General features: G+C 41.6%; 6 protein-coding genes across 14 annotated transcripts; 1 reads left to right on the forward strand and 5 right to left on the reverse strand.

Annotated features, from left to right (window-relative positions):
* Positions 1-9,128: 9,128 nt before the first annotated feature.
* On the reverse strand, positions 9,129-46,391 carry usp53a (ubiquitin specific peptidase 53a). 4 transcript variants are annotated; one of them, XM_078291798.1, is made up of 17 exons: positions 46,070-46,391; positions 36,738-37,442; positions 34,768-34,860; positions 34,438-34,572; positions 32,774-32,884; positions 31,601-31,683; positions 31,227-31,311; positions 30,763-30,909; positions 28,083-28,232; positions 25,775-25,943; positions 23,798-23,944; positions 21,633-21,779; positions 18,434-19,226; positions 17,268-17,335; positions 11,547-11,613; positions 10,701-11,452; positions 9,129-10,591 (listed from the first exon to the last, which is right to left on the reverse strand). In XM_078291798.1, exons 2-17 carry the CDS (start codon positions 36,879-36,881, stop codon positions 10,515-10,517), a joined length of 3,168 nt encoding a protein of 1,055 aa, XP_078147924.1. In that variant the 5' UTR covers positions 36,882-37,442; positions 46,070-46,391; the 3' UTR covers positions 9,129-10,514. The 4 variants fall into 4 exon arrangements, with proteins under 4 accessions (XP_078147924.1, XP_071751439.2, XP_078147923.1 ...); XM_071895338.2 differs by having other exon boundaries at positions 10,701-11,455; XM_078291797.1 differs by having other exon boundaries at positions 23,756-23,944.
* A 9,826-nt stretch (positions 46,392-56,217) lies between these two features.
* myoz2a (myozenin 2a) lies at positions 56,218-63,810 on the reverse strand. 2 transcript variants are annotated; one of them, XM_071895339.2, is made up of 6 exons: positions 63,682-63,810; positions 62,597-62,686; positions 61,444-61,610; positions 60,160-60,295; positions 57,128-57,311; positions 56,218-56,707 (listed from the first exon to the last, which is right to left on the reverse strand). In XM_071895339.2, the coding sequence occupies exons 2-6, from the start codon at positions 62,676-62,678 to the stop codon at positions 56,482-56,484; spliced, it is 795 nt and encodes a 264-aa protein (XP_071751440.2). In that variant the 5' UTR covers positions 62,679-62,686; positions 63,682-63,810; the 3' UTR covers positions 56,218-56,481. The 2 variants fall into 2 exon arrangements, with proteins under 2 accessions (XP_071751440.2, XP_078147952.1); XM_078291826.1 differs by having other exon boundaries at positions 56,486-56,729.
* A 1,416-nt stretch (positions 63,811-65,226) lies between these two features.
* On the reverse strand, positions 65,227-67,728 carry LOC144543542 (synaptopodin-2-like; the record flags this gene model as incomplete). The annotated part of the gene is made up of 1 exon (XM_078291709.1): positions 65,227-67,728. A coding segment is annotated over one exon (627 nt), but the record flags the coding sequence as incomplete, so codon positions are not given.
* Positions 67,729-71,497: 3,769 nt separating this feature from the next.
* On the reverse strand, positions 71,498-88,735 carry synpo2a (synaptopodin 2a). Its single transcript, XM_071895337.2, has 4 exons — positions 88,628-88,735; positions 79,669-79,820; positions 77,309-78,108; positions 71,498-75,264 (listed from the first exon to the last, which is right to left on the reverse strand). Exons 1-4 carry the CDS (start codon positions 88,733-88,735, stop codon positions 71,498-71,500), a joined length of 4,827 nt encoding a protein of 1,608 aa, XP_071751438.2.
* A 1,477-nt stretch (positions 88,736-90,212) lies between these two features.
* Positions 90,213-111,343, forward strand: sec24d (SEC24 homolog D, COPII coat complex component). The gene is made up of 23 exons (XM_071895336.2): positions 90,213-90,290; positions 91,492-91,698; positions 92,519-92,621; positions 93,159-93,295; positions 93,647-93,940; positions 94,114-94,235; positions 94,624-94,735; positions 95,187-95,314; positions 97,299-97,437; positions 97,620-97,735; positions 98,827-98,951; positions 101,068-101,259; positions 102,639-102,732; positions 103,374-103,490; positions 103,976-104,146; positions 104,786-104,882; positions 105,050-105,195; positions 105,375-105,513; positions 106,197-106,315; positions 106,517-106,696; positions 107,521-107,712; positions 108,030-108,119; positions 108,801-111,343. Exons 2-23 carry the CDS (start codon positions 91,548-91,550, stop codon positions 108,939-108,941), a joined length of 3,105 nt encoding a protein of 1,034 aa, XP_071751437.1. The 5' UTR covers positions 90,213-90,290; positions 91,492-91,547; the 3' UTR covers positions 108,942-111,343.
* Positions 111,344-115,113: 3,770 nt separating this feature from the next.
* kcnip4a (potassium voltage-gated channel interacting protein 4a) lies at positions 115,114-238,250 on the reverse strand. Of its 5 annotated transcripts, none has more exons than XM_078291700.1 (8): positions 238,112-238,250; positions 125,591-125,715; positions 119,041-119,110; positions 117,692-117,762; positions 115,735-115,842; positions 115,491-115,595; positions 115,325-115,387; positions 115,114-115,241 (listed from the first exon to the last, which is right to left on the reverse strand). In XM_078291700.1, the coding sequence occupies exons 1-8, from the start codon at positions 238,248-238,250 to the stop codon at positions 115,194-115,196; spliced, it is 729 nt and encodes a 242-aa protein (XP_078147826.1). In that variant the 3' UTR covers positions 115,114-115,193. The 5 variants fall into 5 exon arrangements, with proteins under 5 accessions (XP_078147826.1, XP_078147829.1, XP_078147827.1 ...); XM_078291703.1 differs by lacking the exon at positions 238,112-238,250 and adding an exon at positions 163,380-163,479; XM_078291701.1 differs by lacking the exon at positions 238,112-238,250 and adding an exon at positions 146,047-146,158.
* Positions 238,251-265,496: the final 27,246 nt, after the last annotated feature.

Below are 265,496 nucleotides of genomic sequence, written 5' to 3' on the forward strand. Positions count from 1 at the left end.
TCAACAGTATCCAATTTTAGCATGATGTTAAATAGAGAAATGATGTTATGGCAGGACAGGGAAGATATTCGCATGACATCCATTTCATTTTGTAACATGTAGCTGTTGAAACAGATATTTATAGAAACCTAACTGAACCATTCCACACCAACAAACAAAAACCTCAAGAAGCACAGGATGCCATGTAGCCAGAACTACTAATCTAAGCAACATTCTTTTCTCACAGTCTGCCTCGACATAAAATCCTACCCACACACACACACCATTTCCTTTCAAAAGCATGACAGTTTATGTCAGTTCCGTCTGAATATTTACAGTTCCATGGTAACAACTTATGGGGCTCAGCGATCAAATGAAAAAAAAAAAAAAAAAAAAAAGGATGTGAACAGTTTTCTAAATGAGTTTTCAAAAACTATCTGCTGGGGTCAAAGCACTATGCAATCACTGTGGCCTCATGTGAAAAGCAGGAAGATTATGGACGGCACAAAGAAAAAAATGTGTTTTCTCAGCTCAAGAAAGGATTAAATTCTTCAAATTGCAATTAAAAACACTTCTTCAAAAGTCACAGGGAGCAGAAGTTAAAAAGCAAGCATTTATTAATGAAAGACATATTTCAAATTTCAATGTTGTCTTTCTTGCTTTTTTCCTTTTTCTGTCATTCTAATGCTTGATCTGGGTTTGGGCTCTGGGTTTCCTTCTTACAAAACTTCAAGTTTGGAATTTAAGTGGAAACCTGATATCGATTTGTTGCAGGTGAGGAACGCTGATACTGGTTTGTTGCAGGTGCAGAGAGAGAAGCAACACGCTTAAACTGGGCAACAACTGTGTAGGTTATATTGCAGAGGGGAACAGAATATCAGGGAATTGAGCAAAAGTGAAATGTAAAAGAAGAGAATGAGGGGATAGAGGAGGGGAACCGAGGGAAGTGCTGCATATGCTGCGAAGCTCCAGTTGAGAGAACCTGGAGAGCTTTGTAGCGACCCGGCTGGATGCAGGTGGCGACCGAGCCTCTAGCCGTCCAAAGGTGAACCGTCTCTGTCAGCTCACATTCTCTCCAGAGCATTTCAGTAAGACATGACGATAGTATTATGTGACTAATCTCGACGTGTGTCCTGCTGCCGCGGTGAAAATGCAAACGTGCTGCCATATCTGACTTTTTTTCTTTCTCCCCCCCCCCCCCCCAAATGACAGCTCTTCCCTCACAGTCTTGTGCTACTGTTTCTCTGCACCATGCAGTCATTACAGTGATGTTGTTTCATGCAGGCAAGTGGGAGAGGCACATGAGTGGAAGTGGTGGAAATTGGCATGTGGGCTCTGCCAAATAGCCTCAGGCTGGAGTACAGAAAGATGTAATACTTCAATGCCCCCTAGTGATGAGTTATGATAATGCCACAGGAGACCTCCCTACATGTGTCAGGTATTTAACCTCAGATTTTTGTACCTTTATTCTATAAACCGTTTTCTTTGAAAAGTTTAGCTACATTTGTGCAAATATTTGCAAATGCAGCTTTTAATAAAGGATAAACACCTGAAAAAAATATGTGAGACTGTTTAAGTAACTAGGCTATATTCTATCTATCTGAAAAGTCCAAGTTTGCTCTTTAACCTCACATATCTCAATAGCACAAAACACATAATTTAATAAGTTAACAATATCACACTGACAACACCAAACTTGCAAAAAGATGCTGGGAAAGAGTAGCTGTTCCCACCTATGCAGCCTGCAGCTTCCTCTCTCTGTCCTCTATTAAGCCACCCTCTCAAGTCTGAAAATTTGGCAAATCCCCGGAACAGACTACACCCTACTGCTTTACTTCCCTAGCCCGCTCATATTTAGGATTCCACCAACCTCACAGGCTCCTATTTTTTAAATCTTCCAAAGCAATCAGATTTCACACTTTCTTCTGCCCCAAGTAAGGGGGGCTTCTACCCATAATCCTGTTCCTACTGCTTGTCAGGATGACAAGGAGAACAGAAGCCTGTGGGCTGTGTGTGTGTGTGTGTGTGTGTGTGTGTGTGTGTCTGTGTGTGTGTGTGTGTGTCTGTGTTTGTACATGCACACATGCATCTGGGGGCAGGGTGGTCTGCTAGAGGAAATACAGATACCAAGACAGGAAAATCAGAAAATCGGTTACTGGAGAAACAGGGTGGAGAGGTACAGAATAAACTTGAAACTTGTTGTTTGAAAACCATGTAAGGGAAATTAACTCAAATATTCACTAAAATAACTGAGAAAACTGTTTTTCTTGAGTAAGTTAATGTAATGATAATATGATAGCACTTTTCAAATGTGGTTATGAAGTACTTTAACTAATGAGACAAAGGATAAAAATGGCAGACATCAAAACCCAACACAGTCTATAATTGCCACTAACTAACTTTTACAATTAGCTAGTCTCCATTTCAAGTAGTTCTCTTCCAATTAAGACCTTCCTAATGTGAGAAACTCCTTCTGGGGCAATTCACTCTGAAGTCATGTAAAGCCACAGCAGAATAGCTGTTGCTGTTGTCAATCCCCCTTATAAATTGGGACCCAGTGGAAACATCATTCTCCCTTCTTTGACAGTGGGAGACTCTTGTCAGTAATGAAAAGTTCTCAGTTTCTGTTGTCTTCCTGCTCGGCTTGATACCCGCTGCAGGTTGTTTCTTGGAGGGCAGAAAGACAGGAAGGAAAGGAGGAGGGAAGGAATGTGTAACCACTACTACACTACAACAGGCTGTATATTAAAACTATTGAAACACACCTGAATAACATCTGGTCCAGTGACCTAACCTCGATTAAGTTCGACTAGAGGAGCCAATGAGCTGCAGCTACTGTTACGGTTGAAACTGAACATCTGGCAGAATATTAACCACATCAGACAAACCATAATATATAAATATAAACAAAGCAACAAAACTTTCCATCAGAAGTAAGTTAACAGTGTGACAATAAGAACTAGCTGCTACTGTAGCATATCTTCAAGATTTACCAACCAACAGAAGATTAAAAATGACCTCTGACACACAAGTCTTGGTTTGCAGCATTGTGGCAGCAAAAAAAATGGAACCGACATTTTCTGTAATTGGGACAGGAATTTGAAATATTGTGAGTGAGACATTGCTTTTTTGTTGAATTCAAACATTCACATGTATGCAGCTGTTAACATTTCAGGTGTGTGAAATGGCTTTAAGCATCTAGCCTATAATTTATTTTTGGATACTCTGTTGATCCCCAAAGGACAGAGGTCAAGATCTGGATTCAGTGTCTTCAGGGATAGTCTCCCTGCTAACTATGCCACCCTGCTGCTCCATTTACACTGAATCATATTCAACCTCTATCATGCACATAGACACAGCCCAGGTGTGAACCAGGGTATTACAGTGTCTTCCCGAATTAAAATTTGTCCCAGCATGCCCAGCAGCACCACTCAAAACAAGTCCCATTGGCATTACCACACCCAATCATCCATAATCCCAAATGTAGAGAATAGGCCTACATCCCCACTGAAAAGTGACAAAAGACAGCCACTGTGGAGGTCAGATAACGATCTTGGAGCCATTTTGGAGCCATTTGGTTTCCCACCAGCGGTCACAATGTTTGACAGGCAAACATTACTAGACCAGTGGTTTCCAAACTGGGGTCCAGAGGATTTCAGGGGTTCCCCAGTACAATGAAGAACAGTTTAATGTAACTTGTGTTTCACTCGATGTTAGAGCAACGAGAGAATGTAAAAATGTGTCTTTTTTCATCATGGATTGCCTCTCCCCACCTACATTTAGTAATTCTGTAGATGTTTTGCTGAAATTTATCAGTCAATAATATTCTCATAAACAAAACTGATTTCGAGATGCATTTCTTCCCCCCAAAATATTGCATATTCATTCTGCAAGTAAACTCTAAATTGATCTGTGCAGCAGTTAGCTAGATATCACAAAATAATGCGAGGCTGTCTCACAATGCAAAACACAAATAGGCTAAATAAATTAGCAGCATAATAACTCACCATTAGAGGAGTTGATGGCAGCCAGTGTTGGTTTTGGACCTCCTCAGTCTTTCAGCTCGTGGGGCTGAAATGTCTCTCCAAGGCCAACCGAGTTCATGAGGACTGTTAGTGACTTTCCTCAAAGTACATCAGGTAGCATATTACACATTCATGTGGACGCACCAAAGGTTAACTTAACCGGACAAAGGGTGTATTCTTCAAAACTCGAGAATATGTGAAACACCCTATTTCTTCTTGCTAGTTAGCCAACGTAGTTCAAACTGCCGAGGCCCGTGGACGGTCAACATTTGGCATGGAAAGCAGGCTGCCACTGCCTTGTCTCCTGCTAATCTCAGCTAGCATGTTTCCATGACCTCTCAAATGAGTGATATTGATCATTGTAGATACAGTTAGAGTATCCCAAAGTCCTAGCCTGATACAGTCCCAAAGTCGAGGTGTTAAACTGCGCCATATTGATTGGTGTTGGCTCAGAATTACCGCTTCTCCGATGCTGCCTTCACGTGCTCCCCCTACTTCCAAGATCGAATAATATAGTAAATACAACTTGTTGCGCATTCAAATGCTCTTGGTCAGAAATAATAAGGAAATTGGACCATGCAACAAAAGTCATTTCTTGGTGGCTGTTGCTTTATTTAAAAAATCAAGCACCACAGAGCTACATTATGCTGCAGTGGTGGAATGAACAGGGTAAAATGTGTATTAGGCATTTATTGGTGTTTGAATTCATTTAGCCTATTAGCTAAATGCTGTAACATATTTATGTACAGTATTTGTCCCGATAGACTTGTTAGTGTGTGTGTGGATGCATGTGTTAGAGATGCCCTCTGCAATTTTCCAATTATTTACATAGAATATCAAACAATAATAGGCTACATTTAATAATTAAGTGCATCACTTTTACCATCAGTTGTTGATACGGCTTCCATGCGCTCCGCAACTTAAATGTCACATCTCAGCCACGTGGGTGTCATAGAAAATCCCTTATTTACCACTTTGTTGGTTGGTTCAAGTGCAATCAACTCATAATTAAAATATTTCCGACAGTATTTGAAGGCAGCACAAGGTCCCCCCTGTACACATATTTCAAATGATTGCTTCTGAGGTCATATGTAGCCTATTATGTGACGTTACAATTTGATTTCAGATGTTATTGCTGCTTTTAGATTATAGTTTATGACAATGTATTAACTACTTAAAAGAAAATAATGAAAAAAGAGCAAACTGCTCACATGATTTTTGTTTTTACTGTAGCCTATGAGACAAATATTTTTGGTGGTGTGATAAAGACCTGTGATAAACACCTGTGCAAGGAAGGAAGGAAAGAAGGAAGGAAGGAAGTTAAGGGTTGAATGATTCAAGTATTTCAACATAGGGTAAAACCAAGTTTAGGAGGGAATGATTAAAAAAAATCATTGAAAAGAATTGAAGAGGTTGACTGAAAAGGATGATGGCAAGAAGAAGAGATGGCACAGAGCGAGGACAGGGGGGAAATTTTAGCAAAGAGGGAAAGATTGAGGTATAAGTTGACAGTGAGAAATCACATGAGGATGGAGGGTGTGAGTGAGCTTGAGGGACGGTTTGAGAGAGAGAGAGAGAGAGAGAGAGAGAGAGAGAGAGAGAGAGAGAGAGAGAGAGAGAGAGAGAGAGAGAGAGAGGAAAGGGAGGAGAAATGAGAAAGCAGAAGTCTGACTCTGACAGTAGAGCGCTCAGCTCAACTGATGGCCCCTAATGAAGTAAGCCAGCTGCAGAGGAGGAGCCCACACTGACAGGCAGAGTCCCACTCTGACGGATGGTAGGGAAAACACACACACACACACACACACACACACACACGCACACCGGGAGACAGCTAAGATTTAAGCATACCAAACTGTGACAGACGTGCCTTGCAATGAGCAGAAGCGTGCCCTCTAGATGCTAGACCATTGTCAAGATTTACTGTATGATAGCCATTTCCCCTTCTTACTCCACTGAACATGGGAAGCTTTTTTCCTTGACATTGTGACATTTAATAATTCACCCTCCTTTCTTAATTGTTTTTTGTCAGTTGTCTCAGTACAAATGACAACAAATAGTTTATTTGATATAGACAGCCTGTGTGCACAAGCTGCCACACATGGAGACTCCCACTGTGAGGGAAAATTAATTTCTTTACCTGCTTTATTCATTAGTCAGTCAGGCTGTTGCCTTTTTGATGTCAGCTCATCTTTAAAAGCCTATTTCAAATGACTTTAATTAATATATTTTGTATTTTTTCATATTTTGTCATATCTATGGGTTCATGAATAGTGAGTGACCCATATTATGTGCTGGTCACCTGTAATGATGATAGCGCTTACTTGCTCTCATTTTTCTTTTTTGCTCTTTAGATTCTAATGTTTTTTTCTGTGTGCCTTGATGTATTTTACAAGAACTTACTTTGGCTATTTGCAGTATTGATAAAGAGAGTCAATAAAAAAGTCGGAGTGCCTGCGGTGAATGATCTTTATCGGAGGTTGACTGTTGGAGAAGTCGTGTTGAAGTCAATGTGCTAGAAAATGAAAATGTTGTACCAAAGTGAAATATTGCTTCAAATCTCTTTTTTAACAGGCGTACGTTCCATCAGTTTGTTTTCATTGCATCCAAAGAGCAGAGGTAAGTGAAGCATGCTCTTTCCATCCAGAGTCCACCTTATGGGAAAAACTGGGATCAATTTTGTGCAAAGAAAATCCTGCAGGAAACGCATAGATACAGAATGAGAAGTTAGATGAGCAGATGTAGAGAAAGTTGAAGCAATGGCTTGACAATGAAGTACGGAAAAAATTTGGATGTGTATTAACATGAATGTCTAGATGGAGTTTCTATTTGTATGCACTAAGATGAAAAAATAACCTCAACTTTTACAGCAACATTTTGAACCCTTAATTTTGGTTGCAAAGTCCTCTACTTCCCTCTTGAGGATGAAGAAAGTATGATCGTTTTATTTTCTGCTCTGATTCATAAAGAGGACAGAAGGAAGGGAGAAAGAAGAGGAGTCCTTAAAGGCTGTTGATACCCATACTCATCATTTTAAGACACACACATAACAAAAAACTCAAGAGGAAAAACTCCTATACGCTTCAGAGTCAAGCTAACACATTAACATTAACTAAGATTATTCCAACTGTGCTGGAAGAAATGAATAAATGATCTGTCTTCCAGTCATATAATAACTTGCGATACCACTGACAGGTAATCAAAGTTTAGCATCATTTCATTCCTTCCCAAGTATAAAGGAAGGATGCTGAATGCGTTCATATGCTGCATGGTGTTAAATAATTCAGGGCTCATACAGTTTGGAAGGGAATTGACAAAAACATGACTAACATAAGCCCTTTCTGCTTATTCTTATTGCTTTACTGTATATTTACTTTAGGCAGAACCCAGCACAATATGTATAATATTTCACATGTAGTATGAACAAATGAATGGTCCATAACTTGACCATGTTATGATTTTCCACAGATGTCATACAGCTAATCGGCAAACATACTAAGCCTGAATTAATTGGAATTACCAGTCCTTGATCAAACTTTTCTCTGCACTCTGAAATATATTCAGTGCGATTATGAAAGTCCAGTCTCACACTCTCAGACCACGTTTTGGTGGCAGCGTCATCTGGGAAGTCTTGTCTCTGCCCATTAATTACAGGGCCACATGTTATCATTTTATCAGGAAGGACCTTTCTTTGTTGAGTGTTTAATCAGGTAATTGCCTGTGAGATTCTCCCATCTGGCGACATCATTTCTGTCCTGTTCTCATCCGAAGGTGGGAAGGGCGCAAAACGGCCTTCTGCCTGTGAGGGAAAAGTCTGCAAAGGTTTTAAAAGAGTCTGTCTGGCACTCCGAGGGTTTTTAGATGTGGGCCGGACACTGCATCGCAGCGTTCAAGCAAATGTTAGGGATGTGTTGTGCACTGACGCCTAGCAAGAAGTCAAGCTCTTTGGGTTTTAAGGAAAATACATATCACAACCCACTGAACGTTGTACGCTGACATAGTGAGTAGTTATAGAGTACAGGGTTGTCAAGTTAAACATGGGGCTCCAACATGTGCATGTTCTATACATTTAAAATGAAAAGAAAAATGGCCAGATCATTGAAAATTTGAACTGTGAATGTGCCATTATAAACAATTTGGTTCCCTCTGATGATTTTGCCCATTCCTATTTATTTCGTCCACCTACCTAACAGTGGGAGTGTGTGGGATGTGTGACACTGCCATCATAAGTTTATTTTGGTTGCAAATTGTGTGATCCTACTGTAGACAAGGCAAAAAATCTATAATGAATCTGGCCAATTATTATTTATTAGCCTTGGCATGCATTTGTGGCGTTGTGGCATTGATTCCAATGGGAAACAAGCAAAGTGAATCTGGGGATTTGAAGGCCTCCGTTAAGATTATCTGAACTGGCATCCTAAAGCATCATGTGCTGGACCAGGAGGAATGAATGATATTATTCCAGGAGGTCACCATCTTTATGCACTCAGTCCATTAAATGACCTTTCAGCAAATATGAAGACTGTCATCAACTCTGTTAAGCACATGTTGCTGGTCGTTTTGATTTTCACTCAAAAAGATAAAATAACACATCAGTCACACTTCACTTCCCATTACTGATGCATTAACATTTGATAGTTTTGATGCAAACTGTTATTCCTGCCTATAGCATTTGCACTTCTCAGTCCATCCACCCCTCTCCCTTTTCCTCTTTTATACAGAAAATGCCACACGTTTGGTTTCCATCCCTTCCATCCCAATACTATAACTGTTGCTTTGCCTGTTTACCAGTCTTTTAACAGCCTGGGAATTTTCACTTGAATAGCAACCACTTAATATCAGAAGGTGCAGTTAAGAGGAACAGACAGCAGATGGCAGAAAAATACCATGCTTTCTAGCTTCTGTTGAATACAAGCATTGACGTTTTCATCTCAGTGGTATCAATATACTTGTGAGTTTATTTAATAACAATAACAGTCTTCATTATCGATACTTCATGTTTTGATATTTTAATATAGGAGTACTGATCATAAACCAGCTTTCCTCTTATTATAGGTCCGGTGATTAGTATTGCTATTCATGGAACTTTATGTATACTCATGAATGCAAAATGTCTTGACACAGTGATATGGTTAAATAAAATTGTTTATTAAACAATTGTTAATCAATAAAAATTAAATGTTACAAAAGAATCTCTGAAATTACAGAATTGTACAAATCATGGCTCCTATTTAAACCTGTCTTGACATAGAAAAATACAAAGGCACTGTGCAGTAAATTCTGCTGAGGAGTATATAAAACATTATTTTCAACCCAAAAAATAAAACACTAATGAGATTTACAGCATCGTTTTTTTTTTTCCAAAATAAACCATGGTGCTGGGGTTAAGCAAAATTATAACCTGCTAAAAAAAAAAGCAAGCCCTATCCATCTGTAGAAGACACTCTTAAACCCTGACATGTCCATATCCTACCAGTGCAGGTTTATTGGAAAAGCCAATTATGTAGGAGCATATTTTGAGAAAGAGGAGAGACAACTTAGAATACTTAGATTTGACTTGGGACATCAATCAAAATGAAGGGAAAGTGGAAGAGCTTATAACTGGAAGGAGTGTGAAAGAGACAAATTCTAAAACTGTGAATACAGTCTAAAGCAAAACACACCAAATGTGGGGATGACGGTGTGTGTGCAGGTGTGTGTGTGCTGTGTGTGTGGTGGAGGCTGAGGGGTGCAGCAAGTACATGTGCCAGATACCGTTTAACCAATGAACAATAAATTCAACATATTTGCCCTTCACCTTATACCCGCGCGGACCCTTGGGATCCATTTTTAAGTAGTGCTCATATCATAAACATGTACAATATGTAGAATAACTTCCCAAAATCTCAAAAAACCCTTGTTCTGAATATCACTGAAAACTCTCAAAAGTTTTAAAAACCTACTTAAAAAGATAAATTACATCAAAAACATTCAATAGGCAGAACTAGGGCGGACACCTTATAACACTGAAATGAAAGTAGTTCAACAAAGAAATACAAGCATTCCATAGTTTGAGAGAAAAATAGATTGGTAAGAAATAGGTAATTTCTTCATGTGATTTTCTCTTAATCTCTTGTGGGGTAAAGTGGCTTTTTGTGAGACATTCTTCACTTATCCAACCCTTGGCTCGTGTGTTCCAAGAAGTCCGAACATGATCAACAGCGAACACCTTAGGTGCATTTCTTTCTCTGCACTTTTTTGGCTCTCTCTACTGTGCAAATTCAAAAATGACAGCTACCAAATAGCTCATACCAAAAGCAGCTACAGAGAGTTAGCAAGCACTCCTGCCATTCTTCTAACAGTGTTTCAGGACCAATCTCTTTGGCATCCAGATTCATGTCCAACTTTACACGACAGCTATACAAGCAAATAAACATCCCAGTTCATTTCATGTAGCAGTCAGAGTGGGTAACAGTTAGTTTTGACATCCACAGTCATTGGATCATACAAAGTGGCTTGATGCTTTTGCTAAAATCATAAGAATCCATGTTCATCAAGTCCTTTTGGAGTAACGGGGTTCCACTTTGCAGTCGGTTTACTCGTAGAATAACCTGCAAAATAAAGGAGAAAGAAAATGAATCAATGATAGCTCTATTCAGCAAACACTGAGATACAGTAAAAGTCTAACAGTCTTGTAAATACTACCGTATGTCCAGATACCTGATTCTGATCTGCTTTTTGGAGGCTCTGGCAGTTGAACATCTGGTATTGGAAGCCCTTTCCCTTCGACGTCACTCTCCCCCGATGAGGTATGCTCCTCTCCTTTCAAGTCTGTCACCATGTACAAGGCGGGCCTCTTGTGGTATTTGGCCCGGTAAGTGTCTGTCATACAGTTATCCACAGAAAAGTACGTGGTGGGCAGAGCCATTTCTGTCGAAGCGGGGGAGTCTATGTTGTCGTCGTCGCCGGGCTTCGGGCTGGGATACCTCTCGTCGCTCTCGCTGGCCGACAGGTCGTTCCTGTCCTGGTCCGACGAGCCCGACTTGGAGCTGGCATCCGACGAGAGCTTGTGCTCGGCGGGCGTCTCGATCCACCGGCGGAGGGTGGTGTGCGAGAGGGAAGACAAGCCGTTTTTGGGCTCATGGCGGGGGCTCGTCCGCGACGGCACCTCCAGTTGCTGGGGGTGGAAGCCACGCGGGTCGGTGTGCCTGTGGCCGTAGGTCTTGGGGGGTAAAGGCGGGGCGAGTGGGGGGTAGTTGTGCGAGGAGGGGTCTCTGTGGGCGACGGCGGTACTCTCTTCTTGTTCGGAGAAGGGTCCGGCGAGATCATCTGAGCTGTTCCACTCAGAACTGCTGGTCTTTGCTAGGTAAGGCGGCACGGGGCTCACGGGGCTGCCGTCGACGTTCTCCTCATGTTCGCTATCCAGGCCGTTGTTCTTCTCCAGGATCCCGGGAGTGTATCGGAAAGCTCTTCTTCTGTTACAATGCAAAAGCACAAAGATCAGTATTTTTCTTGCCCACGTGCTAATTCAACTGAGAAATTTTTAAAAATGCTGTATTGTTTTACCTTTGTAAGGGAGGACTAGATTTGAGGTTGGAGTCTTGAAGATCTGGAGATTTTCTCCCATGTTCACCTAAACAACATGAATGAAGGCTCATGAGCATTTTATACCACAGCACTCTAATTTGTAAACTAATGGTCATCACAGCCAGATGGTAAAAAAGAGGACTAGATAACATCTGTCATGGGTTTCCATTTGAACAGGGCTACAATGTTTTTTTGTGTCTCTCCAGCAAAGACATGTTATCTAACAGGGGTCACGGTGCGGGCCATTGCCTGGCGCTGGGAGAGGAAGTATCAAAGCAGATAGTCTGGCAGAGCGCCCTCAGGCCCCCTGTGTACCACTCTGACTGTCTGATCCAGCCAGAGAGTGGGGCCCCTCAAAGGGAAGTCGGGTCCACATCCAGGCGCTGTTAGCTCTGAGCTAACAGTGCTAAGGATAAACAATGAGGACACTGGATGAACTCTCTAGCAGAGAAGAAACAGGAGTATATGCAAAGTCATGAAAACTTGCAAAATTCTATCTATCCATCCATCTGGGTCAATTAGGTTATGATGTTATGTCACTGAATTATGCTGCAATAAGATTGCGATAATAGGTAATCTTGCAAATGAGATCAATAGAGAGGAAAGTTCACAAATGGATGCCCAAAAAAACAAAACAAAAATAAAGCCTCAAAGTTGGCAGAATGGGTGTGATTTACAAGGCTTGAGACAGACGACAGCTGACTAACCGGACAAGGAAGAGAGTGAGTGGCTAAGGACCATCTGTGATGTGTCAGCACACCCTCTCTTTTTTTTTTTGTGCTCTCTCGGAGCATTAGTGGCTAAATCCTTTGTGCTGGCATGCAATTACGCGAGGGTCAGACTCCAGACTCCAGATCCCCTCCCCAGCACTGCTGCGTTTTTAAGCCGCTAAGTCCATGTGGCAATTCACAATTTGATGCTGTTGATTTGCAATGTTGGCAAGCAACTGTAACAATATCATTCTCAAAAACAAAGCGGGATGCAGTTAACAAGCCCTGTTACATCGCTCCTTCGTAAATCCCCTCATTTTTACAGTCACGTGCGCTGCTGCCAAGAGAAAGCTTGAGGGGAAAAAGCAGTTGGGATAATGAAGAGCGAGGCGAATGTGCTGTTGGGGTGTAAGCCTGTGCGTTACTGTTGAAATCAAAAGATTAAACAACAATAACACTATCTAATCATCTATTTTCTTAAGTTCAAGGTCAGGCTGATATCCATCGCACATACAGTGGAACTTGGGGATCACTGCTGTAGTTGCCAATGCCAGCAAAACAGACGTATTCAGGGTGTCCTGCTGTTTACATGGCCTACTGCACTTGCCTGGGAAAGTGTCCATGTTCTGTGATTGCATGGATTTGAATGTGGATTGATGTCATTCACTGTATCATCTAAACTGCACCAAGTGGAATAAGTGGACTCCCTTTAAATAACAATACAAGTTCACAGACATATTTATGTTAACTGGACGGCATACAATCAACTAGTTAAAATAGGAAAGTGAGGAAAATGAAGCGGTCTAGTTTTTTCTTGTGCATGTTTGTCTCAGGTTGCATTTCATATACTACTTTTATTTAGACTGTAGCACTTCAAAAAGGTGCATACAATCAGTGGCTGGTTTGATTGAATGGGACGCCTGCTGTGGGTGCTACTATAGTTTCAGCTTTTAAACAGCGATGGGAATAAAGATACCGTTTCTGGGGATGTAAATCACAGATAGACCCGTCTCTGATCCCATTCCAGCATGAAGGATTACGCTGAGCAAGCCAAAAAAGACACCTGTTTGGTGGGTTGCCGTGATCTGCTAAAAAGTCAGTCAGGTCACTCAACTGATCACAGAGGAGAAAGTGATTTGACACCGTTTCAATTATTCCAACTGCAAAATCTGTTTCTTTACGTGCCATGAAAGCAAGCCTAACTGGGATTTGAAAAATTATGAGTGCAAAATTTGTTGACAGCTCTTTGAAGTTTTGTTGATGCAACAAAACGACACAACTTTGCACGTTTCAGTTCTAAGGCTGCCGAGTCAAGATTTGTAGCTCTCTGCTTTCTGCTGATCCGCGGTACTTAAAATTCTTCAACATCAATCACACTTCCATGCATATTTGCAATTCAGTTCTGCATGCAGAACTCAACTATGTGGGGAGGAAAAACGAACCCTGGCAAAATGTCAAGCTTTCAACAAATTTAAATTTGATCTGCTAGTGGACAAAACTCCAAAAAGTTGTCACAAAGTATTAAGTGACATTTATATATAGTTCCTGTTAAGACATAACTTCTTGTTAAGGCATGCCACTGGACAGCGTACATATCAAAGGAAAGGAAAGGAAATCAAATATCTATTTTGGCCTGTAAAGACATAGTTGTCATCAATGCTCTCAACTCAATTACAATTGCCCAATCTAATTTTTCCAAAGTGACAAAAAATTTGACACCCAACAATATGTCAAATTCATGATAACAGCATAATGTCCAATTATCAAAATATTATCTTGTGTTTTGTTAAATCACTCCACTCGGTGCAGTGTGTGTGTGTGTGTCTGTGTATGTGGATATGGCACAGGCCTGCGAACATTAAGCCAAAAGCCACAATATAAATGTGGACTCATCCCATGGCATTAACACTTAGGTTAACACATCAGTCACTGGCTTGTTAAGTGGCATCAAAAGACCATCTAAGCCTGGTAGCATTCCGGCTCTCAACACGCTAACTCAACATATTAACATAATGGATATCATACCCATTTGTATCCTAGGATAATTTTCCTCCTGTCTGCTTTTATGTATTTGCTGAAAGTTTGTCACAAGCAGAGTTTACTCAGACTGATAAGTCAGCATGTGAAACTAAGCATATGAAAAAAAAGGAGGAAAAAGAAAAAAGAGCAATGGTGCATTCTCAAGCAACTGGTGCACACATATATACATATTACAATATAATGTTCAGCATATTTTAAGTGTAGTTTTAACATTATCTGAAGCCAATCTTTGTGTCTTACTGACCAATATGTTTGTGTATTTATTTTTTTTACTACATGCAAGACAGTTTGAGTGAGTTAAATACACAACTCCTCTGGGTATTCATCCGTGAACAGACATTATGTTAATGTGCTAACAGGGCAATAATCACTTCTGAAGACTGTTTCTATGGAGTCTAGATGAGGTCTGGGGACCCACAGGAGCCAATCAGGCTAAATTGAGCGAGGGCATGATTTACGGTTTAGATATAGCAGGTTGAAGTGTCTGGATTTCCCGCCCATCTCCCAGCAGCCGTGACCTTTCACACCATCAGAGACAGAATGTTCTGCTACAATATCCAGTAAAGTATGCTGTGGTTCCACAGGAATTTCAGCAACAAGGACAAAAGGCTGTCATTCAGGTGACCAGGTCTGGACAGCAGCCGCTAAAGTGATCTAAAAATAACAATCTTTACTTTTATCTTCTCAAATGCTGCAGAGATTGTCCAAGTTTAACGTGTCAACTGTGCTTCTCACAATGGAAAAAATGCTTTGATTTGTTTTTGCTGCCTGCTCTCCCACATGAATGTGCTTTTCGAAAGGATTTTAGACTTTAATGGACTACTGGAATCTGCTCAGGCCTCTCTGGAAGTGCAGCCCATGCCAGAATACCACAACTGAACTCAGGCCAAATTGACTTCAGACACATTTGCTGCAGCTTGTCAATACAATTTGCAAACGGCAGGGAGTAGATGTCTCACACTGGCTTCAAAATGGTGACTGTAAAACAGAAATCTGCAGAGGAGATACTAACCCAACTCAAAATACAAGTTGAGAAACTTTTCGAATGTGAGCAAATCTTCAAAAAAGATTCTGTCAATATCAGCATAAAAAATGTCTCCATTAGATTACAGATTAGACCTATGAAAAGCCACCAATTCTATACAAAAATGTTAAATAATATAAGCTAAAATTCCCTTAAGAAATAATTTTGTAAAATATTCACATGTGTGCAATCAATTCTGAAAGTAAACTAGCACTAGAAATGATAATTTGAGGGAGAAAGCTTAGCAAAAGGTCAAAAAAGGGAAAGGGAAATTGCAGCAGTGGAAAAAAATAAACATGTCTGCCTCAGAAGTGTTTGTTTCTTTGCCAGGGATTGTTCCACATGGATCACTCTGCATAGGCAGATGCTCACAGGCCAAAACACAACCAGCATTAAACACTACCCTTTTCTGTTTCTATTTCTCAGCTCACCACACTTGTGCAAAAGCTATCTTCAATTTCGGATAAAAACAAAACACTTCTGCGGCTGTTGTTTGCAACCAATGTTCCCATTCCTTGCCTCATATCCATTTGGGACTTTAAAAATACTTGTGGTGCCACAAAATGTTATTATATGTGCCTGCACGTTTGAATACCACCTTTTGACAGGCCCGGTCATGGCATTTTCTGCCCGGCTAGGCACAGCTGGGTGGCCCCCACAAGCACACTCATCTTCCCCTCTCTTTGAGGATAAACTCCACGTATTCCTATTGTGGGAATTAGTGACGCTCTTCCAAAAGGTTTGTTAATTCAAAAGATATTGTCCCTCTCTTTCTATGGTGACAGATCACATGGGGAGAGCGTGTGCTAGGAAGAAGAGACGGAGAATGTGAAGAGTGTCCAGGCGACAAACCCCCTAGTGCTATTCATGTCATCTAATCTCCCTCCATCCTGTCTGGGGGACAAAAATAACTATTATAGCGACTTCTCAACCTGACGTACAGTATATTCAGTGTTTTTGCTACCAAAAAGCATTGTTTCTCACCAATAATACAGAAGGGGAAGCAGATTAGTTGGGTAGACTTTGTTTCTGTTTTTCCTTTTTTGATAAATCTGTCGGTGAGGAGGGACAAACAAGCTAAACCCAACTCAGGACTTATATTTCTGCAAAACAACAAATTAGGTAATATTGCTGTTGCGCATGTGGGTTTTAGAAATCAAAAACGCATCTATGGTATGATCCAGAAGCAGTCTTTGCACAGCACATTTTCCACTTAGCCTTGAATGAGACATCAAAGTTATCATAAGACAAAATATCATTCGACATGGGACAAAAAAAGTGTGAAAAACCAGATCACTTTCTTCAGATTTGCTATATTTTGTCACCATAATCCCATTTTGAAACGCATAAAGCCTGTTTACTATTTGGGTTGATTTTTCCTTTAAGGCCACATGCATTTCTCTGCGTGCTGCATGGCATTAACTTTCCCCAGGAAAAAGGTCAGGGCCAGTCGGTGAGGAACCGGAGCACATACATTTCCATACAGTATCCCTTCAATCAGGCTCTGACCTTAACACTTCTGATAGAACAATAAATCAAGGAAATTACTCAGTACTATCTTAATGTTTCAGGTCCTTACAATACATGGAAGTCCATTGGGCAGAGGGGATTTATACAGTATAATGAGAGGGACAAGCTTTGTGAATGATTGACTCTTCCACTAGTGACCTATTTCCACTATGTAATATACAGAAATTTCATATATTTCTGAAATAATTGCTCGATAACTTTTGTCTTGATGAAAGCACCAGCCAAGTCTCTAAATACTACCTCAAACTCTTCCCAGGTGCATGTTTTAGCTGTCTGACGGTGTACATTTAGATTTGCCAGATGCTTGTCCAAGAATATACAGAATAGGCAGACATTAGAGCTCAATGTGGTAGGTGCACAGAAATAAGAAGTCAGTGTAGAGTGACAGTCTCTTACCGTAGGAAAACGAAGAGTGCAAAATGTCAGACTTAAAGTCATCACTTCTCCTCTGAGCGAAGGGATCCCTAAAATACAAAATAAATTCAATTATTTATAAAATGTGTAATGCCACAGGATATTCCGAGTATGATCTTGTGCTGTGCCTCAACATGCAGATTTTCCCCTTACCAACCTTTTAAAGAGATTAAGATGGATCTATCCTGCGGGCGTAAACAGGGAAATAAGCCCTCATGACTTCAGCCTATATACTTTTTTTTTCCCATGAATGATTTACAACAGTGGAATCCGATACTCATTTTTTGCGAGGACTGCATGCATATAGCCATCTCACTGTCAAAAATAGCGGTGCCCTTAAAATACAAAAAGCATACCTTATTACTAATAAATTATACATGTTATACATATTTTCAATGACTTAAGCACTGAACTCAGTTACAGAACATGTTCATGGGATATATGGCGACGAATGAATAATTGAGCAGCACTTAGGCAATCCACTGTCAAGAGATAGGCTTGAATAATAAACTAGTGGTTAGAGCAAAAGTCGGCCATCCCCCGGCTCTCCCCTCTGAGTAGAGGAGTTGTCAGCTAGTCGGGATCATTATCTCCAAACAAGACCTGTACTGCCAAGCCAACAAATGACAGCCCAGCACAATAACCTCGGTGTATCTGCCTGGTGTGCGTTTATGTTAAATGGGTCTCGCTATTCTTAGAACAGATTGTTTGTAATGTTTAATTATTTAGAAATGGCAGCACATTTGAGACTCAAATCCTTACACGAGTGGGGCATGGGATGACAGAGAAGCATTTTGACAAGCTAGTGGTGTCACTCAGCAAACATGATTTATAAAGAGTAAGTTGTAGTGTTAGCTATTAAATTTGCTGTACAATACTATAGAGTAGAGAGAGAAAGGCGATTTCATTTGATGGGAGTGGTGCGGAGGGGCAGGATTGTTCAAAAATCAGATGGTTTTATTGGTTAGAAACTTACATTTACGCCTACTAGTGCAGGATGAGGTCATCACCAAAGATACTGTGTTTTCCAGGAAGTAAAAGTAATGGGAGTTCATTTCATGGGGACTTTAAGTAATATATTATTGAAGAATATTACTGTATGTAGGCTGATTAAAAAGATAAAACTCAAGCGTGATCATGCATTGTACCTCGTCAGATGCAGCTCAGGTATGGGCCTCAGCTCTTTGGAGGAGAGGTTCTCCACCACAGGTGAGTCCAGGTTTGCTGAGCCATTGCTGAGCCTGTCGCTGCTTTCGTATCCAGATTCCGTTCGCTGGATCTTCCAGTTGTCATTGCGGACTTTAAGGGTGGCCGAGCCCTTTGACCTATCCTTGTCGCTGTAGCCGCCCCGGCCATCTGAATCCAGCGAGCTCCGGCTGCCGCCGGTTTCGTGCCTCTGCTCGTCCTCGTAGATAGTCATTAGGCTCTTGGGTTTGCGCTCTTCTCTGCCTCCCCATGTGAAGTCTCTGTCCTGCTCTCGTTCTCGGGAGGGTGACTGACTACTGGGCCTTCTCCGGGGGCTGTGCTGCCTTCGCTCCTGACTTACCGAATTACCACCACCGATGCCACTTATCACACTGTCCACATTTAGCGCTTCCCGCATGGGCTTCCATGGTCGACTAGGCCTGCTGCCACGGCTGTTCCCTCCGCTTCCAGGACGCTCCCGTGAATCTTGGCTGCTGTCCGTATCATATCCATTAGAGACCTGGTCCAGTCTCCGGCTGTGGTGGCCACCGCCGCCGCTGGGCACGGCGGGTAGCACTTGCACCCTTGAGTGAGAGCGAGTGGGTTCATGGGAGGACCGACCGCCCAGGTGGGGCGTTCGCTCAGTCCGAGTGGGACCTTTACCCTGGCTGCTGTAAAGGCGAGTCTCCATGTACTGCTTGAAGCCGTTCTCTGGAGGGGAGGCGGAGCGGGAGTAGGTCCTCTCTTGACTTGGATCTGAGTGTGAGGGAAAGAAGTTTCATGAGCGCTTTAACCAACAGCACACCATATTGTCAACAGATGCTTCAGGTCACTGATTCAAGAATATAACTCTTTCTTGTTTAAATTAAATGTTAAAATTACACTTTTCGTAAACAAGGGGAAACTTTTATTGGTCAAAATAACCAATCCTGTAACAAGGAAAGCCACTTTCTGCAAAACAATGCTGATTCTGACACTGCATGTTGGCTGGCGTCACATCTCTCTTGCTGCTCCCGATGCCAAACGACAGTGCCGTGTGTCAGGTTGCCAAGAACAAAAATTGACTTTCACCAACACCTTGACCCAAGACACAAAGCCTTGCTAAAGATAACAGCAGGAGGGGCAGAAAGTGAGGGAAGGGCATGGCGACAACGGGGTTACTGACATTTACTGCGGTGATGTCTGCAGACGAGAGGAAGGTGTAAATAATAGACACCAGGAGTCCATTTTCCTCCATGGTGCGTACATGGAGGGAAGCCAGCTCATGTGCTGACATCCATGAAGGTATTGATGATAAAAGGTGGTACTTTGGTGTATGTGTGGTGCATTTACGTGTGTATATATGTGTGCATTTGTGTTTGCAAATGCATATGTGCACACTTCAGGCACACACTCCCTAAATCATCTTCTGCATGACACTGCAAAATGGAGATGATCTTTGAACAGCAGAAAAAAATGTCTTTCCTTGTAACAGGTTTGCATAAGCTTGTTGTAATTCTGAAAATGAGGTGAAATCACCAAGATGGCTCATGGTTACCATTTTATTAATAATGGTTGGAATCATTTTGTGTGAAAATCACTAGGACCTCAGCAGCTGTGAGGAAAACTGTGCATGCTGTACAAAAAATTTGTACAATAGACAGAATGGTGTTAACTAGGGGATAAGAAGCTCTAGTGCTGAAAATTATCCTTCCCACATGAATGCAAAACATTTATTGTGCATGTTCTAATTTTATTTTCAAGGCTCATCCATTCTATGCCCTTTCATAGTTGTGTCCAACAGTATTTTCTGACAGTGTGTGAATCACACGTTATGTGCTCTGTATGGATGTCAACATATGAATGACAGGTGCATGTGATCTGTTGCAGGGTCATGGTCTCAGGTGCGCCAAGTGAAAATAATAGGATACAATACTGCCGGCCCTTGGAAGTAACGTCACAAGAGATGGAGTTCCTATTTCGTTGTATTTTGCTGACTGTGTGACAGAGTTAAATCACTTGAAACATTACTGTCCAGGCCTTTGGCAGTGTGTATGGTGTGATTGTGTTTTAAGAGTTTCTGCTGCCAGCTCAATGATGTGAATGCGTAAATGAAGCTGAGGTTCATTTTGGGAGAACGGTAACATGTCTAAATCAATACAGTAAGACATCATTTAGAAATACCCTAGGGTCAACCCCTCAAATCCCACAGTCTGAACCGAGTGGTAAAGTTTTTTCCTCTTTGAGTGGTTCGAGTTTTTCTGGAGTAGGCTTTTTAGCAAAGTGCTAGCCTGGGCACGAGCAGTGCTGGGGTAGATTTATACTACTTACATTAACTGTAGTGTCACCTCCAGCCTCGCCATCCATCACAGCAATGACGCTAGCCGCCTTTAGCCGACTGCATTCAATCATAATGGGACGTGAGCCTGGTGCTAACAGAGGCTTGCTGCTGCTGTTTACTTGGTGGATTTGGGAGTGTGTTAGAATTGTGTTCTATAATCCCTTCACAGATACTTAATTGAGAGCGCTGGTGTAAGCATTAAAGGAGAGGACCAATCAGCCGCCTGATTAGAAACACCACACAAACTCATCAGTTGTTGAGATGAGAGTAGGAGAGATGAGACAAATGAAGATGTTGACCATCTTGCTGGCAGGAGCTTTTGGTAGCTTTCTCTGAATTTTGCCAGTAACAAGTACAATTAAATCCACCCTCATATTGAATCACATACTGTATATCACTATTTGGTTTTGCCTGTTTGTTTGTGAACGCTCATGCAGACCACAGAGGGGGAACCAGTGGCTCTGAATATGAGCGAGAGGGATGAAGGCAGGCTTGAACAGACGTCAGCACTTAATCCCCTTTCTGACACATTGCTCCCAAACCGAGGGTTACATAAGGGATAGTGGAGTGGAAGGATAGCCTTTTGTTTCATCAAGCCTGGCAATTCTCATGCGTATGTTTATGTGACTCATCTCTTCTGGTGCCCTATGTGTCTGTCACCGTGTTTATATACAGTCAGCCGGGAACAGTGCTGTCCTTTGTTCTCTCTCACTCTGCTGTATGCGTGTTATTCATTTGTCCACATGAATAGATACACACACTGTATATCTGCTTGTATGGTGACAGCTCCATTTAAAATGAAAAAACTGATATTATTTGGTGGATTGCTAAGGACGACCAACCTCTGTAGCGTGACTCCGGCCTCCGCTGGCCGCTCCTGTCAGGCTCTCTTCTGGGTGGATGCATCCCCCGGACCTCTCCTGCTCTCTGGGCAACTTCTCTGGAAATCTCCCTGAGGCGATTCTTGGGATCACTGGTGCCAATCTTCACTACAAAACAGAAGAGGAATAAGATATTATCATCAACCATTTAACACATCTTCTTCCCAATGAGGGACAAAGGAGTCACCATCAGCGCTGAGTATGCAATTAATGCAAGCCAAACACACACAAAACAGCTGTTTGATGAGCTTCAAAGGGGAGTAGATGTACACACATGGGTCTTATAAGCCAAGCTGGAAGTGATGAGCAAGAGTTAAAGGTTAACCCTCTCTAGGCAGTAGTTATTTTTTTTCAACCTGCAGACTCAAACAGGAAATATGATCTTCATCTAGATCTATAGATAGATAGATAGATGTGTATGGTCACTATACCCTCCTCCTCTCTTTCCTTGCCAACATTCTCCACCTCTTGGCCCCCCGCCCCCCCAAGGCATTGGGCAGTTGCTGAGTGTGTAGACGGGGGGGAAACTTTACGGCAGATCGATGTGCTGATGCATACGCCATGTCTTCTGCTGCGTGAGGGGAAAGGCAGCAAGGCAGAACCACGGCCATGCAGAAGCCACGGCTCTACACTCGGCCCTATCTCTGTGCCGAAAAATTCACTTTGAAGCACAACGACTTGCTGTGGCACTGAAAAAGAAGAGCTAATTTCTGTCAGCTGTCTGAGATTTGAACACGGACTGAAATAATGTCCTTGTAGGTATTTCCTATATCAAGAAATATGAGAATATTTTATATTCTCTGCTGCACCAAAACTGGTGGAAAGTATGTGCATTCCAACATTTATTTATTATCGATTTCCAGACTTAAAACTGAAATCAATGACGAACAAATAGATTTCGTAACATACAGCCACTTGGTATGTATGAGGATCACAATTCATCTGTTCCCCCCACCAAACGCATTATGAAGCTTTTTCTGTCCAGAGCTCTCTAGTTTGACTTTGCTACTTCTAAAAGCTCTGAGCAACTGGTGACATTTTTCTCTACTGCTTGCACCCCCTCCCTCCTCCTCCTCCCCAATACCACTACCACCACAGGTTAAGCTACTAGCTTGAAACTCAAGAGTAACAACGACCAAGAGATCAAGATCACAAGGACACACACAACTCCATAAAGCCATATAATAACACTGGAATGTGAAATAATACCAAATGTGTTGCAATTTCACCATTTGTCCTTAGCACCTCTCCTTGATCTTGACCTTGTTTTCATTACTGCACATTCCTTCTCTCTCCCTGAATGTAGTTTGTTGCTTTCTCTCCTTCTGTCTTTCCAGTAAGGCCACTTACTTATCTTGCCATATCTCTCTACATATCTCAATACGCACTCCTCTCCCTCCCTACATCAGTATGTATGTGCACAAGCGGTAGCTCTGTCTGACCTGCCTCGTTAACAAATGCCCCTAATCCCCTCTGTATTACTAACATGGCCAGATTTAGTTTTACAGGAAAGACATTTAATTATCTCTTCCCCTGGTTGCTGTGCTCCATCCTCGCTTGTCGCCTTTCTCTGTGAACCCAAATATTTATAAATTACACGCTCTTTCAAGGCTAGACTTTGCCACTTTGCATGTTTCCTTCTCTCGCTCACTGCACTGCAAAAACACTCTCAAACAATCTGCCACTGGGGTGAGATTTTTGCCTCCTGGTTTCACCTCATGCACTGCAAAAATATTAACAAGTCATTTAGTAGAGTCTTAAAATCAGGTTTTCTTGAGAGAGTGAAAGAGCTAATGGAGTGGGATAATTCCACTTGTTAGCAATGGAGTTTGTCTGTTGCAAGAATTTTCTTTGAACAAGTGACAGTATCATGAAAAAAGGCAGATCATTCTACTCTTTTCAAAATATTGTCAAGGAAAGTCTTCTTTTAATTAGCACTGAAAACAAGTGAAATTATCTCACCCCACTGACAGATGTTTTCAAAACTCAAAACCAGATTTGTTAAAATGGAGATTTTTGCAGTGCGTTCCACCACATTTCGGGTTGCGCATCTCTCTCCCACTTTTCTCCCATTGCACTCTCACCATATCCATTCTTTCCGCTTCTCCTCCACTCCTGTCTCGTACCTGGTCCCCGTCCCCCGCTGGTCTGACCGCTGCCCCGGCTGAAGGTTGAAGGGGCCTTCTGTTTGAAAGAGCCTTGGCCCAGCAGAGCGCTCAGGTTCTCCCTGGTGAGGTCCAGCTTCTTGGGTACCGGAAGTGGAGACTCAGAGCCTGAGTAGCAGCAAAGAGGGAACACAGAGAGATTTTGAATTTTCTAGGTAAATCCTTTTTTTTTTTTCCAGCAAAGAGAAACACGATAGACCTAATTATTAAAGTCACAAAAAAGTTGCCAAAAAACACTGACGACACAAAAAAGCTGACAATAGAGCTATTAAATACACTTCACTTAAAACTAAGAAACAAACAAAATTCCAGTAAAAAAAATCCACACATAATGTTCTTCTTGGTTTTGGAGGATGATCCAGTTTGGTCCAGCGCCCTGCCGGCTCTGATGGGCAGTGAGCGGCTGCCACAGCTTGGACCTGGGGCAGGGCCAGCATGGAGAGTTAGAGGAGGATCTTTAAAAGGGGATAAAAACCTCCCCAACCAAACAAATCCAGAGCTTTTTAATCCACACAGCAGAGATGTTCAGCTGTTGTCATCAACAAATTTTCATTGCTGCCAGCGGAGGCGACTAATATGGACTGGGATTTTATACGTCACAGAGTAGAGAGAAAAGGAGGTGTCTTTGAGTCTGATTTCAAATTAAAGTGATTAGTAAATGATGGGAATTATTTTTTTTACTGTTAATGAAAGCTGTGTGCTTAAAGAGTGAGAGCACTATTTGAAGAGACCACCAGTATTGCAACAATCTGCATTAATTTTTAAAGATATAGCTAGGATAAACATGATCCTACATGAAAACACCATATTCTCCAGAATTCCTGTCCACACAGAAGGCAACATTTGTTTTTCTAGTCAAACACTAAACTCCGGCTGGATGTACGAAGGCAAACAGTTCAAAACAAAATAAATAAATAAATAGATGAATAACGCTTGACCTCACCAGCCAACCATTGTACTCAGACTCCAGACTGAGAATCCAGCTTGGCATGCATTTCAGGGCAAGCCACTTGAGTTCAAAACACCAGACAAAGTATCAGCTCTGGCTAAACTCGCTGTTGTCACATCCACCCAGCTGGGATCACAATAACTCTCTTCACAGCTCTTATTTTCTCCCTCCTCAATCCGCGACCCACACCTAACTCTGAACTTACTTTATTGGTTAAATATAGCATCGCCTTATTAAGCAAGAATTAAAAGGGAAAGATGAATAATGAATGCTGTGTGGTTCTGGTGAATTGGCACAGGCGAGCCACAGGGGCGGGGATGGGCTTTTCTGTAGACTGTAAAGGGTTGACAAAGCACTTTCGCTCCTGCTTCTCTGTAATGATGCCATTATATCTTAGATACAAGGCTCGGAGCTAAAAGGCTACAAATCAAGAACATGATAAGGAGCGTATTCACATGGTCCACAGACGGTGTTAGACACAAAAAGGCTGCCATGGCTTGTTTTCATTCTAATGAGTGTGTTATGGCATGGCATGACATTTCAAGTTATAATCAAATAGGTTACTTAGGACAAGGTTGTGGATAGCAGATGCAAGGAAAAAACAATAAAAACAATGCTTAACAGGCACACTACAAAGCAAGCTAACAACATCTCACAGGAGCTGGTTGTTGTCAACACCAGATAAGGACACTAAGGCATCATTTAATCTTATCTGACATAATGAGACTATGTTGCCAACAGAGCTGAGATAATAACGATGCAGTTGATGCTAATTATGATGGTGATTTTCACTTTCATTATGAAAGCCCTTGAGCTATTCTTTATTGGGGGCCTCATTCAAGTAAAACTGGGCATATAGTGAAAAATGTTAAGCAAATGTGATAGAAACAAGAATGTTGCCTGAACTGAGAGGAAAACCTGGTACGAGACACTGGGGGTTGCTGAGGTACTTAGGTGCCTAATGGCCCTGCTGGGGTGACGCATCATACCTTGGTCTTCTCCGTTAACAGGGGTCTTGTAGTGGGACTGGCTGCTGTTTTGGCGCGAGACATCATCTGCAGTGATGGCACTCCCATCGGGGTTGGAGTAAAAGAGGAGGAGAGGCTGGAAGTGACCCTTGATACATTTGGTGACCACATCTTTCCACCTGGATCCAATCTATGGCAAAAGACAGAGACAAGGTGGTCAATGCACATGCAATATTTAAACACACCATTACACGAGAGAGAGACAGAGAGAGAGAGAGAGAGAGAGATTTTATAATGGGATCTCAAGCATTTTACTGGATCATGGGCATTTTTATTGAGAGAATCAAGGGACCATGGCGTGCACACACGGTACACAGAAAATAATTTGCTCTCTCATAACTCAATCTGTTTTCATTCAATAAAGAGGTATCAAAAACGTATTGTTTATAACTGGAATCTAATATAAAGTATTGCAACTAATATCTGAATTGAAAATGTTCCACTAATACCCTGTTCGCATCACCAGGAGGCCACAACACAACAGAAACCTAACCTGACAACAAATGTTCAGGGAGCATTCAGAAAATTCATTGTCAACTTTAATACAAAACCTCGGTGCAATTCCATCTATTGTGCATAGTCTAATTTGTTTGGGATCTCGAGTGAATATTACACAGGCAGAATCGCACAATCACATTAGCTAAGCTGGGCAAGGTGCGTGTCTCGCCACAAAGGCAGGCTGCAGGCTAACAGATGCTCATGTGCTCCTTAATTAAGCAAATGACGGGGGAAGCAGAAGGTAGGAGAAGGAGCGATGGGTAGAGAGACGAGGTAGAGACCCATGCAAAGAAAAGTGAATGGGAGGATGTAGCAAGGAATGCAGAGGAGATGGAAAAAAACAAGAGAGTGCAAAAGGAAATGACATTGTGGATGAGGGAGTAAAAAGGGACAGGAACAAAAAGTGAGACAGGAACAAACTCCTCAAGTGTGCTAAATAGTCTCTGTATGTGAACCGCTATAAACAAAGCTAAGGTTATTGCCAAGTATAATTACAGTGCTTAGCAGCTTCTAACTCCTGCCATTAAGCAGAAAAATAACTGCATGTTGGGAATCCCACGGTTAATACTCCTGGGATACTGGAAAAGAAGCAAAAGTTAGTCAAAGTAAGTCAAAATTAGAATAAATATTTTGTAATTCATTTTATACATACGTTTATTTTGTAATCAAGGATTTTTAAGGCCTTGTTTGTGTGTGTGTGGTTCTCCCTGGATAAGCCCTGATAAGGATACACTAGGGTAGTCATTTAGGGGGGGTGGGACTTGGGGAGTCACGGAAATGCTGCCGAGTTTCGATCCAGGTATGGACTTGGCAGGCGCTGAGTACTGTAGCTCCTCCATCTCAGTCGGGGGGCGGGGGGTTGGGGGGGTGGGGGGTAGGGGGGTTGCACACACAGCACAAGCTGCTGATGGATTGACACGGAGCCAGCCAGCCGCTGGACCACAGTCCCAGGGAAAATGGTGAGGATGTGAGATGCACAAAAGGCATGCTCACATGCGCAGATCATAAAAAACACATCAAATTAAGAAAAGAAAAGAAAAAACTACGGATTTAAAAGCTGTATAGACACACACACACACACACACACACACACACACACGGCCATCAGCATACATAACACATACAAACACGCACACACAGCAGCATAACACCTATACCTTGCAAATAGGCATTCCCAAGTTTAACCAATGAAGAGCCAAAGACAACCATGTGTCATCAGAAGGAAAGCTTCACAGACCAGACATGTGGACACACCAGTGCACTTCCACACCGCTACTGCAGCACTTCGTAGTGACAGAATTGGGGGAGGATTGCAGTGGAAGGTGGGGGGGGGGTGGGGGGCGGCGGCGGACTCGTCAGTGCCATAAAGGCTCATCAACCCTGGGGCTCATGAAGGGCAATCGATGGGGTCCTTATGGGGCGATAAAGAGACTGGTGCTGGAGATAAGAGATTGAACAGTGCTACTCTCTGCTGTCGCTCGTAAAAACAGCGCGGCTTTTATCAACACGCATAAGCACATTTTATGCGCTGGGTTTCGTGGACAAAGGGGATCTTCAGGCTCCGCTGTCAGGTTTCTAAAATGTGAGCTGCGGCTAATCTGTAGAGTAACTCAATCTAAGAAGACGACCAAACACTTTGTGTGTGTAGAAAATTGCTAAATTCATGTATATCCTTGTAGGTTTTCCACTTGACACTTCATTGTATTCTTATAATGTTATATAGATATCTGTGTGATGCATATCTTTGTGTCAATGGTGTGCGTTTCCTCACCTCTTTCACAGTGGCGTCGTCAAAGAAGACCCATTTGGAAGATTTGGTGTGGAAGGCGAAGGCACAGTAGTGGCGGCTGGAGTAGCAGATCATCCCAACCAGCAGCAGCTCTCCCTTTTTGGCGTGTTCATCCGTCACCCTGTAGAAGAGCTGTATGCATGTGTACACACACACACACATACACCGATTACTCATCAGCACCTACGCTGCACCAGTAAGCGGGCAGGCCAGTGAGTGATGTTGATAGCTACTGGAATCAGTTACTCCATCTGTTTATAGATTAAGCTCTGAGGGAATCAACCAGCATTGATTTGACAATCAGTGCAAATAAGGGCCGGTTTAAATCAGAGCTGTCATAGCAGCACTTGATATGGAGATCCACAGTATTCTTAGCGAGGGCCTCCATGATATGCAGCGGTCTTCAACTGTTCTGCTTCCCACGTGGGTATAATATTGGCTGCATCAGTGCACCAATCGCTGTATCCACTGACCTTAGAAGAAACCCTGTGAATGATGGCACCGGAGCGGAGTTGGGCATTGAACTGAGTTCTCTGCACATTGAATGCATGTTCACAAGGCAAAAGGAATATCTCTCAAAAAACACTTTCCTTTCAAAAATGCATCTTTTGAAGAAGTACCGCATGTCACCTTCTCCCTGCTAAATCATATCCCTTCTCCCCTGCTCACTGTAATTGCAAAAAAATTCCTTCTACCTCTCTCCGAAGCTCTAACTTTATTTCTTTCCAAGTAATTCTCTCTTATATGATTAGTCAATGGTCAGAGGAATATTACCAGGACACTATAACCCTGACCCTTGCAAACCTTATTAAATCTAAATATAAATCTACTTTTTTAAGATTATTTTTTGGCCATTTTTTGCCTTATATTTGAATATGGAGAGACAGGAACAGCTGGGGTAGAGAGAGGGGGGTGACATGCGACAAAGGTCCTGGGACAGATTCAAACCCAGGATGTCACGTCTACATGGTATGCCACTTAAGACCACTGAGACACCAGGACACCCCGCAAACCTTATTATTGGCTGCTTGTAATGTTGGTAATCTCAAGTCTAACGCTTATTACTACTGATGGACTCATTGTAAATCACTCTGAAGAGAGCGTCAGCTAAATGCCTAAATTTCAACAACAGCCTTTCTAAAAAAGAAAAAAAAAAAAAGCAGTCAAACTCCCACAGCTTTGAGCAGGCCAATGGAAGAAGTGGTTGTGAAACAGCCACTTGTTTCTCCCAAGTTTCCTGCACAGCCGGTTCTCTCTCTCGCTCGCCTCGTCTGAGACAATAGATTCCAAAGCAGGGGGAGGCTTCCTTTAACACCCAATAAAGTCACATGAAACGTTCCCTAATGAATCAAGGCCTTTGTGGCGCACTAGTGGGAAGGGGGTAGACTAATCCTTGTGATGGAATGCTTTCGAAACTCGCGAGAGGGAGCTGTCAAATAAAGGGTCTGAATACTTCAATGGAGGAGTTATATAATGTGTCGAGCATATGAGTGTGTGCCCCGATTTGAACTGGACTGATTGATTTTTTTTTTTATTTGTTTATTTTGTGAAGCTCTTCCAACACGGTGGACCGAAGTGAACCAGCTGCTGAGGAATATTTAGCATGTCATGTGCTGTATTTTTGTTTTTTGTTATACTCATGCAATTCTGTTTGACCTCACCAAATATATCTAAAGGGAAAACATGATTTTATGGGGAGAAAAGGAGACAGGGAAGTTGGCAAAACAAGTGTTGTGTTGCACAGTTAAAAAGCACACAAACATCACACTGTGTTAACATTTGAGGTTTCGAAACACATGCTCACATGTGTACTTGTGGTCAAGCATGTGTGAATATAAACAGGACAATGAACACAGTCTTAAACACATGCTTTTTTTCCTATCTCAATGACATCTATTCAGCCCACATGTTCACTCAGGCACGCACATACACACGTGCACACACACACACACACACACACACGCACACAGCTTGAGGGTGGTGGGGGCTTGACAAGCTGACCAAGGCCAGCAGGGGCTTTTTGATCAGTAGCGCGGGCCAACTGGGCATTGGGCGTTGACTGCTTACGCAACAGCCCCGACTTACAGAGGAATAAATCCCCACTTTATTTCCCACATATGCTCAATCAGACCAAAATAAACTGACTCTAACATGGCGGGAAAACGAATGGCAGTTGTGAAGCCGTCATGTGAATGAACAAATTCCAATAATACAGTAGCCAGTGGAGCCAGGCCTGGTAAGAAGTGTTTCGACAACGCTTCTGAAGTTTGACCAACCCAGCATAGACATGTGGAGCTTATTCCCTTCTTCTGAAAACAAGGGCACAGTGTTCTAATTTTAAGTATATTTTGTTTTGGTACATGCAGTGCTTTTGCAACTTAAATCTTTAAATCGGACTATTTGACTTAGCTGTGTGAACAGGGTGACAAGCCAAGATCATTGAGTCTTTGAATATGTTTTTTTTTTTTTTTTTATCTCATACAAAATATCCTGTGGCTTTCCAACTTTGACATGTTGTTGTTAAAACTGCACCAATTCCAAACAATTCCACAAACCACAAAATATCTCTTAGTGCTTTTAAGGCATACAAAAAAACTCAATTACACAACGGAAGATGGACATAAATTGTTGGTAATAGTGGAGCTGGAATAAACATGCTTACCCCAGAGAGGCTGAGATGAGGCCCCAGTGAGCGGATAACATCCTCGGTGAGGTCTGACTGCTCAGAGTCCCAGACGAAGCCTATGGTAACAATCTCTGGGGAGTTCATGAGGACCCGCCTGATCTTAATCCTCTGGCCACAGTTACTCTGGAAAAGAAAGACAGAGACACAGAAAGAGACTATATTACCCAATGGTGCCCTTTATTTTGGTTACAGCTGAGATTGCCCCACTGCCACTCATCCACACCAAACAAAACTGAGCTAGACAGAAATATGAGCATCTAGCATCTATAGAGGAAAAAAACAGCATTTTCTTGTTTTTTTTGCAGATGAAAGGCTTCTGTTGGCCAATGAGGTATTTGTTAGGCTGTAAACTGTATTACTACTGTAAAACAGCTCTTCGAGAGAGTGAGATCAATGTGTTGGCCTTCTTAACAAAGCCTTTCAATCTTAAAACCACTTACTGGACAGTTACGCAGGTCCCCGATGGTACTTGCTGCTTGTAGCAGTTCCCCGAATGAATCGTCTCTCCGCTGATACACCTGTTGGCTGAGAAAGAAGAGATGCAGAGAGAGACACATTGTCAGCAGAAGTGCAGGAAAGAACAAGCCAGGAAGAGGAAGGGAGACAAACTGAGACAAATGGGGACAAATGAGGGTTGGGACATGTGCAGAGTTAAAACCGATGTGTGTGAAATGTCAGCTAAAAAGTGAAGTGGTAGCCGGCTCCAGAATGTGCAGTAAGAGATGTGAAAAGCAAAAACAGAGCAGGACAGATGATAAAGGGGAGGTAAAGTCAGTTTCATATTGCCAGTGAAAACAAAACCAGAGAGCCCTACCAGAGGGCGGTGGTGGAGACATAATGCACCAGCTCTGTAAATGGCAGGGGGTCGGAGGATGCCCCACAGCTACGGCACACAGACTGCAGAAGGGAGAGAGGGAGAGACCGAGGGGGAGACAAACACAAAAAAACATGATACATGGGTGTTAGTGAGGCACCGCATAGCCACTGCCAAGTACTAATTATCAAGTCAGCATGTCATTTTGCAAAGGGTGGGTTCGGAGATAGTCACAGTAAAAGGAACCCCTCTGGGCTTGTTTTGTATAAACTGAGGAGAGAGATGATGGGATGCAAATCAGACGTGGCAGCAGCAATAGTCTTGGTGATAGCAGGGTCTGAGTCTTGCAGCTTCCCTTGTCATCAATTACAAACAGTGGGTTCTATAGTATTCTTTAACTCGGTGACTTCAGTGATTGACAAGCCAGGTGTCCAACTTAATTTCTGATGTTATCAATCTCTCATCGACCAAGGCAATCCGAATGCAGCGCGCAGGGCCTTTGATAATACAATCCTTGTTGGACTGGTTGCTCTGAACTCGGGGTGGAACAAAATCCACTGACTGAGCCTCCAAAGGATTTACTCCAAAGGCTGTGTTATCTATTGGATACAGAGATAGTAGAACCGGCGTGGGACTAAGGGATAGTGTCAGTGATGGGCATCGTGGCCATAGGGCAGGGTGGCGTGTGGCTGTGCTGGAATGTATGTGCAGATGGTCTGTGATTTATCTGGTACTGCTGCTGCTCTGCTCTGCTCTGGGGAATCCAACCAGAAGCACCCGCACTACTCCAGTGGGGTAACCCAATCGCAAAACATAACGGATTGGATCGCTACTGTCTCAGACAGTGATCCATGTGCCTGTCTGTGTGTGTGCGCATGCTGCTGAATCTTCACATTGGCTTGGATAGCGTGTGCTCAATTTGTCAACACACTGTAAGGCGGAGCAAACATTGTGTATGAACAATATCATCAGCAGCAATATGAAAAAAACATGGAAGACAACATAGAATTATAATCAACATCCCTTCCACAGACTGATGCAGTGGCACAAAACAGTTCATCAGCGTGAATTAATAAGTCACCGCCTCTTCCATAGATTGGTGCAGCAGCAGGAGACAATCATTCATCAAGGTAAATTAATATGCTGATTAATAAATCCGAACCCCCTACTCACCTGCTCGTACAGTGACATGGCAAACTTCTGGTGCGTGATGCAAGACTTTGAAGTGCAGGCGTCTGTCTCCTCAGGCACAATGTGCAGGTGGATCCTCTCCAGAATGTTCTCCTGTGATACAGTAAGAGGTCTATAAGGTACAGGTGGAAATATTGGGAATGTTTCCTACTCCGCTGTAGGGAAGCCTCTGCTTGTTCAAATCACTATACAAGCAGCAGTGGATATTCTTATTCCCACTTCATAAAGAAAATCATTTTAAGCACTTATAACAAGTACCACGCCATACATTTTTCTTTAACTACAATATTTCCAGAAGCAAAAATGCAGTACAGTGGCACACAACATTACAGACTCATTCAGAGTTCAAGCTTCATGTCGTAAACTTGCCAGCCGAAGGAACACATTAAAATAGCAAGTGGCACTCCATTTTAGCTCCCTTGCTGTTGCTATGGAGTCCTTGTGAGTTTATAAAATATTAAGGCTGCATGTAGACCTGCAAAGGTTACAGGCGTAACTTCACAGCCACTTAATCTGACACTGGCTAATTCTTCCCATAAATTCTCCCATGGCATACTGCTGCCAATGCATTACATGGCCAGTGCTCAAGGGCAAAGATCTGTGTGGGATTAAGCATCAAGATTCCCTATAAAAGACATAAATTTTGGCATGTACACTTCAGTTGTTGGAAGTTGGAAAGGGGTTAGAAAAAGGTTACTTCAAAGAGTGTGTCTGTATGAGGGGACTTTGTAACTTTGTACGCAAAGCAAGAAACAAAACACCAAAGCTGTTTTGCCTGCATGCATCTGACTTCAAAGGGCAGCAGATGTGATATTGCCTGGTTGCTTTGGAGTAATTTCTCCGTTACAGAAGAGTGCAGGAACCTAAGAGTTGGGAGTTAATGTTTATGCTTGTTTAACCCAGTGTTCACACAGAGTCTCAACAACTCCTGGTTTAGACAGATTTGATTCTCTCCGCTGTTTATACATTGCTGTGTAATGAGACATCCTGCGTGAATGAACAACAGAATAAAACGAGTATCCATCTGTGCTGTGTGAGTTTATAGCAATTATATTAAATTAAGAAATCAAACACAAGCTATAAACAGGGTGAGAACTAAATAAAATCATTAAGCCTGATGGACAAAAGGTATCATAAATGAAAAGTGAAGTGCAGCAATAAAGGCTGCACTATCTGTTTTCTATTTGATGGTCGGAGTCAAAATAGAACTGGAGCAGAAAGAAAAATAATTTAATTGCAGTTAGGAAAAAAAAAAAGTTCTGGCCAAACGGTGCTCCATTTTGCCAAACAGACCACAAAAATTGCAAGAGATATTTGTAAAAATGACGGTGAACCCATGATATTGACTTTAAAAAGCAAAAAAAGTGATGCTACATAATATGGTAGCACAAAGCAGAGGGGTTCAAACGCAACTCCGGCGCTTATATAACCTGTCATGATGATATTTAGAGGCAGTGTGGCAGGGGTTGATGGGAGGGGAAGGGAGGGACAGAAGCTCTTTCAGTGACCTCGCCAAACAGTTTGTTACAGTGCGTTACCCTAACTGTGTGGCAGCGCTACACACAAACACACACATTCCTTTCCATCCGCTGGTCTCCCTCCCTCCCTCTCTCCCCCAGGACTGCCTGGTTACCACAGGAACTTACGAAGCACTCTGCGGCATCATCCATGAAGCCCAGCTGGAAGCGCTGCTCGTCCTTAAAGGTCTCTGCCAAGGCGTGACGCAGGTTGTCAGAGGGCAAGGCGCGCTCCCGACTGTGCTGAAACTGGGAGAAAATGCCCTGCAGAGGAGAACAAGAAGTTGCAGATGAACTATCGGACATTTCATTTGTTATTATAAAAAAATCTGTGGCACCTTCACTACTCAATATCCAGAGTCTGGAACCCAACCAGTCGCCATATCAAATCAATAGTGACAAACAGCAACAAGTCAACAACATTAGTTCCCGGTAACTATGCTGCTGAATGTTCCTTACCTTCAGTGCACAAAAGATGCATGACTCTCCAAGACAGAAGTGTCCAGGTAGCTGCCTCAAGCTTCGCCTGAAGATGTCAAGGTGCCATAGCACCTGGACAAGGGATTGAAGAGAAGACGCATGAGGACATTAAGACTCTTATAATCCCCTGCTCTGACCTTACCAATGCAGCACTTCTTACTTAGTCACACTGACTTTTTTGCTCATTCAAACTATCATTACGTTTACGTCCTGGAAAACTGAAAATCTTTAGTGGTGGCTTTATAGAGGTACATAAAAATTCCAACCAATAAAACCAACACATATTTTTGAAAAATCCCGTCCCTCCCATCAAATAAAACTGCCTTTCTCTGAAAACTGAAATCCCATTGGTTTACACTTTTGAATGATGAATGAGGTCATGTCCCACCCCAACATCCTGTTTCAACAGGAAATACATCACATTAAGAAAGCAAGATACTCTCAAAATGCAGTTTCGTTTTGACTTTAAAGACTTACTGAAAAAATGAAGCAAACATAGTCACAAGCATCAAAAACATGAAACCATTAGGGATCATCAAAGGTTCATGATCTCTAAGCCAACCAACTTAAGTTACCTGCTACTCTTTTAATCATTAATAATTTTGTAAGAGCAGGTGTCACTTTTTTCTTCATATCCTTTGGCTCCTTTAGTTGTGTATGGTTCTGAATGACAAGGCACTAGGAGGACAGAGTCTCTGAGGTCATGTGGAGCAGAGGGTGAGAGGGACGACTTCCTTTGCGCAGAAACAAAGCCTAAGGTAATGATCATCTTTGACCAGCTCATCGGCTGTCTCACCATCTGAGTCACAGTTCCTGAGAATGACCTCACTGTGGGCTGACTGCAACAGTCAACAGACTCGCCTGCCACTATCCCACTAGACAAAAACAACCTTCCAGTAAATTAGTAAATTGCTGAGAAGCTCTGACAAACTTAGAGAGTGACTAAGCTTTGGACATTTTAAATAAATGATGGTCATGTTTTTAAGAGGGTGGAACATGGTGTACAGCCCCTATAGACAAAGCAACAAACATGAAGAATGAAGCACACAGGCGGGGATAAAATCACTGCTTCTAATAACTCTGCTTAGTAGATACTTCACCCTGGGACGGTGGCATTACTTTAACTTAAAGAAATCTTTGTTTCTTTCTCAGAGGTCTGGTCAGCTGCAATGTTATAATGTATTTTATTGTATATTCTTGTGTATAAACGATGTTATAAATAGAATCTTCATTCTGTATTTGCGTGTTGTCAGCGAATGTAAATCCACTGTGTAATATAGGCACAAGCAAAAGGAACTATGCTTCAACACACATGCCCATTACATGATGCATGGAAGAGCTGTAATGCTGACCAGTTCCGCAACCTGGAGGAATGCTATTGAGAAGTGAAATGATAGCTTTCAAAGCTTTCCATTATTACACTTGTGTAAAACCAAGGGATTTTGCAGCTTACAAAGAGATAATTATTGACTTGCTTTGCAGGACTAGTAAGCTGTTCCTGTTTAGTCAAGTTCACTCTAATAAGGATGAATACTCCTATAGTATAGGCACAAAGAGTTAGGAAATGAATCCAAGTTTAACCCTGAAAATCACTTATGTTAGTATAAGTAATATTTATAAAATGGACAAATAAATTTCAAACTACAATACATTCTGATTGATAGTCCAATAAACCTCTACACTTTTCCATTAACAGATTTGTTTAAGGTCAAGGATTCCAAAACCAAAAATGGAACAGAGTAAAGCCTTAACTCTTAAAACAATACAAGCACATCCTCTTAGCTCCTCCTCCTCAGTAGCTTCCTGAATTCCATCTCACATTTGGCATGTTTTTGAACAATTGTTCATTATATCAAGAGGGACCTTGTGGATAGCTCAATACTCCTAAGAAGTAAAGCTGAATTAGATACAGCTACAATCAACCGTGCTCACAATGCGATGGGACCCACCTGCACAGCGCTGTTGAGGAAGCAGCTGTTTTGGCCCGGCTCGTTCAGCAGGCCTTTGGTGGGGGCTAGAGACAGCATGCTCCCCGGCTGGTACGATTTGGCAAGATTGCCCCCCGGCTTCCTGAAGAACTTGACCCATGCCATTGGATAGCGGGGTCTGCCTTTTGACGGGTGGGAGAGTCAGACTACGGGGCAGGTTGATGTTGGGGGGTAGGATCCCTCGGCCCCGTGAAGGAGGAACTCCCCAACAGTCTGAGGCTACGTTATTCCGCAAGCTGCAGCAACTGTTCTGCTACACATGGGCCTCTACTCCATTTCTGCAGCACGAGAGGAAGGTGTTTCTACCTGGTCTGCTACTTAGAAGTCTCTCAGATGAAACAATGCACGCTCAACACAAAAAAAAAGAAAAATTACAATGAAAGTCTCAGTTTGGGAAATCCTTTGATGTCCACTGGTCTGGTATTTCTGATGAGAAGTGTTTTGACCATGGAGGGATGCGCCTCAGTCATCCTCTGGTCTTGATGGTTCTCCACAAGGCTTCAGATGAGGCTCTGGAGGGACTGTGGACCCTGCGTGTCCCCAGTGGATCGCCACATGGTCCTGATGCTATTGAGGACAGTCGAATCAGCCGGTCCTCTCGGAGGTTCATCCATAGGGAAGATCTATCCAGGCATCTCTTAGCATTGGATATCAAATGCGGGCGAACTGTTCAAGAGAAAGAGAGAATACGATTTTAAGACAATTGCAAAATTTTTATTATAAATTTTATGGAAGACATTATGGAGCCTATTATCAGTTACTGTATTTCTAGTATGTTTAATTGCCTCATTCATTATTCAACTTTTATGTAGCTGAACAAAACGGTGAGTGGTTCTTTATTAATAGAGCACAACTCTAGTCTGAGAAAATCAGCCTTCCCATGCCCAGTTCCAGGTTAGATGTCAAACTGGAAGCTTTCTAGACATGTCAACAAAGCTTAAACATTAACTTTTACGAACACCCTTTGCACTGAAGGTCTGTCAACATCAACATCGGAAGCTGCAAACTGCCACTCTGATTCCAATTTGCAAAACAAAAGTATACACAAGTATACATAATAGATTATGACGTTTAAATGAAAAAAAAAAATTAAGAATAATGTTGGACAGAAACTATCCACACTAGAGCCGATTTTGCATGTTGAGTCTCATTGAACTCCTACTCATTCATTTTGAACTGCACATTAGGCATATAGGTTAAAAAAGAGATTGGGACCACACAACATTGTGGTACCATTGACTCTATAGTATAAATGTGAGTTCAAGTTCAACTATATTTGTCCCAGAGGACAATTTGAGGTGCAACAAGCTGGTACATAAAAACACATAACATGAAGACACAGCAAATCAAAACACATGCATAAAAATACCAACCCCATCAACAACCAAAAACAACAACAGTCATCACTACTCTATGAATGGGCCACACTATATCCAGGAGGCCAATGGACACTGGTGTGAAGGAGTGTAAATGTGATGCCTGCAGCTTGATTCTATTAAGGTTTCAATAGCTTGTTATACTGTATCTCACCTCTGGTAGAAATCTTCACTTTTTAGCAGTCACATTATTATATTATTATTATAATCACATCTCTATAGGAGCTTAGGAGTCAACCTCCAACATTAGCTGCCCTAAAGATGATCTGCTGTCAACACTTTACTTTAGGAAAATTTTGGCCCTAGCATGAAACAACATAGCCTGGGTTTACACTGCCATGTTTTCATGTGTTAAAACTAGTATTGACTTCACCTTGACTAGGTTTTCAAAATAAAAGTGTTGAGTCATAACTCCAGATCAGAGCCCAAACCGATATTGATGGTTGAGTGAAACATTGCTTTAAGTTTCTTTTTTTCCCCCATTTTGTCAGTTTGCCTGGCATATTCATTCTTTTAGCAACTAAGCAACAGACTACAAAAGAAGGCTGGCCTGACCTATTTTTTGAAAAACATGACAAGAGCAGCAGAGCACATTATAACAATCCACTGAAGGTGTAGTTCAATTTATGATTCCTACTTGCAACCCAAGCAACAACAACAAAAATGCAGAGTACAACTATGAAAGTAGAGTTGTTTAAACAAACAATACTTTTGACAGGCTGTTTGTCTGCACCATGTGGCTTGGCAGGTTGTGCACTGGTTCAGTTTGATGGATGAGTATGATTGTACTGATTCAGTCAAACCTGTGTCAGGGTTATTAGGTTAGCAAATACCTCAAAAGGGACATATAGTCACAGTGTGTCAGTTCTAAACATGTTTAATCTGAGCTTTATATGATTTTCTTTTATGACGTTCTAAATTATAATAAGGTTCTGCTATGACTTTATGGAGAACTGAATGCATAGCATAGCGGAAAGACTTCCAGTACAAAAGAAGTGCCAAGAACAGACAGTGAGCAATAGTTTCTTGTGTGGCACATGGTGATTCATCCTCTTTTAGCACCACGACACCTAAAAAAATAACCTCAGTGAGTGAACTTAAAATCTTCTGCTATTCAGAGTAAAGGCATGAAATACTGCCCTAGTTTGCACAAACAATGAAACTTCCCTTTTGTGGCAGTCTCCAGAACCCTCCAAAGTTTCAGCCAAAACCAGTTGGACAGCATTTCCATCCTGGTATTTCAGGAATTCTCAGCTGATCTTGACTTGCAGCCATATAGCTAAAGCACAGCAGGTTAATGGTGGAACCAGAAGTTTAGTATTTACATCTTTCCCCAATTCTCCTAAAACAATTCTACTAAACAAGAACTTGCTAATGTTTCTGCCTCTGTACTTTGCAACTGGACTCCATGGCAACAACATTCCAAGGCAATCACTTAAGCCCAATGTTGCTTAAGAGCTGTTGTCTTCCGGATTAGTTTCAGTGCTAGAGGGGCAAGTGGAAAACTATACACTCCTGTACAGCTCACCTTTATGAATGACATCATTTGACCCAACAGGCGTGTTGCTATTGTGTATAGTGGATCATAAGCCATCTCCAGGCACAACAGGGCTGACATTCAGGTATCGCTGGCCCAACCATTATAACCACTGGCCCACTGGGAACGTTAACGTTGAACTACCGGTGCACGCACATCTGTTATAAGGAACGTTTGTGAAATGTCATCACATAGTAACGACCATAGCATCGAACCAATTTGGAGACAGTGAGACCCAGTGCTGGTTTCAATGGCATCTATGCACTTTTTAAGAAAGGCTTCACTTTCTATGGTATGGTATATTTTGAAACATAAATGTTCCTATGAATGATTAAAACTTGCAATAACCGTCAATGACATTGGCAAGCTAATTTAACCGAATGTCTCCAAATGCACACTCTGTTTTTGAAAATGATGTCATCACTTCCACAGTGTATTACAAGAAATGTCAGTCTTGGTAGACCGCAGTGGCCTAACGTTACCCAGGCAAATTCATAGAATATTTATCGACCACACACCATTATATTACTGCGAGAAAACTATGTGTTTTGTCTGTTTAGGACTTTGAAATCTACTGGCCCAAGCAGGCTACTTAGAATGTTAATCTACTAATCTAGGTCTGGAAATATGCCTCCGGGCCAGCGGGCAAATGGCAATGCCGACCCCTGTACAAGTTCCATCCATCCATTGTGTAAGCATGCCAACAAATGGAAAAAAAAAAAAAGATATCACTCACATTGTCCAATACGCCCTGGATGAGGAGAGAAACTGATTACCGGTGAAGGGCCTCAATAAATTTCCATTATTCTTAATGCCACTGTGTCATATTTCACATTACTTCAGACATCTCCATCACTCCAGGTCAAATCAAATGGTGATCCACATTACAAATCAGTCTTGCATTCAGCCCCTTATTATGGAACGGCATGTAGTGCCATTTAAAGATATCATACAAACCTCTAACATGACTGAGCAGCATCTCTTCCATGCCGACGTCCCGGCAAGCATAGAAAATACGCCACATCCCCATGTCCAAATAATTTAACATCAAATACGATGGCATGGAGAGTGAAGCCGATGCATGTTTTGGATTGAGCCGCTGCTGACAACAGCAAGAGTAAAGATGGCTCTGCCTTTCTAGTAGCAGAAATTCTATTGCATTATGGAAGTCTATCTGAAAAACTGCCAGCCTCACTTAGGTTAAACTATCTCTTAGTCTGAGCTAACTTGGCACTTGCTGACTACAATTGGATGACATGATTTAAAAGATTATGCTCCATTTCTGAAGGGCAAAGATAATCTTTTTTCAACATAAGACAATAACACCAAGTTCCATTCAAACAATGCCCTCCCAGGTTTCTCATTAACTCCTTTGGCACATCATACTTAGCAATAATTAACGTTACTGCCACTACTACCACCATTTCATTTTCTTTTATGATGTGGTGAGGCCATCGCTGAAGAGATAGCCATTTGTTTAGCTTTTTATGCTCCTTACCTTGTAATTCTTTTCAGAAAGAAAATAAGCATTTTACACTGGGTTACTGTATAGATGAAATATGAAATATGACACCCCTTGTCAGACAACAACATACCAAAGGGACTGAGAAATTCAGTACAGGACACGCACACATTCAGACATGGACTGACTGAATAACAATCCACAGAGGATAAAGTGAGACAGAGCTAACCTGCTTTGTGTGTGTGTGTGTGTGGGTGTGTGTGTGTGTGTGTGTGCGTGGAGTTGCAATGGCGATAAGTTGGAAAGAATGATGCACACCGTCTGCACAGGTGACTAAGGACAGGAACATGCTTATTGCTGTTAATATGCTCTTGTATTATTCAAAGATCTAGAACCAAAAAATGAATTTCAATTTAATGGGTGTATAATGAGAGTAGTCATATGAAATATCTGCTTCCTGGTTTAAGAAACATCTAGGTGGAGAAAATGACTGTGCTGATTGGCCACAATTTTGTAAACAGGCCGGGTTATGTCATGGCCTAACGTAAGCCAAGATGACTGTCCACACCCTTCTGTTTCAAGTGTTCGGGGATGAATGACATCATTTTCTTCAGGCTGCATTGTTCCTTATGAGTTTGATCATATTAAAGAAATTTTCTCATAAAACCCCTCTGGCTTAATATAAATGGGCGACACAAATAAGCTCATTTCAAGGCTAGCTGATGTTGAAATGCTCTTTTCTTTCTGAAACACCAGCCTCTGTGTCTTCAGCCTTGAACAACAAACTGCATCAAACAGACAAAACTCCACCAACTCGTCATATACGGCACACAAAAAACACTTCATCTCCATAAAAGGACTTTACACTGAACAGTGCTAGGAGTGTTTCATGACACTCTTGACGCATGACACATGCTTGCGAAACAACCTTTCAGTCATTTCTATCCTTACTATTACAAAAGGAAGCTCCCATAGAATTGTGTCATCAACACCTGTTACTGTGGGGAATTACTTACAGGTACAAAATAAAACAAACATCACTCTCACTGCAACTCTGGGAACCTGCCAAAGATATAATATAGATCTGAACGGAAACCAAACAAAAGGGCTCCAGAAGTCGTTTCACTTTTCAGGATTTCGGAAGTGGCATTGTACAGGAAGCCCACAGTCTTCCTCTGTAAACAAAGACTTGCTCAGTCGCGTTGAGCGAAGTCCAGGATTGACTCATTTTTTCTTGTCGTAGGGGAAAATGCTAAGGCTAGCACCTTGGAGCAATCAGCCAAAGAGTCTGTTGTGCATCAGCAGCTTTGACAGGCTGAGGGAGTCAGTTAGACCTGGACATCTCTGGTGTCAAGGCGTGGGGAGTCTGGTGCTATAATTTATCTATTAGTGATGTGTTGATGGATAGCCTCATTAAGAATGATTTAATTGATCTATTTTATATGGTAATGCCAACAGCCTCTGATGGATTGATCTGTGGTGAACTGAACCACACTAATTCAACGTCCGTAACAAGAATAAACACAAACACCTTGTGAGAATAGCACACAGAGGGAAGAAGCACTGAAGTATAATAAGAGGTATTTGTTGGAGCAATTGAGTGTACAGGTCCAATCTCTAATACCCATTACAACAAACACAGTACTCAGTACACAGTACTGATATAGTATATAGGGTAATTAGAGTGTTGACATTTCCTGATACGTTATAGTTACATGAAAAACAAAACCTTTCAATATTCTTCACACACTTCATTTGTACATGACTGCCTGCTCCTAAACCAAATTAATATTTTAGAGGCATCCAGCAACTTTTTCCCCAGTTGCGCCAATCTCTACAATTCTCTCTACATTCCCCTCCTTTTGATCACATCCAAAATGCTTATACAATTGTCCGTGGGCCATGCATTGCCTTTAAAGTAATCCCTGATCCAACTTTCCCTTGAAAAACCAGAACTTGCCACACAGCATGGCCCAGCGTTCAGCCTCTCCACAACTTCTGAGATTCTAGCAGTTGAACCATGGTGCACTATGCTTTTTCTCCCATGCAGATCAATACATCATCCCGTCAAGCTGGTGCATTACACACCTGCATGACAGCTGAGAGTGTCCCTTCCTGTTACTCCTCAACTCTGTCTCAATGTTGATGGATGGCTTTCCTTACTGGGGATAACGTTCAACAGCAAAACCTCCTCCCATGGGGGGCAAAGTAGTCTGTGATCCCTTTTATTTTTGGTTTATTTTTTCTGTATTTTAACCATTACAATAACTTTCTTTGAAAAAAAACAAAAAACATTTTACCTAAGGACAAAAAACACTGAGAAGTAACTTGTGTTATGCACTAAAGTGAAAAAATGACACCCACACTAAGTCTGCACAAAGCAACTATTTTTGAGAAAACTTGACAGCATAATTGGGTGGCATTGGGTCAAAATTAAATTAGTGTGTTGCTAGGGTAGGCCAGTGTTTAAAGTTGCAGACCTCAATGTGGAATAAATTCTTTGAGCAACAATTTTATTCACAGATGTTTTGGGAACCATTTGCTACAGTTGGCAATTAACTGGACCCGATTATGCTAACAACTTGGGAAATAGGGGCATAAATTGTATATCCTAATGAATGGAGTAAGAAAAAAACAAATACCAAGCAACGGAACAGGGTTATAAATTGTAGTTTCAGATATTGTACGACTTCCCTTGCCAGATGCACTCCCCTGAATTCCACTTCAGTGTTCAGCTGTCCACCAGCGTATTTAAAGTCAGTTCCTGGAACATCTATGATGACAGTGAAGAAGTGGACAAATACTGAGTTTTTCCTACTCTGGATTTAGCCTTGGGAATGGATAAAAATGCTTCCAAGCTTTGGTGCAGCCATGCAGACGTCTCAACGGTCTGACTCACATGGTAGATGTATGAATGAATTCACAACTCCTTGGGACTTATTTATAGGTGACAACTGACTGTTTACCACCCAGACTTCTCTACTTCTACATCTGTGATTTTTGCACACCTACCTAAGTGGTGAACTAAGCATCTGACGCGAAGTAAACAGATTCTCCCCTATGAAATACTTTCTAGCTCTTTGCTGTTGGTATTCTCCAATACCAACAGCAAATTCTGATTTTCTATGATTTTCGTGTGCTGCTGATTTTTGTGTCAGTCTCTAGATTTTACTTAGTAAGACTTGGCAGCGGGCCTAGACACAAAAAGTCTGAAAACATACACAAGCCTGAGCAAAAGCGTCCACTACTTATAACAGAGAGAGTAATGAAACGTGACCCTGTACGCTAAAGCCCTTAAAATAACAGTGAAACTTGTAAAATTCCCTACAGACTGCAGACACGGTTTAAGCCTCTGGGCAACAATGCAGCGGCCGTTTCCTGTGTGGGCTTCCTGCACAGAGGCTTGCTGCTTTCCAGCACGCGGACACCACCACGTTCAACCCTGTGAAACTGAACAGGTCACCCACACCGCGCTGAGTCACCCACTATTCCCTGCTCTGTCCGACAGAGGAAAAGGCAGAACAAAAGCACATGTTCCTGGACCCCATACTGAAAAGACTTTGATTGAAATATAACATCCTCTTTTCCACTCTTCAGACTACTTCCCAAATGTCTCCCGGCTTGCAGCTTGCCAATAAATGTCAGTGTGATGATGCTGGCATTTCCCTTCTTTACTGAATATATAAATTCAGCTCCAAAAACTAAACGTAGTGTGGCAAAACCACTGGGTCAGGTGTTTTTAAACACACTCTGGCGTAGACTTTGTGTAAGCAGGGCTTGCATAGCTGCCATAATCTGGCAAAGCGGGCAAACCCTCATCAATAGCTGATGAAGGCTTAGCACATTAGCCAACAGAATGCTTAGTAAATGGAGACTTGTTTGTTTCTGTGCATGTGCCGTCAAAAACATAAAAAGTAAAACCCTTGCAGCAGGTATTCTCCCATGCCTGCAAGCACAGAGGTGACATGGAAGGCTTACTGTCAAAACTGGTTCTTCAGCATGTTTCCATATTTACTTTTTGGGGCCTGAAGAAAATATTCCACAGCTCAAGCATGAGTATGCATGGTAGGATATCTACAAGGCAGGTTTCTAACAGCTGATGATCTCACTGCTCCATCATCAAAATGCTCATGAGAGTGAGGTGAGCCTGCTGTACAAGGATCTCATCACGTGAATAAATTGTAATGGGAGAAAACGGGTCATAATTTGCATGGGATATCATGTAGTCTATTTGAATTAGTTCTGCTGACTCCTGAATGTTTTCTCCACGTATGAAACGAGTGTACAAAAACTGCCCAGTATCACCAAAACTCTGTCCACACCAAACCTGAATGAGACTTGGCAGAGAGCGCGAGACGTGCTGATTTCTCTCAAGGTGTCACAAAACCATAAATTATGAAAGAAGGCTAATATATCTTCTCACATGAGCAAACTAAGCTAAAAAAGCATGTTTCTGAATATTTAAATATTTCCAACACTCTCATTAAGCTATATCATATTCAAAATAACGTTCACGAGGCGTCACTTTGACCTGCCTTTTGTTACACCCTTCAATATTTAATAATAAAAACCTACAGAGAGCAGTAAACAGCGGCGCGACAGGGGACGACTCCATATCGTTTCATAAGGAAATAACAGCAGTAAAGCAAATTCAGCTCTTTAAACCAAGTCTGAAATGACAACACAGATCGTTGACAGCATTTTTAACTTCCCTAAAACAAATTTTGTAAACTGACAAGTGTGCTAAAAGCTACACGACCGACGAGATGCTACTGACGCCAGGCCTACCTACCTGGTTTCAGACTTACCTGAGTTTCAGGTAGGGCTACATTTCCGCCATGCGTATTGCTGCGACAATAATACGGCTTAAAAAGTTTGAAGAACCACTCAAATCAAACTTAAATAAAGAGTCACTCACCTCGGAGCGGACAATAACTCCAGTGTGATAATATCCTCCAGTGTGGATAGACGCGAGTTGGGATATTTTGGCTGAGTTTCGGTGGAGAGGAACTGAGAAGCCGTGGCAGACGCTGGTTCAAATTTACTTGAGGGAGGAGGAGGCGTTGAAAACTAAAACACCAACCAGAAAACAAAGTGTTGGCTGTCCGCCGCCGAAACTTCACTGTCACCGCCTTTTGCAGAACCGTCCCTCTTTTAGAAATTCCACTTCGGACACAGCAGCCGTCCCCATTCACTTGCGGTGTATTCCGGTTTTTGGAGGCGTGCGGTTCTGTTGCAGTTGGCTGATGCGCGGCGGTAGTGAGCAATGGTCGACTTCGGCACCTGAAATACTGGATTAGTGATGTTTTCAGAGCTGCGAGGTCAAACCCCGCCTCTTCAACACTGTATTTACTGCAGTCTCTTGGAGCCATGCTACTGTACACTACTGCCACAGCTACAGTACACACACACACACACACTGACACAGACACACTGCATTTGCAGAGCACCAGCCTTGGCAGTCTCGTTAATGTTGCTTTATGTTGCAGGAGTTTGCAACCCACTTGTGTGTAGCCTACTTGCTTGGTGCTTGGTGTTAGTTGCCAACTTCATATATATATATATATAAATATAAATGCATATCAATATGTTTAGAAATATGTTTCAAAATGAACAAAAATTGTTTAAAAAAATGTACATGTAAATATATTTCATCCAAAATATATTTTGTACAGAGGGAATAACTGATATCATGTAAACTGTGAATTTACGACATAAAAATGTATGCCAACTTATAAAAAATGGCTAAACTCTATTCTGGGAATAAAAAGGCGAGTAAACTGGGTTTAGGTGAGTTTATTCTTTACTACATTCCTGTTGAAGTGTGTCCAAAATATATTAGCCTATATTTAGCAGTATAATAAAATATATGCATGTATTTATAGATAGTATAAATATACAGAAATAAATTGCTTAATATTCTAAGCTGTAGCCTATATATAGCCTAAATTTCAAATGTAGATGTGCATGTATGGATTGCAGTATGGCTGTGTAGGAAATAATTAAACACGCTTTTAGGGGTGTTAAATATTTACGTGCACTTGGTTATGCCACAGCAATGCGGTGACAATTATAACACTGCTAGATGATTATAAAGAACAGAGAGCAGAGGAATGTGATGTAAGGCTCTTGTTACCCAAACACCATCTGCCTGATCCTGTTACATAAAGAAAGCAATGAAAAGGATGTACAATTAAAGCTTTTCTCCCCTTTTCAGTGGCAAGGGACGACTGACTGTAATAGCTCTCACGTCACGCCCAAGGTTTCCACCAGGCTGCCCACATTTTTTATTTGGAGTAAGTATACTTTCCTCAAGATGTGTTAAAGTATACAAGATATATTACTATAAAAGCATAAGCTTTTAATGTCAAATTCATATAGACCTCTTTAGTTTTTTTCTCAAACCACCTATTCCCTTGGTAATAACATTTTAACTTTTAAGACTGAACACAATTTTGACACAGTTTATATGGCTGAATGCACATGTTCAGGTATTGTGACTTTATTTTGTTTGATTGCCATGGAAAAGGAATTTGCACAATATTTATAACAAGCACTCTTGCTGATTTGCAAAGGTCAGCCATCTGTTTCTCCATGACTCCCAAATTCAGAAGCCCTGTGAATGTCATTGTACAGATTCCACATTGGCCTTTTAAGAAGCATTTGAGAAACTAGTTTGTGCTCTCAACTTAATTTGGGCTAAATATCTTTGGAGCAAATTCAATTCTGTGCAGCTTTGTGTCACCCTCTATCGACCACTTAAACGCAGCGTAGATCTTCCTTTAGATAAGACCCGTAATCAGCTGTAAAATCAACTATGTGCTAATCATTTTCACCCAGGCCATAGGTCCAACACGCTTTGTATTGAAGAAAAACATTGGGTTTCAAAGAAATCAGCACAATCAGTGAGTGTGGCTGAGGAAACTGGACGCAGCGATCGAGTGTGTGGTGAGGGGTTACGGAGTATCAGAGCGGCCCAGGCTTTCCCCAGGAAGTAGTTGAAAGGGCCCATCGAGGAGACAATGACTTTTCCCTCCGCACGCATTTCCTCGGGGGACATATAATGCTTCCTCTTAGAATATGGAGCAAGTTTGGGAGTGTGTTAATCATTGTAAGTGATGTGAGCTTAAAGGCCTCGCTGCCAAGGTGTTTGACCTATCTGTCCAATTGTCAATTCAAAACCTATAGAGTGGGTTTTCAGTCTGGCTAGAAACTGCATGTGCATTCTGCTACATACTTTGTTGATACTTTGAAAACCTTGTAAGCAAAGTGAAAGCACACAGAAAACAAACACTTTCTTAAACAGAAAACAGACACTTTAATTTGAACAGCAGCCATTTTGGAGGGTTGATGTTATTATAACAGGATACGAATCACTCTCAAAGAAAAATAATTCTGTTTCTTTACTCATAAGACAGGATTAAGTAAGTATTTTGCAATCAGCATGATGCTCCGAGCTCACACAGAGAAGTAATGTGTTTTGAAGCTCCCCCTGTCCATGTTGGACACTCCCACCTCACTTTGAAGTGCTGCCAGTGAATATCTTATATTCCATATACATTATGGATCAGACAGCTCAAGCAAAAGCAGGCCTTTTGCAAGTTTCACAAATTTAAACTTTTTTTGTGACCTTGGTGGACAGTTTGCATTACAGCAGCTGAATCTACCAATTTGTGCCCGGTCAGCACTGCTGCCCAACACCGAGCCAAATGTCCAAAAATGACCGTATCGTTGCAGTGTGTGCATTGACAGGCCATTGCCCGGCCGGCATGCACTGTGAGTGACTTCTGCAGAATAATGGCTCATTGGTTTCCTATTGTTTCTGGATGTGGATTATTCATTGTTATCCCCAGATTTGTCTGCTTGTCCTAGGCTTTGCCACTTTGCAACTCCAAGCTTGCATTTGTAACTTTGCAAGTTTATGAAGTGAGTATTCTAACTGGATTCCCTAAGGATGTGGGAATATACCTTGCTGAATGTCAGACCAAACTGTTCTTGATCACAAATCTAGCGGTCTAGCAAACTACCGATCCTATATAACTTTGATTCTGTTGTGAAGGGCATTTTAATTTAAGATTAATTAGCAAGAGTTTGCCAGCGCTGCAAGGAGACAGTGCACACAGTAAACGCCCCGCTGAGAGTTGGTGCCGTTGCCCTGGCTCCTCACCTTGAGAAAGCCCCAATGAACAGCAAGAGATTTGCTGAACACAGCTCAAATGACAAACCGTATACGTCCTCTGTCTGCCCACGTAGCCCTCTGTGCAAATTCCCCCAATAATAATAATAATAATAATGGTAAAAATAAACTTTATTGAATTAGGTTTAATTACACACATCAAACAGGCTTTAACTTACTTTGGTTTACTGTTTCTCTAACTAGACAGCCGTAAGTTTCACAACCTCTTTGTCAAGTTTCTTGACCAATGCAGCAGTTGGCAGAATTAAGCTCTTGTTTTTGACTGATGGATTGATTCGTTGATGATCTTGATTGGGTCGCCAGGCAGCTAAATGGCATTTCACCCCAAATGTGGTGTGTCATTTGAAGGGCATTGTGGGCTATTTTTAGCACAGCTGTCTGGCTTTTCAATCCATACTTACTCTATTATTGGTAGTGCTGAGACACGAAACAGGAAAGGGGGACACTATATGAAGCACTCCAAAACCATGCTGCTTTTTTAAAGCTGGTGCTTTCACTGCAGACCTGTTCATACCAAGACAAATGTAAATAAACCAGACAGGCACACATGCATTTTAAATAGTAAGGGGTTTAAAATTTGAAGAATTTATTTTGATTAATAACGCAAATAAAGCAAGAATCCTTTCAATTCATGAAGCCTTTTCTGACAGGACAGTAGGCATATGCTGTAAATACACATACAGTAGGCTGAATAAATAGGCTACAGCTCCTTCTAGCTCTGACCTCAACTGTTGTGGTAATAACAACTGCAAAATTCAACGGTACCTAATTAAAATGTAAACTTAATCTGCTCCTTTCTCAGCCCCTGTAATAATAAATGCCCTTGTTTGTGTGTGTTTGTATGCGCGCACGCATACTTGCATGAGTAGTATCATGGGAAATGCAAATAATTCAAATGGAACAGCCTGCACTAATGAATAGCAATATAAGGACTTAAGTTGGCCTGACCATGCACATAAACACACACACTTCTGGCATTTGTTTGTTCTGTGCATGTGCGTGTGTGTGTGTGTGTGTACTACTGTTCCCACCCTGTTCAAACTGTGTGATTGTCAGACATGATTACAAAATCTATTCTCCTTAAACTCTCTTTCTTCACGATGGATGCCTGCAAAAACTGTACCAAGTGGATTGACTGAACAAGACAAAGCATTTCATGTTTTCTGTGAATACGACTTGTTGTGTTGCTACTGAATTACTACTAATGAGGAACCACATAGTACGTGAATGCCCTGTTGTTACGTAAGAGATTAGACATGCTTGAACACCACAATGGGGGCCACAGGAGGCAACGCCTCTGAAGCAACTCGTGCTATATTTAACCAGGGATTAAAATCCTGTAATGATGAGTTTTTGAAACAAAACTATTCCTCCGGCTTCTCAAGAACAATTAAGTCAATAGTTCTTTGGTGCTTTTTTGAGTTAGTGAACATCCTCCACTCCAAATGCGTCTTGTTTGTGACGTTAAAATCTGTGAGTTTGATTCCGTTCAGCAAAATATCCAAATAATATTATGCACAAAAACATTGTTAAAAGTATTGCTGGTAACGCTGAATATATATAGGCTACAATAAAATCGTCTACATCTGCACTAAAATCTGCTGTATGTATTGCTCATCGGAATGGAATTAATTTGTCTGCTATCATGATGACTTAGCATTACCATAAAGTCAGCACGAAGTCGCAGCATGGTTGTATTTCATAATGCACCAAGGGCGCAGGTGAGAGATTTAGTTCAACCAAGAGGAACAAAACAGGGAAGACTGTAAAGAATTCAGTGCTATACGCCAGCATGCTAGTGTGTATTTATTTCATTTTATTATATATTTCACTTATTTATTTCCCTGCTTCACTGACCACTGAGTAGGACTGTACTCATTCGTTTACAGCAGAAAAGGGGATGACATAAGCATCATTTTTTTTTTGGCAATTGACCATGTTACATTAATTTTGGAGCGCAGCCAAAGGGTGACAGGGTGATATATTTTGCTGCTGTGTTTGCCGTATCCGTGGTAGCTGAGGCGCCCGGGAAAAGCATGCCATCGCTTCGGCGCTGTCTGTTAAAGAAAATAATAGCCTTCGTTGACCAGGATAAGGCACATTTATTATTCTTTCCCCAGCAACATCATCAAAAGAGGGGTATTTCCTCCCTCTATCCCCACTTTAATGCTGTGTATGGACTTTCAAAGCTTTTTTTTTTGAATGAGAAAAGAGCATTTAGCCCACATTGCTGCAATGTGTTTATTTATTGGTTGTTTTGTCTCTTCTAAGTTCATAATTCTTCACTGACCATTACCTAATAAGAGGAGGTTAATATATATATATTGACCACTCAGCAGGGAGAGGATATAGATGAGCCCCCTGAGGTAAAGGTCATGGCTTGGATTACTGTGAGAGAACACAGCTCTAATTGGTCTCCAGGGCTTTGCATGTAAACAGGAACATGATGTTGAATGTTCAGTTGTCCACACGGGCTAATTACTACCTGTCTCTGTGCACCGCTCCATAAAGTTACCTCTACCGCGGTGCATTTTTGCGTGTTTAACGTCTCTCATACTCTGCATTTGAAGAAATAGAGTGCACACTGTTCAAGCGTTTATTTGTACCGGAAGATCAGAGATATTTTCTGGCATATCTTGTGATGTCTCTGATTGATAATACCCAATTAAAAAACCCACACACTCACGCACACATTCATACACATTTGAATGCACATGTGCAGGCACCCTTTGCACACCTCATGTGACACTTGATGAATTGAAAATTGCCTCAGAGTGCAACATAGTTCGGCCTGTTACGTCATCTCACCTCATGTCAGCGGTGGAATGTGTGCCCAATCACCTTTCACCCCATCTCATCAGTAACCCAACACCACCCCACTGACCGCCGGCTTACTTTATTTTCACTCATATTTTTAGGTATCCCATTGGGCTTTGCACTTCGCTGTGAGAATGACCACCTGCTGTGAACATCCATCAGGACGTCTATGAGTACGTATCGTGTCATCAGCTGAAAAAGACATAAACTAGAACACTGACACACTGTACATTGGCCGTACTTTCTTTGCAGTTATTTATGGATTTATGTCAGGAGGTCAGGTAACACAAGATTACGAGTTTAGACCCAGGTCTCCGAGGTGTCTGGCGGAAAACGTGAGATTTCACAATGTAAATATGGCGACACCCACCCTAAAAGCCGACTGCAAACTCTGCAAAAGTATGCCTGCATGCTCTCTGTAGATATAAAGCCTTTGAGAGAGCCATATGCCAACGCCGAGACCAACTGTGCATTTAGGTTTCATAACATCTCCCTCTAGCTACGCCTCAGTGTCCTTGCAGTTTCTGCTTCACAATAGATTTATTTTTTTCCACTCGACCCACGTATACTTAAGGAAATCCTTGGGGGATATTGGCTGGTTGTGTGGCTCAACCTTTTAGCAATTGTCTGTGTCAGCAGCATACACTCGCTGTTTGGTGCTGTGTGTGCAGATGGAAACCCAAGGGACCGAGGCTCTGGAACATGACAGTAAAAGCAACAGCAGCAGAGCCCATTGTTACTGTAACTGCTGATGAAGATACTGAGGGCCAGTTGCTCAGTTAAAGACCGAGCCTAAAGAGTACAAAACAACATGAGACGAATGATGTTTGAACTTCAGTCTAATTTTTAACGTCTGTCTCGCTTCTAGCACCTCTCAAACACAAATAAGACGCGTTGCCATCTTATCAGTGTTCTCGACTTACGTAACAAGTGCTCGCTAGTCCAGTCTTAGATATGTATCAGATGTTTGTGTGCTGTTTCTCCCTCTCCAAAAGCAGTTTTGTACACTTTGTTACACTACAGCTTCTAGAGTGGTGCTAACACGCTCTCCAATATACATTTACCTGATGCTCTTATGCTCTTATCCAGAGCAACTTAGGAGGACTGAGCAGGTCCGAGTAGTGTTTTGCTCGAGGACACTTCAGCAGGAGACTTAGCTGTTGCGTGGGCCACATCTCTGACCTTTCAGCTGAGGGACAGTCGCTCTTAACCACTAGGCCACCCCAGTCTTTAAAGCAGACTCTCTGGACCTCACAGCCTATCACCCCCTGTGCCCAGTGCCTACTGTGCCATCTCCTGCCAAGGCAAACACCCTTCAGGGGGAAACAGGCGGCGATTACAGACAAATAATCGAATCGTCTGGCTCCCCGACCCTCAGCCTATGCTGCAGTCAATGCCAATAATATTTCCGCTCGCTGCGTTTTTGATAATGGCTACAATCAAAGTTCAAAGAGAGTTCATGCCCGCCCTTGATAAACAGTGCTCAATATTGACTGTGGTGCTTGGCAGAGCTACTAGTGCTGTCAGATGCTGGGCGGTGTGCTGTACGCATCGTTCTCCTGAAGAGACTGGAGCGAGGAATTCAATAAGGCTGCAAAGGGAGCGGCACCGGGAGACGTGCATTCCAAAGAGTGTCCGACAGAGGCCAGGAATGCCGATGCGGGACTTAGTCATATGACCACAGGGAATATGAGAGGCATTTCCTGATTCATTGGGGAACAAGAGAGACCTTAATAATTTAGGATAGCTTATTTTTCAATATTGCTAGAAATTAATTTCATTTGGATTTTCTTTTTATGTGGTAATTTTTATTTTTATTTTGGTGACGTCTTTGGTGCTAAGCGGCCATTGCTGTGGTGTTTCTGCACTGCACTTCCCAGAGATCACTTAGTAGAGTACAATCTAATAGAGTGGCCAGTACTGTGACGTCTTTTTCCTTGGATTTTCTTCTAGTTTGAGTGCCACTCTTTTCTTTGTCTGTTCAGGCATGGTGGCTATCGCTGCTCATGCTAACTACCCAGTTCTTCTTCTATTTATTTCAAGCAAACCGCTGTTGCTGCTGCCGGAAACGTGAAACACATCTCTTCCTGTGCACCACAGGATTTTTCCCGGGAAAGACCTAGCAGACACCGGGTGTGTAGAACAGCAAATGTAGTAAATGCAAAGGCTTTCGTGAACTGGATATGGGTTAAATCACTATTGTGTTATATCAGTCAGAGTAGTAAGAAGAAATTTTATTTTTATGAAAATGTCACAGGCAGTTACTTTAACTTCTTGACATTCGCTCAGAGTAAGCAGAAACCAGCGCAGAAAACGGACACTAACCAAGCCCCATTCTTCATTGAAACAGCCAGTATTCATCAGCTGACTTGCAATCCAGAGCTATAGTAAATTTAGCTGACGTCAAAGCTCAGTCGTATATTATGCCATGTTATCTAACGTACCACACATTGCCAGAATGATTGGCAGCTATACCTAGAGTGGGATCTGACCTCCTCTGACCAAGACCTGTCCGTCTTGCCTGTTTATCTGTCTGACTGTCCATCATTTTGTATGTAGCTATGTGTCTTTCCTTCCCATAACACTTTGACACAATTAAACCTAGCAATTAAGAGGACTAAAACAACAAACCTGCAGTGGGATACTAGCGTTATACCAATACTCTTAAGATCAGTGCATCTTTAATCTGTGGTCACAGGTGAAATGACTGGATCTGCTCTTTTATGGCTTTAACCTTGCGGCACATGGATTTGACAGGTCAGTGATTACATAGGAAGAGGAAGATAATAGAAATGGATGACACAGAGGCTGTAAGAAATACCTGAAATATTTGCCCTTCTCCACTCCCTCTGGTTTGTTTCATTTCTTCACATACTGTACCTCACTGTTGGTTATGGAACAGTAGTCATGTAAGTGTTAACATATGTTTGAGACATTAAAGAAATACATTCATATTTTGGATTTTTGTTATTTGTTATATTTCTGTAGTTACATTATAGGAAAAAAAGTCCACATTTGTCTCAAAAAAGTCTTGATAACGTTACTCATTAAAAGCAATGAGCACTGATCGCCGTAAGCCTGCTTGTTAGCTTGCAACTAACAGTAGCTGTTGTTATGCTAAAAAGCTGTTTCTTTGGTTCACTGACGGGACAATACAAGTTTTCATCTACATTATTATAAGTGCCCAATGAATAAGTATAACCGAAATTCAAAATAGCCCTGAAACGTGATTTAAATTGTAAATTGTGATAAAATGTAAAATGTCTACAATGACTCACAAAAATAACTGAATAGGGAATAAATATTTTTTAATTGAACATGAGGCACCGGGAGACATTAACAAGAACATGAGGTGGGCTCACATTAGGCTTAAATTCTCTGAGCATCTCTAGTAAAACCTGCTGGTAACTTTTGCTGGCCATTTCAATCAGTCACCTCTGTTGGCTTAAGCCTATTATTTGAGATACATTTCTGAGTGCTGTAGCGATGAATAGAGAGACAGATAAGGAGTGGGCACAGCTCATCAAGCAGCTCTCCCATCAATCCCATTCCTTCGACTGGGCACCGCCGAAAGGTGAGAGACACATCAGTCAACCCACTCACGTCAGTGAGGCAGATTTGATTTGTCAGGCAGTGTAACCTTGAGGCGTGTTACAGTGGCTCACATGTATCTTTGGCCTCTCATAAGACGTGGTAAGTGATGGGTTTGCATACGACTACAGTACACAGGCGCGGCATCATTCAGTCAAGTGAGCCTTCAGTGTAGATCAAACCAAGACACTCACTGTGAAGTTATTCATGCATTACTTAGGGGAATATGTTATGAAATATGTTACAGATTTGAATCTTTATCCAAAAAGAACACTATCTTGAAAGCTTATATTCATTTTGTTAACAGCAGGAAATTAAATTCAAAGTCAAACTTAAACACTCAGGAAAACTGAAAAGATAACGTTGGGCTTGTGTTTTACACCATTTTATTTGGCATATAAATGAATAGCATGAGCAAAGAAATGTGTCAGGAAGATAAAATACTCTTATACACATTAATATACAATAAATGTTATTTATTCTTGTAGTGACTCTGGCTAGTACAGTATACTGTACAAGGTGATTCATTTACTTTCGAGTGCAGTGAAATAGTTTCGAGGCCTGGGAAAAGCAAGGACTCCTGCTGCATGCATGATAACTCGTACCAGCAAAGCCCAACGGGATGCTTTCTCTCATCCTGACTCTGCTCCGAATTAAACCTTACCCCTCCCACAATAACCTCGGGTGCAGCAACTACAGCATCTTCGTATGACTCCATCCGGGGTTCAAAGGTCGTCTGACTCAGGGACGAACGTGGGCTCAAGGGAAACGGTGGGGAGGGTGGCAGTGGGGCCCGCTGACACCCATCCCAGAGCAGATCTGTTGAAGGAGGGTCTCTTCACCGCCGTCTCCCCCTGCAGCTCCGGGTATTCAGGCAGGGGGTCCACCTGGGGGGTCTTGATGGGAGCGGGTCTGGGGGCCTTGCCGAAGCCGCCGAACGGAGTTGCCACCCTGGAGGTGTCGGATTGACAACCTTAACAGTAGCCGTCATGCGCTAATGAGAGGGACTGAGGTGACAGTCGAACTGATTCATCTAATTAAAGTGAAGTGAAGACTTAGACCGGGGGACAGAGATAGCTGCTGTGAGTTATGAGCATGTTTATGGCACATTGTGACTTAGATGAAGGGCAGTACTTGCTCACTCAGCACTTTATAGAAAAAAAACATGTATGCATAATAAATTAAATAATGAATGTGCATAATTCAGGATGCATGTGCGTGCTTCTTTAATGGACTTAATACACAGTCTGTTAAAATCTTACCAGAAAGGCCAGAATCAGGTAGTGTGTGTACAAGATTGAAGATTACACCAACATTGTCCAACCTGTGGTATATTCGTGATACATGCTTTTCCACCTGAGAGGTTCTCACCTGTTGAAGCTTTTGTACCCTGGTAGCTCTGGTCGGGGCTCGGGCTCTGGCATGCAGGTGATGAGGGTGTCTGCCAAGGCGGGGTCACTGATGATGGCCTGGTCCCAGGGTGAGTGGTAGGACTTTGGGACGGCCGTACTGTTGAACTTCTCTGGAGGGACGTTTTTCAAGGGACCTCCGTACCCTGAGGAAATAGAGATGGGTTATACAGTACACACACAGATTGAAGATAGGGGTTTACTGTGTCATAGATAAGATTGTAAAAATCCAGCCATCTTATTGGCCTAAATCATGAAATAGGGCTGCAATAGAGAAGATTGTCCATTTCTCCCTAACTGAGACCCTGTAGTGTGAAATACAAACTGTCTCTTAAACAGCAGCGAGCAGCATTCTGTCCAGAGAAAGCTGGACTCACCAACATTCTATCTTTTGCCTCTCATCCCTTTGGTATCCTTTGGTATAAAGCGATCATACTCTGGTTGGGTTGGTAAACATAAGTGTGCTGGGTATAGCTTCTGACATCATGTCACATGATTTCTGGGTGTTGAAGTTCAGAATGTTTACCTCTCGCTGCTATCTGAGGCCGCCAACACGCAGAGTTGCCTAGTGCAGCTTCAAAACACTGATTATTATTTGAAACTTCAGCAATTTGACACTTTGATTTTCTACATTCATGCCAGCCAAGCATCTTGAAAGCAATTAGACTGATGTGAAATGAGGTGTTTGATGAAGTCAAAGAGAGAGAGAGAGAGAGAGAGAGAGAGAATGTGTGAGTGAGTGAGTGAGTGAGTGTGTGTGTGTGTGTGTATGTGTGTGTGTGAGAGAGAGAGAGGAAGGGACATGCAGAGAATTAAACAGTCAAAAATATAAAGCAACAAGTCGAAAAAGAAAGACAAAATAATGTACTTACAAAATCCGCAAGGGTAGCATGCTTAAACTGCACTGTTGTAAAAATAGATACATCAAATCTGAAGGAATTAAAATTAAAATGTAACTTATTTGAACCCCTTTGAGTTCATCACATTCACAGCACTTCCACAGCTCTTTCTTTATCCCTTTATTCCTGGTTAATGTTCACAGCAAAACAAAACGAAGGGCAGCTACCCAGTGTGTGTGTGTGTGTGTGCCTGTATGTATGTCTACCCGCTTAGTGTATGTGTGTTGATGGGAGAGGCCTATCCAAAGGAGTATCCTTCAAAACCAGCGCTTCACTCAGGGGGGCTTGCAAGCTCAGGCATTACATAATGTGGGGCGTCGTGTCACGTCCTCCCCTCTCACAATGAACAATCCCCCCTTCCTGAGTTTATGTTTTGCCCTGAGGAGGAAGCAGGGGAGACCAAACAGAGACCTCTGGGAAGTTTACGGTTTTGGGGGGAATCCATTACAAAACACTGTGTAAAAGATTTTCTGGGGCCGTGGAATATTTTTCTTGTGATTGCACATTTGGTTGAGGAGATGTTTTTTGCGGGAAATGACAGTCACACACCCGGCTCTATGTACTGTCCATGTAGATGAAAGGAAGAGCGAAAGACGGCGGTTTAGCTTTTTGTACATATGTTTTTTTTTTCCTTATTTTTTTATGCAATATGCAATGCTCAAATGTGACAGCATCTTCTCAGGTTAATATTGCCACCTCAACTAAAGAGAAGTTTGATGTTTTTCATACTTTTACTCCCTTGGATGTGAAATAGCACAATGACCATGATGTTAAAATGCAGATTATATTTTCAGCCATATTTAAACCATCGCTGCGGCAGTATGCCTTTCTTGGTAAATTACAAGAGGGTATCAAGCTGGCTTTGAATCATCACCTTCCTGCTACAAAGCTTAAAGATTTGCATTAACATCTAATGTCAATTAATTTTCCTGTTCAAGCTCTGCAGGAATCCAAGGAGCTCACTGTAAATCACTCTCGCCTGGTTAAGCAATTTAGCCTCCTATGCCAGGCAGCTTTCTGGTACAAGCCATGGGACATGTACCTATAACACCTGGGTAAATGACTGGGCTATTTAAAGAGCTCTTACCCATTTGATACCCAATACACTTTGGCCTGATTTCTGCTGCAGCTGGAATTACTACATCCAGAGACTACTGTCTGAGGCGTGGTGGCTAGTTGTAAGCTCCAGAAATAACAGCACATTCTGTGTAAATGTGCTCATCCTTAAATCAGTATTGGTTTTGTGTCAGCTAGGCAGAATTTAGAGATGAGGGAGGATGCGAGTGCCAAGCTTATCCCGATGGTATCAGTGGCAGCAGAGGCAAACAGGAAATACTCCTCGCACTTCCCGTGGGGTAAAACTAGACAATTATAAAAATGATGGTTACAGCAGATCATAACAAGGAGGGGTAAAAAAAAAAAAAAAAAAAAAAAGAGGTGGAGAATGAGAGACAAATGTTGGAGGAGCACGCATTAAACAGAGGGGTGGGATAAAGTTAGAGAGAGAAAGACAGAGAGAGAGAGAACGGAGAGAGGCAGAGGGAGAGAAAGAAAAGAATAACATGTAGTCATACTCCGCCTGAGGCTGGCAGATTCCAGGCAAGGATAAAATGTTTTCCCACATGATCAAAGTATGCGCGAGTACGAAAAAATGAAAACACTTGAATCCTTATCAAAACACTGAGCATCCAGTCCTTTTTGTACAGCATAGCATGAACACACAGTCTGTCCACCAGGAGCAATACCCATTTCTCATACGCTGTACTGTAGATATACTGGCATATTATAAAAATGCACAACCAAAGAAGAAGTTCTGCATAGTAAAATCATAATACACATGCAAATAAGGCCAAAAAAGGATCAGACTATGTTTTCAGCATATAACCACTGTCAGTGATGTAATTATAAATGGAAAGCAGTTCCTCATGTATTGTTCTATAGACTTTGAGCCCACAGGATCACAGGGGTCAAGTAAGGTCGTTGAGTTAAACAGAGGTCAATTGGGTTGTCGACTCGACCTCAGCTGTATCATTATTGCTGTGGTTTCGGGGCCCTTGGAAAGTGTTGTGGTTTTCTATTGGTCTGTGTTACCTACCAGGGGCGATACTGTCTGGGTTTGGCTCTGTTCTTGTGTCTGGTGTCGTTTCAGTCGGCTGGTCGACCCCCAGGTTGTTCTCGCCACTTTGGTTTTCCGTGGCATTGCCGTTCTCAGTTTGAAGAACCATTCCGTTCTAAAAGAGAGACAGAAGGGATGAGTTGGGTTTGAGAGAAAAGTAGGTTAGAATGTCTTATCTCAATTTTAGATAAATGGTAAAAATGAAAAATATTTAACTTCTCATTTCTTTTATTGAAATGTGATTTTACATGTTTTGGTTCTCATTATCAAAAGTGTCCACTTGTCAGTGCTGGTGTTCTTCATCTCGACTCAACGCACTTAATGAACCTGGATTTGACATGTTGTCCAACAACAACAAGCAGACAAATTCTCTGGTTGTCCACATTTCCTCAACATTAGAAACATTGTTTTCAGGCTGGGATAAAGTGTGCTGCAGCCCTAGCAACCAGCTTTCATCCCCTGAAAGATATTTATGATGATTTACTTCAGGACTTCCTCAGGAAATGTTGACAACTTGAAACGAAATCCCTCCATTGCCCCAAGCAGTAAACAAACCCAAAGTATGGAGTCATTCTCACTTAAAAGAAGAGGGGAAAAACTTCCCTGAAGCATTAGTATGATTTTATGTGTGTACTTTAAGAGGGCAATCACAAATGGACAAGGTCACCACACAGCAACATGAAAGGGCATAGAACTAGTGCTGCTAATTAATTTGATAAAACAAAGAGAAACTTTGTTACTTAATGTTGATTCAATTTAAGTGAGAGCTCCAGTGCATAAATTGCTCCATGTGTGACCAGGCCAGGCTAAGATAAGTGCTGCTGGGAAATGAAAAATGATGACTTGGCACACTGCCCATGCGAACACAAAGGAACATTAATAAAGCTTCTTATGACCGGCTGTAAGGCTTTCACACCTACTCTTCCGTGTCAGTCCATGTCTCCGGCACGAGTCAAATAAACACTTCAAGTACTCAGTCTTTCCCACAAATACTAAATCAGGATGTGAGGTATTGTGTGCTGCTCAAAGGCATGTAATCTTTTTCACATGAGGGAAGGGAGGGAACACAATCGGCAGAAACTTAAAATATCCCCATTGAAAAAGTCTGTTTTAATAGTGGGCAGCATCATTAATCAAGTGTAAATTTATATTTATTGAAGCAAATGGAGTTAAAGGCTGAATGATTGACAGCATGCGTGTGACCTGCCTGTCATGTGCGCTCCTGTATGGCATTCAGTAACAAACAGTACAGTTTCAGCTTACATTGATCTGCTTGTTGGTTTCATTCTGGATGCTCTCAAAAGTGTATTTTTCGGAGCGTCTCTGGCGCATTTTGAAGAGACGAGAGCCCCGGTTGGAGGTAAAAGACAGCTCGTCCAGCATGATGTCTTTAGGCACGCTCATCTTCTTCCCAAGGTCCATCTCTATGTCTGGACACAAACACACACACACACATGCACACACAACACTGAAGAGATGGTGTGCAGGTATTCCCCATATACGTGTGTTGCAAATTTTATTGCGTACATATGTGTGTTCACTTTCTTTTCTGACACACATAAGTATATTGGCCAGACCTCTAGCAACATGAATATTGTATTTTCTCTACTCACACCTATCAACACTCATTAAACACAAATTAAATTCTGCAGACATTCCATCGCTGCAATAAAACTCTGACTACATGGATTGCTGACTTGGCATTCCTGCCAATATGATAAACGAGGAATAATCTTTCCTTGTCATTCACTTATGTCCAGTGCTTGTTTTGTGGTTAGCGCTGCATGCTAGCTAATGCATACTGATCGTGGAGATGTCATAGGCCTATATCCAAGTGTGAGACGCATGATTTGCCAGAATATCTTTCAGCTGTCAGTAGCCTTCAGACCCTCCCCATCCCAAAGAGCCACACAGTTGTCCTCACCCCGAAATAGCGTGTTCAAAGGACGACGACAAAGGGATTAGTTACTTTGGCCAATAAAAGTTCTCATTTGCTTATTTATAGTACGGGTCGTAGAAGGGAGTGTTGGCTGTGGGCGACTGGTGAGCTGATACCTTCTATAAAGTGAATCTGGCAACAGTGTGTATGTGTGTGCATGTGTGTTTTTGTGGAAGGGGGGTGTGCTTCGATGTACACTGTTTAATTGAGTGTATTTTAATGAGTATACACTAAAAAATTGTTTGTATATTAGTGTATACTGTATGCTATGGTATTGAATCCATGTACATTCATATGTGTGAACGGATACTTTTATGTTAGAAATAGAAGGGAGAGGAGTGAGGGAAGAGGAATGAAAGTAGTAGGGAAGGAGAGAGAGAGAGAGAGAGAGAGAGAGAGAGAGAGAGAGAGAGAGAGAGAGATCACAGGTCAGAGGGATTACAAAACAAGGAAGTGAAGGGGAAGTGATGCGGCTACCTTCCGGGGCTTGAACCTCCCTGCAGATTGCTGCCGCCTGCATTTTCCTCTCCCTGGTCGTCATGGTAGAGAACTGTGACATGGCCGCCCCTGGGGAGGAGGGGGAGCAGAAAGTCACAGGAGACAGTTCACATCAGTGCACCCTGTTCGAACACGACGAGTCACAAAGGGAAGACGGCGCGGCAGCGTGTCGGCCATCGATTGAGCGACATTAAGCATCCTCACCACGCGCAAACACCCACTGAAGCCAGCAGAATTTATCGGGGCGGCGAAAAGGGCAAAGTTAGCACATCCCTTTAAATAACCTTGGGCTGTTAAACGCCAAGCACATGCTCTTCAGACATGGCAACCAGCTGTGTCAGGGGTCTGCGAATCAATATGTTTGAAATTACCCAAGTGGGCTGAAAGGACAAAGCTGGAGAGCATGGTGGTGTCACAGCAAGCGGGTGGGACAGTTGATGGAATGAGGCGGAAAGAGAAAGTTCACACCAAGGGAGAAAACTTTTACCTGTGCCACCAGGCGCAAATACTCATTTATCATTCCAATCCAAAACACTTTTAAACACGTTTCTTGAAGAACCAGAGGAAAATGTCATACTGAAATGCAGAAGTCCATTCACCATGCAATTCATTCCATTGTTCTACTGACCAGATAACAGGCATGTTGGCACAGTATATTCTTAGCTCCCATAAATCAACTTCTGAATGCTATGTTATCAGTTTACTCTGAATTGTCACAGCAAATACATTCTTGGTTAAAATATAGTACAAGTGGAGGGAAAATGTACAGTTAAGCATAATGAATGAATGAATCATTGCACACATATATGCCATCCAGTCAGGACACATTAAACCATCAAGCATGAGACAAAAAGGATTTACATTTATTAAATAACAAAAAACATATACAAAAGAGATGTTAATTATGAATCAAAGGCAAGCTGTGTGATTGACTGGAAGAGGTGGAGGGAAAGACTGTAGGAGTTAGGGTGAATCATGCTTGATTTGGATTCTCAGTGTCACGTTTTAGAACTTGACAGCAAACCCCGCGGCACATCTGTGAAGTGGCCTCAGGGATGGCTTACCTGTCCCGCAGGTCCCTTAGGGGCGTCTCGACTTGTGCCTGTCTCCTCGGGGTAGGAAGTCAGAAAGGTGAGAGGCGAGGGGGTCAGACTGTGCGGGTCCTCGCGCTCCCTGGCGCTGTGGCTGTTGTGGGGAGGGTGGGAAGAGGGGGCAGCAGCCTGATCCAACTGACTGACTGAATGAGTGGGTGGGTGGGTGGGTGTCAGTTTGTCTGTTGTCACTGGTATTTAGTTCACAAGCAGTGAAGTGACTAAATTTAGAGCGCTGCCGCTACTGCTCCCTTTGCCCTTCATCCCCCCCCCCCCCCCCCCTCCCTCCCCAGTGTTTTTACAGTAGCTAAGGATGTGCTATATGACTCCCTGTATGACTCACTGTGGCGCCCTTCACCCACATTCATCCTGATTGCCTGAATGTATGTGCTTTAGCCATGGGAAAATATAGGGTGACAAAACTTTGGGTCACACTTTATTTGGATAGTCCAATGTTGATACTCAACTTCCTATCAAGTGACTATAATGTGTCACTAAAAAGTGAGTCACTACTGAGTTTGAGTGATTCTCATAATTGCATGAAAAGTAATATCTATAGATATTCAATGTCTGGGCTAGGGTTAATCTTAAGGCTGGGGTTAATGTTAGAAATAGGGTCAGGGTTAGGGTTGGGGTTAGGTTTAAAAATGGGGTTAGGGTTGGGGTTATGGTCTGTGGATATGCACCAAATAGGCAAGTGACACTTTGTTGAACATCTACTTTTTGCCACCTGATAGTTAGTTTAGTATCAACATTGGACTATTCAAATAAAGTGTTACCAAACTTCGTCTGCCTCCTTGACACTGTCTAACTCACCTATAGGCAAAAGGGAAAAAACTGTTGCAACCTTGCAGCTTCACCAAGCTGCATGAATCAAAAAGAACCAAAGTAGTGAAAGCAATGAATACACTCATGTTGACCCTGGAAAAATCACACAGACATTGGCTATTGAATCTTAATTAGCTATCATAACTAAACAATAAACCAGTCAGTTTTACTTGACTTTGCTAAAAAATCCCTATTCATTTCTGACACATAGAAATCTATGCCAATAACTCCATACAGAAAATGAAAATATATTTTCAAGCTATCAGTGTCACACTTTGACATGATGAATGATGCATAGCTCATATTTATATTCCTGCTATCCACTTTCATAGTATTTGAATAAAATTTATGATACAGTGCTTTCCAAGTATTATAAATTGATGGGGCAATAATTTCTATCTACCATCTCTCTCTCTGTGTCTTTTTCTCCCCTTTCTCTTATAGTTCAGCTACAGTAGGTACCCACTGTTATTATGTAACTGGCTGTCTCCATGGGAACAAGTCCCCACCACCACCTCCCAACCCCCTCCGTAGGATACAGAGCGAGTGACTCTCCAAAACAACACATCATACAAAAAGCTTCATGGGATGGTACAGCAAGCAACAAATGGCCCAGAGCAAAGTATTGCAGAGTATTTAATGCTTGGAATAGAGATCAAAGAGTAAAAACACACACTGAAATCTGCGAAATAATGCTATTATATTTATTTTGTAAAATACTTTTTTTGTCAATGAAAATTAGAATTAGTCTGGAGCAGAAATTGCACTTGCATCATGACAGTAATGACTATTGCAAGCAAAATAGTGTAACAATTAGAGATACTGTACACTGTATGTCCTGTTGTTGTCCTGCAATATTCTCAGGATGCACGAGTCAGATGAGACTCGACACAATACTGTATGCTACATCTGAGTTTTGTGTTCATGAAATTGCTTGGTGAGAATCACATCAGGACATTACAAATGCCAATCTAGCTTTAATCTTTGGAGATGATTACAAATCAGCAGTCTACAGCATAATCCGGAACCAAAAACAAGCAAAACATAGACCTAATATATTCCACATTGTATGCAATTTGCTTGATCTATGCCAGTATACCTATCATAAACTAAAACAGTCATTTCTTTTGTATCACAATTAGGAATCATCAACCTCCTTGGAATCCACTTTTCATTCAGGAAATACAGCTGAAAAACTCAATAGTCCCTCTAATTCTAAAACATACATATCTCACTCTTTAGTATACAGTGGGCTGCATTGTGACAGTTGGGTTGTGTAATACCAGGGTCATTTTTCCAGGTGCCCAAGGTATAATCTAGGAAAACCATCTAATGGGAGAAAAGCTGCCCCATTTTAGGTTTCAAGTCTTCCCTCTCTATATTTATTGCTAGTTTATCTGCCACATGCAAATGTACTAAATAAAAACGCAGTTGGCAAAAGAATTAAGTCATCTTTCTTATTGGAGCTTACAGAACAAACTGTCCACCCACAACGTGCTGAGTTATAGAGTTAGCCATTTCCCTGGTTTTAGGCCTCATTTATACCCATAACGCATCACTGGTTGCATTCTGACAGTGGAATGATTTCCTGATCACAGATAAAACTTTGTCTGAAAACACAGCAAATCTGTCATCGGACAACTTACCCATCCTCAAGTTTCACGGATTGAAAAAACAAACTAACAAACAAACAAAAAAGTGCACAATCACCACAGGAACCAGCATGCTAAATACATCCACAGCAGAATGTCACACCCGGATGAACAGCAAACCCACAAACTATTATATTAGGCTCAAAACACTATGCAAAAAACAATCTTCTATTGCAGCTGCGGTGGGTAGGTCACTGCCTTCTCTTAGCACCCTCAAATAAATGTCATTATATAAATCTCTTATTTCAGATAGACCTTTTCATACCTATTTTGTACGGTTTTTGTGAACTGAACTGTATGACAAACATATTTGAGCAGTTACAATCTCTTCATATCTCTATAAAATCACTGACATCATCATTCAAATTTTCCACACCTTCCACTTATTTTGTTCTATACTTATCCGTTCTTAACCACATACTAATTGCCTCCCTCCTTATCATTATTATTACTCATTATCCCACTGTACTTAGCAAATTGAAAAACATCATCTACGGAGCCAGACAAAAATAAAAGTTGTGAATTAAATGTTTTTTGAAGTAAATTCTAAAAGTCTCCGAAAGTCTACTGTAAGAATAATCAACACTGTCCACATTTGAGTGTGGCATGCATAGTAAATGATTCCAACCAAATCCTATTATACTTTAAATGAAAAGAGCCATAGAGTAGAAAGCATTCCTAAAAAATAAAAGTGGCATTTCAAAAGAACAGGGGGAAGGAAATCTTTCAGAATGTTCACCTTTCCTCATTAAACATCATCTTACTTTCTTCAGTCAACATGATAGCCCATTATTGTGTCTTTGCATTTAGATACTGATGAATAAAAAAAAGCTTAGACTGCAGTTGAATGTATGATGGAGTAACTAGGTAATGAGATTTTCCTCATTAATGGTCACATGGGATGAGATGTACCCTATCGCTTCCAACTCCAAGTGGTGTTGCTGGTGTACACAGCCTTGTAGCTTGGCTTTCCCAAGGGCCTCTTATACTCAGAGGAGGACATCGAAGGCCTGAGGTTCGCCTCTGTCACGGACCTCTGAGGCTGCCACTGTCTGGGCAGGGACCTGTAACCAGCAGGACCGGCAGGGGCGGAGACAGTGCTCCTGGTCGGGGACACAAATGACGGCAGGGGAGCTCGACTCTGACCGCGACTTTGGCTCTGGCTCCAAGTCTGGCTGCCAGTTTTCTGGGGGGCTTGGTAGGACACTCTGGCCTTCCACTCTACCGGTGGCTCCGGGAGCATTTTGCGCTGAGCTGCCAAGCGGACATTTGAGGCAATGGCTTGCTGGAGGTTCTGGAAAGCGAAGGCTTCGTCCACTAGGCCCAGCGGATGGCGGGAGGCAGCCTCCCAGGGCGTGGGGGGTTTGTGGCCCCTCTCCAGCCAGGACGTCTGCCTTTCTCGGGGAGCCGTGGAGGCCCGAGCCGGAGGCTTGGGGGAAGAGGAAGCCGAAGCTGACTGCTGGCCCGAGGATGGTACTCTGGCGGGTGGGGAAAGGGAGTAGCTCCTGCCAAGTGCCTGCAAAGAAAGATCCAGACATGTTTACTTTAGCATGGGTTCATTCTAGTTTGTCTGACTAGCCCTCTGGCCAAATCAAATCACAGAGTGCAACTTGGAATATTTTGGGAAATAGAGTAGCTCATCGCCAACGCGTTTGTTTTAAGTATGTACTGTAATAAATTTATTGTGAAGAATGTAGCCTGTCATTCTTTAAAATATCTAAATGTTAAGTGTATCTCAAATAGCCTACAAGGTAAATTAAACAGCTTGCTCATCTTGAAAATAAAGCCAAAGGTGACATTTTTGTTGAACAAAGGCCAGAAGAAATCCCCTTCCCTCAACACAGATTTCCTGAAGTACATGCCACAACATATACATGTCAAGGACAAAAATCATGATGTATGAAAGGAAAAAAAATCATGTAAACTCAAGCTGGAGCACACACAACTGTCCTTACTTGAGCGTGCCAACAGTCAGGAGCTCTACCACAATCAAACTGCAATACTTGATCCACTTCACAGGAAGCCTACTCAACCAGCTACTTCACCATTTGTCCTAGCAGAGCACAAGCACTTATGGACTGTCCTTTGATTTCTCAGAACAATTGGTATATGAGAGTGGGTTTCCCATGTAAGCCACATTTAGCTTGTTTAAATTGGATCTGCCCCTCTGCTTTGTGGATTAGACAGCAACACTTTCAAGGTATCTCAATGAGTCGGCAAATCTGCTCAGCGGTTGTTATCTAGCTCCCTCTCCATGTATCAAAGACCAGGGCCCTTTTAAGTCTCCATTAGGATGCCTGGACAGGCAGGGGATATGTGGGGTGACGGGGCTGGAAAAAGCACCTCTGTACTGTGTATTGATTCTTACTATACATTCTTCTGGCTGGAGAGGGTAGACATGCAGGAAAGGCAGTGCTGCCATCATCTGGTGAAAAATGCATAAGATCAGCCATAAGGACAGAATGGAATAGAGTGCAGTAATAGGAAAAAAAAAAAAGTGGAAATGTGATTGAATGAGTCATGGGGGAATAAATTCTAAACTGACGCAAGAATCTGGTCTGATGTTGAATCAGTCAAGATGTCTGTGACAGTGTTATCCTGGATTAGGACAGACACAAGTAGGGATAAGTAGATTAGTAGACAATCTAAGGTCATATTTTGATTCAAGAACAGTGCCGAAGTGGATTGTCGTATGAATGTATATTGACATTGGTTGGGATGATTAGGAGAATATGAGACATGTTGGCATTCTGAAAGGAGTGAGAAATGTACTTCCTGGGGCAACCCAGGTCAGACATGGGGCTGAGCAGGTCTTTGGAGTAGGTGTCCTGGATGGCATGCTTTTCAAAGGCTTTTGTTTTGAGACAGATGTTCGACTTATTCTACATACAGTGCATCAGTGTTATGGATCAGATTATCTAGATGTATGCCTTTCAATCCCTGAGTCAATTTAAATTAAACCCTGTCTGTTAGGGATGGGAGCATGAAACCTGGACTGGCTCGAAGCCATGGTAAGGGTTTCTTGGGTGTCCTAGGTCAATGAGAAAGTGTGTATGAGGGTGGAAGGTCAAACTTAATTAGGGACTAAAGAATCTGATCACCTCACCATATGTGGAACATATCTTTCTGGACCTGGAGTCAATTTTTGTTGTTTTTTCTACTATGGATTTCTGAATAACACAAACATTAAAATGCAAAATCTGCATTCAGTGTGCATTGAAAAAAGAACATCTGTTTGAGATTAAGAAGCAGGTGTACAGTGGTGCTTCACTCAAGTCATTTGAGTGGGGATCAAATTCCTCCAGATATAGCTGCAGGAATCTGCCAACTGAAGGCAACGATTGATATTAAAACTTCCACTTAACAAATAACTGCCCCTTCTGCAACTGCATGACACAACATGGGTGAACATTTGAGTCAGGGCCCACTCACATATCCTCCAGAATTATCCAATGAGGTCGCCTAGTTTCAGGGAAGTCACCAGTCTAATAATACCTTTGACAAATACAGCATTATGTAGTCATTCTGCAGCAATGTGCTTTTCAAGCACTTACATCAATTGTGAAAAAGTCTGTCATTTGGGAAATGAACTGCTGCCAGCTGATATTAACAAGAGCTTTATAGACAACAAATGTTGTATGTGGCTTTATTGTTGAAAACTAATCGGTTCTGGACCACTGCTTTTGTGAAAATAAGATAGCGACAGTAAGAGTGTTAGTCAAACCAAAGCTGAGGGTGCTTCAGTAAAAATCGATTGAGCCAAACTGAAATTCAATCAGTATTTTTGTCTGAATAAATACAGAATGACTTTGTTGTCAATATTTATAGTACAGGCAGAGAAGTGGTGAAATTCAGCAAGCTGTAAAGAAACGGGACTAGAAACAGAGAGAACCCAATGGGCGTGCTCAAGTGACAAAGAAAGGAAAGCCAAACAAGGATAAAAGACATTTTAATGGCACTGCAGTGAATCATACAGAAAGTGCACTATGAAGAGAAACACACAAAGGAAAACGAAAAAAAGAACATGAAGAAAAAAAGCAGCCCTATAACAAAATTATATGTATGAACATTACAGGGCTGGTTAGCCTTTCAATAATTCTTCTTGGTGTATCTTTTTTCATCTATCCATATAAAACAAAAGCAGGTGGAGATGCGTGGGAGAAAAAGATGCAAGAGTGAAACCAGGAGAGTGAGCAGTAATATATAAATATATATATTTTTCTCTTATCAGGAAAAAAGCACAATATGAGGGCTTGAGAAGTAATAACTTAGATTGGCTGAATTTGAAATTCAAGCCTAGTATCGCTGGACCTCAGCACTCCCTCACATGAGACAGTTTAAATATAGTTCCTAACATGACGCAACAGCTGGTAAAAAGTTTAAAATAAAACTAGCCCACTCAAGTAGAGTCTATGGAAGACACTGAGAGAAGATAAGGCACTAACAAAAATATACTTTTTATTAATTAATGTAATATATTATATTTTATATATGTAATAGTTTGGTAAAATGAAACAAGTGGGCGTTAGTTTTCATATTTCTTATATGATATAGAAGGATTGCTGTATCCTCCAACCATTGCAAAAAACTCCACTACATAACCTCTGGACTTGTGACATCATTGCTAACTTAGACTTCTGCTTAGGTATCTTTACACCCCCCTAACCCCTCCCTCTTCCCTCGCTACCCTATCTTCTTTCTAACATAAGGGCAAAATATTGCACATGGAAACAGATTGTATTGCGCATCATATATCAAATAAGATTACGTACATTTTGCATTTTGTTCCTTCCTTTTAAATCTCCTTTCCAATATCAACTTCCTGTTATCATTCAGCCATCTCAATTTTTTTTTCCATTCACACGTGTCTTTCAATTCTTACTGAGCATCATACTCCCCTACATTCTGGTATTGCCACCACAATAGATTTTATTACATCTGATGTGAACTCATACTGATTTGTTCACTAATAAGTCTCCATATGCATCATTTTATATAAATGTGTTAAAATATACATGCTTTATAAAAATATAAAGTTAATTTTGGCTCAGTTGTGTCTGATAAGATATACTTACATCCTATACTTATTCTTATGTTCTTATTTTGATTGTGATGCCATGAGCATTAGCTCTCAAAACTCTGACTGAAAACCTTCAAGCTATTTCCTATGATAATAACAAGAGTAGAACAGATGGAGGTGAAGATAATCATTACAACAGCTAGCTTAAATGCATAAAATATGCAGCTCAGCTGTGTATTGTAAGAGCACCTGCCAATGTTTCAAGCAAAGAGCAAGCATGTAATGAAAATCATTCTTTATCAACTGCTGTAGGCTTCCACACTTGAGCTGAACTCTTTTTAGCCATAAACTTGGGCTTTGGAGCAGCTACAGTGTTGCCACCTGAGGTGGATTCAGGCCTTGCAGCTGTAGGGAAACTAGGAGCAATATAGCTACTAGGAGGCTGTGGTTGGTAGGGCACTGTGGGAGCTGCCAGGTAGGGAGGGCTATTGGCTGGTTGGTAGGGGACCTGGGGCGCCTGTTGGTAGGGATGGTTTGGAGATTGAGGAGCTTGGGGTTGATAAGCAGCTGGAGGAGCTTGTTGAAACTGTGGGTTATATACTTGCTGGTATGGGCCACCAGGAGCCTGCTGATAGGGATTGGCAGGAGGGTAAGCATTAGCTGGGGCTTGCTGGTAGCGGCCATCATGCATGAGATGTTGAGGGGGCACCCCATAGGGCTGCTGGGGATATGGGGCATTTATTGGTCCAGCCGGCTGGACAGGAGCCATTTGCTCATATTGAATTGGTTGGTTTTGGACAGGGGGGGCAGGAGATGAAGGGTCAGGCTTGGGTGCAGGGGGCTTGGCAGCCTCTGCTGCTGGGCCATAAGTAAAGAGTGAGGAATTGAGTTGATAGGGTTGATGCTTCATGACATCTATAACATTGAGGGGTTTGGGGGCAGGCTTCTCTTTCTCTTTGCCTTTTTTCTTGCCTTTGGCTAAAGGGCTAGATGGAGGGGGCTGCTTTATTGCTGCTGGTGGATAGGAAGGGGAGTGGATGGGATTATATGCCAATGGAGGGGGAGCTCGTACATTGGGGGAATATTTCCACTCATTTGGTAAGGAAGCGGCTGGTGATGTAGGCCGGCTTGCCTTATTTGCTTGCACAGTCTCTGAGTCCACGACAAACTTCTCCATACGGGACTGCCTCTTGGCAAACAGATCAGCTCCTTTCCCTCTGACAGCTGGCATCTCAAAAGCTGAACCAGATGAAGATGGATTTAAGACAGTGGCCATTGGGTTGATAGGTGGTGAAGATCTTCGACCAATGGTATAAGACGTCATTCGCTGTGGGGGAGGTGGAGGGGTCCGGTTATGTAGGGCATTTTGTGGAGGATGCCAAGGTTTTGGAGAAGCTTGAGTCACCCTGGTGTTCACCATTGGAGCTGAAACATTCAGAGGTGTTTGCTGTGACTGTGGAGCCCAAGCATTGACAGGTGTTTGGGGCTGTGCCTGTGCTGGAGACCATGCATTCATTGGTGGCTGTGGTGGAGTCGGTTGATGTGGAGGGGGCTGTTGCCAGTTTGATTGTGGTGTGGACTGGGTTGGAACTGATTGAGCCCAAGGTGGCTGAGGTTGGGCTTGATTCTGCTCTGGGCCCCAGGAATTCATGGGGTGCTGAGCGTGTTCTGGAGGCTGCTGGGCCCATGATGGTTGGGGCTGAACCTGGGCAGGTACTGGCGCCCATGGATTCAAAGGGGCTTGAGGCTGGGCTGGAGGTTGTGCATGGGCTGCTTGGACCCAAGGAGGCTGAGCTTGAGCTTGGGTCTGTGATGGAGGCCATGCATTGATTGGAGGCTGCTGCTGCTGAGGCTGAGGTGATGAGACCCAAGGTGGCTGTGGCTGACCCTGTTCTTGGGCCTGAGGCCATGCTTGTTGTGGAGCCTGATGCTGAGGTTGCTGAACCCATGGCGATTGTGGCTGGGATTCTGGCTGAGCCTGTTGAACCCAAGGCGGTTGTGTTTGGGATTTTTGCTGGGGCTGTTGAATCCATGGTGGTTGAGGCTGAGAGTCTGTTTGTGACTGCTGTGCCCATGGGGACTGGGGCTGCTGTTGCATTGGTTCCTGAGGTTGAGCCCAGGGTGGTTGCACTTGCTGAGGCTGTGGCTGCTCATGATGCTGAGCTAAGTAAGGTGGCTGAACTTGTGGCTGAGACTGTGGTTGCTCTTGAGGCTGGGCCCAGGGTGGCTGAACATGTGCCTGGGACTGTGCTTGCTCTTGCGGATGGCCCCATGATGGCTGAACTTGAGGCTGGACTGGAGGAGGGGCCCAAGAATTCATGGGAGGTTGAGGCTGTGGTTGGGGCTGAGCAGGTTGATGCGTCACCCAAGAAGGCTGTGGTGGGGACTGACTTGGAGCTGGCTCCTGGGGCTGCACTTGGGCTGGATCCCAGGAACTAGTAGATGGCTGCTGTTGTGCTTGTGTTTGTGCTGGGGCCCAGGAACTCACAGGGGCAGGCTCAGGGTGTGGGGGAGAATTAGTGTGACCATTTTCCTCCCAAGCTGTCACTTGCTGGGGCTGTTGTTGTGGCTGAGGCTCTGGCACAGTCCATGTGTGCTGTTCCTCTGGAGGGGTGTTGGCAGGAGCTTCCTGGGGGGCAAGGGGTGGGGGTTGCTCAGGGGCAGGTGCAGGGGTTGGCTCTAGTTCTGGAGCAGGGGTAGTCTCTGCGGTGGGGGCCACAGCAGGTGCGGATACACTATTTTCAGCATGCTGAGGCATGTCCTGGTTGGTCTCTTCAATCTGTGGTGACCAAGGAGGAGAGTTGGGGTTGATCAGAGGCTTTGGGGCCACTGGCGGAGGGGTCTTGTGTTTAACTTTTGGAGACTGGAGGAAATTGCAGGCCTCAGCCCCCAGGCTAAGGTAGTCTTCCTCAGGTCCTGACTCAAAACCCAACTTCTTGTCACTCCTGTTGAGGAGGTTCAGCAGCACTGGGTTAGGTGATACTTTTGGTGCCTCCTTGAATGTGAACATAGGCTTGCCAGTAGTTTTCTTCCTTGTGTCCTGCAAAAGGCCAGTCCTTATCGCAGGTGTAGAAATGCGCTCATCGCGGGAAGCTATCTGCTCTCCTTGGCCCACAGCATCTTGATTGGTCCCACTCACTGCGGGAGAATAGGGGGTAGGCGCCATGTTTTGTACTGAGAAAGGTTTGGCAGTACGGTTACTTAAAGAACTCTGCATTTCATCGGTTTGGTGGTGGACTATGCCATTTATATTTGCAGAATACTGCTGAATTTGCTGTTGTTGCTGATGATACTCTTGCTGCTGATGATATGCTTGCTGTTGTTGATAATGCTGTTGCTCATACTGTTGTTGCTGCTGATACTGTTGTTGGTACTGCTGTTGGTAGTGCTGCTGTTGCTCATAGTACTGTTGTTCTTGGTACTGCTGGTACTGTTGTTGTTGCTGGCTTTGTTGGTGCATATTCACGTCCATGTATGCATGGCCCTCTGTCGTAGCCTGCATGTACGAGCGCTCCTCGATCTTCTTTTCAACCTCCTGCACCCCTTCCACGGGAATCCCCTGGCGTCTTAACTCCTCATGTTCAGCTGCAATCTCATCCATCCTCTGGCGCCGTTGCGCAAACATTAGGGCACCCTTACCCTTGGTCTCAGGCAAACATTCCATTTCTTCCTGGTTGTTCAACTTGCGTTCGATCTCAAGGAGTCCCTTGTCCCAGTTGAAGGTTAGCACACCTTTGCCACCCTGGGCATTAGTGAAGAAATGCTCGTCTAATTCTGAATCACTAGTGGCCACTAGGGTAAATTCAACAGCGTGGGTGTCTTGTTTGTCGTCTTCGTCCTCCTCGTCCTCTTCGTCCTCGTATTCTGGTTCGTTCTCTCCTGTGCCGTAGCTCACAAGTGTGTATTTCTTGGCCCTCTGCCGATGTTTCTTGAACATCAACACCCCCTTGTTGTTGGGGTTGGGCGGAGCAGCCGTGAGAAGGAGAGCAATACGTTTACATTTGGACTTCGCCTCCTTCACCTGCTTCTCAGACAGACTCTCGCTGCGCCTGAGCCCTGTATAGAGAAGAAAAAAAGAAAGATCAGTGCTCAGTATAACAGGTGTTAGAGAGGGGGATCAAAAGGATTGCTTCTCTTGGACTACTTATTTAACTTCACGTGAAGTGATAGATATTAATAGCTTAGGTTGGCATTGAGATCTCCACAAATCATTCAATCTGTTTGGAGCATGTATAGAAAAAAATGTGTAGATTCTTGAAACACCTCAGATATCCATGTCTCCATTAATATCTGTTTCATTTATAGTTTTAAGTTCTTTGATCAATGACTTGATCAATGACTGATGTATTGAACTTAACTTAAAGGAGATATTATTGTTTGCTCACTTTATCTGCATTAATGACATAATTGTAGTAGTTGAAGTTGCTTCAGTTTGACAATGTAGAAAGCTGTGTTCAACATAAGCCCATTTTCATTATAACCTGGGCAAGAAGAAGGAATCATGTTATTATGGAACCCCCAAATTTGATTTTGCTGGCAATTTGAAGACCTTACAAATAACAAAGAATGTACAATAATTATCGTAACAGATGGCAAAACAAAGTTGCAATTTAGTTTCAGTACACCATTTAACTTCTTTTTAAAATAAGTTTCTTAAATAAATCAAATGGATGTTCACACTAGAGAAGGCAGCAGAGTTGTCAACAATACATTCAAATATGACAATAAACCATTGATACTATAAGCAGTTGAACTGATACCAACACACAGCAAATATAATTATAATAATATAATTAAGATATCATTTGAGTATATAATAGTACAAAATGAATTCATTAATTAATTTGAGAAACATTGCATTCCTTATAGTCCATAAGAAATTCAGCCAAAAAACAGATTTATCTAGATTTAAACAAAAAAATTTAAGTGGTTTGCAGATCTGCTTATCCACATCTGTGATTGTATTACTTCAGATTTGCTCATTCAATTGAACATGCAACAACAACAACCCATAAAGCAATTATCAAATTCTCTGAACCATGTCTAACATCCTCATTTGTTCTCAGATAATACACTATATTAAAACAGCTGTGTCTGTTCACCCCCATAATGTAGCCTGTAGTAGGAAATGGGAGAGATTAAAAATAGCCTGAAGGCAATACATTCACCAGCACCAGGAACATCTTTACCAGTCCTTATCTGTAAGTTCACAAGCTGTCCACTTAAAACCCTATGGTCCTCTTGAATCTGTCACATTCGCTGACACCTAAGGCCAAGCCAATGACAGACATCATGCCACAAACACTCTCTCACGGCCCGACCCACCAATCGATGCAAAGCTGTAAAAAAATAACAAGTACCCTTACATTTTTATATTCCTGTAAGACTAACCTGAAGGTAGAGGAGACAGCGGGAGTGAGCAGCGGACTCACTTTTTTAGCTCAGTTAAGGCACCCAGTTTGAAAGGATCAGGTAACGGGCTGGGGGAGCACATGCTGGTGTCTGTCAAATGGTCACTTCTGCAGGCATCATCAGCGTGTTGCTGTTATATTTATGTCTCCTACACAGCTCAGAGGAATGCCTCAGTAATCGTGGAAGCCATATTCTCATCAAGCCTCTACAGATGGATTGTTTGAGACTTATCAAAAAGGGTAGCAGCTTCACTCATAGGAACAATATAAAGGCTTTATTTTATTTCCCATTTCCTTTTGACACCTTGTTTTTTGTCCTAATTCAGCCTTTGTCGACTGCCACCATCCATTCTGTGCTGTGCTTGCCTACTACCAATTTGATTATATTGTGATTCACGTTAGAACAGGACGTATCTGCTTTCACACAAAGCAATGAACACCCTCCCCCAACTGCAGTAAGAGAGATGTTTTACTATTTTGAGGCTCCGTTTTAGCGCACACACTGGCTTTGGAATGCACACATGTTGACAAACGCAATTTAGTGCTGACCTATGCCTATTAGGTTGCAGAATCCCCCTTTAAGAATAGATTACTCATACTCACACTCACACATACACACACACATACACATGTGATGTGCACCAATATTCTGCAGCATGGTACAAATGGAAAAGGTGCGTTGTACTTACTGGCGTGCCTTGCCCGGTGCTTGTTGGGTTTGCCTGGATCCCCCTCAGAATCCGAGTCCCGCTCCTCTGCCGGTGCTGCCTCCTCTGAGGGAATTCCAAATGAGACAGTAAAACACTGAGGAGCTCCCTCGCTCTGCCCTCCTCGTTCTTCTCCTTCCCCTTGGGATCCAACACTTCCACTGGCCCTGGGGCCACCCACAGTCAGAATGCCCCTCCCAGCTCCTGTGCTTGATGTTGCTGGTTGCTGCAGAGTGACCTCCACCTGCCCCAGCACTGAAGGGGACCCGAGCACCACTCCATGCTGGCTAAGCGGCTCTCTGACTGAGCATGGAACATAGAGTGAATGGGTGTTGGTGTGGACAGTCTCGGAGGCCTCTCTGTTTGAGAATAACCCCTCGATCCCACGAGCGCTCCCAAGAGAGGTGCAGCCTATATCCTCCAGGGTTTGCTCAGAGAGGGACACCTGGAGCTCCACCACGGCCCCAGGGGAGAAGCTCCGCCGTGCTCCCTCATCTTTTTCCTGGTAAAGAGGCTCCAGGCCTCTGGGATCACCAGATGTGGGCACTCGTAGTTGGGCGCAGAGCAGCTGGGGTCCCTTGGGCAACTCCGTGTCGCTTTCCACCTCCCCATAACAGGCCTCGTCCTGGGACTCGGATATGTAGAGCTCCCTAGGGCCTTGGGACCTGTGGTTAGAGGACAAGATGTGGAGGGTGGTGCTCTCCAAAGCCTCGGCGGAAGATGCCCTCTCACCACAGTATGTCCCCTCTGATTCAAAGTCTCCAGGGGCGATGGAGCAGTATCTTTTAGAGGAGAGGGGGAGAACAGGGATGAGTAAGTGGGGTAACTTTCTTAGTCTAATGACCAATCTTGATCATTAAAATTATTTAAAACTGAAGAACTCAATCTGCAAATTAAAGACAGTGCAACTTCTCTTTGCTTATATTTGCTTGATTTTCGCCCTAAATGGGGCTTGGATGGAATGTTTTGTGTCTGCGTCTGGATGGAAGTGGCAAGTTATTGACTGCTAATGAGTGGTATGTAAACATCTTGCAACTAATACAATTCCTATATTTTCCTAATGCTACAAGCAACCTTCAGATTTGTACAGAATGGGCCTTTAAAACATCAGAGTTTATGTCAATATGTTGGTCTATTTTGACTTGCATATAAAAGAAAGAGAAAGAAGAAACAAAGAGATGATATCTTCTTTTTGTTGTTTTGATAATTAGTTTACAATAGATTTTAATATAAAATACATAGTGAGGGATGGAGCCACTGGATTGTCAAATAAGGCCTATCTCATCTCCCAGTCCTCAAGTGGTCAAAGTAATCAAGCAAATTCAATCTTCATGCGTCAAGTTAAATGACTACACCGAAGCACTGAAGTGGAAAGTAATCACATTTCAACGTGGCTCCGCTTAATTTCCTCTTTCAAGGTCACCAAGGAATTGAAAAACAGAATGCCATTATCTGTGAACACAATTATTGAATTGAAGTCAATTAGACTTCAGTGACCAGTCCTTTTCTCCAAAGGGGAAGGAGTGACATGTCCTAAAACATTCTGATAGCCGCAAGCTGAGGTTGTGTGCTCCGTGATACTGCAAGAGAAGAGATACTCCCATCATGCAGTTACACATTCAGTCTGACTAAGCATATCTGTAGTCTAATATGTGCTATAGTCATAGAGAATGTACTTTACGAAAAACTATATAAAGAACTAGATCCAACTTGATTTGTAGCAATCTGCATTCAAAACAACCATGTGCCCTACTGCCCTAAATATTGCTTTTAATATGGGCATGTGAAGGCATATGCGGCAACATTTGAGGACATGCCACCCTGATACTGAGACTTGCAATTCCCCCACGAGTAATGGTTGAGCAGCTGCTTGTCGATCTGTAGCACTTGGTTTTACACAGGCCAAGCCAGTTGGAAGGTCAACGCGACTGGCACACATTCACTGGCTCACACACACACACACACACACACACACCCACACACACACACACACACACACACACACAGGTCATAAAACAACATACTATCTAAATGCTAATACAGTGTTGCTGTAATCTTTTTGCCTGTTGTGTACAACATGGACCTTGTACTGTGGCCCAGATGGAGTTCATCACAGACAGATACTACAGAGTGAGTCACAGAATTGCCACCATAGGTTTATTTTATCTTAAAAACCACTATATTCCCTATACTATGGCCACATCTTATTATTCTGGTGTGAAACAAACATTTTCAAACATGATGTTGTTTTTGACAGTGAAGCACACATTTTCTTTAGTGCTGTCTGCACCAATGTTAATCCCCATAAATGATCTTAGCTAATAGCTGATATGTGATGCTACCTTTTGACAAGTAGCTGCAGGCAGTCAGTCGATGTGTCGATGAGAGCAAAGGCTTGTGAGAGGGTGAGATCAGCACATGGCTCTCCGTTGACTGACACCACCTCATCACCATCCCGAACTCCAGCCAGGAAGGCACGGCCGCCCTCCTCTACCTGTGGATCACAACAGCACAGTAAGAGGATAGAAGAGACTAGATGGGACTTGACTAAACTAGAGGAGAGGAGAGGAGAGGAGAGGAGAGGAGTCAAAATGAGACGAGAATATAATAGAATGGAATAGAACAGAACAGAACAGAATCAGAATCAGAATCAGTTTTATTGTCCCTTAGGTCACATAAAACATAAAACAACACAAAATGATAAAAAGAAGTAAAAGTAGAAATTTGCCTTAAGACGTCGTAAATTAGAAGTATGTACAAGTATAAGTAGTTTAAGTATAAGTGTATAAAAAGAGTGGTATATAAAAGAAAAAACTATAAATAGAAACTTAAGAAACAGGACTCTTATCTATACAATATGCACATGGTTCTGTTGGAACCTGACTACTAACTGGAATGGTTATGACTTGACTATCAGTCATGTTGCTACAGTACTTATTGTAGGTATAGTATTACTTGCCAACTAGATATCAAACTTGGGTCAGTAATAAAACCTGAGATGCTGCTATAGCTGCGCTAAGCCCACACATTAGCTTGAGATTTAACATTACATTTAACACTCAGATAAAGTTACTGCCTCCTCCCTTTGCTATAGCTCTAAAGCTGTTGACAAAAAAAGCTCATTTCAATAAAATGTTTACATTTTCCACACAAGATCTCGTCCCCAGTTAGGATGGAATCTTCCATAACACATTGTGGTGGTTAAATATTGCATCTCTCCTGTATTGCACAAATGTCCACATCTTAACAGTCAGCCATATCAAATTCTGGGTCAGAATCCATTATCTCTATAGGTTAACTCTTCCCCAGTGAGGTCAGAGCAGCATCATCTACTCAGTGTCCACAACAGGTGGTGACCCAAAAACATAAATGCACTATCTCAGACTCCTCACATAAAGAATTGGAATAGCTGCGCAGGGGGGATGTCCCAAGTGTGAGAGTTACCCCTGACCTTCATACACAGCTCAGCTATGACAGTGATGCTAAATACAGCAAGACAAAATAAGGCATCTCTGAAATGTTGTCTGTCGGGTCAGCACCACAAGTCCAATTTCAATCGTAAAAGTAAGAGAAGCATGCATTATTTCAGCTTAACAATAGGGCCAAATAATGCATTATGCATTCTTGTGAGAATAATATAAGAAAACTCTAGTTCTAAGTGTGGCATAAATTCAAGAAAAGCATTTCCAAACCAGTCAGCCTACAAATAATGATAGTGTTCTTTGAGTAAAACAGCCCATCCCTGTAAATCCACAGTGGTTTATGTTTAGCACCAAGCCAGCTGCTATGTGGAAGGCCTCTACAGATAAAATGCGGCTTCCTAGGAATGCCAAATGGGCACTCCGCATCAAGGTGTATTAAATCCAAGCCAGGCAATGGATGATAATTATGTTTGCGGAGGGGAATAGTTCAACGTGAAGACTGAGTTCTAAGTTAACAAAATAAAAACACATTTTCAGACTGGATTATTAATATTACAGAGACATAAAATGATGAACTTCAGGTAATGGATTCCCCCCCCCCAAATGAATACATAACATTTTGGAAATGAAGTCTTCATTTATTTCTATTCCTATGGCAATCTAAGAAAGATTTGAGAATTGCTAGTTCAGGCACAATATAAGCTCAGCACACAAGTGGATCAGGATCTGTGGAATGTAAATAGTTATTACCCCGCATTCACACTGCAAGCAACACCATCAACAAGTCACAGCAGAGTCAATTCTCACTGTAATGTCCAGTCAGTGACATGGAAAAAGTAAGGCATTGCTAACCAAGGCTTGGTGTGCCATAATAAAAATGGTAATTCTATGCTTTATTGTAACTGCGCTGCATATTATGGTGGCAGGCTTGCTGTATGCAGACACATTTAAAGGGCACCTCTCTACACAGCTAAACTAATGGCTTATGCTTTCGTTCTCTTGTAATTGGTTCCTGAGGCCTATAAAATGGTTCATTAATAAGAGAATTTAATAAGGAGAAACATGCCATAAATTTGGCACAAAAGGCCGCTTATACAGCTAGAGGGATAAACTATTACTTCACTACCTTGCAATTAGGGGATATGCGCTCAGGAAATGTGTCAAGATATGTTGCCAATACTGCAAATTGAAAATGGCTTAGAAAGGACATTTGTTGCTCAGCTGATTTCTCAACATTGTGGACCAGTTCAAAATGTGCAATGCCTTAATGACAAGTCATTAATCTTAATCAAAGTCCCAGCTAATTCTCTCAAAGGACTCACTAAACGCTAATGTTTATGATACAGTGGAGTCAATACACGATAATCTCAGTGTCCATTTCTATACTTGTATGAAACTGCAGACGAATGACTGGCAGTAGTCTCATGACCGGCTATTTTGCTGTCTGTCATGCTGATCATGCCCCCTAGCTGCCATGACAGCACTCTCCTAAAGGTAAATTTATGTTGTCACGCAACACTAAAATAAAACAGTCTCGCCGGCTCATACATTGGCTGTATTTATAAAGTTGTTGTTACCCAAATGGACCCCCTGGCAGACAGCAAGACACATAAATCATGTAAAAAGCTGTCCTTCCAAACTCAACATTTGGGCATTTCTAAACAGGCAATTACGGTGATCATTCCCCAAGGAAATCCCCATCTCCATGACTATTTCAACAACACAACACTCAGCTGTCTGAGAGGCAAACTGAAAATAACACTTTCCCATGCCTTGCTGGATTCTCATAAAAGGCAGTCATACGAATAAAAACAAGATCAAATTGGTGAAATTTTTACAGGACCATATATAGGAGAATAAAACACTGAAGGATGCCTTCTCTTTTGTTTTTTTTCAGAGAATTATTGGCACAACTTCAAGCACTGTAATGACTGTGCAATGTTCCAGTTGAAAGTAGGATAAATGGCATCATTTCACCATGAAATGTACAACTCTTAAATATCATTTACATTTAGGAATTTGACACAAATATTAATGACTAATCAGTATTTCTTCTTATTCCATGGCACTATCTCCATGGACACACAATTACAGATACTTGCAGTATAACAGCTTTGTCACTAGATGGCGATGCATGGCCATTGTAGAATAAAGAATAATGGCTATATCCTTTTTTGCCATTGCAGGGCAGAAGAGAGAAACCCTGTATGAGAATAGCAATATGGAGGGGAAGAGAGTGCTTTTTATCTCAAAAAAATGCAAAAATATTTCATACACCAATGAGAATTACAGATACCAATTCAGAAATTCAAGTACTACACTGAAATCATATTTTAAGTCATCTAAAGAAAACAAAAATTCGTCTCTCTCTCTGTTAGTTTTGATACTTGTCACTGCTTTTGTTTCATTACCAATTATTCAGTACCAGTTGCAAAATGGAATTGTACTTTTTACTAACACAATAGACATAGAGCAAAGAGCACTACCTTATCAGTTTATTGAGCGCAGGACCTCAAACATATAGGCCTAAGTCTAATATAAGCAACATCCTGGGCAATAAAATGAGGCTGCTTTGCCGTATATACAAAAATATTTTATGAGTTACTTTATGGAGCTGGTAACTTTCAGATAAAAACCCTTTGACTCCATCGCTGGGTTTTTAAGAGTTGAGTGTGTGCAAACAGGCCGTATAAGGCCTCCTGTGTGCCTGTGTATTTGGACTCACACCTCTCTGCGGGGAACAAGGTTTGTCTGGACCACCACAGTCACCACTCATCCTCCAAAAAAGGAGGGGAAACCTCTCTCGTCCGCTCCCCCTCCGAACACAAAGATACACAGATAGTCAGGCAGTGTTCAAGGGAGGCAGACACCACCTGTAGTGTCTAAATACTACTTGTCATACGCTGCTTGTAAAGGGATAGTCTGCAGTGAGTGTGCTACTTCTTTGTTTAATCAAGACTGTAAGTAAGATGGTGGAAATGATAACATACATAGGTGCCAGACAAGAGAAGAAAGCCAAACAGTGTTTGTCAGTCTTTTCAAATACAAGGCCGCTTTAAAAACAATTTTTCACCATTACATTGAACATCAGAATTTACTCGACTCTGGGACTACAATCAGATATCATGTCATGATCGGTGGGGCCACAATTAGACAAAATTTTACGCTCATGCTATGCTGGGCTGCCCATTTCCAAATGACCAACTTTAACCTGCAATGGGCTTAAACACAACACAAAATCACAGGAAATACAGACGTGTATAATGAGCTCACACAGCCCCCAGCGGTTCCTGCCCTTCGCAGCTTTAAGCAATTATGTTTTAAAATTTCAGGCAAACATTTTCCAGCTGCCTTACAGGTAGCAGCCACACTGTGTGGGGCGGGAAAGCTACATTCACTCTCTTCTTTCCTCTGTTTTCCCAGCTTAATGCATTTCCAGCCAGGAACATTGCAGCTCATTCATATAGCATATAGCATACTCATTAAAATAAAAATATTATGTTGTGGGAGTATTGTCTGATTTGTTAAAATAATGTGGACTAGAAAAGGAGGGGGAAAATAAAGCAGGCATGAACTGAGGTCATGCTTCCTCACAGAACCAGGATGCTGATGTTTTGCTGAAATACACAATGCCAAAGCTTCATTAAGGAGTGGGAGCTATGGAGCACTTTGTTTACTCCGGGAATACTGCATTGAATGAATGAGGCGATGGCATTTTGCTGATTGCATGGCTTAATAGGGTTCCTGCGGTGCACTATTAGGACTGAAGCAGCAGCAACAAGAGCCCTCTTTGCTCTGCAAAGGGCAAGATAACCCTGCTAAAAATGGCTTCTGTGTTCAAGCTATGAATATAATTTAATAGAATGTGAATATGATTTGGCTTATTTCATAACGGCTGCGCTTTTATTCTGTGTGTAGATCCTGACAGTACTCCAAAGAGATAACATACACTTAGTTATTCAGTATTCCATAACTGATGTGATGCATGTTGACATATCTCATACCAAGATGACATACCATAGTAATTGGGAGGGCAAAATGTCTCTGTTCGGGATGGTAGGATTCAAGCACTTTCTTCATGGGAATATCTGTTGAGAACTAGTATGGGTAACATCAGAATGTCTTTACACTTTTGTTAAGACAAACATCAAACACTGAAACAGTATATACCATTACCATGGATCAGATGATGTATCAAGTGGGAACACAACACAAAATGTCTAGATCTAGTTCATCCTAACTTTCCCATCCCAGCCAGGCTTAAAAAAAATGATACTCGAGACTCTTTTAGACGATTCTGATAAGCTTTTTTTTAAAGGTGTGCTCCCAAGACTGGTAAAATTTTGTATTGTGTAGTTTCTGTACCTTTAAAAATGAAGTGAGTCATGACTTCATCAACTTTGTACTCTGGCCAGGACTCCAAATAAGAAGAAAAAACAACTTCCCTTATATGGAAACAACCCTTTGAGAGTGGATACCCCATGCTCTCGCACTGTACCGCCTGTCACTGCACTGAGCGATCACTTTCCCTCAGGAAACAAAACCCAGTTTCCACTAAATTCAACAGAAGCTTCAAAAAAAACATCATCTTATCAGACACGGGAGAGCCTCTGTAGCTGAGGAGTATTTCTCATGATCTTGGTATGTTTGCGTTTTCAACTTTCAACTAACAGTCCTGGCTTTCCCCTCCTTCCCACAAGAGGAGTTTTCGAGGTGTGTTTACAGTTATGCCTTCCAGATGAGGTGGGCTCAAACCCCCAAGATGTCCAAAACTGAGGCACACACTTGCAAGATGACTCATATGCAGCTACTTCGCTTTTATAGGCAAATATTGGAGTGCTAAGCATTCACAAGACTCTTATATAACATATAAGCAGACTTTCATCCCTCCTGGAGCTGTAAGGTTAGGAAACTCTAAACACCACATTTCTGTTTGAATTAAAAATAAAGTTTCAAAATGGAAACTCTAAACTAATCAGCACAGTTAGGTATGGAGTTAGAAGCAGGGTGCACTTCCAGTTTCATGTATTTCATGCCTCTTTCACAGATGCTTTGCTTAAAACAAAAAAGCCCATTTTTGCTGTCCGATGTGAATTAAAGCTAGATTTGTTGGCTCTGCATTTTTTGGAGGGTGTGTTGACTCATGCTCACCTATTTTCCCATGCACTGTACAAGGCTTTGTGTTAGACTCCCCTCAACTCCAAAATATAATGAAACTATAATAGCATAGCAAACAATTTAAGGTCATTCAATATTTGTTTAAATGGAACCTATAAGCTTAAAATGCTACAGGTTTAGCTTTTGTCTGCAAATATTGATTTTGGCTTACATACCTAATTTTGTCTCGATATTCCTTTATCTATCTTTATGAATTGATTATTTTTAGATGTATTTGAATACAACTACTACACCTATACAGCAAACAACTTCACTAGAGAGCTATAAAGGTACAGTGGCATGGTAACTTTCTGTGTTTGTCCAGAGAAACAGAGGGACTGCTTTAATTCTGGTCTAAGCCACTCACCAAATGCCAGGACTTAAAGTAGCTCAGTGATTTCTCTTACTCTCTCAGTATCAACCAGCCAGACTTTTATGAGCTTCCTTGAGGCCTCAACGGCTGTGCAGACAATCATTCCATTTGACGAGACTACTTCACACCAGCAAATGTGAAAATAACATCTACATTCATACAATATCAAAATAAAAGTCACAAATGTTGAGTGTTTGAAACACAGGTTAAGCTCATGTCGTTAAGATATATTGATGCTTTCGGGCTCTCGAAAGCTTTCGTCTGGTCGAGCTTTGATGTCACTGGAATGCGGTGTAAGAAAAACATTTACACGGTCACTATGCGGACGACAAGTTGATGACAGATTTGTACAATCTGACGACTTGTGAACATCCGTTACAATGCCATATTTAGAGTCGGCGCTACACTTATGCAATTCAAAGTAATGCCACCTGGTTTCACTCAACAAAATATTTACCTCTAATCATCTGTGTTTCTGCATCACTTCGTGAAGAAAGAGGGAGAGAATGACAACAATTTCATTTTAGCATTTTGCACATTTGACACCAGATTTAGGCCTATGCATTTAGAGATGATTGTGAATCTGACAAGATTGAGTTTATAAGAGCCAAACTGCAATAAACCTAAATTTAATACTGAATCTACCTGAAGCTAGTTTGATTCTATTTTAGGATCCACCCACTTACACAAAGACTCATTCAATACACTAGTTCATCACTGTGTTGAAGCATTACTTCAGTTCCGTGGGTTCTGCAAAACCTGGTGACATTATGTATGTAAATATAAAGCAGCTGTTACCCAGAAGATAAGGTATAATAACAATTGTACAGTGCATGAAATGAATGTACACTTGCAGCTTTTGAAAGCAAATAGGAATCTGCAGTGTATTTGCCAGATCTATTCGCCAGATCTAATCAAAGTTTGTGTGTGTGTGTGTGTGTGTGTGTGTGTGTGTATCCAGCTTGTGAGAACTGAAAAATAGCATAACTATAAAGATGTCATGGTGATCAATGAATGAATGAACAGTGAGTTGAGAGTATTGAATATATTCACTCCTAGGCATCAAAGACCCCCACCTGACTAGCTAGCTTTACCGTTACCAGTGAGGCTGTGAAAGTGAATGGAAGATAGAAAGCAACGGAGTTGATTAGTGAGACTCTTAATAATAAAAGTAATAAAGTAACATAATAAAAACCTCTATGGCATTAAGTCATATAGAGTTATATGGCAACAAGTCAAAAGCTATTTCAAAGCAATACAAATGGATTATATTGCCTGCATTAGAGATGAGTGATGACACATGGGACAATAACATGCAAATATAAACCATGAATAAATATTGTGTCTCAACAGTACTGACAATACTATCTATATACACTGCCTCAAAATGTTGCTCCTGTATTATTGCCTTTGTATTTACAGTGATGCGTGCCAGTAGTGCAGCACTGTGTAAGGACAAATGACATGATCTACTGCCATGTATGATGTATTACTACACTATCTGGCATGAATTAACAAATGGTTGTATGACTAAACATATTTAGCAGAACTTAATATTTGTCTCACTTCATTTCTGTTGCTCATTCGAATGATCTTTTAAAGTAATATCTACATAGCAGGCTTATATCTAAATTTTAGGTCAACCTTTTAATGCCTTTCATGTTTGTTTAGCGTGGCATTCCCGCATGACCCCTGCAGATACCTTCCAGTCGGGTATAGGCTACTCCTCTGCATATTGCTTCGCTTTCTTGCTGAAAGTCTTGGTGAGTGATAACAGATCACACTGCCCTCAGTCTCACACTCTCTCCTGGCCTTGACCATATAAGGGTCCCTAGGAATCTTGCACCAAAACAGAGCCGACGCGCACAAAAATGCAGGGACACGCACTGTTCCAAATAAACTCTCTCCCACCAGAGTTTGTTCAACTCTGTCTTCTTTACTGGGAATTACTCAAAAAAAAAAAAAAAACAACCATCATAAATGATAGCCAAGAGTGTAGGCTGTAAGCCAAATAGACGTTCTCTTTGTTATAGCAGGAGGCGTATATCCAAAATGGCATTGGTAAAACTCAGTTTCATTATTGATAACATCAGTATAGTGAAAGTCCAAGAATCTCAAGATGCATTATCAATAAAAGTCTGGCATGATCCTAATAAAATAAACTTACTTTAAGAGATGTTTTCGTGTGCAAAAAGTTGAAGTGAACAAATTGTTGACAACACCTAACGCAAAGACTAAAACATAGATAGATAGATAGATAGATAGATAGATAGATAGATAGATAGATAGATAGATAGATAGATAGATAAATAGATAGATAGATAGATAGATAGATACTCAGCAAGTTACCTGGAAAACCTGGAAAGGTCTGTAGGTGTCCTCCTCTCCCTCACGCAGAGTGAATCCCCAGGGCGCACCACCGCGCAGCGTCACGCAGATGTAATCCCCGGTGCCCATGCTGCGCACAGCTGCTCAGCCAAGCCTCCGCAGCGCTATCATCAAGCTGTCATCCAGACCAACGGCACTTTACAAAACCAAGACCAGCACCCCGCTGTATAATCCCCATCATCTGAGTTATCCCGAGTCCAGCCCGCTCAGCAACGTCACGGCGTTCGGACCCGCCTGCGTGCGTTGCATCCAACTGGTGGTTTGTTCTGGTGAGCTCCTGAGACTTGTTGCATGCAGGGTCGGAGCAATAAAGACATGATAGTTGTCCCATTAGAGAGTTTTTGAGAGATTTTCTTATATTCTGTAACTAAAATATAAACATGCCATCCGAAAAAAGAACTCTATGCAATTATAAATCTTAGGACAGGTCTACTAGCCTATATAAATATTACTTGAAAACTTGAAAAAAAAGTGCAGCTTCTCTAGATAAAATATGACGTAATCCTATAGAAATACCAGACGACGTATCTTTCATAAAGTACAATAAGGTTTCTATAATCTCAATATTGACTACCACAGACACACTGTAAATCGTATAGGAATATGAAATGAATATTATCGTGTGGCAATGAGTTCTTATTCTGGAGATTTTTTGAATAAAATATTAGTAGAGGAAAATATACACATATATTCCCTCCTTGTTGGCTTTTATTAGCTTCATAGCCTGTCAGTGTTAGTTCAGTTACACTAATGGATTCATATTTAATATCATATCATATCATATCATATCATATCATATCATATCACATCACATCACATTACATCACTTTTAAAGTGCTCCAATAACCTCAACCATTAATAATCAATATCTTGAGGTCTTCTGTTATCATCTTCATGTGTTATCCTCATCACAACATCTAACAACATCATATGTGTGACATTTTGAGCATGCTAAGAGATTATTATAATTCTTAGTATTCAGCGTAGGCTAAATAAGTCATTTCAGGTGAAACATTGAACACCTCTATGAATAAAGAGCCTTAGCGCCTAACATGACAGTATAACACTGAATACATATTTACAAGAGCCTCTAATGCTATGCCATGGACGCACATTCCCTGTGCTGACGTGTAGGGGTTCCGACTGGTTCACGCATGCGTACAGCCCCCGACAAAGTACACAGCTACGTCAAGTTAGTCAAAAATAGACGGACTAAAACCGAAAGTTAAGCCGTTTAGTCTTCAAAATAAAAGTGTAAAATTGAAACATTTGACAACAAATATTGGGGTGTACAGAACAACAACCTCGTTTTATTTTTGCTGTGAAAAAGACATTTTTTGAAAACATATGACTTTGACAGATTGTTAGGCTGCTTAGAAACGTTCTTCAGTGTCACTTCGGTACTTTATATCGTTCAAAAACGTTGCAAAACATGTTCGTCAGCAACAGTTTTATTTTGAAAAATGATACCGGAAGTTGTATGTTTTATTCTGTAGTAATTGACAGTGGTGAATTACAGTGCGTAACGTAGAGACCGGTGCTGTGGTGGAGTTTGACGTGGCACTCTGCTTTCACTATCGGCAATACATTCAAGAGGACTCGGCTGATACTGACCACAATTCAGGTAAATAAACCAATTCGGCAAGGAAAACTCAATAGCTAGCATGGAAAAATGTCTAATGGCTACCTCACTGAATCGCTTATTTGACGGTAGTTAGCTGTGAATGGAATATGCTGCTGCTGCAAGGGAAAACTTTGTAGCAATTTCCGTGTTCATAAGATGTTATGTATGTTTTTATAACGCCTAACAAACAAGGTGCTGTGATATTGCACTCTTTCGATAAGATATAGCTAGACTGTTGTACTGCAATAAGAATAACACGTTTGTCCGTAAGGCTGGATAGCTGTGACCCCAAGAAAAGCAGGGATGCTTAGATTTTTAGCCATCATAACGGTCTTCGACGTGGCAATTCTGGGCAGTGGTAGATTGCACTGAGCAGTGAGTCATGACTATTTCTGTTGAGATTTTTTTTTGTCTTGATAAAATAGGCTATGTTGAATTTATTTATTATGTAGTAATAGCAGGCCTTCATATTTCGAAAAAGGAGATGTCAATACGCAGCTGTTACCTTTGTTGGCCCAGCTGTGCTGAAGTTCAGCAACTTGCCCAAGAAGGTTTGACAGTTGCAAAGGTCGATAGGCCCTTGAATGTATCCATAACTCATTATTTACTCCGTTTCAGCTAACAGCAAAACTCATATAGCCTGTAAATCTATAGGCCTTACGTGAAAAGATGCAGTTGCCTACAAGTTTTTTTTAAATGGCCTCAATTCCAGGCCTACGTGTTTATTTACATTGTCAGAAATAATGTCTATCTGTGGGTGCAAAGCGAATGAAATGGTATATCACTTAATTAGATGGCCAATGAATACACAGTGTGTATTACTGGTAGCAAATAGAAACACATACGTGTAGAGTCACTTGAATATATTGTTATCACTGACAGGCCTGCCTTATCTCTCAATAAAGCAATGTCAAAGGTCCATGTTACACATGAGTGTTGGTGTTTTCTTGAGGTCAAATATCAGTTGTTGGTGGTGTGATCTTGTAAACATAGCAGATTTGTGAAAGGAATAAATGTCAGCTGCTGAAAATTGTCCACTCAATAATCTCTAGGCGTTTTCCTCCTCACTACAGAGGATTCATCAGTAGGCTACCTTAAGAAAAATAACAATATTAATATTTTCTTCTTCTATTCTTGCCCTTTGTCAAAATGCAATAGAAACAGTAAAGTACCTTTACATTGTACCTTTTCAACTTCACAGGTTGTCAGAACTCACTCACCTTGGCATGAGAAGACTGTAAAAGCCATCCCAACAAAATGAGTCAACAGGGTTATGTTGCTGCACCGCCCTTCTCCCAGGCCCAGCCGGGGATGGGGGGCTACCAAGCTGGATTTGGATCTGGCCCCACACAGCCCCTCTATGGGCACTATGGGGGACCGCCACAGGCATTCTCTGCTCCGCCGACAGGTAAGATACTTTCAGTCTTGTGTTTGGTTTTCTCCCAAATAACATGTACGGACATTTTTAGCTTTGCATTTGACAGGTCCGGTCTTGCCACCTGAAGGTGTACATTGCAACTCATTCATTCTTGAATGGTTGCGATTAGCTCTCTTTCTCCTCAGATACAGTAGAACATACCGAATCTCAAGCTCTCACACATAGAGGATGTTTGGGCTAGTGACATTTTGGGATGATTGAACTACATTGAAATACAGTGCCTTAACTGTTTTGCAGACTATGAAAATTTGCATGTAACATTTCTTAGTTTGCAGATGAAAGTTATTTGTGTATTTCAGCAAGGAACAATCACATACATTTAATAAGATATATTTCTTTTCAGATATCTGTGCATATTTTGTTCATTATGTTTTTATTTTTTAAGAGGCAATTTAGATTCCTGACCTTTAAATGAATAACGTTCTTACCAACTGGAATAGCAACACATTAGGTACCACCACCAGAGGTGATGGAGACCTACAATAAATTCAACAGGCTGATTCAATTGACTGTCTTATATTCTAAACATAGTTGTCATGATTATTGGCATCATTAGTTGTTGTAAAGCTAATTAAAGTCCTACTATCATTGTTGTAATATTCCACTTGGGCTTAATATACTGCTTCAATAGCTATATACTTAAGGTATCACCCAATAATTCATCACATGGGCCTGTAAGATGCTCTGACAAGCTTCAGTATATCTGAATGGACTACAGGTGTGGATCCAGATTAGCTTTACCTCTGATACAGTGAGGACCACACAAATATACATCTATTACTTGTTGTAGGTATGATGAAATCACCAGTGTCGTCTGCCCCTGGTATGCCTCCACCACCAGTGTCCAGTCATTACAATCCAAATGCCCAGCAGAATGGAGCTCATCCACAAAGGTAACAATCTCCACTCAAAAATGAGTGGAGACTTCAATTTTAAGTATTCTGCTCTCGTTAGACGGTACCTCACCAGTACTGGTGTGCGTTTTCACAGTGTTTTTTTTAACAACTCCACAGCAACTGGTTAGCCTGACAGAACAATTTTCTCTAAAATCAATCAACAAGCAAGGAGGTTATGAATGTGCCATGCAAGTAGTGTGGTTGAAATGACATTCCCTAGTATTGTAAACAGAGTAAAAATGCATTTTATTATATGGATAATGTTCCACTTTGTTAGGCTGCATAAAGAAAACTATAGCCTACAAAGCTTCACAAACAACATACCATGGGAAACCACTGGAATTTGTGTCTCCTTACTGTTAAACTGAGTCATTGTCTTAATTACTGGCTGTGAATGAGCTAGCATTAGAGGCAACAGAGAAAAATTAAGGTCTAATCCAATGCTGGCTGGTAAAAGCAACTCTGAGTATTTTGCACTATGGCAGCATGAGACTACATAGTACCTGTGTTACTAGCTGTTGTTTCACCCCTCAGGTACCCAGCTCCCCCAGCTGCCTCTGCTGCCTATGGACAACCTCCACAGGCCCCATACCACAATATGGCCTCTCAGGCCCCGCCTCCAGCACAGCAGCTCACCAATCAGATGAGTGCTATGAACTTGGGCAACTATGGTAAGTTTGCTAATCACTGATTTATATGTGCAATCAGGCTTACAGCAGGGTGTGGGATACGTAACAGCAAACATAGTGCAGTCAAGTAGTCAGCCTTACTGATAATGTTTTCGTAGATGAGATGAGTTACAATTTATGTGGATGCCTTTACTGCTTAATGAAGTACTGCTGGCAGTCTTTTCTACTTAATTAACAATCATCTGTCAATGGATGCCATTGACTGGCCGTACAGCTGGTGTCTCAAGGACTAAAATGGTATCCTTTGCCCCTGGTGTCATTTGACAAAAAATGACAGTAAAAACTAAACAGAGCCATGATTAATGTATTGCTTCCCCTTTCCGAAATGTGTAGCCCCAGGACCCATGCAGAGCCCTCCTCCCCCAACTAGCCCTGCAGCCCAGCAGCCTTTCCAGGCGCCGCCTCCCCCAGCCATGGGCCAGCCACAGATGCCTCCAGGCCCCCAGTCACCCCACATGCCCCCCCAGATGTCTCCACCACAGTCACCCCCAGCAAGCATGGCAATGGCAGGCCCCCCAATGGCAGGCATGGGCAGACCCTTCCCTGGGCCGCCTCCTCCAGGCGCTGGGGGTTTCCAGCAGCCTGGCCCTGGAGCTGCCGGTCCACCAGGTTACCCTCAGCCTCCAGGTAACGTGACGCTGTAACCCAAAATAATTTGAACCCTCACCATGTAAACCCTAAACCCTCTGTACTGCTGGATAGGTTTCAGTCAACAAAACAGAGTTCTACACAAATATAGAACTTTACACCATAGCTAATAATTAGCCAATAACTGCCAATACTTTCTGCTTTCTGTCCAGGTCAGTTTGGGGGCCAGATGGCTGGGCCCCAACCAGGCTTCCCCGGGGCCTTCCCTGGAGCAGCAGCCCAGATGGCTGGTCCACCTCAGAAGAAACTGGACCCTGACTCTATTCCCAGCATAGTGAGTAGTCGACTAATCTTCCTGGGACTGCATACCTTCACATACCAACATACCACATATGTCATTCTACATTTTCTGTCCTGAAAAAAGTAGCTTAATCCCCCCCAAGTTCTTTGACAAAGGCATGTACTTTACTGGAAAAAATCTGGGATTCCAAAAAAGGGTTAGTGTTTGGTTGTCAGTGATGTTAATTTGTGCTACACATGCATGAATAAAATCAAGCAAAAAGTAAACAATAGCATGATGAACACTGCATATTTGTTTTCCATGTAGTCAATCTGTCTCTATCAATGCAGGATCACTTCTGAAAACCTGATATCTACCTAACAACTCTGAGGAAATCAGTGTTTACTGTAAGGCATACATTTAACTCTCTCTTCTGTTTTAGACCCAAGTCATTGAGGATGACCAAGCAAAACGAGGAGGACAGCTCTACACCACAAACCTCAGAGGCCAGGTTCCACCTCTGGTCACCACCGACTTCACAGTACAGGACCAAGGTAACCTATGATAACAACTTCCCTTCATGCACAAAATGTTTGTAGCAAATACTTTTCAGCAGCAGCTGCAGGTGAGGTGAACTTCCATTCATTTCCATTAAAACTGTATCGGTATAAGTTTTCCTTGTAAAGAAGATTAAAACATTTGTTAAACAGCTTTAATTTCTATATACCTATACAGCCTTTGTTCTTGTTTAAGCTGTGCGACATAAACTTGAATCATTTCCATGGGCTTTTGCTCAAATGGTAGACATTTCCTTAAGGATTATTACTGTAGACTACTTCTAATAATCACAAATTAATGAAAGAATTAATATTTAATGGTGATATTAACATTTACACAGGAACAAGTAGAGCTACAGTGCCCACTTATTTCTAAGAGAGCAATATTGGAAATATTATCTGTTACAACACTGAAGTCATCTACTCTTCCTTGTGCTTCTAATCCCAGGCAATGCCAGTCCCAGGTTCATGCGCTGCACCACCTACTCCTTACCCTGCACCGCTGATCTGGCCAAACAGTGCCAAGTGCCCCTGGCTACCATCATTAAACCCTTTGCCAGTTTGCCAAAGAATGAGGTAAGTCAGGGTTGTTACGTATAACATACAACTAATTTCCCCAACTAAACATTGGCAAGTTCAAAACATAGGAGATTCCAATTAATTGCTCTGGAAAACCCCCAGAAAATATATAGGCACCTGCTAAAATACAAGAAAAAAAAGAAAAAAGAAAAAGTAAAAGAAGGATACGGTGAATAGATTCCTGGAAGCTCAGCTGTGGTATCGAGTGCATCCTGACATGCTTTAAGTTAATTCAAACTATTTCCAGGCAAGGTAAATGCACAGTCACATTCTTCCCACACCAAAACATGTCTGTCCTGGGAGTGGTCACTATGTGTTTCTGACATTTTGTAAACCACATGCCTTTGCCATCTCAATTTTCACATCCTAACCTTATTTGAACACTTATGGGAGATTATGGGTTCATATACTGCTGGAACATAGAATCATTGCATTTCTTATGGAGGAATGGTATTCTATCCTTCCAATTTAGTTTCAGATATTTGTAAAATCTATATCAAGGTGCGCTGCAGCTGCAGTTCTGGCAGTTGGTGAGTAGCCCAGTGCCTTATTAAGATGCTTATGTTGATAATTCTTTTATTTTGGGCAGTTGCCTGTAGGATAGAGAGGGGAACATTTTACAGTTGCTTCTCTTATTTAAAAAAGTGTTTAAATTGAAAGCTAAGCTGGGATACCATAGTATAGTAAGGGGCCTAAATGAAAGGCATGCTTGAGAGTAAAAAAGCATTAGTTCTCCTTGGATAGACATCTCTCCTTTACATAACATCAATCCAAGTACTGTAAAAGTTTCATTGTCCTGTGGGTGACCTCCTTTTGGATCCTGTGTGGTCCAAGAATCTTGCCTTAGATATTCTCCCCCTCCACTCTCCTTGTCCTAGGCGCCAATAGGCCTTTTTAGGCAATGTTAGCTTTCTCTCCATCTCGCTTTGGGCTAATTAGCTAATGTCAGATCCACAGGGACCGTTGCAGATGAAAGGAGTTTATACAAAAAGACTCAAACTTAAGTGTATTGAATTCTCCGATTTGTTTTCATCCAGCGCCTGCAACGTGGAGCGTTTTCCCACCAATACGATACCATAATAGTAAAACCTCTTAGTCAATGCCAAAATGCTCTGCAAGAGAGCATGCTGTTGTGCTAGGATGTTATATGTGTTGTTTTATCATTTGACAGATTGGGTTCACTGCATTGGGTAAACGTTTTTTGGATATTGTAAACACTGAAGTCTCCCTTAGATGAACTGGTCTAATAATAAAGCTGCTTGGCTGCCTTGTCTGCATGTGTTTTGTGGTAGATGAGTTCATTTGAATGGATAACAAACTATGTACAGAGAGTGCAAATGTTTGTAATATTTTGTTTGCTTCATTTTGTTTGCTACATGTCCTGTGTCTTGTCTAGATAGCGTTAAGTCAGTCTCCAACATCTGTGGGTCTACATAATCACCACTTAGTGTGAAAAACTGTTCCATGCTATATTAAACAAAGGAGAAGCGTAGCATTTACATTCCACCATGGATGAATGTTCTGTATATGAATGTGCAAAGCATATGGTTATTGTGTTATGGAATTATTATTGCTTAAGAGACAGCAGTGTTTATGTGGACATATGTGCTATTGTACCTGTTATGGATATTGATGAATATGATGGACACATCATCATTGATGTAGGTACAAGTAAGTTATTGCATCACTGAAAATATGGGAACTATTGTAAATTCAACCTTTGATTTGCATGTTGTGTTAGGTGTGCTTTCCGTCTTCATGTAAACCCTGAGCTGTTTCTTTTTTCACTTCAGACAGAATAATTTGCAGTCTTTAGCTTAAATCTAAAGACTACTAAGACTAGAAAACAGTTATAATAAACCATTGCCTTGTTAGAAACAGTTAGGTGAGATCTTTTCGAAATACAAGGGCCTGAATTGATTTGGGAGCAGCTGTTGAAAACTTGACTCTAATGTTCTCTTTTGTGTTTACCCCTGCCCAGACTCCTCTATATGTTGTAAACCACGGTGAGACGGGCCCCATCCGCTGCAATCGCTGCAAGGCCTACATGTGTCCCTACATGCAGTTCATTGACGGTGGTCGCCGCTACCAGTGTGGTTTCTGCAACTGTGTCAATGAAGGTACAGCAGTATGCAAGAGAAGCTGTCATGGCCTGAATATTTTAGCAGGCAGCAAAAAATGAACTGAACTGAAGAACAAGTGGACATGATACCAAATGCCACCAGTGGACAACTGGCAAACAATTTATAAATGCGAAGAGTTGTACTTCTATATTAAAATGTTTCTCTGTGTCTTACCCCAGTGCCAGTCTTCTATTTCCAACATCTTGACCACATGGGCCGGAGGGTGGACTTCTATGAGAGGCCTGAGCTGTCCCTGGGATCCTATGAGTTCTCAGCCACGATGGATTACTGCAAGGTATAAGACAGCTTCTACAGAACTGTTGTTGATTGCCAGTCAATACACATGATGCACAGTGGACTCAATTGATCGATGGAGACAAGCAGCTTCCAAGCAGAGTTTATGCTTGGAGAATCTGGCACCAAGAGTGTCATGAAAGACTTTTGTCAATTGAAATAGATAGTCCCCACTGGAGTCTGTCACGCCATGGACAAATATGGAGCAAGGATAAAAGTGATTAGCATCTACAGCATTACATTAGTGATTTTCCTGAAGGGGCTCTCAGATCCCCTCACTTGGCAGCTATCGAGGAGAGGTGCTCACCTTTTGGCAGGCACCTTGCATTTTATTCAGCACCAGATGATTAGATTGCAGCTGAACGCAGGCCAGAAAGCATTTAGCTCAGTTCTGTCGAAACCACCGAAAAGACGACGATGCCAATCTGTGTCCCCATGGAGGCTGTGGTTTTTGTTGGGGACAACACTGTAGGGTAAGAGCAAGCTGGCAAAGCAGTGACTCACTCCCTTGGCCTACTTGTGCTCTGTTTATTAATACTTGGAAACAGCCTCTGCAGGCCAGATATTAAACAAAAGCCTGCAAGGTGAGTCCCTTGTCATGGGCTGTAACCGTGGAAACATAACAATGTCTCATTGACCCCCCCCCCCCCCCCCCCCCCCCCACTGACTCCATCGCTATTGCCCTCCATTTCTTAGGAATGTATAGCCGTTACAAACGGTCTCCTCACAACTACACCAAATTATAAACAAGCCAAAATGGAGACACCATAGGTATTTGAGAAGGAAGTGCAGAAACTGAAGGTAGGTTGGTTGACCCCAAGTTGGGGCCCTGTGTTGTTACGCTTAGATTTCACAGATTAGGGGATAAAAGAGTTCAAAGAGGAAGAGAGAAATAATTATGTTGCTCACTCTTGACCAATGTATGCAGGATCAACTTTACTTTGTCAATTTACTCAGTTTTTCTTTTTGTAATATTCTCATTTTATCTTGAAATGAGGTATTTTTATGCTGTAAGCCTACCAAGCCATCTCAACCTTGAAAGATATTAAAAACAGAGCACTGAATGCTTTCCACCTGCTGCCTTTCCCACAGAACAACAAGACTCCGAATCCTCCTGCCTACATCTTTATGATTGACGTGTCCTACTCCAACATCAAAAGTGGACTGGTCAAACTAATCTGTGACGAGCTGAAGACTCTGCTGGACAAGCTGCCCAGGTACACACACACAACCAGAAAAACACACACATACAGTTAGGACTAAAAGATGCATAACTGGCACAAGTACACTCCATCTGCTAGGTGTTATGTATCCTCTATACCAACTTGCATTGACTTAAAATGACAAGAGCTTAGTGTCCACTAACAGAAACTCCTACAAAACTCTGAGCCCACATTAGATCTATGAAGATGGTTGTTGTCAACACCCCGTCACTTGCAATACTGGACACAGGTAAACCTGGGTGGTTTATCCAGGTTGCAGAGTGGCAGAATCTGCTTAAAATGTAACTGAATACTGTTAAAAAGCTGCCATATATGCCTTGCCAAATATGGAGTTCCCACATGTCTTAAGCTTAGAGGGGAAAAAACTTTAAGCCAAGTATTCAAGTATCTCATCGGTTGAAAATTCTTGCTCGAAGGTTTGCAGGGGGTGGGTATCGGGCAAGGAGGGTGCCAAGGCTGCCGAAAACGGAAAATATTATAGTGCAGACTCCCATCCCTGAAAGGCATCCAGAACAAACAAAACAAAAAGCTCCGTGGTACAGATGGCTCTGGTTCTGTGGTAGCCAGTCCAGAAGTGAGTTTTTGATTTATCATGGAGGACTGGATAATATACTTCACCTGGACACTCCTGAAATAACTTGGAAACTTTCTTTTCTCCTCTCCGTGTCTTCAGCACCAGCAGCAATATGTCCATATTTGTCTGCAGCCATTACATCATTCCTCAAACACTTAGTTGTAGTGCACTCCAAATAAGCCCCCCCGCCCTCCCCCACTTGTGTTTTAAATCTGTCTTTTCCTCCTTGCTCTTTCTTTTTGGGGTACTAAATTGAAAACACGTTGGACACGCTCTACTTTAACATGGTTCAAGCAGTGCTGCAGTATTTGTCAAATACATGTTGAACTCACTCAAGGAAAAGCAAGGGCTCAGAGAAAGTAAAAACAGATGTGGACTACTTCTCGCAGTGGCATTTTCTTTATCATCACAGCCATTTTTCAGCACTTCTGCCTGGTATGAGAATGAGCAATACAAACTCCTCCATTCCCCATCTGTTATTTGTAGCAGTACCTGTGAATAATATTCACAGAAGAGCCTTCCTTTGGGCTCACAGTTGACCAGTGGCACATTTACTTCAAAGGCCATCTGATTTAAGCCACATTACATATTCCTTACTGCGTCTGTATGATTTAGGAAGAGAGACCTACAAACTCCAGTTAGCAGTGTCAGTAAGGAATGCTTTTAAATGATTGTCATGATGGCAAAGGGTTTTGATGTACGGTTTTGGTTCAACCTAGCTACCAGTTCCACAGCCCAATTCAGAGCGCTCTGGTAAATGTCAGGGTTGCTCACTTCCTTTCGTCTTTTTTTTTTTGGCCTTAATAGATCAAACTTCTGTCAGCCATAAACACTGAGTGTGGGAGTGAGAGAAAAAGAAAGAGAAAAAAAATCTAAAGATAGCAGTCATAATACTCAGCAGAAATGGGTGTTATTGTTTGCTGCACCAACCAATATTTAGTTGGATCTCTTTAATCTCCAACAGTTACTTCCTTCCTCCTTTCTCTCATCCCCACTTCAGACACACACACACACACACACACACTCTATAAACTATTCCATATTGGATGTTATTACACTCCTAGATGGATGTTTATGCTTGCCCGTTAGACATGGCTGGGTAATGGCCCTTTTAATTGGTGAAATAGTGCTTGGAAGTGATGCCCATCCCAAAGTTAAACCAGATTCCCCTCTTCTGTTTTCTTTTGCGCTAGAAAAGAGCCAGATTTAGTCTCTGAATGTTTCTAAATATCAGCTGCCATGTTTCAGTGATTTATAGAACGGGGAAGTTATCTTGGTAGTGCAAATATACAAAAGGTCCCGAACGCAGGCATGCAGTAGGGCCTCAGCTATGACTTCAGGGCTGCTGGACAGTGGAGTCTTGTAAACATGGCAGCTGGCACAAACAGAACTTTGACATCGCTGCTCGCGTGCCATAATATTTATCATCCTCTGTTGTAGAAAGCGCTGCATGCATGCAACAGTGAAATCGCATTTAAACTGAATTGCCAGCTACATCGTGGAACTTACAGATGCTTCTTCTCTACCGTTCCCCAGAGAGGAGGGTGCGGAGAGCTCAGCGGTAAAGGTCGGCTTTGTCACCTACAACAAGATCCTCCACTTCTACAACGTGAAGAGCGCCTTGGCCCAGCCCCAGATGATGGTGGTTTCAGACACGGCCGAGATGTTTGTCCCGCTGCTCGATGGCTTCCTTGTCAACTACCAGGACTCGAGGGCCGTTATCTACAAGTAAGATCCAGTCGATCGTTGATTTGGGGAAGTATTGTTATTCTGAGATTCCCAGTTGTACAGTATGGGGAGAAGCAACCTGGCATGTTATCCCTCAAGCTCACCAAAGCATTATCTGGGATCTCTGGGATCCAGCTATACAAAAATCAATTTATTGAATTTTGGCTGGACACAGCTTAAATTGGCAGGCTACAGTACAGTCCACATTGCTGCAATTTAATATTAATGAAGTGCTTATTGACAGCTCTTTCTGACCTTTTGCCAAAGAAAAGGCTCTAAATCTTGTTTGCCTCAAACTGTCTCATTATTTTCCATCAAGCTAATAAATGTCAGGAATATTGTAAGAATGTTAAGGGGTGCTTCTGGGGAGATTTTTATGGAAAAAATGACCACTGATTTACACAAGCTTATCTAGCTAGATAGTTGCAGATGGATCATCACCTCATTAGTTCATTCCAGCCTTTCTAGCCTAGTTTAAGTTCTTTCAATCCATGGCAGACTTCACATATTATTTGTTTCACATATTACATGTTCATCCTTTTTGGCATAATCCCTTATGATGATGTGGCGCTCTGTCATCATCAGACAGGCTCTCCCATAGGCAGTTACATTGACACAGACACTATAAATAAATAGACTTAACTTAGAGAGAACACACACTCTGGGGGGAATGAGCCTTATTGCGTCTGAACTTCCTCCCAGAGAGCTTTTCTGTCCTTCCTTTGGTTGCTGGCTCTCAAAACTACACATTGGGTTTACTATTGAGGATTGGACACACAATTCTCCAAGGCATTGTGTAAAAGTGTATTCCTCAGAGCCTGAGGAACCTGCTTAGCTTGTCTGAAATCTCTCAGTATGCGCTGAATATGCTGGATTTCAAAACACAGCTTGAAGATATAGCCTGTGGCTAGTTGCTGATTCTATCCTATTCTCATCATGCCACAGATTAATGTAACATACTAGCCAATATTATGACATGCCATGATATACTGTACTACACTATGAGATACTGTGCTACAACGCTATATGTATGTATGTTATTTATCATGTCACAGTTGCTTCATCACTGAAACATACAATATGTGAACATGGATTTGAAATATATCAAATAATATCAATAAATGTACCATATTTCACCCTCTTCCATGGCCAAGCACTTGCTACAAAAATTCTGCACGAGAAAGACAAGAATACTGAAACAATAATGCACTCTTTGGGTTTTACCCGGATACATTTCAACCAAACATGGCCATGTGAAGGCATTCAACAAGGCAGTGAGGGAAATGGGACACATCTGTGGGGCATCAACACAGATACTGCCAGTCTGCTGGCCGTGTGACATGGTGACCCAGCCATAACCCTGTCCCTCTCCTCTCCAGCCTCCTGGACCAGATCCCTGACATGTTTGCAGACACCAACGAGAGTGAGACGGTCTTTGTTCCTGTCATCCAGGCCGGAGTGGAGGCTCTTAAGGTTATTACTGTTCTCCATCCCACAGCACATAAAACAGAATGTTTTCATGTGTCAACGGCTTTGAGATGGATTGCCTTTGCCAACTTTGGCATTGACTTGTTAAGTCATTCAACCTGTCAACTCAGTGACTCAGCAAGTTTCCTTTTTTTCTCCTCCTCCTGATATGTTAGTGTTTACTTTGAAGTCTGACTGAAACTTTCCCAGTGATATGAGGTCAATGTTTTGGCGTGAAGCAAAGGAAAAATTCACACGCAGCTTGCAACTGGAAACAGTTTTGCAAAAATACACACAAGCTCACAGTCAGTGACTTATTTATCTTCTTTATTTATTTGTTCACGTCTGTTCATGTTCAAATTTTTGTTTATTGCTACATCTTTATCTTGTAAAGCACTTTGTAACATTGTTTTGATGAGTGCTAGGTTATTATTACTACATTACATTATTTGGATCATCTGCACGATTTGAATTTTGCACTCTATTGACCAAGACATGACCTCATGATTTCACTATAAAGCTAGAAACAAAACAGAGGGAGTCACATCAGGAAAGAACATGCTACACACCTTAGTGAGATTTTTGTGTGTGCTATTGAGATTTTTTTTTGAGATCTTTTTTCTCTCTCATCCTTCTCTCTGCTCCAGGCAGCGGAGTCTAGCGGAAAGCTCTTTATCTTCCACTCCTCCATCCCCACCGCTGAGGCTCCTGGGAAACTGAAGAACAGAGACGACAAAAAGCTGGTCAACACCGAGAAAGAGAAAGTGAGTGGCTTTTTGTGTCGAGCGAACTTATCCATCACATGCTGAACTGCAATTATAGACTGCAGCCAGTTGTAGAGTGAGTGAAACCAGAGTGCAGGGTTGGGTTCAGTTCACTTACAGTCAATACAGGGATTGGATTTTATTTAACACTTTGAAAACTGCAAATCTTTCTCTGTAAAAATGTTTTCATATCACATCGATAAAGGCAATTATTGGATTTAATGCTCATTTTTTTCTAAGGCATCCTTAGATAAAAATTTAAGGGCAACCTTAGCCTAAGTGGTTTTATGCAACCGGGCACTGAACATTAGTTTTGAATTCATTAAATTGAAAGTGAAATATCTACAACTCTGCAGCGGAGAGTGTTTGTGTGAGACGACTGGAGTGCATTGCAGGGTTCTATCTTGAAGCTTTGTTTGAAATTTGAGACTGTTATTGCAGGAGACTGCTGTCTTACCCAGCTGATTTGTCTGTGTTTTCCATAGACCCTGTTCCAGCCCCAGAAAGGTGTGTACGAGCAGCTGTCTAAGGAGTGTGTGGCCCAGGGCTGCTGTGTGGATCTCTTCCTCTTCCCCAGCCAGTACCTGGACATGGCCACCATGGCTGACGTGCCCTCGCACACTGGAGGCTCCGTCTACAAGTACAACAACTTCCAGGTATAACATTCAACAGAACACTGCAAGTAGACACATGCAGTATATGGATATTGTGACAAGCTTCTCAACAAGTACAGCCGATCTGTGTTTACAGCTCTTATTGATGTCCTTACAATGAAAATTCATGATTTAAGAGATATAGACCGGGACATTTATGGGATAATACCAGCTAGTTCCATCCACATAATGAGCTGGCACATTACTCACAGTCCAATATAGCACTGTCCCATAGGAATGGTGCAACAAGGCGTGGGAAAATGCAGCAAACAGTACAAAACACCAGATGGTAAGGCAATACTGTACTGACACATCACGTACAGCCTAGGACTACAGTGAAATACTCTGGGTAACAGTATACACGCATGCATTTAGCACAAAACAGGAACTGCCACAAAGAGCTACAAGATTATATAGCTCCATAATAACCACATAATGTAATTCATTGTAGTTTAAATATTCAATTTATTGTAATTTACTTGCCATTTGAGTGCATCATCTCTGCTGATGTTAGATGAGATTACTTGTAAAAGGATTAACATGGGACCAAGTGTCCCTGGAGTGGATCAGTGACAACACTGCCCCCTGGTGGTTAAAGCATATATATATGTGTTACTGACTCAATGTACTTGATGTGGTCAGGTGGAGACAGATGGGGAGCATTTCCTGAGAGACCTGAGGAAAGATGTGGAGAAGCCCATCGGTTTTGACGCCATCATGCGTGTTCGTACCAGCACAGGTACAGAATAGCACAGGACATCGCATTTGGTGTGCGATTACCCAGGAATACAATGTTCAATTTCCACATATCTCTCTGCAAATCACGTGATTCTTGAGAGAATCACGTGATAATACACTGATAATAAGTCGTGTGGAAGTCACATTACTGCGTGTGTCCTCTCTCAGGCTTCAGAGCGACAGACTTCTTCGGAGCCATTCATATGAACAACACCACTGATGTAGAGATGGCGGCCATGGATTGTGACAAGGCTGTGACCGTGGAGTTCAAGCATGACGACACGCTCAGTGAGGAGGCTGGAGCGCTCATACAGGTGCCAACCCCTGACACACACACATATACCATAGTTACTGTGGGTGGTATGTGGGTGCCTTTTAAAAATGTGCCTTATTTGACCGAAAAAGTGAAGATAAATCAGCTGTCTATTCCTAGCTGATAAGAGTTAAATCCCCAGAGTCTGGTCATGACTTATCTTTGCACTCTATTTCCCAGTGTGCCTTGCTGTACACCTCCATCAGCGGGCAGCGACGTCTGCGCATCCACAACCTCAGTCTGAACTGCAGCTCCCAGTTGTCGGAGCTCTACAAGAGCTGTGAGACCGACTCACTCATCAACTTCTTTGCCAAATCAGGTGACTGTCATTTCACACTCGACTGCACTGAAATCTATTCCACACTTATGGATTAACAAAAAAATGACTCATAAAGCATAGACTACTTCTTCCTGTATGCAATTTAGACTGAAACCATGAAAAAATTAAATTGTAGAATGGTTCTGAACTTTTGTTTCAGTAATCCCAAATATGGGAAAAAAAAACCTCTTTCTCCCATGATGATTAAACAGGCCATTATTTCAAGAGGCAGTCATCCTGTACAGTCAGCACTCTTTATACGGGGGTGTAATATATTGCAGACGTACCTGGCTGATGTACTGCGACATCAGTTTGACCTTTGCTGAATTTACCCCATGCATCACCTGATAATCTAGTCATGCTCAGTTAAATGTACTCATCGGCTTATGAGTAAAAGAAGAATGACTCATGGAAATAAGGACCACATGTCTCCCATAAAGTATAGATGACATTGAGCCTCTTTCTGTAATTACTGACCTTCAGTTGCCTTCCCCTCACTCTTCTCTTTCATCGGTCCCGCTACTCTCCAGCTCCCTCATGCTCTCTTTGTGCCCCAGACTCACTTTCTCATCTTCCACCCTCTCTGTTTTATTCCCCTCCTTATCCATATCTCTCAATTAGGGCCCTACGTTCCTCTCTTCCCTCTCCTCTCCTTTAATTAACCTTTTCTCATGCCCACTCAGCTTACCGTGCCATGTTGAACCAGCCTCTGAAGAATGTGAGGGAGATCCTGGTCAACCAGACCGCCCATATGTTGGCCTGTTACAGGAAGAACTGTGCCAGCCCCTCCGCTGCCAGCCAGGTCAGTGCAGGACCGGTCCTGGACTGGGCAACGTGGAAGCTTTTTTTTGCGATTTTAGGCTTCACTATGAGGATACAAATATGTATATACTCCATGGTCTGCATAGTATGTGGGACACAATAAGTTAGGGATTATGGCTTGGAGTGTTTGTGTAGGTGAAGATTCAATAATACATCCATTCTATGTTCTTACATCTTGTAGCTGATCCTGCCTGATGCCATGAAGGTGTTCCCAGTCTACATGAACAGCCTGATGAAATCTGCTCCCTTGGTGAGCAGCACAGAGCTCTCCACAGACGACCGAGCCCACCATAGGCTGTTCGTCATGGCCATGGGGGTGGAGGACACCCAGCTGCTGCTCTACCCACGCCTCATCCCACTGGTGAGGCACTACTTTCACACATATAGAGGGGAATGTGTGTGTGCTTACCTTGTGTGTGTAATTAAAGAAAAATTCCACCCTAAAACTTGGTAACACCTTTTAAAAAAACAGACATTGGTGACGCATCTTGCATTCCTGGGTGTGTTTTTCTTATTCCCATAGATAACTGGCCAAACTTAGATGACCTGAAGTCACGTCCAGATATTTCCAGCGCAGCTACAATGAAGTTTGATAGAACAATTTTCAGTATAATTTTAATTTTAATCTAAAACTTTCAATGGTAAAAGTCAGGTTTTGGTGTCAGTCCCTCAGAATCAAAGAGCAAAGGATTCTTTCTAGACTCACTATTTTGTACCGACATTCAACAACCATACAGGGAGAAATACATAATAGAAGAGGCAGAGAGACCAATTTCTCCACTGACAGTAGCCTCAATAGACCATAATTCACTGCAGCCACAAGACGTGTGTTTTGAGTAAGGGGCACGGCCACAATCATAGACAGGCCCCAGTGTTCACAAACTAATAGGCTAGCTGGCTTTATTTATATGCCCAAGTTCACGTCCCTTCTCTGGGGGTTGTTGAAAGGCATTCTGGGAAAGTGGGTACACCAAAAAAGTAAATTAAAACACAAAATAACCCCCGGAACACATAAAACATCACAAATTGAGTGACCCACCCTCTGATTCAGTATAAGAGAATCAGAGGGTGGATTTTTCCTTTAATGACACCGAGTTGCAATGCTTTGTGAACTCTCCCACCTCAGGCAATTTTTGGAATTCTCATAAATCCGTACTCATTCCATTTCCAAAACCTTTCTTCCAGCACAACTTGGACGTTAGCAGTGAGGCGCTGCCCGCTCCAGTGCGCTGCTCGGAGGAGCGGCTGGCGGACACTGGCATGTTCCTGCTGGAGAACGGCCACTCCATGTTCTTGTGGCTGGGCCAAGCGAGCCCACCAGAACTCATCCAGAGCATCTTTAACCTGCCTTCCCTCGCCCACCTGCAAGGACCCATGGTCAGACTTTATCAGCACTTTTGACTCAGAGCATTTAGGTTTCTCATTTTCACGCCAAGGGGTGAAACCATAACAATTTGTATAGATATTAACAGGTGTGGAACTGAAAGTCCAGTGTTGTGAAATAAATCCCTTAACTACCACCATAACATAATTTATTCTCTTGGAATAATGTGACACCTGACAACACCATGGTTGAGATTCACAGCTTCATTAGATATGAATATATATGCTTACTGCACATGTGATGAACCTGTGTCAGTGGATTGTATTTGATAAACCCAAATCTTACAACATTGTGATTGTGTTTTTTCCAGTGTGCTCTACCAGAGCTGGATAACGCCCAATCAAAGAAGATCCGTTCCATCATCGACGTCCTGCTTGAAAAGAGGCCCAACTCCATGAAGGTAAGATATCTAGATCCAGTTGCTGTAACACACTCCCAAAACCCCATACCATACACCAGAAATCTTTATAGATTTTTTTTTAAAACTAAGAAAAGACTAGAGCAAACACTTTGAATTTTTTGGGCTGTAAAACAGTAATGAGGCAGTCTGTAATTGATTAATTTTGTAGTAACTTCAAGGGGGAACAAACTGAAGCAAACTGCCAAGCAGCTTTTCCTGATCTCTGCCTCCACCTAGTGGAGCTAGTAAATAAATACACACTGTTCCCCAACTGCTACTTAACCTCACTTAATCTTTTGATTGCCATGTTGCCATATAAACCAGCTGATGAAAATACATGCCCAAGAGTACTATTCATTTCACATTTGAATGGATGAATAGATAAATGTTTATCACTGCTTATAAAGGTGCAGAGCATCATTTCTTGAAGACCAATGGTATGATCTTTATTGAACTCTTTGAAATTGGTTGACTACATTTGAAACATTGGTATGTTTGAAATCTGAATCATTAGTCACAACAATGTTTCGGTGTATTGTTTTGAAATACAAAGTGTTGAAAGGTCAAGGTGTGTGCGGGACACAATCGGTAAACATAACATCCCTATTAACTGCATTGGGATTGGCAGCAGGGTTTGATGTTATAGCTTGCTTTATATCTTTTTTCCCTGCCCCCTCTAAGCTCCAAATCGTGAGGCAGAAGGACAAGCCTGAGATGCTGTTCCGTCAGTTCCTGGTGGAGGACAAGGGTCTCTACGGTGGTGCTTCCTACATGGACTTCCTCTGCTACGTCCACCGGGAGATCAGGCAGCTCCTTACTTAACCCCACCCGACCCCCAACCCCTGGCCTCAGTGTCCCCTTCCTGAGACACGGGGCATCCAGTGGACCACGCACACGTCTCACAGGGTCGGTCTCAACAGGCTCCCATTGATTCTACAACGTTTGACTGCATATAGGACAAGGAAGGCCCAAAGAAAGAAACTCCTTTCACGTGTTTTTACGAAGGTAGAAGTGGGAACAAGGAACCAGGGGGAGCCTTTTGAGATGCAACCTCGAGAGTCCAAAGCTGCCTTTCCAACATGCCTTTGCCACCCCTTATTACACGTAGTTATATGGGACTCTGGTGTGATCTTCAAATAACCCCTTGCACGCTTGAGGAACCTCCAAGTAGGATTTAATGGACAATGTGCATAAAGTATTTTAGTCTTGCTGCAACACACCCAGCGTCTCTCGTTCAGACATGCTGCGTATCGGACTGTGGAGTCGGCCAGTAGAATGACATCCATCCACGAGGCTGAAATACCTTTAAGCACACGGCCCATTGGTATAAGCAATACAACATAACTCCACTGTGCATTCTAATGAGTGAAGCATTTCTCCCATGTCACCTTGTAGATTTGCGGGGATTGGACAAGACAAAGAGGTTAAAAAAAAAACCAAGGGGTTATTTGTGGGCCATGTTGTACTTTTATGCTTTTAAACTCGATGAAGCTTGCTAGCCTCCGTTGAACATGACTTTCTCCCAAGAAACTAGATATATCAGAAGTCTCAGTAACTCATTTCAAACTCTCTCGCTCAAAGAAAATGATACTATATTTAGAAGATTTCACTATCCTTGGGTTTGTACATATTATCATACCACCACCAAGTCTTTGGTTCATTTAGTGGAACATTTTCTATTTAAATTCACATTTAACAGTGTCTTCTTGGGCACCCAAATATTGTAATAAAAATAAATTGTGAGGTGAATTTTCATTCTTAGGAATAACGCGTCTCAGCACCAGATAATTGCTTATCTAGTAGAAACAAAGGCTGGAATAAAAGCCTCTGGTTACCACGACTGAAAATTGGTGCTAGGGTTTAAAATGTATGGCTTATTACACTTAAGGATGATCCAGTGTATTCAGTTTACACAGGCACCAAAAAAACCCAAACATTTTTGACTGTATGCGATAGAGATTTGACGTCCACAGTGTGCAGTGACACAGAAAAACTTTTGTTTTGGTGTCTGAACATAAAATGAATAACAGAACTGTGTCACTTTACTTTGACCAGATCACAAGGTCTGACTCATGCCTGTCCTGATGAAGAACATTGCCAAAAGTAAAACATTTCTTTCTCTACAACAGTCAGGATTGGTCCTATACAGGATTAGGGGACATTTAGCATATTTAAATGTTATAAGAGAGAGAGAGTATGGAGGATGAATGGTGTGCCAATGATGCTAAGAGGGTCCAGATTTGCCAAAAGGGGAAATTCTGAAAGGGTGGTAGATCAGGGACAGATGGAAGGCCTTTCTCAGGACTAGGGTCACTTTTACAACAAAATTATCAGACAGCAAGAGATCATCAGCAAGAGATGTTTGTGGTCTGACAGTGACCTTGTTGGAAAGGTGATTAGTTTTGAGAAATACCATCCAAACATCCCTGACCTGCCACCCCAGAGGTTTGTCTTTAATAAAATGAGCTTACAGGTGAGCGGAAGACAAAGTCCAAGTCAGCCATATTTTTTATGAATGAGGTGCCAGCTGACAGTCAGCGCAATTGAAAGTCATTTCATTGCGAAATTATCAGATATGATTAGAAGATAAGATTTTGTCAGCTGGCCTTTAGTATAAAAGGAAGCCAAATTAATGTTCAGCAGCCCAAATTCAGAAACAGCTTGTTGACTAAAATGGGAAATGACTATAATCTGCAAAAATATTTATCTATGAGATTAAACATTCCAATCATAGGTTGAAGTACAGTTATAGCATCATACTGTATGCCTTGCTTTTGTTTTTTTTCTTTTTTAGAGGTTCTTGCTCATGTAATTCATGTATTTGATAAACATTGTATGATGTTCTACATGTGTGGCCTACAAAAAAATGAGTGTTTATACATGAAATGGGCAACTTTTGTGTTTGCAAAATATTACCATCTGCCTTAAGTTGATATAGTAGTTGTTAGACGTATTTGTCCTAGAGCTGTGTGACCCAGATTTCAATCTATTTGGTTTGTATGCAAACTTATCTCAGGTAATTTGAGTACCTTACAATTTTCGGTGCCGAGTCGGCAGCAGCGATTTAAGTGTAACTGGAAAGACTTCCGTGGAAAGACTTGCTCAAGTCTATGGCTGTGTTTTGAATGGACTAGTGGGAATCCATGGGCTTGGTGTGCCATGTACATTTTAATCCAAACCCAATACAAACCTTTGAATTAAATTCTTAACTGTAACCTTTGTTACTCCTTGATTGTTTTGCTTTTTATTCCTGGACACCCAACATTACCTCGACACCTACAGTGCTTATACAAGTGCAGGAAATTCCCCTCCCAGAAAGCCCATATTATTTGAAGTGTAATTTCAATGTGTGGTGTGCAGTATACAGGTTCAAAATGAGTTGGAATATTTCAATCTTTTAAGGTTATTGCATTGTTATCTGTTAAATTATATATGGAAAATTGAATTTCTTGGCGTGTCTAAACACCTTGGATATCAAACAATTCAACACAGACTCGTAACATTCTGACCTGTTTATTGTTGCTCTCTTATAAAATGCACTCAACCTAAAATGCACAATGACACAACTGTACATCAGAAACGCCCCGAGAGGCCTGTTATCCTAATACATCTGTAGAGCCGTGGCTCCCTCCTATCTAATTCACATAGTTCCTTGCAAACCAAACCTACTGCATCTAAGGTAGCACTATCCAGAATTTACACATTCAACATGCTGATTGCTGGTCACCCTCTCACTTGTACACAATCTACTGCAGGGCATCCAATATGCAGACTCTATTTTGGATGATTCAGTGGTGAAAAAACATGGGGCTTAGATCCATTTATCTGTTTTATAACCTAAAGGAACATTTGCATAGACCCTTTCCCTTCAGTATATGTAGACAGCAAAAGCAAACAGAAATTTGATCACGTCTTCTTGTGAGTGTACAATACAAATTTTGAAGGTGCAACATGTTTTTCTGATCCTGGTGGTGAAAAGGATTTGGGTGTGACCCACTTCCCACCATGAGGGGGCGCCACATAACTGTTCTTTAGCCAGAGCCATGTGGTGAATCTGCACAAAATGCTTTTTGATCCAGAATATGATCTGCTTTTGGTGCAAAATAAACAACTTTTAAATTAATCAATGAATACAAACTGAAACATACAACAAAGATATATACAATTGGTTTGTCTGAGCAGGCGTTTTGTCCAATCTCAGGGTGAAGGATTTCAGTCCAATCAAATTAACTAATTTCACCACATGCACTTCATGCTGCCATGATGTGATGCTAATGTTAGATTTAATGTGCAGCAAGAGGAGGATAAAGGAGGTTCTGCTAAAATTTTTCTCTCTCTGAGCTGACATTAACCAATGTTGTCATAACTCATTATGTAACTATAAGTTATGGTAATAACATTTATAAAGTTTGAAGAACTTCAAATTTCATGAATTTATTAGGGTTCTGACCTTACCAAAATGTCAAGATTACGGTACAATGAAAAACTTGCTGAGAAAAATGTTGGTTAATGTTTTTCATCTTTATCTTCTATTGTGTGTTAGGACAGACAGAAAGGCCCTTTGGCCATCACAGAATCAAATGTTTCTTTACTACTAATAATCTAAAAAAACACATTTACATCACATAGTGAAGAGATTCAACAGTGTGAATTTAAGAAGAATTTAACAAGAATTTTAAGTGGAAAACCTTTGTTGAGAATTAGACAACAGTGATACAACATGTTGAACCAGTTTTAGTTTTACATGTAACCACTACAGAACCACAAGAATGAATAATGATTCTAAACTGAAGCATTACAGCACTGTGAAGAACAATTTGGTACCATAAAGAACCAGTTGTGAATCACCGGAGAACCTTTAGTGGACAATAAAATATGCTAATGCACTCAAAGTCTTTATCTGGCCATAATTAGCTCCAACTGGGCCAATTTACACAGATCTGGAAGATGGAGGTGAAAAACTCCTGTCATAGTTATTCTCGCATCTTTTTTCAGAGCTTATTGACTTTGGAACGTTGGATCTTACTTGCTGAAGAAATGTAAAATTGCTTAATTACTCTCAGAAATCAAGTGTTCATATCCAATAGTGAGGTACGCAAACACAAATCAAGTGCAGATGGCAGGTGTGATGTTTCTCTTTGTTGAAATACACATGGTACCTTCAATAATATGAGTGAAAGGAATACAATTAAGTAAAATACATCTTATTACTAAATTGATGGATGACCAACATGCCTGATTGGGGGGAGACAAGAGTTGTGTGTTTGTGACTCATATGTAATAAAACAAGTAAAATAACTTTTTACTCTCCACAGAGAGTAATATTGTAACATGTTATTACTTTGAATGTAACATGATGAATTATTCTGCCAAATGCTGCAAAATAAGTATTCACCAAATATCAACCAATTCTCAAGAATAAGTTAAGTCTCTGGCTGGTTTGATGGATACTACTAGTATCCAAGTCATTGTAAAAAAAAAAAAAAAAATACATAATACAGCCACAGTTAGATAGCCTGAAGCAGCAGAACAGAGTGAAACACTCAGTAACTTACTTACATCATGTCCACACATTACTCTCAATGATCCAGTAGTTTCCAGCAAGCGAGAGGGGAAGTCAGCTCAGTGAGACTTCAACCCAGCATGCCTTGTGTTTGCTCACATTTCGGGCCAATCAATGGTTTAATCACAGACAGCAGGGACCAGTCAGGCTGAACAGGTGGAGGCGGACTGGACCGAAGCCCAAAGCCGGAGGAAAGGGGGGGAAACAGCAGAAAGCATATTTACCGACAACCAAAAAGATGAGTAGAATACACAGTTACAACATTTGTATCGACAACCGAACCCCGTTTCCCTTTCTCCTTAAAAACAGTGAAATACATAAACAAATCTGAAGACCTGAAATTCACCCGAGGGGGAATCTGTGTGTAATACTGTACAACTGACGACCTTTTGTACAATGACCATAATACCATATAAATAAAGTCAGTGTAAACTCCAAAATAGTGCTTCAAAACAAATGAAAACATATTGATAGATGGTTTACATCATGTCTTTACAGGGAATATACATATATAGGATTAAATGAAATACATTAAAAGCAGCATTTATCTTATGACAAAGATATCCTCTTCTAACCTTATACTCATGGTAAATATAGCTACCTGTGTGCTTCTGTTGACAAACCATCAATATTATGGTCCAAGTTGACATCAATACAATCCTTGTGTTGTCTCATTCTAGTTGGCAAGTAAACATGAACAAAGTTGAAAAGTTTCTCATAGAGTTCTTATCTATAGCATTATCTATAGTATATACAATTTTAAAAATGGTACAATGTACGTTTTCTTTTTCTAAACGTTTCCTTCGGAGAGCAAAGGAAAGACCACAAAGGTTCACTAAGTTGTGGTAAGAACACTCTGGAATAGTGAGCCAGTTTGCACTAAAAAGCATCTTGAATGTAATGTGATATTGTCTGAGATATGTTGTGGTTATATTCTATGTTGTTTGATGTATAAAGTCACAGTGATTTTACTCTTCAATAAATAAAACAAGTCAAAGGTGCAACCAAAGATAGAAGAAATCAGAAACTAAAACCTTTAAACCTACTGTCCAAACTGAATTTGATCTGAAACTCTTATTTTCCACGTGTCGATGATGTCAACACAGTCTGCAGTAGACAGATGGTGAAACTCAACCTTAATGTTTAGCTGTTTTTTCCCCCCCATTTAGAGAATTCAACCAAGCCGCTGGATAAAGCCGTCCAGCAGCAAAAACCTTCTCTCTCTCCACCATTTATGAAAAAATAAAATTCCCACCTAACGAGTGAAAAGTCGTTTCTTCAAGTGAAACAACAACTTATTCGATAAAATGTTCAAGTGGCGAGTAATTCCAGAGTGTTCAAACCATAATGCCTGCTCCTACTTGTGGCCCGCTGCGATGAACAATATTCTATCAATGGTGGAAAGTGGTTAAGTCTGCATAGCACACTGTACACAGTATGAGTCCAAGTCAGGGATCGGGCCCAGCTAAGGATGAGGGTCTTTTCCAAGGCTTCCACCGTCCGCCGACAAGTTAAATTACATTTTCAAAGAGGTGCATTGATCTCATGATATTTTCATCCTGTGGACACAAAAAAAAACATATGATGCATTGAGAAACTTACATACACATGAAAATACACATACTGAAGATATCCAACTCACATTTTGGCAGCAGTCAATAAACTCATCTATGGTTACCACTCCATCCTTATTCTTATCCATCTTCTGTTGGAGACAGAGGGAGATTGGAAGAAAAAGTAGTATAAAAAAAACAGAACAAGGTAATTTGAGCCGTTTTACTTAGATTGGGATATAAATGCTGACTTGCCTGAAAGAATATTTCCACGTGCTGACGAGGCGTCTCCTCTTTGAGGACGGGGTACGTGCATTTTCCCATCATGTCATAGATGGCCTTCATGATGTCTAGCATTTCCTAGGAGATACACAAAAAAACAAAAAAAAACGGCCACTATGAATCCAATACTTTTTTACGGTGTCCGTTGAAGTGGATATTTGGGTATTTCAGTGATGATCTCATGACATTCTACACTTTCAGAGTTTAGGGTCAATACCTCTTTAGTAATATATCCATCCTTATTGATGTCATACAGGTTGAAAGCCCAGTTGAGCTTCTCCTGGATAGTGCCTCGCAGGAGGATGGAAAGGCCCATGACGAAATCCTGCAGTGGAAAACAAGATTCACTGAGCAGATCAACTCAATAAATGATCAGATAAACAAGCAGAATGACAAACACCTTTATCCAACAAGTATGTTATATGTATGAAGTGATTCATATGATTCATATAGATCCACATTTCCGCAAGGATATTATGTCAGGCGTTAAGTAGAGGCAGATGATGAAGCAGCAAGAGTGCTGACATTATAAATCAAAAATACTTCATTAATCAAATGATTAGCGAAGTCATAATCTCAGTCAGTCCTCGGGGAATTGCAGTGCTTTTGAACAGAGCTTGGTGTGGAGAGATGACAGCTTTTCTGTCCTAATAAGCAAAATTATGCTCCTCATAAATATTAACCACATGTTAATAGCAATCTCAAGTAGACTTGCTTGGGATAAATTAAAAATTAGTGGGGTTGCAGGTTATCTAATGCCTTGGGGGGGATGAAGTGTCGAACTTGGCAAACATAAAGTTTGATATACTTTTGTACTTTTTCCAACGCTGGCCAGGCCCATTTCATTTGAAATTGTTGAAATTCCCAAAACACAAGCACTAATACTTGAGACATAAAAGGCCATTTTATTACTCGTAGCATTATACTGTAGCACTGGGGCTCACACGGAAAACCCAAATGTAATTGATAAAACAAGGGCTGCTATAGATCACATGACCATATAGCAGTAGCTGTGGAGAGAGTATGACCATATAGCAGTACTTCTCTGCAAGCAGGTTAGCACAGTTTTGAAAGGCAATCCACTTACTGTTTAAAGGAATAGTTCACCCAAAAATGAAAATTCTGTCATCATCTACTCACCCTCATGCCAAATGAAACACAGGTGAAATTTGTTAGTCCATATAACACACAGGGAGGTTGCCAGCACAACTTCGTAGCAGCCTTCTCCAAAACAATTGAAGTCAATGGGGACCAGTTCTTTAGAGTTCCAAAACAAAAACAGCCAAACAATCACACTGTGAATAGAAAGACCTATACACCATTATTTGTTGCAAATGAATCAGCTGTAGTTAAGATTTGCACTAAATTATGGTGTAAATATAGCTCTTTTTGGAACTTTGAAGAACTGGTCCCCACTGACTTCAGTTGTTTTGGAGAAGGCTGCTATGGAGTTGTGCTGGCAACCTCCTTGTGTGTTATATGGACAAACTTCACCTGTGTTTCAACTGGCATGAGGGTGAGTAGATGATGACAGAATTTTTATTTTTGGGTGAACTATTCCTTTAAGCAACAACAGTAGAGTTCAACTGATATGGGTTTTCGAAGGCTGCTAATGATACTTTTAGTCAAAAGTTACTGATAGATTATATTTTGTGCCTTCAAATTTGACAATTTTCATGCCAAAAAAATTATTCTTAGCAGGGTGGAAAAGCCTCTGAAACAGCATTTAGACCATCGTGGGACACTAAAACTCTCCACTAAAAACCATATTGATGAAATTCTTTCAGGTGGTTTAACTCTTTAGGGCAGTGTTAAAATGATAGGGGAACTGGGATACATTACTGATTTTAAATAAAGACTGGATTCACAAAAAACATCATTGAACAGTTAAATGAAAAAACAGAATGTGCAGAACAAGAAAGTTACATTTCACTGAAGGACTGTTTTTATGCTGCTGTAGTCAGGGAGGAACATGCATCATATCGGAGTTGGATGACATTAGAGGGCCGATATCCAATATCCAATAAAAGGTCAATATCGGCCTGATATATGGGCAGACCAATAATATCTCGGTTTAACTCTATTTCACAGTACTAAATGTGCTGTGAAAAAAAATATCAGATCTGACAACAACCATGTGACCAACAGTTCCCAATCACAGCTCTTCAGCTTACCTCAAAACTCACCGACCCGTTGTGATCCGTGTCAAATGCATTGAACAGGAAATGTGCATATGTCGATGCATCTGGGAAGAGAGGCACAAACACACACAAATAGTCAAACAGCACCTGTCTTGACACAATGACTCAATTTACACCATTTATACCCATCAGTGCTGCAAACAACAAACAAAGTGCAATGTTGTAGCTTCTTTTTTTTCCACGGCAACAGAATAACAAGGTGGTAAGAGTTTTTAATGCTTTGTCATTGTTCCCAGTGTAGTACGCTGTTAGATCTGCTCTGGTCTATCTTTGCTCAGGTAAATCAAAGCACCTTCATGTGTCTTTCTTGTTCCTCGGGTAGAATAGCAATCCTTACATAATGATGAGAGCCAAAAGGGAATAACTCTCAGCTGTATAAATATGAAGTGTTTTCTCTCCCTCTCTTCTTCCCCCCTCTCTCTCTCTCTCTCTCTCAATCTCTCTCTGCGTTTTCTTTGATGCAAGTTCTAAGTTTTGAGTATTCATCTGATTGAGTGTGTTTTTTTGTAAAAATGGAAGAAAGACAAATTGTGTCAGTCCAACACACAGGAGAAATAAGAAGCAAACTGCAGATCGGTGAGAGTGTCAACACAAACAAATGGAAAACAAAAGAACAGTCTATCGTTTTGTCAGTTTAGATAGTGCCCCTATTTTTTGCTGCTCATTTAGAGAAAATTGAAGGAATTCTTTCATGCAGCCACTATAAGTGACCATCAGATACTTTGCCTTAACTGAAAGATTCATAGGGAATACTAGCATTCTCATTGTGAGAGGTATTTGATTTAGACACAGTTTCTACTGATATCTTTAGAAAGCGGTGTCTGTGTCTCAAAATCCTACAGGAATGAGAACACTACAGGACCCTTGGGCAGCCTGAAATATGAATGCACTATGTGCCATGGAGAGTCCAGGAACCCAAACCCTCGAATTTAGTTTCAAATATTCAACAAAAAAAGCGATCTTGCAAGCCTTTTAACAGGAGAAGTTACACACTGGCTCTCTGCACACGAAGACACTGCTGGAGGAAGTGTGAATTTCATAACAGCCATTATTCATAGAACAAATTAGCTTGAGGCCAAATGCTGCTGCTCTCTTAACAAGTGCAAGGTTGCCCATGCGGTGTTGTGGTTTAAATAACACTTTGGATATCCACCAAAAGCTACACATAGAACATGATCTATGATTTAAAGCTACTGCCGCTTAATCCAACATAAAAGGCGTTTTTTTGTGACTTGAAAGTGCCGTGTTATGTTGAAGCGGTGGAAGGCAACACAAGATGAAAGTGGAGTGTGCGTCTCATGAATAAGAGCGTGGCGACGAACCTCCTTGCGGGAAGAACTGCGAGTAGATTTCTTTAAAGGTTTCCTCATTGACGACTCCACTGGGGCATTCCTGAGAAAGAGATGGAGGTGCACAGGTCATTAGGATTCAACAGCCTTCCACACCTTACATTAGCAAGCCAACCTTTACTTCTTTAACTCATTTAGGAAGAATAACACCATAAAGATGAAGCAGCTCATTTGGTTTAACAGTGGCAAGCATCGACATTTTAATAAAAGATGTTTATTATTCTAGTTAGTGCTCGGTCGCTCGTAGGGTTTCTCAGACGGTGTGTAACAGATGAAGATTCCTGTTCATCATATTCCAGAAAGAAAAAAAAAAAGAAAACCTGCAATCCAAGCCACCACAGATATCTTGTCTAAAGCCATTCACACTCACCCACCTGTGGTTGTCTGGTTGCATTCAGTGGAAGAGACTGAATATGCTTATATAACATTTCAAAGAAGCGTGCTTTTGTCTCATTTAAAAGAAAAAACCCCAAGCAAAGAATTGGCGGATGACCTTGCGCGGTGCAGCCTGGTGATATGTCGGAATAGGCACGCAGTCTTGCCAACTCAATATCTGCTTGGTGCTAGCCTGCCCTCGCACTCTGGCAGGATATTGCATTTTGGAAAGGGCATTTTTCTGATCTCCAAATCAGGAGGCACAGGGACTTCTTTCTCTGGGTTTTAAAGGAATTAACACACAGCAAGGGGAAGGCTGTTTTTAACCAATTTGAAATATGGAAAATACTGTATATGGGAGCACTAAATGTTCATTAAAATGCTGCACTGCTATTGGGCAACTAATATGATAATACACTGAAACAGGGTGTGTGCGCGAACAAGCTAGCCAGAAAATCAAAATCTCTAAATTAAATAGACTCTAACAAAGGATCTGTCATTTTCTGTGTATTTAGCTAAAAACAAACCCTTTTTTGTGTGCTTTAACAATGCATGTGGCAGTATTGCTGATAACAAGACTGACGTGTTTTGTTAAAAAGTAACGAAAACTAAATGCAAAGATTTGTTGAAAGAGACAATCCTTTTGAGGAGTGTAATTTAATGTCTGTGGGACAAAAGTGACTTGTTAAAACACATGATACTGGAAAACAGATACCCACTCTGAGGATATGCATCTCTTAATGTAATTCATACTATAGGAAGAGAGATAAAAGTACAAAAGAACAAACAGGAAGACTCATGAGCAAACAAAATGACAATCAATGGTGATCATGAGGAACAGGCTTTGTTTTAGATGAAGCAACAGAGCTATTGTATGGTACATCCATCTCAGGCGCTTTATCAAGGCTGAATGAAGTCTTAGAGAAAGATCCAGCAGCTTGTCAAAATGAACCTGAGTCATTTCAGAATGAAAGAATAGCTTGTTGTGAGTTTCAATATGCAGCATTAATGTTCCTCATCTCCAATACCTCTTTACATTGCACAGTAATGTATGCATAGTGAGGCATAGCCATAGGAAATACCAATAAGGTTATGAAGCTAGGATTTCTGCACAGCTTACCCTACTGTGCTTATTCATTATAAAGATGGCCCCAAATTTTTGATGTACACCTTTTTCAAATGATGAAGTATAGTTAATAGCAATCTGTCATCGTCAATGTTTTTATGTTTGTTTGAGAGGCTTTGTTTCATTAAAGAACTGAAAGGCCAGGGAGATTGCTGATTTGGAGTGTCATATGGTGAAGAGGTCACATCATATTCAAACATTATTATAAAGGTAACTATGTAAACCCAACTGGTGACTGACTGCTGCAGCAGAGTCGACAGTGAAGCTCACCGGATGCACAAATCATATTTAAAAATCCAGAAATTAGGCGTCTTCAGAAGTTTGTCTATATATCTATATCTATCCTGTGTTTTTATCAGGTCACTCCAGTCTTTACAGCCGGTGATTTGCTCCATTTTCTCTGAGCTGACGGGGCTGGCACGAGCGAGAGAGGAACACTTTCCCCAGTGTGAGAGAGCCAGCAGGCATCATGGGACACGTGGGGTTCCTTGTTACTGTGGCCACGTTTGATTTTGATTAGCCGCTTCGGAAAACACAGAGCTGAAAAAAAAAGTAGAACCTTGTTGTCTTGCTTCACACAGGCTGCTTGCGTTTCACGCTAAGAAGATGCTTCTGGGTTGGCTGCGTGGGTCCCTTGACGCTCTTCTTCTGTTGTCTCACGAACCCAGTTTCATATCTAGTGAGGCGAGGTCAAGAATGTCTCAATTTGCCTTAAAGTTTGGGGAAGTTAGGGAAACAGAATGAGCACAAGTCTGTCTCAGCCTATTACTTTGGCGGTTTGTGACCTGATTCTATGGAGATGAAGTGTAAGAGTCTGTGGAGTGTGTCGCGAGATTCACCTTGGACCAGTGCACAGATCCAAATTATGTAGACCGGGAAAAATGATATGCTTTGTAGGAAGGCTGAGTAGCATCTTAATGATAGACATTGTGGCATGGATAATGACTGCTATTTCAATTGCGAATCTTACAATTCACTAGAAATAGGCAGAGCCATTTGTCAATGTTAGATGTTGTTAGTGACAATTTTAGATTGATTTAGAAGGATTTTGGACAATGATTTTGATGTTGTTATTGTGAACAAACAGAACCACAGCAGCTGCAAAACAAATTTGAAGCCTCTCAATTTCCCCCTAAAAGCCTTTGAGTATGTGACTACAAAGATTGGGAGAAGACCTTCAACATCAAACACATGCACACTTAAAAAAGAAAAACATGAAAACAAGGTTGCTGCTGCTGTATCTACATTTGACACAAACAGGATTTCTTTGTGTTTGGTTGAGCTTCGGTTAATTAGAGGATTGTTTGTGTTAAACAACGCTGCATTGAATGGGTTGGCAAAAGGCCTCCGACCTTTTGTTGAAGTAGTGCAAAACAGTATCATGTAATTATGTACTTAAAGTTGGGAGGTAGAAACATCTAATTTCACCTCTCTTGTGCCTGGAGTCTGCACGCCTGTGTACAGTGTGTGTGTGTGTGTGTGTGTGTGTGTGTGTGTGTGTGTATACAGATGAGCAATTACAGCTGTCAACACTTAATAGAACACACAGTAAGTGGGATAGTCATATAGACTGGCTGTGTTTCTAACCTTGGTAATTCATCCACAAATCTGAAGGAAAATGAAAGGTCAAAGAAGATTAATGACTGTTGAACCAAGACTCACACTGAAGGTGGAATTGCCATCATATCTTGTCCTTTCAGCCTCATGACCACACAGGCAAAGGAGATGAGTTTTCAATTGAGAATCAAGCCAATGTGTGAAAATTGCCTACTTATCACATGCAGCGCCTTGCAATTCAATTTCAAGTTGAGTAAAATAGTTACAGTACATCTCACTTGATAATGATGGTCATTTGCTCACTATGTTCGGTAGCAAAGCAGCTCTGCGTTAAAGGGATAGTTCGGTTTTTGGGGAATTTGGCTATTTTTCCGACTTACCCAGAGTGAGACGAACTCATGGATTCCATTTTCATGTCTAATTCCAAATAAGAAAAATCCATTTGAATGGTCCTCCAACTTGGCACTCTTCACCTAACCCTAACCCACCAATATAACACTTCCATGGTTCCCACCTCAACCACTTGAACGCTCTGAGGTGGGAAGTAGGAAATTCCAACTGGGAAGTTTCCCAGTTGTCTTGAATGCACCATTACGTTCTGTTTCTGCTTTCTTCTCACGAGACTGCAGTTTTGTAAACTCAAAACTTTCAGGAGCCATCTATCTAGCCACGACATAAAAAAAATGGCATCTTCAAGGTCGTCTGACTCTGGTTAAGTAGGAAAAATAGCTAAATCCCCCAAAAACTGAACTATCCTTTTAAGAACCAATCAGGATAGACTTTGATTTCACCCAGCTGAGGTTGAGAACCTCATTCGCTAACTGTTTCTTACATAAGCTGTATTTTCATCAAAAGCCGTCATTTTCAACTAATAGACCTCAATCAATGTTCATCGTATCCATAGTTGAGAAGAGCAATTTCAAGCTAAAAACCTAATCTTATTTTTTTTATTTTGAAAAATGAATAGTTGTTAATGAATAGTGTTTGATGAAGAGGCCCATTCTCCTTGTGTGGAGCGTTGGTAGACACTTAAATTACCTTGTGAGGGGAACAAACTGACAATGAGTGAGCAGGTAAAGGTTCAGCTAGAGGTGATGGACACACTGGCTTTTGCAAGGATCAAATTTTTGTCCTTTTCTGTTACGGCACAGACTCCCTCACCACCCTGCTACTTTTTTTTAAATCACATATGGTCCTGCTCAAGGTAGATGAGGTGGAAAAACAGCTATACAAAGCAGATATGGAAAATAGAATATAGGATAAATACATTAAGTAGGATAGAAAAAAGGATAAAGAGTGTACACCTCCAAAAACAGTAGAGTTCATATCAAAACCGAAAGAGAATCTACAAGTAAAAGGAATTTTGAGTTTATCTAAAATTTCTAAGGAGAAGTAAATGGCACTGGCAGAGAAATAAACAAGTAAATATTCCTATTACAAGTGTATGGTCTGATTCATTTTAGGTTTGACACCATGAAACTCAACCTGATACAAAACAGAGAGCCCATCTGTCTTTGGCATGGAATGGCAACCCAAAACAAAATGGTAAAAGAGCAAGTGCAATATGAGCATCCAGATGTCCTGTTTTAAGTGGGATTATTGTGTTGATCAATAACAAATGAGGGTGTAGTATTTCCAATTGTCCTTGGATGTTATTCCATTTTGCACATTATTCACTGCCAGTCTTATTTAAGGGAGTGAGAGGTGAGAAAATATTTGTATTCATTTGATATGCTTGTGAAATGAGCTCATCCATGACAATAAAATCACAAATACAATTTGAGAAATGCAAAAACCAACCAGGCATGAAATTCCTTTCCGAGACTCATGGAGGGATGGCAAAATAAACCGTATGGGGAAATAAACCTCTGAGCAGGGGCGTCATCACTGATGGAATGGAAACTGTGAGATCTTAATCTTGTGCCCGAGGCGATGCCCTCGCCAGTGAACTGTGAGAGCCCGGCAGATTTAGTCAGACGTGAGAACAATATAGTGTCATTTCCAGGAGTCTGAGGTCAAGGGATTTAATAAATAATGGGATCCTGCCATACCTCTAAGATTTAGTGCCACACTTGAGGGTGACCTCTGTTCAAATTACTGCTTCCCTTCGAGCTGGACAGCAAGACCCAGGACCACAGGTCATGTTTTGGCTTTTGCGATCTAAAACAAAGCTCCACTTCGACCGCTCGTGTTACAAGTGGACGACCGGTGAAGTTTGTTGTGAAGACAGACGACCTCATCCCGCCACCCGCAGCGGCTAACGCTGAAGCCATTTGATTTGCTTCCAAACCCTAGACACCAAGGACAAAGGGCCAAATTTCTCATAATGGGAACCGTGCCAGCCTCTATTTGTCTGGCGGGCCTTAAAAAGCTTGCCTGTATTCAGCCAGTGCCACCGGGTTGGGGTAAGACACAGATGAGCTTTTTGACCCGGGCAGTTAAAAAAATGAGCTACAGTATAGACTCAGTGATGGACAAAAGCCATTTAGTAGCAGTAATTTGAGGGCCGTGACTCTCTTTGTCCAATTGGACTGCTGCCCGAACAGTATCCGTCCCACTACACAGCAGTGAGGGGGAACTTCAGATGAGCATTAACGGGAATCAAAATCTATCCTTAGCAGAAGATAAAAGAAAAATACAAAACCTGAAATGAGGAAGAATTGGGAAGCTTATATGATATTGTCTCCCACATGGATAGTGGAAATCAGGCAGACTGTGGGGCACAAATTAAAGGCCTCCTTAGAGCACTTCTTACCTCACACACTCTGTCTCCAGTGCCAGCAGAGGGCTAATGGCCAGGCTTTGTGGGGCCTTTGTGGGCTCAACAGGAAACTGAAGCCCCATGGGTGTTCCAGTGTCATAAGACGAGAGCCGCCACTCTCTCTACGCTTCTCCCTTTCGTCGCCAAGACAATTTGGGTTGAGTTAATTCTGGGTCATCTCATTACGCCTCACACCAGAGGTGACAGTGAAGCGAGGCGCGTTTATATGGGCCACTCACGAGAACTTTGTGTGACCTGGATTGCTCATCAGTAATCTTCACGGATGTGTTTGAGGTATGACCTAATTATCCTGTGAAGAATGTACTAAAACGTAACCTACAACTCAATTTTATGTGGTAAGTTGATGTGGTAACATTTACCGCGATATGCAGATGATTCAGCAAAATTGCATTCCTCTGAGGCTAGCGCTGGATCCTCTCAATTATTATTTTATCACTACACAAGCAGAGTGGGGAATCAAATAGTGACAAGAGAACTAAATGGAATTGGAGCTATTTGAGGAGTGTCAAGTAGTGTAGAACAGTAGACAAGATTTCAACACCGCTGCAAACCGCAGGCGGTGGTAAAAAGAATAAATCAAATATAATCAAAGGGAGACGTTCTTTTTTGATGTCCACGAAAGACATGTTCTTTTTAAAAGAGATCAAAGAGGTGCTGAGGTGTGCGGCGGGCTGGTCACTTACGTTCTTGAAGCCGCGGTAAAGGATCTGTAGCTCCTTGCGAGAGAAACGCGTCTGGGCCTCCAGTTGCTCCAGGCCCTCGGGGCGATGGCGGACTGCAGATAGTTCAAGCTCATCCTCGACGCTGTCTGGAGAGGAGGAGGAGGAACGTCAGATTTGCACAGATGCCGTTAACACTTTCTGCAGATTATCAGTAACCCAGGCTAGAGTTTAAGATATCCTTTACACGCTATACTCTCCAAATAAACTTCCAAACATAGGCGATAGCTAAGCAAATACTTCTCCAGACACTTTAATTTAGCACATTCATGACGCTTTTCTACTGGAATTGTCACATTTTGTCCTGAAATAGCCACAGATTCTATAGGTATCCTTCAAAACAAAAACCCATTCAAGCGGATCCATTGTGAAGTATTTTTCACTCCTTTCCTCAGGTCCTTTTATCTGCAAATGTTACTCCACAAAACCAAGCAAAAACGCAAGTGCTCAACCTCTTTTCTACACCAAATATGACTGCAGAGGTAATTAGTGTTATCGAGACCCCAGAACACGGCCCGTCTGGCAGAGAGCCTCTTCAAGATGGGGGCCACTGAACCCCGTGAAACTTTTTAATGGGCCTGTAACGATGGCAGCCGCTGTCTGAGCGCTGTCAGCGGCGGCAGTGTCCTCGGAGCCCAGCGGTTGACTTGTCTTGTTGGCGCTCGCCCTCTCATACACCTGAAGTGCCACGCAGTCTCTAAATGCCTCATTAGCTCCCAGGGGCTTATTGTGGCCCGCAGCCAAAAGGCCACATCTCCTATCAGCCCACAATTAACCTGCTGCACTGGAGCTAGGGATGTGTGTGTGAGTATGAGTGTGAGATGTTAATTGATATATCATACAGAGCTGAAATGGCTCTTTGACCTCATACATTGCCCTCTTTATTAGGATTTACTCCATAAGTCAAAGTTTTAGACCTGTGTAATCAGTAGATTGTTGTTTATCTGTCTTGTTTAACTTCAGACATCCAATCTGACTTTACACCAAATGAGCATGATGACAAAAATATTCTGCAACATACAAATATATTCTTTCAATTGTGCACAACTGTTGGCATTACCTTAATACATGAAATGAAAAACATTTCAACAGCAAATATACGCACATGCACATTTGAAAGACTGAGCAGGCCTAGGTCTGGCATTTCAATGCTTCTCAGGAATCAAAACATTTCCCCTTGACTGAACATACTCCATTCCCGTGTAACTAAGATAAGCACAGATTTACTGCTTACATTGCTGTAAAGCTACAGTCTAGTTAACTGCTGAGGGTTTGGGAAAGATGATGGACTGCAGAAAACGCTCTGATCTACATGTAGTATCGCATCATGAGCCAGATATCCAAGATGAAGGATTTAACACATTCACCAAACATCTGGAGCCTCATTTATCAAAGCGTGTGTAGAAGAAGTTCTAAATGTGTGTGTAAGACCAAGGAAACTGTTATTTATCAAACGTGCGTACGCACAGCTGTACACAATCAACCATGATAAACCCCACACATCCCATATGGTTTGGAAATGCCCTAAACGGACCATATACGGTAAACAACCATCCCTTTTTAAGGCCATCGTACATGTATGTTTAATTGTTGCAGAGAACCTGAATTAATAATTGCGTACACATGGTCAGGACTAGGTGTAAATTCACAGACGGTTGACAAATGAGGCCCCTGGCGTCTACACCCTTTCTATTCCCACAGCTGCAAAACTAAAAGATTCATTTTGAAAATACATAAGACATGACTAAATAAATATGTACATTTCATGAATCTTCAAAACGAATGTTAGTTTTGCAGTTGTGGCTTAAATCAGGCCTGAGCAATAACGTGCAGCTAAACCCCTTATTGAAGTGTATGCCCCCAGACAAAGAAATGACAGAAGAGACACAGAAAGAGGGAGAAAGCATCTTAAAAACAACAAAATCACCAGAGCGAGAGAGGGAGAGAGAGAGAGAGAGAGAGAGAGAGAGAGAGAGAGAGAGAGAGAGAGAGAGAGAGAGAGAGAGAGAGAGAGAGAGAGAGAGAGAGAGAGAGAGAGAGAGAGAGAGAGAGAGAGAGAGAGCGCCTTGGAAGAGAGCCACTTGCTTTGATTACTGGCGGATGGCTTTTTGGCAGTGGAGCATGGAAAGAGCCTCATGAGTCGAGCTCTCACCCCGCGCTTGTGGCCATTCTGAGGGTAACCTAGGAAATACAGCATTGAGTCTTACAGTTACCCAGGCAACTAGAAGCTTCAGTACATTCTAGTAGACTGGACATGAAGATGCAGTGCGGGAGGGAAGGGTGTGTTGAGGTTGATATGGACTTAAGGCTTGTACAGCTGTTTATTCAGGACAACAACACATGCAATAGTATTATCATTTGGAGTTTAAGCTTCACTAGGCAACTTTGCACGTTGGCAGCTCTAAATGGCAGCAAAAGATAACTGTTTGAATTTTGTGGACTTCAAAACCCAGAAATCATGCAATGTGATGTTATTAAACTGTACACAAGCACACTCAACTGACCAGTCTGGGATTGCTTTATGCCAAAGGATACCAAAGAGAGGCAAAGGGTCTAGTGTTGGTGAGTCAAGCTTTCTCACTGCTGTTTAGGAGACAGTTTTGGATTTCTCTCTTTAGTTTTGTGTCGTCACTTCCAGTGGGTGGAAAGGTGTACATACCTGACACCAGAATTTAATTTGGGCAAATAGAATCTACAGGGTCTCAATTAGGGAGATGGGAAGCTCTTCACTGTTGCAGCCCCACTTCATGATTTAGGCTGATATGACGGGTGTATTTTTACATAAAAATCTTGTCTAGTGCAGTTTTAATCATTGTATTGAAGCCTGTGTGTCACATATATTATCTGCAAATTGCTGTTAACTAATTTACAAATGCACTACACCAGCTATGCAGGTACTTATTGGCCAACTTACATGTCTACATGGTTTGGATTTCCATCCAAACCATGTAGTTTGGATGGAAATCTGAGTGGGAGACGAGGACCTCTGCCTCTTTGTGTATACTAACTTCAGTGTTAACTCAATATGGCATCACTCCAATTCAGGAGCAACTGGTTCACTGGGCTGCATTACTTATTAATATCATGTGTCCCACTACATTGTAGGTCATCAGTGTAAAAGACTTTGAATATGATATGGCGCCTATGACCTCACGTCAGGATGCAATTCAATATCTCATCATGTGTCAACTCTTTTCACACACAGCCAAGCATATCGCTTAACGAAAACTCAAGTGTACTTTGCTCCTGCCACTTTAACTAACGCAGTACGGTGCATGACTGCTGAACTACAGCGCCCTATTCAAGGAGCGAATGCATGACCGCTATACCAGCTAATAAAAACACAACACACTATCTAATGCTGTACTTGGTGCCACTTCAAGAACGTGAAAGTCATTAAGTAATAAGTTTAGAGCCTCGCCTAAAAGCGCTCAAACCCATTTCCCCTCCTGCTCCAGGCTGTTCTGAAAAATTTAGTGTGGGGTTTGATGGCGGGAGTGGGCGTTCAGACAGGCTCTTGAGTGCTGCAACCCATTTGTCAATCACGCCAACACTTAATTAATCTCAAGGCTGCTATGCCAGGTAAAAATAATAGCATAGGTAGAGCTCACGGCGTGTTTATGACGAGTCACACAAATGTCAAGACGGCAGATGGGATGAAGTAGAGGGAGAAGCCTCGCTGAACCTGGACTATAAAGGATGTGGTGGGAACAAATCCATCATCAAACAGAGGTTTAGAAGCTGCGTCACCCATCTCCTAGCAACCCCATCTGGCATCATCATGGAGAGCTGGCTGTGTGCAAATATTGGCTAGATATATAACCAGGCAAGAAAAAAAGATACCTGAAAAAGACTGTTGTGATGTGAGTGTAGGCCATTTCAGCAGTGTTATAAGTAAAAGTTAAAGGTCTGATAAGTTAGATTTGTTTCCAAATGTAGGTTACTGTGACACAGTAAACTCCTGTCTTTAGCCCCAGTCTCTACTCCAAAACACTATGAGCTGTAGCTTGAGAAGATTCAGTTTAGTTAACCTAAACTAACAGCTGTTTTTTCACATTAGCTAGCTAACTAGCCAACAAGCTAATTTAGCAAAGCACCAGATGCTAATGTTAACATGCAACTATTAGTCACTGCTAGCGTTAACGTTTGCTCCTACTAGATGTGTTAGCTTGTGCACAAATCATAAGTGTTTACAAAAAGACAGAGATGGTTTACTGCTGAGCGAGCTGACATTTTCTAAACACAAAATTGATCAGATGTATCAGTGGAGAAATGGTCATTTCCCCATCAAAAACAACACAGAAATTAACCAGGTCTTTTCAGTTCTTTTGAGACGGTCAAGTTGCACGTTTAGAGAGAAAATCAAATTTTCTCAGCCACTGTTGCCCAAGAGCTGGAGACCCCGGCTATGGCTGCCAGAGGCCGTGTTACATCACCTGAAAGTTTAATAACAGTATGCTTGTAGTGCCCATTTCCAGGTTGTCCTGGTGGCTTATTTGGCTAAGGTGCACACCGTCTAACTGCAACATCCTGGGCTTAAGTCTGGCCAGAGGAGCTTTGTCACAAGTCATTCCCCTCTCTCTCTCTCTCTCTCTCTCTCCTCCTGTCTCTCTTCACTGTAAACTGTCAAACAAAGCAGAGAGCCAGAAAAGTAATCTTAAAACGTCTATTTCCATTTTCCAAGGTAAATTCATTATTTGTTCAAATCATTATACAACTATTAGTTTGCTGCTGTGCAGATTGCCCTCTCTCTACAAACAGCAAGCTGAGTGAAAATAGAAAGACAATTTATAAAATGTAAATAAATACACCGACAAATGGATTGCTCTTTTAAAAATGCTGTATTTCAATGTTGATTTTTTTTCAAAGTTTAAAAACGGTTGAAAACATGACAAAGAAGTGGAAAAAGTAAAAGAGAAAAAAGGAGGTGACTGGGGATCTCATCTGCGGTTATGGTAATGCTGGGAGATGAAATGTATATGCCACATCACACAGGCACATTTGTGCTTAATGGCTGCCTGGAATAAAGTAGCCTTGATTTAGTCCAAAAGTTGTTATGAAGTTGCCTTGTAATGATAAGAGACAAAGAATTCAGTTTTCATCTGACAAATAAATGGATGGCATTGACAGTTTAAAGTGAAGTAATGAATTCAAAAAAGATGCTGTCTCCTGCTCTTCTGCTACTTTCTGCTCTGTGGATTGACACATGATTTGTAAACATTTCAACATAAAACAGTAAAGGCACACAATTTTATGGGGACAACAGCGCCTACAACAGCACTGCATCTATCCAAAATGCCTACACTGTATGGAGAAATAGACGGGACGGTCTCAAAGTCCAGACCTCAGCAAAAACAGCCGTCTATCAACATCCAGCTCTACCAAAGTTGGCCTGAGGTGAAGTTTTTTATCACCTCAAGATCTTGCCAAGCGTTTTAACAGCTAGCTGGTGCGGACCCCGGACAGGCATAAAAAGTTACAAAGTCAAAATCTCCCTTGGTCGCAGCCATTGGGCCTCACAGTGGGCTCGCTTAAACAGAGCGCAGACACGGAGCAGATGGTTGAAAGCTCAGATCTGGCTCACTTTACACAATAACCAACTTCATGGTGCACAACAAATGTCTCGGCAATGACTGACAGCGGTGATTCTTTTAAATCTCGCTGTTATATAACGGGCTTTAAAGCCAGCTCACATTGCCCTCTGTAATGAGACAATGACTTTGAGATTTTGGGGCTCTCATCCATTCTTGTTACCCGTCTGACACACACCTTGCTTCCTGAGTGAAAAGGAGAAATCTGAGTGTCCTCACTGAGGTTGAACTAGACAGATGCTGCTTCTGGTGCCTAGAGATATTGGTCTTGACAGCAAGATGCCTTTATTTGGAGGCATTACTGTACAGCAAAGGCATCTTTCGTACCTGGGAGCTCAAGGACATTTTGGGGGGGGGGGGCTACAATACAGGCTTATTCTTTAGCACCTGACCAATAAATGAGTTTGGGATGCAATGCAAATATTACAATTGAAGTAAAATAAGATTTATTTGCTGAAATAGACTTTTACTGATAATATTTCTTCACATTGCTTATTCAAATTTAGATTTTGAAGTAAATATTAGTGATTGGGGGCTGATGTCTTTCCATTTGAGCAACAAACTTGTTTCTATATAAATTAATATCAGAAGTGATGAGGCTAGGAGGCATTGAGATTTATCACAATGCGTAGGCAGTGATAAAATTTATGGTTTTAATAAAATTTAATTGCAATCCTGATATATCTGCCCAGCGCAGGTATGAAGACATTATTTGTAAACATTTCATCTGTACTATTTGCTCTTCAAAGAATTAAAGGCATGAGTGCTGGTGATAAGCTGCACAAACACAAAGGCAATAAAATGTGTTCTGTAAAGTGGAATAATGTGGAGGATGAGTGACACTGGCCTTAATCAGACAGGAAAAGAGCATGCAGTCTGGATTAATATTTGCCCTTTTTGTTTCCTTATTGACTAAATGGATAGGATGTCAAAACGTAGAGGACAGCTTGTGCTGTGAGTTAGCAGGAATCCCAGTCCCTTTACTCACCACAGTCAAAGTTAATCATTGTGCCACGCTGGTATTGCGTCACTTGTCACCGATTTATTAAACCATCAGTGTTGTTGTCCTGAAGTATCAAACATCAAGCAAACACAGGGACACTGTAAAGGGGTCTAAACATTTTACATTACTGATTCAGTCATTGCGTGCACACACAAAGTCATGCCATACTTTTGCCTTCTTTGAAAGGAAAAACACTAACCTTGTACCTAACAGCTTGTAGACTGACCCGCTGCTGCTGTAATGGCAACTTGTAGTCGAATGTACAGCTCATCAGAAATGTAATTCATATAGCCAGCTCTGAGTAACAAAGCTGCCCTCTGGCAATACAAGGGAATGAGATTGAATGCCTCATGAGGGTTATAAGCAAAGAAAAATGCCTCAGCACAGCATAATTACCTTGGGACACAGTGGAACTATCGTTGTAGGCTGTAGCCATAAAAATGCTCTGCTAGCCAGCATCTTCTTGGCTTTGTCAAAGAATTGACAAAGCAAATTGAAAAATGAACGTCAGAATATTACTCATAAAACGAGGCTGCACTGATCAATCATAGCCCAACTGCTACATTCCTTCAAGGCCTGTGATTCAGGAGTCATTTATCTCAAAGGTAAAGTCAAGCGAAAGGCTACAAGCTCGCTAGCCCTAAATCAATTGGATCTATGGAGTGAAAAAGACGGGTGAATAAATATTTGATAAATCTATATCATGTACAAACTAAAAGCTCTTTAGTTAACCGTGGATGGCTGCTCAAAATCAATAAATCTTAAGTCAAATTTTGTGCTGAAACACACAGTTTGATGAATTTTGCTGCTGTGCTTGCAGCTCCTTTGTTCTGTATAAAGATGTAGGTAATGCACAGAGGTAACAGCTGGCCTGGGGGACCATGCAAGACTGCTGAATTTACTAAGTGCAAAAGTACTGCACTGTGTTTGACACACAAATGAAACTAATTAATTAAACCGATCTCCAGCGGGGAAGAAAATTAGTCTAAGTCTAGGTTTAATCTGTGTCTGTGAAACCGGCTTCAAGCACATTCTTATCTCAGCTATTATGCATGCTAAGGACTTGCCTTCCTGATAGTGTGCATCACACTGTGCATGTTACTTCCTCATTGTCTCTCTCTCACCCATTAATTACTACTAGCATTTTCACCCAATGTTATCAGACTATGAACTAACCAAAGAACATAACAGGATTAGTTTAAGAAATACAGTATAAGTGTACGGCTTAAATGTCTGTGATACTGGGTCCCAAGTGTCTCTTCCCAAGAGCTACCGCTTGTGTGTGACAAGGTCTTTGCCCTCTTGCGCAATTTAGCTTCAGCTCCTCTCCTTTGTTTTAGCACCACGGCGCCAAGGAGGCGGGACGCACAAAAGTAGGCCACGGCTCAGTGGGAGCACAACTTATCTTCTGACAGTCTGCATGATAGTGTTACGGGTGTGAGCCTAGAGCTTTACTGGTGGTCTGAAGATCTCGGACCACGCTTGGACAGTGGTTCTGCTTTACAGTTGATGGCCCGACTTAGTCTAATTGGCTGAGTCTCAGTGACCTCCCTGGGTTTAACTTCCCAAGGTTTAAATAATGAAAAAGCTGGAGCAGACTTTTGAAGAAATTACAAGTACCCACCTACCACTCTCCCCTTAGTTTTTCCATGACACAGGTGAGGCTGAGCTCCTCAAGATGCAGGAAAGCACTATTAGACTACTAGAAATAAGAGACATTGACATTTTTTTTTTTTTCCATTTTACACTACCAGGTAGTTCATTAATAGAACTGGTTCATCCTTATTCGAGGGAAAAAGGGTAACTGAGCTACATGAACAACCTGACTGACAGAAATTCGATTGAAAGAACTGGTGGTAAGCCTTTGATAATGTTGCAAATGGACAAAGACTTGACACTTAACTGACAAAATATAGACAGACCACTGCACTTGTCAAGAGTCTATTCCATTAAAATGGCTATAAACATAAACAGCATACTTAAGTTTGTAAATATTTGATGCTACAGTTACTTTGTAGTCAGGATTTAGCAAATGTGGTCACTTAGGCTTACAAATGTATCTTTCAGGCACTCAGACGATGCTATAAATTTTCACCAAAGAACCGATCAGGCTTTTTAGGTCCGATTACGTATTCTACTAACAAAAGCACATCATGAAAAAGTGAAGAGCGAGCATAAACAGTAAAATTTCAATATGACACTGCACAGATTGTTGTTATGGTTACATGACATTGCTGGCCTAACCATGTGTAAATAAATCATAGTTTGTTGATGTTAGCGTGGCCTTGATGACTGAGGTGCTTATTCACCTCTTGTCACCAGTGGCACATGAAAAAGGTTTTCATTAAGGCAGCATAGCCTATGCTTTCTGTTCAATACATACAATACAAACTGTTTATAAATCATACACATGTTTTTACATACAGTATGTTTCCTATTTTATTTATTTTTCCTGTTTACATCATATGTTGGGCAGCTTTTGTTTTGTTTTGATCAGACAGTTGAAACAGTGCTCAGTTGATCCCATACGACCTGTTTAAATGTCTATTGTCTGATTATAATTGGTGGCCGATTGATCAGTGCGTCCCTAATTCAGACGGTTTAATTGACCTCAATTCAAATTTCATCAGTTGAACTGACCCAACCTGAGGCTTCCCACCAATAAGCTCTCACTGCTCATGACACACAACAGCCTGCTGTCGCTGACACACTAACCCCGGAGCCAAACTCAACACTGATCTTATCTTGACCTCAGCTCACTCCTAATATAGTCCGTTCTGGGTCTTGGCAAGGCAACAGAGAACCACGAACCACCAACCTCATGGTATCATGTTCATCACAAGACTACACTGTGTCTGTAATTGTCCATTTAAGGGCAAAATATGTAAACATTAGTCACAACATGTATGGATGATCACTATGGCAGACAACAGCAGTATTGGTTATAAATGATCATGAGTGGAAGAGTTACTTTCAGGCTCCTAGCCTGTGAGAGCAGTAAGCAATATCCCAGTGTCACTTGCACAACAGAGCAATAAGTATTTGAGGGACTCTATATCTCAGCGGAAACAATATAACTGGAATTTGGGCTCCAATTTAATTTTATCATAACTCTGTGCACGTTATCAGTGAAGTCATCTTCAAGGACTTCAATAGAGCTAAGAACATCCCGACACTCGCTCATACATGAGTACTTGGATGCATTATAACTTGGCTGATATTATCCTTTGGACCATCTCACAGCTACATGTTTTTGGCCGAGAGATTAATGATGAAAAAGATAAGTCCATCTTTCCTATGATGTCACATACATGTCCTTCGAACTGATGTATTGTACACTGGGAGCTACAGAAGTAATATTTTGACATTGATGCTTTCCTCATCCCTAGGTATTAAACTTGATGGTTCCAAGGTGTCATGAATCTCTCTCCTGCAAATCTACCAGATGGTATCAAAGTTAAAATGAGGGCACCTCTGCCTCCGTCAGTATGGGAGATTTACACTAGAGTATCACACAGTAATATCATATTGCAATTGCCCTGAGGAGTCATATAAATGATAACTTAACCTGTGCATTAACCTTAACCTGGCAACTCATCCTGTACCTTCATCTGCAACACATAAATAACTGGTGGCCTTCACTCCTTGGCAGGGACACATCTGACTGCAGGTGCACATTTTAAATCTCAACTTCCTGTGATTTGTCAGCTGGAAAGAGGTAATCAATGACATGTGAATTGGCTTTCAAAATACTACTAGAATGTCTCAAACTAAAATGAAATATTACTCCATTCTTATTCTCCATTACAACCATTCTTTTTCACAAGATATTAAAGTGGAGACTGATTGGTGACATGTTAAGCTGACTGATCAATACACCTTTCGATTTTGATTTCAAAACCCCCGACTCTCTGAAGGTCAACTCATTATTGAAAGTTGCAGAATTGATCCACCTATGGAAATGGACATAATGACATTTATAGAAACTCTACATATGGTCAATAAAGCTAATACCAGGGGCAAAGCCTCTGGGCAAACTAAATCTAAGCCAATCAGTAAGAGCCAGGAGAAGTGAGACTTTGCATTTCAATTTTGCACTCTAAAGTACAATATTTGTTCTGTCAGGCTGGGGACAGCAAGTTCACTTCAACACCTCATTCCAGTGTACAAGTCCCAAAGCCCTGTGTTGTTTTTGACTGAAACGGGGACACACTGACACTCCCTTGGCAGCGAGCAATTAACTGAAATTACACAGTGAAATAGGGGACGGGGAATGAAGATGAGCAAAGTTTGGCAGTCTGGCCAATGGTGGATTTTATCCACGCTGGCAGGTTTCCCGTAAAATGACTGGTGTGAGATCGATTGACCTGCTCTCCCAAAGTTACACCAACACTGTTGGCACACCTGATTTCCCAGCAGAATACTTAAATTGGCAATTGATGGGTCATGCAGCTATTTTGATTTAGTGCTTGCGTAATGACCCACGCAACAGCACATCTGCTACAGCAGCATTTGGAGGTGAGCCCTTTTTAAAATTCCAAACGTAAGGAGAATAACTTCACGTAATGCAAGGGCATCTACAGTGAGGTGCAAATTATTGTGCAATCCGTTGCATTTATAAATACGACACAAGCCACCAGGTCAGGAGAATGCTTCGTTCGTGCTTTACTGGAATGGGAATTTGTGGACATACAGAAACTCTGAAACTCTGCCTGAAGCATTTCATATTGAAGTGGAAGGCATTGTGTAATTAGTCTGGGTTAAGAATCCTTTGCCTGGGGGCGTCCTGGTGACTCAGTGGTCTACGGCGCGTACCATGTAAATGCAACGTCCTGGATTGGAATTCGGGCCGAAGACCTTTGTCACATGTCATCCCCCTCTCTCTCCTAATCTTTCCTGTTACTCTCTCTCTACTTTGAACTATCAAATAAAGCCGAAAATGCCCCCCAAAAAATATTTAAAGAATCCTTTGTCCCAGGTTCCCAGCTTTACTTGCCCACTGCAAAATTTCAATCCATCAAGTGGCCTGAAGCAACAATGAAGTTGACCAGTCCTTCCTGGACATGTAGCCAGTAGCTTAGAGGGAGTTCTAAAAGCACTGGGCATCAACATAAAATGATTTATACTGTCGGTCTAATCATCAGAATACACTATGGAACAGAAAAAATGAGTTTCAAACACGTAAGCTTTTCACACCGGAACACAGCTTACGCCAATTTGCAAAAAAGCAAGTCTCTAAAAGCAAGTCTCTAAGTCTCTAAGCAAGTCTCTAAAAGCAAGTTTCTAAATAAGTCTCTAAAAGCAAGTTTCTAAGCAAAAAAGCAAGTCTCAAATTAACTAACACCCATTATGAAACCCATGGAAATATACCAATTGATATCAAATGAGCAAACTGCAGAAAAGGTGAATGAAAGCGCAACATTAAATATTCTGCTGGCATCTCCAGGTCTGCCTCGAGGGAGAGGAGTCATTTTCAAAAGGTAAAACATGTAGCGCCCTTTGGCTATATTGCAACGGCTGACAGTTTGCCTTTCCTGAGATGTAATGAATGCCTTGTGGCCCCTTCACAGCTCCAAATATTTGCAAATGTTCCAACACAAATTATAGCACCCATCCAAATATCAGAGCTGCCAACAATGGACATCTCTCCGATTACTTCTCTGCTTTTGCATGTGTTGTGCAGATCCATGTCGATAGGAGAAAAGTAATTCAAACACACTCTCCACTCTGTGATGAGAAAGGCTCATTTTATATCAGATAAATCACAGGGAAGATGAGGGAGGAGGATACGGATCAGCCATTTGTTCCCATTTGGTGGGCCCAAATACAAATAGGCCCTAAGATTGGAATCCAGGAGAGCGATATGTCATTGCTGTTATTTAATAAAGCAGGCTCCAGTTCCATATGGCTGGCGGGAAAAATGGCAGTGAAATCGACTTGGATAGAAAGACAGGGTCATTGCATAGCCTCTCTGTAAACCAAGGCCACTTGGGTAAATTATGAGACGACAAAGACCAACTGTTTTGCATTTGAAATATTTCTGTTGAGATATGAATTCATTTGTTTTGGGAAATGACAGCCGGTGAAAAAGGTAGTTCCAAGTAAATTTGTGAAGGCAGAGACGAGGGAGACTGGGAATAGATTTGGGTAAACAGCCAAATGGTTAAACTCAGATATGGACTAAGGTCTTGATTATTCTCTGTAGGTTAGCACAAACTAATGCAAGACAGATGGCAAAGTAGAACAAACTAGGTCTTTACTGGCCTAATAATGCTTTGGCCAGAGGTTTCTGCCATCAGTGCAAATTTGCTACAGTATGTTGGCTTGTGCATTGTGAGTCGTTAGAATAAGTTGAAACAAGCAAATTCCCCAGAATGAATATAGGAAAATTGTTGGGCACTATATAAAATGTCAATGTCTTCATGTCTCAGAAGCCCATTTTTCAGCCTTAGAGGGATGTCAAATAAAATGCTGTCCTTTGCCGTTATGGGCTGAGTGTGAGTGACTGCGCTGGAGCGCTGGGGACCGGCTGCCAAGATTCTTTATGAAGGAGAGCATGCTCTCACGCCAGCCATAATGACACACCATCAGAGGGCCGAGGCATTTGTTGGAAACTGGGGAAAAGTGCAGTCTGTGCTTTTAATTGCAATAATTTGTCACTTGGAAGTGTTTCGATAATACAGTCTCTCTAAAAGGAAACCTTGCTCCTGCACAGAAGGAAAGGCCCTCTGACCTTTCTGCTCCGAGGGGAATCATTTTAAAGTTTATAAAAAAGAAGGGAGGAGGGAAGCAAGACGACATCTCAGAATTTAAGCACACTTCAGCTTCAAAGTTAAGAACTTTCATAACAAAAAGCTAAAAAACATACCCAACAAGGAGAGAATGTCTGTGACTCACTCCCTACGAGTCACGGATAGGAAAGCACATTAATGAATGTCAGTTTATGTAATATCATCACTTGAAAATGACAATGAAGCGAATATGATGAACTCATACAGTGGCCAAAGATGCCAATTCCAACCCTTTGAACCACACTTCAATTATCTCTATATAGTTCAGCCAAGATACAAACAGAATGTCAAAGTTGGGGGAAATAGTGTCTCAATTAATTCAAAACCTGACATCTATGTCCACATGTCAACTGTCTGAGATCTGAGATGTGTAAAAAGTGGTCAACTGAGTCAAATTGTGGTGAGTTCAAGGTGCCGTCCCACTGAAGACAGCAACAGTGAAGCACAATTGGAGGGTTGATTACTACTGTAACACTGAGGCTTTTGCTCACTATTCTATAATGAAAAGTCCCCAGCCAGTTTTGTGGCAGAATGATTTATGTCCTGTGAACTTCAAAGGCACCGGCCAATTTCACTAAAAGGAGTACAGTGATTTGTGTGATAGGAATCAAATTGTAAGCATTTCTATTGTCTGATGCAGTGTGGCCCAACCAAGCTCATGGGTAGCATTGGCTTTACAACTGATGATGCGTGGCACTTTGTCATATATCCAATTCAATAAAGCTTCCTTTGTCATTGGTGAGCTCCTTTATCAGACTCGAAGCAAATTAAAACTTAGCTATGTGCAGCTAATGGTTTCAATATATCATACTATATGAGTCACTGGTAATGGGATTGGTTCACCATAGGCACAAGTCAGCACTTTCCATCTCTGTGTCCCAGTTCTCCTTACATAGTGCAATCCACTGATGTAAAAGTTCGCTGAGAGCACGGGCTATTTTCACCACATTTCTTTTCATCAGTTATTTTGTTTTCAATCAATAGAGGGAACGCACTCTTGCAGCTCGGGTAAAGAGTGAGAAACAAAGGAGACAAAAACATCAATCTAAACTCATAAGACACAGTATATGCAGACTTCACAAAAGCAACTTTCTAACAAAACAATGTTTTTTTCATCTATGGAAATCTGAAAACACTATGAAGGCCGGTACACTGAAGGCGATCCATCTGGAAAAAAAAACAACAGCTAAAACCTCTCATTTAGCTTTAATGTCTGCAAGGAATTTCTGCATTATGCATGAGAAACTACGTCCTTGGCTTAATTATGGAAAGTGTTGTTGCTGGATTCATGTGGCGATATGCTTATTCATTTAGCTGCCTAATTAAAGTCATGAAAGTGCTGAATGAGCACATATTGCTTGTATTGCTTTGATTGAAAAATGAATAGCAGATGAGTTACATGAAGCCGCACGTGTGCAGCTTCAAAGCTCTCTAAACAGAGATGGTTTCAAGAAAAGATGTTTTTTTTTTTTTTTTGCACCAACACTTTTTAAGACTCTTTAATTATGCAATATTTTGCCTTTAATAAGATCCTCGCAGTCTGCATAGCCAAATACTGTTGTGGCTCACAGCACTGAGGTTCTGAATTAATGAATATCCCAACAACTCAACAAGCATATTCATGCCCATGTCTTCTAATAATGTCATGTCCCAGGATATCACAAGACCTCTGGCGCCCCATTGCTTTAATGACATTGTAAATTATGTTGCGTCTCCCCACTGCTGGGGAGCAGTGGTCATTCAATGAAATACATCTTAATAGAACACAATCGGCCTCAAGCTCACTCGTTCACAGGGAGACTGAAGAACTGCAAAATATTAGATCCACGGCTCATCATCATCTGTCATTCTCCCTCTATCAGAATTGATTATCTGTGATGTTTTCATCAAAATTGATTGCTCGAGTTAAACTTGTCCTTTACTTTCCTAACCCAAATTGACAGGGAGAGTCCTCTTACTTTCAATGAGCTCCCCCACCATGCCCTTCACCTCTCTGATTACAGTTAAAGACACCAGATGGACCCATAACTTAGGACGTTCAATCAGGTTGGGTCAGACATGTCACCGCTCTAAATAGGCATCATGGAAAATAACCAAAGGGTAGCTGGGCCAGTTGATTGCTGTCCTCTAACTGGATTGGAAAGAGGCCAAACTATGACAGTGTTTGATGGGGGGTTGCTTACAAACTGGCATTTATTCCCTGTTTTAGTAACTCAATCAAAGTTGCTTGTATGTATAGGAATGAGATGATACACTTCCCTGATGGACATGGCCAATTACCTTAATTGGACACATCTTAAATGCCATCATCTGAAATAATGAAAAGATGCTAAACAGTCCTGCTGACTCAACGTTGATGGATATGTGACTCAACAAAAAACAACCCCATAAAGATGCAGTGCAGTTTACACCACACCCATAAAACAGTGTGCGTACTTGAAATACACACACTTCTGCACTTAACGAAATGAGGAACACGCTTCAATATTTTACAGTGTTTCAAATCTCCCACTGGTGGCCTACTTCAAACAACACCACAATGACCTGTACAGGAAATCTAGACATAAAGACCGGTCTGACTAGCAGAGTCAGCCTCGGGCCATGATAACTGTGATTCTTATACTGTAGGCCTGTTTTATCACTGTACCGCGGTGATGTGATAATCGATGACAGGCACGTCAGAACTGCTACATCACACCTGAATGCCACCAAACAACAGTAAAGGTCATTCATAATTTTACATCATAAGAAATCAACGGCCATGTTTGATGTTCAGAACGGTGAGGTACGAACTCAAAGTTGTACCCTCTAGTTTTGACCCGTCATTGGTTTTGCCCTCCAGTGATGCTTGAAGTGCTGGATGACAGAGAACCAGAGAAGTCCCAAAAGCTCTGACCTCCCGTCATTTTGAATTTCGACTGTCGACTAACAGCGAGGACTGTTTACTGCATCTGATAGCAACCAGCAAAGTGAAGCTTGGCTAAGGGTGGCCCCGACTCCAGATCTGAGCATTTCAAAGCATAAAATGAATTATGATGATTAGACTGGGGCGGCTTTAGCCTAGGGGGGTTAGAAAAGCGAGCTTGTGACCGGAATGCTGCCTTTTTGAATATCCGGCTGGGAAAATGTGGGTGGGGGATGTGAATGAGTCAGGCTCTCTTCCCTTGACAACTACAGCCGAGGCGCCCTTGAGCCAGGCACAATCTCTAACTGCTTAAGTGTAGCTGCTCAGTGGCCAGAAGTAAGACTGCGGTTGTCCTGAGCAATGACACGCTGTTAATGTGTGTGACTGTGTGAATTTGAGAGAAGGCGTTGCTGGAAAAGAGCATGCAGTACTTGAGAAAACAAAACGTACAATTAGTACAATATGTCCACCTGCCTTCTACCATTAATGGACATAGCAGGTACTGATTATGGTATAATCAGTATAATAACAATATAGTGATTAGTGTAACTGTAGTAGTGCTTACATCCCCTTCAAACAACACATTTTGTGGTTCAACTCAGGCAGGATGCACCAACCAGCTCACCCACCACAGACATGACCTGTTCATTACTGCCTACACTACAAGTTTAGAGAGGAGACGATCAGGTGATAACACCGGGGATTAATCCCATGTTTCACACCAGCAAAACTCACCCAGGTCAGTGCTGACACTAACTCTCTCTGTGGCCGGGCCATAAATCCCCAACAAGGACGCAGGGAGAAGACAAAAACCTTGTTAGATGGTTATCTGCACTAAGACACTCTCAGTGCTCTCGCCCGGTAATGGCGAACGGCGAGTCCAAATTGACACAGCATTCCGTCCCTGTTCGTGTAATGAAGTACATACGTGTGTGTGTAGGGGGGGTGTACCATTGAACTATAGCAGAAATATTTATCATCCTCTGACACACTGATTAGTCTGTACCCTATGAGGCTTCGCTCAGCACTATGCACTAATGGCTCTGTGGTGTGCGAATGTGCGCAGAAATGTATGTGTGAAAAGCATCAGTGTGTGTGTGAGAGAGAGAAAGACAAAGAAAGAAAGAGCTATGGGTGAGTGCCACGCTGCTGTGCATTGTGTCTGTGTGCTTGGTTATGCTACAAAGCATCCAAGTCAATCTTGGACATGTACAACCAAAGTACTGCAGAAAAACAAAGGCCAAACATAAGTAATTGGGAGGGCTCAGCAGCTGATCCATCAGCTAGTGAACTGCAGTGAAATCCTAATACTGGCCGTGGGATAGTTGGCGAAAGTACATGCATCAGTTCTGGTACCTTTACAATAAAACTGAGACTGGCTAATCACACGCTACTTATCAGGATTCAACTCACATTCACAGTATGGCGGTGTGGTGATTGTGCAAGGTCTGATGCAACGATCTTGTAATATTTCTCCCAGCACGGAGGCATGCCACTGGCAGAGAGAGGCTGTGAGAAAAAAAAAAATGTTTTCCCAAGTCTCAACGCCTTACAATCTGTGCAGTAGCAGTGATCAGAGTTGGTAGTTATTGCAACGTCGCATCGTGCATATTCCCTACAGAGCAGAAATGACCATATCCAGTCGCAATGTGTGGCCTGCTGTGAATTAAAATATTCTACTTGGTCTTGACAGTTGCACAAAGCGTATACTTTCTTGGCTGCTGCAAGTTGATGCTACAGTAAAGTGTGGTAGACCTGTGCATCATATATCAAGAGCTCCCTCTCAGCATGCATTCTCTATGGTGCCAAGTTGAAGTATGCAGAGTTCCTTTGGATGATTCCATGTTATGGGCTAACCTGCAAGTCACAGGACAAGCATATAGATGGGTTTTGGATAATATGTATGAACACATAATATGGACACACACAGCAGTAACCTGGATTTTAAAGTGTGCTTGTGACCGAAAGGTTGCCAGTTCAAATCTACAGTCCAGCTGAGCAACTCAAGGTGGGGGAAAATGAATGAACACTCTCCTTTCACTCAGCATGTACCACCTAGGTGCTCTTAAGCAAGGCACTTATCCCCCAACTGCTCCAGTGGCAAACAGTTGGAGACTGTGGTTGCACTGAGCAGCTCCCAACTGTGAACATGTCCAGCTGTATGAGTGAAACAGAGCGTGTGGCTTCAGCAAAACACTTTCTCTAAAGGTTAAATAAAAATAAAGTTAAAACAAACACTTTTAGTCAAAAGGTGCAAAAGGTGACAGCTGCAAAAGGTGTTTGTGTTAGAATAGATAAAAAGTTAAATTTGACCACTGGATCTCTATAAAAAAAATGTAATTTCCTGTAATTATCCTGCTCACTTCAAACGCCTTCGTCACAGGATTTTTCCAGACGTTTTCTTTCATGACCCCTTCTCAAAAATTGGATGAATGCACTTCAGACAATTCCAGGGCTTAAATGTCCCCATCTTCTCCTGAGCATGATTTGAAACAAATGCAGGACATCAATACCTTTTATTGACTGGTTGTCAGGTGGATCATAAGCTCAGATAGCAGATATTCTGCAGGTAATTACACTCTGTGTGAAACTCCTGTGTGGAATACAGATCACATCAGTGAGCGGATGACGCTCGACACACCGGCTTTGATGTCTTTCTCACCGTGCCACGGCAACGGATCAATGCGATGACGGCTGCATTTGAAAATGTAAAGGGGGGAAGTGAGTTTCAGCTGACCGCTGTTTATTGAAGCACGTAAACCGCCACGCTGCACACGAGGTCCACAATTTAAGCATGAATCACCAAATGAAAACATCATTCCCATGTGCCCTCCAAAAAACTGCCACAACCAATCCAGAGACATTAACAAATCCATCTAAACATTCCCCTTAAGTCGGGTCATCTTTTTCCAACCACCCTCTAACACACATATCACTTTTCTATTTACTTATCGTCTCTCTGAATAGGAATCAGCATTGGGGACGTTTGATTGATCATCTTAATTAGGAGATAAAGCATGTTTACCAAACAGAACTCTGATGGATGGGCTGGATTTAAACGCAAATTGCTTACTATGCTGCTCTACTTTATTTAATGAGACAACTGCGGTAGGGCCAAGCTAAACAGTTTATTTAGGCCTGACACATTCTGCGCCCGGCCAGCCTGGCTGTGCCCTTACTTAGTAGCACATGATGGGGAACGGTGTCCCTCGAGTGCGCAAACACATGCATATGCAGAGGACCTGGAGTAATAATTTAGACCTCTTATGATTGCATTCGGAGCGAAGAGGCAAGGTGGAGGGAAGCGTATGCAGACAAAGTAAACTTGTGCAATCAGACGCACACCCACACACACACGCAGACACTTGAACGCACGCACAGGTGCACACACACTCGCCGAAGGCACTCTTTTCAAGGGCTTGCGCAATAACATGAGCATCTCTACCACTGACAAAAGTTTTCATACCAAACAAATTCATATCTACTTGTTCACATATAGGCCACACATACACCCATACACACACACACTGTATGTACACAAAGGCAGAGGAACCACACCCACAATCCTCAGCGGAGAAGAGAAGCCTAACTCGGAGGGAGTTCAAAATGACAGAGGCACTTCTCTCATAACCACAAAGCTCCTCAGGTCTCTGAACCAAAAATTCAATCTCGATCTTTCTGAGCGGCCCCCGCCACTTTCTCCTTAGTTCTGCTCAAGCTCTTCCTCCCTTCAAATCACATCTCTCTTTTCCCCATACTTCAGTCACATCTTCTGGCTTCATAATTTCATCAATAAGACAGTCCGTTAGCATTTCTGAGTCGGTCACGCTTTGGTTTGGTGAACTCAATTAACATACCAAGTTAGAAACTACACGTCTGTGTCAAAGGAGAACTGGCAACAAAAGAGTAACCTTGTTATATCAAAGCGACAGAAAGGCTGGAAATCGATGGGAAATGATTTGAACTGAAAATAAATTATAATGACAGCAATTTTCATAAGCTGTTGCATCTCTATCAGCAAGTAATTTTGGTTTCAGTTTTCATCTCTATCTGTTCCTGTCTTTCTCCCTCTGTTTTTTCCCTCTCCCTCTGTTTCCATCTCTCTCTCCACCTCTCCTCCAGTGTCTTACCCTCTGAGAAGTTGATGAGCCCTAGCAGGTGCAGCAGCTTGATCGAAGCGCACACCAGCACCACGATGCCCACCGTCTGCAGCCCCTCTGTCTCCCAGATCGCGTTCAGCATTGCTCCGCCCTCGGCCCACTCCGCGCCACCATACCCCGACCCGAACCCGGAGCCCGAGCCCGAGCCGGTCTCCTCGCCCTCGGGACCGCCGCCGGTGCCGGCCGTGCCACCCGTGCCACCCGCCCCCGCGCTCCAGTTCCCCAGCACCCACTCCACCGCCACGCCGGCCCACACGCACGAGCCGGGCGCCCCCCGGCACCCGCCTGCCGCCCGCTCGCTCCCTAAATCCAGTCTGGGTAAAGTTGGGATGGGACGGGGTTAGAAGCCGGACCGGTGGTACGATGAATGATAGTCGGCCTCAGGTTTGTGAAGATCCTGAAGTCATTAAGGTTCTGTCTGATCTCGAGGGGTCACCAAGAATTTAGAAAAGCTGATTCAGAGAGGAAGAAAGTCCGGATGTGCGACAGAATGGCTGCTGATCTCAATTCTTCTTTCTTCTTTTTCTTTCCTCTCCTCCCAAATGAAGAGACATGTGAGAGCCGGAAAAGCAGGGAGAGCGAACTCTGCTCTTCTCTGACAGTTTGTGGCTCTCTCTCTCGCTCTTTCAGGCACACTGCCTCACTGCGAAGTAAAGGGAGGGAAGATGAGAGGGAGTGGATATGAGTGAGGGAGTGAGAGGGAGGGGATACGGGACAGAGGGGAGGGAGGTGTGGTGCGAGAGGATGCACAGCCTCTCAAGCTGTGCATACACACTGATTTACTTCAAACACGGAAGCACAAATCTTGGAAAGCAAATATAGTACTGAATCTCTGTCACTAACAGTAACAGAATGTGTCACTGTATGTTAATGTTATGGCAGTGTTGAGTGAGTGTGTGTGTGGCATCATAAAACATAAAGTAATGTTATTTAGTAATGAAAAGGTCTGCGTCCTCCAAAATCTATTTTCACAGGCTGCAGGACTGATTGCAGAGCAATATGATGAACAAATTAATTCCATATAAAAAGCATGACAAAGCATGAAAAGCAGAATGGACAGCCACAACAATAGCTTGCACAATTATGCTTAGTGGCAATTTATCTAATGTAAAAACATTCTTATAGGGGGTTCATTGTAATTCATATGATACGAGTTCAATAAATCTTTTATGCTGTCCAAACTGCTGCTGAGAAGAGGCTTTCTTTGCAAATTCCCAATACTCATAATTACCTTTATTTCTATGGTACTTTTCCAAAAGTAAAGTTTTTGCAAGTGCCCTGAAAAAAAAAATGCAGGCACTTAAAACAGTACAATTAGAATAGGATGACAGTCACACAACAAAATAAAAAGAATATGTACAAGAAACTGTTGAAAATACTTAAAATTCCCAGGCCAAAGTGATTGCTGATTTTTTCCTCTCTAGACCTCTTGGGCAGCGTGATATTGGTCTATCCATACGAGTCTTGGCGGGTGGGTCTATTTGTCTAAGCAGTCTTTACACACACACCACGTAAAGACGTGGAGAGTGGGGTGAAAAACCCTATCGATCATGCCGGGTCATTAAATGTAACTGATTGTGTTCAGGGAGCCAGTTCTTTCAAAAGGAATTCAATGTCACTGAGATGTAGTGGAGGGATCAAGAGTACAACTACAGGACGGACGAGTGAGTGAGTCAGAGAGAGAGAGAGAGAGAGAGAGACAGAGAGAGAGAGAAAGAGAGTCTTTCATGTGGTCAGTGTTTATAGTAAAGCAGTGGAGACACCACCATCTACTGGCCCTGTGGAGACTGTCATTGTCATTATCATCCACTAGAGGTGATTCACTTCCTCACACAGTTTCATCACTCGTACAATAACTATCTGAAATACCTGCATTTCATTTACAGAAAAGCTCCTTTAATTTATCAATTACTGCACTCGACATCAAACATGAACAGCCCATGAAGTGCAAGCTCAAAATATATCAACACGCCTTTTGAAATTTCATTTGAAACTACATAATCAGAATTTCAAAGACTCAGAGAGACCATTCTTTTAAAATGATTTCTCCGCCTCTATTCTTTCCACAGTGAAGTCAGCCATACATCACTGACGTAAAGGAACAAAGCCACCTTAATTACAGTCAACATGAGAGTATATTATTTCGGTGCCGTGAAAGAAACGGTGACTCACCGCCTAATCAATTGCTCAATGATAAATGTCCAATAACAATCAGGCCTGCGTTTCATAAAAGCAAGAAGTGAAGCGGCTTATTCCAGTGATGGATAATCTCACTTTCTACACATGCATTCATTTACATTCAATCCATCTGCTTTCGCTCCTTTCTGAACAACAAAGAGTGAAAAATGAAGGACATACATTTTCTTTTTTTATCTTTTGGCCACATGAATAATTTAGTAGGATGCTGTTTGAAAAAGAAAATAATGTTCACCAGACACATCCTAGTTCATCTGAATGGCCCCCGGCCTTGTGATGACTCATTAGTATGTGAGTCTCATCTACAGAATGTGAAACTACCCACTGTGACAATAACGCTGCATAGGACCTGGTGAAATATGATGGGGGCTCATCTCAAGGATCATCTTTGTGTTGTTGCAGTGAGGAGAGAGAGAGGGAGAGAAAGAGAGAGAGAGAGAGAGAGAGAGAGAGAGAGAGAGAGAGAGTGTGCGCTGTTCTTAAAATAGATTTGATGCAAATAAAGTACATGTTTTTATACAACAATGTAAAGAAATACTCCTTGTTGGGAAATGAGCTTGTTGATCAGCTTACTGTTGTGTGACAGTAAGAGAGGTAGCAGTAATTCCTCTGGGTGTCTATTTTTTTTCAGGTCACTACTATGAATGTTAATGCTTTTACACAGGGGTTCCTAAAACGTTTATTCTCACAGACCCCCAAATAAATAAAGTGATGGATCCCCTTTGTCCAAGCAGGGACAGCAGCTTGGGAAACATAATTTCCAGATACTGAGTACAGAATTGTCCAGTTGTCCAAACTTGGGGGAGATAATGAGAGAAACCTTTGGTAAAAATTGTTACTCTCACACATTATCTTATTATGCTAACTTAACTTAATATTGTGAAATTAAACTATTTTTCATTTTGCTAGGAACCCCCTTAAATCCCTTTAAGGATCCCTGCTTAGTTGTACAGTACATGCTGGCTTTGCATTAACTCAAAAGCACTGTAAGGCACTAAATACTACACTGAGGTAAAAACTAATCTGCAACGTTCTTGCTGCACAATGGTAAGTTGATCAAAGACCTTGTTTGCCAAAATACTAGCTTTGGTATTCATTCAATACAAATAAACTCCCATGTGGAAGAATTGTGGATTTGGCCCAGAGAGTTATCAAACAGACTTCATCTATGTGTCAGTGGACCTTCTAACTGTTTTTCCAACAGAAACTTAATCGGGCACACACAAATATTGGATGCATCAGTGTCTCATGGGCTGCAACATCAAACTCACAGCAGCGCTGCCAGCATGCGGGCACTGGCACTACATCAGTGAAGCCACCATCACATCACAAAGCCAATCACATTCAAGCCACATATACAGTGGCCAGTGGCTTCACTTTGCTGAGTTACAGCCAAAATTCCCAAAGCCAGGGGGAAGCATTGACTCTGGCCTTACCCTGCGGTGGCTTGGCTCTCCAAACGGTCCCTGATAGACTGATGGTTAATAAAACATGTAGGAATGATGAACCAATCATACACTCTCCCAACACAGAGATACTGTAACCAACCGATACATTATTGAAGCCGTGAGCATGGAGTAAGGAGGGAGGTGATATGAGAAAGAGAGAGAGAGAGAGAGTGGGGGAAGGGTTGTTGTGCCGTGGACCATCAGTCCAGCCACTACAACAGCCATGATTCTATCAGCCCCACTGACAGGTAAATTTTACACCCCACATTTCGTTCCATTAACGTCACACAAATTGTGAACAATCACAGCTGTGATGTTGTTACAGAAGGGTCTGTCTGAAAGATGTAGAGCCTGACAAATCAGCACTTACGGACCCGAGAGGGCTATTTTGTTTTGACGGAAGATCAGATCAATAAAAGGATGCGTCTTGGACTTAAATCGGAGGAAAGAGGAGCAAACTACAGAGTGCTGAAAGTTGCTGTGAAACAAAGTTTTGAGAAATTGCCCGTCAAGGTTTTGAGAGGGTTTGCCCTTTCAGTGATGGTCTATAGCAGGCATGCTTTTAGAACAATGGTAACACAAAAATAATGTTTGCCTCGCTGAATTTTGGGTTACTGCAGCTATAAACCATTAATATTTAAAAATAAAAATGGGATTTATTCAGCAGTAGGATTTTGGTTTAGCCTTCAACCTTAAAGCTGCACTAGGCAATATCGCTCGCTGGCGGCCCCACATGGCACTGAGAGGTAACCGCTTGAATTTTGAAGACAATTCAATACACTTACAATATTTAGAAGGGTGGAGATAAAATTTTCTCACAGCCAGTTGTCCAGCTTTGTCTGGATGGAGCACTCGCCCGTTGCTGTTTTGTACTTCTCTCTTAAGTTTCGATTCCTCACCTACTGTGCACAAAAAATATTTCCCTGCACACCAAAATTTTGTTTGGGAATCTACAGCATTTGAATTTGGGGGGATGGGATGCTTTTCTTTGTTGCAGCCCCATTTTTTGATTTAGGCTTATAAGATGGGTGTATTTTTTCAAATGCAAAATGGTAAAATTGCCTGTTGGCAGTTCTGCTGTAGTGTTAGTATGTTCTACATTGTTGGACACGCTGTAATGAACTTCCTCAGAAACAACAAAAACAAATATGAATGACGGAAATGTGTTAATAAGGACAAAAAAACAGACCATTTAATGGATAAGAAATCCTTTGGGGAACTTTTGATGACTACACAAAAACATCCAGTCACTTCATGACAGCTTACGCCACCCAAATCACCACATGCCATCATGTCTCTCACAAAGCCCCCGTCCATCCTCCGTAACCTCTATCCGGTGACATCTCCAACAGGGACTTAGTCTGAAATGTCAGGCCGTATTGAGGCTGGGCACGTCTGATTTCTCAGTCGAAATTCCTTATCGGTGTAGCGAACAGGATAAGTCTGAGTGACAAACCCGGAGGCCTTTTGTTCATCTTCCTCTGTAGACCAATAGACATTGATTTTGGGGAAAGATTACATATTTTTCCTCGCTCATGGCTGCCACCTGCCCCACCTCTTCCCTTCCCCAGTAGTCGCAAGGGGAGGATCTTATCGCTCCTTGTCTGGGCGGACTGGACACAGAGGACACAGCCAGCAGTAGAGGTCAATGAATCAATGTCCCCAACACTGGCTGCATTATGCCTTGTCATGAAAGCCATAACGACAGTACAAATGGAAAGAAGAGGCAAGTAACTGAAAATCCATCTATAAATATGCAAATAATGTCACTGTGGTCCCGACAGACTTCATCTCCAATGCTTTAATCCATCGCCTCTGTACACTAGCTAATGGTATGAGGACATTTTAATAATTCCCTTCCAAATCCCTTGGACTATTAGGGAAACTGTTCTGGAACAGTAAATCGTGATAAAACCAAGTTAAACACCACAGGTGGAAACGTAATTTAAGTGTTTTCTTGTGAATGTAACCAATTTCTGTTGTTTATTAGCTTTCTCTACATTCATAGCGGCAAAGCGTGCTTACCAAACAACCCCTGGGAGAACAAAATTTCCATTAGCTATTGGACAGCTGTTATCTTTCTGGAGGCACACCGCGAGCTACTGTGAAAGTACAGGACCAAGAGAGGGGGAGTTGGTTTCATTGTAACCGTCATCAATCAAAGCGGCGCCGATCGGCGGACGTGCAAAGAGGCGAAGATGAGATCGTCCCGCTGTTTACAGATCAGCTCAGGGTACAAGTGGGTGATATAATTAGGTGACACCTGCAGCGATTTGCTCAGGCATGCAAAGCAGCATTAGTGGTTGTGTTGTGTTTTCGAAGGCACATTAAAATGAGCCTGTCATGTTTACTGAAGCGGCGCCTGTGAAGGGGAAGGCAATTATGAGCTATGAACCGAGGCAACCCTCAGTGAAGCTGCATGTGCAATCAACCATGGAGTGGCATGGGGTGACTCCGATATTGAGGACTTACTTTGTGGACTCTGGATAACACAGGCTCACGCTGCCAGGTGCGTCTGTCTGCACGCATGCATACACAGGAATATGCAACTCTCCACCTCTCACCCTCTGCCACACACACTCAAACACAGACGATTGATCCTTAGGGAAGAAATGAGCAACTCTGCGTGAACTGTTTTCAGCTCCATAAGGGAATTGATGGCTCCCTGTCAGTGTGTCCATTCAGTGTAATCCAAGATTATGGGAAAAGTGCCTTTGCAGATTCTCTGCAATCACAGTTGGAGGGCCAATAATCACATAAGCTTGCTTTCTCTATGCTGATCATTTCCCCATCTGAATCAATGGTGCCCAGTGGAGCTGGTATTCCAGCATTCATTCATAAATTTAAGAATGTCTCAGGTGAAAGACCCTCTTTAGACCCAATTCTTAAATCTGCTGGCATGCTTTTTTCACAGTCAAAAGAGCTACAGGCCAATTCAGTGTGCCCACTCAAAAATTATTCCCATTAACCCCACGGCTTCTCTCGAGAAGTGTTAACATCCCATTAATGACTGTCATTCATTTTCACCAGACATGCCAGTCCTCCCTGTACAACAGGATCAGCAGATTTTATCTACGTCCCAATCCATTCCAGACGATTGGTCTCACTGTAAATGGGAAAAGTCAATGGCATTGTCTGCAAATGGACAGTGCCACAAAGCTGAGGGCAGTGTGCTGGAGCTGATAACATTGACCTGCTTTTCCATGTGTCTTAGCCATATTCGCTCTGGCATGGCTATCTGACAGCTCACTATGGACAACATGCGCGGGGAAAGAGGAAGACATGAGTCGCATCTGAAGGGCCAGGTTTGTCCTCTGATTAACGGTGTGTTGCCCTTCAGCAGCAAAGTGCCAATCAAACTAAACTTAAAGCGTGAAGGTCACTACGCATTAGCAGGAAAAGTTAAAAAAAAAGGAGACGGGGGGGGGGGGGGAGTGGGGGGGGACGGGACATAAAATGGCAGACAGTATACGGGACGGCTGGAGCCACTGTCCAGAGGATGAGATATGACGAGCATAGTTCATCGGCATGAAATGGACGCTGAGAAGAAATCAATACAGGTGGTTATCTCTTGAAGGAATCATGAGTGTGGCTGGGAAATGGTCGAAGCAGAGTGGAAGAAAGTGTGTGTGTGTGTGTGTGTGTGTGTGTGTGTCACCACAAGAATAGAGACTGTTGTTCTTAAGGTTAGAGTTAGGGGTTAGGGAGTGAATGTAAGTCAAGGCATCAATACAAATGCCTTGTCCAAATGCAGTGTGAAATGAATCATACACAAAGTCTTATCTACCTAATAAGTTGATGGCACAAGGGCAAGTGGAAACAACTTCAAGAAATAATGACAACAAGTCTAATTCTCTAAAACTCACCAAAAACTCAACAATTTGTGAGCAATTACCTAAAAATCCCTTGTTGCTTTACATGTGCAGCAACTCCACATAAAATCGTTGAAAACAGACACGGACATTTGGCTCGCCGACATTTATGAGCCGCTATAATGTATTATAGATCATCGTGCAGAGGCATTACAGAGACAGTGAAACAAGGTCAATGATAGTGTTAATAGGTCCTCCAAAATTTACACTTCTACATGCTTTGGGGAGAGCATAAAGCTGCTTTTATAGGTACATCACTTCATCGTATCCTGATTCACTATTAGAAAGCAGAAGAGAGATAATTTGCTTTCACCCTCGGAAAACTCATAAAAGAAGTAATGAAAAATATTTAGTCTGCATCAAGTGGACCGATCCACTTGATATTCCAAGCAAGGGGCATTCCTGCAGGCATACTGTAATATTATTTAGGTTTTAATAATCTCTCACTACTTGATATTCTAGTACTTTATACCTTCTCATTCCTGGTTAATTGTGTGGAGACGTCCCTTGCCATAAAAATGTTAAATGTAAAAACGGATTTATTGGAGCTCTTTTGTGCAATGATCTACAAAATGGATCAGATATCAGCAGCAGATGAAAGTGCAGCACATCAAGGCTTTAACAGTCCCTAAGAGAAACGTGTAGAGTAAAAAAAAAAAAAGAGACATATTTCAAGATAATAAACGGCACCCCTTGACTGACTTAAATCCAGAGGGAACATTATTGCCCTATTATTGCATTAGCGCAAAATCAAAAGCATCGTAGGGATTAATATCATTCCAGTAAGTCGAATTAAAACTAATGGAACCCTGCGGAAGAGATTGTAGAATTTATAGTCAAGAGATTTCCTGAAATTAAAAGCACAAATGCAGATAAAAGGGGGTGAAAACATTGAACAAACTAATTCAATATACAATCATGCTCCTTTAGAAACATGTTACGCAAGGCATGTCACATAATACAAGCTGGTACACATTTAATTAACCCCTTCTGAACATTAATCATCATGGATTGGTGCATTATTGCACTCCCAATGATAACCCCAATGAATTACCAACACTCACCCAGCTCCTTTCCTCTACTCCAGGTTTCCACACAGGCGCTCATTCTAGTTCAATAGCACTAAGGACAATTACATAAAATCTTGTGTACTGGTAAACGCTTGTGACAAGAAATGCCACCCTGGTTTAATGTGTGGCAAACACTCATGCATAGCATAATGGGAGGTGACAAAATTATGTGTTGGGAATTATGCGCAAATACAGAAACACAGGAAACACTAACGGCAAAAAACTGTTCAGTAATTACAGATTTTCCAGTAGCTTGTTCTCAATCCTACACATCTTTGCACAAGTCAAAATAATTTACCAATGCTCTAATTTAATTGTGTCATGTGTATCAAATGATGAGCAACAATTCAATCTATTCAACTCTCCATCTTTTATAATGTCAATTTAATTCTGTCATAATGTTAGAATTCTGTGTGTAATTTTGACTCAGGATTATGCTCCTTTCTCATCGTAAACATGACTGCAGGGCCTTGGGATTAAAACTGGCTGAGCAGTGACAGAAAGGTTGCTGGTTCAATATCTCATGCCGAAGTCCATTCTTTCTATGCTGCCCTTGAGCAAGGCAGATAAGGCAACCATGCCTGAACATCAGATGCCTTAACCAAGTGCATATGTTGTGAGACTGATTTGTCTGAGGTCAAGGACAAGATAGTGCCTTCAAAGTCACACTTTCTTTGTAAAAGTCACTTCTGGTCACAAGCTGATATGCAGCTCTTGATAATTGGACAAAATAAAGGGATGTAAAATAGATTTCTTCCTCAGTCAAGATTCCAAAAATGCCTACTGCAATAACACGAGCTTAGGCTGAGAGAAAATGGGACATGGGTTGAGTCTGGAGAATATTTCCAAGCCAACACAAACAGGCACAGATCATTGAACCCAGCCAAATTGAATCCGAATGCTTGTCTGCACAGGAAACAGAAGCTTGATTCTATCTCTGCCAATGTCCGATGTATAAATTGTTTATTAAGGACCAAAGTTACCCGAGTACTGAAGCAGAAGTTCAAAGCTGCCCACTTTTTGGTTTGAAGTGCTCCACTTCAAAGACGGACATTATGTTGTGCTTTGTTCCTTTGACAATTGATGTTTATTAAGTCAGTTAGCTTGGTAATCAATTGAGTGGCCTCTCAAATGACCTGGGTAAGATTTAAATAAATGCACAGCTCAAACAGCCAGCACCTTTAGGTGAGTCTTACTACTCACTTTTCAGGTTCCACTGTCAGCACTGTGGTTTTACTGTGTGCAGCACTGGGACTTTCAACTCACAGCAAAATGTGTTTCAATAAAGGGAGAGCAAGCTGCCCTATTAAAAGTGTGTCTGTAGAGACAGCCTAAAACAAATTACAGCACAGCAGGCGTGGATTCTGAAAATCACACTAACTGGTAGCTCTCTTATTACTGTCGTGATGGATGATACAGCAAACTAACGCCTGTGGAAAGACTACTTACCACTGCTTAATTCAGTAGAAAGCTCTGTGGCACAACAATATGACTGTCATTCTACCTGCCTGAGAGTCTAGGCCATTATCAAAAATTATAATAAATTGTTGAGCCTTCATGCTTCTTTATTTTACAATATCCTCTAATTTGTTCAGAATCTAATAAGCATGCCATAAAGAGAACACTAGCAGCATGAACATGAATAAGAATTACAAATATTTTAAAACTGAAGACAAAAAATGAAAATGGATGGGTTTGAGTCCTCACTCTATTTGGAGATAAATGCACAAAGCATGTTTCTAATAACAGAACAGTTCCAAGAGTGCAATATTCATGAAATAGAGGTTGATGACACTGGAAATTTGATTAAATGTTGAAAAGAACCGTGGCATGAAACCTTTGGAATGGGCCAAATGCATGAAATCCACGGAATAGGCTAATAAATATGAAAATTATAAATGAAGCAGCAAAACTACTTGTTTGCACAAGCTTTTGGATGATTATCAACATTGAATTAATCATTTCCTATCTGCTTTAAGTAATAGCTAGGAAGTGGGGAAAGAAAACACTATATTTGGCAGAGGTGGTGTGATTGCATCGTCTCTTCAGACTCCAGACTGGACTATCCTGTCAGCAGCTGTGTGACTGGTCCAGGCTGGCGGTAAGCTTTGCCTCCCTCTGCTGGCACATGTGGTAATTCTCACAAGTACCATGCACTTGGAATGAAAGGGAACATGTTGCAAGCTGTCCAGGCTCAATCTTAAACCCAAACATAGTCAAATGGGCAGCTTTGCTACTGAAAACCAAAGTATGCGATTCGATTTTTTTCCATTCCCAACTTGAAAATGACCTCTTCATACCAGGACAAACAGCTAAACATGAGCTTTTAATAATGCTTTGAAGCTGAGTTTATGTTGGTAATGTTTGTGCAAACTGATGTAAAATAGACCAATGCTTTGAGTTGGGATGGATTAAAACCTTTGGAAATAACATTTTCCACATATAAATCAAACTATGCAAGAATGTATATACCACAAATGTATATACCACAGTTAAAACTATCCTGGCTTAGTGCTTTATTTAAGTAACTATTCGGTGGGTTCTCTGGCACAATAGTCCTTTTAAAGTCTGAACCAGAGTTTGCTAGGTTGTTACACTGTTATTGGTCTGGTTCTTTTCACATTGCCTAATATCAAATGCACCTATTGGACAGATATTTTTTCGAGAAAAAAATCAAACTAGAAAGGCATTCGGAGGGCATTTTCACATCATAATACACCTTGTCATTGAACGCCCCTGTAGTATTCTGGGAACTTTTAATTTGATGACGTAATCCTCTGCGGCGTGTCGGACGTACTGCCGCTCTGGGGCAGTCAGCAGGTTTCACTGTAGCTAGTGAGATTTCAAGGCTTAAAATATTGTATATAAGGAAGGGTCAAATGACTTGGGAAAAGTATCGACCAGACAGAAGAACTCCCCAATAACAACAATATGCATGCTTTATGCGAGTGTATTTACATTCGTTTTTGTAAAATATTGACTGAGGTGGCAGGTGTGCCATTTTGCACTTAAGAAAACACAGCATCTCCTTACTGACTGTGGAGAAAAAAAAAAGAGAAAAGAATATTGTTACCGACTCCATGGTCGCTCTTGGCTAGGCGATTACAATACAGACCAAACTAGGGTTGGTAAACTCTTTCCTCTTTGCTGTAATTTAGCTAAAAACAACCTGTCGTGAACAAACAAAACATCATGCAAGAAATGATCCGCACCAGAGTCTGAATGGAAGAGGAGCGAGACCGCCGTTTTTCTGGTCCTGGTCCAAACAACATGTTCCAAACAGCAAAAAGCCTTGTGACTACAAGCTGCTTCATGACAGCTGGCACAAGAATTAACCTTGTTTTAGTCCCCATGATGCAAAAGATTAAGCCTCTTCATGCTATTTCTTTGAACTAGAGAACATGTGTCTATAACACACAAATAACCAAGCTTCCCTAAATCACACATACTGTACATACACAAAGACATCTGCTTGGCGAATATCATTGCTATGAAGCGAACAAATTTTTACTCCACTGTGCATTCACAATGGAAAATATTAGGTTCCTCATCGCATCAAAACCATCTGCTTTCTGAGATAAATTGGGATTAATGTGGAAATACTGGTGAATAATATTCTTCCCGGGAGGCGAGTATTGTTGAAGCCACATGTAGCTCAAGCTTTTGTTCAAAACATCGCGTATGCTTCCCTCAACCGTTAGCCTGGATCCACTTATATTGTTGCTCAAAAACGCATTCATTTATATACTTGATAATGGAAAACCATTTGCCATGTTGAATCATATATTTACATTCCACCACTGTACCACAGACTGCTTGGGAAAAACAAATGCCAACTCAATGGGATAAGGGCCCATATATAGTCTCACTGATAAACAACGCAATCACTTCAGCTGAGACTTAGAAGAGCAAAACCTGCAACAATGGGAGGATAATGTGTGACAGACAAGTCTTAAGGAATAGCTCTACAAACAAACCACACAGGGGCCCAGATGGCTTGACTGAACGGAGTGACAGGTGAAAGACCGGTGGCATGAAGAGCGCCCTCTGTCTGATGAAGCTGCGTGTAAACATTGCTCTGATCCAAAATTATTTGGTACAGAGCAATGTTTACATGCTACATGGGTGGAGGTAAAACAGTGGGAGAGGACCATAACTAATTGGCCTTATTAAAAAAGTACAAGACATGAGATCATGCCAATGTGGCATTTAAAAAAAATAAAATCTATTATCCTCAGAAATAATCTCAATAATACATCACCATTTTGGATTGTGTGTGCTAAAGAATCTGAGCATATCTAACACGTTTAATTGGAATCAGTCCATAAAAATCTGGGAAAGAGGAAGAGTGGCTAGCTGACATTACAAACTACCTTTTTAAGAAGAAGGGGGCAAAAAGTTATGAAACAATGCCATCAGAAAAAGTTTACTTGGAGCTACGATTATAATGTTAAGTGCAATTTACAAGTCACATGATGATGCCCAAAGGAGAAATGTATCACAACTCCTATCCCTCTGAGGCCACTTTTATTCCTAAAGGGTATCCTCAAAACAAAGGTGTGCTAGAAAACACATTTATAAGTAAATCTTCCTCCACCCACAAAAGTTGCAGGTAACAAGTTTGGAAGCACAAGCCATCCTATACAAGGGAGTGTGGTTCTAACCTTTTTCTTCGGATGGATTTCTAACCTTGATCCATTACGTAAAACATCATTACAAAGGCCTGGTTGATGGAAGCCACAACTTTGGCAGGGGGGGACGATCTGTAAAAAACTGCCATATCAGATGCTGCTCCTGTCAGCTGTCACGTCGCGGTGAGCTGGTGGCACACCACTGTCACTCACTGTCACACCGCCAAAGACGAGCCACAGAGACTGGAAAGAGACATTTGCGTCCGGCTGTGTCGCAAGTCTATTTTTAACCCGAGCCATCAAGTGGGAGAGTATCACACAGGCATGAGCAGTCCTCCGAATCCCAGTTTTGTCTTGTTTGCCGTCGGGTGCTTTTCAGAAAGATGTGTTTTCAGGAAAGTTCCAATGTACAAAAAAAGTGTCTGAAATTCAAGGAGAAACCTTACTGAGACTGTATTAGTAATCTTTTTAGTCTTCATCTTTATATTCTGCAGCAAAGCCATTGATCAGAATAAAGCCAAATATTTGTGCACTCACTCGCATGTAAATAGTAAATCATTGAGCCTTGAACAAACTCAAGACCGGCTCTCTCAGGTGGTTTTATTTACATGTCCTTGAGAACTCACGGGGAGAAACAATCCGATAAGCCATCACCACACTTCCTGTATGTTTACAGCTTGTTTGGCTCACTGGATGATGGGAGATCGATGGCTCGTCCTGTATGTAAGCTAGGCTTGATGAAAACACAATTACAGTACATCTGATATGTGTCCTCTGATCATCTATCTGTTTGGCCCAGTGCTTAGATAAGCAAGCTTCTGCCCACTCTACAACTACTGTTGAAGTATTCTTGAACAACACACGTATTCTGCTACTGCTCCAGTGCAGCTGCTCAATGGTCCGGCTGACTGTTATGACATAAGTCTGAAGCAGAGTATTGTTGGAAAAGAGCACATGAGCTCAACCAATATAACTTGGGTAAATCAGAGGTTAAAAAACCGTCAGCCAAAGTTTCAGACACTGACATATAGAGCTGAACAGTTAATCTAAAAAAAAAAAAAAAAAATAGAAATTGCAATATTAACTTCTGCAATTTCCAAATCGCAGTGGCTGCAATTAAAAAACTAATAAACAAGGTGTTTTAGAGCTCCAGTTAATCTTGGTTAATGAATCAAGTACATTGTATTACATTGTATACGTATTTGTATTGGTACAGTATTTTTTTTTTTTTAAACAAAATCACTTTTCTTTAAACCACTTTAAAGTTCTAGAAAATTCATGACAAGAAAAACTTGTGATGATATGAATCGCAGTTTATATTGCAATTACAATATTCTGTCAAATAATCACAATTAGATTTTTTGTCCATATCTTTCAGCCCTACTGACATGTTAGTCGGTGCCCAAGCACGTTACACAGTGTCCCAAACTTTAGTCAAGACCCTACAACTCCACATGAAACATGCATTGTGTGTGATTGAAATGTCTTTGCAAATTAATTCATGAGATTCCTTAGATAATAGAGAACAGAGCCATTTGTTAAGCATGCTGCCAGTAAATCATTACATTTGAGTATTATCCTGGCCGGTAATTTTCCTTACTAGTAGCCAGACAATACTTTGAAATTGATTACAGTGATTAAGCTCTTCCTTGTCTGTAAAAGCATTCAAATAGTCCTGTCCACCATTCAAAGGGAGAAGTAATTACTAAATTGAATAAGCACACACGGCATATTTCTCAATCAAAGAGTCCACATTTTTAATCAAAAGAGTGATTATAATGGACTACTTGGCATGGGGCAGATTTTGAAATTAGTAGGCAAAAAATTGGCAAAAGCCAGACATTAATCCTCATGTTTTTAATATAAGTGCAATTATGGATTTAAGTAAGATATATTCGTGTGGTAGTCATTGTATTGGTTTTGTGAAGAGAGGGTCGCACTCAGAAATATATCATTCACTTGATTTAATTGTTCATCTGTCACAGAACGTTTTCGGCCATCCGGCCTTCATCAGTGTGTACAAATGAAGGAATACGTTCCTTATTTACAGGGGACAGGTAGATTGCCAGGTGAACCTAATTTCTAATCGTTGTGGTGTTGTAATCACATGGAAACACATCACATAGAATGGAATCACATAGAATTTCACTGTCAGTCAATACTGTGCATTGTAATTTCAAACAATTTCATCTGAAGTACATCCACCATCTAGTTGGACATACTGAAATAACAATATTTAAAATTAGCATTATTCACAAAGCATAATCCAAAACAACTATGGCTATCACTGTGGGCCTCAGGTTTCTCACCGTTCATAAATCAGTTCAAACCAATAGTTGGCAAAAACCTTTAAACATGTAAATATAATCAAGGGATCAGTACAGCCTCCAAAGCTACATCTGTTATCAAAGCCACGTGTGAATATGACTGTTTGCACATTTTGAGTGGGTGTTCATATAAATACATTGTTTTGGATTTTACACCGAGAAAAAGGGACATACATCACAACTGTAGAAACCAATTCGAAAAAAATAAGAAATGATTACTTTCTCAAACTCAGGAAATGTCAACATCAGGAAGTAATATTAGCAGTTTGGCTTATTTTACTTTATTGCTTGGCAAGGGTCTGAAGATGTTTGCTTGCCTCTCAGTACTGAAAGCTCAGCCATAAGGCAAACAGCTTGGCAGCCTGAATGTTAGAGCGTATAAATAACGGGTGGTCTTTAGTGCCAGAAAGGCCCAACTCCTGAATATTAGATTCACACTTTCAAAAGAGAGAAACAGCATGACCACCTTGACAAAGCTCCAGCAGGCACAGGTTCAACCATTGTTCTCCAATAAGACACATGGAAACCAGCACCGCACCACACTGAAGAAAGTGAAGCTCCATTGCCGAGCATGAAGCCTCATCGAAAAAACACATTCTGCTTGATCATGAAACCGCTGAAGGAGCATATCTTTGGTAATTAGGCCTACGCCATTACTGGCGGTCTGAGTTATTCATGTACCAAGCAGTAGCAGTGCAAGAAGTGTTTCTTTCACCAATAACTGCAATCAATTTGCAACGTTCATTTGCATGCAAAGCACTTGAAAAGAGCAATAGAACTTTGTGCCAACTTAGTATAACCTTTCAATATTATCTTGAAACGTCTTTCTTCACTCAGCCTCAAAACAAATCATATTCATCACATTTGCAGCCACTTCATCTCTCCTTAACACACCCTTTTCAAACAGATTACCTCCAAAACAGCGTGTGCCCAATCTCATTTTGATTCTACACTTCTCATTCCAAGCTGACAAGAGGAAAGTAGATGCCATCATGGCTGACTGTTGCTCACTGGGTAAGTCCCAAGTTCTAAGGAAGTCAATTTCCAGCTGCTATAAGATTATATTCAGTCCTCTGCTGTCCGACTCTCATTTGGATAAACAAGTTAGCCAACCCACAGATAGATGCTAGTTTTCACATCCAATCAAATTAAATTCAAATTCAATCAATCATTAAAGTGGGTGTTAGAGGAAGCAATTTGTCAAGATGGTACAGAAAACACCTGATGTAAATGGACTGACATCAGGGACACTCTGTGGAAAGTCAAAAACAAAGGGCTAAAAGCATCACAGGAGATTACAGTATTAGTCTGTATGTGTAATGGATGACTCATGGTAATAATTCAACCAATCAGCAACTAAGTCAGGCGAAAAATGAAGAGGTGCAACAGATTAATTCCCAGACTGAGCAACAGTTGCATGAATACTGAGGCTGAAGAAGACTATTTTGATCAGTGACTGGAAAAAGAAACATAAGAACAAGATATTGCCCTGATCCATGACTTAACAACATGAGAGACACTTAAACTTTGTCTTAACACATTACTTTAACTGCAAAAATCACTTACGATGATAAGCTCCACTGCAGATGCTAAAGACAGACTCAGCTTTAAATATATACTGAATATTACTGATTCACATGGTCAATGTACCAACAAATGGAGTATCCTATGCTTTTGTTAGCAATCAAACACTTGTTGTTCCCTTGGATTAAAATCACAAAGCTGTTCAAGACATTCAAAGAGTTTGCCATTTCCTTACCGTCATAGCCAGCCTCCAACAAACCAAACTGCTCCAGCACCTTAACAAAGAGGACCACAACCACCAGCACAGCGATCATTTCCAGTCCCTCCAAGTTCATATTCAACATGTCGGACGGGTCACAGGCTGCCCATGGCCAAACACACAGAGCTTGCAGTGCAGCGCTGTCTACAGGCCATTTAACTCCAGTTAGAGCCCCGCATCTCCGGCTGATGAGACACCGGCACAAGCCGGCAGAAAGGGAGGGGGAAGAAGTGTGTGGAAGAGAGAAAAGAGGGAGGGGGAGATGGAGTGGCAAGGAAGAAGACGAGGGGGCGTTGAGGAGAGAATGGAAAAAAAGTGGCGACGGGGGGAGGGAGGGAGGGAGGGGAGGGGGTTGAACCTGGTCATAGCAACAGAGAAAGAAGAGAAATGATGGACAGAAAGCTACAAAAGGATAAGAATGCATGCAACTCAAAGAGCGAGAGATGATGTGGGGGAAAATGGCAGAGAGTAATCACTACCAGTTGCTGTGGGATACTGACTGCTGCTTAGGAGTGTGAGCATGTGCAAAGGTCAGAAGTGCGGAAGTCCAATGCAAGGATGCAAAACAGCAGAGAGTGCAGAAACTCACAGTACATAGTCATTCACATAGATATCGTAAGCTACTTGGGCACCTCAAATCCTATGCAGTCTTATCCAAAGACTACTGTTTGTCTTTTTTGAGTGGACCGATACACAAGCTGGGTGCTACCACTTTTTTCCCCCATTCACACATTTATATTAGCCTACTAGTATTTTGATAGTTATGAAATATTTCTTCAAATTGGCTAGTTATTTACTCTCCTTCTGCTCATTCTAAAGACCAATTTATAATCTACAGAGCATTTCCATTTTATAAATGACATTCTGGACCGTCTTCCTGAGGAGTTTTATTGTCCTCCAGCAGCAGCGTTGTATTTCTTCAATGGGTCTCTTTCCCTCTCATCACAATGAGCATTAGTCTTGATTAGGGCACAGCAGCCACTTATGTTGTCCTTGCAAGAGGATGGATAAACAGGCTCAGCTCGACAAAATACAAGGGAAGGACATCGGTTTTTTACAGTGGTAAATTTCAGATGATTTTCAGATCAGTCTCTCAAATAATACTTGCTCAGCCATGGTTTCCATGTTTCATATCCAAAACCAGATGGGCATATCATTTTACATACAGTATTTTGAAATAGTGCTGCAGGTCTGCATTAGAAAATGTTTTGAAATTTGAAATAAACAGGCATGGGCTATGATGAGAACTGAAACAAAGGCAAATTCAGACTAACAAATCCAAAATATCCACGAATGTCTGCAGACATACAAAATAAATGAATGCCTGATAAGCAAAACGCCCCTATGATTAGAGCTAATCCAGAAAACGACCTCCTCTTCACAATTCTATAATTCTACAATAGCAGGAAATCATAGCAAAAATGCTACAGTGAATTTCAAATCCCCCATCCACTGACAGAAAGAGCACCTTTCAATTCCCTCTTTATCAATAATATTCCCAAGATTTCCCACCTTTTCAAAATAATGGGTATGGATTGAGCGGAGACTCAACAAAGTGGCTGTGATGATCAGCATACGATGTCAGCTGAAGAAATAACTTGGGTATGTGACTCAAAATAAACCTTGAAACCTTAAGGGAGAGACGGGGCGAGGGAGGTCAGAGAGAAAGACAACACGACAGAGAAGAAAGGACTTCAGAGATCTAAGTGGAAATTTGCCTGCGGTTGGCGGCTAATGGTTGTCAGAGTCAGAGGAGTAAGGAATCATACTCGTCTCTCCTGATACCGTCAGTGGGCATCAATCACTTTGTGCCTTATTCCATAATCGTTGTAATGTAATTCCTTCTTTTAAAGGCCCTATCAGTAATTATAGTAATCTTATTATGGCACTGACTGTTGAAAGACATCCCTCTGCTGGCTTTTACATACAATACAATAATTGGGTTAAACTGATAGCATGTGGAGCTAAACATGAGTTTTACATGTATTTGAGGGATGTAAAAGGGTTAAACTGCCTTTGTAATAAATACTTGTTTAAAAGAGACTTTGTGGTTTTAGAAAAATCCATAATGCTTAATCAACCATTCAAATTATTTAATATATGCAAATATACTCAAAATTAAGATGGTCAGATAAAGTATTGATTGCATTAAGTTCCACCAAGTTCCGCCATTCAATTTAAAATCCAGAAAATTCACACACTTTATACAGAGTTATTGAGCTTATCCTTCAGTGCCTCATATACCATAGATACAAAAAAGAGAGACATTCACACCTTTCCAGTGTGACCTGAATGTGTCTCAGGCCATATACACTTCCAACATCTGGCTGCCAAAATCTGGTGAAAGGAGTTCACAGCTTCTATCAAATTTTCAAAATGAGCCAAAACAAGAAAAATAGAACAGTATCTATCAAACAAACACGTCCAACAATGCCTCGCACAGAGCAAAGGAAGACGATCCATCCAAGACACTCCATGCATGCTTATCGAGACCAAGTGACAACATGGTTTATAATTAAAAGGTGTCCCACTGATAAGGTGCCTTGCAGAGGCTCTCCGGGATGGAACTGATCCCACATTCATCTTCACGCCCCATGCGGCTCAAAGGGAATTGTTAGGATAGAGATTTACCATGGAAACGACCTCTGTGCTGCGCGCGCTCTCGGCCAGCTCATTTAGCCCACTATCGGTTACTTTTCTTTATTTGTGGCAGCTGAGCAAGTTCCAAATATAGCTCCCAGCCCCAAGTGTGCGTGTGTGTGTCTCTGTGTGTGTGTGTGTGTGTGTGTGTGTTGTCTTTGGACATGACAGGACAGGCAACTGCGGAGGAAGCTCCTAGAGAATAGGGGCTGCAAAGGTGAAAAGAAGGTGTGATAGGAGTCTCACTGGCGAAAGCTGTAGCAAGACAGATAAGAGGAGAAGTCGGATTTCACCTTCCAACTACGTTCCCGTTTTGCTTTAAAACAATATTATGTTTTGAATTCATCATATTTTAAAGACTCAAAAGTAGTAGTAGATGTCAGAGCATGAAGTAATGTCAAAGAAAGTTCCTCTGCTTTAAATCTGCTCTCCAATCACCTCAGAACTTTAATTTTGCAGAGGGAGTAATCAAGGTCCTTAGGTAATGGTACTGGAAATAATCAAGGTTTGTGCATGTCATCAGCACACAGTATGCTTTATCAAGCAGTGTGTGATTGGTGATGATGGTAATTGCCAGTGCTGAGCATTGTGGTGTGTTGGTTAAAGCTGAGAGCATGTAGGTGGCACATGATGGCAGAACACTTGACTTGTCTGTAGCACCTGCAAATGGACAAACTGCTGTATGATGAATAAACGGATAGATCAGAGTATCAAATGAGCAGTGCATCAGTCCAAATTAATGACGCTTTATTGACTCCTGTGGGGAATTATGATAATTATGATAAACACATTATTTTATTTTTGGTGTATTTGAAAACAAAACAGAATTCCAATTTGCTGACTTTCACTGTCCTCAAATGACTTTGTTGTTTTATATTTTATCTGAGCTTATTTTTACTCTACCATCAGAACAGCACTTGAATGTTACTGTGCTTGTTTGAATTTGTCTGCCAAACACTCTTCTCTCTACCATTACTACCCTACCCCCATTATATTTTGCACTACATTGTGTGAGAGGCTATCTTCTTTCAAACCTGTTCTCTGCTGCTTCACTCCAATTTTCTCTCGTCTTCAGCCCCTCTTGGCCTCCAGTTGAGAGGAACAGTGGAAGCTGCGGTCCTTTTGTCAGCCGTTTCAGTCGTCTGCTTTCAAATAGCGGCTTACATGTCAATCAAAGATCACTTTAAAACTGCTGATTGTCTCCTTGCTTCAGTAGATGATGTATCTGCACAATTATTTCAGTACCTGAAGCATAAAAGCAGTTGGGATATTCTGGTTGTGTGTGATTATTCAACAAGTAGTTGCATTAAAGGATTAACTATACAACTAGCCCCCTTCCTCTATATATTTAGGCCTATTTCAATTCAAAGGAGATTAGAGCTGTGATTTGTGGGCCTGCAGGTAAAAACTGCTCCTGACGTAAATAAGTAAACACGATGGAAGCAAGAAACCGTTTCCTTATGTTTACTTAAATTGAGTTACCATTGAATTCCCATCTCTAGACAAAATACTCTTGAAAGCACAGCGCTGCTGCGTGGCGTTAAAACAAATTAATGTCTGCCATTTGTTGGTGAAATTACACAAGAAAGCCCCGATGGCCTGTAGCCTTCAAACAATATGGTTAATTGCAAATTAATTTGATTTGGCTCTTGGTAAATTCCCAGTAATGGATTGTGGTGCGATGACTTTGTAGACAAATTCGTCCTGCAAGACATTTCCTTGGACAGAGAACATAACCTTTTATAAAATAGTCACACAGAATTCAAATGGAATTAAATTAACCAGGACCTTTGTTTAATAGAAAACAATATTGCAAAGCAGTCAAAGCCCTGCAAGAGCAGCTGTGCATGAAGGACCAGATCTGAAACCTTACTAGGTACATATTTGAGTCAAATAACAACCAAAATGTCTAACAGAAACACTGAAAAATGATTATTTTACTCATGTCCCAAGCTATCTGGCTATTTGTTCTGAGGTTCTGAGAACTGTTTGTGAATGCACGGATCACAAACTGCAATAATTAGACACCACAGAATAAAAACTGAATGTATCCTGATCAGTCTGCAAACATTCATAAGGTTCTGATCACTGTCAAATTTACAGGATCCACATTTATTATTATCCTGATTGCTAGATTATCATGAGACTCTATACCCTACATGCCCCCCTGCACATGTGCGCATATACACACACAAATGGTACTAAGACCACGCAATATAATATCCTGCTCTAAGACGATGTAATAATAATGCACCACACTACTTAACATTGGACTAGAACAAACTACTTACCCTTTTGGATTATTATCCCTGAGGAGCAATTAGCCTTTGGATGTGGAGATCTGCTCACATTCAAGAATCAATGCTGTTAAGGCACTTCTCCTCTTAGTACTCCATTTACAAGACAATTTATAGTGGTATTACCGAACAAATTTACATGACTGGGTTTACTCAAGCATTTAACACCAAGATAATATTTTATGAAATGCAGTAAAGTGCTGCTCTTCCATCTTAATATCCTCTTCAACAAACTAAAAAATGACTTATTACAAAATTACTTGCAAGAACAAACTAAGAAACAGAGACACTACTGGCTTTACTTTAAGGCAATATTCTACAAGTATCGATCTAATAACCATCAATCCTCCCTCATACACCTATGTTTTTATTTCCAAATAATATTCATTAATGGAATGCCACTGATAAACCCGATTGGCCTGAGGTTATTTCCACTTGATGGTTGACCTATTACTGCTCAATTGATCCACAATTAAAAACTCTAGCCCCTCTGCAGAATGTATAGGCTTCACATACAGTAAGGGAACCACTGGTACTGCAACAGTGAACTGATCATTGAACTGATCAGCAATTTTGACATTATCATTGAAGTATCAGAAAGATGAACCAAGACACAAAGTATCACAACACTGACAATGTCCAAACATTTCAATGTCAGCGTAATCTGGGCTTAATTCAATGCAAATACTAATATATCATTAATTATTACCTTTTTATTATCTTTTCATAGTTGATCAATATCATAGTGAGGGTCCAAACATTTTTATGCTACTGTGTTGGTGAAAAAACGTCAATTGAAAAGCAGCACTATTGTTTTTTCTCTTGTGTTGGTGTCCAACTACAACAAAGCCGTTTGTGAGATTCTGCTGCCATCAAATGGAAACGGGGAGAATTCACAAGCCAAAGCTCTGAGCCGGATGGAGGGGAGACAAAAACTGCTAAATGCTACAAATGGGTCAAAACTGCCAGAAACAGAGAGCAAATAGAGAGAAAATCAAATAAACATAACAAAACAAACCAATCTGAGAATCAGCCTAAATCTACACAGCATGACATAACTGATGAAAAACATTAACTTAAAAATAACAATAAAAAAATAACATTGCTTTAGGCAGTGCCAGCGGCCCAGTAAACAGGCAAAAACAAAATACCACCCATAACATTTTTATGAAACCCATTGCATATCTGCAATATGCTGTTATTGTATAAATATTGATTACATAAAATATCTTCACTATGTCTGCATTATGCCGTTATGCAACAACAGAGCCATAATGCTGTGAGCCAAGTCATGGCGGGGAATGGAGTGGTTGTAAAAGTGAACCAGGACTGCACCCTGGGGTTACAGTGAGTATCTGCAGTCGCCCTGAGGCTGTCAGGACGCGCTGCCGCGGCCCGCTGGGAGCAGCACCGCTGTCTGCGCATGGCTAAGCCCGCTTCTCTGCACCTGCAGAGCCTTTCTGAGAGGGACGCTGGTCATTAATCCAGTTCTAAGTGAGCCCTCTTCATACTGGTCACTGTACCCTATGGGGAAGGAGTGATTAATTTCACAAAGCAAACCGCTGCACCGAGCGCCACGCCACGACGGAAACAAAAACAAGCTCGCAGCCCAGGTGCCCTGATAAGCCAACTGCTGTGGCCTTGCTTTTCCAATTTAAATGCTAATTTAGAGAACTGCCAAACCAATACAGTATAATGATTCAACAGTGACTTTGAAAAATAAGTGTTAAAATTACATGTCGCTGTAAAAATAAATAAAAATAAAAATAAAATAACAGAGGGGTTTGAAAGCTGCATGGATGACCTCTCCTCATCTCCTCATGTAACAGTAGGCTGTGTACATTTGTATATCAGAGAATATGAATATCTAAAACCTTTTTGATAGACCATTTGGTTTGATTATATTCCTTGCTGTTCCATTTCAGATAATTTTTGTGTGGGGGATTATCACTTCATACAAATGCCTTTTAAATGCAATGAGAGCCTAGCTTGAAATGTGAAATACTGGTATTCAACTGAGTGCTGTTCTACAAAGACGCAGAGTGATATAACAGCTCAGAGTGATTCATAAGGGACAGTTAAGTACTGTACGTCATGTACCGTATTCGAATGACCACCGGGCATTTACTTGAGTCCTTGCTGGACTCCTCAGTGGCTTATAGTGCAACACCATGTAATAGATCAATATAGACTTGTAGCCTGTGGTGAGATGAATAGAGAATGCTAATGGACCATGTGCATAAAGCATCTTTGACCTCCCAAACCCACAGTCACATCGCAACTTCCACCCAGCGTTTCTGAACAAATCGTCTTGTTCTGTGAAATTCATGTAAATGCAGAGAATTATCTGTCTTATACTGAAGTGCTATTAAGAGACTATGTCTGTGACTACAGCTCACACATTAAAACAATTTCTCTGGCTTTTTTTTAAGACCAAACGAGGAGGTTAGTCAGCTTTTGTCTGAAAGAGGCTGTTAACAGTACAACTTAATGGCACCTGTCTCCAAAATGGAGCTGAAGCCTTGAGGGAAGCGTCACTTTAGTTTAAATAGCCTGTATTTCTTTGCTGCTATTCTGCTCAGCCAATAGAGCGGTGACGCACAGACTGCGTATTTACTGGCTATGGATGTCGGTTTCAAAGGTTCGTCTTTTCAACTGAAACTGGCTTGTTTTCATGTGACCAGATTTGGCCATGGACACCACATGGACGTTGGTGGCATGGCTACCCCAAAAAATGACAGCTGCTCTCCCTGTGGTCGGCCGAGGTCTCTACTTGGTTCTGTAAACACCAGAAGGCCAGGAATGAGACCGGGCCAGCAACAAGAACCATACAAAACATCTCCACCACCCCTCGTATTAATGTCACGAGGAATTAACACAACAAAACAAACTGAGGTCCACTTGTTGCTTTTAGTCGTGCCTGGTGACACTGGACCCGCTGGCCCTTCTAGTCTTACAATCAAGCAGCCAGTTCAGAACTTGTTGACCACAAATATTTAATCATATAATGCATTTTCTGCCTTTGGGTAATATATTATCAAGTGTCAGTAGCTGTACACAACGTTTCAGTGATCGGAACGCACCAAACCCAGCACTAACATTAATTTCCCAGTTGGTTGCTTAAGTCATAGTGGATGTTTTACTGTTTCCATTTGAGCAGTTATACTTCTGAGTGTACCTATCTCACTCCTACACCAATTCCAACCATAAAAACATCACATAAAAATAAAAAATAAAATAAAACACAACAAGCCCAAAAGCAATCATCAGTGACTACCACCATAATTATACTGGCACCTCTCTTATCCTTGTGTAAAAAACACTCAAAGCCAGGCTGGGTGAAGTTGAGAGGGGTTGGGGGGTAGAGTTCCTCTGGGTGCTTGTTGGACCGTCAGCTCTTGTCATGTGGATGAGTGCGGCTATGATAATTAATGGCAGGCATTAGAGTGGGTAGTGGAGTAGCACTCAGGTCTCTCCGGCACTGTATGTTTGTCTGACGGTCAGTCCTATTCATCATCCTGTCCTTGTCTGATGAGCCCCACAAAGTGTGATTCAGATTAATATTTTTTTTTTTCCTCGAATCGCCTTGATATGTGACACTGTGCGCTTGAAATGCATATTTGGTATTTACAAAAAAGTATGTTGCATAAGTTGACAATTTTGTTTTTAAATGAAAGTTTTGCTCCTGAGCAACTTGTCAGGTCTTCACTGATCTGAGCTGGATTTGCACAATGCTGCTATTGTCCAAGTGCAACATCTAAATGTAAAATTGCCAAAGAATGCAACCACCATTCTTTGGCAATCTTCCACCAACTACTGCTGTGATGCTTCCCAAACACATGAGAAACAATTTATTCTGACAAGTCTCAATTCAATTCAGATTAATATTACGACATTGCTGAAAACTGTGTGTTAACTGTATCTCTGGCAATATGGAACAGGCACACAATCTAAGGTCTAACGTGTGTGTGTGCGTGCGTGTCAAACATTCTCCTTTCTAGGCTCCTGAGTAATGTGCTTACTGCCCACTCCGTGATCTATTGCTTGAGAGAGTTAAGACGAGTCCCTCATTCATTTTGCTTTCAAGCCCTCTCACAATAACCCAGTGAAATATGACTTACTTTAAGTGCCACCCATTCTGTCTCTCTCCCACCACACCACTAAATATAACCTTTGACAGTTATCGTCCTCCACTGGCCACCCACTAAATATTTCATTGTCCTCTAATGAAGACTGTACTTTCTTATCTTTTGTTACAGTGACAAGCCACGACTGTGATGCTGATCAGCACATTATTGCAGGGAGACACTGAGATGTAACATAAGCTCGTGAGCCCGCCTTGGCAGAGAGTCGATGTGGCGTGCTGCGTGTGCTGCCACTGTAAAATCAATATTGGGAATAGCAAATGGAAAAAGTCGAGCAACTTTGTGAAGTTCAGACTAAAATGTTTACCTAAGGTAGACAATTTCAAGTCAATTTCATGGACTGGTGGTGTGGCACATGAATTCAAATGGGATTAAACTGAAAACAGCAGCGTGTCATTAATAGGGAACTTTCTGAATGCCACAGCCCCGAAACATGTTGCACAGACTGCAGGAGAGGATCTTAAACAAACACATAGAAACAACAATTATCTGTGCAAATATTTTACAAAGAATTCCCTTGGCTCCAGTACAACATAAACAAAAATCAAACTTGGGATACTTCTCCCTCTCGTTTTAAGCCATACATTTCTTCTTTAGGAATTACTTCAGTTAGCACATGGCAATACCAAACAAAAGTGTCTCCTCCCCTCTGCACCAGGCCTACCTGTCCTCTTGCGCCTTTGTTTGGGCTGAAGAGAGAAGATGACCATTAAAGCCCCCATGTTGCCCTTCAGACTCCGTTGCTCAGTGATCTGGAAGTCCTGCTGGATTTCACACACTTTCACTCCCACACTTTGACGGCTTGGGAGCAAGTGGAAAGAAAGAGAGAGAAAGAGACGCTGGGAGTCGCATATGAAAAAAATCAAGACTCCGGTCCAAGCTTCCCTTTTTATTCACCCCGGCTGGGTGGGTTGGACGGCGAGCAATAGGAGTGGGAGTAAAACATGCGTGCCTCTGTAGAGGTTTGAATTTTGACGCGCACCCTCCGCAGCCCCCTCCCTCCCTTTTCCACTCTGAAGTGGGAGCTCGCTGGCTGCTCTCTGCGCTGCGCCGGCTACTTTGTACCAGTTGAGCACCTAGATTAATTGAGAGCTCTGAGAGGGAGCCAGCGACATGCTGAGAGGAAACGCTACTGCCGCTCTTTCAACAGATCTCTCTTCACAAGGGGAGGGAGAGACTGGAGGAAGGCAAGAGCTCACGCTGTAGATAACCATTATTCCTCGCTAGCTGCCTTTTAACTACATCTCCTGCTGGAAATGAGAGTAGAAAATCGTGCCGTGTCCATGACATTGACTGAGAACAGAGGCTGGCAGAGCTTTGTGTAGATATTTCAATTATGTACAAGTAATCATGACCAGTGAGCAAGTTCCATCTCTTCACCCTATCACTCCTCAAAAGCCGAGTGTCCAATTTATAAGCAGATTAATGTGTGGAGAGAGACATTCCTCGTCCCAGTGTGTGGTAATATCAACCATGTCCTGGCTTCTTGATTGCCTCTACAGATCCATCCATATGCAACGGAGACATGTTTTCAAATCACCAGATGATGACCAGAAAATTACTATTATTCCACAGCAAGCATACTGAGAATGTCCCTCACTACATTAATCATTTTTTTTCCATCTCTCTTTGATGTACAATGTAAATGCTGCTTCGCTCCATCACAAAGCTTTTGAGTGGTCTGTGTTTCTGAGTCGTCGCAATCACAAATCTCGTTGTTATGCAAGTCTTGTGAGAGCCACAGATAATGAACGATGAATAGAGGGAGGAATGATTGTTTGACTGCCCTGAAAAAACATCCAGCAACATTTTATTTAAAGCAAGAGGGAGTGGATGCTGACGCTGACATACAATTCAGTGTTTGCAATCACAGAGAAAATCTCCCATTGTCACGCTCAAGTCATTTCCCAGCCCATCATACAACCACTGGAAAAATGTGATTGCCACTTTACAGGTGATCTTCTGGCTGCTTATTTGGCAGATACAAAAAGGACTTTGCGGTCTCTTAGATGGCAGAAGATCCTTGAAATCACGGGGGAGGTTCCGGGGTCAATACAGGTCACGTTGGGGCCGATATCTTTCTTTTTCATCCTTCAGAACATGGGGAAAATGCCACAGAGGTGCTTGTCAGTTCCTGCACATCAAAAGAGAAAATGGAACAGAAACTCACTTCCGTTCTCTCTGCCACCCCCGCACAAGTCTTTTCATGAACAACATGACGGCGGCCCAATTCACCACACACACACACGCACCAACCGCTGCAATCAAGCACCAATTTTCACCCACTCCATTAACCCGCTTCCCGTCAACCATGTGTACTTTGTTCTGAGACCTCCTGCTGATATCAGACGGAAGGTACGGAAAAACTGAAATTGCAAGGTTTAGCAGCAGTGATGCAGAAAGTGTGTATATACACACACAGATACATAGATACGTACAGTACATAGGTGTGTGTGATGGAACGGAAGGGACCACTTGCCGCTCCTACAGCCATTCTGAAGGTCAAGCACCTCTGAGTCACCCGGCGCACCCTATCTACATCGTAATTGGGTTTTTCCTCAAGGAGTCTGACCAGCTATGGGTGCAATCACTTCAGCTTGACAACTGAATTATCACACAAGCCACCTTGAAATATAGACATTGCTGCGGCTAAATAAAAATGTGCCATTGAACAACAGCCATGTTTCAGTTTCTTTGCCTCCACACTTTGTGCTTTTTAAAAGTGTAGACCACAGTTGGAGAGAGACCGCAATTTGCTCCCCAGTGCCACAGGCAATCCCTTGGACTCAGGGATTGAGTTTTAATTAAATTCCATGTTGTTTGCACTGATAAAAGATTAAGTTGATATGCCCCCCCAAGGAATGTCAGACATGAAGGCAAGCCAGTGAAGGGCCAACTCTTCAAAAAAACTACTCTAGAAATGAATAGAACTCTGAACAGAACTCAGTAGAATTCCATATGCCTGTTGTATGTGTCTCTCATCTCATGTTTAGGGATCTAAGCACTTCTATGAGCAACATGGCAGGATGGCATTAGAAATTTGTGAGTTACTCATGTTGAAATGCAGCACCATCAACACAGTCAGCGTGAACAGTATTTGCTCAGCAGCACATCTTGTGATGTGTTTTGCTACATCCTCTTATTACCTTAGATGTTAATGAAGTATGATGTGAAAGTGCAAACTGTCAGCTTTAATTTGAGGGTATTTCTAGCTATATCAGAGCTGCTTTAACTGTGACATGGCTTCTCCTCTCAAGATGCCAAATGTTTTCGACAGCTTAAAGTCGAGATGAAATGAAAAATGCCTTTTTAACCCTTTTAGATCACATCCCCGGTCATATTGTGCACCTATTTAACAATATATATAAAAAAAAATACAAAAAATCAATTTCTTTGTATTCTTATATCAAAATTCAATCATGCTTTCTTCCTGTAAAACAAAATATGCCGTGTGCTTACGTAAGCATGCCCATAACCAATTTCAACCAATAATATCATGACATCCACCCATCAATCAATCTTCAACTTTTAGCGCACAGAGCTAAGATTCATTAGTTCGCTAGCTAGCAACAGCATGGTACTTCGGTGTGTCTTCGGGTGTTATGACACGCCCACTTTTCAACGTTCAAATCAAATTCCTCCCAACGTTATGTCCCGCCTGTCTTTCCTGTTTCACTCGGAAATACGTCACGATACGGAAGTTAGATACTCTCGAAATGCCGTTTTCATCTCGACTTTAAGGGTTTTTTTTGTTTTTTTTTAAAGTGTCATCAAAAATCCTCCAGAGTGACCTCTGTAATTGAGCAACGCATAAACATCTGACTTATCAGCCCATACTCATCAGACTCTTGTCAGGCTGTTGAATCTCTTCACTGTCTTCCCTGTATTTCACTATAGGTCTAAAATTCTGCTGTTTACTACAATTGGCTCTTAATTATTCCGCGGCAGCATGGAGCATATGATCAGGGATCCATCCAGTAAGACTCTGGCTCCCTGGAAAGCATCATTTAGGAAATTTTATGGGGTCTCTTTTGATATGAGCTTCTGTTATCTCTAACTTATATGATATGATGATGTGCCGACAGAGCACAAAGCAATATTGATATTACATAATGTTGGAGAGATGAAGACAGGTCCTCGTCCTCCTTGTCGGGAGCCTAGCCTATTTTTGTCATGTCTATGTTCTGCATGATTGAAACAAGTTGGACAGTAACTGAAGACTATGTTGTGGATGTACCCAGTTAAGATAGCAGAACATGTGTTCATGCATGCGTATTTGCATGTAGAGGAGGGGATTTGTGTATGTGCCTACAGCACCCTAACAGCCAGAGGTCCTAGTCCAATTGTTAAGCTATAGTATACATAATTGGTGATGTGAGAAGGTGTCAAAAGCATAGCTGCTTAGCATGTGCCCTTAAGCTGTAGTCCCAATTTGAGGATCAGTCCAAATCAACTGGGCATAGCTTTTCAAAGGGCAGCCTAATTATTTTGGCACAGTAATGACTTTTCATTAAATTAGACACATCTCCAGAGAGCAGGGAGGAATAATCAAATGACTCTGGGGTAAATCATCTCCATGCATAGTGAAGCTTATTCCACATCAACTGAGGAAAACAATCTGATTAGCTGGATGGGATTTAGCAATACAAATTGCAATGGCAGCACAATTTTTCATACATAGAGAATTATTGAAATTGAACGGAAGTTGAGTTTAACTAACTTTCCAGGACATTAAAAAAAAAATATATATTTCGTTTATCATACAGAGAATGTCAATATGCCAAACATTTAATGGTTTGTGATAAGGAATTACAACAATGTTCAAAACATTGTTAAACAGCTGCTTGTGAATGGGAGCAATCAAATAAAATCAACATCTTTGATTCACAACACAAAGGCAAGAAATAATCTGTTCATTTGATAACTTAGGGACCAGGCTTTGATTTGATAGTGATTAAATTTGTCAACTACCACACCAATTCAAGCTGTCATATCTCCATTCCCCACTGTACATGAAGCAAATGCACTTGTAAGTAAGATGGCAGTTTTTACTTGTATATTCTTTATTTTACTGTGTGGGCGAAGGAGGTTTAGCTCCTTGCACAGCACTACAAATCTCATTCCCCACCTCTCCCTCATTGGCTTGACAACAGTTAAAATAACCACCTGCTGTTCAAGTAGGGGAGGAAATTATCATTTTCATTTTGTAAAGAAGCATCTTAATTCTCTACCAGTTCCTGCTTAATGTCACACATGACAATAATTGTTTTGCCATCTTTGGTATTACCCATCTAAGCTGAATCTAAAACATTTTAATCAGCAAAACCAAACGCCCATTTTCTTGTGTGTAGGTGTTTTTCACACAACATTTTCTACGATGTGGGGGGGAGGAAGTGGAGTACTCCATTAATTTATGTCTGCTAAGATTTTCCACTTTTTCCTCTTTCTTTTACCCGCCCATGATCTTTCTTCCTCCTCTTTCTCCCTGTGCATCACTTTGATGTCATATACAGTATTAAGTGCATTAAAAGGATTGCTGTCTGTCTGTAGGTGTTTCTTTGCTACTGAGATACAGAGGCTGGCAGGCCATGGGAGGTTTGCTGTCCCCACTGTCTTCCAAACCGGTAATGTGCAAAGGCAAATGGAAATGTAATCGAGCCGCCATCACTGGACCACCTTCTGAGCAGGAGTTACTGCATGATGAGAGCAACAAATGAGAGGAGTTAAGCTGCACAGCGGTGCGCAGGCTGAAGAACAAAACAAGAGGTTTGGGTGGGACATTACAGACTGGCAGTTAAACGCATGAACTTGAACTCTGGCTATCAAACTTTTCTAAAAGGTTTAGTGGCCATTCTACTTTTCACTTGCATTCTGCCACTTTCTTAGAAACAGTAGAGACAGTTAAGTAAGTCATGAAAGTGGCCTAAGAGAAAATGAGCAGGGACACAAACCTTCTCTGAGCGAGCAACCGGCATTCTGGGGCGGAAAATAATGAATGATTGGGGACTAGGGAGTGTCAAGTGAAGCCAGCAAAGAAAAGAGCAGAAGATACAGCCTCAGCCAACTAGGAGGGCGCTGAATCAGGGCATCTGAACTGCCTCTACAAATGATCCTGGACTACTTTTCACATTATGCTCTGTACTAATCTATATGATATTTGCTTGTACTGTTTCTGATCTGTACATATGTGCATTCTCTGCATCTGAACGACTAGACATTGAATCTCTGGACCCAGTTTCTGTACAAGTATGTATACATGCACATCGTACATCGTCAGTTAAGTAAATATAGTGCCTCTCTCTGGAGTTTTTAAAAAGGTGGGCATCTAGTAATGCGGATATCCAAACCTGGACATTCTGTGCATGTTATCATCAATACTACATCTGTAATTGAATATATTGGATAAGGTGTATGTTTTTTTACTATAATGCATTTTTATATACCTAGACACTTACATATACCTAGACTCTGTACATATGTATGGCCTTTTGTAGGTCTTTTGTAGGCACATTTTTGCACATCCTGTATATAGTCTATGCTGTCATTCCACATATTGTTTCATCTTCTCATTTTCATTCATTTCTTTCATGTTGCATGTTTCATTCATCTATTGTTTGTCTCAATATCATCTATATATCAGTTCTACTGCTACTAATGCTGATATTTTGCACACACTCTTAATGCTGTAATCTGCATCTTGTCATACTTTAATTCTTACATTTTGATTTTGACTTAATGTTCTAGGGTTGAAATTGTTGGTTGCGTATGTTTATGTAACCCTCTTTTGCTATATTCTTATTTTTGTTTGCTGTATCCTGCGACTATTTGTTACTGCAATGGCCCAATTTCCCCAGGGGGATCAATACATTTAATCTCAAGACCAAACAGTATCTATAATGTCCACTAAGTGGCAGCAAAATAGTGTAAATCTTTGTCAGTGTTTGCAGACACCTTCCAAGTTACTAATATAGTTTAAACACCAAACCAGAATTTGTAAGACTTGTAAGACTGCCCCACTACTGACTTTTATGTATATTTGTTTTATTTATATGTTTTTAGGACAGTCAAGTGTGTGACCGCTAAACAGGAGTTTTCAATGAATTTTGAAGCTGTACATGGTTGATTTTTTTTTTTTTAAAACACTGGAGAAAAATGGATCTGTATTTTGTACTTTTTGCAGTAAGTTTCAAAGAAATTATTCTCTCTATCAGTGTCTTATCATTCTGGAAACTCTGAGAATTTACCTGTAATTGATTTACAAAAAAAAAAGAAAAAATCCCAGATTGGGGCTTTAAGCATAACAAATCTTCTTCCCTATGCTACATCGTAAGCTCCACGTTCTTTTTTTCTTCTTCTGCCAGTGTCTTTTTGACTGACACCTACAACTAAGGGAGAAGACATCTGATCAATAAAACTACTGTAAGAGCCTGTCCCTCTGAGATAGTAGGAGCTCCTATCAATTGATGAATTGACTGTCAGGAACTAGGCTGACACAGAAGATTTGATTAATCTGTGTCAACATTATTCCTCTGCAGCACACAGATGGTTCTGAGCACCTTCAGGCTGCCCAAAGGCAACTGAGGGTGAAGGCCCCGAGGAACTGTGCAGACCATTTTCAGACCATTAAGCTACTGTGGAAAAAGAAAAGATGTTGACCTCTGACCTGAAGGTTACTGAACAATTTCCAGACCATTAAGCTACACTGGAAAAGGAAAAGACGTGGACCTCTGATCAGAAGGTTACTGAACAAAACTCCAAACTAGGGTTCCACCAACATGGGATTTAGAGGGCTGATAGTAAATATTTTGTGGCAATATTCAATATCTTTAAACCTGACATTTTTCATGTTTTGTTCATGGCAAGAAATTACAAGTGCTCAATGTTTTCCCTCAATTTTATTCTCGGCAAGGTGGGAAAGCTCTGAAACAGCATTTAGACCTTGTGATACTAAAACTCTACATTGAAACCCAGACTTATTCATTTCTTTTAGGTGGGTTACCAGCTCTTCAAGGCAAGGTGACCGACCGCACATCTTCAATGGCAAGGGAAACTCTGAGACACATTTGCCTTTAAATGAAGAATTAATTTACAAAAACATAACTGAAAAATTGAAAATGTGCAAATAAAATAAAATATCATTGCAGGTGTTAGACCTTTTACATATGTAGCTGTGGTCAGGGAGGAACCTCCATCATATCGGCACTGAACATGACCGGCCGATATCCGATATTTACAACATCCGCCCGATATATTGGCAAATTGATACATTGGTCTATAACCCTACTCCAAACTGGCCTGAAAAATCTGGGCAGGAGAGTTGAATGAGTAATGATCTCCCTTCTGTCAACAATTACTGTCAAAGTGCTCTTGACCCAAACCACCGATTGCCCCTGTGGAGCTGCTCAGGTCACCAGTACAGGACTGTGGTGCAGTGGGTAGCTTCTTCCCTGCCCTCCACTCCAGTCCAGTCCAAAAGTGATGTATGATTACCTGCAGCAGTCACAGTCCCAGTCAAAATGGTTCTGGTGAGCAGCAGGTAAATCAAGGGATGTAGCCTACAGCTGTGCCTTTTTCAATTGGCTGGAATCTGCTGTTTCTTGACACACTTGCAAACGATGATTTGCAAGGTATGTTTAAAAAATAAATTGTTGTGAGGTCACAGGAAGGGGGTGTTTAATGTGTAAAGCATCAGAATCAGAATCAGAAATACTTTATTGATCCCCGAGGGGAAATTGGGTTACGTTGCAGTTGCTCACATTCTAGAAGAGAAATATATATAAGCATAAAGAAATTATAAGAAAAATAGAAATAAGAAAATAAGAAATATGTAAAATATGTGCATTATACTACAATATATAACAATAATAATATAGAAATAAGAGAAATAAGAAATATGTACAAATATGTGCATCATACTACAATATATACAACAGTGCAAATAATTAAATAATTATTGCACAAAATTATTATAGATTATAAATTATGGGGTTATAAAGCTGCTGACAGGGGTGAAATAAGTCCAAGGTCCAGTCTATTGACTCAGAGTGACACTCTGAGGGAGGAGTTGAAAAGTTTGATGGCCACAGGCAGGAATGACTTCCTGTGGCGCTCTGTGGTGCATCTCGGTGGAATGAGTCTCGCGCTGAATGTACTCCTGTGCTTGACCAGCACGTCATGGAGTGGGTGGGAGACATTGTCCAAGATGACACGTAACTTGGACAGCATCCTCCTCTCTGACACTAATGCCAGAGAGTCCAGCTCCACCCCCACAACGTCACTGGCCTTGCGGATCAGTTTGTTGAGTCTGTTGGCGTCCGCTACCCTCAACCTGCTGCCCCAGCACACAACAGCAAACAGGAGAGCACTGGCCACCACAGACATATAAAACATCCTCAGCATTGTCCGGCAGATGTTGAAGGACCTCAGCCTCCTCAAAAAGTAGAGACGGCTCTGGCCCTTCTTGTAGAGGGCTTCAGTGTTCTTAGCCCAGTCCAGTTTATTGTCAATGTACACTCCCAGGTACTTGTAGTCCTCCACAATGTCCACACTGACCCCCTGGATGGAAACAGGGGTCACCGGTGGCTTGGCCCTCCTCAGATCCACAACCAGCTCCTTTGTCTTTGCCACGTTGAGCTGCAGATGGTTCTGCTCACACCATGTGACAAAGTTTCCCACCACAGCCCTATACTCAGCCTCCTCACCCTTGCTGATACATCCAACTATAGCAGAGTCATCAGAGAACTTCTGAAGATGGCAGGACTCTGTGTGGTTGAAGTCCGTGGTGTAGAGGGTGAAGAGGAAGGGAGACAGGACTGTCCCCTGCGGGGCCCCAGTGTTGCTGACCACTCTGTCCGACACACAGTGTTGCAAGCGCACATACTGTGGTCTGCCAGTCAGGTAGTTGACAATCCAGGACACTAGGGGGGCATCCACCTGCATCGCTGTCAGCTTCTCACCCAGTAGAGCCGGCCGGATGGTGCTGAAAGCACTGGAGAAGTCAAAAAACATGACCCTCACAGTGCTTGCCGGTTTGTCCAGGTGGGCGTAGGCGCGGTTTAGCAGATAAATGATGGCGTCCTCAACTCCAAGTCGGGGCTGGTAGGCGAACTGGAGGGGGTCCAAGAGTGGCTTGACCATGGGTCGGAGCTGATCTGAGTCTCTCCAGGGTCTTCATGATGTGGGAGGTCAATGCCACCGGTCTGTAGTCCTTGGAGCCACTGGGACGCGGCGTCTTTGGCACAGGAACGAGGCAGGACGTCTTCCACAGCACGGGGACCCTTTGAAGACTCAGGCTCATGTTGAAGACATGGTGAAGCACTCCACATAGCTGGGGGGCACAGACTTTGAGCACCCTGGGACTGACACCATCAGGGCCTGCAGCCTTGCTTGAGTGGAGTCTCATCAGCTGTCTTCTTACATGGTCAGCTGTGAAGCACACTGTAGAGGTTACAGGGGAGGGGTGGAGTCGTCAGGTTGGAGAGGGCAGTCAGTCTGGGAGCCAGAGGGGAGTAGAACCCTCACTGGAGGATGGGGGGCTGTAGGAAGGGGGAGGGGGGGCGGTGGAGTAGATGGTGGTTGGAGGCAGACAGCAGATGAGTCAAGGGGGGGATGGGCAGGGGTCACCGTGTCAAATCTATTGAAGAACAGATTAAGTTTGTTGGCCCTGTCCAAGCCGCCCTCAGCCCTTCTGCCGCCAGTCGGCCTGAAACCAGTGATGGTCTTCATGCCGCTCCAGACCTCTCTCATGTTCTGCTGGAGTTTCCGCTCCAGCTTCCTCCTGTACTTCTTTTTAGCCTCCCTGATCTTCACTTTCAGGTCCCCTTGGATTGTCCTCACCTCCTCCCTATTGCCAGCTCTAAAAGCCCTCTTCTTTGTATTGAGGATGGCTTTGATGTCCTTTGTTACCCAATGGACAGTCTTTGCTGGGACAGTGCAGTCCACACAGAAGTTAATGTAGTCTGTGATGCACTCCGTAAGCCCATCATGCATATGCAAACACAAATCAAATTATGATACATCAACAGAAATGTGTGAGATGTGCCCTCACACATCAACAGTACACACATCTAGTCTAAATCATAAACTAAATACAGTTTGGTGCATTCAATTTTAAATCCTATCATCGACAACCCTTGCAACATCAAACCAGGATCTACTGTAGCACAATAGGATCTCTATGATGATGTGCGACAATTTGTGACCGAATGCCATGAAGCGAGGCAAATTTAATTTTACACGAGACCTAATTTACACCAGAAAGATTTGATCAAAATGCACTTCTTAAACACTTACCACAATTTACAATTTTAAAGCTTTGAATACAAAGATCAATAATATGCAATAAAAAACAAAACAAAAATAACATTATGCCCGTTTTTCCATTTATTGATAGTGGTGGATGGAAAGGGGAAAACAGCACTGCCATGTTTTGGACAGCAGAGGGAGCAATTGATTTATCCAAAAGAACCAAAGCAACACTCAAACAGCCTTCTGCATCTTTAATGATACATCTGAGTGGTATCAACTTCACTTTTGTGCTACTGACATGAATCTCATGTTATCTCAGTGAAGTTATGCATGCTATGATCCCATTCTCCCCGTCTAAACAGTATTTAGATCAAAGTCATTCTGCCTTTGAACAACTGAACATGACATGCGACAGATGTTATAACAAAGTTTGGGGAAGCTTGACAAAAATGACAGTGTAAACAACAGAGAACAGACATGCTTTTTTCCATGACTTAATACAAGGGCTGCCAAAAGCAGATCGCAAGCTGTCAGAGCTCTTTCTAAAACAAACTATAAATATTTCCTTATCCAATATGCGTTAGAATTGTTCTATCAAGTCTGTGTTAGGATGAGAATCCAAACACAAAAACAGCGCTTGCATCACAACAAGCTGGTTATGGGGGGAAACTGGGCCAAAACAGAAGCATTCGGTGATTGACAGAGAGAAAATCCCTACAACTTTCTTATCTCTAAGAATTGAGCAAGGCAGCACTGCTTAAAGTAGATATGAAATGGAATGACTGTAGGAAATTGGTGCACATTAAGCCTTTTTAGTGGCAAGTCTTCAAGTTCAGACAAAAAGTGAAAATTGTTAATTAATGGTGTTGTTTTTGCAGGAAGGAACTGTAAGCAGCAATACAGGATATGGAATTGTCTGCTATATTGAAAAGCCAGCAGAATGGCTTTTCCATTTTCCATTACTCTGCAAGCAGTCTTTAATCCATTAATACAAAATCACACAGGAAAGCAGCAACTGATCCTAGTAGGACTTTGATTAGGCGACACCTACTTGTGCAAATGAAAAATCCACATGGGGGGAAAAGCAGATGTGGAGACTCACCAGAATGTCCAAAACAAAAGAGAAGACTTAAGCGGCAGTTGGCAGGGGCATGCCAGCTCCTGATGCCAGCTCCTGGTACGCCAACATCCAGATGCCCATTTCGGAATGAGCCTGTGACCTGCTGTTTCTAATTAGGGTCCAATTAAGACCATGGTCTTTTTAGGACACAAGAGATGCAGTGGGTGCAGAGGTTCTCATGAATGCATGTTTTCCAAGCCAAACCGAAGGGGTCGGGGGTGATGTCTGTGTGTTTGCACGTGCAAGCTTCACCGTCGCATCGTATTTCAAGGATATATAGGTGAGAATGATATAAACCAGAAAAAAAATCACAGCAATCCTGCAGCTATGACAAATGGCGGCATATGCACACTCAGCTTTTTACTTTTCGTGTACAGTCAGTCACACAAGTGTCTTCCTTTACCGATATACAGTTCACCTCCATCTGCAAAAGGACTTTGCTATCATCTAGAGATTAGTTAAAACACTCTGTCGCATTGACAAAGGGCTACTTGCCCAGATGGTCTGCCTCTGAATTAGTGGGCATTGGGCCTCATGATGTGTGCCCCGTCCAACTGCCATCAATCACTGACAAATATGGTCTGGTGAAAGGTTATTTCCCTTCAAATGTTGGCACAAAGACAAAAGCCTGATTTGCACAACAGGGCCAAAGCAGGGCCTGTCGGCACCCCAGACACTTCTGAATGTTTACTGAACAACACTGAATCCACTGTTTGTTTAGCACTACATCATGGCTAACAAAATATATCTCTTGTTGTCCACAAGGTACAAAGGAGGAGTGTAGTGTTTTGGGGACATCGAGTGCAAAACAGGCTTTACTTTTATTGACGTCCACCACAGTTCAGGTACACATAATTACATTGTTCCAGATGGGAACAGAGGTGTATGACTCATCGCTAAGTTTAGTAACGCATCAAAGTACACAACAAAGGCCATAACAAAGGCTAGGGAGACATACCATGCCAGAAAGCACATCTCAGTATATGTTGCATTATAATTCCAGATAAACAGCTAGGTAATTAAAGACAAGTAACCACTTTTTTACAGCAGAGTGACTGCAGATCTGTTGCCCTGAGACACTGATTTCAGACTCTCTCTCACATCCTTCACCAGTGGTTATATGGCACTGTCCAACATGGACGCCGGCCAGCCACTTACAGTTGGGCGCTAGTCTCAATGGCACCCGCTGTAGTCGATCTGTCATTAGCACAGCCCCACCTGCTGCCATTGTGCACCCTGTAGGCCTGGCCTGTGTCACATTCTTTTATTACACCCCGACATGTAGCTGCTGCCTGCCTGACACCGAGCCCACTGTTACAGATCAGTGCTCAGCGAGGCGTACAGGACATCTAAAAGTGTCCACAACAACAACAACCACCACAAAAAATGACAGTATAGAGCTACAAGACTGGTGCTTTTGCCCTCAGTTACATTCAATCAGGTGTAAAATGAATGAGGTCAAGCCAAGAGATATGACATAAAATTTCTGTTTTTGTTTTCCCTAACCAAACCCATTCATCACTTCTTCATCCTTAATACAGTGAATATTGCAATACAGCAGTGTGATGAACTGTGTACTCTCTGAATAATAACTTTTCGCACGGGATTCAGCTTCGAATAAAAAACAATGAAATTCAAGCTGAGATTTGAGGCTGAACTCAATAAAAGCATGAGGCAAGTTCAGTTTTATGATTGCTGCAGTTATTTGGGGCCACAAATATAGCTAAATAAGCAATCCAAATGCTGGCTGGAAACATAATTTAATGCTCCTTTGAATCAGAGCGGTCCCAAACCCCAATGGCAATAAACATTATTCCTCCCTCCACTTCATTTTAGAAATATTATATACTGTACATTACCATTCAACACACTATCTAACCCAATTATTCTTCATTTGAGATAGTAAGGGAGCAGTTAAGTCCCCTGCATGTGAAATTATGGTGAGTTCTAAAATGTATTATTAAATATGCATAAGCCTAATCAGCTTGCTCTTTTTCAATCACGTCTTGTTCAACCGAGAGGGGGGTAATTTCTCCAGATTGCAAGGTCGTGTAAGAGAAAGTGCACATCAGCAGTCCCTGCACATAAGGAATTTTTATGTTTCTTTTATGGTAGCTCTGCTTCACTAGACAACAAACAGCAGAGAGCAACAGGAAAGATGGCCAGATTTTAACACTTGATAGAACATGGCATAGTAAGGATTTCTGTTTTGTTTGTTTTGAAGGATAGTCTGGCATCTTGATATGTTTCAGATATGCATTTGCCAATTGCTTGGGAATATTGCATTAATCTTGATGGTAATCAATCTAGAGTTTATTTGCTTACTACTGTAGCACACTCTGCCCCATGTAGAAATGCGATTTAAAGCTTTCTGATGAGGACTGATAAAATAGAAATCTTGACAGCTCACTTATTTTATAGATAGAATTATATGTTGCTTGCAGTACTCTTGCTCTCAAAGGAAAAAAAAAAAGGACTTAAGCTATGGAGATCATCACCGCCATCAATCATGTCAAGCTGTAATGCAACAGGCAATAATTTATGTGCTGCATTTAAATGCATTACCTACATCTTCGCATGGTGTGTCCAAATCCAAAGAGATTTACAGTCTTGTCATGCCCAGCTAAACTTGATATGTGGTAATCTGACATGAAAAACGGCTAAGTCAGTATGATGACTAGTGATACTTCTAATGTCATGTAAGAACTGCTTCATGAGCCCCCGTATGTATGTGTGTGTGTGTGTCCCTATGTGGTATTTCAAGGCAAGAACCAATGTTAACAGCGCTCATGGTCGTCAATTTAGCCAAGTTTGTGTGTCAAACATGAGCTTGACTGTAAATGGCACAATACAAATACTAGCCGAGAAATGTAATCGAGTATCCTTGGAAGGACAACCTTGAATAGCCCTTGGCTGTGCCCGGGTCAGAAACAGTACCATGAATCACACACTCTTCAATTCCCTTGGGTCACGATCTCATCTAAAATCCATTAGCCTGGCTCTGATGACAGCTCATCACCAACAGTGACAGGTGAAACACTAGCCGTGTCATTGATGCTAACACTGCGGCGACGCTGAAGGCCCGCCTGACATACGGCAACTCTCTATTAATATCCCAGAGTGTGGAGGGGGAATCCTTTCCCTTGGTAAATGACTAGACATGTTAAAAGCCATCTTCTCATGCGGACCTGAAGCCTGTAACCAAACGCTAACTGTGCTAGAGTCTGCGCTAACACCACAGTATCGTCTCTTTTCTTCTGTTTCCCCACATCAATGCCAGGCTAATTGACGGCCTTGGGAAGTTGCACCATGCATTTCATCATGTTATACCAGCATTCACTTTCAGGGGCTGAGGAAGGAAAGCATATGATGTGTTTGATACGCAGGTTTTACTGTGTCATCAGTCTCATCTGATATAGAAGGGCAGGCAAATAATTTAACTGTGAATAGTAGCAGTGCAAAATTACATTTTGTCTACAGGCTGTTGAGCATTGTTCTAACAAATGTGTTTACTATCTCATTTAAAAACTGAACCTGAGCCAGTAGTTTTAGTGGACATTAATCCTTGCAGTTTGAGCGGGGATACCAGGTTGTGTCTTTGCTTTATGCTTCTCTAAACCATTATAGTCTGTTTGCAAAAAAAAGGACAAGACATTAATCATGATTGTGGTTGAACTACCAAGAATAAGCGCTGCTCTATTTCTGTGACTGGGTTCGGTCGTGACAGGGAGTACAGCCTTCTATTCCCCACATCCTTGCTCTGTCCATCTGAAACTGGAAGCCAATCAATATGAACAATCTACAACGCTGCTTTGAGTATTACCAACCACACACAAAGGGTTCAGCTCTGTGCACACTACAGGCGTGCACTTTGGAGCAATGGCCTGTTACCACCTGCAAGCACAGAAAAATGGAATAGAGTACTTATTTTAAGATTAAGAATATTACTACCACTACTATTAATAAACAACACAAGCTGCCACCTACTTATATATGCTTTTACAATATGTACTGGGGGTATCTATACACTACTGCTTCTACTACTACTATTACTAATAATACAAAGTGCTCTAGTGGAGCAAAATGTATATTGTTTTCTTTCAATATATTTGAGAAAGAGTACAGGCTACAGTAAGCTACAGCTTCTCATAAGACTATCAAATTTGCTGCAATACTTTTCTGCCCACCTCTGTATTTGAACCTATACAGTCACAAGACTGTAATATGCACGCTGGCAGACTGCACCACCAGCATGCTGCCTTATTAGTTTCCAATGCCTGTTTGTTCCATTGCAGTAATGTGGCCACTCTGCAGTAACAGGAACAATGGCTGAACTAGAGATCGTCTACTGAGTGGATGCTACGCATCCTGTCAGGCTAATTCAGTTACAAAGGCTTCACACCGACAGTGGGGAACAAAACACTGTGATTAACACCGCTGGTGTCTTTCACCATGCTGAGACAATGGAAATGTTTAGCCAATTGCTTCTCTACCAACTGCATTGTAAATGTCTCATAAATGGTGGTGCAGGATATGGGACTGGGCAATAAACTCTAAAATGGCAGGATCTGGAAGTGAGATCTGATCAAGGCTCTCTAGGTTTAGATGAAAAGACATATTGTAAGTCGCTCTGCATAACAGCATCTGCTATACGCCTAAATTGTAAATTGTAGGTCATAAACTGTTTAAGATGTGATCCAAACTGCAGGTTAGAGTAGGGGCAGTAATGTACCAAAGAAAATGTGAGGCTATTCAATATACAAATACTTTTTAGGCAGTTGGGTGAGTTGAGTTTAAGTAACTACAAAAGCATGAAAATCCAATTAATTTTTTTACTGCTTGATAGCCCTTTATACTCCATATTTCCTCCTCTAAGAACATGCAACACCATCAACATCACCATAGCATGTAAGAGGAAAGGGAATGTAACATGATATAGGTAAACGACCATGTGAGCAAGCCATGCATTGTAGCTCATGCGTTACTGATGACACAAAACTATGAATTAATCACACAGCAACCCTCCCCCATGTAGCTGCTAAATACAACTGGCTTATCTTCCATATTTCCAACATTTTTCTTAGCTTAAAGTTGGAATAACACTATAGCTACTGAATTCAATTTCACACCACAGTTATAGATCAAAATGACCTTTCACCCTATCCGAGCTATTTCCAGAACCGACTCGGCTATGGTGTACCAACAGAACTAGGTTGAATTCCCACTCATAAAATTTACATGAGGTTAACTTGACTGGCAGAAATGCCTAGCTGAATTATGCATTGCATGGATAAATACTGAGCTCCGACAGTGTACTCCTTCCGTCCTTTTAGCACTTTGAGAAGATGTTTCTGTTCAATTTAAGACCAACGTAAACAGGGAACATTCCCCCGGGGCATGGTAATGGTATACACATCGTCTGGAGAAGTCAAGTCGCCAACAGCGTCACCATATTGATGCCGGCAGCTGTAGTTGTTAATGGCCTGTTACGTGTTAGACCTGCCTTCATGTCATCCAGTCATGGCTCATTGATTAGTCTATAGGTGGATGTGAAACAGGTGTGAGCGATTATCATAACATTGATGAGGGTTGCCGATTTGTGTAAGTCAACCATATGGGAATTAAAGAGGAGATATTTTTCATGGTGCTGTGCCAAAATTCCCCGCCCCCCCCCCCATCCCCCTCTCCCATCCCCCTCTCCCATCCCCTTGCCGAGAATATTCTGACTGCAGGTTTCCACTTGTCAGGTTGGTGCAGTTTCTGGATCATGCTGTCCCCCGATGGTCGTCCTGCTCCGGCAGCCTATGTGGCGCTATCAAATTAGTGCCACATCCTGCATAACCATATCAACAAACAGACACACACATACAGCACCACACACAAACTTGGGCTGTCTATATATTTTTTGTCTGTTTTCATTGTCACAACTATCTCAAATTTCCCAATGGAGGTGAAGCAGCATGGTAGAAAATCAGATTCAGTGTACTCCTTTCTCTACCTCCACCCACCAACTCCATAGGACAAAGACATGAGGTGAATGCATTCGAGCGTTTCTCAACTAACCTGAGGCAGGGATGCCTTTTCACAACCAGTCAGTGGGAGCATTGTGGGCAGGGACAGCGTTTGCTCGGTAGAACGCTTTTGATGGTTTCAGTACACAACGCTGGAATCCGGCCTGTTTCTCCGCAATTATGCAACAAATTTCCATGACACTGTTTGCGGGAGTCAATTATAATTTCACACTCTGCAGGTTTACAAGCTTCATCGCAGCTATAATGTGAGACCACCTCATGCTGCAGCAGGCGCTGTTCGGCATGCATTCATCACAGCAGTACAAGCCAACACCATTCAAGTGTTGATGCGTTCATTTGGAGGGAATAGGGGAATTAAATTGGTGCAAATTTCCCCTGGTAATGTTTTCATTCTAGCTCAATACTTGGACAAAGCGTACACACACACACACAAATGTATACACACACACCACTTTCCCAAGCAACTGAGAATTTTCCACCCAGGGGAAGTTCAGCAGGGGGGTGGGGGGGGTCTTTTAATGCACTTAGGGACTGCTGCGCCATGTCATCCATTTCTAGTGGAGGACACACATCACTCTCTAAGCCTCAGCCTCAGCCACAGCTCACAGCCCATCGTCTTCACTGCTCTCTAGGAATGCCCAGAGGGAGCGGGACCAACCAGGGTTTAGGCACAGGCAGAAATCGCACGACTCAGAATATCAGGCAAAATGTGTGACCTCCACTCACACCAAGCAGTTACACAACGGGAAAGAGGGACAATTGTGCCGATGATCGTGATGCTGACTGAATCAAACCAGTTAGAAAACGAAATAAGCTACTTTATCTAGCTGCTTTTAACTTTGAATTAGCTGAACAAGCACCTCAATGACGCAGTTACTGCATTTTCATGTTGATCTAGTATTATGTTGACAACCTTAGCTAGATTAGTTAGTTAGACCAAATTTACCACGGGAAGCAGGTTGGTGTAGTGAGTAAGGAGACCCTTCAACCAACGGAGTCCATATTTCAGCAAGTGTCCGCCCCGCTGAAATACACTTGAGCAAGGCACTGAATCCCTTCCAGCTCCAGTAATGTTGTCTAGCTGACCCTGCGCTCTGAAAGCAAAGAGAGAATTTCCTCCTGGAGATCAATAAAGTATCACATTACTTCAAATTGTTACCTATGATTACCATTTCATAACCTGTCAGTCATCCGCCCCTGCTGAAACTCTCCAGAAAGAGTTAAAGTCTGCGTCCCACAGTGCAGGCGAGGTAAGCATCATAAAAACCCCTTCCATGGCCAAGCCGTGGCGTCACAGCACTGCACCGCATCTGGGCCTGGGGTCAATAGCCAATCGATGAAATTCATTTTCCAACTTCATAGTTCAGCAACAGAAATTGACCAAATTCATTTGAGGACATATTAGGATTTGATAAGAATTGAACAGAGGAGGTCTGAGGGGACACACAGTCTGTGCCTGTGAATTCTCCAACCCCCATCACACTGTACAGCAGGGCGTTTTGGGTCTATTTTAAAAATATTCACATTTCAGTTCACTCAATCAAGTTTCAAGGCGTTGAATTCATTGAATTGGAAAAGCCTTATGTAACACAGCATCAAATGTGTCAACATGAACCATTATAGAGCCAGCGTACTTTACACTGAGCATGGAGTTCATACAAAACTCCTCATTATCTATGGGTCCTTTGTGGCAAGGATCTGTCCTTGTTGCCTCCAGGATTGCAGAAATCACTCAGTAGGTCAGTCAGAAAACATGCTTCCCTTTTTTCTGCACTTTAAACATGGCCTTCACCATCAATTATTGACATGCTATCATTTGCCAGAAGTAGTGGGCTGAATGTACAGTGAAATCCTGGTGTGAACACAATTCATAAAGCCATATTGAGGAAATATGGTGAGGGCCTAGTTGTTTTTTGTCCAAAATAACAATTGACAGACAAAAGGGCTCAACGTGAAATAATAATGAGAACATAACTGTTTTGAAAGTGAAAAGGCAAGCCTGTTTCCTGTCTATGTGTAGTTAATGTGTTGGTCTCTATGTAAGACGAGTGGAGTCAAGCTGAGGCCATGAATAAGACATCAAAGAAAGGCACTTACAATGATCTCATAAGAAAAATCTAACCGAATATACGGCATGGGTTCAACTTCAAAGCAGTGTAAGCAAACTAAACTCACATGCATCTTAAATGGGATTTTTGTAAGGTTTTTTGATGATTGAATTATTGATGTAACCTGACCGAGCGTGTCATTTCCTCATTATTACACTGAACAAAAATATAAACGCAACACTTTTGGTTTTGCTCCCATTTTTCATGAGTTGAAATAAAAGATCTAAGACTTTTTCTATGCGCACAAAAGGCTTATTTCTCTCAAATTTTGTTCACAAATTTGTTTAAATCCGTGTTAGTGAGCACTTCTCCTTTGCCAAGATAATCCATCCACCTGACAGGTGTGGCATATCAAGATGCTGATTAAACAGCATGATTATTGCACAGGTGTGCCTTGGGCTGGTCACAATAAAAGGCCACTCTAAAATGTGCAGTTTTATCTTGAAAAAAGACATTTATTAGGCACTGAACTATGGATCTCACATGACTAGGGCTACAGATATGCATTTTTTGAAAACCAGTCAGTATCTGGTGTGACCACCATTTGCCTCATGCAGTGTGACACATCTCCTTCGCATAGAGTTGATCAGGTTGTTGATTGTGGCCTGTGGAGTGTCGGTCCACTCCTCTTCAATGGCTGTGCGAAGTTGCTGGATATTGGCAGGAGTTGGAACATGAATTGTGTACAGATCCTTGCAACATGGGGCCGTGCATTATCATGCTGCAACATGAGCTCTGGTGGACATTCCTGCAGTCAGCATGCCAATTGCACGCTCCCTCAAAACTTGCGACATCTGTGGCATTGGGGTGTGTGATAAAAAAAAACTGCACATTTTAGAGTGGCCTTTTATTGTGACCAGCCCAAGGCACACCTGTGCAATAATCATGCTGTTTAATCAGCATCTTGATATGCCACACCTGTCAGGTGGATGGATTATCTTGGCAAAGGAGAAGTGCTCACTAACACGGATTCAAACAAATTTGTGAACAAAATTTGAGAGAAATAAGCCTTTTGTGCGCATAGAAAAAGTCTTAGATCTTTTATTTCAACTCATGAAAAATGGGAGCAAAACCAAAAGTGTTGCATTTATATTTTTGTTCAGTATAAAAAGGAAATGACGCACCAGTGACACCCTCTGAAAAATAGACATCACTAATTCGTACTTTCCCCACAATCTCCAAACTACGTTGACCCACACTCAACAGAATGAAGTTAAAGAGCATTCATTTGTTGTGCTGATGTACTGTGTATGATTGCAGGCAGAGACCTTTGTGACAGCCCACGTGTGTACAAGTCCCCTAGAAATGTACAAGCATTTTTACACTGTTCTGTCAAAGCAGAATGCAGCAGCAGCGGCAGCAGCCGTGCCACTATGATATTAACCCACGCACCGCCCCCACGATCTCAATGACAGGCAGCACGCCGCACTAAAGCCACTGCAGCGGCCATCTGCTGTGGAAAAACCACTGACGGCTCCCTCAGCGACAGGGAGAAGACCCCCTGAAATGTCATGTACACAGAAATTTATATATATACACCGTATAGACACGTGCAGGAGACAATTTTATTCATAGTCTTATCTTCTGGCAGTTGTTTAAGGAGTCTGGCAAGTTGTATACAATTTACAGGATATCATACAAATCAAACAGAGTCAGCAAACATGCATGTTTGTGCAAGGGAACTCACATCAACTTTCAGTGCCCTACTCATTCAGTTTGATAGCCCATTATAATCACTGCGGTTGACTGATCAGACTTGCAAAGCAGAGGCTATCAGTATTAGCATAGGTTATACCCGCGCATGGGTTATAAAACAGTGGTAGGCAATCAGAGGAGCCGGAGCGTGAGGCGACTACCTAGTGAGGGGCCAAGGCTGTGAGAACGCAGCGTTCCTCCCTCCCCGTCTGGCTGAATCATTATGGGAGTAAAACTACATTTATGGTGCGCTTTAATTGTCTAACAGCCCATATTCAGTTAATCCCCTTATCATAATGTTCGTGATTAGGTTTTTTTTTTTGTCCTTCCTTTATGTATGCTTGTCGTCGGGGGCTGAGAAAAAAAACTTTTAACTATCCCCTATGGTCATTTAGTTTCTTTAGTAATGAGCTAGGAAAAGAAACACTCCACCTGCTGCTTTAATGTATCAGAGTTTAAGAACTCTGAGTTTAGCTTGAGGACATCTCAAGCTGAATGGAGAGACTGCCTGTCCATATCAAACATTACCTCCTGAACCCTTCACTTTCTCATTAGTCCTGAGCTTTACCCCACCATCCACAGAGTCTATTTTAGCTTGTCCCAGCTTGCAACGGTCAGATTCGCTGAGCGCATTGATCGTTTTGTTAAAGGACAAGTAATTGTGGGCGAGTGGTGTGCTCAGATTGCCTCTGGCTTCTTCAAGACCAATTTGTCTGGTTGTCACTTGAGGCCTGGGGCCTAGAACTCCGTGTGGGGCAGGGAAGGGGCCTGATGGGAAATGTGATCTCCTCGTGACGTGTCGAGTGCTTCCGCCTCGCCTGTTTGTGTGTTTGATCGTTGATGAGTGAGTGTGTATTTTCCTGTGTGTACTACTGGGTAACGCAACACTGACGATCGATAATGAGCCCCCCCCTTGTTGGAGTGTGTTTTGTGTTCTCCTTTTACAGCATAGTGTTTCAGACATGGTGTCTCACTGGAGTTCAGCTTCACAGGGAGGGAACATGTTTTTCTCATGTCAATAAAATGAGCCTATAGATAATTTGCTGTCCACTTTGTTGAGGTGAATTAGTTCGGCAGCTAATGTGGGAACACACACTTATAGTTCCATATGGTTTTTGACAAAACTGCTTTTGCAGTCAACTTGAAAAACTAAAAGGAAGCCTCCCTTGACAGAGTTAACTGCATGACTTGCCCAGGCAAATCACTTCATTAGTATAACCTGTTGAAAACATCATTCATAATGCCAATACCATCCTCTCATATGGATTTTTAATGGTGTCAGCTTGTTATGAATTCACAAAAGAAGCCCATCTGTCCGTAGGCATCTTTATCCCATAAAAATGACATGCTGTGAATGTATTTTCAGCGCGGCAGCACCTGTGAAGACACATTCTCAGGGGAACACATCGCAAGGTATCATGTAGCATATTTAGTGGGGATATCATCACCCTCTAATGTGCCCACTCTCTTTAGAGCATTTTCACTGCGGTTGCTGTAGGCTCTGGATCTGGCCAGCCATTACTGAACAGAGCCCATTTTTCATGTGTAATGGGGTCCTCCATTAAACATGAACCTGGAAGGTACAGTAATTTAGCTTGGCGCCATCACTACCACGGACCAGCAACAGATGCTCCGAGATATATAGCCTATATGTGCCGCACAGACAAAAAGATAAAATACGCTAAATAGATTTACACCAAGATGAAAATAGAACAATAGAAATGGAAAAAAGGAATAGACTTGAAACTGACTCCCTTCTCTGGTTCAGAAAAACAACTGTTCTGTGGAATGTAAGGTGAAGTCACGTCCTTCTGCTACAGGGCCGTTTTACTAAGAAGCATGCTAATTACTACCATGAGCAAAACTTAACAGCCGCAGCTTTCTCCAGTTTAGCGCCTGGTTTATTAAGACCACTTATGCAAATCAAGTCAGTTGCAATTTTAATTAGAATTAATTGGAATTAGAATACCTGAGACACAGCCATATTCCCACACGCTGCAGCACGCCGCAAGCGAGGGAGCAGACTGTGATCTGGCATGATTCCTCTTGGTCAGAGGTTCCAGTTTGTTTTTTTTATTTCATCAAATCAATAATTTGACATTTGAAAGAGTGTAATTCTCAAATGGAACACTTATTTATTTCTTACCATTCTCTTTCTTATTTTCTCTCTCTCCACGTTGTGCCTTTGAACAAATAACACAGCAGTCATTATTTTCTCAGGGTTCCTCTGGCTGTTAAATACCAAGCATGATTATAAGACGTTTTGGTTCAGTAAATCAATCAGAGTGATCCATTTCAATAATCTCCTCCATTTTTGTGCCCTGCCATTGCTCCTAAAAATACAAATTAATTGGGTCAAACGCGTTAAAAGTCTCCTGCCGAGTGTCAACCCCATCTCTGTGCGCAAAGTGCTTGTGCGCACAGGTTTGTAGATCAGAATCGGCACTTTATACACATGCAACTGCATTAGCGCCACTGCAAAATGCTTAGTAAATGCAGCCCACAGTGTGCGTGATTTAATCAGTAAATAGGTTGTGGTAAGACAAGAATGCAACAGAGCTAAATAAAAAAAATCAAACAACATCTAAATAGTATTTAGATATCATCGTGACAATTTGCTTATCATGTGTGACAAACTGCCTCAGAATGATCCTCCACTGGGCGGTCCATATGGCTGCAGCGATTCCCGCTGAGCTAATTACAGAAGAATGTGCTTAGTGTAAAGGTCCCCAGTTGTCACTAAACCAATTTACTGCACACCATGTCAGGTAAACGCATAAACCAAAACACAGCAAAACACTTGAGTGAATCAAGCCCCAGGGATCTTGTAGAAAGACTTGACCTTCTCGTCATCTTGTAGTAAGAGGGGAAATGTTGCATTCTCTCTGTATAATTAAATTTTCTCCATTTATATAATATGCATGCATTTGGCTTCTAATCTGTTAGAGAACTATAAAGGCAGTTGATTATTATCACCATTAATAATGACCCTGTTAGGGGCTTTTGATATGTCTTGAAACCAAAAACCAGCAACAACTAAGGGCTAATTGTAAAGTAGTTTAAATAAAAAATAAATAAATAATATACTGTACAGTATTTATTGCATCTAAATGGCAAAATGGAAATATCTGCTGAGGTACTATGCTGGACCAAGTAATACCAGGCATATTTCAAAACAAAGGGCTGCTGCCCACTAAACCTTTGCATACTACCCTATCAAAACCTATGAGTGTCCGATTACATACACAATGCCAGTATCAAACATGGCACAGAAACGCAGCCTCCTACCAGATTGAAACTCCACACCACTACCCCAGCAGGATGGACAATATCAGCCTCCCCAACAGGGCCTCGTCTTTGATGGCATTGTCTTTCAGCGCATTGTGGGATATACTGCAGCCAGCCAGGGCGTTCTCTGGCACTCTCTGTTTGCCCTATAGCTATAAAGTCACAGCTCATCAGACAGCTAAACTGAAGAGCCAGACTCCAAATCAGAATCCTAATAAAAATTTAAAGCAGAATTCTAATAAAAATTCAAAATAGATAATCTGAGGTAGGAGGAGGAGGAGGTGGAGTTTGGCAATATGATCATTTGATTGCATTATGACCAACCTCAACCTTTCACAATGAAGTATTTCACAATCATGGCTATAATACATTATCCCAACCCTGATTTCATTACAGCTGATACATGCAAACCACACACATGCATAAATGTGTTCAACACCCTACAATGTAGCCATTTGTAATGAAGTCACCTCAGGTAGTATGTTCTATATTCAAAAAAAGTTATATTATAATATACTATACTGTAAGTTAAATGTAATCTCAAGAATAGGCGGGTAAAACTGCACTGTGGGAGTAATTAGCATGCTAGCTAGCCACATCCCCCATGTTGTGATGTGGTTAGCGATGAGGAGTGCACTTGGGTTGATAAAAAGCACTTAGTTGCTACTTAGTTGGATGCCCTACTGTTCGAGCCCAATCCAAATGTCTTTTAAATTTCCCTTTAATGACAGCATGATAACAACGCAGCGGACCCCATGTCGCCCTCTCTGAGGAATGAAACCTGGGGCTGTATTCATTTCTCTTATCTTATGCCTGTCAGCATGGCGACACATGTGGCTACGGGCCCACGCATGCTCACAGGCACGCTCGCCCACTGCAATAAAGCAATAAATCAGAGTGGCCTCTGTAGGACATTTATTTTCTCTCACACCACAAAACAACAACAAGCTAATTCATCCTTTGCATCCTTTTTAGTGAGCCGAATACATAGACTAACCATAACTGTCAGCAAACAGACACATAGACAAACTGATGACCTACTGGACTGTCCTATAGGCTACAGCATCTTTAATATAATTGAATGCTTCTATGATGGAGTTTGATTACTATACTCTGCCCAAGACTTTAGCAGGTAGTTATCACATCTCAGTGAATGAAATCCATCGTAGCTTCCCAATAAGGGTGCAACTAAGAGTTTGAATACACTGCTTCATACATGCTTGGTGTGAACATGCCCTAAAACCCCAGGAGGGAGAATTTGGTTCTGCTTTAACAAATAACTATACAACTAAGTTAGGTTGTGTGCCTTCAAGTCATTACAGACAACTGGTTTATTGAAAATTAGCTGATATTTTGACAAATATTTTGAAAATTGGCAAATAAATCATATCAATCATATCAACTACAGCCTACCTGAAACATTCAAGCATTGAAACATTTCTAGAAAAACGATTGGGCATTATCACTTTCATCTTTTTAAGACTTTTTCAACGAGTATTGGATAATATCAGTCGTATTGTTCTGTGTAGCAGTCCTCACATCATCAAAACATGCTGACAATTCATATGTTTAACTACTAACCACCAAGAACAGGAATATGACACTATAACTATGCATCTCTCAAGTCTGACTTTAAGCTGCGAGCAATTTTGGTCACAGTCATATTTACAGCATGATTCCTCAGCGAAATTCTGGAGGATGGACGGACCCTGAAGGCCTGTTTTATGCCTTGGCTTTTAAGCTTGGCAGTGGCAGGAGTCTGGGTTCAAACCTTATCTTCTGCCTCAGAGGATAATCACTTTAATCTCAAGATGGGGAAAGAGTTAGGAGAAAATTTCTATTTGAATGCTCTACTGTAAATGGTGCATCGCAGCATCTGACACAAAGATCTATGAATGTAATGGTGACCACATTGATTTATTTCCCCGTGTCCCCAGAAGCAGAGCCCATGTCTCTGTCGGGAGTGATAACGACGCTTCACGCCCTTTTATTAAAGGGAGATTGCATCTCTTGATCTTGATGCAGTTCACGTGTGTGCGCACGTGTGTACGGCAACTGTGTGTTCTCATGTGTAGCCCCAACAGTCTACATATATCCAGTCTTCCCAAGTGGTCCGACCTGACCCACCAGGGTCTGCCATGGTTTGGCCTGGTTGAATTGGTCTGTCAGCATTTTCTTCAACAATGCTGTGATTACCAACGAGAGAAAAGAAAGGCGCCATGTATAAACATGGCCTTCGCCTATTATTGCAACATTACAAACGGGAAATAGAAAACATCACTACAATAACCTGATGTGAAGCCTGGGAGAGCATTTACATTTGACATGTAATCCATTCAAATAAAAGTGCAACTATAAATGATTGATTGCCAGTGCAGATCTGTTACCAGAACTTACTGTAGAATCAATCTAAATAGAATAACGGATAGGAGGAAAAGGCACAGATTTCCTTTAGAGGCACAGTTTAATCACAGAAGAGAGGGGAAAAAGACGACAAGAGGAAAAATAGAACAAGGGGCCTGAGGGGGGGGCAGAAGAGCAAAAGGGTCATCCATCCTTATTAGGTACAAATCTAATGTATCAAGCAGCCAATCAGAGGCAATAGAATGGTCAGTGTGATCTGTGGAGCTCTGTGTACAGAGAGCTGGGCCTTAGCTGTACTGGCCAAAGCTCAATGATTGCTGAGGCAAGAATGCTGTAAATGGCAAACACAAACACCTTTTCCTCTGTTGCTTTGCATTTAAATTGAATTTGCGATGGTTTCAGTGGTCCATGGAAAATGTGGTAGAGCGAAGAGAAATTCTAAATGATACCTTGGTTCCACGGGGGATGCTTCGTTGCTCAGTGAGGTCATACATCACCTCCCCTCCTCTTTGCTTTATTCGCACATAGAGCTGAAATCATTTAAACCGCTCAAGGTACTCTGCATTTTGCTGCATCATGTCTAAACGTGCCAGAGGAAACAGCATGGAAATCTGTCTAACCAGCTCTGCAAAGATGGTGATCTGTACCACACTCTCACAGAGCTGGGCATTTGTTTAGCTAAAAGTGTAACTTACAGTGACACAAACTGTCTTTCATATGTCATAAAACACAAGTGTCAAGACACACATACAATAATAAAACAGGCTATTTAAATACTTCTAATGTGCCGCTCAAATTCAGAGAAATCTCTGAATATGAATATCTTTCCCACTTCTCTCATCTTATTTGAGAAACAAACACAAGTGTGTTAACTCAGCACACTCTGACTCAGTGCCATATACTGTAGCACACACAAGTACTCACAAACATACACACACTAAATACCAGTGCTGCACCCACCATACCACAAGGACCAATGACACATGCAAAACTTACACTGCAGCACATTAGCCCAGCTCCAGCACATTTGTCAATCCATTTGTCTACTCTAATGGAAGCACGCGAGCTGAGGCCAATTAACATCTTGTGCTTTCACTCTGCTGGAATACGGGCGAGAGCTCTCCTGTTTACACCTGCCTGGTGTTGACACAGGCTGAGCCAGGTAAGTAATGGGGCCAGGGGTGTCGGAGGAATGATGGAGAAGGTGCTCCATTTTCTGCATGGTCGTCCACGACGGGCTCCACCAGGGAGAGTGACTGATTACACCAGTTTACAACAGAGGTGTGGGAAGAGTGGTGGGGGATATCTGGGATGTATCTTGACATGAAACAGTCACCCTCCTGCCCCACCGATAACCCCTGCAGACTACGTTGCATTTCAGGACTAGGTTGTAGTGTCCTTGACTTACAGTATATGCCTGTAGTCAAGATCATGGATTGACTGCTTAAGATAGGCAGTGACATGCTGGCCACACAAGCACACACACAGGCTACCGTCTCCCCCATACACACTCACAGAGTCCCCACAGACCAGAGTTGGGCACACCGTCTCCACTCCAAAAACAGAATAGCATTATGAACATTTTCTCAGCTTGACCTGTGGAGCAGCTGTGACACTTGGACCATAGAGGCTCCTAAAATTAAATTGGAATCATGCAAAAATTAGATTATACATCCACTGTGCACACCTGCACCCTTTGTCCCGAAGTAGGAAAACAAAGAATCCAAATAGGAAATATACATAGCAAATAATTTGACAATAATCCATCTTTACAGCATTTGAACCTCAACTCTGAAGCAATGAGAGCGCTGCCAGCTAAAACATCAAACATCTGGCCGAGTGTGTGAGCGCTGTGATAGCTACTGCAAATTGCAGTCTCATAAAATTGATTCTACAGCCATATTACGACCAGCAATTTCTGTTTAAGAGCACAATCCTCAAAAGTGATCTTATCTCAAGTATCTGTCTAAGCTACACGTGCCATATTGCAGCTATTGTACACTGCAATGCCTCACTTGACAAAAGCTCTGTGGTCTATCTAGAAAGACAGACAGGAAGGATAGAAAGAGACACAGATACTCTCTCCATGGGACTGTGTGTGTGTGTGTGTGTGTGCACGCTCATGCACATGCTCTCTTTTGGAGCTCTTTCATGGCCAGCTGGGGACGTGTGGGCCTGACTCAATGACACACCAATGTGAGAAAAAAAAAGACCTTCAGCCTGCTCCACAATAAAAAAAAAAGGCAACAGGGTGTAATTATAGAGTAAAACAGTGTTTACACTACTTGTCTTGATATATGCTCAAACACATTTTTTTTCCTGATACAGTTCACTCCATTAACTTGCTCACTGAAACAAAAACTCCCCAAAAATGAGATAATGGGCCCGTTACAAGATTATTATTACCTGTCTGAAACGGTGAGTGGTGAGCAATTATCAGCCATTGGAAATAATACACACCCAACTTAAATAACAATTTAACCAAAATTTGGTATTTTACCTTAATTCTGTATGTTTAGAATTGCGCAAAGCAGCATCAACAATAATGATCCCCTCCCAAAAAAAAGCTTTGTAAGAGAAGAAGTAAGGTCATGAATCACAGAGATAAAGCGCTGGCAAGGTGTCAAGTGAACTGCGACACACTGAAAATGTCAAAAGCTACAGTGTGTAGGAATAATAGGCTGTCATTCACCTGCTGCCTGTTGTCCGTCTTTTCACTGCGTCTGTTTATCCAACTGCTTGACATTTCGTGCGGAGACAGATCTGTTTGAAATTTCAATCTACAACCAATCAAAAAAGACATGGAAAGCATTTGAGAATAGCCATTTCATCATCGAACGGAAACCGTGTAGCTTATTTTTTTTAGGAAAATGAAATATGAACAAAAAAAAAAAAAAAAAAAGAGAAAAGCCAAAATCCAGTGGGATTGCTGCAAGTAAAGTGCCTCAATAAAACACGATGTGTTCAATACAAGGGCTTCTACTCTGCCAGCACTTGTCACCAAGTTCTTGGAATGACAAATGACCGACGTATGTGCATTGTGCATGATGCTAGCATGATTAAATATGTCATTATCGGAGAGGGTATTAATGATACTGACTTCCTGTAGAGTCTCCGCTCCCACCCTCCAAGGAGTATTGATTCTCCTTTTGTTGGCGGAGAGCTGTGGCAGGGCTTCAGTCCCGGTAATTGCCAGCTAACAGTGCGTGGAGAGGACATTGTCTCTCGTATCACAGAGCGTCTGGGGCAGAGGGTTCACTTTTTGAACACTGGCAAGGCCAATGGAGACAGAGGGAACTGACAGTCAGCATTTGACTAGACAACATTTGAAAGAAAGAGCCTCAAAGAGAGTGTAAAATAAAGTGATTACAAGCGAAGAGTGGGGGAGAGAGAGGAAGAGGTAGTTGAGCGACAGAAGGGGGCAAAGTGAACAAAAACAAAATTGAATTGAGAGTTAGAAAGAGCGAGCCGGACAGGATGGATTGAGAATGAGCGAGCGAAAGAAAGATAGTGGAGGGGAGAAAACTTTTTAATTTAAGTTAACAACAGTAATGATCACTAGAGGGAGAGCCAGAACAGATAGGCCAGGCACTGGGGTAATGGCACAATTCTCTGAGGTGATAACAACAGTGAATAAAGAAAACAAATCAAGCCAAAACAAATTAAGACTCCCCTCTAATTGCCTGTGATCTAAAAGGGCACAGTCTTGCTTTTGCAGTTCTTCAATATCATTCGGCTTTGGTCCGCTGACATCGCCTCTCTCCTCACATTAATATCTAGCTTAATCATTGAAAAAGTGTATAGATGATATTTGACTTCGATACAGAAGCCAGGGAGCTGAATTTTGCTGCTGGATCCCAAGGCTCAGAGCACAGAGGGACCTCATAAACACAAGCTTCTAACTCAACCATGCCCTCCAAACTTGCTAAAAATAACCCGGCCATTCTTTCCACTCAGAAGGACTCTCATTTACAAACATTAGTGCAAATGGGAAAACTGATTACATTGGCTAGAGGGACTGAATCTGAACGGACAGCGAGCTGGGATAACCAGAGGCCAAGCGCAAACACAAAAAAATGAGGGAAAAGGCAATCCAGGCAACCTGTAGAGGTTGGTGGATGTTGTGGTGGTGCTGTAAAAAAACAACAACCTTTCCACATGTAGATGCCGCTCCACCTGTTGCAAGTTTTTATCTAATAAAAATACAGAAACTCAGCCGCTTCTCAGCAATAATACTGATTTACTACTGTTTGCTAGCTATTCAAGATTCCCACTGCATTTTATTCTGAACTGAAAGAATATTTTCTTCTTGTTCCTGCACCACTGTCAAGCTCCGATTAAAATTTGCCATAGAAGTGGGTTTCTTTATGGCTCCATGCACCCTTACCTTTCATGGCATTTCAACTCTATGCCAGGTAGCATCAAACACATGCATATTAAGTAATAGAGTGTGTTTGAGTGAAGATGCGGGGGCGTACACAAAAAGTCGGACTCGAGTCCCTCGACACAGAAAGCTGTAATCACTTCTTTCAACCCTGAGGGTGACATTTATGTGACAAGCTCATCATTATCTAATTATTCATTTTACATCTAATTAATAACAAGGTACTCAATTGCGGGGGTGGTGTGGGAGAGAGGGATTACTCTGCAACCACTGCAGAAAAAAAAAAAAAAAAAAAAAAAGCTGTGCTCCAAAGATTCTGATTGGGCACTGAAGCTTTGTTTCAAGTGGAGGGCCTTGATGCTTTTGGGGACTTTTTTGGGAACAGAAGTGGTGGCGCAGGAATAAGAGAGGCTTATTTAACCTTGGAATAATTCATGTGCAGCCACATCCCACTCCTAACCTCAACAATAAACTCTGGCTCCACAAAGACATGCAGACTGAACTTGGTGGTGACATTCATTTTCCACTACAGTGCCCACACTCTCCCTCTCCTCTTTTACATAACACTGGGCCAGATTGTCTTACTTGCGCAGGCTTCTAGTGGTGACTCTTCCAGACAAGCCTTCACTCATTTCCAGTCAGGCAAGAGGAGATTTGAGCCTGCACCATCTAAGGTCTGATAACCCTCGCAACATGTCCAAGCATTGTGTGTAGCGCCACAACAAGTCCAAGAATCTGTGCTATTCTTGCACTGGATGACCACACAGCAGTAAAACTAGACCCGCAAGAAGGCAGGGACACTGTGAATAACAAAGCAGCGAATGAGACCTGCCAGGCAGCTGATATGGATCCAGATATCACAATCAAATGTCTCCTCTCCGCCCATGCCAAAGGCAGCGAGCTGTGGGAAAGGGGTCACGGCGAAAGGTCATTGCGCAAGGTTAGACGTACACCTCCAGCTGACACCGATACTCGCTCTTCTTTTTCCATTATACAAGAGGCTCTGCGGTGATGTTTTGACATGCGCTTCACGACAACATCCTAATCAGCTGTTGCTTTAAGTCAGGCTGTGTTAGGCATGTCGTTGAGCCATGCTATTGTACTCGCTTACTCAGTAGTGACAGAAATAACACAGTATGTCTGAATTCACCTTGGTTTCTTCTCACATACTTAACGTGAAAATCCAGGACTTATTGGGATAAAGGATGCTATAGAGTGCCTTTCTTCAAAGTGTTCTCTAAGGAAGTTAGAAAAGTTTTGAGGACATACAGTCACTGAGGATGAATAAATAGCCCTCACTTGGGACGCTGGTAATTTAATTGTCCCCACTATCCTTGTTCTGCTGCTGCGTCTGAAAGTCATTTGATATGTGTTGTCATCTAAGGCCTGTTTATGCTCGCAGTCATTTTGGCTTCTTAAAAGTTTCCTATGAGAAAGTACAGGTCTTTGAAGAATCCCTCTTGCCAGCTGAAGTTGGATCAAAACTCGCAGTAGAGAAGATTTTGGGGGCAATAATTTCTTTAAAATGAGACAAACACACCATAGGAAAATGAGCACGATGCGAGCGAGTAATCATGTCTTTCATAGCGTGAACACAAACATAAAACCTCTGCCTCTGATGCACACAGATGCTTCTCAGGTAATCAAGCAGATGCCATGTTAGTTCATTGAGTGTGAAAGGAAACATTATGCAACATGGTTAGCCATCTGTTATTGTTGCGCCTGTCCAAACAACAAGGGAGAAAGTGTTCGGCTAAAACAGATACAATGTACAGCGCAGTGCATCGCTGCACTGATGATGCGCGACTTTATTGGAAAACAAACAGCGTGAGTGCTTTTTGACGTCCCCGTGAATTTAACAGCAAAGCTCTTAAGCAACTGCGGAGCTAAAAATTAAAATGAAACGCTGGAGGACGTATTGGAAGGTGCCTTGCTGATTCTTTGCCAACTTAATATTTCTAAGAGTTCTGCTGATGTGGCACAGGTTCACAAACTTCAGGAAATTATTATAGAATTGGCACAAAAGGTGGCAGTTCTAAATCATCGTTATTAAGTTTCTCTATGAGCAACACAACTTAAGTCTCCAAACACTCAAGCTTCATACTGAATGTCTGGATGTGCAATGCATTATCACTGTCCATAGCAGAGCAGTGTACTCCCATCAGCACTGCAGGGATCAATAGGAAGGCACTGAAAATATATCATGACTAATCTGCATTCTACACCCCAGTGGATAGAGACAGCAGAGTTAAATAGCGAGTCTCCTCTTGCCGCTCGGAACGGGGACACCATCGCACAGACATGACGCCAACCCAATCTGCCTGCGGGTATCAAATATTCAGTGTTTGGTCAGGGATTATGGGCTTTGAACGCACTGTCCTCGTGGGACAGGTGGAACATGACCTGCTAATAGCCATCAGGAAACCAAAGAGAGGGAAACAAAGACGGGCCCTGGCGTCACTGGGCAGGCCCCCACGCATATGTGCCCGCAAGCACACGCTGAAAAGTCACTGAAGTATGCTGCCGTTTCTACAGCATACTGTTTCTGTCACGTTCTTTGATGAGTACCTCCGCACCTTGACTCAAACGCCACATGCACAGACTCAAAAAAACACAGACTTTTTCCCCACAAGAGAACCATTTGTTCTTTGAGTTTGTTTGGGCTCAGATAAGAGGCTTTTTAAATTTATAAAAGGAACTGTGTATATGCAGAAACTAGGGCTGGCCCCAAATACTCGTTTTGTTTGTTTGGTTGACATTAAAGCCTAAATTTACTCACTTCATCAATACAAATCTCCACTCACTGGATGCACTTTTAACTGCAATAATTAACCTGCACTTCAGGGTTTGAGGATTAGGGTTGCAAGTTAAGAGACACTTTGTTCAGAAATCACAAGCATTCAAAGCCTGTAAAATAGCATTCAGGCCAGAAACCTATGAAAACTTTTCAAGGATTCTATATAAAGGCTCATGAATTGTTTGAAGTAGTATATAAAAAGGGTTCCGTCTGAAATAAGTTCTCAGACTAACTAAAGCAAAGACAAAAATATTCTAGGTTTTTAGACAGGAACCTCCTTGACGGGGTGAGGAGCTCAGTGAGGTGGGAGGACATCGGGAGGAGACCTGGGGGCAGACCCGGGACACACTGGAGGAACTACATCTTCCATCTCACCTTTGAGCGCTTTAGGATCCCCCAGGAGGAGCTGGAGGTAGCTGCTGAGGAAAACGACATCTGGGCTGCTCTGCTTGCCCTTTTGCCCTTTTGCCACCGCAACCCTGACTTGAATAAGTGGCAAGTAAATCAATAGAAGGATGGATGTATTTTTAGACTGCGCAACTGAACTAGTATATACAACATACAAAAAAAACAAACAGTACTTGTAAACAGGCATCATCTCTATTGTCAAGAAACAATAAAAATGAAATATCTGATTTCACTACCTCTTGATAGAGGAGGCCGTAGAAATAAATGCCTGTATGGCATTTACTGCATCCTGCACACCCAATGTATAATAATTTAGACGCACTGAGACATTGCAATCGTTCAGCACTGTTCCATTATGAAGAATGGGGCCAAGGAAATATTTATCTCCTCACAACCCAAAGCAATTGAACTGACAAGCTAAATCAAATTACTTGAAATCAATACGAGCTAGTTAAAATGCTCAGAGGACGATTAAAGCTTTGATAGAGCAAAGAGAAGTCCAACTAAGCAAACTTTCTCCAGGTGTGTGTATTTCGAGCACACAGAAACCTTCTGCACTTTAGTCTTGTTAAAAAGGGTGAGTGGAGGGGTTGAGAGGGCATGAGCGGCGGTGTCAGACGATATGGTCCAATCAGTTCAGAGTATCTGAGCTCGTCCTGATAGGGGGGAGGGGGGGAGGATGATGCATGACAGAAGCTGCCGTACCTGGCAGCCAAACGCTCTGGAAGAGCCGAACTGTGGAGATGTGGAGAAGGATTCCAACAAATATCGCTCTGATCTGGAGGAAATGACATTTACAGCGTATTGCGATGCCTGGCACGAGTTCAATAGTGGTGGAAAAGACATGTCGAAAGCAGACTCACTGCACAATCAGGGGTATCGATAAGATAACGGATAGGCATTGAAATTGTGTCGCTGAAGAGTAAGCTGCATAAATCACCCGGCTCTAGGACGTCTAAATGGTCCTACATGGTCGAGGATAGCTCACTGGTATCTCTCTCTCCTCTCCTATCGGAGAAACTGTATTTTCAATGTTGCAAGAGATGTGAAGATTTCCCCTGGTGTGAGCAACGGATAACTTTCTGCTTTTTAATATATTGAAGAAGTGCTGACAGTGCTGTTTGGATTTATAACCTAGGAGCCTGAGCATCTGTGATTTGTTTCCCCCCATTTTTTCCTCACACTGGCAGAGTGCAGCTGAAAAATTCAAGGCCTACCGGGCAGCAGCGCTAACATAGTGACATGAATACAAATGGAACTGCTGGCCTACTGTATCTATTGTATCCCCACAAACAATTGCCTTGCAAGTAGGGCAACTCTGCCCGGATCAATAAATGATTTACTGTGCTCAGTGAAGACGCAGCAGCCAACACACTTCTCCATCAACTGTAAATTAATCATCTTTGGATTATAACTTTATATGAGTGTGATGACTGATATTCTGTGTGACTACTCAAGGATAATGATGCACAAACGAATTGCTAATAACAACACCATCAACGCTGGACCTTCAACCTACATTTTGCAGAAGACATTCATGGCGTTACAGATGTGATGTAAAGCAAAAGCTCCCTAGTACCACTCTGTTATATCATGCACATTACCATCGACCTACGTGTTTGTGCTGGCCTTGGAAAGTAAGCGATTGAAGCAGTGACTGAGAGCCCATTCTGGGACAATGAACATCTCAATTAAAATCCCATGGTCTGCTAACCGACGTCATCTATCATTCTCCTCTCCTGGTCACCCAAATATGGCCAAGCCAGCTTTGCTCTGGTCAAACCCCATTTATAATCATCTATAGCACAGTCTGTGTAAGATAAGTTAATTTTCTGCATTCACAGAGAAATGGATCCACTCAAGAGGAAATTGTGTGTCTAATGGCTGACTGATAATGGGTTTCATAATTCTTAATGTCTAATGTGCTTCTTTATGATTTGGCCACATAGCTCGTAGTTGAACCATATCAGCCAACACACATATGTTTCACACCCAAACTTCATACTTGATTTGACATGGTCAGAATTAATAATGTGGGCTAACCAGCGTGGCTCTTAATAGTATCTAACACATGACATCATCCAAAGATAGAAAAGAGGCAATGCCACCATGCATTTAACACATTTTAAACGGTCTGGAGAATGGAATATATTGAGTAAATTTCAAGTCCACTCATTAAAATGTCACCTTATATCATTGGGGTTGATTGTATATACCCAACATTGGTATAGAGGCTGTTGGTATAGCCATATTTTATTAACAAAACGAATGATCATGTTATGCCACACATGGGGATTTGAGGTATATGCGTGGAGAGCAAAGGCTCAGGAAATAGCAGCTACAGTAATATTCAGCAGAGAGTCTGGTCAATAAAACAGAATTTTTCTCTGACTCAGCACACTTGGAGTAATTGGGCTTACTCCAAAGGGAAATAAGTCTGGCCTTTTATTTATCGTTATCAATAATTAATAGGTATATATTGACATTAAGGACCACAATTTGGCACCCAAACAAACAGTGTGGCCTCTGTTGCAGAGTACAGCAATATAATGTTAGCCATTTCCGTTCCAAAGCTTTGACGACAATAAAGGAAATTATGGACGAATGGACAATCATGTAATCATCAAATGAGAACTGCAATGTGACCACAGTCACCTGTTGGTAGCTATGGAAACCAACAGCTATCTCCTCTGGGGAGGATCTCTCCAAGCTTGGCATCTCCCACAAAGCCTATATTAACTGGTATGATTGGAAAGCTGATGCCACCCACTCTTTTTAGAGGGCAGCCCACTGGTGGACCAACTTATCTGAGGCTACCTTCCATCCCCCAACCCCTTTCTCTGTCTCCAAGGTCAAGGAGAGCTTGTAGAAAATAGGCCATAGTCGTATAGAAATGTTCCCTACGCTAGAGGTATAATTATAAAATCCTCCTTTAATCAAACAGATGTCTATGTGTGTATTTGCAATCTTTAAAAGGGTTTTGGAGGAGCTGCTGCTAGTAAAAATACATTCAGCCTCACACCAATGTTCAGGAGCAGGTTGAAATTCATTAGCATGTTCTTGTAGCACCTCTCCAGGGCTTAGCACCATCTCACTCATGCGGTGAGATAATCAACAACTTACTCGGCGGTGGAGCTCAATTAATCTAAGAACAAGACAGGAGCTATATGCCACACAAAGACAAGGGTGTCCATGCACGCTGCCAATGCAGTCACGCTTTTCCCAAAAATATCATCTGCACAGTGCGCCATTGTAAAGCCACTTGGCACTGTGAGCACCAGGATAAGCAATCACAACAATGACTGGATAACGCATGTAAATAATCCATAGGAACAGGTTGATGCACACCAGTGTAATACCTGCCAGTTATCTGTGCATGCTACTACTGGCAGCCTTTGTCCTCCACTGAACTCTCCATGGAGTAATCTGCTGGTAATCCACTATAATCCAAGATTTAATCTTGTTAAAACCATTGATTCATTATCTGTCTTATTAGAAAAGCTCTTAGTGTGTGTGCATGGGGCAAAAGGGAAAGCAAAATCTATCAAGCTTTGGAGCATTCTACAGATACAGAGGCAGTGATGAATACATTGTGTGTCAGTAATATATAGTAGGCAATCTGCTTTTGAATATCATTTCAGATGTCTTGGCATCATCAGCATGTTGCTCAAGGTCATTCTTTCAGTCCTGACTGTTCAGTCACATATTCACCATGAACACACTTTCTCATAGCACTTGGAAAATCAATTATCACAAATAAAACATAAGCAGATGAAACCCCAAACCGCTGATGCAAAAACAGAATATGAAAACTATACACTTAACAAATTCAGCATGTCATGTTGGTTAAAACTAAGAAGGCGAGTGCTAAATGCATAATGACTACAAGGCTGAGCTGACAAAAGCAATGAGAGTGACGCGTCCTTAAACCTAGTGCTCACAAATGCCTTTAACAGCCACTCTCAAACACTGCATCAGAAGCAAGCTGCAATTATATAATTATATAATTATACATCTGCAAGCTGAGTTGTACTATTGGCTATGAGTATCAACTGTCCAATACAAGAAATAATGAGGTAAAGCAATAACGTGGCCCTCTTTTCAGTTCCATCTCATCCTCGATACTTTCCAATTTCACTTTTTGCTTCACCTTTGCCTACAGCAAGCTATAACTTCCCATGCAAATACATGCACACACACACACACAATATGATCTGGAGTATGTAATAAATGGAATCCCACTCTGGAACTCCTCACAATGCTGTAAGCCGGGTTTGCAGGCATAAATGTATACATAAACTGGAAACTGCGAGGCATTGACAGCAATCAAGTGTCCCAACAGTGTCCCATGTGTCAAGTCTTGACTTTGGTTGCGTCCTGCTAAGTCAATTTTATCGCAGCATGGATCAAGTGGAAAAGTTTGCCAGAACTGCCAAGAGGATGATGCAAGACGACAAAACCCACTGACTGTGTGGGGCAAAATATTGAATTCATCCTTCTGCGCATATGAGAACAAGAGCGAACGGAAACAAACGCATTAGCAGAGAGAGAAATGTGCCACTTAAAGTCCACCAGGAGCCTTACCTGTGTTGAGAGTGCCAGTGACGAGTCTGAACATGTACTGTGCGAACTTGAAAATCTCCCGCTTGCACCTTTTCCTGCAGCTCATCTTTGCTCTGGAGGCTGGAAAGGTCAGCGCAAAAGGAGGGACTCTGGCTTCAGGGTAAAATCCACAGAACCACTTTTACTTTGACAAAAGTCCCACAAAAAGGGCGGCAATCCTCTCCGCTCCTCTCCTCTCCGCTCCCACCACTCTTCTGGCTCTGTCAGCGTGGCACTTGTGTCTGTGTGTGGCGGGAGTGTCGATCATGAGTGAGTGGAGAGCGGCGAGGGGGGCTCGTCTTGTGTGTGTGTGTGTGTGTGTGTGTGTGTGTGCAGCTGTGGGTGTGTATGTATATCAGGGCTCCGCTGCCACGCGGCTCCGGGGTAAAGCTCTCTGATCAACACTGGGACGCTGTGTGCTCTTTTGTCAGGTCATTAATTTTTGCTTACCGCCGGTTTACCTCCTGCTCTCTGTGGGGGTTTCTCTCCCCTCTTTTTTTTTTCTTCTTCTTCCAACACTCTCTCTCTATTTCTCTCTCAGACTTTCTCTGCAACTGCTCTGCTTTTTTTCTCTCTGAACAGACACTCTCCCACCCCTCTTCTGTCTTTCCTCCCTGTTTTACTAGTCACTACTATGTCGGCTTCATAATACAGTGGTTATCCAATGAGTCTCTCTCTCCCTCACACACACACACACACATACAAACAAACACACGCTCCCTCACTTGATCTTGTAGTGCGCCTGCTGCTCGCTCTACTCAGCACCATCTGTGGATGTTTTACCCTCACTGACGGTTGCCATGGAGGCGTGGCCTGATTGGCCCAGGGGGAGGAGGAGAGAGAGAGAGAGAGAGAGCACACAAGGAGGAGGAGAGAAACAAAGGAGAGACAAGGAGAGAGCGAGAAGGAGTAGAAGGAGAAATTAAGGGGAAAGTGTCCACCTCAATGAATCAGCAATGACAGCCGATTATGGGCCTGCCACATGATGCGTCATGGAGCACTAAAACTCTGAGTGACTGGGTGACAGTGTTAATGGTATGAAACTGGCTCCTGAGATAGAGAAAGAAGGGGGTGAGGGAGTGAGAGAGAGAGAGAGAAATAAAATGGCAAAAGTCGAGAGAAACAATTGGGTGAGAGAAAGGAGTAAAGAGAGTCTCGATGTGATTTCCTGAAACAAAATGTCAAGGTCAGTGTTAATGACGACTGACAGGCTATGCCCAGCATCTGCAATGACATCAGCACCAGCCAAGTGCATCCTCTTCTTCACTAATTAGCCCATACTGTACCTCAATTGCACTCATCGATCAATGCCAAGCTCCCCCCTTCTGAAAAGGCTGTCATTAACTCAAACCTCATCAACTCCTCAGTGAAGGTTGCAAGCCATCCATTCTGTTTTTGGTGGTATTTTTGCAACGGATTCCCTTGAGGAAATACTGATGCCAGACAAAAGAACGGGGATGTTTTACTCACTATGATGCGCTCTGGTATGAAATAAGATTGGCTGAAATCTGCTGTGAAATGAGGTTAACATTCCATAGGTCAGTTGACAGCGAAGGCAGGTCTATTCTTGTGAATGCTGCTCCACGCACCTCTTCTCACAAGTGAAATGGTCTCTGAAGACTCCTGTCGGCGCATGACGCAAGTATATACACTTTCTGGACAGGAATGAGCAGCCAGGGGATTGTTCCACAGGCAAGAAAAAGAAAATTGTGCTTGGAGGAAAATTAAGACTTCAAGGACTTTAAAGGTCTGGATGCAACTATCTTACTGGGTCAGGGCAGCAGCGAGAACTAGTGCGGAGTCTCAATTAGATGAATAATTTACGAGGTACCTGTGGGGTGTAGCAGCACCCTTATGACATGATTCATTCGTTGTTTTCATAGGTCTTGGCAGGGGATGTGACAGAAAAATGAAACATGGACACAACCACAGTCCTGGTTTGTCAACCAGCAAAAGCTTGTTTTGGTTTTTTTGCAGATTTGTTTTCTTTTAAAGATAGTTTTGCAGAGGTTCTTTGGCCATAGTCACAGGAAAAAACTTTTTTTTTTATTATACTTTTTGATAAATTAGATGCTTTTGAAGAGAAAGGTCTATGCACTAAAAAGTAAGAAATGAGGTTCTACTAGCACCAGAAAGAGACCCATACCCAATGGGGATAAACATGCAGTCCCAATGGAGGGCTATTTCAGTCCCAAAAAGGTGCGAGAGAAAAAAAAGCAGGGAAAGGAGGAGGCATGTAAGTCAGTAAGTGTGCGTTTGTGTGTCTGTCTGTGGACTTGCATTTGGCCCATATTTTGCAACCCCCGCGGGAAGACTTAATTTCAACATCTGTGCAACACTGTCACCTCTCACTTAGCCCACAGTTTCCATTTTCATCCATGTTTCTGATAAACAAAATGGGCTCCTGAAAGTCTCTGTAATTTCTATCACGAGGCGTGACTGGGAGCAACAACGCTGGGACATTTTCAGGTCACACAATACACACTTATCTGAGGACACAAAGTGGAAATGAGAAATGAGTTCAATGAGGTTTGTCACCTCAATATTTCTGAGGTGAACAGATGGCCCGCTGTTCACATGAGTCATTGGCAAAGGAACACTGACCACAACATCAGTCAGGTACACGGTGCTGCTGGCATGTGCTGCATTTAAATTAAAACTCCCTTTTTTTCCCCCATCATTGACCCAGCCCACGAGTAACCGAATTCACAGATTACTCTAACAGCTGCCCCGCCCCCCCAGCACATTACGAAGTGTGATGTGTGCAACAAATCACCACATTCCAAGTCCATATAGAGTCAGGAAAAACTCAACATGAGTCATGTTTACCTTAATGAATAATGTCATGAGAAAAACAGATATGAAGGCTGGGGTCATTTCAAGCACAAATGTTGAAATGATATAGTGTGTGTGTGTGTGTGTGTGTGTGTGTGTGTGTGTGTGTGTAGGGTGTGTGTGGTGGGAGTTAACTACAAAAAATGTATTCCATCTTGGGAGAACCATAATTTTCAAAAGGTTTGTAGTGCCTCCATAAAGATTTTGACAAGGAACTTTGTGCTATATATATGTGTGCCATACAGTATGGACATTCAGGCTCTCCCTGACTAAACAAATGTCTAGACAACTGCTAGTCATTGGATATTGCCAATTAATAATTCAGTGCCTGAATCGACAAATCTTAAAAATAGCATTTCCAAAGTAATTGCCCTCCAGCAAATGACTGCCCTCATCCAGGTATGGCTTCCTGAGATCTTGTGTTGATCAAGAAACAATACATATTATGAATATTGATTTGCTCATGAGCGCTCAGGAGCATTCTACATGGGCTTGTTAAAGTCTGTAACCAAATCCTAAGGCGAACCTGCATCCTAATCGCATAAAAGGTCAGGGTCTTACTTAAACATTCGCTCCTTCAACTGCAAATCATTTTCATTCCTGCAGCACGGGCGGATGTGGCTACTGAGCATGGATACACATCAAAGCTATGTGGAAGTTCTTGTGGCCTTGATGATTTGGCTAGACTCTCCATTCCTAAGTACCCTTGAGCCTACCAGAGGAGTTTACTTGATGAAGCGTGGCCTGATTTCAACCCTGTTCCTGCTGAGAGGAAGCCAGAATCCCAAGTTGTGGCCCCCGTTGCTCTCCTGTAATATTAACAACGTGGCCTTGGCCCTATAACCTCTTTGAGTCCCCAGGAGCTCTGTGGAGGGAACAGATACACACAGTGAGGTGGTGCTTCTGCAGTATGTAGGGTACACTCTCCAATTAGAGATGATATCTTTGTTATAAGCCACAATAAGACCAGTGGAATTGAGTCAACTGTAGCCCACAAGTGCCCAGTCTCTATATGTGTATCTACACCAACCATCAACTGCTTCAGGCTAAAGAAAAGGGGGGTGGAATGTAAAGTTAATGAGTAGAAGAATATATACTGTAATAGCAATTCAAATACAGTGATAAAGAATATAGATACAGCATACGAAACAACTGGAAGAGTTTGTGCTCAAAAATCAATGTGTTACAAGGGAAAAGGAATCAACAGAAATTGATCTTGTATGTTTTGCTTCAGCAACAAAGCTTCAAATCAACTAAGGAGTCCTGTATGTAGATCATTCCCCGTCAGAAATATCATTTACTCAATTGTCTGTGAGAAATTTCTCCAATGCTATATCCCAAAGTCTCAAAGAAACTTTTGTTTCACTGCAGGCTTTGATTGGAACATGAACTTTTCCATGTTGAGCCTTGTGGCAACGACGACGACTAACATGAAATAGCCTCCGCTCAAGCTGACAGATATATTGATCCATCTGGAAAACAATGAGTGCTGGTGCCTGGGGGTGAGATGGCCACCATTACCACCAAGAGCTCTTTCCCCACTCTTTGAAAGCAGCTTGGTCGGCTGGAAAACTACAGAGAGCAGCTCGCCATGAAAAATGGGAGAACAACTTACTAGGATATTCTTCAGTGTGGGATGAATACAAAATCTGCTAGCAAACAGGCAGCAATCACACATCCTACACTGACACTGGCTCTGCTTTGATGCAAAGTACAGCTACTGTACTTGCCACAATGAAGGAAACGGGACCATAAAGCATCTTAATACAGCCTGGAGCCTGTTGTAGAGAGGCAACACCATTCATCAAGAAGCTGCAGATTTGTTGGTGGTGGTGGAAATCACACAAGTCTTCAGTTGTCTTCAGTAGTGAGATCTAGTGACTGAAGATGGCCAAAGCATACAGTAGGTATTTAGTTCTATGATGTTTTCAAGCTAATCAACACATTAAGGGATCATTTTCGCTGTGTGGATGGAGGTGTCGTCATCCGTAAGGAAATGACTCCCATCTGAATAGAGACACAAAATGGCACTAACAATTTAGTTTCATTATAGTGCATCCCTATTTAGCCAGTGGAGATGCTGAAAATGCAAGACTCACTACCAAGAAAACAAACCACCCAGTCAAAGCGCAGGACACAACACTTTGAAACTGAAATGGGTTCAACTTTAAACATGCTTAAGATAGTGTTTACACCCCCGACACCATGAAATATTGTGGAAAATTGCACACTAGCTCTTTAACCTTGGCTTGTCTCTGTGTTCACTGCCATTGCCAGGTGCTTCCTTTACACTGCATGTTAGAAAATTAAAACCACTGGCAAACTTCCACTTTTGCCAAATGGGCTAGTGTATTCCAGTGGAAAAACAAATTAGCATGCATTTGTAGCAAAACCCACCACTGTTGTACCACTGCTGTGATCACAAAGATTGAAACAGCATGAAAATGTGCATGTAAGATTACTTCTATGGCTGTTGGCTATGTGATTCATTCCAAGTTTGGTAGTTATCTCTCCAGCAGCATCATCACTGGGTATCAGGCACCTCCATTTGTTCAAAAAAACATGAAGAAAAACATAAAACAATCAACATGTGAGTGACTAAGATAAAGAAAGTTTTGCTGAGTACATGGAAAGCTGAGACTAGCTATAACTATCAATTCTGGTTAATGTTTCATATGAGAATAAATCCAAGGAGACTGCCTGAGTAAACACTTCCACTGCAGTGGATTTCAAAAGTAAGGAGAGGCATGACTGGAAACAGTAGCTATAGACTCAGAATGATGCATTCAATTTCAAATAGTACAGTTAAGTCTGGGCTCATTGCCCAGAAATGCTTACCGAGTACACAATTTCATCAGCCTCAAAAATAGGGTGGTAATATGATGCATCATTGCCAAACATGCACAATGACAGTAAAATGGGACACTCTCACAGCAGAGGCAGACAGTGACAGACCACAACAAGACATCTTGGAAAACATACAGAATATGCTTTAGCAACGATCTCTCAAGCCAAATCCAGTGCTACCGAGGCATTCAAAAAACTGGATCAAATGCAAATAGATCAAATGAAATACATTTTTTTCAGCATCTGACCTTAAATGACCATAAAGCCCTAATATTTCCCAAGTACAGTAAAAAAAAAATCCTCCTGCAAAACAAAAGATGAAGTCTAGAGTTTCTCATTAAAGTTTGGCTCATACCTTCTCTCAGGGTGAACCCAATAAAGTCAGGGCAAGAGTGCAGTGCAGGAACCTATTCCTCCATGTCAGACTTTACAAGTCAGCTGAAGCAGTCTTGTTTGGGCTTTTATAATTTTATTGGTCCCACGTGTACAGTACAATGATTCTCTGAGCTGAACCTGTAAAACTTCAATAAAACCAGCAAAGTGCAAATGTAGTTGTTAAAAACCTAATAGATTCACTGCAAAAAAAACAAGTTATTCTGAAGTAAATGGCTTGAGACTGTAGTGGGTCTGGATTGTGCAGCCAAAAAGGGAGCAGAAACTGGAGATGCAGGAGACTCCAGTAATCTATCAAGCCAAATGAGTGCTATAGCAACCTTTAAGGAAAGATAAAGCACACTGATGCTGTCATTAGGAGAAAGGTTGATCGATTTTGTGAAGAGTATGAAGGGAAAAAAGCACAAACAGTGCAGGTCAGTCTGAGGGGACCTTTGGCAAGATGGCCTGGTGATGATAAACAGCCCCATAAAACAGGTGATTGATGCCGTTTCTGCTCTTCCCTCAGCAGATCCAGCTGGCCGTCTGGGAATTAGCCTTGAGACTGAGCTCACGTCGAAGCAAAGTAGGGTTAACAATCACATGTGAGCCTGTTCAGCCTTCCAGCGATGCGTTACTCAATGAGTACCGACAACCAATCAGTGTACAGTGATGGTTAATCGCTCCTCCTTGCTGACCAAGACTAACTGAGCTGAAGGACATCGAAACAGCTTTCCCTCGGGCCGGAAGAATATCACTATACTCATGAAGTAGGGGATAACAGTTTGTTTTTTAATTGATCTCCATTTTGTCAGGTAAGATTCTTCAGATACAAAACAATAATATTTTTTAAGAGAAACGCTCTGAAAGGTCAAAGGTCAATAAGTGTGGTAAAGATGCACAGAGCTGCTACTGTTATTCTCTTACTGTTCTTAAGTGTGCAGTTGCCACATTAAATATTGATGGTTCATTCAAAGGGCAAAAGGGGCCTTTAGATTTAAATCATTCAAGAAATAATGGAGCTGGAGTGCTTGCAGGGAAATATCAACGCTTAAGCCATTCCATGAATTTATTCATAAATGCAGGAAATTAACACTGAACAACTGAACCCGTTTTATTATTTATGTAATGACGCAAAAATGTGGCATTTTGATTTGGTCTTTGTACATGTACATAGTATAAAGCCATGCTTACATGTGTAACATGCATAACTCCTTTTTGGAACCAATTCTTCTTTCAAATGCCATTCTGAAACAAGTTACAGGTGCAAGGCGATTTCAAACCAGCAACAGATTCCACTGAAGGGCGATACTGACGGTCAAACAGTTTGTCTACTATAATATGGGTTTAATCCTGACTTCCTAACCCTGAGGTAAAAAACGATTAGTAAAACGATTCAGGGCTTTTTTGTGAAACGCAGGGTTAATGGTGGTTGTGTTAAGGCAGGGTGTCATTGCAGATAAGAGTCAGGTCGATATCTTAAGACAGTACTGAATTGCTTATGACATCAGCGTGCTAATGTTAGCACAACTGTTCCCTTAGGGCACTGCAGAAAGGCATATGGGATGCCTCCTCACATTAAGATCATGTTTTTTTTCTGTTTTGAATGCAGTCTGGACTTTACAAATCATTGAAATACATTTGCATCTTGCCACTTTTGACATGTGTAAGACATGTTAGCATACAGTAATGTATAGTCATAGCTGAACATATGGCTGGTTTAATATTGTGCTATGATTCTCTCACCAAGATGCCCACTGCAGTCAGGCTTCATTAGCATTCATTCCCATGCCTCAGAATTAGGCGGAGCTTGTTTTGAAAAGGTCATTAAAAAAAATGTGATATAATCCCCTTCATTATAAACCTGCTGATGGGATACTTAAAAGAGCACGGTGAAACCTGAGACGCTATCCCACTTTCCTCCTGGTGGGAACAGAGCATATCTCTGTCATTACGCCTCGAACGTCCCGTCGATGCATTATCTACTCCCCAGGATCTGCCAAGGCTATTTGGGGAGATGAAGGCTTCTGAACGAGACACTGATAAGGGTGACTCGCTTTGTATGTCCATTCACATATGGCTCAAAAGGGGCCTGTAATGGAAGACTCTTATCTTCTGAGAAACTTTAGCCCCGGAAAAGTTTTCTGCCTCAGAGCGAGGGCAAAGAGGATGAGCTTGGCCTGGCTCCACTTCAAAGATAAATGCTTCACTTCTTCCCTCTTGCCTTTTTAATTGCGCGCTCCGAGTTGGTAAAATTCACTTCAACTCTTTCGCGAGGGGCACTAGGTCTTCCACTAATGCCTGCTGACGAAGCCTCTCCCTGTGAATCACTGGTGTGTCTCCAGCACTGTCATTTAGGCAGATCTTCACCTCTGGCTCTGAACCAGAGACAGTTCTGTGTACATCTATTTAGCCTACCAATTACTCAGAGGGTCATCTGCTCTTGGCTAATCAAACAGCAAAGCATGCTGGATGTCTAATAATGTAGTGCCACATGTGGGGCCAGAGAAAGTTAACGCATGCAGCCCCTGCACCCTGATGATACAAGCAGAAGGGCCGACGGTTAATTAAAATGCAAATTATCAATGTGTGATTTTTGGAATGTCAAGGCGATTCTTCAAAGTGCATTCAGCTTAGTTATTTTATTCATTTGGAGGTAATGTAATTACTAAGGGTGTAAGGGAGTGAAAATGTGATCAAAATTAAAATCAGTTTATTAGTAGTATTAGTGGGCAACATTTAACAGCTGAGGACTCTTGTTGACACACTGGAGCACTTACTACAGCCTGAACAGGATCCAGACAGCGAAGAACAGAGCAGTCTGTGGAAAGTTAAAGACATTTTCATCTTTGAGGAACTAAGTACCAGTGCAACAGTTCTCCTCTATGAGATCTATATATCAAAGTGAAGTTGGGGCCAGAACCCAGGTCAATCACTAGAAACCCAAGCTGTTAGCCTAACCAAATTATACACAGATATGGACAAATAGGGGCCAAAAACAGAAAGGCATCAGGTCACACAGAATGGAAGCCATTATGAAAGCAGAGCAGTAAGAAAGCACAATAGACCAGATCACAGTCCAGCTCTTTTAGTCTGTGAATGAAAACATCAGTGATAAAGACAATATTGTCTAGAGACCACTATCGGTAGATATTTGCTAAATATGAGACTGGAGATTGACCTATTGATTATTGGCCAATTCTGAAATGTCAAATGGATTTTATAAAGCAGAAAATGCAAATCATGTGCGACATGTGGGAGCAAAACCAAGTAGTGTGCTGCAATATTTTCTATGAGATGCAAGCAAAAAAGTACCACTTATTTCCATCTATCAGTGCAGGATCTTATTTATTTACTCACAAGTCGATTTAAATTGTGGCAAATAAATTGGCATTCGATTGTTCTCAATTCTCTTCTAGTATATGAACTTCAGTGATTTTATCAGGGGTGTCGAATCTACTGAAGCCAACTGAGCAAATGAGCAGAATGAAGGTTCAGGAGGAAAGGACAAAAAGAGAGACAGAAATAGAGAAGGGGGGGGGGGGAGACTCAAGAGGGCAGAGAGACGGGGAGAACGGGAAGGACAGGGGAATGAAAGAGAAGAAGGACAGAAGAGAGGAATCGGGATATGTCTGAGTAATGAAGACCTCAGGGCCCGGGATAGTAATGATGTTCATCCTCATCACTCTCCTTGATTGAGTGAAGGGTCAGGATTCATTTTCGGTGAGAGCAAAAACAATAATGATCTGGAAGGCGTCAGTCCCTCCCCATTTACTGATCCTGCGGCCTGCCAGGTCTTTAAATATGATGCCCCACTAGAGACGCACATATCATGAATCTCAATCAATTTTCCTGCAGGTGGTTGGATTGGGGGGGGGGGGGTGGGCAGAGTACGTCACCAAGGAAATGTACATGTAATATATTGTCAAAAGAATTACTCATTGCTCTGAGCAGCTGAAGCTTCTCTCCATTTGAAACCTGTTTATTGGGCACAAATGGGATGTGCGATTAAGGACACAGGGCCTTGTTAATAACTAGGTGGGTACATGTCCTCTAATTGGATAAACAAAATTAAGAAATCCATCACCTGCTCGCTCAGACTGACACAGATAACTAGCGAGCAAGCGTACCTCTTGCTCTGTAATTAATAAGAGCTAGCACAAAAAAGAAAACGTGTGTAACTAGCCCTTCATGGAGTGATTGAAGATATGGTGAAATTCCTAAGCTAAGCAGTGTAGCTAGCTGTTTAGCTTTCTGCAACAGGTCAAGGGATGAAAGAGCTAACGTTTTGCTAACAAACTCAAAAGGAGAAACTTAAAAAAAAAAATAAAATTTTTAATGGATTAGCCAAACCTACTTTGCTCAACTGTAATAATGTAACACTGAAACAAAGTAGGTCAAACATGATAGAAAGGATAACGTATTGAAAGACATTTTGATGTAAATAAATTAATGGCAAGTTATGCCATTTGTGACTGGGTGCAGATTTTGGAGCGAGAGTTGAACGATAATGTTAAAAAAAAAAAATCATTTTTTTTCTCAAGATTGGCAATGAAATATGAAGTGTGATACATGAGGACACAGCTACATATTTTATTTTTCAGCGCTTAAACGCAAAAAAAAATGTGGATATGGTGGAATTAGATGCAAATCTGTAGGGTTTGCTCAGTTTAAATCAAATGACCAGGGACTCTGCATGGCACTACTTTGTTTAGGAAGCTGCCTGAAACTCCTTTTCCTCGGAGAAAATGTGCAGTCTCTCAAGATTTGGATATTTCAATAATAAATATTGTGATTTTGATAATTTTTTGAATAATTGTGCAACTTTAGTTATACAGTACTCATGTGGGAGTAGTTTATGTAAATCGATCCGAGCAGGAGCCAGTCAGTCTTTCCTCAAAATCTCAGGAGAACTGAATATTGGACTAACCAGAGTAGTAAGGGGGGTACACTCCTTGTCAACATATTTATGTCAGCGAGGAAAGAACACTATACATGCAGAAGAAATGTGTGTATGTAGGATAATTCTCTCCAAGGATCTACTACTTGGGGATTTAAGTTCCCAGCACAGCCAGGAAAATAAACAGTGTTGTGTGTGTTTTTCATTTTACATTTTTCTTTATAAAGACCTAAAAAAAAAAAAAGATTCGGGGACCAAACATCGAAAACAGTGGTAAGGTGTGAACAGCAATCTTGACACCCTAAATCATGGATAAGAGTAATGGTGTGGAGGAGCCGGCTCACCAAGGCCACTTTTAGTTCACTAATAACACGGCAGACGTAACCCTGAGCTTCGCGGGAGTGGGAGTAAATACGATGTGGGAGATGGGTTTTACTGTTGTATGGATCCTTTTTCATTTCATGATGCACAGCTAACCTACAAAGGTCCACTAACTGTCACACTCATGAGCAACGCTGACTTTGCAGCAACCGAGGGAGCGCTTAAAGGAACAGTTAACCTAAAAATGAAGAACCAATCAGACTGATATGAGGGTGAGTAACGAATGACAACATTTTCATTTTTGGGTGAACTATTCCTTTAAAGAGAGTGAAGACAGACTACAGCACAGCATAGACCCAAGAGCACAGTCAACAGTCAGTAGTGAACAGCTATAGCACAGGTTTTTACAATGTTACCACAATTAATTTTAGAGAGGTTTTTTATTTCCTTATATTTGTTGTGATTTTCACTTTGGCATCTTACAATGAAATAAAATGTACCAGTTGTTTGACAGCTGAATCAAACCTGGATTAGTTTTAACTGTACATAAAATATAAAGTTACAAAATCCTAAGTCTATTTGAACAATCAGTAAGGTTCAAAGAGGCAGGTTAATCACTTCCCATATCCTCCACAGCCTGTGTCTTCTCTGGAGACCTGTTTAATTGGAGATCCTCCACAAGTGGGAGTGGTTCACACTGTGAGCGCTCATTAAACGAATCAAGACACAGAAAGGGAGGAAGGTAGCTGGAGGTGATGATTAGGGATGCCTTTTTCATATTCCAAACACACCTTTTTGGACATGACAATTGAACTGAGATCTTCAGTATTCCATTATTAATTCCTGTGCTTGCTTAATTTTAAAATATGGGAAATGCATGCAAATATACAAACCTGATTTAACTCAGAACAGGTAGGTTTAACTGTAGATTTGAATTTGTGAGGGAAATTCGTTCTTAGTTTGCTCCATGCTATCACAGTACTTGGAATGGTAATGCAGGTGTGGCATGAAATAACCTTGCTCTATTCAAATCACAGTTGCCATTCAATCACAAGTGCAGTCATTGAGAGTCCAGAAGGAACAATCAGGATTTGGCGTTTCGTGGCCTGTATTGTTAACCAGGCCGGAGGAAACACACACTGAGCCAATGAACCTGCCAGATTGCCAGCCGAGGGGCGATGCAGACGCTACTGTAAGAGAATTACATTGCTATGCAAAATAAGCTGAGACTCAATAAAACCCGCAGCTGTCTAAGATGACAAAGCTTCAGCAGCTAGCAGATATCTATCTGCCTTACTTGTTTCATAAGATGAGATGAGATATTTCATGACAGTGTCTACTTCTGAAAGAAATGGTGTCACACAAACATGTAGCAACTATTCATAATATTCCCATGATGTCACATGCATTTCCTACCAATATGGTGCTTTACCATATACACAGTTCATTGACTGTGGATGTCATTTGATAATAATCACCTGTTAATTTATTATTAACAGGTGATTATGTTATTTTCCTATCAAGATGGCCCTGTGGTGATGTAAAAGAATACTAAAATAAAACCTTCATTGAAATAAGATGATTTCTGAGCTGAAATTGCCGATACTTAAATGAACCTGTAGCTGTGAAGGAGTACAGTCAAGAATTGGGATGTGATAGGAGCAGAAATATAGTTAAACTATTTCACACTTGTACCAACCAAAGTTTTCAAATGGCTTATTTTGCAGCAACTCATGAACATTTCTTTTGAACCTTTTAACCCTGGGGGGTCCAACACAATTCTCTCACAAAAAAAGCTATTTACTGAATGACTGCCTTGAAGATGAGAAAAATAAAACAACTTTGTTGCTGCCGTGGGAATGGGCAAATTACACCCACCGCCACACAGCACAAATGATCATTAGCGCTGTAATTACTGGGAGGCCATCATGTTTGAAATTCATCAGTAGAAGTGGATTGCCAGTAAGCACTCCTGGAAGTATAAAGAAATGCATCACAAGGGGATTATGTGGTGCGCTAATGTCCTCCATTTTACAAAAAGGTGTCATTCCCTTGACTAGCAGTTCCTGGAAAAGAATCCATGTTTCCATGTAAACAATCTGGATCATTCCAGTTTGGCATTGTTTGGCTAATGTGGGAGTCTGGATGTATGGATGATGTTATCAAAGGAGGTCGCTTCTATAAACACTGCATATGCATTTAATGATATAAAAAATATTGCACTGATATTAAACTTTTTGCTCCAATCCAAGCGTGTAGGTGTAATGGACTAGTGCGGTTACTCCAAAATAGGTGTTGTTACTTAAGATGGTTTTACAATGTCAAACAAACACACGGCAAGAGCTCATGAGGACAATTTATCCTGGCGGAGGACGCTGTTAGTGTTAAGATGGAGTTAACTGTCATAACAAAGCGTATATTGTGCCACGCTAAAAAGCTCTGCAGGCCAGCTGAGAGGCTTCTCTTTTCCATGACCTCATTTTGTTTGGTTTAATTCTTCCAGCAGGCCCGGTGTGGTTGTTTGACCTACATCCAAGGATGTGCCCGAGACAGGTTGACGCACACAAACTACAGCAGTTACTTAAGAACGATAGGCCTTGTCCGTCGGGAGCGCAGATACTTTGGTTTTCCTCTCAAGTGAGAACAAATGGGACTAGTGCCATTAGCGGGGAAGCGCATAGAGGTTTGCCCTTAATGTGTAGCTGCGTGGGTGAGAAATTCCCGACCTCGTTCACTGTGAAGGCGTGAAAACCTAGAAGTGCCATTTAAAAAGAATGTTCTGGATGGGGTCAATGCACCAAGGGGACTAATAAGACCCCGGCTTTCAGTCGCACCGCCTGAAAGAGACCTTCACTATAACATGAAGATAACGAGGTGAGCTTTCTCTTGCAAGATTCTCCATGACAACATAAGAAACCGAGTCCTTTGGAGTCCAACCCAGAACTGAACAATTGACCAACTGTACTGAAAAATGAACAAAAAGAAATCTATATATATGTGAATTAGAACACATACATCACAGGCTACAATTTGACGCTACAACTTCTCCCTCTTCTTCTTATCGCTTCTATTATTATTAAGGCTATTGTAGATGATCAGTTACTGTCCAGCATGTCGAGATTTGACTCCGTTCAACAGATTTCTGCTTGTGTCTCAAAGGACTCTGGAAGCATTCTCTTTCTATTGCAGCCAGCTCACAGCTGTGAAATGTGAGTTTCCTCTGCTGTTTCAGAGAGAGCTTCCATCTTCAACCGTCTCTCTCTCTATCCCCCCAAGAGCACTGTCCTCTCTTGTATCACTCTATCCATCTCCATTTATGTAGCACCCTCTCCCTCTAGAGCTTCCTTTGGTCCATTCCGTCCTCCATTTATCTCTCCAATTACTCTATCCCTTCTCTCACCAAGGTCTTTCTCTTCCATTTCTCTCCAACTGTCCCTCTCCCAGGCCTCCATCCTCCACCTCCCCCCACAATCTATCTCCTCACAGATGTCCCTCTTGGCCGGGGTGGTGCGCATTGCTGGGCTTGAGAAGCACCGTTGGCAGACCCAACAACCAGTCCATCTTTCCATCGCACCTTGCTCACCAGTCTCACAGGCTCAACTCTGGGGCAGCGGCATGGCTAGCACAGGGAAGAGGTGTGAACGAGCAAAACTGGGAGAGTATTCAAATGGCAACAGCATTCAGAGAGACTAATGCCTTAGCTAGCAGGAATTATTCTCTCAAGGCCTCCCAGATTGTGTTTTGTATTTTAAAAGGCATCTCTGATTTACTACTTTAAGAAAAAGAACACCCATATTATGGACAAAAGCTTTGGTCTTACATTTTTTTTTATTGATTTGTCTTGCTTAGTGTGACAGGGTCTGAAATATGTAATTATGTACTGCCGTCCAAGGGAGCGACTGAACATAACTAACTAATGGAAGGTACAGTGTGCAACCATAATGCAAGCAAAATGTAAACTAACACTTGGAGCATTAGTAAATAGAGGGAAACTGGATTAACGATGACATAAAACAGACATTACATAAGACAAGAAGAAATATTCTGGAGAGGAGGCTCTTCTAAACTGGGTGTGTAACACTAATGCTGTAACTAGAACGAGATACCTAGCTTTCTGAGACTTTATGGTTCGTTAAAATTACAACTGTATTAGAGGTCCCATATTTTACACTTTCCAGTGTTTTATTTTATGTCTTGAGGTCCATTAAAAACTGTTTGTGTGGTGTCATGTAACAAAAACACTCTCAATCCATTTTTAAACATTCATTTTCCAGCATCTCTCTGAGCCTTGCCAAGAACAGGCTGTTTCTGTTGTTGTGCCTTTAAGGCTCATTAATATTAATGACCCTCTGTTCTGATTGGTTAACTGTTTCCAGAGTGTAACGTGAGACACCTGTGCAGCGCGGCAGCGTCAGGTAGGGAAAACTCTCCAGTAAATAAACAATGGCAACCGTTCATCCGTTTTGGAAAAAAAAAACGCTTTGTTATTATTTCTTACAAAAGCTGGTGCAATTAGTACTTTAGCCTGCACCGCTTCATATGTGGTCTAACTACATTTTACCAATCAAGTATGACAAAGGTCAAAAGCTTTCAATAGTGATTATTTTAAGTCAGTTTGGATGAGTGTTGGCTAAATGTGTAGCTCTAAGTGCAATACAGATGGGGGAGTGATACAGAGGGCAACCCTATCTGTTCTATTAACAGGAATGGTGACTTGCCTTCCTAACCAGTGTAAGCAAAGTCACCATCATTCAATTATTCATTTCGCTAGGGCTCAGAGTGCAAAGCAAATATGTATTCTTAAATATCATCCAGTCATTAGGAGGTGGTGGTGCTCCAATTAGAGCTAAGGTTAGAAAATGCAGTCTAGCTGATGTAACAGTGACAAGAAATCACTGTAAAACATATTCTCGTTTCTTGTCAAGTAGTGCACATGTTTCATTTGAACCCCTATCTTAATTAAATTCAGACAAAACATGTACTGCTCCAAGTCATACTCCTGACTCAGTGATGACTATGATGGTATTTTGGAGTGTCTGGATCAATATTCTGGCCATCAGAACTTTAATATCTTAATAAGCATGGACTTTTACTATGATTTTCTGCACAGTTTTGATGTGAATTGAAAAAATATCAATAATCATTCTTAGGTCAAAAAATAACCAAACCAACCAAACCAAAACCAAACCAGTCCAAACCACTAACTGCCTGCAACTGTCTATCAAACAACAACAACAAAGCATGTCCAGCGATAACTGACATATTTTGCATATTCAAATCCCGAGACACGGCGTAAGCATCCATCAACCGGCAGTTAGAGAGAATTGCAATGCTGTCATTTGGGACCAATCTGCTGACAGGTGCATTGTCTGATGGCAGCTTCACTGAGCTGGTCCCAGTAGGACTTAGGTGTTACTCCTGCCACCTCCCATAGTGACAGGTTGAGGGAGCCATCTGGGACTGTGTTTAGGGAGAGGACAAACCCCCTGAATACTGCACTCCAGTCAAAGTGATGATCAGCATTTCACAGATTCCCATCAATAGTGCCAAGTTTACCCACAAAAATGGTAGTACCGAAACAAAATCTTCCCTCCAACCCATTTTAATTTGAGAAATGATGTAAATAATCAGTGTGTACATGGAAAACTGGACTTTTCAAAGATCGCCTACTAACTCAACTAAACTGGTCATCTGTGAGATTTCTGGGGGGTTTTTTTTGGTGACACTTTTGGTGCTGAACGTTCATTACTGTGATACTTCTGCACTGCTCTTCCCAGAGATCAGCTGTCAATCAAACAGTGTGTCCAGTACCGTGACGTCTTTTTCCTTGGATTTTCTGTTGATGTAGTTTGAGTTTCTGTAGGTGGCGCTCTTTTCTTTGTCTGTTCAGCCATGGTGGCTATCGCTGCTCATGCTAACTACCCAGTTCTTCTTCTGTTTATTCCAAACAAATCGATGTTGCTGCTGCCAGAAATGTAAAACATCACTTCCTGTGTGGCAGAGAACCTACCCTACTCGACATTTAGCCGTTTAGAGCAGCAAATGTGAAAGCTTCATGAACTGGCTATAAGTTGAATCACTATTGTGCTATATCAGTTGGAAAAACAATATAGCAAAACATGACATACATAATCATGGATGATTACTTAATAATAGCTCAAAGCACTAAAATATGTCAAAATACCAAATTACAGCAGGCCTGAGACGCCTATACTTCATGTTCAACATTAAATACATCATACACTTATTAGCAGCCTGTCCCGGGGGAAGAAATGAATGAACTTGCATGGTGTTTCGGGCCTGGCAGTGAACCTCTGCCTGGTGCTTGGATGCTGCTTGACACACGGACAGGGGAGATAAATTAGACCGTGACAGGGACAGGTGTGTAAAAGCCGAGTGACACAGACGCACGAAAGTCATTTCTGCCCAGCGGCAGAGAAAGGCTTACGAGGTTTCACTGTACCCGGTATCAATCAGCAGGGCCTATTTATAGAGGGTCCAGGCCACTGCTAGAATACAAACACTGGACTGAAGTAGGTTACCAGCATACTCCTGTACCACCGGCACACAAGAAGAGAAAGGAGGGCGGGTAAGGAAAAGAAGGTAGCTAGGTTAAGGACAAGATAGTATTATATCAACTGAATAAAAGTAATCCAGGAACAGTTGGGATGACAGGTGAGATGAGTAATGACATCAGGAAGCACTGGACTAAAAACAATATGAAAACAGAAATCCAGGCCTGCAAGACTATACTTGTTGTAAAGTTGAACTGCCAATTTACCGAATAATATAGGGCATCACTTTCTGATGCTCTTCAGGAAATTGTTTGCACCGGACAACAATTCCCTGGCATGACTGAGTATCATTTGAATTTGCATGCTGTGGCTCCATTTCAGGAAAAAAAAAAAAAAAACACAGGTATGGTAATGTTGTAGAACATAACATAGATATACTTATGGTGTAAATTTGGTTAAGTCATTAGAATAAAGTTATTAGTATTAAAAACATCCCTCAGAACGTGATTTAAAAAAAAAAAAAAAAAAAAAAGACTAAATACTGATTTCTGGGGAACCTGGAGCTATAAACTTCTGATTTTCCAAGACTATCCATTTCTCAATTTCCATTTCCTTACTTTAACTTAATTATGAGCCTTTACATTTCCACAGGGGGAACCTGTTTGAAAACCTTTTATATGATTTCATATACGTTTTTATATCAGTAAAATTTTTACTCAACAAAACTTTACTGTAGATCATTTGATTTACTTCACCAAAAGGTGAGGCGGTACTTCCAAGCCTCGCATGCTGCTGCTCCTCAGAGACGAACACTACTGCCAAGTCGGTGGAAAAACACCCGCACGTGGCAACAAATGCAGCTTTAATGATGTATAGAATGAGCTCCTCGTATAGAATGGATGAGGGACCCAGCCCGGTTACAGGCATGACCGGTCCACGGTCACGTGTGGAGCCGGCCCGCCGTCTCAGTTATCTGGATCCAGTGACAGGACAGAGCGGCAGCCTTATTGTCTGTCAACAGCCTACTTTAAGGTGTTTTGCAAACGACATGGCTCGCGGGGGGGTCGCCTATTCTCCAGCTAATCCCCGGCCGTTAGTTGCTAATCCGTGTTTATCAACACAGGGCACATGTTGTAGCCAAGTCTGAGGATGAGAACACCTCGCTTGCTGTTGTGTGACTGAATGGAAAGTGCTTCTTAAATCATGTGTGGTTCAGCTGTCTGGCTTGTGAGCCGTTTACAGAATTGTTTAGGAGGAGTAATAACTGCATTGCGCGAAGACCAGGAGAAACCCTTTGTTCCGTTACCAACTAAGCAATGACAGTGATAAACCCATTACCTATACTGAAAAACATTAATTTTACTACTGATACACACATAAACACAGCATTGGTTCTGGTTATGTTAAAATTTCATGTTCCGAGAGAGTAATGCAAAAAAAGCAGCCTATCCAGCAGAATTGAGCTATAATTGAGAGAGGCAAATATTTAAATATTTTGTCATAAACATGCAAGATTACAAGTGTGCAAAGATGCAATATTTCAAGGATGCTGGCCGCAGCAAATTTGCTATCGTCATCCCTGAGCCCATTAGGTGTAAACACCATGTAGTATTTTCTGTCTCCCTGTCACCGGCACTACCGCCATGAACGAGATTAATGTCAGGGAGAGGCGTCACTGTTGGATCCTTTTCCCCAGTCTCCAGCAACCATTTTACAAACATATGAATCAAGCGGATGACAATGGCAGGACATGTCTGCATCTCAGCCGGCATTCCCCGGGCGATCGCTCTTCTCCCCCTCTCCTCCAAATGGAGAGGCTGCATGCTGCCTCAACTTTCCCTCTCATCCATCATTGCCTTTTCCCATTTCCACCTTGGTTCTACAGAGGCCTGCACTCTTGACCAAGTGGGAAAACGGGTAAAAAAAAACAAAAAAAAAAACAAGGAAAGCACATTGCTTTACTGAAAGCAGACATATGGGCTAAGAGTATTGCCTAAAGAAAAAGGTGCATCATAAATCCCAAGATTTCTCGTTCAGTGCATTCATCAATTTATAAAACAGCTGAATTACGGGAGGCTGGTGATGCATTTAAGAATGGTCTAATTCAGGTCTCACACATATAGTCAAATTGGCCTGTCCATCACTATATCAGTAGGCAGAAATACACTCTTGAAGGACATGCACTCTAAGACTCTCATTTGCATACTGTCTTGGTGATTTTTTACATTTTCTCCAAAATAGAGCGCTATGGTGACTGGCATTAATCCTCAAGGTTAAGGGGTCTTTTTAGCAGCGCTTCTCACCATGGTGTCAAACCGCTGGATGTGGCATCACACAGCGAGCGTCTTCTCAGCAATTAAATTCAAATCAGTGGAAGAGAGGCACTGGGAATTAGCTGGTGAAGACGAAAAAAAGTTTAAAAGTTAAATTTATCACTCTTTATACAGCACTTTTCGAAACAAAAGCTACAAAGTGCTTTACAAAGGGAGAGAATAAAAATGGACAATTGAGATCGAGCATCGTGATAAGACAAAATGAATAAAACAAACTAAATAAAATAAATCAGGAAAAGCAGGATAATACAATCAATGTGTGTAGGAAAATTATGCCTTGTGAACAAAGTGAGTGTTAAGACAACAACAAAATGTAATGTGGAACACATGCGTCACTGAATTTAGAACTTCCTCGTGAGGTTTCATTATGGTTCACTTAGCAAAAACAGAAAGGCCTACAGTAAATCCTTTGTAAATGCTGCTATTTGTGTTTTCCAGCGTATTTCTAACCCTGCAGTTCAAAGGACATGACCCTGAAGTGTAGGTGGTGGGATTCTAGGCAAAACCGTGGAGACTACTGAAGCATGCAAGTGAATAAGTATGAGGAGAAACTGAGAAATTGAATGTCTAGTGAACATTATGTTGAACTGGCACAGATGTGAGTATTGGCCGGTCAGAGTAAAGGTTTATACAGTATGAGATTGGAATGAAATTGCATTGTAGTCTTTATGTTGTTTCCATTGTACAGTCAAATCTACACCAAATCTTGAAATACTTTTTAGTTTGACAGCACAGGACAGTACAGTATTGTCTTTGCTTCGATTTCCCATGCATTTCACCGACTAAGGACACCACGCAGCATACTAATCAAGCAGCTCTCCATCATGTCTTCGCCTCGGCAGAAAATGTAAGTGCACTCCATGTAATCAAAACTCACTGTGTGGAGAGTGAAAAATGGAACAAGTTGCCAGTGCTGTAAATCCCACTTGAGTGGTATGCTTCTGATGAATACTGATATACTCCACTTTATGTCTTGGGTGTCCAATAATATGCCAGCATGCCAGCCAAGCACCCATATACATATTTCAGCATCATCACATTTTAATCTGCTGCTGTCCCACTATGAGTAAACAAGGCACAGTTTATCTACAGTGAGTGTATATGGGGCTGCTGAATGACTACTGCAGTGCAGACATTCAGAAAATATATGACTGCATGAGAACAGTATAGAGCGATATCATCTGAGACGATGCTCTGTGGGTATTACAATCCTCTGTGAGTGTTACAATGATGTATATTACATATATTATAGTCTCAATTAAGTATGATGAGGGAAGTTAAACATCTGTAGCCTGCTGCATTGTTAAGCATCAGCATTTGTCATCGTTAAAAGCCTACATAACAATGTCCAGCCCTAATATTGTTTTTCCAGGCACTGTTGCTGGAAACCGTGTGCATCTGCTGTCAAGTGCCTGCATCAATGTGGGTGAAATGATCAAAGTGAAGTTCATAATCAAAGATAATGACTTCATCAAGTCACTCCAATATGTAATGTCTGCCAAATTCAATATGCATCTCAGGCACTGCTGCTGAGCCGCTCTGAAGGCAGCTAACAGTGCAGCATCTCGCTCAAGCTGTTGGTTGCTGCCCTCTCCTGGCAGTACAGATGAGGTACATTGATGGTCAGAGGTAGGAATTTAGTCGTCCACCATGATCGAACCTATGATTCTTTCTACGGATTAGTTGGAAAAGCAGAGTCACAAACAAACAAAGGCATTGTGTAGACATGAGAAGCTCCCATTGTACTTGCCCAATTTTAGAGCTATCATTGATGAATATCCCCACACAGATGTTATAGATGTATTTAACAAGCAATTCATAATGGAAGTTGTACATAATCAAATGTTTCTATTCATAAACAACAAAAAAAACACCTCTGTACATCAGATAAATACACCAAGCCACTGTTGTATTGTATGTATGATACAATTAGACAGAGTAGTCTAATGAGGAGGTACTCTGGTCCCCCATACCAGCCAAAACCTATAGGTTATCAGGTTGTAGCCAAAGCTACAATGAGGCAACAGCATAATGACTAATCTATTTCTTCAATCTAGAATAGATTAGATTCTTTATTGTCATTGTAAAAAGTACAAGGAAATATTCCATTTAGCAGCAATCCGTAAATGCAGCTATTATAAATATGCAATAAATAAGTAAAAAACATGTTAACAAGTGCTAAAAAGGTACTATTGCACTTAGGTCAGAGTAATAGACTAAGTAATAGACCTAATATAATCTAAACTTTGTGAATCAGCTATTATCTCTATAAATGAGCAGTACCAAACAGGTTCCATACAAAACTAATGCAAAAAAGGCTACCTTCACTTCAGGAAGTACTTCATTACTTTATCCTGTGGATAAAACAATTGACCCATTTGAGTGAGTCATAGAGACAGCAGTGATTTGCACAAAGCTCTAAAGAAAACAGACTGATGTCCTGGGGACACAACATGGGGCTTGTGTATTTCTAGAAACACCTGCTTTAGTGAGCATGCTCATTTTCTGGAGCCTGCTCCGACATCCTGAGGGGACGATTGCCACCTGGCAGGTTTGCGGTGTGATCATCTACATACTGAGAGGACAGTCTGGCCAGTGGCACAGGGGGATGATAATATTAGTTTGAGCCACAAACCAATGACACTCTACACCAATGACAAAGCATATGCTGAGACACCAGACTATAAATCCTGAATAATGGTTGAATTATTTAAGAGGAATATAAATAAGGCATGTCTCGCTGCAATACACAAGCGACCACAGTGCCTTAGTGCCAAGCAAGTTTATGAGTTTAGCAATTGAAACTTCTATTTCATTCCTCTCCAAGGGAAAAACTATACTGCTGCAGTGGTACTGTAAAAAGTTAATGAATCTGTCTTATTGTAGTATAGTATTGAGTTCATGTTTCGGCTACCTAGAGCCAAAACTTAAACCAGTATGGAAATGCAGCCTGCTCTGGGATGAGGGCAGCATCTCTTCAATGAGAAAGGAGCAGTAAAATGAATGAAAGTCTAAACAAACGCTCCATCTTATTCAAAAGTGAGGCGGCTGACAGAAACACCTGGGTCCTTGTGTGGGTCCAGCTGTGGCCCCCAGCCCGTATGTTATTAGGGGGATGGATTCAAATAACAACTGTGCAGGTGCATACACACACACACACACACACACACAGAGAGAGGCCTACCGATGGCTAAGCCACAGTACAAACTAAAAATGAAACTCCATTGATTAAATCATCTATAAACTGCACCTGCCCCATTGACACCAATCTAATATTGTTAAAGACCAAATGAGTAAAGCCATCTCTCTCAGAAAAGGAGAATGTACATAATCCTGCATTCGGCATGCACGATGTGCACAGTGGTTTTGGTGTCCCTCTGTTGTTGTTTTTCCCTTGCAGAAACATCTTTACTGCAAATGCCATTTGTAATTCCTAAAGTGACATTTGTGACGGTCTAATAGCCTCATAAATCATACTCAAGCAAGAGCCATTTTTCATAAGGACTGACAAGCCATACCAATATGGAACAGCACCTGCCAATTAAAAAAAAGCTTGGGCTTTTAAGGTTATGCTTGGCATATTGCTGAGCTAAGATATAAGACCATCATGAGAACCAAGGACCTGTAACTGATAAACAGCAACAATGAAAAGAAAGAATTATAAATGAATCTGCATTCAGAACATTTTACTATGGGCCAAAGTAACATTCTGCCATGACATCTCAAGGCAGAACAAAAACTGAAAGAGCTTATTACCTCTGCCTCTAGGCAAATGATATGCAAATCACTGAGCAAGACAGAAAAATGCCCAATTAAGAGTCATGCATGCCAACAGCAAATGGACTTTCTTATGCAGTACAAATTATTTTACAAAGTAAAGACATTATTCATGGGCGTTTTAAAATCCACCATCTAATGGAGTTCTCAAAATCAGAATTTTCAACATAAATCTCAAAAAAAACAAAAACCTAGCATCATTGCATCTCCATCATTCCCAACACAGGAAAGGCTTAATCCACACTCTCTAATGAATCTAAATGTGACACAATGCCTCCAGCCAATGGCAACTTATTGTTTTCCCTCTACCCTGTAATTGCATTTTACTGCCTGTAATTTCCCCTGCTCCCATGGAACCTTTGCTGTGGTAAATACTAAATTTCATAAGGCTATATGACCAACGTAAATATACAACCCTTGAAGTAATCAATAATGCCCCGGCCTCAATGTGAATTAATTTACTGGAGCTGTCAGCTGTGACTTATGGAACCAATGAGTTCTGATCATTTTTCAGCCCTTAAATATCATAAATCCCGGTGTTCCTATAAGGTGAAAGCATGACTGATCAATATCACATTAATACTTCTTAAATGGTCTTGACAGCCTGAGCGGCTTTTGGGATCATACACATCCTTCATTCGGGCTTTAGTTCCATTGTTTCCGGTCCAAAGTCAGGCAAAATATCATTTAGCGGTACAGTTATTGTATATTGTGTATTGTGTGTAGTCATGCTGCCTAATAGAAAAAGTGTGTGTGTGTACTGCATCATAGCGTTTTGAGTCCCATTGCAGTATTTTAGTTATTTTAAGCCTTTTTACGGCACTAAACTTGATTATGAGACCCCAGTGTAGATTATAAGAATTGTTCTGGAACTCAAAAATCTATTTCTATGATTTTTTTTTATTCTTTCCCAAAATGGCAAGTTATCATTAAGTCTAACATATTACAGCACATAATCAAGCAATCCTCCACATAATAGTCCGTTCATTACACTGGTTTAATAACCATGTGGATTGGGGGATATTCAACAAGAGCAAAAAAAACAACAACCAAGCACTGATGCGACGGTGGGGGATTAAACCTTTACTTTTCTATGTTCTATGTATTTTTTCGAAGTTGATATTTAATTGGCCCCAGTATTATTTTCACTGTGTACCATTTTCACATTTAGGCTGGAAGTTTCTTGAATCCCACAGCTAGCTGAACAATGAAATAACGGATTACACACAGCCCTATAAACAATGCTGATCCCTCTTTTGCTGCAAAGAATGGGACAATATGACAAGAGCTTAAAACCGATTATACAAAGCAACAAGGATCAATCCTGCTTCCATGTCCACTGGAATGACACTTTTGTTTCTTGGGAAGGTGTTTTTTAGTACTCCGCTATAAATGTCAAGACATGATTGAAACAAAACAAAGAAGCTCTTAAGAAGAGCTCTTTCTAAAATTCACAAAGTCAAGCTTATTAAAAAGGTCACTAGACGAGATAATCACTAACCAAAGCAATTCAATTTACTTGTCAAATAGATTTGTTAAACACAGCACACGTCGTACAAGTTTATCTAAACTAACTTAGATTACACTAAATTGTTAACAAACCTAGTAATCAGAGGCAGTTTCAGTTAACCACAGCTCAATACTGTGTGGCTACACAGCTTTAAAGCTGAGGTTTTTGTACCTTTGGGGTTTGGGGAGGCCCAGCTGATGATGCGTCGCACCAGGCAGCAGTTGAACAGGACTTTCTTGGAGAAGCCATGGTCCTTACGGAAGTGCTGCAGGTCCTCCCTCCACTGAGTCCTCTTGGCTGGTGTAGACATGGCTGGCACCTCACTACTGTGAAATATAGCGTGCCATTATTTGCAAAGGACGTATTATCGAGATAAATTGTGTGCAGGGCTATGCCTAATTATTTGGGCGACTCCCAAAGAGCCGTGTACAGGCTTGAAGCCTAACAACTAAAAGTGCACAGTTGTGAGTAATTCTATAATATATCATAACATTAAGGTTATTATTATTAGCCTCATAATTAAAATTACAGCCCTGCCATGACCTCTAGTAAACATTTAAATGCTATCAAATAGCTACAGCCAGTGCAGAATGCAAAAGAAGCAGTCACAACTTCAGGCGATAAACCCATGACAGTGAGTCCATATGCTAATTTGGAAAGTTGTTTTGCCCACAGTCATGTATGGCCATAATGAAATGCAGGACATTTCAACTTGCCCTTTTGGAACCAAGCAACCCTTGCTTTATATGTAGCCCTGCTTGTACATCAAGTTGGAAAATTATTCATCCAGTTATTCTAGCAACAGTGATACCATTAAAGTAAAAATCAACCTAACAAGCCACTTCACATCTTCAATAAGCATCTTGCTTATTGTCTCCTGATAATCATCCCAAACAAGATTCCATGATGCTACTGAATAAAACATGTTCTAGCGATACCCTACCTTACCCGTACTATGATTACAATCCCCCTGAAGGTCCCGTTTCAACAGCAGAAGTTTCAAGACATCAACAGATCACACATCACACACCCTGACTGAAGGAGTTTGGGCTTGCTTTGAAGACTGCAACCATTTATAGCATTCATCCCACTGCTAACTTAAGGAAATTAAGGTACAGTGTGGAGGCTAATTGTTATCAATTGTCCCTCTAAGCATCGTCTTACCTTGCGGGCTAAGACACGATGTGAGCTCTCTCCCTCCACAGTCTGCAAGTGATCCTCAGGTTTCACACAAGCACTTTCTCTTTTCCTGAGCTGATCAACAGAGTGTGAAAGGGGGCGGGAGGAGGAGAAAGAGGAGAGCAATGACCGCTCTAGGGAGGGAGGGAGGGGGGGGGAGAGAGAGAGAGGAAATTGCTGGCACTTGACACTTTAGCTTCACTTTGGAAGGCTGTACATCTGTGTGTGTCTAACAGTGGGAGAGAGGGACAGAGAGAGAGAGGGACAGAGAGAGAGAGAGAGAGAGAGAGAGAGAGAGAGAGAGAGAGAGAGAGACTTTTGCTTCACTTTGGAAAGCTGTACATGTGTGTGTGCAACAGAGGGAGCGAGCAAGAGCAAGAGAGACAGAGAGAGTGAGACAGAGAGAGACAGAGGGAGAGACAGACAGAGACACGTTGGTGGCTCTGCATCATCAGCGGCTCCCTAGGGTGCATCCTCAATGAGCCAATGAGAGCTCAACCTTCTCCTTTAAGCTCAATGACATTTACACACACATATGCCCACACATATGCCCACTCTCCACAACAGAAAACATTTCCTTACCCTCCCAGTATCAAACTTACTGCCGTCTGTCTCCCCACTACAAAGTCAACAACAACTGTGCTAAAACATGTAGGTAAGAAATAGCAGCTGTGTTTTTATTATCACATTATTCACAGCCTTCCCAGGTTGCAGGTGGGCAGCAGGGTGACCTCGTGGTTAGACAGACCATCATTCAACCAGATGACCCGGGTTCAAGCCCCATGCCTGCAAACATCCACCCTGCTGAAGTGTCCCGGAGCAAGGCACTGAATCCCCACCAGCTCCACTTGCAATGTGAATCAAGAGTGTCATTAATGTCAAATGCTAGCGTCAGTAACAATCTGCGGTGACAGATCATTCCAACTAAAGAGCAGATGCTTGCTTTAAAAAACCTGTGGAACACAAATGCACCCGTTTCATAATTGAGAAAACCCTGTACTTCAGCTTTTTGTTGAAGACGCTGCATACCACAGCATAGCCATTACCACACTGAATTTATCACCGCATTGCTCATCTCCCCTGGACTATGTCGGCTGTGCGTGGAATTTTTGTCGGTACAGGCTCATAGCAATCCTCTTTCATTTACATTATGGCATCTTACACAGCACATGAGAGTATCATAAACATACCTCACATGCAAATGATTTGTCCCTGGTCTTCTGCCAAATGGGTTTGGCTAACATTTAAATGCACATAATGTTAATTAATGTGTGGTGATAGATGGCTATGCTTGAGTAGGAGACAGCAATGCTAAATCTAATTGCTTCTCCTGAGATGAGCAAGGCATATTATGTACCTAAGACGACAAAGGGGGGTCCTGGACAGAGAGAACTGGGAATAGTGCCATCCTATCCCAGCAGGCCGGCGGGACACAAGCCTGATACCTGAAGTGAGTGAACCAATTGGTCTCAGAGAAACAGTATGCTACGCACTCTATGGGAACACTTGTGAGGGTGTGCATAGGTGAGCACATCCCATGGTACATTCACACCGAGGGCGAGCGGTTTAAAGCAATAGCTTTGTCCCCACAATATGGAATAATTTATATTAAAAAAGCCAATGCAGTAGTCAAGACCACCTTAGTCAAGTCAATTCCAAGACCAGGTTCAGTTGAGTTTGAGTAAAGACCAGGTCCAAAGGAGTCAAGACCAATTCAAGACCAAGACCAGAGCAAATGGATTCCTATTCAAAACCAAAATAGGCAATAAACAGTGTACATGCCTTTCAAAATGTAAAAATAATGCTTAAGGAGTTTCTTAATGATCAACAGATGTGTAGATCTGCAGGAGCTCTGTACTATACTCTTCAGCTTCCAATTAGCCTCATTAATGCATAGGAGGGCAACTGATCAATGCATCAAAGTTTGAGGACCATCACATACTATACACAAACAATAAATTGTTTGTAGTGCTGGAGAGAAAGTAAACAAAGGTGGATCAGGTGAGGAAATGCATATCTTTTTTAGATGGGCAACATCAAATAGTGGCCAAGACCAAGGCAAATATGAGTTGAAAAAGGTAAAAGACCGAGTCAAGTCCAAGATGTCAGAGAAGTGGTCCAGAGGAGGAATGGTGGAGGATAACTGGAAGTTGAGGTGTGCAGACAATGAGGAGCAATTAAGAAAAACAAGTCCAAGGCACTCTTCTCACGCTTCAAGGCCTCTATTTTAACGGCTAATGCACGGCAAAACAGATTAAAAGCTCCACCGACGCGTCAGAAAAGTGGTCTGAGGACCGGACTCGAAACTGAGACCAGACTCAAGTGCAGAAAGCCAAAGGTTTCCAAGTCTTCCATTATAGTGCGTTATGTGTGAAGTGAGGTGTGCGGTTACATTTACATTGTACGCATCGAGCTGATGTTCTTCCCCTGAGCCTTACAGTGAGTGAGCAGGCAAGAGCTCAGTTTCTTGCTCAAGGACACTTGAACATGATACATGGCTACCGACAGCTACTGAAGGGATCATATCTGTGACCTTCCGGTTATAGGACAACGTCTCAGAGACACACAGATATATGCCAGGTTGAAGTCTTTGTCACACCTGATTGTGCTACTGTTATTCTACAGCACACAACTCTTAACAAATAGTAAGCAGAGAGGGGTGGTGGTGGGACAGGGGGATTTCTCTTCCTGTCCAATCATTTTTAGTTACGATTAACTGTCCTGCTCAAGTCAATTCCAAGATAAATTGCTAAAATAAAGACCACATACTTTTGCTGCTGAATGTGCACTTACAGGTGCTATGATGACGCTGGTTTGAGTGAAATATTGTTGCGCTTGTGGATCCCTTGTAGACTTAAATCTTCATTGTTCCTTAATTACAGACACCTATTGATTCGGTCAGAAGCCATTTGCTGTAATGTATTCTAAAATCAATCAACACCTCTCTCCTTTTAGTCCTGGGTTACAAATGGATGACATTATCATTGCTTCGGTTCTGGAAAGTTGTTGATGAGTGTGTAAAGAATAGTGCTGCATAAAACATAATAAGGTTGTTGACAACAGCCTCAGCTTGCATGCATTATTTCATCATACACATGTAAACAAGGCAAACCATCCCAACACTGCTACAGCCCGGAGCCACGCATAAACAAAACACTTCACTTGGCTATTGAATAATTCAGAGCATTATCGTGTCATTTCCATTTCACCACGGGTGGTCTCTGAGTAGTGTGTCCCCGGCCAGGGTCTCATTTATAAAAATGTACTTGGGTTTGATCACAAGATCATTTCTCAAGATGTGCTTGTGCATTATTTATTAAATGAACTGTGTCCATTTGAAGTTGCAAAACATTCTTAAATACTGGTCATTGCACTGGATTGCAAGTGAACAATCTCAATAATTACACTGTGAGCAATCTTTCTATGTAAACTAAAGCGATCAGATTTCATCATATAAGACCTTTCTGTCAGAAGCATCAACAATTTCCCAAATACATGTGTTATTAACTGCTCCTTTCAAAAAGAGGGTGCCAAAATTGAAAAGTTCTGGATGTGTTTAATGAAGAGTTAGAAGTTCAGAAGCATCAGTCACAGAACCTGTCAAACCACTAATGTAACTGGCACAACTTCCCATAACTTTGGAGCTTGTGTGCCTTTAAGAGGAACCTTGACTCGAGCCTTTTTGTCTCACTAGTGAGGGTGGTTTGGAAGAGCTAAAGGAATATTAACAACCCTGCTGTCTCAGTATAAAATGATGGAAGACACACATCCAAGAAAACAGGCTCATTTGAACCCGGTCCCGCATTTCCATAAAGCCTTGCAAGGATAATGCAATGGCCCATTAAAGAGGCCATTACCCACAGCCAAGGAGGTTGCTGCCCAGCAGCATCAGCAACATGACATGAAATCAGCGTTTTTTATTTCTTGAATGTTCTCTACCGCATTCCTCCGAGTAGAATTCACTAATTGCCTTTACTACTCAAGCGTAATGTTAAGTCTATAGGAAGCAGCAGTTGAGTAGAGCCTCATATACCCTAGCCAATATAAACAGATTAAGTTAAATCTTTTGGAAAATAAAACATTTATTTAGACCTAAATTGAATAATTTTTATGGGGTGTGATGAAATCCAATTGGGAATCTGTCTGCGCCCAGATGTTTCCTAAAATATTGCATGATTTCAAAGTAACAGTAAAATAAGATTACAGAAGACAGGTAAAACCGGAGTGAAGCAAAAGTTTAATATTTTCCTTGCAACAAGCATGCGACAAGACAGATGGGAAACATTAAACCTTTGCATATCTAAACTTTCTGAAATTACAACCTCATCAAAACCACTGCTGAAAGTTTACACACAATCAAACGGCCACTGCAGAACCGTGTAAAAGGAGCTGGTCGCAGGCTCAGGCCATAAACCTGAGCGCTCATTATTCTCTATGCTGTGACACGCTGAAATGAGCAGAGCTTGTCTGCCTTCTTGCCCCCGCTCCAATGTCATGGTGGTCAGAAACCCTGTGGTTCAGTGTTAGCAGGTCGGTGGGTAGTCACAGCAGGGCCAGACAGAAGAGGCTATGTGCATCTACACCGGGTGTGTATCTCTCTGACACACACACACACACACACACACCCGCCATGACCTTGTCCTCCAAAGCAGCAGCTAAAATTAGCAGAGTGCAGGAGGGGGAATAGTCTTCTCGATTAAATAAACTACAATGCGCTATTTAACGTTCTTATGAGCCGGGCTCAGAACAATAACTGTGAGATGTAGGCTTCAAGCTACATTCTAAACACCAAGAGAAAAAAAAAAAAAAAAAAAAAAAATCAATAGCACAACCAGCGTACATCCAGTATATTCAGGGTCTATCTCCTCCTTGGTTCTGAAAGATGAGAGCTCCATAATGCTGTGCTTCACGGAAACACAAGTTGTTCACTTATTTACTTACGCTGACCTGAAATCGATACAGTGACCACTTTGACCTTCGCTGAGTAATGTGATAGCCGGGAGAACATGCTGCACAGGAAGCAAGAAAGCCAAGATCATTGTCAAAAAAAAAAAAAAAAAAAAGTTTCTTCTATCCCTGTATTAAGTCCCCCCTCCTAGTTTTCAGGTTGTATTTGAGAATTTTTGACAAAAGCAGCCCTAAAAAGTATGTAACTGGTTTACTCAAATTAAAGTACTGTTGTCAAGGCTAATCAAAAGGTTAACACAAGATAATGAACAACGTACCGCTGTATCCAACTCACAACCTTGCTGATACAATTATGTGTCAATCACGGTATTTTTTCATCATTATCATGCTTTAATTATGCACCGGTATTAATTATGGCATGAATAGGAGTTCAGCACTTTTTAAATGGGTAATTGACAACGCTCTTGGGAGAAGGCAACTCGGCATAATGAAAATGAATAGTGGGGACAGTCCATCAGTTCATATTTGCCCCGTCTCCCTTTCACTTGCTGCCTCGTCCACCTGTTAAATGGAGCGTGGCATTGTGGTCCAAGTGGAAAAAAAAAGAAAGAAAAAACACTCGCATAGGGAGGAAAAAAAAATGGGAGGAATGCAAACATACATGCACCGGGAAGAGGAGAGCACACACCTCTAGATACATACACACTTTCAAACACACACACAGATGGGTGCATGTGCCACCCAAACCCACACACAAGCATGTGCACACACACACACACACACCTCCGGAGACACACGTAGAACCTTTTACCACTTCCATGCCCTCTGTGGGTGTGTGCCGTTTTCTGAGTCAATGTGTTGGAATGCCTCCATAAATTATTCAGCCGCGGTGCCTGCTATCTGCAGATAACAGTGGCTCTTTATCGGTCAGCGTGTACAGAGACACTGCGCCGGTGACTATACAAGCACCTAGAGGGATTTGGGGCACCTTCTGTGTAAGGATGCGTGTCATTGTGGCAGTGGAGCATACAAAAGAATATAGCCTATCTGCAGTTTATGTTGTAAGGTCACTTTCATTTTCCTCGGGGGGGATTCTCTCTTTCAGCTCATCAGACAAAGAGCGATCCTCTGCCAGGCCAGTGGCACTGTCTCAGTTTGATTTCACCTTTATACTGTTACAACTCTAAGATAAAGTTATTAACTGATTTATATTAAATAATCTAATACTTTTCTGTAAACACTGCATAGCAGGCATTATACAGAAGCCAAATTAGTACTCAGACCCCTTGAGTTTTAGGACCCCTTGAGTTTTGGGACATTTTGTTGTTGCTATCAAGTTATTTCAAAAAGCATTTATTTGGGATTTCCAGTCTGAGTTCTATGCAAAGCACTCTATTCGATCAAAGAGAAAACAAAGTTTAAAAAATTAATGTGAATGTAGAAATTAAAGTAACTAGTAGTTCACTTCTTTGAGCTAAATTGCCACATTAGCAAAAATGTGCAACAAAACAAAACATTTTTTATCATCTGTTACTCACATATTGTCATATATTTTGAATTTAGTGGTTCTGAACAATGTTATGTTTTTTTTTTTATTTGTCTTTCTTGGTAACAAAGCTGAGACCATCTCCCTTCACTAGAGCTTAATGGGACTCAATGGGATTTTAGTGTGTAGGCTGGACCCTACATCAGAATACTTAAGCACAGTATGGGATACAAGTTTCATTTATGGATTACTTCAAGTCCAGTTCTTGAAGTTTCAGATAAAATATAAATCATCACCTTCACATCGCACTTAGGGAAATAATTTTAAATATTTATGAGTTCTTCCTGTCCAGTTTCTCCATTGACTTCCATAGTAAAAATGGACTGGAAAACCCACTGAAACTGCACCTTCTGTATTTTAAATTATAGTGATTGGAAAGGGCTGATTTATATTTTCTCTTAAACCTCAAGAACTAGACTCTAATGTCGTCCATAAATGAACCTTGTATCCCATATTCTGCTTAAGTATACGGATGTAGAGTCCAGCCCACACCCTAAAATCTCATTGAGTCCCATTAAGATCTAGTGAAGGGAGCTGGTCTAAGCTTTGTTGGCAAGAAAGACAAATAAAAAAAAAAATTTAAAAAAGGAAAACATTGTTCAGAACCACTATAAACAAAAACATCATTTTTTCTAGTGCGGCAATTTAGCCCAAACAAAGCAAAGAGGTTGAATACTTATGCAAAATATATTCATTTATTTTAATTGTATACTTTCACATACAATTCTACAATTTTGTTTTCACTTTGATAGAATAGAATGCTTTGCTCAAACTAAAAATCCTGAATAAATGTATTTTTAAATAACTTAACCCTCATCCTACCGACTGGGGTACCCGCAGACCCCAGAGGTATACTTTTTGTCATATCTCACAGGTGCTTTATTCTATCATTCCAATTTTTCATGACTTTGTCAATCAATTTGTTCCTAATGACTTCATATCATTGTTTTCTGTTTCTGTTTTGATTAGTGCTTTTTAAAAATACCAATGTATTGGGGTCCTAGGGGACCCCAGTCAAAAGCACATTAATTACATGACCAATAATGTTTTGAGAAGAAATAAGTTAACATTTTGCTATGATGGTTGTTTCTTACAGTAGTTTATTCTTGGGGTCCCCAGTCGGTAGTCCTTGTATGTTAAATATGTTGGTAGGATGAGGGTTTAGCACAACAAAATGTACAAATAATCATCTGGACGTACTGAGACACTGTTTTGTGTTGAGACAAATATTTTTTTTGCCAGGCAAATAATAGCATGTAAACAGTGCTGAGACATCTATCCAGTGTATGTACAGCTTATCCTGTGTATGAATAGTGTGTGAAAAGCAATCCTTTCCTTTATAGATAAATCATTTCCTCAGTACAACCACTTGGTGTCAGCCTTGCATACTGTATGGACGCCACTACCACACAGGCAAATTCTTTCACAGACTTTATAGGTTGAAAGTTAGTTGATATAACACTGAAAAACATCTAATAATAACTTAAGCCACTGTAGATTAGCCAACTGACAGCCATTGTTCTCCTGTGAAGTCTGGTGTTATTTTTCCAATCTATTTTCAGGTCTAGCCTAATTAGCGAGATGCAGCCAGCCATGCGCTCATGGCTGTTTGTATGAATGGCTGTTATATTTAGTATTGTGTTTTTGGGGAAATCTATAATAAGGGCTGGCGAGCCGGAGACCCTGGAGGACATGGACTTTTGGAGGGACTGAAGTGCAGAGCTGGAAAGGCTTCTGGGCCCCCCGACTGGGACTAGCAGAAAGACAGACGGCCCCTCCAGTTGGCCACTCATCCAGAGTCCCGATCGGACCTGCCTCCACATATGGCCTGCATGAAGTTCCGCTCTGACACCATTTCATCTAGGAGGCATTTGCAGGGTTCATCTTAAAAAAGGCATTCAGCCGATTCTTTAATGATAGTTTTATAATTTTATTTCTTTTTGGATTTCTTTAAGGCGTTTCAGTGGAGAGTAACGGTGGGGGGTTGACAGGTCACAAAGGTCACGAGCTGGAAGTGAACCCAGCACAGAGTATGCTTCTTTCACTTAATGTGCAGTGACACAAAGAAGTGAAGTATTAAAATCAATGAGAAAATAAATAAACACTAATTTGTGCAGGTGAGACTTAAAGCCCAAAGGGATTTATAAAAATAACTTACCTAAGAATATCTTACCTCAAAAGAAAAAAAAAATCAGATGACAAGCAAAGAAACAACTGAATTGAATAACAGAATCTAAATGCTAACAGTGGAAACCACTAGAACAGGATCCATAAAATGACATGGGAAATAAAATTAATAAGAACAGCCCTAATGCAGAAAATGAAGCCATAGGGGAAGCAAATGTGGTATTAAGTGGGAGGGTGTGTGTGTGTGTGTGTGTGTGTGTGTGTGGGTGTGTGTGTGTGTGTGTGTCCTTAGTCTGCTGAGCCATCACAACACCCAAGGCTAACATTTTTTAAGTTAATCTACAGCTGATGCATTTTGTTTGCTTGCGGACATAATGGCAAGGACAGTGTGCAATAAGAAAGTGATGAATAATTAAAGCTTACGATAGCAAAGTCTGTCAGTCCAAGTTAGGCGACTACAGTACATCATGATAATTTGGATTTCACAGCCAAGTCTTTTTAAACTGATAAACTATTTTTTTTTCTCCTTACATAACTCCATTGGCATGAAATCTGGTTAAATCCTTTATTCTGGGATTAGTTCAAATACATCATGCCAAATTTTGGATCTGAGGCAACATGCTGCATCACACAAAGAGCACATAAACATTGTTTACACTATGATCCAGAACAACACAACATACAGACAGCATACAGTAAGTAAAAAGTCACAACACCTGCACACTCTGATTTCCTTCCCATTATCTAGACTAAACACCTTAAAGTTAGAGCAAGGCACATTTAACAAGTGAGAAATTAAAATCAATGCTGCATACTGTTTATACGCAGAGGTCAAAAAGCAGCACAGAGGTTATCATTAGTTTAGCTTCTTGTTCCACTACATTTAAAATGTTAGGCATTTAGCCAACTCCATTATCCTTAACTTGGAACGAGTGAGCAGATTGAGGTTCAGTGTCTTCACTCAAGGACATTTTGAATGGACACATGGCTTTTGTCGGGACTTTTTGGTTATTGCACAGTCCACTCTAACCAGCGGGCCGCCCTGACACCTTCAATGCCACCGACCATGGAACAAGTTACCAACTGGGAGAATTAATTAAAAAAAAAAAGATATCCTTGGCAGCAGTCTGCGGTGTAACTTTATACGACTAAGGGGAATATAAATCCAGACCACAGATCAACCCTCTAATTTTTAACATGCCATACTCTATTTGAATTGTGTGATAATAAAACATTTGCTTACTTTACCTAAAAATGGAAGCACATTTTGCATAGTTGGTTGAAAAACTCCAAAGGGCATTTCTTCCATCTTTCCTTCCAGTCTGCCCAATCTAAGCCTTTGAAACATGCAAGAGTCTTTTTGACCGGCCAGTCAGCCCAGATGTGCATTGACTTCACTTTATTCATAATATTCTCCAGGACATAACCCTGACCTTAAAGTCACAATGAACCACATTTTGAGAGCAGCTTGCCTTCATAAGTTGACATATTTCCTGTTGAAACAGAATGTTGGCTGGGGACATAATGTGGGGAGGGATCATTCAAAAGTGTAAACCAATGTCATATCCTTTATGTAGAGAATGGCACTTTTACTTGATGGGAGGGGTGGAGGGGCGGGATTGTTCAAAAATCTGTGATGGTTTTAGTGGTTGGAATTTTTTTATGTACTCCTACTGGTACACTGTGATGTAATCATTAAAGATAGGAAATAACAGTATTGGGATATTGATATACAAATACAAGAAAATAATCTCTTGTAACGCTTTATTTTACAGCCTGCCAATTATGGTGTAAGTAGACTAAGAAACTAGAAAAAGGCCATTGTAAAGTGCTACCCATGTTTCTATTAACTACATGGGTTGATGCACAGGTTGTTCTGGGAAAAAGAAATTCTACACCTGAAAAGCTGAATTGAAGATGAGTATCCCCTCAGATATGGTAGTAATAGTAATATATAGTACTAATAGTAGTAGGTAGTAAGATTAGAGTGAGCTAACTTGTGGCTTAATACAGTGAAAGTGCAATAGGAATTAGCAATTAAATAGATGTTTTCCGCATAAAAATACGGTATCTAATACAAATTCCAAATATCCAGTTATGTTTTTTTAATCATGTGTGTTATAAACCATGTATGAAGTGAGACATTTCTGTCATCAAAGTTTACTGGGCCTGAGCTTCATCTGATGAATCATAATGCAGCTGGACAGAATGCAGCAGAGTTCATAGAATTTAGAATGTCAGTGTCATAAAGGAGCGACTGACCTGAAGACAAACAGACTCACAGTTTCATCTCTGATCGGTGTTCACCTGCACATTGAGACAGAAAACTCACGTTGCTTTTATTTGGAGAAACATCAACAACATCTACCTTTTAGAAAGGAAAACATGGAGAGTGATTTCCATCTTGGTGAGCCACATGTATTTATAATTGTATTATTTAACAGGAAAAGATTAGTATAGAGGATTTTGCTGAACAGACAAACAAGAGACAGACAGTCAGTCAGGATAGACTAGTTGTTTGTGTTGAAGGATTTGCATTTGAATCCAGTTCTTCCTTAGTTTGATTTACATTGTAAATTGACAGTTAGATTTGTTGTTGAAACAAAACTATGATGAAAGGCATAAGATGAAGCTGTGATGAAGCATGTTGACCTTGAATGAAGCTACATCAGGTGGCCTTATGGTTATTTCATTATTAAGATGTTGCCATTGCATTTCTTTCAGCATCAATGCAAATGGTCGCTCGACTCAATGCCCTTAATGACGATCGCCATGAAAACATCAACTGCATGTTTGTGAAAGTCCTGAATAAGGAGCAGTACCTTTATGCTGAAGCCTCTAGTTTCTCTGGAGTTCCTGCTGAGCTCGACTGTGACCTTTCACCTCAGTCTGCTGTTGGTCTCGGCTCCAAACCCGCTTGTGGATTTGAGAGCCTCAATATATGGGAACCAATAGTCAGCACAGCTTCATCAGCATACACACTTCTCTTGGATATGGACGAAGGAGACCTTCCTCCCACAGAGAAAGACTCTCCTCTCATGACCAAGGACACAGTGTTAGGTAATGCTGGAGCATCCATCCACCCAGCTCAGCATGTTGAGGCTCAGTCTAACCTGCTCTGCCTTGTTGAGGCTCAAATGACTGATGACTTCAAAATCATTGAGAGGTTGAGTCAGCTTCAGCACTCCCCCATTGGTTTTGACGAGGACTACCACCTGGAGTCAGTTGGAAAGAGATACCTCTGTGCTCCCCCAGGTGACACATCTGGATTTGTGGCTGACTGCTTTCCACCCTGTGGATCCAGTCTGGGCTGCCTGGATGAGTGGGAGCCACTGGTCAAATCCCACTTTGACTTGGAGAAGGAGGGATTTGCTGAGGAGCTCCTCTACGCTTCATCACATCTCTCTAGATTTGTAGTTGACTGCTCCCCACAGCATGGGCCGACTCTGGACCAGCTTGACAAATGGGAACCACTAGTCAGCAATGATTCTCACCTGATGCAGTTCCTCTCAGTCCTCCTGGAGGAGGAGGAACTTGGTGAAAAGCACATGAATGCTTCCTCAACAGTGAGTTCTACATTTATGGCTGCCTGCGCTGCACACCATGCCCCTACTCAAGATCATCTTGATGAATGGGAGCCAATCGTCAGAGCTGACTCTAAACTGATGCTGTTCCTCCAGGACTTGGAGAAGGAGGAAGAACAATGTCCTTTTATTATTAAGAGGGAAACGGTCAACTCCTGTGCACAGATTGAGGCCGCTGCTGAAAGCTCTGTCACCGTCCTGCATCAACCTGAATGTTGCGAGGGAACAAAAGTCACTGTCCTCTCTGCTGGACCTGACAATAACTCCACCTCAGAAGAGGCTCTCCCCGTCTCTCTTGCTGAACACACCCTGATTCACCTGCTTAAGGAAGGATCAACCGACCTGCTTCAGGAGTCCCAGGCTCCAGCCATCCAGGTTGAGGTCAAAGCTCCACCAAGCCTTGTGGTTGAAACTGTAAAGGACACCAAGGATCTGTCCGGTCTGACCCTGGAAAAGACACTTTCACCTGTCCAACTGGTCGAACCTACAGAGTTCCAGTGCCAAAGACAGCCTGTCGACAAAACCAAAGAAGAAGAAGCGTGGCTTCTTTTCTTGGCTATCCCGCATATTCCAGAGGAAGAACAAGAAATCTGCAGACAACATGGCTGCAACAGCAGAGACGCCGCTTCAACAGACCTGCCAAACAGAAGCAGATGAGCCAAAGCCCTGCTTGACTGCCCTCTCACCTGCAGTCCACTTAACTCCTGTCATCTTCTTATCCACTTTACACAGTTGAACAACTGAATCATTTTATTTGAATACATTTATTTGCACACTACTGTTATAGTGTCTTTGCGCATTTCTTCAAAACACACCTTTATCCCTGCAGTTATGAGTAACCTGTAGCCTAAAGCAGTGAAAGTGTAATGGAATTAGTAAATATATGTTGGCCATTAACATTTTCTATACCTCTATTACAATATAATCAATAACAACATACCACTTGTTTTCTGTAAAAAAAAAACTAAAAAAACCACATACAATTATTATTATTATGGTAACGCTTTATATTACAGCTCGCTAATTACATACCATAACTACCTTATAAATCTCTCATAATTACAAAATTACAAAATGTTACCCCTTAATTCCCGCGTTACCTAATCATTTTATAAATGTATTTGCATTCATTGTTAAATGTGTATATTATGACATGAAAAATTAGCTGACAAGGTGGAAAAGTCATTGTGACTTTAAAGTCGTTGACCAGGATTTAAAAAAACAACCAGAAATCTCTCTGAAAGACACGCCCAACTACCACCCCCCCACACACACACACACACACACACACACACACACACACACACACACACACACACACACACACACCCGACCTCTTCCATGCTTTCATCTGCACTCGCTGCACATAGGTAAGAAATCAAGGTCCAGCTTGACTGACAACTAATAATTCATGTCAAAATATGGAAATATGAGCTTGGTGACATTATCAAGCAGCTAACCTTGAGGTGAGGAGATGGTCGATAACCTGGGGCGACGCCCTCCAGTTTCAGAGTTTGCCTCATTTATCTGATGCTTGGAGCATGAAATATATTTTAAAAAGCAAATAGCGGAGCAATGGTGCTATTAATATTGCTGAGATGTTGACATATTAGCATACTCAAAAATGTCCTCCCAATATGGGGAACACTTTTGTTCAGTTCTAACAAAATGGCAATTAAGAAATCCGGCCGACCGCGGCTTTAATTCACTGAAACTCCTTTTCTGTCAGAATGACAAGAAAGAACATGTCATTAAATATACGTGAAGACTTTCAGATAAAACGTTAATGAGGAATATTAAGAAGTTATGAGGAATTTCAGCCTTCAAATATGCCATTCCTTTACCCTAGGACAGTTTAGAGAAGAGCCTGGCTGCAGATCCTCAGAGGTTCTTTGTGGGCTAAAGAGTGCTTTATAGAAGCAAGACTTTTTGAAGAACCACTTGAAAATCTGGACACGGAAGCAAGAAATATCAGATGGCACAAGTTTAAAAAAAAAAAAAAAAAAAAAAAAAAAAAAGATTCTATTCTGCACCAGGGAATGTGGTCTATCCTTAATATGACCTTGGCACAAACAAACAAAGTGACGTTTGTAATCTGAGGCCAAGCTTTGCCACCCAGTTGGCATCGGCTGCTTGGCACTCCATCCAAGGAAGTCAAATGGAGTGAATTTGTGGCGTAAACAAGCCTGCGGGTGGAAATACAAACATGAAAGACAGTCCACTTCTCCTTTTGGCCTTCAGCAATCATAAACAAGCGCCTTCTGTTCCCCCCTCCCTACGGTTATAGTCGCAGCAGCGGCGCGTCACATCAGTGTCTTGTCCCTCCTTCCACATCACTCTTTCCCTTCCACATATCCCAATCGCTCTCCCTCTCTTCATCCATCACTCGCTGTCTTACTCCACCTCTCTCTCTCCCTCCCCTATCCTCGTCTCACCCTCTTTCTTTCCACGTCTCCTTCTCTCATTCTTCTCTGGCCTGAGTCCCAAGGCAGATGGTCCATGCAAGCAGATGCTCCCCACCCAGTCTCCCGATGGGAAAAACAAAGGCTGGATCCAAAGCAAACAAAATCTGCTGGAGGGCGCCCGGGAGACGAATGGGGAAGTTCTTTGCTGCAATTAATCCTGGCTTTGAACGTGGACTGCTTTTTATAGAGGGGCAGGGCGGAAGCGTACAGGTGGTCAAAAAAATGCATCCAAGACCACAGACTTCTTTCTGGGTCTCATCTTGATGCCAGGGAGTGTAGTTAACCTCACACCAGTGGGTACGCCATTAAGTTCATCCCACTGAGGGATATATAGTGTGCCAGGTCTAACAGTGATGAGTCAAACTATCCAATTGTGAATATATTAATAGATTGGCTAGACACCTACATCAACAGATTCCAAAAATTATCTTTGTTGGGATGTTTCTAATGCAGAACCTCTATAGATTGCTACTTCATTAAGAATTTGTCCAAGCAACCAGCAACACTAAAGCAGGGGCAAAGTGAGACTGAGTTTTACATTATGCAATCACATCAGTAATATTAATAATTTTCCGAAATAGACAGATGCATCTTTTACAGAATGATCACAAGCAATATTTGCAAGAGGAATAAATGCATGATCTCTTACATATTTTAGGAAAGGTGACCAGCACATTCCCTGTGGGTTTTCTGTATCAATAGTAAGGAAGCAGAGAGGAAGCCAGACTAGAGAAAGTCCAGATGGGATTAAATCCTAGTTCAGCAGGGATACATGTGGTGACAGTGGTAAAGGCTTTAAACACTACACAATACCTGGGAACAAATTCAGACACAGCCTACTTGGACAACGTATCTTTTATGAAGCTGCTACCTGAAGTAAATGTCCGTCCTTGAAAAAAGTATGGGCCAATTCTATGTGCCTTCTTTTATTTTGTCTTTAAATGTGTTTAACTAATCCACGCTTCATAATGAGAAATTGTCAGGCCGCACAGTAACTGGCCTAATAACTCTTAGAAGAAATTTCAGATCATTGATCCAGTGCTACATACAGTCAAAACGATTCTCTCAGAAGCAAAAATACACACTGCTCTGTTGTCTGACAGATTTGGAGCAGCCTCTTCAATCTGTACCGCAACATCACATGCACACACACACACACACACACACACACACCTCATGTAGTCAGTTCAACCCTGCATAAAAGCTCAAAGCTGCTGTCTAGGAGCAGACAAAATAAGTCTAATTGAGAACGCTTCCTTGTTAGTTCCTTATCTTTCCAAAACAAACAAAACAAAACAAAGGCATGGTTCACTTGCATGTGGACTACACAGCCTAAAATTAAAACATCCCAAACAAAAATGTTAATCTGAATTTTCAAAATATGAGTTATCTATTCCATAAGGTATATGATTAATGATATGATTTTGTAGCTCATTTTAGACTGTCAGCCTCACCTGGGTACTACGTGAATCTCTGATTTGTTTGCATGGCACTATTTTATTTGTTTCCATTTCACTGTAACTATGAAGTAAGAATGTTTACACTAGGATCTCTCCATCAAACCAACACTGAATAAAGGAACTGGTTTAATGCAGTCATTATCATTATCATGAAACTGCTGTCACTAAATGCAGTGTACTGCATCCTGAGATCTTGATGACAAAAGGATTACACTAAAAGCCACAACTTACTGGCTGAAACTGCAAAATCCTGAGTCAATATTGATGTTCTTAACATTTATTATTGAAGAAAAGTCCACTTGTCCCCGGTCCAATTTGTTAAGCGATGCATATGCAGCAGATTTACATTGTGGCTGCCACTGAGAAGTGCTAATATTGTGGCAACCCCCTAACTGTGCACCATATGTTGGCACTTTAAAAATGTCCCTGATGTACTTGCAAATATCTCACTGGCTCAAGTTCTCTCTTGACTGTGGACAGTCGTCTGCAATATTTTTAGTATTACTTTTGTTTTAAGATTTTATGTATGTAGCAGGCTAAACACAACAAGCCTAAATCATTAAATGCAAATCTGAGCAAAAGGAAGTAGTTCAGCAGCTATGAGGTGATGCCTCATGGTAACACTTCTATTGTTAATGTTTTTGCTTAATGTTCAGCATATGAAGCATAATTAGCAATGATAGTTCACACTGAAGCAAAGGAAATAAGGGCATTCATCACAGAGAGTCTACACTGGTCACAGTTTGTTCTCAAAGTACTGAACTATTTAAATGGCAAAAGACGGAGCTGGCCATGGTGCTGAAAGTAGCTCAATCGGAACAATAAACCTTAAGGGGCTGTACTTCATTCATCACATTTCTGAAACTGAAAATATGGTACTAAAGGAGAGAAATGTCTGGGGGAACCTTTGGCAAGCGCAGACAAAAGCAGCATTGGTGATCTGAGAGAGCTCCAAGGCACTGATGCAAGGAATCATTGCGCCCAAGGAAGCAGCTCTTGGGAGGATCAACTCATGGCTGGGTGGCTGTAGCATTTTCGCAGGCGATCGTTACATTTTAAGATTTCCCGGGGGAGTGACCGTGATGGTGGCACACCGGGGGGGAGATACAGGAGGGGGCTTTACAGAACGAGAGAACATTTGAGAAGAGAGAGAGAGAGAAATAGACGGAGAGTAGAGAAAAAGAAGTGGAGAGGTAGTAGTGAACCCAGCCCTTGCAACATAATTTGGTCTCTGTACTCATCTCTCAACAAGAATCAGTAATATTAGCGATGCAAACTACTAACGAATGCCCTGCATGTCTCTAGTCCCCTAGACCGACTCTTTCAGCCACTTGAGTCATGAGAAACTTTACAGTAACGGTGGGTTACTTGCCGCTAGTAGCGCACCACTTTTCTTACGCAATGCAGTGAAATTCAAAACTTTTCAGCATCCAAGTTGACAACAAATCCAAGTTGACAGGTGTCTGTGTTTTAAAAGCTACTCTTGGACAGAGAACAACGATCAGTATCCTTCAATAACAAGACATCTGAGAGTTTAGACAACGCAGACTCCCAAATCAGACTCCCAATATTGCAGTAGACTACACTGAGAAATGAGAGATAATCTGATATTGTACCGGACAGATAAGCCTTCACCACAACACTAACTTTGTTCCAACTGTGACCAATACATCTTGTGTGCCCAGGTAGAACATTAACTGGATTATTTGTTCCCTTAATAATTGTGTACCTAAAATTGAACAATTCTCAAATGCAGGAATGCATAAAAAACACGGCATGCATCTTAATTTGTTCTGTAATTGACAGATAGGTTGCATTCAGCAATGCCATTGTTTTTAACAGTTGAATACAATATTGTTCCCCAACCTTCACACCCTGGGTAAGACTGGGAAAGAAAATACCTGAAGAAAAAAACCCAGTTCAACAAAATAGAAATGGCTCTAAAGGAGTTTTAAGTTAGAGAGCGATAACACCACTCAGCAGCACAAATCAGTTATGACTCATACTCATCACAAAGGATAATTAGAAGTCAATTAGGTATGCAAACATGCCAAACAAACATTGACCTGAGCTGGGAATAATGAGTAGTTAACTGCTGGTCTGGCTTTGAGAGAGGCAGTGAGGAGCCTGAGGGGAAACCTATCGACTATAACAGAGTGATCATCATTCTGGAGGCCAGCCAAGTACTGAGGAGGGGAGAAGCCAGGAGAGGGTTTCTGCACCTGAAGCCTATGGTCTTTTTAAATTACAGACCTGATGCATGTCTGCTCATTAACTCACAATCTGCAATCACAAGGGGCGGTTCAAATATTCAGAATGTAGGCTGCAGTTGCACATCATGAAAACATAAAATGCAATCTTATTATAATGCAACAGTAGCAATTGTAGGCAATCGTGTGCCATGGAGAGCCTGCAGGACACCAGGCAGCCCTAGAGGTCCAGTGTCCTGCAGGTTTTTGTTCCTCCCTGGTTGTGAATGAGCCATACCTGTCACACCTATCTCCACTGTCAACTATCAAATAAAGGCAAAAGGAAAAATGCTCAAAAAACATTCTATCTATCAGGGAGGAACAAAAACCTGCATGACACCGGACCTTGAGGACCGGAATTGAGTACCTACAGCAGGGGTGTCAAATCATGTGCCATGGAGGGCCGAGAGTCAGCAGGTTTTCGTTCCAACCGTCTACACCAGCTGAAATCACCTGGTGTAGTCTTCGGTTGGAACGAAAACCTGCATACTCTCGGCCCTCCATGGCACATGACTGGATGGACAGCAGGCAGGGTTGGATTTGTGCGCTGCCAATTAGGCCAGTTGCATTAGTGATTCAAACTGGCAACAGTCGCCCATACAAAGAGCAACCTATGACATAAAATGAATAGCACAAGTCCTAGTATCCTTTCAACAGAAGGCAAAAGTGCAGACATGATTGAACAGTCACCCCGTAGTGACAAAACGCTACAAAACTGTGTTGCAGAAGCATGCAAAGTTCGACTTTGGTATGAGAGAACGTTACGCCAAACTTAATGCAAAAACCTAGCAACTCAATGTGCCTTGCTTAGTAAAACACATACGTTACGACATAGAAGATGAATTAAATGATATTAGGAAACGATAGTGTCTAATGATAAATGCGGCATCCATATGATCCACGAAGCAGCACTTTAATTCAATAAAATTTCAACTTTGAGAATCGATTCACACTGCTCGCTACCGCCCTCCGCGCTGCATTTTGGTGGAAGAATATTGTGGGGACAACGAGGGAACTAATTATAAAAGTTTAAATTTTACTGAAATAAAGTGCTTCTTGGTGTTTTGCTTGTATGCCGAATTGAGGAGTGGTTCCTCATCATTCATAAAATGTCTCACATCATGTTCTATCAGGCATGCATGCTTGCCGATAAGCAAGGCAACATTAAATCGCCAGATATTTGAACGTAGTTTGGCGTGAAATTTTCTCCATGCAAGAGAGAACATTAAGTATGAGGGCTAGCATGACCCATCATCACCAAATTATCCACCCGGTGAAAGCGCCAAAACATGCGACCACTGTCCTACCAGGTGAAGAAACAGCAGCGTCCACCCTGGCAGAAATGGTCTCCACTCTCTTTGCATCCATAGTTTTCCTAAGTTGGACTTGTTTATCTAGTCGAAACACCCTCTTTTCGTTCACCGGAGGAGTTCGTCTGCGCTCACTTGTAGGCTGTGGATAGTTGTTGCTCCTCCAACTCCAAGTTTCGCAGTGTGGCGAGACAGCGCTGGAATGCTGCTCGTGCACCCTATTCTTCGCGGGAGCGAGCATTAGCCTGGTGGATTAGGAGGGGGGTCGTCTATACTGCGATATATTATATGATTGTTGATGTCAGATATTATATGATAGACTATATATACATAGCGTGGAATAAGGTTCTATCACACTTAAATAGACTACAAAATAGAGTTATCCACATATTCATGATGTTTGAATGTTATGCCTGTGTGTGTGTGTGTGTGTGTGTGTGTGTGTGTGTGTGTGTGTGTGTGTGTGTGGTGTTATTTATGTATTCTTTGAACCATTTGGAATTCATATTTAAAAAGATAGAAAGTACATAACTTCTGCCACATGGAATGTCAAATCTTTGATGCTCAATATCTCAGAACTGCACTCTACCCAGATACAACCTTATCACTCCAGGCTCACGGTATAACCTTTACCTTTCCATCCACTGGCAGAATATTTATGGTCTGTCTGTTGCCAGGTGGCTTGTTTGGCATGCCTAAGGGTACATTAAACTATTAAGGAGCGGTTCCCAAAGTGGGGTTCGGGGACTACCAGGGGTCTTACAGAGTGTTCCAGTGGGTATCCAGCAAAATGAAGAATAGTTTAATTTCACTATTATTTCTCTTCCTAGAAGCCCAGTGAGAGAGTGTGGAAGAATGGCTGTTTTCATCAAATGTTTCCCTCTCCCCACCGACAGTTTAGACAGTTATATAATTCTGCACCAAGTCAAAACAAATAATAAATACCTTCTCAGATGGAGTTCTTTGGGACTTTATCTTATAAAATGGGAGTCTGCAAGTAAACACACACACACACACACACACACACACACACACACACTGAAACACCTCATGAAGGAAATCATACATTCAATGCACATAATTCTCTCTCTCTCTCCATTTCTCTTTATCTCTCTATCTCATACACAAACCCAAACTGCAGTAAAAACAAGAGATATATATCAGTTGTTTGACAGTACAGTATGTCTCTATACAAACACACCAGTCCAATTCAAGTGGAGCTTATCCATACATAGCAGCATGAAGAAACAAAACCACCAAAGCCAACAAAAAAGGCCATGATGAAAAGATAACCAAGAATAAATTGGACTGCTTCTCAGCACATCAAGACAACAACTGACAGCTATTTTGAAGTACAGAACATTTTTAACAACAGAGTGGATCAGTTGCTTGGCAGAAGAAAAAAAAAGGGGAGTTTGCAAACGAGTGTTGAACTGTCTCCCAACAATACCACTGGGAATAAAAATGTCCTGTCTCGCTATGAAACATGCGCTCAGTTTATTTAAGCACAACAGACAGCTTTAGACAAATCATGGAACAGAAGGCCATTTACTCTGCTGGTAATGCTGTCACTTCTCAGAAACAGGAACTTCATTCTTAAGTGATTTTGATGGGAGTGTTGGAGCAGGTAGTTACTGCAAGACACGATTCTCTCCAGGATATTCATGCATGGTGTGTAGCTGAAAAGGGAAAGTTTAGATATGTGTGTAACGCTCACATGTTCCATATACCTGACATGGATTGCAACATAGATATGTGAAAATGAAAGGTAATCAAGAGCAATTTTATAATACAAGTTAACCTAATTATACTGTGATTCATTAGGGCACATGTTGTCCAAGGGTGAGAGGTGGGTCAGGCTGCATATAAAATGCAGATTTCAGTAGTGCAAATGAAGGCATGAAATATTAAGTCAAATGAGCACAAACTAAATTAGCTCCACACAGGATAGACTGCCGATGTGTGCCTGATGGTGGTTCAGTGATATTCAAATCTTTTCAATGTTAGACCTGCAAACCCCTTTGAGATGAACTGCAACCACTGAAATTCAGCTTGTTCTGCCCCTAAAATGGCATTCCACTAGTAGTAGATGATCCTGTAAATGCCATCATGTGTGGTTTTGACAGTGAATGACACCACTTGACTCCACTTCATTGTCAACATGTAGCACTTAAAATGAGAATGGCCTGGGGGGGCTGACAGAGCCATAGCAAGGTCTATTTTGTGTGATGGGCTTATGTAACTGAAAAGTCTAAAATGACTTGATTCGGTCGGTTGTAGTTGACTAAAAAGCAGCTTGCAGCACATGCTTTGGATATTACGATCTTCTGGGGGTTTTGTAGTCAGCAGTTCATTTGTGTGTCTTCCAAAATCTCAATTTGGCATCGCAGAAGAGCACTGCTGTGGTTTAAAAATAATCTATTGAACACAACTAGGTCACAGATAAAGCTCTTCACAGATGCTCATTGTTCGGAAATGTCCGTCCGGCGTTAACGGACATTCAGCAAAAAAACCTGAATCCAAACCCCCAAGAATTAGTAAATGTATGCGCGAGGCATTCCAATAGACAACCTTCACTTTGTGAGACGAGTGTGACAGGACCACTGAAACTGTCACCCGGCAATGACTAATACTGTTTTTGAGGTGGCTATAAATAACGCAGCACCTGGACAGGAAGATGAAGCCAAAATCTGTTCAGACAGACTGGCACAGGTAGATGGATGACAATGTGAGGGCTTTAATGAGAGCACGGGTCCGCCAACACATGGGGATGGGAGCTCTGCAGATGGTTTGATATCATCATTATATGGCAGTGTGTGTAGATTGTGTGTGTGTGTGTGTGTGTGTGTGTGTGTGTGTGACTTAGTGAAGAGGAAGGAAAATGGCGTAGGAGAATGATTGACCTTCACTTTTCCTTAATAATAATCATAAGAAGATGAAGAAAAAGAAGAAATGGAAGAAGATGAAGGAGGATGAGAAGAAGAATAATAACACAATAATAGTAAAAGCAGTAATTTATCCAGTTAGGGCAGCTGAAAACCCTCATTGTACTCTTTTAGTCAATATGAGCATAACATGTAATTTAAGTCCAGGTTGGTTGAGTATGGAGAGAGAAAATGATCAATTAAGGTCCTTGGGAAAAACCCTTCCTCCCCACACACACACACACACACACACACACACCATCTAGCACGATTCTGATCTAATGATGATATCAAACCACCGGCAGAGCCCTCCTCTCCTCCTATTGGCCCCCTGAGATCACTAAATGAGCATCTATTTCTGTCCTGCTAGGCTTCTCTCTGATGGTGTCGAGTGCCCAAAGTTTAATCATGATATATTTGGATTTGCACAAAAGTTCTCTACCGCTGTGTTTAATGAGGAGACTGCGGCGGTGGTATTAGAATTTCATCATTTCCCTTCACGCGAACATGTGGTTAAGTATGAATATGAACATAATATCCCCCATCAAACTCATTGGGGGGAAAAAATATATGTCATGGTTGAATTTCTGAGGGGGAAATGCTGATGCTGATTTTGCAGTCTCCGGCGGTGTGGCAGGATAAAATGTGTACTTGCGATCTCCAATCTATGACAGGCAGAATCTCCATTTGTGCCCACCATCATTTAACATGGCACACTCACTTAGAGCCAGCTCATCTGCCAAGCGATCCCTCGGACACCTTAATCAGCGTGAATGAAATAAGACGGAGAGGCATCCCATCATTCTTATTCAATCCCAAGACTGAATATCACAAAGCCGTTCTCAGAACCCATTCATTTACTGTTCCTACAGAGATAATAGTCCCCATATCTGTGTCTTTGACAAGTAATGTTGGATGATAAAATCTCGAGCTTGAAGTACACTCTGCCACTTGTCTTTTGCCGTTAACGGTCAAGGGCAGAAAGAAAAACAAATACTGATAAGTTTTACACTACCAGTCAAAAGCTTTTCTTTATTTTTACTATTTTTCACACTCTAGAATTATAGTAAAGACATCAAAACTATGAAATTACACAAATAGAATTATGCAGTGACCAAAAAAAGTGTCAAACAAATCAAAACTATCTTATATTTTAGATTTTAGAAGTAGCCGCCCTTTACCTTGATGGAAAGGCAAAGGCTTTGGAAAGAAATTCATACATAGGATCAACTTCACTATTTATATTTGTCTGAAAAAACAAATTTCAAGCATTTAAGCATAAGCCTTTAGATCAAAATGGCTTTAAGATAATGAAAAACATAGTACATTCAATCAGGTGTGTCCAAACTTCTGACTGGTAGTGTATATAATAGGAGAGGTGAAATTTGATTTGACAGCAAAGAGTCATGAATTTCTCTCTCTATCTGTGTTCCACTGGCTGGACAAGACACAACCTCCAAGACTAGATGCCTTTGACAATAAAGTGACCATATACCTTGACCGTTATAATGTAAAGTTGAGGTCAAGTTTGAGTAAAAGCTGAGGAGGCTGGTTCTGATTCAATACCCATCATCCTGTCTTTGCTCACTCTTTTTGGAAGCAAATGCTTACTGAACACAAAGTTGTATATATATGACTGGGTCGACTGCCCTCCCTCCTCCTCACAACTAATCTACATTTACCATCAATTTTAAAGTTATATTTGCACACTTTCCAATTTTAGTCAGTTATTTTTTTTATCAGACTCATCACATCGGAGGGGAAAGTTTCTCTATTTTTTGATTTAGTTTCCCTAAAATGCCTTGTTGGCATTATTGGCAGTCCTCATTAAAAACCATGTGGCACCTCTAACTGCAAATTGTCACACAGTCACACACTTTGGCTTCGGCGAGGAATGCGAGTAAGCCGTTTTAGAGAAAATGACATACAAATATAGAAACTTTTCCCCCCGAAGTTTCTGATGGAAAACAAACAAAAAAAAAGCCCAACTAATATGAAAAATGTCCGAGTATCCCTTTAACATGAAGAACAATCGTCAATTACAGCTTAGGAGCAGTTTATTAATGTCTTTAAAGAAGTCATGCTCTATTCATGCAACTGTATTTATTGTATCCCTAAGTAAACAAAAATAGTTCAGCTGCAAACATCTGCAAAAGCCCTGACCTGCGCTCAAACACAATTTGCAGTGTTGTGCTTTTTCTTCATTTGCAACTATTAATTAAAAAAAAAACAACAACATACAAGTCAAACAACATACATTTACCAATTATCTCAACAGACAGCTGCTTGACAGTACAGTGATCATCACCAACCCTGGATGCTAATTAATGCTTTAATCTATATTTCCAGCCTCTGACGTTTGTGGGTGATTAGCACACTGCAGGTAATATATTTTGGTTCCCCTGGACAGTTAAAGCCAGCTAATTACATTCAGCACAGATGGCTTAACTTTCTACAAAGTATCAATCTTCATTGCAGTGGCAAGTTTCCACAACAGAGCCAGATGCTTCCTCCAGGCGCTATGGGCAGCGATTGGAAAATGTAAACAGCGCATCACTTGTCTGATGTTGGTCGTCCCCGTGCCTCCTGGTAAGGCAGCGGAGCTCAGATACGCTCCGCAGAGCCGACTAACAGGTGGAAGCACAGAAGAGACGAGCATCACTCTATATGAGACTAGATGGATTAGTGTTTATTATCCACCTGAAGGTTCAGCCATGCTTTGGGTGTTTCAATGCTTCAAGACTCTCTCAAATCTTTTCTGATTTAGTTGCCAAAGATTTTGAGGTCTTCCACATGTCATTAACTGTGAGATTGTTAGTCTGATTCTGAGATGCTTGATCCCCCCTTAAGACGCCTGAATAAGACCTGAAGAGAAGACACCTAAACGACTATCTTAATTTGTTATCGATTTTTGCCCAAGGTGTCCCTGTGATCTTCGAGCAGATACTATCAGTTTATTTTGCCTTGATGAGCTCTTCAAAGAAAACAGAAAATGTGCCTTGAGCGCACGCGCACACACACACACACACACACACACACACACACGATTGTCATTCCTGTCTCATTGACAACCTTAAGTGAACTTTGTAACAGATGGGACCACTAAAGAACCTTGGCCATTATTTGAAGATCACTCTTTTGTGCCTCGGGGGAATCAGCGAGGCCGCCACTAATCAAGGCATAACTGCTCCCTACATAATTCAAAAGTCTTATTATAGTTTGTCATATCCAAGATGGCTGGGCAATATATCTTTGCCTCAGTGAAATATGCTTTTTATTAATACGCCATTAATGGAAAATTGGAGCAAAAGCTGCGCTGTCTCTTTGCTTCTTCTGTGACTGGGATGATCAGTAGGCGACGATTACTGACAATCTCTTAAATGTACAATATTGTAGGAATATTTTTCAACATGACCATCAAAAAGTTCAGTTAAGCTGATAAAAACAAGATCATTTGTCATCCCAGTGACTATGCCATCGCTTTCAATAGGTAGGACTTTATTACCCAGGCTTTATTTAGGAAAGCAAAAACAAGCCATTGCCCAAACTGTTTGGGAGAGGATGTTTTGCCAAACAATGTGAGGATGTTTTGCCAAACAATGTGTTGTAGAAGTTTCTGAATATCACTCTGCATGCCTTAGGGAGAAAGTGAGCACAAGGCCATATCGCTGCGTGTCCATTGTTAGAAACTATCTTGTATCTTCTTCACATTAGGTGCATTTAACTACAGTTCCTTCCTAGCATTATAAGCCCTAAAAATGCAAAGAAGTGATTGAACATTCGACTTCAGCAAGTCTGTGGTTG

Source organism: Centroberyx gerrardi, chromosome 23, assembly GCF_048128805.1.
Source record: "Centroberyx gerrardi isolate f3 chromosome 23, fCenGer3.hap1.cur.20231027, whole genome shotgun sequence".
Taxonomy (NCBI): Eukaryota; Metazoa; Chordata; class Actinopteri; order Beryciformes; family Berycidae; genus Centroberyx; species Centroberyx gerrardi.

Coding starts and splice junctions, on each gene's coding strand:
- usp53a (XM_078291796.1), bottom strand. CDS start 36,881: ATGGCATGGGTCAAGTTCTTCAGGAAGCCGGGGGGCAATCTTGCCAAA. Junction 34,861..36,737: donor TCCTCAACAGCGCTGTGCAG/GTGGGTCCCATC, acceptor TCCCTTGTCCAG/GTGCTATGGCACCTTGACAT. Junction 30,910..31,226: donor GGGACCTGCGTAACTGTCCA/GTAAGTGGTTTT, acceptor TTTCTTTTCCAG/AGTAACTGTGGCCAGAGGAT.
- myoz2a (XM_071895339.2), bottom strand. CDS start 62,678: ATGTCACAGTTCTCTACCATGACGACCAGGGAGAGGAAAATGCAGGCG. Junction 60,296..61,443: donor AAACCAACAAGCAGATCAAT/GTAAGCTGAAAC, acceptor TCTCTCTTTTAG/AACGGAATGGTTCTTCAAAC. Junction 57,312..60,159: donor CCCAGACAGTATCGCCCCTG/GTAGGTAACACA, acceptor CTATTTCCTCAG/GGTACGGAGGTCCCTTGAAA.
- synpo2a (XM_071895337.2), bottom strand. CDS start 88,735: ATGGGCACCGGGGATTACATCTGCGTGACGCTGCGCGGTGGTGCGCCC. Junction 78,109..79,668: donor CTGCAGCTACTTGTCAAAAG/GTAGCATCACAT, acceptor CTCCTCTAAAAG/ATACTGCTCCATCGCCCCTG. Junction 75,265..77,308: donor GCACCGGGCAAGGCACGCCA/GTAAGTACAACG, acceptor TTCTCTATACAG/GGCTCAGGCGCAGCGAGAGT.
- sec24d (XM_071895336.2), top strand. CDS start 91,548: ATGAGTCAACAGGGTTATGTTGCTGCACCGCCCTTCTCCCAGGCCCAG. Junction 93,296..93,646: donor TATGAACTTGGGCAACTATG/GTAAGTTTGCTA, acceptor CGAAATGTGTAG/CCCCAGGACCCATGCAGAGC. Junction 103,491..103,975: donor TCAACACCGAGAAAGAGAAA/GTGAGTGGCTTT, acceptor TGTTTTCCATAG/ACCCTGTTCCAGCCCCAGAA.
- kcnip4a (XM_078291700.1), bottom strand. CDS start 238,250: ATGTCTACACCAGCCAAGAGGACTCAGTGGAGGGAGGACCTGCAGCAC. Junction 115,843..117,691: donor ACGGGTCGGTGAGTTTTGAG/GTAAGCTGAAGA, acceptor TTTCCACTGCAG/GATTTCGTCATGGGCCTTTC. Junction 115,242..115,324: donor TTATTGACTGCTGCCAAAAT/GTGAGTTGGATA, acceptor TTGTGTCCACAG/GATGAAAATATCATGAGATC.